Source organism: Mobula birostris, chromosome 10, assembly GCF_030028105.1.
Source record: "Mobula birostris isolate sMobBir1 chromosome 10, sMobBir1.hap1, whole genome shotgun sequence".
Classification (NCBI taxonomy): Eukaryota; Metazoa; Chordata; class Chondrichthyes; order Myliobatiformes; family Myliobatidae; genus Mobula; species Mobula birostris.
In genome coordinates this window covers 146,737,975-147,026,332 of record NC_092379.1, presented here as the reverse complement: position 1 = coordinate 147,026,332, position 288,358 = coordinate 146,737,975, and the positions used below count along the sequence as shown (strand labels likewise).

Genomic DNA, 288,358 nt, shown 5'->3' with positions numbered 1-288,358 from the left:
GCGGCTTATATTTTGGATAGTGTGGATAGGCAGGTACACAACTTTTGCCTGCTTCCCAACTCCATCAGGTGATGATTAGCTCAAAGGGTGGCAGAAAATCCACTGATGGAAGTGTCTGCACAGGTTGATCGGGGTGAAGAAGACATGTGGCATGCTAGGCTTTATTTGTCGAGGCATTGCATTCAAAAGTCAGGAAGTTATGTTGCAGCTTTATAAACCTCTCATTAGGCCGCATCTGCATACCATTCTCTCTTTCCACTACAGGAAGGAGTTTGAGGCTTTGGAGGAGGTGCAGAGGAGGGTTGCCAGGATGCTGCCTGGATTAGAGAGCGTGTATTATGAGGGAAGTTTGAGTGAGCTGGGGCCTTTTCTCTTTGGAGTGACGGAGGGTGAGGTGATGTGATGGAGGTGTACGTGATGATAAGAGGCATGTTTCAAGTGGACAGCCAGAGACTTTTCCCAGGGTGGAAACGGCTAATATGAGAAGGTATAATTTTAAGGTAATTAGAGGAAAGTTTTGGGAGGAAGTCAAAGGTAAGTTTTTTAACACCATGGTGGGTGCGTGGAACACAGTGGTGATAGAGGCAGATACATTAGGGGCATTTAAGAGACTCAGTAAGGCACATGGATCATGGAAAATAGAGTGTTATGTGGTAGGGAAGGGCTATATTAATCTTGGCATAGGTTAAATGGTCAGTACAACTACATGGCTGGAAGGCCGATGTTGTTCCGTACTCTTTAATTCTCCATGTTCTGAGCCTGAACTAGTCCACTGGTGCTGCTGCTGACATTAGCAGGCTTGCCCTCTGCTCTTCCCATGTGTGCCTGGTATGCTACTCACAGTAATCACTGGGGCATCTCAGTCTCACCACTCAGCAGCTTCCATGTACAGCCTGGCAGCTGAGCAGCTACTGATGGCTTTGATTATCCCTCTCAGTCACAGAAGACCTATAAAGTTTGTTGAATAAACCATTAAACACTGTAACTTGAAAGGGAGAGCAACAACAAATGGTATATTCTGCAGTGAATTACAGAAGTCACTTACACTGGCTCCTGATGGAAAGCCAAGCTGCACTGTTACACTGGCTCCTGACAGAAAGCCAAGCTGCACTGTTACACTGGCTCCTGACGGAAAGCCAAGCTGTACTGTTACACTGGCTCCTGACAGAAAGCCAAGCTGCACCGTTACACTGGCTCCTGATGGAAAGCCAAGCTGCACCGTTACACTGGCTCCTGACGGAAAGCCAAGCTGCACCGTTACACTGGCTCCTGACAGAAAGCCAAGCTGCACCGTTACACTGGCTCCTGACAGAAAGCCAAGCTGCACTGTTACACTGGCTCCTGACAGAAAGCCAAGCTGCACTGTTACACTGGCTTCTGAAGATTGCTGTAACAATGAGGAAAGGTATTGCCCATCCCAAGGAAGGGAGAAATAATAATATCCCAAAGTAGCTGATAGTCTTTACCACAACAGGTCAAGTTTTTTGTTAAAAGATTATCTTTTTAGATATTTCTGAGCTTTCTGCAGGATTTTAATTTGAAACAAGTCCCAGAGGGAGAGACTGCATCAACCTTGTTGCCTTTGCCTTTTGTTTAATGGTTTGGATTCAGAAACTTATTTGATTCGAATGTGAACAATGGTCCCCGCTTCCTGGTTTACATTATTGCTCACTTGTACTACATTCTGATTAGTCTGTACAACAGGCCTTCCTGTGTCAAACCACAAAGCAAATACAACTGTTTTTTACTTCTAGCGCACAAATGTATTTTGTATCTTCAAGGATCAGAGCCACATCCTTTAACCTTCGGGAAAGCTGTGCAGAGTAAAGTGGGGCAAGCTGAAATGAAGTCCACCCAGAGTGCATCAGAGCGGAGGGAAGGAAGGGTGAGGAGGGAGGAAACAGCCCTCAGTGTTTATAAACATGTTCCAGTTGTATCAGATGTTGGTGAGGCCGCATTTGCAATATTATACTCAATTTTGATCACCCTCAAATTCAAAGGCAAATTTATTATCAAAGTATGTATATATCACCATATACTACTTTGAGATTAATTTTCTTGTCGGTATTTAAGGGAAACTGAAGAAATGCTATAGAATTTATGGAAAACTGACAAATGACCAATGTACAAAAGAAGACAAATAGTGAAAATTAAACAAAAAGTACTGAGAAAATGATTTGTAGAGTCCTTGAAATCTATAGGTTGTGGAATCAGTTCAATCTTGAGGTGAGCGTAGTTATCCACGCTGGTTCAGGAGCCTGATGTTTGATGGGTAACAACTGTTCCTGAACCTGGTGGTGTGGGAACTAAGGCTCATATACCTCTTCCTGAGGGAAGAGGGAAGAGGCTATGGCCTGGATGATGCATGCTACTTTCTTATGTCAGTGCTCCTTGTTGGTGTGCTCAGTACTGGGGAGGGCTTTACCTGTGACGAACCATGCAATAGGAAAGAAGCCATAAGCTGGAAAGGGTTTATGAGGAATCGGGTCTCAGCCTGAAACATATTCCTTTCCATAAACACTGCTTGATGTTCTGAGTTAGAGTCACAGTACAGAAAACAGGCTCTTCAGTCCATCTAATCCATGCCGAACCATTTAAACTGTCTATTCCAGTGCCCCGCACCCAGACCACAGTCTTCCCCAGTACTTCCATCCAGGCACCTATCCACCATTGTACGTACATTGTTATGAGGACGTTGCCAGGACTCGAGGGACTGAGTTATGGAGAGATGTTACAGTCATAGAGTCATCCAGAAGCACAGCACAGAAACAGGCCCTTCAGCCCATCTAGTCCATGCCAAAACCATTTAAACTACCCACTCCCATCAAGCTGCATCAAGACCATAGCCTTCCATACCCCTATTATCCATGTACCTATCCAAACTTTTTTTAATCCTTGAAATCGAGCTTGCTTGAACCATTTGTGTGGCAGCTCATTCCACACTCTCACAACCCTCTGAATGAAGAAATTTCCCTTCATGTTCCCCTTAAACTTTTCACCTTTCACTCTTAACCCATGACCTCTGGTTGCAGTCCCACACAACCTCAGTGGAAAAAGCCTGCTTGCATTTACCCTGTCAATACCTCTCATAATTTTGTATACCTCTTTTCAAATCTCCTCTCAATCTTCTACGTTCCAAGGAATGAAGTTCTAACTTATTCAGTCTTTCCTTATAATTTAGGTCGTCCAGACCCGGCAACGTCCATGTAAAGTTTCTCTGTACTCTTTGAACTTTATTTGCATCTTTCCTGCCGATAGGTGACCAAAACTGCACATGATACTCCAGATTAGGCCTCACCAACTTCCTATAAATCTTCAACACAACATCCCATCTCCTTTGTACTCAATGCATTGATTTATGAAAGTCAATGTGACAAAAGCTTTCTTTATGAACCAATCTACCTGTGACACCACCTTCAATGAATCATGGACTTGTATTCCCAGATCCCTTTATTCTACCACACTCCTCAGTGCCCCACTGTTCACTGTATGAGACCTACCCTGGTTGGTCCTACCAAATTGCAAAACCTCACACTTGTCTGCATTAAATTCCATCTGCCATTTTTCAGCTTACTTTTTCAGCTGCTGCAGATCCTTCTGAAAGCCACGATAGCCCTCCTCACTGTGCACTAGATAGAGAGGTAGACACTTCATTGACCCCAAAGGAAATTACAGTGTCACAGTAGCATTACAAGTGCACAGATATAAATATTAGAAGTGAAGTAAAAAAGAATAAGTTACCTTAAAAATAAGATGTACAAGATTTACAAGTTCACATTGATAAGATGGTAGCACGTGCATTACCATAATATTATACAGTAATGGGTGCACATTCACATCATCCAGATAGGAAGTGTGGTAATGCACAGGGTGTCTGCGATAGCAGGGTGTGGTAAACAGAGGTTAATAACAGTCTAACAGGAAGGGGCCATCACTTCCTTGGCTATTGGTTGACTCATTATAGAGCCTAGTGGTCAAGGGAAAGAATGACCTCATACAGCGCTCTGTGAAACAGTGCAGTTTTCTTAGTCTATTGCTAAAAGTGCTCCTCGGTTCAGCCAATGTGGCATGCAGAGGGTGAGAAACATTGTACAGAATTGCCAAAATTTTCTGGAGGGTCCTTTGTTTTACCACAGCCTCCAGTGTGTCAGAAATGTCAATAGAAACTCCAAAGACCTCATCCCTGGGAGAGGCAGGATCTTCGAAGATGGGCTACACCTGGGGACAACTTGAAAAAACGGTCGAGGGCGGAGGATTCTCTGGCGGGCTGCTGTCAGTGGTCTATAACCAGTAAGGGTAATGGGCTTCAGTCAGTAAGAGCTGAGAATTTCTGGAACTGGGCTGAGGTGACATCCATCGTCACTGCTATTCAATCTGGAGGTGGTGTTGTCAGGAAGATTCTTCAGAAGTCAAGAATGAGGCAAAAATCTTGTGGTTGCAGCGGGTTTATTAGCAGTTCATCACTGTAGGGCTCAGACTGGGTCAGCCTGCACCAGTAAAGAAGTTACAAAGGAACTTGACCACGTGCTCTCCTTCTGAACGGGTTTGAATAAAAAAATCTGCGAGCAGCTACTGCGCACAAAATGGTGAAGGAACTCAAAAGGTCAGGCAGCATCTATGGAGAGGAATAAATAGTCTACATTTTAGGCAAAGACTCATCTTGACCCTAACATCGACTGTTTGTCATTTCTTCAGATGCTGCCTGACTTGCTGAGTTCCTCTAGCATTTGGTGTGTGTTGTTTTGAATTTCCAGCATCTGCAGAACCTCGTGTCTGTGTGAACAGTGACTGATTCACACTTCAGCTCTGCGACAAATAAATGACAGACGTATAGAAACAAATAGTTACAAAACGATTACAGACAAATGGGTGATTATGCAAACACATAAGCAAGCATAAAGAAAGCTAAAACTACAAGGAAAAACAACATGGACTCTAATCCAACACTGACCCGGTAGGTAACGACCTTTACAGAGGGTGGTAACTGGCTCCGTGAACCTCCCAAATCTGACGACTCTACCTCTAAGGACAGGACCGCCAGGCACAGGACACGACTGTCTTCAGATTGCCCCCACAGCCCCACATCTTGCTGACTTGGTCCTTCACCGGTGCCGGGTCTAAATTCTGGAACTCAGACCTTCGCCAAACCCCACGCTGCACCTCGTCACTGATCTCACCAGAAGCAGCAGCTCCCCAGAGGAGATCTGCAGTGGGAGACAAGCTCAGCATGGAGTCATAGAACACCACAGCACAGAAATAATCTCATCTAGTCCATGCCAACCTATTCATCTGCCCACACTGGCACTCATCAACCTGCACCCAGACCATATCCACGTACTGTACCTATCCGCATTTCTCTTCAATGGTGAAATCAAACCTGTATGTAACACTCGTGCTGGCAGCTCACACCGCTCTCTGAGTGAAGATGTTCCCCTCACATTCCCTTTAAACTTTTCACTTTTCATCCTTAACCCATGACCTCTTGTTGTAGTCCCACCCACCAAACCTCAGTGAAACAACCCTGCTTGCATTTACCCTATCTATACCACTCAATTCTGTATAGCTCTGTCAAGTCTTCCCTCAAGAATTTCAGTGAAACACAGATTCCTGATTGTGAAATCATATCCCATTCTTAGGATCTTCACTTTCTTTTCCCTCTCCAGTAACCCCCCCCCCGCGCGCACACACACACACACACCCCCTCCTGAAACACCCCCCCCCACACTAACAAGGGATTTTTGCACACATCCCCACAACCCCATCCGACGTCAGAGAGAGCGCTAGTGCAGAAGAGCACAGGGGGAGGTGTGTAGATGCAGTGCAGAACATAAGAGCAAGGATGAAGTGCTAAGGCTCTATAAGGCTTTGGTCAGACCGCACTTGGAGAATAGTCAGCAGTTTGGGGCCCCTTACCTGAGAAAAGATGTGCTGGCATTGCAAAGGGTCCAGAGGAGATCCACAAGAATTATTCCAGGAATGAAAGGGTTAACGTATGAAGAGCATTTGATGACTCTGGGCCTGTACTTGCTCGAATTTAGAAGAATGGGGGGGGGGGGTCTCATTGAAACTTTTCCAATGTGGAAAGGCCTTGATAAAGTGGATGTGGAGAGGACATTTCCTGTAGTGAGGGATTCTAGGACCAGAGGGCACAGCCTCAGAATAGAGGGACGCCTATTTAGAACAGAGATGAGGAAACAAATTCTTTAGCTAGAGGGTGGTGAACCTGTGGAATTCATTGCCACAGGCAGCTGTGCAGGCCTAGTCACTGCGTATATTTAAAGCAGAGGTTGATTGGTTCTTAATTTATCAGGGTGTCAAAGGTTACAAGAAGTAGTTAGGGAAATGGGGTTGAGAGGGCTGATAAGTTAGTCCTGATGGAATGGTGGAAAATGGCCTCATTCTACTCCAATGTCTCATGGTCTAAGGTAGCTGGGACTTGGTGTGTGCCGGCACAGCAGCTGAAACCATATCCAGTTCAGTGGGACGTGGAGTTCATTCTGGCTGCAGAGCAGACTGGCTATGGGGCCTGTACAGCTCAGTCAGGCTGAAGTATCAGCAAAGACTGACAAAAGTTAAACTCTGCAAGTTCTCTGAGAACTTAACATTTTCATTGGAAACTGTGTGTGGAAAAGGTATTTAATACTATCACCCACTTACAAATTCCACCGTACCTACGTTCCAACCAGCTGAGCTAGCTCTTTATTCCTCTCCTTCACATATTATCATGAACAATTCTACAATCATACTTTCCTGAACAGCGCTCCAGTGGAAAATGCAGATTTACAATGCACTCAGAGAACTTCTGCATCGAGCTCCCTCCCATCAGCCCAGAGAGCAACAACAAACATTTTTAGAGTAAATGTCACCAGTCAGACATGCGCCTGAAGCAAAAAGATAGACACGAATGATTACATGCCTTTTCCATAGTTACACCTCTGTGTGATGCTAAAGCACCACAGTGGGTGGGAGAGAGATCCAGGAGTACTTTTTGTACAACCTGGCAGAGCCGCGAGGTATTCTGGCCCCTCCCCCCTCCGGTGACTCAAGGTGCAGGCTGTTCTGAAAAGCTACACTGTAAGACCATAAGACATCAGAGCAAATTAGGCCATTCAGCCCATCAAGTCTCCTCTGCCATTCCATCACAACTGATTTATTGTCCCTCTCAACCCCACTCTCCTGCCTTCACCCCGTAAATTTTGATGCCCTGACTAATCAAGAACCTATCAATCTCTGCCTTAGATATTCCCAATGACTAGGCTTCCACAGCAACGAATTCCACAGATTCATCCCTCTCTGGCTAAAGAAATTCCTCCACAACTGTGATCAATGGATATCCCTCTATTCTGAGGTTGTGCCCTCTGGTCTGAGACTCGTCCACTCATCTGTCTCGGTCCTCCAGTATTTGACAGGTTTCAGTGAGATCCCCCCTCGTTATTCTGAACTCCAGAGAGTACAGGCCCAGAGCCACCAAACGCTCTTCGCATGTTAACCCTTTCATTTCTGGGATCATTCTCGTGGACCTCCTCTGTACCCTCTCCAATGCCAGCACATCTTTTCTTAGATAACGAGCCCAAAACTGCTGAAAATACTCGATGCATTTGTCCAATGCCTTATAAAACCTCAAGCCTTTAGCCAGAAGGTGATGAATCTGTGGAATTCATTGTCACAGACAGCTGTGCAGGCCCAGTCCACGCACTCACCACTCTCCGCGTGAAAAACTTATCCCTGACATCTCCTCGGTACCTGTTTGCAAGCACCTTAAAACTGTGCCCTCTCGTGTTAGCCATCTAATTCAGTTGTCACAGCTTTAATACTTCAGGTCAATAGAACTAAATAACAGACAAAATGGATGGAGTTCACAATGAACTCACCAGCTGAACCAGTGAGGCTTACAACATCGATCAAGTCCGGGGTGGATATGAACAGCTTACGGAAAGAGTCCGAAAACATGAGGAGAGGTTAGAAAGAAGCCAGATAAACACTGGTGGGTGGAGGGGTGATGGGGAGAAGTGGGAGCCAGCAACAAAGAGGTTAGCATTGAGTAGAGAGACGAATAGCCTGCCTCCCTACTGGACGTTCTGTGCATGAGTTCTGAGGGACCTCCAACATTTCAAATGAGGGATGGAAGTGGTTAACAGCCATGAGGAGGCTCAGAGCCTCAGAGTCTGAGTGAAGAAGTTTTACAGGGGATTTGAGAGGAAAGCTTTATTACAAACAGAGGGTTGGATATCTGGAACTTGCTGCCTGACTCAGATACTGTATACTCCCTATGTTTAAGAGGCATTCAAGACAACAGACTTAAATGTGTAGATGGGCAAAAGATCAGTATGAATGTGATGGGCTGTTTCTGTGCCGAATGGCTATGAAAGACTACAATCCATGGACGGCCAGGATAAGTAAACCCCAAGCAGGGTGGCTTTAAGCTCACATGGCAGGGGACGGAAAGCAGTATGTTAGAGCTGAGGATGAGCCAGAAGGTTTACAAGCAGATGATGCAATATGTAATATGAATGGAAAGTTTGGACAAGTCAATGATTGGGTACAACTGCAGACAGAACAAAGAGTTAAAGTTGTACCAGAGAAACAAGAAGAACCACAGTGTACCAAAAGGCTGAAAAAAGGCCATAGTTGGGAGCCTTACATCAAAGGATATACTTTGTATCGAAAGGACAGGCAGGAAGGTACAGGCGTTGGTGTGGCCCTGTTGGTAAGAGATGGAATTACATCTTTAGAAAGAGGTGACGTAGAATGTTGAATCTTTGTGGGTGAAGTTATGGGAATCAAATATAGGCCTCCAAATAGTAGCAAAGATGTGGGGTTGAGATTGCAAAGGGAGCTGGAAAAGGCATGTAACATCACAATTATAATGGGGGTCTTCAATATGTAAGGAGATCGGGAAAATTAGTTTGGTGTCAGATCGCAAGAGAAAGAATTTGGTGAATGCCTGCGAGATGGCTTTTTAGAGCAGCTTGAGCTTGAGCCTCCTCAGGGAAAGCCATCTTAGAATGAGTGTTGTGTAATTACACAGATTTTATTGGGAGGCTTAATGTAAAGGAGCCCTTAGGAGGCAGTGATCATCATACGATTGAATTCATACTGCAATTTGAGAGGGAGAAGTACAAGTCACATGTATCAGTATCACAATGGAATAAAGGGAATTACAGAGGCATGAGAGAGGAGCTTGCCCAGGTGGATTGGAGGGAATACTGGCGGGGATGATGGCAGAGCAGAGATGGCTGAGGTTTCTGGGAATAGTCCACAAGGCGCAAGATAGATATGTCCCACAGAAGAAGTTGTTCACAAATGATAGGGGTAGGCAGCCATGGTTGATGGGAAGTTAAGGACTGCATAAAAGCCAAGGAAAGGGCAAATAATGTAGCAAAACGGAGTGAGAAGTTGATCTTGGACCACTGGAAAATGATGCTGGTGAGGTAGTAATGGGGGACAAAGAAATGGTAGATGAACTTAATGAGTACTTCACTTCAGTCTTTACTGTGAAAGACACTAACTGTATGCCAGAGCTCCATGAGTGTCAGGGGGCAGGAGTGGGTGCCATTGGTGTATAAGATGATGAGAGGCATTGATCGTGTGGATAGTCAGAGGCTTTTTCCTAGGGCTGAAATGGCTAACATGAGAGGGCACAGTTTAAAGGTGTTTGGAAGATAGATAGATAGATAGATAGATAGATATACTTTATTAATCCCGAGGGAAATTTGGTTTCATTACAGCCACACCAACCAAGAATAGAGCGTAAATATAGCATACAAAAACCACCAACAATCAAACAGCAAAATGCAAACACATAAGTCCAGGACCAGCCTATTGGCTCAGGGTGTCTGTACAGGAAGTAGGTACAGAGGAGATGTCAGGGGTAAGTTTTTTATACAGAGAGTGGTGAATGCGTGGAACGGGCTGCCAGGGACAGTGGTGCAGGCGAATACGATAGTGTCTTTTAAGAGATTCCTGGATAGGTACATGGAGCTTGAAAAAATAGAGGGCTATGGGTAACCGTAGGTTTTCTATGTCTTCTATGTCTATTGCTATTACAAAGGAAAAAGTGCAAGGCAAACTCAAAGGTCTTAAGATAGATAAGTCACCTGGACCAGATGGCCTACATTCCAGAGTCCTGAAAGAGGTTGCTGAAGAGATAACTGATGCATTGGTCATGATCTTTCAAGAATCACTTGATTCTGGCACGGTTCCAGAGGACTGGAAAATTGCAAATGTCACTCCACTCTTCAAGAAGGGAGGAAGGCAAAGGAGAGGAAATTATAGGCCAGTTAGCCAAACCTCAGTGGTTGGGAAAGTGCTGGCATCTATTATTAAGGATGAAGTTGGGGTACCTGCAGACTGATGATAAAATAAGTCCAAGTCAGCATGGTTTCTGTAAAGGGAAATCTTGCCTGACAAATCTGTTGGAATTCTTCAAAGTAACAGGCAGATGGACAAAAGAGAGGGAGTGGATGTCATTTGGAAACATAGAAAACCTACAGCACAATACAGGCCCTTCGGCCCACAAAGTTGTGCCAAACATATCCCTACCTTAGAACTACCTGGGTTCTGGTGGCGTCGTCATCCAGAATGGCAGCTGAAATCAACAGCTCCTCTGGAAAAACGCATGTTTGGCCCCATTAATCCATCAAGTATAAGATCTTGCGAAAATAACTGAATTGATAAGGGGGCAAGAATGGGGAGAAAGAATGGAGATATAAAAGCATCACTTCTCAGCCCACAGCCAGAGAGAGGTGTAACGCGCGGCTCTCCTACACGTGCGCCTGGTGGCCAAGCTGACGCGGGGCGTCGTGCAGGCGCAGCGGCTAATATGACAAAAATTCTGGAAGAGATACGGGGATTTCAAAAAGATTTAAAACAGCAACTCAATGATATCAAGTCGGGAGGGAAGATCGCGACGGAAAAATATCAGGACTTATAATGTTCCCGAAGGAGTGGAGGGATTGTCGATGACGGAGTTTGTAGAAAAGTTGCTGCGGGAAGCGCTGGAGATCGAGAGGGCGCATCGTGCGCTCGTCCCGCGGCCTCCCGGAGACAGAGAAAGTAACCCGCGTTCAATAGTACTGAGATTCCTTCGACTCAAGAGCAAGGCGGAGATTCTATGAAGGGCCTGGGGTAAGAAGAGGATGTTTTGGAACGGGAAATTAATATATTTCGATCATGCTGGCCCCCCGGCGGTCCTACAGAAACGGAAGGAATATTCCGAAGCGAAACGAATATTAAAGCAAGAAAAGATTAAATTCCAAACCCCATACCTTGCTAAACTGAGAGTATTTTACGCAGTTGGGATACAGCTATATCAGACGGTGGAGGAGGCGACTACAGACATGAACAACAGAGGACTGCCCGTTAGCGTGGTCAGACCAAGGGAAAATGTGGCTGAGCGGTTGTCCCAAGCTGCTTGGGAAATAGTAAGAGAACCTAGAAAGCAGGGGACGGGAAGAGGACGAGACAAGGATATTAGGAAGAGACTGTGAGTTCTCCGAGGACAGCCCTCACCTCCTCCAGAAGAGTCATAGGGTTTGGCTAACTTTAAAAGTGCTGATAAACTAAACGGAAGCCCTATCTCGAGAAATACATATTATAATGTGGATTTTATATTACTTAGTTTTTTTTATTCATTCATTCACCCTTTTTCCCCACCTAAATGAGTATATATATATATATATATATATATATACACATGGGAGGAATACACAGGGAAATCGTTTCTGTGTAATGGACATAGTTTTTTTTTACTTACTGTTATAGGTACTGCAGCGGGGGGCCCAGGTAGAAGGGGCTATCCCCCACGGCTAGATGATTCCACTAACTCAACCCAGGGTCAACTAGAGACCTCAGCCTTGGAATCACACCTTTGTTACCTTTTTTTTTATTATTTGTGTTTCTTGGTTCTTATTTGTTCAAGGAGTAGATCGATTAAGTTATATTCTGCAAATTTCAGTGATATACTAACAGATAAATACACATGGCTAAGGACAAAGTAAAATTCATTTCTTTTAATGTCAATGGGCTGTTAAATCCAATCAAACGAAGTAAAATTCTATCAAAAATGAAAAAAGAACAAGCAGAAAAGAAAAAGAATATTTACAGGAAACTCATTTAAGTGATAATGAGCATGGAAAATTAAAGAGAACAGGCTTCACTAACGTAAACACGAGGAATTCTGCAGATGCTGGAAATTCAAGCAACACACATCAAAGTTGCTGGTGAACGCAGCAGGCCAGGCAGCATCTATAAGAAGAGGTGCAGTCAATGTTCTGGGCCGAGATCCTTCGTCAGGACTGGCTTGTAATGGGCTTCAGTAATTTGTTTTTCTCCTCATATAAATCAGGACATAGAAGAGGAGTTGCTATTCTCATCTCAAGCAAGCTAAATTTTGAAAAAGTATTCGAAATGGGAGATAAGGAGGGCAGATATATTCTGGTAGGGGGGAATATAGATGGAAATCCAGTTACTTTATTGAATATATGCAATGGCAAGCATTTAAAGATCACGTGGATGAACTACAACAATTGTTCATCCCAGTTTGGCAAAAGAATAATGCACCCGTGGCTGACAAGGGAAATTAGGGATAGTATCAATTCCAAAGAAGAAGCATACAAATTAGCCAGAAAAAGCGGCTCACCTGAGGACTGGGAGAAATTCAGAGTCCAGCAGAGGAGGACAAAGGGCTTAATTAGGAAGGGGAAAAAAGATCATGAGAGAAAACTGGCAGGGAACATAAAATCTGACTGTAAAAGCTTTTATAGATATGTGAAAAGAAAAAGATTGGTTAAGACAAATGTAGGTCCCCTACAGACAGAAACAGGTGAATTGATTATGGGGAACAAGGACATAGCAGACCAATTGAATAACTACTTTGGTTCTGTCTTCACTAAGGAGGATATAAATAATCTTCTGGAAATAGTAGGGGACAGAGGGTCCAGTGAGATGCAGGAACTGAGGGAAAGACATGTTAGTAGGGAAGTGATATTAGGTAAATTGAAGGAATTAAAGGCAGATAAATCCCCAGGGCCAGATGGTCTGCATCCCAGAGTGCTTAAGGAAGTAGCCCAAGAAATAGTGGATGCATTAGTGATAATTTTTCAAAACTCTTTAGATTCTGGACTAGTTCCTGAGGATTGGAGGGTGGCTAATGTAACCCCACTTTTTAAAAAAGGAGGGAGAGAGAAACCGGGGAATTATAGACCGGTTAGCCTAACGTCGGTGGTGGGGAAAATGCTAGAGTCAGTTATCAAAGATGTGATAACAGCACATTTGGAAAGCGGTGAAATCATCGGACAAAGTCAGCATGGATTTGTGAAAGGAAAATCATGTCTGACGAATCTCATAGAATTTTTTGAGGATGTAACTAGTAGAGTGGATAGGAGAGAACCAGTGGATGTGGTATATTTGGATTTCCAAAAGGCTGTTGACAAGGTCCCACGCAGGAGATTAGTGTGCAAACTTAAAGCACACGGTATTGGGGGTAAGGTATTGATGTGGATAGGTAATTGGTTAGCAGACAGGAAGCAAAGAGTGGAAATAAACAGGACCTTTTCAGAATGGCAGGCAGTGACTAGTGGGGTACCGCAAGGCTCAGTGCTGGGACCCCAGTTGTTTACAATATAAATGACTTAGATGAGGGAATTAAATGCAGCATCTCCAAGTTTGCGGATGACACGAAGCTGGGCGGCAGTGTTAGCTGTGAGGGGGATGCTAAGAGGATGCAGGGTGACTTGGATAGGTTAGGTGAGTGGGCAAATTCATGGCAGATGCAATTTAATGTGGATAAATGTGAGTTATCCACTATGGTGGCAAAAACAGGAAAACAGATTATTATCTGAATGGTGGCCGATTAGGAGAAGGGGAGGTGCAACGAGACCTGGGTGTCATTATACACCAGTCATTGAAAGTGGACATGCAGGTACAGCAGGTGGTGAAAAAGGCGAATGGTATGCTGGCATTTATAGCGAGAGGATTCGAGTACAGGAGCAGAGAGGTACTACTGCAGTTGTACAAGGCCTTGGTGAGACCACACCTGGAGTATTGTGTGCAGTTTTGGTCCCCTAATCTGAGGAAAACATTCTTGCCATAGAGGGAGTACAAAGCAGGTTCACCAGATTGATTCCTGGGATGGCAGGACTTTCATATGATGAACGACTGGATCGACTAGGCTTATACTCACTGGAATTTTTAAGATTGAGGGGGGGATCTTATTGAAACATATAAAATCCTAAAGGGATTGGACAGGCTAGATGCAGGAAGATTGTTCCCGATGTTGGGGAAGTCCAGAAGGAGGGGTCACAGGTTGAGGATAAAGGGGAAGCCTTTTAGGACTGAGATGAGGAAAAACTTCTTCACACAGAAAGTGGTGAATCTGTGGAATTCTCTGCCACAAGAAACAGTTGAGGCCAGTTCATTGGCTATATTTAAGAGGGAGTTAGGTATGGCCTTTGTGGCTGAAGGAATCAGGAGGTGTGGAGGGAAGGCTGGTGCAGGGTTCTGAGTTGGATGATCAGCCATGATCATACTGAATGGCGGTGCAGGTTCGAAGGGCCGAATGGCCTACTCCTGCACCTATTTTCTATGTTTCTATACACACACCCCCAGGAAGTGATATTAGTTTCTTCCAGAAAATTACTAATATTATGGTAACGAAAACAGAAGGTCTCTTGATATGTGGGGGAGACTTAAATTTACAATTACAACCAAAGTTAGACTCTCCAATAGAAAAACTTATGAAACAAAGTCCTTACATAAGAAAGTTAACACTTTTTGAGGATGTTGGTCTAATTGATATATGGAGGGATGTTTTCCCCAACAGAAGGGATTACACTCATTATTCTGCCCCCCATTCTGTATATACAAGAATAGACTAATTCATAACATTTGGAAAAGGTAAAGACAAAATAAACACCTGTGGAATTGGGACAATAGATGTCAGTGACCAGGCACCTGTATATTTATCTGTTGATTTTGACCTACAACCATAGAATACTATATGAAAACTAAATTCAAGTCTACTCAAAGATTCCTATTTTAAGGAACAAATTTTTTTTTAAATTGGTCTTTCCTTAGAATTCAATGATAATGGAGAGGTTCCACCTCCCATTCTATGGGATACTATGAAGGCTGTCTTAAGTGGGAGAATTATAGCGATATCTTCATATAAGAAAACAATAAGGAATAAAACATCAGAGGAATTACAAAATAAGCTGAAGGAACTAGAAAAAAACACAAATTGAGTTTGGCACAGGATACACTGGAGGAAATTTTAAAAATTAGGAATGAAATTAATCGTTTGCCTACACAAGAAATTAGAAAAAATTAATGTTTCTGAAACAGAGAGAATATGAAAGTGTATCTAAATCTATGAAAATACTGGCGTGGAAACTGATAAAAGATAGCAGAAAATACAATTCATAGAATTAGGGATCCAAGATCAAAAGTGATAAAAAATAAGCTAAGTGAAATTCAAGAAGCTTTTGAAATGTTTTACAAAACTCTATATTCCAAAGCTCCAGGGGGAAGCATAGCCCAGATTGACACCTTCCTGAATTCTTTAGAGTTACCCACTTTAAGCAAAGAACAAAACAGAACAATGACTGCTGACGTAACTGAAGCTGAACTAAAAACTGCAATTAGTAGACTTAAATTAAGCAAGTCACCAGGATCAGATGGATGTACGGCAGAGTGGCATAAAGAATTTAGAAGTGAGTTAATTCCTGTTTTACTCCCCACACTGAACTGGGCTCTAAGAAAGGCGCAAATGCCACCCAGCTGGAAGGAGGCGATAATCTCAGCTACACCGAAAGAAGGCAAGGATAAAATGGAATGTGGGTCATTTAGACCAATATCTGTTCTTAATGTGGACTATAGAATATTTACCTTCATCATGGCCAAACAATTAGAAGAGTTTCTACCCACACTGATACATAATGATCAGACAGGATTATACAACAACGCCAAACACAAGACAATATACGAAGGACACTTCACATTATAGATCATATAAAAAAAAATGAAATTGAAGCAATAGTGATAAGCGTGCACACTGAAAAGGCATTTGATTCAGTTAATTGGAATTTTCTTTACAGAGTTTTACATAGATTTGGTCTACATGACACAATTATTAAAACTACACAGGCACTATATGACAATCCTATTGCTAGGATTAAAATCTATTGATTTTGTGTCCTGATAATTGGCCATATTGTTCAAAGGATTGCATCAATTTAGGTAAAGGGTATGTTGGTTGCCCTAGATAGATCAAAATGTCATCCGCATAACAGGCCAATTTATGTTCTGTCCCTTTAATAGTAATTCCCCTGATATCTTCATTTTGTCTGATGCGTTGAGCTAATGGTTCCAGAAATAATGCGAAGAGTAGCGGTGACCATGCACAACCCTGTCTCGTGCCCCTTTCTAGGGTAAAACTATGAGATAAATATCCATAAAACCCAACTACTTTCATATAACTATAGCCTACCAAGAGAAATTGAAAGTAGATATCCTTGGGCATGGCAAACAGAGTCTGTGAAATATTTGGGCATCATTATGCCAAAAGATTTGGCAAAATTAATAGAATGCAATTATCAGTCTATATATAAAAAATTAAGGAAGATATAACAAGATGGAACCTAATTCCTTTTCTTGGTCTCAGTTCAAGGATTGAGTCTATTAAAAGGAATATACTGCCTAGACTACTATATCTTTTTCAGACCCTACCAATAGAGATTAACCAAAATCAATTCAATGAATGGAACAAGATGCTATCAAGATATATATGGCAAGGTAAAAGTCCTAGAATTCGTCTCAAAACTTTGCAATTAGCCGAGGAAAAGGGGGGTGGGGCCTACCTTCTCTTAGAGATTATTATTTTGCAGCACAGTTGAGAGCCATGGTATGCTGGTGCAACCCATCATATGACGCTCAATGGAAAAACATTGAGGAGAGGATACTTTCCATCCCCAAACAGGCAATTTTGGCTGATAACAACCTACAAAGTTACATAAATAATATTGATAACCCATGGGTGAAATGGGCTCTTAAAATATGGAAAACTATTATAAAAGAATATAAACTAGAGACAGACATTGCAATTCTTAAAATTTCAAGCATGTATAAAGGTTTGTCAAATCTTAAAACACATTCAACTTCATACATCAAAACAAAATGGGAGAAGGAAGGAGGGATAATAATATCTGAGGAAGACTGGACAATAATATGGAGGTATCAATGGAAGTGTACCAGTTCACAGAAATGGAGGGAGTTTGGGTGGAAAATCTTGATTATGGAGGGAGTTTGGGTGGAAAAACTTGATATGGAGGGAGTTTGGGTGGAAAAACTTGATAAGATATTTTATTACACCCTTTCAGAAATCCCATTATGATATTAACCTCCTTGTTTGCCGGAGAAATTGTGGAAATGAGAATGCAAACCATTATCATATTTTCTGGAAATGCCCCATTATTAAAGACTATTGGAGTTGAATACATAATGCGCTACAAGACATCTTTAAATGTGAAATACCCTTGGAGAGTAAGACCATATATTTTGAGTATATACCTCAAGAATGGTTGAAAAGAGACAAATATTTAATGAATATACTGCTGGTGGCTGGTAAAATGACCCTTACCAGGAATTGGTTATCACAGGAGAGCCTAACTTTAAATGTATGATTGGAAATTACAATGGACATTTACAAAATGGAGAAGATAACAGCATCTGTTAATCATAAGTTGGAACAAATTGATTCATACTGGGAAAAATGGTTTAACTACATAACACCTCATAGGCCTGATTTTATTCTCACAAGTCAATGCATATGTTGTAAAAAAACTCACTCCCTACTTTGTACATAGTTTTCTTCTTTTGATTATTCTTTCTTTCCTTTCCTTTCTGTGTGTATACCTCAGATAAATATTATGTGGAGGTTTGTGACAAATATGACTATATGATATATATGTACAGTGACTGAAATACATCTTATGGAAAGTTTTATTTGACGATGAACTTCAATAAAAAATAAACTACAGAAAAAGAACTACCTAGGCTTTACCCATAGCCCTCTGTTTTTCTAAGCTCCATGTAGCCATCCAGGAGTCTCTTAAAAGACCCTATCGTTTCCACCTCCACCACCGTCGCCGTCAGCCCATTCCACACACTCACCACCCTCTGCGTAAAAAACTTGCCCCTGACATCTCCTCTGTACCTAATTCCAAGTACCTTAAAACTATGCCCACTCATGCTAGCCATTTCAGCCCTGGGGAAAAGTCTCTGACTATCCACACGACCAATACCTCTCATTATCTCGTACACCTCTATCAGGTCACCTCTCGTCCTCCGTCGCTCCAAGGAGAAGAGGCCAAGTTAACTCAGCCTATTCTCATAAGGCATGCTCCCCAATCCAGGCAACATCCTTGTAAATCTCCTCTGCACCCTTTCTATGGTTTTCACATCCTTCCTGTAGTGAGGTGACCAGAACTGAGCACAGTACTCCAAGTGGGGTCTGACCAGGGTCCTATATAGCTGCAACATTTCCTCTCGGCTCTTGAACTCAATCCCACGGTTGATGAAAGCCAATGCACCGTATGCCTTCTTAACCACAGAATCAACCTGCGCAGCTGCTTTGAGCATCCTATGGACTTAGACCCCAAGATCCCTCTGATCCTCCACACTGCCAAGAGTCTTACTATTAATGCTATATTCTGCCATCATATTTGACCGACCAAAATTAACCACTTTACACTTATCTGGGTTGAACCCCATCTGCCACTTCTCAACCCAGCTTTGCATCCTATCAATGTCCCGTTGTAACCTCTGACAGCCCTCCACACTATCCACAACACCCCCAACCCTTGTGTCATCAGCAAATTTACTAACCCATCCCTTTACTTCCTCATCAATGTCATTTCTAAAAATCACAAAGAGTAGGGGTCCCAGAACAGATCCCTGAGGCACACCACTGGTCACCGGCCTCCATGCAGAATATGACCTGTCTACAACCACTCTTTGCCTTCTGTGGGCAAGCCAGTTCTGGATCCTCAAAGCAATGTCCCCTTGGATCCCATGCCTCCTTACTTTCTCAATAAGCCTTGCATGGGGTACCTTATCAAATGCCTTGCTGAAATCCATATACACTACATCTACTGCTCTTCCTTCATCAATGTGTTTAGTCACATCCTCAAAAAATTCAATCAGGCTCGTAAGGCATGATCTGTCCTTGACAAAGCCATGCTGACTATTCCTAATCATATTATGCCTCTCCAAATATTCATAAATCCTGCCTCTCAGGATCTTCTCCATCAACTTACCGACCACTGAAGTAAGACCCACTGGCCTATAATTTCCTGGGCTATCCGTACTCCCTTTCTTGAATAAGGGAACAACATCTGCAACCCTCCAATCCTCCGGAACCTCTCCCGTCCCCATTGATGATGCAAAGGTTATCGCCAGAGGCTCAGCAATCTCCTCCCTCGCCTCCCACAGTAGCCTGGGGTACATCCCATCCAGTCCCGGTGACTTATCCCACTTGATGCTTTCCAAAAGCTCCAGCACATCCCCTTTCTTAATATCTACATGCTCAAGCTTTTCAGTTCACTGAAAGTCATGCCTACAATTACCAAGATCCTTTACCGTAGTAAATACTGAAGCAAAGTATTTATTAAGTACCTCTGCTATTTCCTGCATTTTATCTTGCAAAATTTTCCACTGTCAGACTTGATTGGTCCTATTCTCTCACATCTTACTCTTGCTCTTCACATACTTGTAGAATGCCAACACGAGGAAATCTGCAGGTGCTGGAATTTCAAGCAACACACATAAAAGTTGCTGGTGAACACAACATGCCAGGCAGCATCTCTAGGAAGAGGTACAGTCGACGTTCCTGGAGATGCTGCCTGGCCTGCTGCATTCACCAGCAACTTTTATGTGTATTGCCTGTAGAATGCCTTGGGGTTTTTCTTAATCCTGTCCGCCAAGGCCTTCTCATGACCTCTTCTGGTTCTCCTAATTTCATTCTTAATCTTCTAGTTTCATATCATTACCTAGTTTTTTGAACCTTTCGTAAGCTCTTCTTCTTGACTAGGTTTACAACAGCCTTTGTACACCACGGTTCCTGTACCCTACCACCCTTTCCATGTCTCATTGGAACGTACCAACTCAGAACCCCACGCAAATATCCCGTGGACATTTGCCACATTTCTTCCATACGTTTCCCTGAGAACATCTGTTTTCAATTTATGCTTCCAAGTTCCTGCCCGACAACCTCGTATTTCCCCTTACTCCAATTAAACGTTTCCCTAACTCGTCTGTTCCTATCCCCCTCCAATACTATGGTACAATTTACTTAGATTTACAGAAGATGTTTGATAAGGTGCTTCACATGAGGCTGCTTAAGGAGATAAAATCTGCTGCTATTACAGGAAAGATACTGGCATGGATAGAGGAATGGCTGACAGGCAGGAGGCAGCAAGTGGGAATAAAGGGGGCCTTTTCTTGTTGGCTGCCAGTGACGAGAGGTGTTCCTCGGGGGTCAGTATTGGGACTGCTACTTTTCACATTATTTGTCAGTGATATCGATAGTGGAATTGATGGCTTTGTGACAAAGTTTGCAGATGATATGAAGATAGGTGGAGGGGTAGGTAGTGCTGAGGAAGCAATGCAATTGCAGCAGGACTTCAGATAAGTTGGAAAAATGGGCAAAAAAGTGGCAGGTGGAATACAGTGTTGGGAAATGTATGATAATGGATTTTGGTAAAAGGAACAATAGTACAGACTGTTATCTAAGTGGGGAGAAGGTTCAAACATCGGCGATGCAGAGGGATTTAGGAGTCCTCGTGCAAGACTCCCAGAGGGTTAATTCAGAGGCTGAATTTATGGTAAAGAAGGTAAGTGCAATGTTAGCAGTTATTTCAAGGGAAAGAGAACTTAAGAACAAGGAGATAATGCTGAGCCTTTACAAGAATTTTTTTTTTAACTAAAGGGTGGTGAATCTGTGGAATGCATTGCCTCAGACTGTGGTTGAGGCTAAGTCTGTGGATATATTAAAGTGGAAGTTGATAGATTCCTGACTGGTTGGGGCACTGAGGAATATGGTGTCTGGGGTTGAATAGGATCCAGAAGCAGCCATGATGAAATGGCTGAGCGGACTCGATGTGCTGAACAGCCTAATACTGCTCCATTGCCTTATGGTCGAATTGTCGGTGTGGCCGTTGTGTTGACAGAGCAAAACCAAACTAAAATGTTTCACAGTTTTCCCTCGTGCACGCGGTTAAAGACTTCCTGCAGTGATATTCCACCGATGGTCGCCTCCGGCCCAGTTTCTGTTCTCAGAGACAAGGATTCTGAGGCAGAAGTCACTCCAGAGTGGTCGGATCTAAAAGTGGCCGGATCCCATCTCCTACATCTCAATCTGATCGTTGCTTGCTGGAGGAATTGGTAGGTCAGGCAACATCTGTGGAGGCAGACAGATGGGCGATGTTTGGAGCTGAAACACTCAACTGTCATTATCAGTCTATTTCATTGGAGCTGGAGCACAGAAAGAGCTCACTGCCCTCTCCCCACCCTTTCCTCTCCCCCTCCTCCTCCCATTCCTGCTGTTTTCCTCCTGGCTGCTGAACACTCTGCTCTGGAATCGGTAACCTGTGACCATCAGTCGACAGTCATAGTTCTTCAACCTGAATCAAACCCGTTGCTTCTCCCTCTACAGATGCTGCCTGGCCTGTTGAGTGTTTACAGTGCTCTCTCCACATTTAGCCCACACTGACGAGCTGTGTCAATCTGCAACCCCTATGAGTGGGTCTGAGGGAGGCTCAACTTGTCCTGATGTATCGGTGGCCTCTTCCAAGAACCCCTCCGATTTGCACCTGATGAGCTCATTTCTCTGTTTGAGTCAGACAGCACAGGGTGGTCTGATCTTATTTCTCGAGTATGGCAACGGGATCTACAGTTATTCAGCAAAACCAGCTCCCCGATTGTTGTGCATGTTTCATAAACGCATTCTAGCTCAGAATTCATTTCATGCAACACCAGACTGCAGGATCAGACCACAAGTACAATGAGAACACAGAAACTGCATATCAAAACTTTCCTGGGTCAAACCCCTCTCTCACCTGCAACTGGGCCAAGGATGCAGGCCCACCAGACATCTCACTCCTCAGTCCCCCCAGATGCCTGTTCACCGATCTCCCATTCCCCTGCACACAGTCCCCAATCACCCGGTCTCCTGTCCCCCAATCTCCCATCCCCCAGTCTCCTCTCCCCGAGTCTCCCATCCCCCAGTCTCCTGTTCCCCAATCTCCTCTCCCCCAATCTCCCATCCCCCAGTCTCCTGTCCCCCGATCTCCCATCCCCCAGTCTCCTCTCCCCGAGTCTCCCATCCCCCAGTCTCCTGTTCCCCAATCTCCTCTCCCCCAATCTCCCATCCCCCAGTCTCCTGTCCCCCAATCTCCCATCCCCTGATCTCCCATCCTCCAGTCTCCTGTCACCCAATCTCCCATCCCCCAGTCTCCCGTCCCCCAATCTCCCATCCCCCAGACTCCGTCCCCGATCTCCCATCCCCCAGACTCCTGTTCCCCGATCTCCCATCCCCCAGCCTCCTGTTCCCCAATCTCCCATCCCCCAGTCTCCTGTTCCCCAATCTCCCATCCCCCAGTCTCCCATCCCCCAATCTCCCATCCCCCAGTCTCCCGTCCCCCGATCTCCCATCCACCAGACTCCTGTTCCCCGATCTCCCATCCCCCAGCCTTCTGTTCCCCAATCTCCCATCCCCCAGTCTCCTGCCCCCCCGATCCCCCATCCCCCAGACTCCTGTTCTCTGATCTCCCATCCCCCAGCCTTCTGTTCCCCAATCTCCCATCCCCCAGTCTCCTGTCCCCCGATCCCCCATCCCCCAGTCTCCTGTTCCCCGATCTCCCATCTCCCAGTCTCCTGTCCCCTAGTCTCCCATCCCCCAGTCTCCTGTTCCCTAATCTCCCATCCCCCAGTCTCCTGTCCCCCAGTCTCCCATCCTCCAATCTCCTGTCCCCCAGTCTCCCATCCCCCAGTCTCCCATCCCCCAGTCTCCTGTTCCCCAATCTCCCATCCCCCAGTCTCCTGTCCCCGATCTCCCATCCCCCAGTCTCCTGTCCCCAATCCCCCATCCCCCAGTCTCCTGTCCCCCAATTTCCCATCCCCCAGTCTCTCATCCCCCAGTCTCCTGTTCCCCAATCTCCCATCCCCCAGTCTCCTGTCCCCCGATCTCCCATCCCCCATCCCCCTGCACACTGTTTATCGGAGTTTGCTAAAGTTATACACGCAGTAGGTAAAGGGCAACTGGTGATATTCTGTTCTTAGACTTCCCGAATCAGAACAGGATACACAAGATTTTCTGAGTTTGGGTGGGTCTACAACCAGAAGTCATTTGTTAAGGGTGAAAGGTGAATAGTTTAAGGAGAAACCTCTTCACTTAGAGGGTCATGAGAGTGTAGAATGAGTTGCCAGTGCAAGTGGTACATGCAGGCTTGATTTCAATGTTTAAGAGATGTTTAGATAGGTACATGTTGGGATATGGAGGGCTACGGTCCGGGATTAGGTCGATGGGAGTAGCAGTTTAAATAGTTTGGCATGGACTAGATGGGCTGAAGGGCCTGTTTCTGTACTGTACTCTGAGTAGTGCAAAAAGAGAGGGAAAAGTGAGCCGGTGTAAATGGGTAATTGTCTGTTCAGAAATCTGACGGTGGAGGGAAAGAACTGTCCCTAAAATATTTGAGTGTGAGCTATCAGGCTTCTGTACCTCCTCCTTGATGGTAGCAATGTGAAGAGGGCATGTCCTGGGTAATGAGGGTCCGTAATAATGGATGCTGCCTTTCTGAGGCATCGCCATTTGAAGATGTTCTTGATGCTGGAGAGGCCAGTGCCCGTGATGGAACTGGCTGAGTTTCCAACTTCCTGCAGCTTCTTTCCGATCCTGTGCAGTGGCCCCTCCATTCCAGATGGTGATGCAACCAGTTAGAATGCTCTCTTCTGTCGAAATTTACGAGTGTCTTTGGTGATGTACCAAATCTCCTCAATCTCCTAATGACACAAAACAGTACAACACAACAACAGGCACTTCGGCCGACCGTATCTGTTCTAGACACAATACTGAAACAAAATAAATCTCTTCTGTCTGTGAATGATCCATATGACCCATACCTAACAGCCTCGAAAACATCTCCGACATGAACCTATCAACACTATCTCTCTAGTGCACTTTTGCACCATCCATCTGTCCATCCATCTAACCATCCATCCATCTATCCATCCATTCATTTACCCATCCATCCATATATCCAACCATCCATCTTTCCATCTATCCATCCTCCTACCTATCTGTGTAACCATCCATCCACCTATCCATCTGTCCATTCATCACATCCATCCATCCATCCACCTATCCATCCAACTGCCCATCCATTTGTGTATCTATCCCAATCCATTCATCTGTCCATCTCTCTATCCATCCATCCATCTACCCATCTATCCATCCATGCATCCACCTAATCATCCAACCCTCCATGTATTTATTTGTTTCTTTCTTTCTTTATTTTATTGTAACTTGGTATAATTTGTTCTGCCTGCACTGTACTGCTGCCACAAAACAATAAGTTTCACGACTTACTGTATACCAGAGACAATAAACCTGATTTGGCTCGTATCCATCTCCGCCACCACTGCTGGCAGCCACCAATCTGTGTTTCAAACAACCCGCCCAATGCATCCCCTTTAAATTTTAAAGATTCTCCAACTTATGGTAATTTCCAGCACACCCCCCTCCACTGCTCTCACACTTCCCTCTTTTTCAGTTCCCCACTTTGGACTCTTACCTTTTCTCACCTTCCTTCCCCCTTCCCTTTCTCCCATGGTCCATGCTCCTCAAAGTTCCAGAAGTTCAAAGTTCAAAATACATTTTTTATTCAAATATGTATAAATGATACAACCCATCTCCTGACAAGCAGCCACAAGAGAAGAAACTTTAAAGAACCCATTAACAAAAAGGCCAACAAACACCCAATATGGGGAGAGAAAAAAACACAAATCATGCAAACAATTAAAGCAAGCAACAGCTTTCAGAACTAAAGTGGGTCCATAGACACAGAGGCCAGAGCAGCTGGTGCAGACCCATAGCCTCAGTCTTTGTGACACAGAGAGCAGAGTAAACATCATGGAGCAGTCAGCAGAACGATTCGGCCCTCACCTCCTGACCTTTTCAATCCATCCATGCTGGCATTTAACGTGTCCAAACACTGGGTCATTCCTCACTCTAAAGCCTGGGCCCTGTTCATCGATATGCTCTGGGCCTGGGCTCTGCTCCCACGTGGCCTATACCTGACCTTTCCAAATCGGCCTGGCACTTAGATCGATCGGACGGAGCTGTTGATTTAGGTGGACAGGCTCCAAAACTCCTCCACTCCAACTTTTCTCTGCTTCACATGCCCTGACTTCCGTCTTGAATATGTTTCAACTTTGCACCACACCCACATGCCTCGACCCTGGAGTCAGTTTTGCCTTTATTGTGATCATTTACCACAATTTTCCACTATAAAGCTGTTATTAATAAAGTATTTCATTGTATTTCTTGCTTTATGAACCACCAGAAAGCTGTCATCCATCTCCAGTAACACCATCTTACACCAGAATGGGCCTTAACCAAAATCTCCAGATTCTTTCCTCTTCAGCCGCTTACCTTGTTCATCTATCACCTCCCAGCTTCTTATCCTATCCCCCCCTTTCCCATTCCCCACCCACCTGGCTTCACCTATCACTTTCTAGCTTGTCCTCCTCCCCCCCCGCCCCACCAAGCCCCAACCACCGCAGCTTCATTCCCCTTCTTTTCCAGTTCTAGTGAAGGGTCCTGGCCTGAAATCTATCCATTTCCTAAATGCTGCCTGACCTGCAGAGTATTTTGTGTGTGTGTGTTGCTTCTTTAAACTTTCCCCCTTTCACCTTAAGTGCATGTTTTAAGAAGATTCTGACCATCTACCCTATCTATGCAGCTTGTAGTTTTATAAACTTCCAGCAGGTCTCCCCTCAGCCTCCCCATTTACAGAGAAAACAATCCATTCGTCCAACCTCGTGTTATAGCACGTGCCCTCTGACCCAGGCAGCACCCTGGTGAACCTCTTCTGCACCCTCTCCAAAGTCTGCATGTCCTTCCTGTAACTGCAACAACACTAAAAGTGCAACCAAAGCAAAGCCTGATGCAGCTGCAGTGCGTACTGGAAGCTGTTCAGTCCGGCTGTAAATGGAAACCAGACCTAACGAGAACAGAAACCAGAGAACTGCAGATGCTCCACATTTGAAAAGCAAAGAGCAGAAAGTGGTGGAAACACTCAGCAGGGCAGATAGCACATGAGGAAGGGTCCTGGGCCTGGGAGGCTAATTCTGTCTCTCTTTTTCTGTCAATGCTACTTGACCTGCTGAGTGTTTCCTGCATTCTCTGGTTTAATGGAGAGAGTCTATGCTCCTTTCTCTCTGCTGCCATCAGCGAGGTGTCCAGGAACCTCAGGAACAACACCTGGTTCACGAATTGCCCTCAACCATCAAGTCCTTGAACCAATGGGAATAACTTCACTCACCCCATCAGTGAACCCACAACCTATGGATTCACTTTCAACGACTCTTCATTTCATGTTCTCGGTGTTTATTGCTTATTTATTTATTATTATTAGTTTTTTTTTCTTTTTATTCTTTCTGCATTTGCACGATTTGTAGCCCTTCACACACTAATTGTTTCTCTATCTTGTTGTTTCATTGATTCTATTGTGTTTCTTTGGGGTTGTTTACTGTGTATGCCTGCAAGGAAATTGATCTCAGGGCTGTATATGTGGTGAGTATGTACGTCGACAATGAATTGACTTTGAACTTCAGGGAGTAAGTTGGTCAGACTGAGGCTGTGGTGAGTGGGATGAGACTGTCTCAAGCACGAAATCTTGGAGGTTTCATACAGGGTGGGACAGAAGGGATACGTCCTCCGGGGGGAGAGCGGAGAACCAAGGCGCACTGCTCATATTAAAAGAGTCAACCACTATGGACAGACATTAGATAATGTATGGAGACCCTCTTTCTCAAAGCTGGCTGGAAGCAGTGTTTAATGTCAGAGTTCCAGGAATTCTACAGGAGGTGGCAAGAGGTGGCCACAGCTGGACAGGAATGTGGAGTTACAGTCAGATGAGGCATGACATGAGTCAGGAGAGCGTCCATGACGATTAGGCGATTCCTGCTCCTAGTTGGCATGTTTCACTAATTACAGATTTGAAACTCAACCACAAGAGAAAATGTGATGAAAAAGAGGGTGACAGATAACATTTCTAAGAAGTGTGGTGATGAAGGGGGATCTTTCTGTAAACTGGGTCAGTGTGGTATTATGGGGTTTTACTGTGAAGGGATGGACTTTATTCCATAGTAATGATGTGCGTAATGACTGTTGTGGGGGGGTGGTCTAGTCTCCCTCCTGCTGTCACAGTGTTTCCGTGTATCCGTGCTTTCCCTCCCAGGCATTGAGAATGGATAACGACATATGGGGAAACAAAAGGGCTACAGACTGGTTGTTTACAGGTGGTGACAGTTTCACGTGGTCCTTTCTGCCTAAACCAGACTGAGTACACATTATCTGGTGATAGAATCTGTGTTCACATCTCAGCAAAGCAGTGGGAACTGCAGATCCTTATCATTAAATTAATTCAGGCCTTTTATTCAGCTTTCATGGAGTCAGACCATTCCGCACAACTCATCTATGCGAACCAAATTGTTTATCCAAGCCAGTCCCATCCCCAGCACCTGGCCAAATCCTCTCCAAACCTTTCTGATCCGTGTACCGCTCAAAATGTTGTGATTATATCCACATCTACCACTTCCTCTGGCAGCTCAGCCCAGATACCTACTAGACTCTCTGTGTAAAGCCTTGCTCCCCAGGCCCCCTTTAAAGCATTCCGTCTTACCTTAAACCAATGCCGACTGCTTTTAGCCTCCCCAGCACAGCAACTGTTCATCTCAATTCACCCCTATGCTATCTCCGTCCATCTGAAATCTCCCCGACCTAGTGACTGTTGTGTTTTACTATGTATTGTTATGTTTATTATTTAGTGTTGCGTTTGTTATGTTATGATTGCACTGCCCGAGGAACGCTGTCTCATTCTGCCCTGCAGAGCTGATGTATGGTTAGAATGACAATAAAGTTTTTTGAATCTTGATTGTCCAACTGACCTCTCCCCTACAATATGATTGTCCAATTGTCCTCTCCCCTGCACAGTGACTGACCAATTGACCTCTCCCCTACCCAGTGATCATCCATCTGACCTTTCCCCTACACTAACCATCCACTTAACTCACCACTGCACAGTGACTGTAAACTGACCTCTCCTCTAACCAATGACCATTCAACTGACCTCTCCCCTACTGGTAACCATCTACTGACCTCTCCACTAACCAGTAACCGTCCACTTAACTCTCTTCTAACCAATGACCATCCAACCGACCTCTCCTCTACCCAGTGACAATCCAACAGACCTCTCCGTTAACCAGAGACTGCCCAACTGACCCATCCATGCAATAACCATCCAACTGATCTCTCCCCTACCCTGTGACAATCCAGTTGACCTCTCCCCTCCCAGTGACCTTCTACTGACCTCTCCCTTACCCAGTGACAATCCAACCAACCTCTCCGCTAACCAGAGACTGCCCAACTGACCCCTCCATGCAATAACCATCCAACTGACATCTGCCCTACCCTATAACAATCCAGCTGACCTCTCCCCTACACAGTGACCATCCAACTGAACTCTGCCCCTCATGATCTTTTCCCCGAGTGTTTTTTCGCTCCAGGGAAAAGCTGTTCCAGCTTGATCAGTCTCTCCTTATATCCCAGGTCTCCAGACCCGGTAAAATTCCAATGGGTATCTTCTGCATCTTCGTCCATCTACGGCTGCTCCACCCCCTGTTCCTGGCTTCTCCATCTGCCTTCGTGACCAGTCTTCATGACAGTTACACCCTATAGAAAAGCTGATACCATCCTGAACTGGTTTAACACACGGACAGATCACTACCCACCGGGATTATATATCTGTTCAGACATTGAATGTCTGTCACTGCTCATCTGCACCCTGTTATGGAATGGATAACAATTTGTGGTATCGCAACAACAAACTTGCACTCAACGTTAGCAAGACCAAGGAATGAATTGTGGGCTTCAGGAAGGGAAAGGAGACCTTTGAGGGAGGTTGAGTGAACGCACACCGGTCCTCATCGAGGGGTCAGCGGTGGAAGGGGTGAGCAAGTTCAGGTCATGGATGTCAACATCCATGAGGACCTGTCCTCGGCCCAACCCTATTAATGCAGCTGCAGTGGCAGTACTTCATCAGCAGCTCGAGGAGATTAGAGACTCGCAGATTTCTAAAGCTGTACTGTGGACAGCATTCTGATTGGCTGCATCAGCAAAGGGGACACTGTGCAGGACAGGAAGAAGCTGCAGAAGGTTGCAAACTCAGTCAGCTCCACCAATACCACCAGCCTCCTCAGCATCGAGGACACCTTCATGGAGCGATGCCTCGAAAGGGCGGCATCCATCATTGAGGAGACCCGTCACCCAGGGCTTGCTCTCTTCTCACTGCTACCTTCAGGGAGTATGTACAGGAGCCTAAAGACACGCACTCAACATTTCAGTAACAGCTTCTTCCCCTCCTCCATCGGACTTCTGAATGGTCTATGATCCGCTGAACACTACTTCAGTATTCTGCTCTCTTTTGCCTGATTATTGCTTTCCATATATTCCTTATTGTAATTTAGTATGACATTTTATGCATGGCACTGTATTGTTGCCACAAAATCCCAAATTTCATGACAAACTGTATCTCTGTGATAATAAATTGAGATTCAAACTTAGTCCACATCATCAGTTCTGTCTTGGCAACGTTACAATTCTCTGTATATAGGTTTAAGCTGTTAGTCTCAGGCTGGCCGCGTTAATCTTCCACAATATCATTATTGTGAAACAATTAATGACTCCTGGTTTGAGACACAACGGCTCGTTACTTGCCTGTATTCACACTGCATTGTTTAAAGAACATGTCCAAATTCCCTCAGTGGATGCATCCACATGACAGTGTTTTATGTGTGCTGTGCTAATTCAAATTCAATTTGTTCAACAAGATTAAAGTCACAGTTACACAGCCCTGCAGAAGCCCCCTCAGCCCATTAGGTCTGAACTGCCCAGCAGCCATTCATTTACATTCAGCCCATTGTTTGTTCTCCCCATGTTCCCGTCAACCACTCACCTACTTACCCAACTTTGAGTGCCACGATACCACAGCCGTTAGTCAGGCCGTTCCAGAGTTCAGAGTTCAACTCCAGTGCTGTCTGCAAGGGGTTTGAATGTCCTCCCCATGACTGCGTGGGTTTCCTCCGGGTGCTCTGGTTTCCTCCCACAATCCAAAAATGTACTGGTTAGTAGGTTGACTGAGCTTTGAAAATTGTCCTGCGATTATGCTCAGGTTAAATGGGTGGATTTCTGGATGGTACAGCTCATTGGACTGTAAATGAAAATGATTCTCCAGTCACCAATCAACCTACCAACCCACACATCTTTGGGATGTGAGAGTACCCAGGGAAAGCCATGTGGTCACCAACAGAACGTGCAAACCCCACACGGACTGTGCCAGAAGTTGGTCAGGGATTGAAGCTGCGAGACGGCAGCAGCACTGTACCACCCTGATGTTTGCAGTCGTTCCTCAGCCCCGCCCAGTAATCACAAAGACTCAAGACGATCCTCATAGCAACTGCCTTTCTAACACAACATGGTCTCCAGTGACAACGCTGTTCCTCCTGACAGCATTTCTTAACATTTCTTCCTCACTGACCACTCTTATATGACGTGAACTTTATGAAAAGATTCTGCAGAGCAACACACACAAAAGGGAATTATTAAGGCATGAGAGAGGAGATTACCCAGCTGGATTGGAGGAGGATACTGGCGGGGATGACGACAGGGCAGAGATGGCTGAAGTTTCGGGGAATAGTTCACACGGTAAAGGATAGATGCATCCCACAGAAGAAGTTGTTCTCAAATGGCAGGGGTGGGCAACCGTGGCTGACAAGGGAAGTTAAGGACTGCATAAAAGGCAAGGAAAGGGCATGTAAGGTAGCAAAAATGAGTGGGAAGTTGGATGATTGGGAAGCTTTTAAAACCCAACAAAAGGGAACTAAAAAAGCTGTAAGAAGGGAAAAGATGAAATATGAGGGCAGACGAGCCAATAATATAAAGCAGGATACCAAATGCTTTTTTAGCTATATAAAGGGTAGTAATCTCGGGATTACTGCCTGTGCCACACGACAGTGAGTATAGGAATAGAGTGAGGTGAAGGATTGGCTGAGAGATTGGAGTAGGGAGCAGGGATTCAGATTTCTGGATCATTGAGACCTCTTTTTGGGTGGGAATGACCTGTACGAAAAGGATGGGTTGCACTTGAATCTGATGGGGACCAATATCCTGGCATGGAGATTGGCTGAGGCGGCTGGGGAGAGTTTAAACTAGGATTGCTGGGGGGTGGGAACCAAACTGAAGAGACAGAGAAAGAGGAGGATGGCTCACAAATAGAGAAAGCTTGGAGACAGTGTGAGAGGGATGATAGGCAGGTGATACAGAAGGGATGTGCTCAGACCGATGGTTTGAGATATGTCTATTTTAATGCAAGGAGTATTATGAGCAAAAAGATGAGCTTAGAGCGTGGATCAGTACTTGGAGCTATGATGTTGTGCTCATTGCAGAGACTTGGATGGCTCAGGGGCAGGAATGGCTACTTCAAGTGCCAGGCTTTAGATGTTTCAGAAAAGACAGGGAAGGAGGCAAAAGAGGTGGGGGCGTGACAATGCTGATCAGAGATAGTGCCACGGCTGCAGAAAAGGAGGAAGTCATGGAAGGATTGTCTACAGAGTCTCTGTGGGTGGAAGTTAGGAACAGGAAAGGGTCAATAACTCTACAGGGTGTTTTTAATAGACCACCCAATAGCAACAGGGACATCGAGGAGCAGGTAGGGAGACAGATTCTGGAAAGGTGTAATAATAACAGGGTTGTCATGGTGGGAGATTTTAATTTCCCAAATATTCACTGGCATCTCCCTAGAGCAAGGGGTTTAGATGGGGTGGAGTTTGTTAGGTGTGTTCAGGAAGGTTTCCTGACACAATATGTAGATAAGCCTACAAGAGGAGAGGTTGTATTTGATCTGGTATTGGGAAATGAACCTGGTCAGGTGTCAGGTCTCTCGGCGGGAGAGCATTTTGGAGATAGTGATCACAATTCTATCTCCTTTACCATAGCATTGGAGAGGGATAGGAACAGACAAGTTAGAAAAGCATTTAATTGGAGTGAGGGGAAATATGAAGCTATCAGGCAGGAACTTGGAAGCATAAATTGGGAGCAGATGTTCTAGGGGAAATGCACGACAGAAATGTGGCAAATGTTCAGGGGATATTTGCGCGATGTTTGCATAGGTACGCAGAGAGTGGTGAGTGCGTGGAATGAGCTGCTGGCAACGGCGGTGGAGGTGGATACGATACAGTCTTTTAAGAGACTCCTGGATAGGTACATAAAACTTAGAAAAATAGATGGCTGTGGGTAACCCTAGGTAATTTCTAAAGTAAGGACATGTTTGGCACGGCATTGTGGACCAAAGGACCTGTATTGTGCTGTAGGTTTACTATGTTTCTATGTTTCTAAGAGTAAATGGGAGGAGAGAGTTGATATTGGGCCACTGGAAAATGACGTTGATGAGGTAGTAATGGGGGAGAAAGAAATGACAGTTGAACTTCATGGGAACTCTGCATTTGATTTCACTGTGGAAGAGGCTGGCAATATGCCAGTGGTCCGTGAGTGTCAGGGAGCAGGAGTGAGTGCCATTGCTATTAGAAATGAAAGAGTGCCAGGCAAACTGAAAGGTCTTTAGGTGGATAATTCACCTGGATCAAATGGACTACATCCCAGGGTGTTGAGAGAGGTTGATGACAGACCCCTGTGACCCCTTACTGCTCACTCATAGTGAGCCAATAAGGGAGCTAGGGCTTTATTCTTTGGAGAGAAGGAGGATGAGAGGAGACATGATAGAGGTGTACAAGATATTAAGAGGAATAGATAGAGCGGATAGCCAGCGCCTCTTCCCCAGGGCACCACTGCTCAATATAAGAGGACATGGCTTTAAGGTAAGGGGCAGGAAGTTCAAGGGGGATATTAGAGGAAGGTTTTTTATTCAGAGAGTGGTTGGTGCGTGGAATGCACTGCCTGAGTCAGTGGTGGAGGCAGATACACTAGTGAAGTTTAAGAGACTACTAGATAGGTATATGGAGGAATTTAAGGTGGGGGGGTTATACGGAAGGCAGGGTTTGAGGGTCGGCACAACATTGTGGGCCGAAGAGCCTGTAATATGCTGTACTATTCTATGTTCTATGTAATAACAGAGGTTGGACACCCTTTTACCTGCCTGGGGAAGGCACAAACTGAATATCTCTCTCTCCATTTCTGCATTGAGCTTCTTAACATCAGTCAGTCTACCTCACAGGTTCAAGTTTTGCATTTCCACAGAGTTCCAGTCCCGACCACCTTCTCCCCACTCTTTTCAGAATGCTGGATTCTGATATTTTTGATCCAAGGTTCTTTCTGATGTCAAGAAAGAGACATAGAACTTGTTGCTTCATAATCATTTCATTAAAAGCTAATGGAACAGAGGAAATTGAAACTGAGCTATAACAGAGATCTAGTCAGGGAAGGGGGAGAAGCAAGGATGGTCTAGAAACAGTCCATTCAAATTTGCTGATTAGAGTCAACTCATCAAATTATTCAATAGCAGAGAAGCTTCCAGAATCGTACAAAGACCAGAAGACCATAAGACATAGAAGAATTAGGCCGTTCAGCCCATCAGGTCCTCACCTTAATTTCATTGTGGCTGATCCCAGATCCCACTCAACCCCATACACCTGCCTTCTCACCATATACTTACTGCTGTGACCGCGGTCTTAGTCTCCACCACAGTCTGTGGCAGAGCATTCCACCAATTCACCACTCTTTGGCTAAAAAAAATTCCTCCTTACTTCTGTTCTAAAAGGTCTCCCCTTAGTTTTGAGGCTGTTCCCTCTAGTTCTGGATACCCCACCAAAGGAAACATCCTCTCCACATCCATCCTATCTAGTCCTTTCAACATTCAGTAGGTTTCGGTAGATAGAGAGTGGATATAGGACCACTAGAAAATGAAGCTAGAGAAATAACAATGGGGGACAAGGAGATGGCAGATGAACTAAATGAGTATCTAACATCAGTCTTCACTGCAGAAGACGCTAGCAGTGTGCCAGGTGTTGAAGGATGTGAGGGAGGAGAAGTGGGTGCAGTCACTATCACAACAGAGAAGGTGCTCAAAAAGCTGAAACACCTAAAGGTACAAAAGTCACCTGGACCAGATGGACTACACCCTAGGGTAATGAAAGAGGTAGTGACAGAGATTATGGAGGTGTAGCCCCCCCTTGGCCACCCTCAAGGTCGCTCGGCTTGCTGTCGTCTAGGGAAACAGCCTCGGCCCCGCCAAATGGGGTAATTAGTTTGTGTGGATGCTGTGTGATGTACCCCACCCCGCCCAAATAACAGACAATACACCAGATACGATTAAATGTTTTACAGTTTAGATATTACTGTAACTATATAATCAATAGAGAATAAAATATAAAAGGAAATTAAAAGGCGCCACACTTATCAAAGTTCAATCTCTTCGTGCACAAAACAGTTGGAGCTCAAGGACCTTCTTCTTTACCCTGCGACCCCCTCGGACCACTTCGACCGGCCGCCTGGGACCAACAACGGTGGTCGACCAGACGCTCCACACGAGTCCGTCTCCATCTCCTCGCCGAACGTCCCGCTTGGGGTCCGACCCCGTTAGCAGACATCACAGCACCTCGTCCATCCTCTGTCTCGCTCTCCCGCCTTCTGCCCCAAAATCCCGCTCTTTAAGAAAGGAGGAAGGTAGCAGAAAGGAAATTGTAGACCAGTTAGTCTGACCTCAGTAGTTGGGAAGATGTTAGATTCAAATTGTTAAGGATGAGGTTATGGAGTACTTGGTGACACAGGTCAAGAGAGGACAAAGCTAGCATGGTTTCCTTAAGGGAAAATCTTGCCTGACAAACGTGTTGGAATTCCTTGAGGAGATTACACGTAGGATAGATAAAGGGGATGCAGTGGATGTTGTATATTTGTACTTTCAGAAGGCCTTTGACCAGGTGCCATACACGAGGCTGCTTACCAAGTTAAGGGCCCATGGTATTAAAGGATAGCTACTAGCATAGTTAGAACATTTGCTGATTGGTAGGAGGCAGCCAGTGGGAATAAAAGGATCCTTTTCTGATTGGCTGCCAGTGACTAGTGGTTTTCCACAGGAGTTGGTGTTGGGACCACTTCTTTTTATGCTGTATATCAATAATTGAGATGATGGAATAGATAGCCTTGTAGCCAAGTTTGCAGATGATATGAAGATTGGTGGAGGGGCAGGTGGTGTTGAGGAGACAGGAAGGCTTCAGAAGGTCTTAAACAGATTAGGAGAATGGGCAAGAAAGTGACAAATGAAATACAATGTTGGAAAATGTATTGTCATGCACTTCGGTAGTAGAAATAAATGTGCAGACTAATTTCTAAATGGGGAGAAAATTCAAAAATCTGAGATGCAAAGGAACTTGGGAGTCCTTGTGCAGGACACCCTAAAAAGATAAATTGCAGGTTGAGTCGGTGGTGAGGAAGGCAAATGCCATGTTTGGATTCATTTCAAGAGGTCTAGAATACAAGAGCAAGGATGTGATGCTGAGGCTTTATAAGGCACTGGTGAGGCCTCACCTTGGGTATTGTGAACAGTTTTGGGCCCCTCATCTTAGAAAAGATGTGCTGGCATTGGAGAGGGTCCAGACGAGGTTCACAAGGATGATTCTGGGAATGAAGAGGTTAACATACGAGCAACATTTGATAGCTTCAGATCTGTACTCACTGGAATTCAGAAGGATGAGGGGGCATCTCATTGAAACCTTTCAAATGTTGAAAGGCCGAGACAGAGTAGATGTGGAAAGGATGTTTCCCATGGTGGGGGAGTCTAGGACAAGGGGGCGTCTATTTAAAACAGAGATACGGAGAAATTTCTTCAGCAAGAGGGTGGTGAATTTGTGGAATTTGTTACCACAGGCAGCTGTAGGTGCCAGGTTGTTGGGTGTATTTAAGGCAGAGCTTGATAGGTTCTTGATTGGACACGGCATCAAAGGTTAGGGAGGGAAGGCCAGGTAGTGGGACTGAAGACGAGATAAAAAGGTCAATCATGATGAAATAGTGGATCAGACTCGATGAGCCAAATGGCCTAATCCTACTCCTATGTCTTATGGTTTCAACGAGATCCCCACACATTCTTCTGAATTTCAGTGAGTACAGGCCCAAAGCTGCCAAAAGTTCCTCATATGTTAACCCCTTCATTCCCAGAATCATCCTCCTCTGGACTCTCCAATGATAACACATCCTTTCCGAGATAAAGGGCCCAAAACTATGATAATATTCCAAGTGCAGCCTGATTAGTATCTTATAATGCTTCAACATTATCTCCTTGCTTTTATATTCTATTCCCCTTGAAATAAATGCCAACATTGCATTTACCTTCTTTACCACAGACTCAACCTGCAAATTAACCTTCTGGGAGTCTTGCACGAGGACTCCTAAGTCCTTTTGCACCTCTGATGTTTGAACTTTCTCCCCATTTAGACAATAGTCCGCATCATTGTGTCTTTTACCAAAACACATTATCAGACGTCTCCCAATACTGTATTCCATCTGCCACTTTTTTGCCCATTTTTCCAATTTGTCTTGGTCTTGCTGCAATCGCATTGCTTCCTCAGCATTACCTACCCCTCCACCTATCTACATATCATCTGCAAACTTTGCCACAAAGCCATCAATTCCATTATCTAAGTCATGTGAAAAGTAGCGGTCCCAATACTGACCCCTGAGGAACACCACTAGTCATTGGTAGCCAACCATAAAGGCCTCCCTTATTCCCACTCGCTGTCTCCTGCCTGTCAGCCATTCCTCTATCCATGTGATTATACTTCCCATAACGTCATAGGATTTTATCTTGTTAAGCAGCTTTGTGTTTGGCACCTGAAAATCCAAATAACATCCACTGCCTCTCCTTTGTCCTGTTTGTTACTTCCTCAAAGAACTCTAAAAGATTTGTCAGACAAGATATTCCTTAACAGAAACCATGCTGACTTAGGCTGATTTTATTATTAGTCTCCAAGTACCCCGAAACCTCGTCCTTAGTAATGGACTCCAACACTTTCCCAGCCACTGATGTTAGGCTAACTTGTCTATAATTTCCTCAATTTTGTCTTCTTCCCTTCTTAAAGAGTGGAGTGACATTTGCAATTTTCCAGTCCTTCTGGGACCATGCCAGAATCAAGTGGTTCTTGGAAGATCACGACTAATGCGTCTGTTATCTCTTCAGCAACCTCTTTCAGGACTCTGGGATGTAGTCCATCTGGCCCAGGTGACTTATCCATTTTACGACCTTTCAGTTTGCCTGGCACTTTTTTCTTTTGGAATAGCAATGATATTCACTCCTGCTCCCTGACACTTGCTGACCTCTGGCACACTGCTAGTGTCTGTCACAGTGAAGACAGATGTAAAGTACCCATTACGTTCATCTGCCATTTCTTTGCCACATTACTACCTCACTGGCATCATTTTCCAGTGGTCCATTATCAACTCTCACCTCCCTTTTATTCTTTATATAACTGAAAAAAACTAGTATCTTACATAATATTATCAGCTAATTTGCCCTGATATTTAAGTTTTTTTTAGTTGTTTTTGTTGGATTTTAAAAGCTTCCCAATCATCCAACTTCCCATCTACAAAGATCTGTAACCATTAGGGGACACACTGAACAATTGCTGATACAGTGACCACTAGGGAACATACAAACAGTTACATGTATATAAGCAGCTGAATGAGACTATTAGACATTGGGGCAGACTCAGGCCATTCCATCATGGCCAGTTTGCTATCCCTCTCAATCCCATTCTCCTGCCTTCTTTCCATCACCTTGATCATTAGCCTGACTAATCAAGAACCTATCAATGTCCACTTTAAATATATCCAATGACTTGGCTCCACAGCCTTCTGTGGAAATGAATTCCACAGATTCACCACCATCTCGCTAAATGGACATTCTTTTATTTCTGAGACTGCACCCTCTGGTCCTAAACTCCCTCACTATACGAAACATCCTCCCCACATCCACTCTGTCCAGACCTTTCAATATTCGATAGGTTTCAATGAGAACATCTCTCATTCTTCTAAACTCCAGTGAACACAGGCCCAGAGCCATCAGACACTCCTCATACATTAACCCTTTCATTCCTGGACATTCTTGCAAACCTCCTCTGGATCCTCAACAATATCAGCACATCTTTTCTTTCATAAGGGGTCCAAAAGGATGAGCTACAGGAGCCTGAAGATACATTTTACGTACAGCTTCTTTTCCTTTGCCATCAGATTTGTGAATGGATATTGAACCAATGAACAGAACCTCACTATTTTGTGTTTCCTCTCTTCTTGCATTACTTACTGCAAATAATCTATTATACACACACACACACACACTTATTGTAATTGATAGTTTTTATTATTATGGATTGCATTGTACGGCTGCTGCAACACAAATTTCACGGCTTATGCCAGTGATGTTAATCCTGTTGCTGATTCTAAACTGCTCATAATAGCCCAAGCGCAGTCTGACCAACGTCTTATAAAGCCTTTTAATCCGACGTTTAAATCACCCACCCCACCAAATTCTAGCCCTCACCCACACAAAGGGAAAATTTAACCCATTGGATGTGAGGGGGGATCAGAATCCCAGCACCAGAAGTGGGGATTGAATTCACTTTGCTGGAGTTCAGTCTCTGAGCCATCCTTGGAACTCACACAAAAGTTGCTGGTGAACGCAGCAGGCCAGGCAACATCTATAGGAAGAGGTACAGTCGATGTTTTGGGCCAAGACCCTTCTGTTTGTCTCAGCCTGAAAAATGCAGCAAGATACGAGTGGTGACTAGTTCTGGTCGATTCCACAGAACTGCCACTGAGATCCTTGGGCTCATACATGTTGTAGAGTCTCAGAGCACCACAGGCACTTCGGCCCATCTAGTCCATGCTCATTAATTAGATCTTCTGCAGAGTCCTATCTCCTTGCGCCTCGTCCACATCCCTTCAAACTGTCCCATTCTTAAACTTTAATTGCACATTCACCCCGCATCCAGCACTTCCACCAGCAGCTCGTTTCACACTCCCACCACCCTCTGAGTGAAAAAGTTCCCCCTCAGGTTCCCTTAACCATTTCACTTAAACCTAACCCTATCAGCTCTAGTTCTGGTTTCACTTTTCAACCTGCATGAATTCACCCTACCCTCTATAACCTCTCATACCTGCTTGGAAATTCTCCTGATATCTCATTTCCTGTGTTTCTACAAGCGAATATAAAACTATCTCCACATCTCTGCACATTACTTAGAAATGATACTTCCCTGTTAAGGATCTAATGAAACCCCCAATTGCTGCAATTAGTATTTTGAAACTTATTTAAATCAGTATTACAATAAGTTAGTGCACTGACTGCCACAATGGCTTAAAGAGCTTATTTCTATATAGGTGTGTGTACAGACCTGCAGTGCAGAGATTTCCTCTGCTGTCTGTTAAGTTAAGCTGCTGGTGTGACTGGCTTTTGATTGCCATCCCATTCCAAATAAACAATATCAGTGCAGAGATATGATGGAGGGTTAAACCCACAATAACCATCTCCACCTCTGCTCTAAACACAAACCCTTCCTATCCATTCACCAACATAACCTTTACACAGAACCAACGAATGCCACTGGGATTTTTCAACATTTCAAATCATAGTCAGGGACCTTGAAGTTCGAAGTAAATTTATTATCAGAGTACATGCTGCATATTTGTAATTTGTACAAAGGAGTTGCGGCCAATCAGTGGACGGGAGCATGAGAAGACGACTTCTCACAGGTCTGCAATCGCAGATTGAAAAAGCAGCATTTCGCGGCAGTTTTCGGAGTTGGAACTGCAACTAATCAGGAAATGAGATTCATTAGCAAGAGCAAATAACAATAAGGCCGGGGCAAGCAGAGCAGTCATTTTGTGAGTGGGCCAGTGTTAGCGAGAGCAGGCTTTGACTTTGGCACATCAAGCTTGCTGAGGTAGGTATCTGCTAAGTTTCTTCTTTATACTTCATTCCTCATCTGTAAGGACACAGTGCGGTAAGAATGACTCCAGGGGCAGTTCTTTGTGTATGAACATAACAACCTCCCAGATAAAATACATCTGCATCAGAGGCACCAAGCTGCAGCTCCTCTGAGAATGTGTTAAAGGGCTGGAACTGGAACTTGATGACATTCGACTCATATGGGAGACTGAGGAAGTGACATATAGGAGCTACAGGGAGGTAGTCACCCACAGCTTCCACAAGGCAGGTAACTGGACAACTGTCAGGAGAAGGAAGGGGAGTGGGCACCCAGTGCAGAGAAGGAGAAGGTAGGAAATTGGAGCTGAGAGGGAAATGGAGTAGGCGTGATAAAATGGTACAGCAGACTCGATGGGCCAAATGGCCTAATTCTGCTCCTATATCTTATGGTTTAGGACTAGAATACACAGTCCAGAATAGAGAGATATCCTTTTAGAATGGAAATGGGGAAGAACTTCTTTAGCCAGAGAATTCACTGTCACAGATGGCTGTGGAGCCTAAGTCACTGGGTATATTTAAGGCAGAGGTTGATAGATCCTTGATCAGTCAGGGCATGAAGGGATACGGAGAGAAGGCAGGAGACTGGGGCTGGGAGGGAAATGGATCAGCTGTGATGAAATAGTACAGCAGACTCAATGGGCCAAATGGCCGAATTCTTCTCCTACATCTTATGGTCTTATGATCTATATATGTCACCATTTCCAACCCTGAGATTCATTCTCTTGCAGGCATACTCAGTACATCCATAATAGAATCAATGAAAGTCCACATGAACTTTGGTGTTAAACCGGTGGGGAAAAGATAACAAACTGTGCGAATACATAAGGAAAGAAATAATAATAATAATAAATAAGAATGCAAAACATCAAGAACATGAGATGAAGAGTCGTTGAAAGTGAGTCCATAGGTTGTGGGAACATTTCAATAATGGGGCAAGTGAAGTTGAGTGAAATTATCCCCTCTGATTCAAGAGCCAGATGGTTCAGGGGTAATAACTGCATCTAAACCTACTGGTGTGGGTCCTGAGGCTCCTGTACCTTCTTTCTGATAGCAGCAGTGAGAAGAGAGCATGTCCTCGGTGGTGGGGGTCCTTGATGATGGATGTTGCTTACCTGCAACAGTGCTCAACGTAGATTTGATCAATAGTGGGGAGGGTTTTACCCATAATGGACAGGGCCTCATCTACTTCTTTTTGTAGGATTTTCCATTCAAGGGCATCAGTGTTTCTGAGTCCTGCTGCAATTGCATTGCTTCCACAGCACTACCTACCACTCCATCTATCTTTGTATCATCCACAAACGTTACCACAAAGCCATCAATTCCATTATCCAAATCATTGACAAACAATGTGAAAGCAGCAGTCCCAATAGTGAAACCACTAGTCACCTGTAACGCCATAGGATTTTATCTTGTTAAGCAACCTCATGTGTGCACCTTATCAAATGCCTTCTGAAAATCGAAGTAAATGACATCCACTGCCTTTCCTTTGTCCACCCTGCTTGTTACTTCTTCAAAGGACTGTAGCAGATTTGTCAGGCAAGATTTCCCTTTACAGAAACCATGCTATCTTTGACTTATTTCATCAGCAGTCTCCAAGTATCCCAAAACCTCATCCTTAATAATAGATTTCAACACTTTCCCAACCACTGAGGTTAGGCTAACTGATCTATAATTTCTTTTTTTTGCCTTCCTTACTTCTTAAAGGGTGGAGTGACATTTGCAATTTTCCAGTCCATAGAAACTACAGAAACTAAAGCACAGAAACAGGCCTTTTGGCCCTTCTTGGCTGTGCCGAACCATTTTCTGCCTAGTCCCTCTGACTTGCACATGGACCATATCCCTCCATACACCTCCCATCCATGTATCTGTCCAATTTATTCTTAAATGTTAAAAAAGAACCCGCATTTACCACCTCATCTGGCAGCTCTTTCCATACTCCCACCACTCTCTGTGTGAAGAAGCCCCCCCTAATGTTCCCTTTAAACTTTTCCCCCCTCACCCTAAACCCATGTCCTCTGGTTTTTTTCTCCCCTTGCCTCAGTGGAAAAAGCCATCATAATTTTATATACCTCTATCATCATAATTTTATATACCTCTATCAAATCTCCCCTCATTCTTCTATGCTCCAGGGAATAAAGTCCCAACCTATTCAACCTTTCTCTGTAACTGAGTTTCTCAAGTCCCAGCAACATCCTTGTAAACCTTCTCTGCACTCTTTCAACCTTATTTATATCCTTCCTGTAATTTGGTGACCAAAACTGAACACAATACTCCAGATTCGGCCTCACCAATGCCTTATACAACCTCATCATAACATTCCAGCTCTTATACTCAATACTTTGGCCAATAAGGGCCAATGTACCAAAAGCTCTCTTTACGACCCTATCTACCTGTGACGCCACTTTTAGGGAATTTTGTATCTGTATTCCCAGATCCCTCTGTTCCACTGCACTCCTTAGTGCCTTACCATTAACCCTGTATGTTCTACATTGGTTTGTCCTTCCAACATGCAATACCTCACACTTGTCTGTATTAAACTCCATCTGCCATTTTTTAGCCCATTTTTCCAGCTGGTCCAAGTCCTTCTGCAGGCTCTGAAAACCTTCCTCACTGTCTACTACACCTCCAATCTTTGTATCATCAGCAAACTTGCTGATCCAATTTACCACATTATCATCCAGATCATTGATATAGATGACAAATAACAATGGACCCAGCACTGATCCCTGTGGCACACCACTAGTCACAGGCCTCCACAAGCAATTCTCTACCACCACTCTCTGGCTTCTTCCATCGAGCCAATTTCTAATCCAATTTACCACCTCTCCATGTATACCTAGCAACTGAATTTTCCTAACTAACCTCCCATGTGGGACCTTGTCAAAGGCCTTACTGAAGTCCATGTAGACAATATCCACTGCCTTCTCTTCATCCACTTTCCTGGTAACCTCCTCGAAAAACTCCAATAAGATTGGTCAAACATGACCTACCACACACAAAGCCATGTTGACTCTCCCTAATAAGTCCCTGTCTATCCAAATGCTTGTAGATTCTGTCTCTTAGTACTCCCTCCAATAACTTACCTACTACCGACGTTAAACTCACCGGCCTATAATTTCCCGAATGACTTTTCGATCCTTTTTTAAACAACGGAACAACATGAGCCACTCTCCAATCCTCTGGCACCTCACCTGTAGACAGTGACATTTAAAATATTTCAGCCAGGGCCCCTGCAATTTCAATACCAGTCTCCTCTGGGACCATGCCGGAATCAAGTGATTCTTGAAAGATCATGACTAATGCATCTGTTATCTCTTCAGCAACCTCCCTCAAGACTCTGGGATGTAGTCCATCTGGACCAGGTGACTTATCCACCTTGAGATCTTTCAGTTTGCCTGGCACTTGTTCCTTTTTAATAGCACTGACACTCACTCCTGCTCCCTGACACTGGCAGAACACTGGCACACTGCTAGTGTCTTCCACAGTGAAGACAGATGCAAAGTAACCATTAAGTTCAGCTGCCATTTCTTTGTCCCCCACTACTGCCTCTCCAGCATCATTTTCCAGTTGTCCAAAAAAATATCACTTCTACGGCAGCTTCTATAGTAGTGTCGTGGAGATTACTGTATATTGACTGGCTGAATCATAGACTGGTGTGGAAAAACCAATGCCATTGAAAGGAAAATCCTACACAAAAATAGTGAATGCAGCACAGTCCATCATGGGTAAAGCCCTCCCCAATATTCAGCACATCTACATGAACTGTTAACACAGGAAAGCAGCATCCATCATCAGGGATGCCAACCACCCAAGACATGCTCTCTTTCCACTGCTACCATCCGGAAGATGGTACGAGCCTCGCCACTTACACCATCAGCTTCAGGAAGTTATTACCCCACCTTCCAACCATGAGGGATCTTGAACCAAAAGGAATAGCTTCATCTTTGAACTGTTCCCACGATCTAAGGACTCACTTTCGAGGACTCTTCATCTCACCTTCTTGATATTTATTGCTTATTTATTATTATTTCTCTTTTTGTATTTGGGAAGTCTATTGACTTTTGTACATTGGTTGGTTGTACACCCAAGTTGTGTAGTCTTTCAATAATTGTAGTATGGTTGTTTTCTATTAAAAATTGACATATATGTACTTTGATAATAAATTAACTTTGAACTTTGGTTCTCATTTCTGATTCTGATGTGTAAAATTCTGAGGCAGGAAATATTGAAGTCCCAGAAGAGACAGGGTAATCATAGAAAACATAGTAAGTCTACAGCACAATACAAGCCCTTTGGCCCACAATGCTGTGTCGAACATGAACTTACTTTAGAAATTACCTAGGGTTACCCATAGCCCTTTATTTTTCTGAACTCCATGTACTTATCCAGGAGTCTCTTAAAAGACTCTATTGTATCTGTCTCCACCACCATTGCCGGCAGCCCATTCCACACACTCAACTCTCTTTGCGTAAAAAACTTACCCCCACATCTCCTCTGTACCTACTTCCAAGCATCTAAAAACTGTGTCCTCTCGTGCTAGTCATTTCAGCCCTGGGAAAAAGCCTCTGACTATCCACACAATCAATGCCTCCCATCATCTTGTACACATCTATCAGGTCACCTCTCATCCTCCGTCGCTCCACGGAGAAAAGGCAGAGTTCACTCAACCTGTCATTAAGGCATGCTCCCCAATCCAGGAAACATCTTTGTAAATCTCCTCTGCACCCTTTCTATGGTTTCCACAAGTTTCCTGAGTAAGGTGACCAGAACTGAGCACAGTACTCTAAGTGGGGTCTGACCAGGGTCCTATATAGCTGCAACATTACTTCTCGGCTCTTAAACTCAATCCCACGTTTGATGAAGGCAAATTCACCATATGCCTTCTTAATCACAGAGTCAACCCTCTGATCCTCCACACTGTCAAGAGCCTTACCATTAACACTATATTCTGCCATCATATTTGACCTACCAAAATGAACCAGCTCAAACTTATCTGGGTTGAACGCCATCTGCCACTTTTCAGCCCAGTTTTGCATCCTATCAATGACCCGCCGGAACCTCTGACAGTTCTCCACGCTATCCACAACACCCCCAACCTTTGTGTCATCAGCAAATTTACCAACCCATCCCTCCATATCCTCATCCAGGTCATCTATAAAAATCACGAAGAGTAGGGTCCCAGAACAGATCCCTGAGGCACACCACTGGTGACCAACCTCCATGCAGAATATGGCCCGTCTACAACCACTCTTTGCCTTCTGTGGGCAAGCCAGTTCTGGATCCACAAAGCAATGTCTCCTTGGATCCCACGCCTGCTTACTTTCTGAAGGAGTCTTGCACAGGGAACTTTATCAAATGCTTTATTGAAATCCATACACACTATATCCCCCACTCTACCTTCATCAATATGTTTTGTTACTTCTTCAAAGAATTCAATCAGGCTCGTAAGGCACGACCTGCCTTTGACAAAGCCATGCTATTCTTATTCATATTACGCCTCTCCAAATGTTCATAAATCCTGCCTCTCAGGATCTTCTCCATCAACTTACCAACCACTGAGGTAAGACTCACTGGTCCATAATTTCCTGGGCTATTCCTTTCTTGAATGAGGGAACAACATCCGCAACCCTCCAATCCTCTGGAACCTCCACCATCCCCATTGATGATGCAAAGAGCATCGCCAGAGGCTCAGCAATCTCCTCCCTCACCTCCCACAGTAGCCTGGGGTACATCTCATCCGGTCCCAGTGACTTATCTAACTTGATGTTTTCCGAAAGCTCCAGCACATCCTTTCTTAATATGTATATGCTCAAGCTTTTCAGTCCACTATATGTCATCCCTACGATCGCCAAGTTTCTTTTTTTGTACTGAATACTGAAGCATTCATTAAGTTTCAGTCTGCTATCTCCTCCGGTTCCATACACACTTTTCCACTGTCATACTTGATTGGTCCTATTCTCTCAAACCTTATCCTCTTGCTCTTCACATACTTGTAGAATGCCTTGGGGTTTTCCTCAATCCTACCCACCAAGGCCTTCTCATAGCCCCTTCTGGCTCTCCTAATTTCATTCTTAAGCTCCTTCCTGCTAGCCTTATAATCTTCTAGATCTCTATCATTACCTAGTTTTTTGGACCTTTCGTAAGCTTTTCTTTTCTTCTTGACTAGATTTACAACAGCCTTTGTACACCACAGTTCCTGTACCCTACCATCCTTTCCCTGTCTCATTGGAACATAGCTATGCAGAACATCATGCAAACATCTCCTGAATATTTGCCAAATTTCTGTCATATGTTTCCCTGAGAACATGTTCCCAATTTATACTTCCAAGTTCCTGCCTGATAGCTGTATATTTCCCCTTACTCCAATTAAACGCTTTCTTAACATCTGTTCCTATCCCTCTCCAATGATTTGGTAATCCTAGAACACAGAGATCTGACAAAAAGTAGGTGGTTAGGATGGAGATCAAGGAAAGAGATTTGGGAACCTTTTCCACACAAAGGGTGATGAACATGTGGAATGAGCTGCCAGTGGGAGGGGACAGTAGTGGGTACAATAAGAACATTTAAAAGGCAGATAGATCAATGCAAAAGATTCAGGTGATATGGTCCTAATGTGAGCAAATGGGACCAGTGTAGGTGGTCAGCATTGATGGGCTAGGTTGAAGGGCCTGGTTCTGTGCTGTATAACTCTGGGGGCTGTGGAAGTGGTGCTTGAAAGGACACTAGAGATAGAAAACGTCACCACATGGAGTATCTGGTAACTGCATCCCTCAATGGAGCTGCAATGCCTTTCTCTGAATGAAAAGTGTGTTTAAAGAACAAAGTCATCCAGCCTGTTTTGAAGGTCATGGTCCAGTCACACAGCACAGGAACAAGCCCTTCAGTTCACCTAGTCTGTACTGAACTGTCATTCTGCCCATCAATCTGCACCCTCCATGTACTTATCCAAACTTCACTTCAATGCTGCAACTGAATCCGTATACTGTACACCACTTCTGCTGGCAGCTCATCTCACTCTTACCACCCTGAGTTTAATTATTATTCAACCAAACATGAATATAGCCAAACAAAACAGCCTTCCTCCAAGGTGCAAAACAGATTACCAACAGCACACAGCACAAATAGCACATACAGATACGATTTCAGAAAAAGTCACAAAGAAAAAAATTAGCCCAAGTCGCTGAGTGGCACAATTGTAGAAATGATGGTAAGTTGTATTGGTCCAGCTTGTTTTTCCACCGAGAAAATGCTGGAGGGCAGCACTGACAGGAGGCTTCAGCTCCCAACCCGATACAGATCCCAGTGCATCCTGCAAAAGCTCTCACACAATGCCTCTGCGTTTTCTCTCCTGTTCAGTTGCGACAGGTGACCCTGTGGCCTCAGTCTAACAGCTTACCTATTGTTGGTCTCTCCAATGATCCAGCGAACTGGACGTTCATCTTTCTATGTCCAAAGGATTTTGCGATCACAATAAAAATGTCCAAGACAATCACCTGAGCTGTGCACCATCCAACAGTAAATGACAAGTCCAGATGAAAAAGCAGTAAGTCCAGCTCTATATCGAACAGCTCAGTGATGGGATAGTCCTGCAGTACCTGATGTGCATAAAATCCAGCAACTTGTGGTTGTAAAACAGATAAAGGATGAACAAATACACATTTAATTGGACCTGGTGTGACTTGAGCCTGCCACCATCTTTCCAGAAGTTAAGTTTTCCTTCAATATTTAACCTTTCACCCGTAACCCATGACCTCTGGTTCTAGTCTCACACATTAGTGGAAAAAGCCTGCTTGTACTTCACCTATCTATACCCCTCATAATTTTGTATACCTGTATCAAATCTCCCCCTCATTCACCTATGCTACAGGAAATTAAGTCCTAACCTATTCAACCTTTCCCATAACTCAGGCCCTCAAGTCAACACCATACAGGGAAATAGGGATCCTCACCCTGCTCTACAAGGTGGATAACCTACAGCTGGCACCTCCAGGCAGTGCAGCGACACCACCTAAACTGATCGTGCAAACCTATTGGAGAGGTGGGTGAACCAAGGACAAGATATGAGCATTGTATCCCATCAGCCCTAAAGAGGCAGGCCACATCACTCACATACGCAGCACTGCATTCCTGAAGCACACACAACTCCAGATCCATCATGGCAAGGCCTTTTCTCCTTGGAGCGATGGAGGATGAGAGGTGACCTGATAGAGGTGTATAAGATGATGAGAGGCATTGATCGTGTAGTCAGAGGCTTTTTCCCAGGGCTGAAATGGCTAACACAAGGGGGCAGAGTTTTAGAGTGCTTGGAAGTAGGTACAGAGGAGATGTCAGGGGTTAAGTTTTTTTTATACAGAGAGTGGTGAGTGCATGGAATGGGCTGCCAGCAATAGTGGTGGAGGCGGATACGATAGGGTCTTTTAAGAGACTCCTGGATAGGTACATGGAGCTTAGAAAAATAGAGGGCTATGGATAACCCTAGGTAATTTGTAAAGTAAGTACATGTCCAGCACAGCTTTGTGGGCTGAAGAGCCTGTATTGTTCTGCAGTTTTTCTATGTTTCTCAGGATTTCCAAGTAGGCCAAAGCAGCTCATTTTTAGAGGGAGACCTGTGTGAAGGAACTTCCCTGCTTGCCAAACTACTCTAACCTTTTTTCTACCAATGGGATGATCTCTCTGCAACCAGCTTGATTATGAGGGGGCCATAATGTTAAGGTGATTGGAGAAAAGTATAGGGGGATATCAGAGGTGGTTTTCTTTACACTGTGAGTGGTGGGTGTGTGGAACTCACCACCAGGCCAGGTAATAGAGGCAGATACATTTGGGACATTCAAGATAGACACCTCCATCAGTAATTGCAGAACTCTGAACAGAAAGGGTTTGTGGAGGAGTCTATTCAGCCCATCTGCTCCATGGCTCCCCCCCCCCCATCATCACTATAACACTATAACTTCTCTCTCTCACTCACACACTAAGGGAAATTTGCACTAGCCAATTAATCAACTAACCTGCACATCTTACGGACGTGAGGAAACTGGAGCAGCAGGGAAACCCATGCGGTCACAGGGAGATTGTGTAAACTTCCCCACAGACAGCAGCTGGGGTCTACATCCAACCAGGGTCACTGGAGTTGAGTAGCTGAAACTCTAGATACTATGATATTCAAAGGTAAGATCAGGGCCTCCTAGTGAACTCTGTCAACTCCATTAATCCACTCGGCCCAGACAATTCGTTAACCGACCCAACCCCGACAACTTGATAACCAACTCAGCTGGGAGGATTTGTTAATTGACCTTCCCAGACATTCAATAAGAGTCAAGAATCTGAACAATGCAATGGCTGCTTGAAGAAAATTAACCTGTGTTTATTTTGAAAGTGAACCTTTTGCCCAATAGAAGAATTCAGCGCTGGATGCCGGGATTAACCACCTTAAATGCCTGTTAAATTTGTTGAGGAAGCAGTCATGATGTAATTCATGGTGCAGCAGACTGGATGGACCAAATGGTGCCATTCCGCTCCTACATCTTATGGTCTCAGTCTGCAGAAGGACTCAGACAGATTGGGAGAATAGGCAAAGAAGTGGCAGATGCAACATAGTGTCAGTAACTGTTTGGTCATGCACTTTGCTAGAATGAATAAAGGCGTAGACTACTTTCTAAGTGGAGAGAAAATTCAAAAATCAGAAGAGTAAAGGGACTTGGGAGTCCTTGTGCAAGGTTGCCTAAAGGTTAACTTGCAGGTTGAGTCAGTGGTGAGGAAGGCAAAAGCAATCTTAGCATTCATTTCGCGAGATCTAGAATTCAAGAGTAAGGGTGTAATACTGAGGCTTTATAAGGCATTAGTCAAACCACACTTGGGGTTTTGTGAGTAGTTTCAGGATCCTTTTCTAAGCAAGGATGTGCTGGCATTGGAGAGGGTCCAGAGGAAGCTTATGAGAATGATCCCAGGATTGAAAGATATGAGCATTTGATAGCTCTGGACCTGCACTCGCTGGAGTTTAAGAATGAGGGGGATCTCATTGAAACCTATCGAATATTGGAAGGTCTAGACAGAGTGAATGTGGAGAGGATGTTTCCTATAGTAGGGTAGTTTAGGACCAGCAGGACAGCCTTCGAATACTAGGACATCCCTTTAGAACCGGGATGAGGGGGTACTTCCTTAGTAAGTGGGTGGTGAATCTGCAGATTTCACTGCCACAGAATGCTGTGGAGGCCATTAAGTATATTTAAAGTGGAGATTGACCAGTTCTTGATTAATCAGGGTATCAAAAGTTATGAGGAGAAGGATGTTGAGAGGGATAATAAATCAGCCACGATGGAATGACAGACCAAACTCAATGGGCGGAATAGCTTAATTCTGCTGCTATGACTAATGGCTTGGAGAGTCAGAAATTTGAAATCATTGCCCACATGAGCTAGAAAAGGTTTTATTGCTAGGAATCACCTTCCCCCCCATCACCTAATGTACAACACACTGAGATCCGAGAAAAGTGGAAATAATGCAGCAGTTTCATTAATAGATGTTTGATTAGCAGCACAATTTCAATATATCATGAATATAAACACACACAACCCATTCAGAAAATCAATTTAATTGTATCGAAGCTAACAGCAAAAAAAATTCAGTCAACAGTACAAGAATTTTATAGAATCGTGTGGTGCTGTGAGATCCTGCCAAAATATAAGAGCTATTTATTTACAGGTAGAGCTGAGGGGATGGATGGCTTCAGCAGTATAAAAAGAAGCTTTTTAGAAAAGGATTCCCGTGTGTGTGCATCTGTGTGATTGTGTGCATGGGTGTGCATGAATGTGAGTGCATGTTCATATGTGAGTGGGTGTGTACATGTGAGTGTGTGTGCACGAATGTGTGCACTGACAAAGGATCTCCACAAGCACAGGCACTCGCTATAGACACAGCAGCGGGTTCCCAGGTTAATATGAGCCCTGCTAGCTTAACGGTCCACAAGTGTGAATGAGTTCACAGCCAGACTCAAAGCACAGGCTGCTCACAGTTCCATGCTCAGTGCTGGTGTGAAATGATTGGTCTTTGTACCAAATGTAACGGATATGAGGTTGAAACTCCATTTCACAGTAAAGTGGAAGGGACGGCCTCTGCGAGCACACAGGAATTGTAACCAAAGTAGAGTGTGACTGAAGCCCATCTTCAGCCACTGATGTGAACACTGCCCAGAACTACAGGGTCATTATCCCCTGGTTATTCCCAAATCCTCCTGATACTTCCTGTGTTCAATCCCAGCCTTCACCTCAGCAACTGGAAACTATGATTGTGCCTGCACAGGTAACTCCTACAGTCTGTCCGTCAATGGGCAAGCACTCCACACCATGGTAGGGAGAGGGGACACGAGCTGCCTGGAACCTTTACACATTATTAAAGACAATCCTGTAATATACAGGAATGCGCGAAGCTACGACCACTTTAAAAAGAGCTTGACTATGTACACCACTGTACGTAGGCAAGAGCTACTCAGGCATTAGAGGCAAGTCATTATTGAGGCCCCTGCTGGATAACGCTTCTGCACTGCATCAACGTAAACTGATTGTGGGGAGAGGAGGGGACGTGACAACAGGATGTGACCTAACACAGGAAAACATAAATAAACCAGCCAGAGCCTGGAATCTGCGATATCCCTGGATTTGTGAGTGCACAGCTTAACACCCAGTAACTTGTGCAGGAGAAGGTATCGGCGGGTGCAGTCCCACTGCAACACCTTGAAGGAGTCCTTCAACTTCAGGAACTCTGAGAGTGAGTTACAGTCCTAACCTGATGGCACGGGAGGCTATTTCTCAGCAGCTTGGGACATTTTGCAGGCATTGTCAGGCGCAGGCTGGTAACCAATCCGAATACTGGAGATGGAGCTCCCCAGACCTGTGCAATTCCTTGTCAGATTTCAACTCTTCAGTCACCTGCCCATCCACAGAAATTCACAGTCAGTGAACCAAGGCTCCTCCATGACTTAGCAGCCAGCTCTGCACTGCATTGCTGTTTGCTTGAGCCTGTGTTGAGATGCAGGCAGGCAGGCAGTTTTAATGACTGCTCTCATCCCATGCTGACTCGTTCAATTGCTTCAGCACTTTGCGGATCATTTTTTCCAATTCTTTCCGGGATTTCTGTTCCTCCTCTAGACATTGCTTCATCCGTTTATTTTCCTGGGGAAAGGATAATACAAATGCAGTTATTACAATGTGTCCAGACCGGGAAAGCCAAGCGAACGACTGTAAACCATCTGCAGAATCCAGGGACCGACCTGCTTCAGCTCCTGAACTTCATCCTTCAACGCGTAAACCGTGTCCACGAGACTCCTGCAGCAACGAAGGCACTTATCAGAGATGTGGAGCAGTACAGCACGGCAACAGGCCTTTGGCCCATCATTTTTGTGCTGGCCTCCATGAATCCTTACCCCACTATCCTCAGGTGATTACTGCTCCTGCCTTATTCACTTGGGTAAGATATGAACACTGAATTTTCCACTCTTTCACACTGCCCCCAGTCCACCCGGGTTCTGTCACTTCATCCCCTCTCCCCATTGGTACCATCACTCACAGGGTTCCATCTGCCCACAACCCATTGAGCTATCTCAGGGGGATAAGGAAAGGGTGAGGGGTGAGGGAGGGTGAGGGGGGGAGGGGGGCAAGGGGGAAGTGGGGAGGGGGTGGGGAGGGGGATAGGGGAGAGGTGGGAGGGGGAGAGAGGAGAGAGTGTGGAGAGACGTTGGAGGGATGGTCGAGGAGAGAGGGGTGGAGGGGAGGTGGAAAGAGAGGGGGGAGAGAGAGGGGAAGGGAGAAGGGGAAAGTGGGGAGAGGGGTGGAGGGTGGAGGGGGAGAGGGCACATCCTCTTCCTCGATTTGCTCTTTACTCACAGCCTGACTGCTCTGACTCTCTGAGTACTTGCTAATATCTCCACACTTAGTTCTTGCTCCTTGAATAATCCTGAAGGTAACTACAGCACCAGTAACAACATCTGTCCATGATTAGCCCCCAGGCTGTTTATCAATAAATAATGCCTCCCCAGACACTGCATCCGGTCACTGCTGCCCTGACAACTCTGCTGTGACCCTTCCCCCTCCAAATCTCACCTACTTCTGTGACAATGGGAAAAGCAGCTCCCTGTTCTCAGGGTGATAGTACAGCTGATAAAGAAACCACTTACTTCTCTTCGATTACAGTTTGTCCATTACTCTTTGTCTCTTCCACGATGATCTTCTCCTCCTCTGGGAGCAGAACCTGTGGCGCTGAGTCTTTCCGACAGACTGTAAGAGCAGGGTCGAAGGTTAACATTGTCTCGGTCTCAATCAGAAAGAGACTGCATCATTTTCATCTGGCCAGGTCAGTCCTCTCCCCTGGGGTGACCCTCAGTGGGGGAGCTGCAATGGTGGGGGGTCTTTGACAAAGGATACCGCTATCCTGCAAAAGCAGGATCCATCATCAAGACCTCCACCACCCAGGCCAGGATCTCTTCTCGCTGCTGCCATCAGGCAGGAGGTACAGGAGCACAGGATTCACACCACCAAGTTCGGAAACCCCACAACCATCAGGCCCTTGTATCAGAGGGGATAACTTCACTTGCTCCAACACTGAACTGTCTCCACAACCTACGGACTCATTTTCAAGGACTCTTTGCATCGATGCTGCTATAAAGAAGGCAAGACAGTGGCTATATTTCATCAGGAGTTTGAGGAGATTTGGTTTGTCACCTAAAACACTCAAAAACTTCTACAAATGTCCCGTGGAGAGCATTCTGACAGGCTGCACCACTGTCTGATATGGAGTGGGGTGGCGGGGCACTACTGTACAGGATTGAAGTAAACTGCAAAGATTTGTAAACTCAGCCAGCTCCATTACGAGCAGCATCGAGGACATCTTCAAAGAGTGATCCCTCAAAAAGGTAACTCCCCCATCATTAAGGACCTCCAGCACCCAGGGCATGCCCTCTTCTCATTGCTACAGTCAGGTAGGAGGTACAGAAAGAAGCCTGAAGGCACACACTCAGTGATTCATGAACGGCTTCTTCCCCTCTGCCATCTGATTCCTAAATGGACATTGAACCCGTGAACACTATATCAGTACTTCTCTTTTAAGTTTCTGACTTTGCACTACTTAACTATTTAATACATATATATACTTACCATAATTCAGTTTTTTATATTTATCACATATTACATTGTACTGCTGTTGCAAAGTTAACAAATTCACAGCATATGCCCGTGATATTAAACCTGATTCTGATGCATCCATGTTCTCAAAATTTACGGCTTATCAATTTATGATTACTTGTTTTCTTTCTTCCTTTCTGTACTTGTACATTGGTCGTTTGTCCACCCTGTTGGGTGCAGTCTTTTATTGGTTCTGTTGTGTTCATTGTATTTACTGTGATTGCTGCAAGAAAGTGAATCTCAGGCTTTATATATGGGGCATATATGTACTTTGATAATAAATTCACTTGAAACATTGAACTGAAGACTGGCTGAGTGCCCGTGAGCAGGACTGGAAGGATCCTGCTAGGAATGCTGACATTGACTGACTGCCGACAATTCAATAGCAACTAATTCTACTGCACTTTCAGCTCGTGCATTCCAGATTACAACACCGTCACCCGTGTGCTACTCTTGTCATGTTGGGCAAGACTGCTGGGCTGCTCATCGCTCTCACTGTTTCCGTATCGAGTTTTAGAGATCCCTCTGCTGCTGCTCCTTGGTAACAAAACATGAAACCACAGTTGTGTTGGATTCATCTTTATACATCTCATCATGGCTGTCCAAACACTACATCATCAGAACCACGTATATTATCACACCCACATAGCATGCAATTTGTCATTTTGTGGCAGCAGTTAATGCAAGACATAAAAATCACTACAAATTACAATTTTGTATATAATAAATTGTTTTACATAAATTGAGTTAAGTAAATTATGTATACATTAGCCATCTGTGCACACTTTCCAGCTTGTTGATATATTTCCTGTCGGTACGGCACCAGAACTGCACAAGTTCACTGCTGGGACCCTTACTGTTCTCAACATACACAAGTGAGTTGAATATCAGTCATAGAAAGAAAACCACAACACAGAAACAGGCCCTTTGGTCCATCTATTAGCCTGCTTAGTTCCATCAACCTACACCTGGACCATAGCCTTCCAAACCTTTCCTATCCATGTACTGATCCAAATTTCTCTTCAATGTTGAAATTGAGGCCACATCCAACAATTCCGCTGGCAGCTTGTTCCATAGTTTTATCACCCTCTGAGTGAAGAAATTCCATGCTCGTGTTCCCCATAAACATTTCACCTTTTACCCTTAACCCATTACCTCTAGTTCAAGATTTATCCACCCTCAGTAGAAAAGCCTGCTTGCATTTACCCTATCTATACCCCACATAATTCTGTTTAGCTCTATCAAATCTCCCCTTAATCTTCCATGCTCTAGGGAATGAAGCCCTAATCTATTCAACCTTTCCCTGTACCTCAGGTCCTCAATCCTGGAAACATCCCTGTAAATTTTCTCTGCACTCTGTCAATCTTATTGATAGCTTTCCAGTGAGTAGGTGACCAAAACTGCACACAATACTTCAAATTGGGCCTCACCAGCATCTTATACAATTTCAATGTAACATCCCAATTCCTGTACTCAATACTTTGATTTATGATGGGCAATGTACCAAAAGGTTCTCTTTACAATTCTATCTGTGCCACCACTTTCAAGGAATTACGGATCTGCGTTCCCAGATCCCTCTGTTCTTCTGCATTCCTCAGTACTCCACCACTCACCGTCCTACGCTGGTTTGTCCTCCCAAAGTGCTACACCTCTGTATTAAAATTCTATTTGCCATTTTTCCATCGGATGCACATCCCGTTACAAGCTCTGATAGATTTCCATGCCATGGAAGCAGATGGCGCCAGCAAATAACTTGACCGAATGTGACATCCTTCAGACTACATGAAATGACTTCTTTCACTTCACTTACTTCACCTTTTTCTTTCAAATGTGGTTCTGCTACTGTTGGAGCATGTGATCGGCATTTTGGGGTGTGTTTCTGGGCTGACTGAATGATCTGGTGCTCTGCTGTCTCCGAGGGAGTTTGGCAAGGTTTTGAGCTAAGTGTGAAGCCTGGAGACGGGGCGGGAGTCCATTTCTCACCTATCCCACCAATCAAAGCATTGATGTAGATTGAAATTCACAAGGATGAGAGCAGAAGGTGGGGGAGGGGGGTCGGGAGCTTAGCACCCTCTACGGACATGTGAACATTTTCTTTCTCCCTCCTGTTCGCTGCTCTTGGAGGAAGGTCTTCCTTAATCTTGCATCAGTTATTCTGGGAAACACCATTCTCAAATGTCAAAATCCTTCATGGAAATTTTTGTGTCCAATGACAGCAGATTCCATCCTTGTAGTCTTGAACCAATAATTCTACTTTTGCCTTTGACCAAACCCAAGTCTCTGACTAGGAAGGTCCCAATGCATGAACGGTGTCTCTCTCTCTCGCACTGCTCCCAGGGGAAGGTGCCTACGTACAAACAATCTCGCTCTCTCTCTCTCGCTGCTCCAGGGGAAGGTGCCGATCTACTGTTGGTTTCTCTCCCTCTTGCTTGATGCTGCCCGAAGATGGTGGAAGTCTGTGGGTCTTGGGCAAGGTTTAATTGACACAGTTTGTGGACTGGATTCTGTAGTTTGCGTTATGATGTCTTTCTGGACATCACTTCTTTTCTTGTTGTTTTGTGTGACGTATATTGGGACGGACTAGCTCTGTGGGCTGCAGATCACGAGAAACGGCGCTGGATTGAACTGAACTGAATATACTTGGACTCTTTTGATGTCTCTTTGATTTGGTGTTTTGTATTCTGTGTTTCCCACTTTTTTTTGTCCTTTGTGCAATTTTTTTTTTGTGTGCTGGGTGTTCGACGTTTTCTCTCAATGGGTTCCACGGTTGTTCTTTCTTTCGTGGCTGTCTGCGGGAAGACGAACCTCAGGGTTGCAAACATACTTTGATAACACAGGACAGCAAATTTTTTCAAAAGTGTTGCTTCCTCAGAATTTTTCTGTCTTGGATAGACTGCTTGAAGCTGAATACAAATATAATTTCAGGCTACTTAGATCATGTAGGAATTTGTAGAAAGAAGAAATTAACTTTTATTGAATATAATGCATTTAATTGCATAATAGTGTTGATACTTTGCAATAGTTCAACTAAGGTAAAAATGTTTTGTTGATGATTTGTGTTTGTACTCAGTGTCTGAGGCTTCTCGCTTAAGCATCCAACAATAATCAGCCAGCATTTACCCTGATACTATTTCTCCATGAACTTTCACCATGCTCGCCACTAATAGTGGCAAGATTTACAGGGAAGAATTCTAAATGGGAATTCAGAAAATGAACCTTTAGTGACGTATTGCTCATCATGGCTTTGTATGCTTAAAGCATCTTGTTAACCAGCTGCATGTAGTCTGGTGCTTTGTAGTTGCCAAGAAAATTTTCATCAACATCCTTGAACGCCTTCCACACGATTTTCTCTGGTACAATTAGAAACTCTTTCAATTGCTGGTCACTGATGATGTTTGATTTGTGGACCAACAAAAATGCCTTTGTTAATCTTGGCATCAGTTATTCTGGGAAACAACCATTCTCAAATATCAAAATCCTCCTCAGAAATTTTGTGCCTAATGACAGCAGATTCTATCCTTGCAGTCTTGAACCCAGAAATTCTGCTTTTGCCTTGGACAAAACCCAAGTCTCTGACCAGGTAATTTAACTCAGGTTGAGTTATCAGATCAGGCTCACTTAATATAAAGGGTTCAAAATCTGTAGCAGTATCAGTGTCCTTTCCATTCCTGCTTCATGTATCATGTCATCTTCATCTGCCTCCACTAGACTCCACGTCTCTGGTGGCTTCGGTATCATCATGTGGCACAGGTCTCATGGCTGAAGCGAGATTGGGGTAGTCAATGGATTTCTTGTTTTTAGCAGAGGAACCACACACTGGTCAGACAGAAGTAGCGGTCTGTCACATGATCCTTCTGTTCTCGCCATATCGGGACAGTGAACAGCACTGACTTCCAAGTGCCTCTGAGACAAGCTCTAAGTTCAACAGCGTATGTTGCACAACAAACGTGAGAAGCTCAGGTTTCGACTTGGTCATCAATTTTACACCCAAAGTGTATACTCCTCAAAAATATAATAAAGTATCGCGACTGTTGCAACATTGGTGAGACATTTTGCTAACACAAATACTCCTGAAAATGCAATTTCAATTATTTGGAGCAACTGGTAAAAGGTAATTTCCCTTCCAGCTCTATCTACCTACCATGCACACACTGCACCTCCCTCACCTAGTTCCACGTTCCCTTGACCTCTCCATGAACAGCTCCATTTCTTGCTTAAGATTCGAGCACTTACAGCTTTTGCCTCACCACTTATCCACTCCAACCTCCACCTCCACCCTCCCCTCCCTGAACCAGGCTCTGTGATCTGCACCCGCCTACCTCAATTTTCTCATGCTACCCCTCCAGCGTCCTCCCCCTCCAGCTTGCTCTCCCCTCCAGCCTCCTCCCCCCTCCGGCCTCCTCCCCCACCCTCCGGCCTCCTCCCCTCCAGCGCCCTCCCCCCTCCAGCGTCCTCCCCCCTGCAGTTTGCTCTGTCCACCACCCTTCACCAGCCCCCCAACAACCGAGTGCAGTGAGCTTGAGCACAAATGAGAGTGGCTGAAATCAGTCCTTCAGGGGCTGGCAGGTACAGAATGAGCAACCTGGGTTAATTCTGATTGCCAGAAAGATTGTGCCTCTGGAGTAAAATGTTCAGCTGAGACCACTTAGATAGAAGAATCTGAGCAAAGGTTGCTTCTTCTATAACCCGACAGGATTTGTAACTGAATCCTGGTTATTGTGGCTCATATGCAATCACTATAAAAATTGAGAAGTAGTGCATTCTCTGCTCAAACCTAGTGAAAGATCACTGAGCAGCAGTGGTCAGTGTCCGTCTGCAGCCGTCCCCAGCAGTGATTGGATTCCAGTACAAAATGGAAGATGGGTCCTTTAACAGGTGCCCTTCACATAGGAGTGTAAATCCATCGCACTGGCAATCCTAAATGTTAATGTTCGGTGACTGCCCCATCTGGCTAGAAAGATTCTCTCTCTCGAACTGCATTCCAACCACAACACAACCCCCATGGGTACTCTGCCTGTGAAATGTGATCATCACATCACATTCCTCTGTACCACATCCTTATCAGGTAAATCAGCTCTGTGGTGACAGCCGGGTAGTTGTCAAAGATCTTGCTCAGAGGCAAGTTGTGTGTTGAAAGAGCAGCAAAATAAAATGGCGCTGCAGTATGGCGACTCATTGCAAGCTGCTCTCTGCACACCTACTCCTTTCAAATTCAAATTCATTGTCATCTGTCTGTACATATATACAACCAAAAACAAAACAACATTTCTCCAGACCATAGTGCATCAACTAAATATACATCTCACACAGCACAGATAAACAGTGAACAGCTCTCTGTCCTAGTGACAAGACCTCAGTGGGGCAGCATACTGATTAGTTTCACAGCCTGAGCGAAGAAGCTGTTGCCTACTCCTGATGCTCCTGTACCTCCTTCCAATTGATAGTGGGTGAAAGAGATTGTGGGATGGGTGGCAGGGACCGCCAACAATGCTTCAGGCCATTTCTCTATTATATTTCTTCTATTATCATCATTCTACTCTTTAATCTAAATTCTGTGGCTCAATGAATGACTAAGAATGTTTTTTCCTCATTCTGTTACTGGTTTCTCTTGTACACACTCAATGTCTTAATCTCTCATGTTTATGCTTTGCTGCTCCAATGCCAAGTCTCTTCAAAGGATGCTTACTCTGAAGAAGCTTAAATCTTCTCTTCGATGGGAGTTCAGTGAGACCATCTTTCACTGCTCCCTCTTGATCTCCGCTGCACTCTGCTCCCCGAGCCAGGCACCTTCCCCTCACGTGGTCTCACCTATTACCTGCTTCCCGAGCCAGGCACCTTCCCCTCACGTGGTCTCACCTATTACCTGCTCCCCGAGCCAGCCACCTTCCCCCTCAAGTGGTCTCACCTATTACCTGCCAGCTTGTACTCCTCCCACTCCCCCTGCATTCTTATTCTGGCCTTTTCCCACTTCCTTTCCAGTGCCAGCCTGAAACATGGACTGTTTATTCCTCTCCATAGATTCTGCCTGCCTCCTGAGTTCCTCCACCATTGTGTGTGTGAGTTGTTCTGGATTTTCAGCATCTGCAGAATCTCGCGTTCAGGAGAATGGGGTTGAGAGTCATCAGAAATCAGCAATAATGAAATGGTGAGCACACTTTATGGGATGAATGGCCTAATTCTGCACCTATGTCATGTGGTCTTACTCCACTCTAATGCAGTTTTCAGAGAAGAATCACCTGAACAGTGAATGAGTTCAAAGCTCCTCGTACACCATGCATAATTTTACTCTGACTTTATATTTGAAAGATGATTAGAAACTTCAGTCTGATTGAAAGTATAAATGGGAAATTGCCCTGCGGTGGCCATGCCACGAGACCTGCCCCTACCCTTCCTGGCGTTAACATGCTCCGAGAGCAGCCCTATCCAACAGAGATCTGCCCCTGCTCTGCCCTGTGCTGATCATGCATGGCCGTGCCACGGGAGCAACCCTGCCCAGGAGCAACCCACCCCTGCCCTGCCCAGCACTGTCCGTGCCAAAGAGAGTAGCCCTGCGGGCAGCGATCTGCCCCTACCCCGCCCCTGACGCGGCGCTGTCACCTGCCTGAGCTATGAGCCTGTTGAAGGTTCGCACTGGTGCAATAAGCCTCGATGACTTTAAGGATCTGTGCATCTTCCTCCAGGGCTGCTGTACCTGTAAGAAGCAAATAAGATAGTCAGGTTGTGTGTGGGTGTTTGCTGTGAACAACTTGGCTGCCGCATTTCCTGTGGGGTCCACACTTAATGGCACTTCACTGGCTATGAAGTGTTGTCGATGGAAGACGCTATAGACAGGAATCACTTTTCTAAAAGCTTTATTTTAAAAGCTTCAAACACAGCCACTTGCTGTGAAGTTGAGGCTCACTATTTTTACTCTTTTTGCACTATGTAATTTTTTAAAAATGTATGTTTATTGTAACATATTATTTTAGGTATTGCATGGTGCAACTTTTTTTTTTAAAAGAGATATAGAGTAGAACAGGTCCTTGTTATGTTCAGGAAATTGTGTTCAAAAGAAATACATAAAATAGCATTTAAAACTCATTCTTTGATCGAGATTGCTAGCAAATCAGCCAAGAGGTCACTGAACAGGGAGTGAATACTCCGAGCTCACAGGTACCATAGTATCCTCACCTTCTACTACTGAATGCAGCTTTCAACAGCAGGTATTATTCATGACAGAGTACTTGCTGACAGTTTGGAAAAATAATTGGAGTGTGATACCAATGTGAAAGCAAAGCTACTTTCAAACATACCAATGGAGTGAAAAGATTTCACAGTTCAGTACGTAATGTGGTCTGAGTTATATCATCACTACAATCCCAGCTTATTTCTGAACAACTCTGATCTCTCAGCTCAAGAAAATGCAAATGAGCAGCCCACACCTTTAAACAACACCAGGAATCTGTATTTGCAATCAAATAAAAGGAGAATTCCTGCCGACTGCAGAAAGATGCAAGTGTGGGTGTTAGTTAAGGAGGGAAATAGAAGAGACTGCAGACACTCAAACTCTGGAGGGACACATAAACTACCTCTGAATTACTTCCCTCAGATCCCTGCAGTACCTAACAGGAATGTTGGACATGAAATGCTAGATACAGAATCACAGCTCATTCTAACAATCTGTAATCACCAGTTAAAATCTCAACACATTTTGAAAATGAAATGCAGACCTCGGATCCAAAAGCAGTCACTGAAAGATTTACTTCTCACTGAAAGTCTGTGGAAGACTTACTTTTACGCAAAATATATTCATCGTCTGAAGTTTTGCGTTCTGTCTTCCGTTTGCTGAGGAACTTTTTCACTGCCTTGGGGCTCTTGCTGGAGTCCTGCAAGGACAGGAAGCACCCGACTGTCGGTTAACATTATTGGTTTGTAGTGAGACAGCAATTGTTCAGTTTGATAAGAAACCAGAAGCAGACGTGCCAGAGCTTTGCCAGATTGAACACACCTCCTGTGTCTAGTTAGTTGCAACGCTGGAAGACCAACCACGTTTCTGCATCTAGTGTTTCTTCAGTAGAACCGTGTTGGTCTTAACAATGGAAGGTGAATAAGTGCAGTTTACAAACACATTGTAGGAACTTTTTAAATGCATTGAATTAAGCAGGTGAAGGAGGTGGTAAGACAGCAGCTGCACTGTTGCATCGCAAGCATGCACATAACACACAAATAAGAGAAAAGTTACTTGTCTACAGCTTACCTTTAAAATATAAGACATCCTCTACAATGCAACAAATGGAGAAAGAAAGATAAGATGAAAGTGAAAGAAAAATTTGATGATTGATTATATGAAAAGTTCATTCACTACAATAAAAGATTATTAAAATATTATTGATATTAGTGTTAACTGTGCTCTCTGTGCACCATTCACATAACTTCAATTAGTTTTCAAGGTTATTTTACATGCAGGCAAATGCAGGAGTAGTCTCATGCATCATTGAGATAGTTTATGGTTATCCTAATTATCCATTGAAAATAGCACAAAGTTTTTAAACCCGAGGCTGAAGATTAACACGCAAGGGAAGCGAGTTTGTTCTCAGCCAGATATCAGGTTCTTGAGAAATTATTCCCACCATTTGATTTTGGTCGGAGATACAGTGCAGAACAGGCCCTCACGACCCACCAAGCTGTGCTGCCCAGCAAACCACCTATTTAACCCTAGCTTAACTACCAGACAATTTATAATGACCAGTCACCCTACTGACCAGAATGTCTTCAGACTGTAGGAGGAAACCGGAGCACTCGGATGAAGCCCATGCCTTCATGGACCTTACAGAGAATGCCAGAATTGAACTCTGCACTCCGGCAGCTGGAACTGTAATGGCATCGTGCTGCCCGATACTGATTCAATTAATTAAAGGTGACCCTTGTGGCACCAATACAAGGAGCAGCACATTACCTTCTACCTTCTTGGAAGTAAGTGACAGTTAAAATGGTGTGCTTGGGCACAGAGCACGTACCTCCTTGCAGCCTAAGGCAGCTGAAGGTCTGAGTGGAGGTGCAGGTCTCAGGCAGCTCAGGGTCCATGGCCTGGGCATTTTGGGCGGCTCCAGGGGGCCTCTGCTTTGTGTACCACTGCTGTAAGATTGTGGCGGTGAATAAGCCAGGGGTTGATGTGATGGAGTGGCTGGAGGCTGCTTACTCTCCCCGTGCTGCTGAGTTAGAATGAAACAGGAGTCGTCAAGTTCCACTTTATTGCCATACACATGTATACCAGCAAACGAAACAGCCTTCCTCCAGATCAAATCAAATCACAAACAGGTGAAAGTCTGCAGATGCTGGAAGCTCCAGCAACACGCACAAAATGCTGGAGAAACTCAACAGGCCAGGTAGCACCTATGGGAAAAAGTACAGTTGACGTTTCGGGCCAAAACCCTTCGGCAGGACTGGGGAAAAAAAGCTGAGGAGTAGATTTGAAAGGTGGAGGGAGGGGGACTGAGTTCCTCCAGGATTTTGTGAGTGTTCCTCCAGATCAAGGTGCACAACACAGTAGAAATCACTCAAATACATACAAAACGTAAATATTACCACAAGTGTAAAAGAGAGGTGAGATTGGAAAATGATGCTGGTGAGGTAGTAATGAGAGACAACAAAATGGCGGACGCACTGAATAAGTATTTCGCATCAGCCTTCACTGTGGAAGACACTAGCAGTATTGTGGAAGTTCCAGGTGTCAGGAGTCATGAAGTGTATGAAGTTATCATAACTGGAGAGAAGGTGCTTGGGAAACTGAAAGGTCTGGAGGTAGATAAGTCACTTGAACTGAATGGTATATGGCCCAGAGTTCTGAAAGAGGTGGCTGAAGAGATTGTGGAGGCATTAGTAATGATCTTACAAAAATCACTAGATTCTGAAATGGTTCCGGAAAACTGAAAAATTACAAATGTCATTCCACGCTTCAAGAAGGGAGAGAGGCAGAAGAAAGGAAACTATAGGCCAGTTAGTCTGACCTCAGTGGTTGAGAAGATGTTGGAGTCGATTATCAAGGTTGAGGTCTCAGGGTACTTGGAGGCACATGATAAGAAAGGCCCTTTTTCAAGGGAAAATCTTGTCTGACAAATCTGTTAAAATTCTTTGAAGAAATAATAAGCAGGATAGACAAACGAGAATCGCTCGACGTTGTGTACTTGGATTTTCAAAAGGCATTTGACAAGGTGGCACACATGAGGCTGCTTAACAAGCTACGAGCCCATGGTATTACAGGAAACATTTGAGCATGGATAAAGCAATGACTGATTGGCAGGAGGCAAAGAGTAGAAATAAAGGGAGCCTTTACTGACTGGTCGCTGGTGACTAGGGGTCTGTGTTGGGACCGATTCTTTTATGTTATATGTCAATGATTTGGATGATGGAATCGATGGCTTTGTTGAAAAGTCTACAAACAATATGAAGGTAGGTAGAGGGGCAGATAGTTTTGAGGAAGTATAGAGGCTACAGAAGGACTTAGATTAGGAGAATGGGCAAAGAAATGGAAGATGGAATACAGTGTAGGGAAGTGCATGGTTATGCACTTCAGTAGAAGAGAAGAAAGGGTTGACTATTTTCTAAATGGAGGGAAAATACAAAAAAACAAGGCACAAACTCCCCATACTCCCATCGGGCAGAAGATGCAAAACCTGAAAGCACGTCCCACCAGGCCCAACGACAGCTTCTCCCTGCTGTTATAAACGTATTGAATGGTTCTGTAGTACAAAAAGATGGACTCTTGACCTCAGAATCTACCTTGTTATGATCCTACACCTTATTGTCTACCTGCACTGCACTTTGTTGAACATAGATCAGTACAGCCCATGGTGTTAATCTTCTCCAAGGTCACTCTAACCCTTTCCTCTCACAGAGCCCTCCATTTTTCTATCATCCATGTGCCTCTCTAAGAATCTCTTAAATGTCCCTAAGGTATCTGCCTCCACCACCAACCACCACCCGTTCCATACACCCGCCGCTCTCTGTGTAACAAGACCACCTCTGACATCCCCCCTGTGCTTTCCTCCTTAAAATTCTGCCGTCTCACATTAGCCATCTCCAATCTGAAGAGAAGGCTCTGTATTCAAATCCTCTCAAAATGAATGCTATCATTGCCTTGCAAGTTAACCCTTAGAGAATTCTGCATGAGAACTCCCAGTTCTCTTTGCACCTCCAATTTCTGAATTTGCTTCCCATTTAGAAAATATTCTTTCTACCAAAGTGCATGACCGTACATTTTCCTCTACTGTATTTCACCTGTCACTTTTTTGCCCATTCCCCTAATCTGTTCAAGTCCTTCTGCAGAGTTCCAACCTCAATAATACCTTGCCTATACATATCTTTGGTAAAGGCCTTTAACAAGGCTCTAAAGGCCTTGTTAGAGTGGATGTGGAGCAGCTGTTTACTCTGGTGGGAGACTTTAAGACCAGAGGGGACAGTCTCAGAATAAAGGGAAGTCTTTTTAGGACAGAGATGAAGAGGAATTTCTTTCGGCAGAGAGTTGTGATTGTATGGAATTCTTTGCCACAGGCAGCTGTGGAACCAAGTCCTTGTGTATATTTAAGGCAGAGTTTGATAGATACTTGATTGTTCAGTCCATGAATGGATGCAGGGAGAAGGTAGAAGATTGGGGCTGAGGAGAAAATTGGATTAGCCATGATGAAATGGAGGAACAGACTCAATTCTACTTCTTTATCTTATGGTCTTATGGCAATGCTTGAAGAGTTTCATGGTAATGTAGCTTGTTGACGTCTCTAGGTCACATCACTCAGCTACTGAAGCAGCTTTCCCCTGGCACACATAAAACCGAGGCAGTTGCGCCAACACACACTGGGATCACAGTTTCAAGGAACCATACCTACAGCAAGATGTAATGCTAGTCTTGTCTACCTCCAATTATAATTTCGTCAATAGTCACAATACCGAACAGTGCACTCAGTATTAGAAGTAATGAGTGAATCCTCAGAGAGCTGCTTGCAACAAGCTGCATGCTCTTGCAAGATCTTCAAAAAAAGGGATTTTTGAGATATTTTTATCTTATCTAGACACAAACCACAAATTGAACATAGAAATTAGTCCTTCGCCATGATGCTGTGTCAACCTTTTAACCTACTCCTAGTTCAATCAAACCCTTCCCTCCTACATAGCCCCCCAGTTATTTCTTTATCAATCATGTGTCTATTTAAGTTTCTTAAATGTCCCTAATGTATCTGCCTCTACCCATACGCCCACCATTGACTGTGTAAAAAACAAATCACTGACATACTCCCCATACTTTCTTCCACTCAACTTAAAATTATGCCCACTCATATTCACCACCTTCACCCTGCGAAAAGTCTCTGGTTATCCACGCCACTACACATATTATCACCTTGTACCCCTCTGTCAAATTACAATTAATTATTAATGAATTCTGCAGTAAAAATGCTGTTCTGTTTCTGGATTAGGTAGCTACAGGGAGCTAAGTACCGATTGAGATGATACAGGCAGAGATTTGGTAGCCGAGGTCCCAGGGACGGTGCCTTTGGTGAGCATCAGAAGGCTGTCCACCCACTCCTGCTGCTCCTGGGCACTGCTGCAGGATACCTGGATCCGTTCTATCATACTACCTGTGGGGCAGAGGGCAAGCAGAGTTATAAACATCAGAGATTCTGCAGGTGCCAGAAATCCACAACAACACAAAATGAAGGGTCCCGGCCTGAAACATCAACTGTTTATTCCTATCCATAGATGTTGCTTGACCTGCTGAGTTTCTCCAGAATTTTGTGTCTTTACAAAGTGGCAGTACTAGAGTTATTTTATTTTACTAAAAGACAACTTTAATTTGGAGACTGCCATGAGGGAGGGTCACACTGTGGCAGGGGCGATACTGAGTGAGGGGAGGTACTGAGGGAAGGTCACACTCTGGGGCCAGCTGGTGGCACAGTGGCATCAGCGCCGGACTTCGGAGCGAAGGCTCCCAAGTTCAAATCCAAGTTGGGCCACCCCCCGAGCACGCTTTCCATCCGTGCCGGGTTGAGCGTTCAGCTAGTCACTTGGCCTTGTAAAAAAAACAAGGGTCAAGTCAGGAACGTTCAGATCGTCACCCAGCTAATCCAAAAGGAGCCCAATCCTGACACTATGCCCCAGACAAGAATGGCTGACTGTCTGGAGCGAAACGCTAAAAAACAAACACTGTGGGTGGGGGGGGGGGGTCAGTACTGAGGGAGGGTCACCCTGTGGGAGGGGCAGTCATGCAGGAAACCAGCACTGTTCCAGGAGAATAATCCACCTGGCTCATGGAATGGCTGGGGGTTAGGGGGCGGGTCCACATGAGCCACCTCAGCTCCACTTCCAGAAGGGTGGCCATCTTGTTGGCCCTTTTCTCCCAGCCTAAGGTATTGCACGTGTAGGCCCCTGAGCCCGGCTCAATGCAGTAGCACCTATTAAGAGGTGTCTGCATTGCTGGGTTCCATAGATCATAGCTAGAGCATTATCCTGGGAGGTGATTTCAATTGCACCCTACTTGGGCATCTACCTGAGCTCAACGGAGGAGGCCTGGCCGGCGAACTGAAGAGGTTGGGATCTCTGCCTGGCTGGGATGCTGGTCTGGCTTCCTTCGTGTGACCTTATACTGGGGAAGGCTGTGGGTTATAAGTCAGCTGATGGCCTCCATGATATGCTCTCGGCTGATTACTTTAGTCCTGCCCATTGTATTTGGCTGGAGAGCTTCTGCTGGGCAATAGGAGGCACTGGGTCTCTGCTGCGGTCCTGAGTCTTCAATGGCGGAGGACAGTCAGTCATTGGTGTGTGTGCACACCCAGCTGGCAGTTGTCTGCCTCAGGACCCTGCAGAGATACCTGTACAGTGACCACACTCTGAGATGGCATGGGCTGGCGATGTTCTCCGCCGGGGACACTAGCTGCAGGAGGGCACACAGCTTTCAGTGGACAGTATCAGCCGCACTGCTCTGAGGGAACTGCCTTAGTTTTACCAAGAGCCGTTGAGAGTATGGGGTCTGGGCTCATCCAGACAGGGTGCTCCTGCACCCACAGGGGACAGTGAGAGGGACTGGTCTCCATCCTATCATGGTAGGTGTTTGAGAAAGTGCAGGGGTTTCGGCTGCACCACCACCTGATGGGCTGGAAGTGCTTGTCGGACCCAGGCCTTGAGGTACCTCGCGGGTAAGGGTTCCACAGAATGTGACCATCCCACTGTGCTCTTCTGTGACATTCCAACGAGTTTTTTCTACGGGCTGCTCCTGCACACCTTTCATCTCCTTGCCTTCGTCTGCCGACCAGACTCACCATGGCAGTCTGTTTTACCATCTACCCCAGTGAAAGTTTCTTTATGCTGGGGTCCTTCCCCTGTACATTGGGGACCTGGGGTGGAAGGTGTTGCATAGGACAGTACCGTGCAACAGGTTTTTAAGCAGGTTCTCTGACACCCCGTCCACCTGTCCATTCTGTGGCCGGGAGGAGTCAGTGTACCATGCATATATGGAGTGCGAGAGGTTGCAGCTCCTGTTTCAGTATCCGAAAGGGCTGCTGCACAGGTTGCAGCTGCCCCACTCTCCTCATAAACGGGCACCTAGTTTGTAAAGGGGTGGGTCGTGAGGATGATCTTCTGGTGGGCTTGCTCCTGAGCCCGGCCAAGATGGCCATTTGTGGAAAGTTGAGGGCTCTGCCAGAGCTGACTGCCTGCCCCTCTTCCGAGGATACGTTCGTGCCCGGCTATAGGGTTCATGAGGTCACAATGGGTACAGAGGGAGACTTCTGGGAGTAGTGGCCTCCCCCAACAAATTGACTTTTTAATAGACAGTAATAATCATATTTTAACATGAATTTATTCATTGTCTTGTAAATATCAAATGTTTGACCTTCACTGTGTGAGGAGCCAACTCTGCCTCAGAGGCACAGCATGACACCGTTACGTACTCCCCGCTGACCCATCTCCTACTTGCCCCCACTCCCCCCACCCCCCAGCCAGTAGCAGTGGAAGTTGGAGATGGGTGTGACATGGTGAGTTCAGGGGATGGGTAAGAAGGCAAAGAAAATGAATAAACATCTCGTAGCCTGTCCCCAGAGAAGAATGGGGGCGTTACTGTTGAACCTAAGTTGGAGGACCCTGTGGCATCTGAGGTAGAGCAAGAACCCAGGGAAGTGGTGTAGGAGACTGAGGATGCCTCAGGAGGGGTCAGCATGCCTCAGCATATCTTCAGTCTAAAAGGGATCCTCTGGGCTAGTGAGCAGCTCCATAGCAGAGGGTCTGTGTGAGGAGGCAGACTTGTCTTCGCTTGAAGCTGCATACCCAGAGCGTGTATTCCCTGGGAAGAGGAAAAACCCTGAAGAAAAGGGGTCACGTCACCTGTGGGTAGAGGTTCACCAGGGCAATTAGTTTCCCAGATTGTTGCCTCAATTAAAGCCAAATGCCCTACTGTGGAGCGGCCAGCTCTGGTGCACGAGAGGAACCGGAACACCCTTGCATCGTCATTCCACGTAGATATTCAGAGAGAGAGTGTCCCAACGGGTGGGAAGGGAGAGGACTCTCTTAGTGCTGCTTGCAGGGAGTGTGATGAGGGTGTGGAGGTGAGCACGGCCCAGATGGTCCACGTGCTGCATCTAATCTTCAGGAGAGTTAGCAGGTTGATTGCTCCAAGCTCAGAAAGTACAGTTCTGAGAGGTGGCGGTGAGCAGGGGACCTGCCCTACTCCACGTCTGGGACAGATTCTGGATTCAGGGGTAGCAGGGCCTCCCCCTATCACTTTGTAGGGATGGGGTACTGATTATGGTGGGGCCTCCCACTGGGGCCACTGCGAGGAATGAGGTGGTCAAGTCGGGTGCAGGCGATGACTGCCTGGAGGGCAATGAACTTGGGATATGGTGAGGGGGAAGAGGAGAGCTCTTTCGAAGCTGAGACACCAGACTTCCTCAACCCCAGCACCAAGTCACAAGCCTGTCTCTGTGGAGGAATTTCAGCAGCTCACGAAGGACTAATTGTACCAGGTTAGAGTTAACTTGTACCATAGAAGCAAAATTCAAAAGGGCAAAGAATTCAAGACTGAAGGTACTGTACTTAAATACGTGTAGAATATGTTCAGAATAAGGTGGACAAACTCGTGGAGCAACTAGAGATTGGTCCGTATGACATTGTGGGCATCATTAGTCGTGGCTAAAGGAAGCCCATAGTTGGGAGCTTTACATCAAAGGATATACTTTGTATCGAAAGGACAGGCAGGAAGGCATAGGTGGTGATGTGGCTCTGTTCGTAAAAGATGGAATTACATCCTTAGGAAGTGGTGACATAGGGTCAGAGAATGTTGAATCTTCGTGGGTGGAGTTAAGAAATTGCGAGACTTTAAAAAAACATTATGGGAATCATATATAGGTCTCCAAATAGTATCTAAGATGTGGGGCTGAGATTGCAAATGGAGCTGGAAAAGACAGGTAATGACACATTTGTAATGGAGGGCTTCAATATGCAAGAGAATTGGAAAAGTCAGGTTGGTGTTGGATCGCAAGAGAGGGAATGCCTACGAGATGGCTTTTTAGAACAGCTTATGTTTGAACCTACTCGGGGAAAGGCCATCTACAATTGGGTGTCGTGTAATAACCCAGATCTTATTATAGAGCTTAGTATAAGGGGACCCTTAGGAGACAATGATCATAATATGATTGAATTCATACTGCAATTTGAGAGGGAGAAGCACAAGGCACATGTATCAGTATTGCAATGGAATAAAGGGAATTACAGAGGCATGAGAGAGGAACTTGCCCAAATGGATTGGAGGAGAATACTGGCAGGGGTGATGGCAGAGCAGAGATGGCTGAAGTTTTGGGGAATAGTTCACAAGGTACAGGATAGATACGTCCCTCAGAGGAAGAAGTTCTCAACCGGCAGGGGTAGGCAACTGTGGCTGACAAGGGAAATTAAGGACTGCATAAAAGCCAAGGAAAGGGCAAAAGTGAGTGGGAAGTTGGATGATTGGGAAGCTTTTAAAATCCAACAAAAGGCAACTAAAAAATCTATAAGGGAAAAGATGAATTATGAGGGCAGTTGAGCCAATAATACAAAAGCAGGGTACCAGAAGTTTCTTCAGTTATATGAAGAGTAAAAGGGAGGTGAGAGTTGACACTGGACCACTAGAAAATGATGCTGGTGAGGTAGTAATGGGGAACAAAGAAATGGCAGATGAACTTAATGGGTACTTTGCATCTGTCTTCACTGGCAATGTGCCAGAAGTCCATGAGTGTCAGGGAGCAGGAGTGAGTGCCATTACTATTACAAAGGAAAAAATGCTAGGTGAGCTCAAAGGTCTTAAGAATGATAAGTCACCTGGACCAGATGGACTACATCCCAGTGTCCTGAGAGAGATTGCTGAAGAGATAGCACAAGCACTGGTCATGATCTTTTAAGAGTCACTTAATTCTGGCATTGTCCCAGAAGACTGGAATATTGCAGATGTCATTCCACTCTTTAAGAAGGGAGGAAGGCAAAAGAAAGGAAATTAGAGTCCAGTTAGCCTAACTTCAGTGGTTGGGAAAGTGCTGGAGTCCATTATTAAGGATGAGATTTCAAGGTACTTGCAGACTAATGATAAAATAAGTCAAAAGTCAGCATGGCCTCTATAACGGGAATCTTGCCTGACAAATCTGTTAATAGTTCTTCGAGGAAGTAACAAACAGGGTGGACAAAGGAGAGGCAGTGGATGTCATTTACTTGGATCTTCAGAAGGTGTTTGATCAGGTGCCGCACATGAGGCTGCTGAACAAGATAAAAATCTTGTGGTATTACAGGAAAGATACTGGCATGGATAGTGGAATGGCTGACAAGCAGTCGGCAACAAGTGGAAATAAATTGGTCTTTTCTGGTTGGCTGCTGGTTACAATGGTGTTCCTCAGGGGTCAGTATTGGGACCACTACTTTTCTTTTAAATTCTTTTACGGGATGTGGGCATTGCCAGCTAAGCCTGCATTATTGATTTAGATGATGGAATTCATGGCTTTGTGACAAGTTTACGGATATACCCCAGGCTACTGTGGGAAATGAGGGAGGAGACTGCTGAGCCTCTTGCAATGCGTCATCAATAGGGACGGGAGAAGTACCAGAGATTTGGAGGGTTGCAAATGTTGTTCCCTTGTTCAAGAAAGGAAGTAGAGATAACCCAGGAAATCATAGACCAGTGAGTCTGACTTCAGTGATGGGCAAGTTGTTGGAGAACATCTTGAGAGGCAGGACTTATAAGCATTTGAAGAGACATAATCTGATAAGGGACAGTCAGCATGGCTTTATCAAAGGCAGGTCATGCCTTATGAGCCTGACTGAATTCTTTGCGGATGTAAAAAAACACATTGATGAAGGTAGAGCAGTGGATGTAGTGTATGTAGAGTTCAGTAAGGCGTTTGATTAGGTTCCCCATGCAAGGCTCATTTAGAATGTCATGAGGCATGGGATTCAATGAAACCATGCTTTGTGGATCCAGAATTGGCTTGCCCACAGAAGGCAAAGGGTGGTTGTAGATAGTTAGTATTCTACATGGGGGTCTGTGACCAGTGGTGTTCTGCAGGGATCTGTTCTGGGACCCCTCCTCTTTGAGATTTTTATAAATGACCTTCATAAAGAAGAAGGGTAGGTGAGCAAGTTTGCTGATGACACAAAAGTTGGGGGTTTTGTGGATAGTCTGGAGGGTTGTCAGAGGTTACAGTAGGATATCGATAGGATGCAGGGCTGGCTGAGAAGTGGCATATGGACTTCAACCCAGATAAGTGTGAAGTGATTCATTTTGGTAGGTCTGATTTGAAGACAGAATATAATATAAATGGTAGGAATCTTGGCAGTGTGGAGGACCTGAAAGATCTTGGGGTTCGTGTTGATAGGACACTCAAAGCTGCTGCGTAGGTTGACAGTGTGGTTAAGATGGTGTATGATGTGTTGGCATTCATCAACCGTGGGATTGAGTTCAAGAACTGAGAGGTAATGTTACCGCTATACATGGTCACCAACCCGGTTGCAGAGGATATGAGAATGCTAGCAGGTCTTCTAGGCCGTGTCCTCTGCAAGGGTCAACTGGGAGATGAGCACGGGCCTCCTGGTGGGTCAGTGGCAGGTGGACTCCCTACTAGAGGGGTTGAGGCCATTTGTGTGGAGCACCACGCACCTCTTCTACTTGGAAGTCTACCTGAGCGCAACAGAGGAAGCCTGGCCAGAGAACTGGCGGGAGTTGGAGACGAAGATCTCTGCCCGGCTGGGGCGCTGGTTGGGCCTCCTTCATGCGATCTCATACCATGGGAGGGTTTTAGTGATCAATCAGCTGGTCGCCTCCTGGTGTGGTACCAACTGTCTGCACTGGTCCCTCCTGTGGCATTCGTGTCCAGGACTGCGAAGAGGCTGGTGGACTTCTTCTGGGGAGACAAGAGGCATTGGGTCTCTGCAGAGGTCCTGAATCTTCCGATCACAGAGGGCAGCCAGTCCTTGGTGTGCGTGTGCTCCCAGCAGGCAGCTCTCCGCCTCAGGACCCTGCAGAGATATATGTACTGCGACCAGCCTCCGAGGTGGCACGTGCTGGTGATGCATTTTCTCTGCCGGGGACACTACACTACTTACGGGAGGGCACGCGAATCCCAGCGGACGGCGTCAGCTGTGCCCCTCTGAGGGATCTACCCTGCTTCTGTCGGGAACTGTGGAGGGTTTGAGGTCTGGCCTCATTCGGGCATGGTTCTCCCACGCCGTTGGGGACCGGCGTTCTGTCTGCTGGGGACTCTGGTCCTGATCCTATCACGGTGGGTGTCGGGACGGTGTGGGGAAGCAGAGGGGTTCCAGCTGCACCACCACCCGATGTGTTCGTCGGATCCAGGTGACAGGAGACCACCCGAGAGAGGGTCCCCATAATGACAGCCGTCTCGCAGGGATGGCCACCAGGCCGTTCCGTGGCGCCCCGAAGCATTTCTTGCACGTGCTGCTCTTGCACACCTTTCATTTCCTTGCCCTCGTCTGCCTACCGGACTCACCTTGGGGGTCTGTGTTACCATCCGGCAGCAGAGGAGGTCCACAGTGAAAATCTCTTTATGCAGGGGTGCTTCCCCTGTACACTGGGGGCCTGGGGTGGAAGGTGTTGCATCGGGCAGGCCTGTACAACAGATTCCTGAGCAAGTTCACTGACATCCCGTCCACCTGTCCATTCTGAGGGCTGGAGGAGTCAGTGTACCACATGTGCACAGAATGTGAGAGGTTGCAGCCGCTTTTTGAGTTCCTCAGAGCTGCTGCTGCGCTTTTGGCTGCAGTTCAGTCCCGCGCTCCTCATCTATGGGCACCCAGTTCGGAAGGGTGCGGGACGAGAGGAGGATCTCCTGGTGGGCTTGGTCCTGGGCCTGGCCAAGCCGGCCATCCAAGGGTCTAGGCAGCGGAAGGTGGAGGGCGCTGCCTGGGCTGATTGCCTGCCCCTTTTCTGAGGATACCTCCGTGCCCGGCTGTCCTCGGAGAGGGAGCACCCAGTCACGGCGGGCACATTGGGCGATTTCCGTGAGCGGTGGTTGCCCTGCAGCATAGACTGTTTTTTGGACAGTAGCGGCTGTATTGTAATTTAAATGTAACTACTGTCTTGTAAATATTGATTGTCTTGTGTCTGTGTTGTAAATAAACTTTTATAGTTTTGATACAAAAAAGGGCAGTCCTGATGGTGGGTCACACTGGGGGAGGGGTAGTAATGAGGGATGGTCAGAATGTGCGAGGGGTGGTACTGAGAGAGAGTCACACCGTGGGAGGGGTGGTACTGAGAGAGAGTCACGCCGTGAGAGGGGTGGTACTGAGGGAGGGTCACACTGTGGGAGGGGTGGTACTGAGAGAGGGTCACACTGTGGGAGGGGTGGTACTGAGGGATCGTCACACTGTGGCAGGGTCGGTACCGAGGGAGGGTCACACCGTGGGAGGGGTGGTACTGAGGGAGGGTCACACCGTGGGAGGGGTGGTACTGAGGGAGGGTCACTGTGGGAGGGGTGGTACTGAAGGAGGGTCACACTGTGGGAAGGTGGTACTGAGGGAGGGTCACACCGTGGGAGGGGTGGTACTGAGGGAGGGTCACACTATGGGAGGGGTGGTACTGAGGGAGGGTCACTATGGGGTACTGAGGAAGGGTCACTGTGGGAGGGGTGGTACCGAGGGAGGGTCACACCGTGGGAGGGGTGGTACTGAGGGAGGGTCACACTGTGGGAGGGGTGGTACTGAAGTAGGGTCACACTGTGGGAGGGGTGGTACTGAGGGAGGGTCACACTGTGGGAAGGTGGTACTGAGGGAGGGTCACACTGTGGGAAGGTGGTACTGAGGGAGGGTCACACCGTGGGAGGGGTGGTACTGAGAGAGAGTCACACCGTGGGAGGGGTGGTACTGAGGGAGGGTCACACTGTGGGAAGGTGGTACTGAGGGAGGGTCACACTGTGGGAGGGGTGGTACTGAGAGAGAGTCACACCGTGGGAGGGGTGGTACTGAGGGAGGGTCACACTGTGGGAGGGGTGGTACTGAGGGAGGGTCACTATGGGGTACTGAGGAAGGGTCACTGTGGGAGGGGTGGTACTGAGGGAGGGTCACTGTGGGAGGGTCACACTGTGGGAGGGACATTTTAAGGGAACACTGCAAACCAGAGGCAGAATTACCTGCATTGCTGTAATTGCAGCATATCTTGGAAGATATTAAACCAATAAAACCCAATAAAACTAAAATTTAATCCTGAATCAATTATTAAAATATAAAGTGATATAAATATCCATGTTCTTTTTCATGACTCTACCATTACGCACCAGAGATTTACAGTTTATAACTAGACAACTTTGACAGCCAACCTGTAATTTCAAAGGCGTGATGGAAGCTTTCATTCTCCTCAAGTTTTGTTACAGTCATTCCTGTCAATGGCAATTTCCCCTGCAGAAAAGAAAGTTACAGCCTTCACCAGAAAGCATGTTCTGATCCCCGACACAGAATGTGCTCATGGTAAAACCTTTGTTACTCTCACTGCACCTTGTCCCCTCCTGACCTTTACTCACCTGGTAGATGAAGCTACTCATGCGGGGGCTTGCAGACAGCATCAGTAGCACAGAGGGAAACAGCATGAAGTATCTCTCGTCCTTCTCCTATGGTTGAATTCACATCAATAACAATCAGCTTAGCATGTTAACAGATCCGTCTTAAAGGATCTCAGTTTTAACATTATGCAATAACTCCAGTTTTATTTACGCAAGCAAGTGAACTGGTAAAAGAAATCTGATTATTGCAGCTCTGGTAAACACTGTTGAGCTATTTAATGAGATATGTCAAGACTCAGATATCCCCTGCCTTTCAATCAAAGCTACCCACTGCACTGGTCAAAAGCTCACATCACTGTAAAATGCAAAACACTGATAAAGGAGTGGATTAAAACAGAACAAAAGAAAAACAGAAGTGGCAACTATATGACTCACTGACTACCTGCACTACCTGTTCTCCCAGAAATAACCACTGGGATAATGATAAGGAGACATGGGATCAAATCTTAATGTAGCACTGGGATCTGGGAATTCATATATAATTAAATAAATCAAGAATGAAATGTTACTTACAGAATGGGTTACTGTGAAACAAATGATCCCTCATGATTAACTGACAACCTTTTGGAGAATGCCTCTGTTACCATTCTCCATTCTGGTGTATGGGACTCAAAACTGCCCCCCAAAGCCAACATGCAAAATTCAGAGTTCAAAGCAAATTTATGATCAAGTATGTATATGTTACCTCAGGGAATCCTGCACAAGGGCTCCCAATTCTCTTCGCACCTCACATTTTAGAATTTTCTCTCTGTTTAGAAAATGGTCTACTTTTTCATTCCATCTGCTAAAGTACATGACCGTACCCTTCCCAACACTGTATTCCATGTGCCACTTCCTTGTTCACTCTCCTAATCTAATTTCTTCTGCAGCTTCTCTACTCCCTCAACACTGCCACCTATTTTTGTGTCATCCTCAAACTTGATTACAAAGCAATCAATTCTGTCATCCAAGTCATTGACATATAACGTAAAAAGAAGCGATCCCAACACAGACTCCTGTGGAAAACCACTAGTCACCAGCAGCCAACGGGATAAGGCTCCCACTGTTCTCACTCTTTGCCTCCTGCCAATTAGCCAATGCTCTATCCATGCTAGTATCTTTCCTGAGATACCACTGGCTCTTAACTTGTTAAGCAGTCTCATGTGTGGCACCTTGTCAAAGCTTTCTGAAAATCCAAGTGCACAACATCCGTTGATTCTCTCTCATCGATCTTGCCTGTTGTTTCTTCAAAAAAATTCCAACAGATTGGTCTGGCAAGCTTTTTCTTTAAGGAAAACATGCTGGCTTTGGGTTATTTCATCACTTACCTCCAAGAACCCTGAAACCACATTCTTAACAATCAACTTCAACATCTTCCCAACCACTAAGGTCTGACTAACTGGCCTATTTCTTAACTTAACCAATTTCCCCCCGGATCAATAAAGTATGACTATGACTATAGTTTCCTTTCTTCTGCCTCTCTCCCTTCTTGAACAGTGGGGCGACATTTACAATTTTCCAGTCCTCCAGAACCATGAAAAGTTCTATTGATTCTTGAAAAATCATTACTAATGCCTCCACCATCTCTTCAGCTTCCTCTTTCAGAACCCTGAGGAGTGTATCATCTGGTCTAGGTGTCTTACCTACCTTCAGACCTTTCAGCTTCCCAAGCACCTTCTCCCTAATAATGGCAACTTCACTCATTTCCTCCCCCTGACACTCTTGAACCTCCACCAAACTGCTAGTGTCTTCCAGAATGAAGATTGGTGCAAAATACTTACTCAGTTCTTCCACCATTTCCTTGTCCTCCATTACCACCCCTCCAGCATCATTTTCCAGCGGTCCGTTATCTACTCTTGACTCTCTTTTATACTTCATTTGTCCTTTGGTATCCTCTTTAATATTGTTGGCTAGCTTACCTTCTTATTCCTTCTTTATGACTTTTTTTAGTTGCCTTCTGTTGGTTTTTAGAAGCTTCTCAATACTCTAACTTCCCACCAATTTTGATCTATTACATGCCCTTCCTTTGGCTTTTATGCTCCTGATGGCAGCAACAAGAAGAGAGCATGAATGGTGGATTTTGATGCCTCTCATAGCAGCCTGCGCTAAACCGCATCAGGCCTTGGGGATTTATCCAATTTTAAGCCCGCTAAAAATCTAATACCTTGTCTTTTTCAAACCTAACTTACCCTAGAAGTTCATTGCCAGCTTGCTGAATTCTCCATTAGTATGGGATGTGGGGGAAGTTCTGGGCAGAGCGAAGGATATTTGAGAGAAACTCCCTCTTTCTTTGATGCTGACACCTGGTTGATGATCAAACTGTGCATCAATGTGAAGAATTCTCCTCGACCCCCGTAGAGTGTGTCAAACACTGAGGCATTTGCCTGTTATCTAAAACTCATGAAATTACTACTACTACTCTGTAGTACACTACTTTCTCATCACAGGTACTTCCAATCTCCAGAATGATCACAGATCAGTTTTACTGGAGTCAAGATTGGTTGAAGTAGAGATGTACATATTACTTAGTGATAAACTGTGGATGTTTAAGTTGTCAAAACCTGCTTGTGCAGTGTGGTGGGATGCAGGTTTGAACTGTGGATTCCACCCACACACAGTTTCCACCTCAGTGAGGCGGATGGGGAAGGCACCATGCAGGAAGGTAAAGGTTGGTCCCACCCCCTTTCTGGAGATGTGAAAATGTAACAGTTTATATCTAAAAATAAGCAATAGTTAGGTTAGCAAGTACATTTCAAATGGAAAATGTAGGCAGTCAATATCATTAATTGCACACTGAATTATTAATACCTTAAAGAGAAAGATTTTATCAAATCTCTAACCTTTACTTAAAGGGGAATTATTTCAAATAAGGTCATAAAATTTATTCGGAGCAAAGATGAACCAGTGGTAAATCTGAAATGAGCAGTACATGTGAATGAGAATTTTGCTTGTTGCCTTACATTGTCAGATAATTTGGAAATTAAAATCAATGATCAAAAAGCAAGACTTCCTCAATTATTTTGGCAATTTGACTAAACCATACAGTTAGATAGTCATGAATCAGCCTTACAAAGAGAACATCAAACAGTCAAAGAAAATGTCAAAAAATAACATTTACAGTGCAGTTTAAGTGAACCACTTGTGAAAGACAGACTTTCATAGGTGGCCCAAACAAGGCAAAATAAACAAAGCAAAATTCCAGAAACTCCCCTGGAAATTCTCTTAAACATGACAAACTACTGAGTGCCAGGAAATCCCTTGCCTTCCACAACTGTACTAAACTCACCATTACACTTCTCACCCAGTATAGATTTTTCCCAACATTCTTGGCATGAGTATTCAGTCTGCAATAACAGTTGCAGATTCCTTGCATGTACTGTTCTACACACTTACGATCTGGTTTATCCAAAGGGATAATTAATCATGCTTTGAGTATTATTCTTTTCTAGTTGAGTTAATCTAATAAATATAGAATGCACCACCCCTGGCACCCACCACTCTATATGCAAAAAAGCTTACTCTGACATCCCTCCCATACTTCTTCCAATCACCTTAAATTTATGCCCCCTTTAAGTATCAGCTATTTCTGCCCTGGCTGCCCACTCTATCTGTGCCTCTTATCATCTAGTACACCTACATCAAGTCACCTCTTATCTTCCTTCACTCCAAAGAGAAAAGCCTCGCTCAGCCCATCCTCAAAAGAGCTCTCTAATCCAAGCAGCATCCTGGTAAATCTCTACATCCTCTCTAAAGCTTCCGCATCCTTCCTATAATGAAGTGAACACAACTGAACACAATACTGCAAGTATGATCTACCTGGAGTTTTATAAGAGCTGCACATTACCTTGAGATCAATCTCCTAACTAATGAAGGCCAACACATCCTAACACCTTCTTAAGTAACCTAACAAGACTTCCCAAGGGTCCACAGTTCACTGTGAAAGACCCAACCCAGTTTGACTTCCCAAAATGTACTAATCTACATTAAACTCTTGGCCCACTTCACTGGCTGATCGAAATACCACTGCAGTTCTTGATAACATTCTTCACTGCCTCTGACACCACCAATCTGAGTGATATCTGCAAACTTACTATGTCTTCATTGCTCTTATCCAAAATGATGGGGAGCAGAAACCACTAGATCCCAAATAGACCACGAATCGGGGCCTCCAGTCTCAAAATCAATCCTCCACCACGACTCACTGCATCTCACCAAAAAAATGTCCACCACCACTCTCTACATCTCACAACGATCCTGAACCATCACTCTCTGCATCTCACCAATAACCCTCCACTATCACTCTCTGCATCTCGCCAACATCCCTCCACCACTCTCTGCATCTCACTAAAAACCCTCCACCACCACTCTCTGCATCTCACCAAAACCCTCCACTATCTCTCCCTGCATCTCACCAAAAACCCTCCATTATCACTCCCTGCATCTCACCTAAAACGCTCCACCATCACTCACTGCATCTCCACCAAAACCCCTCCTTCTCCCTCTGCATCTCACCAAAAACCCTCCATCTCCCCAAAAACCCTCCACCACTCTCTGCAACTCACCAAAAACCCTCCACCACCACTCTCTACATCTCACCAAAAACCCTCCACCACCTCTCTACATCTCAACAAAAACCCTCCACTATCACTCCCTACATCTCACCAACATCCCTCCACCACTCTCTGCTTCTTACCAAGAACCTTCCACCACCACTCTCTGTATCTCACCAAAACCCTCCAATATCACTCTCTGCATCTCGCCAATAACCCTCCATTATCACTCTCTGCATCTCGCCAACATCCCCCCATCATCACTCACTGCATCTCACCAAAAACCTTCCACCACTCTCTGCATCTCACCAAAAACCCTCTACCACCACTCTCTGCATCTCAGCAAAAACCCTCCACTATCACTCTCTGCATCTCACCTAAAACACTCCACCATCACTCACGGCATCTCCACCAAAAACCCTCCATCTCCCTCTACATCTCACCAAAAACCCTCTATTATTCTCTGCATCTCACCAAAAACCCTCCACCACCACTCTCCGCTTCTCACCAAAAATCCTCCAATATCACTCTCTACATCTCACCAAAAACCCTCCAATATCACTCTCTACATCTCACCAAAATCCTCCACTATCGCTCCCAGCATCTCACCAAAAACCTTCCACTATCACTCCCTGAATCGCACCTAAAACACTCCACCATCACTCACGGTATCTCCACCAAAAACCCTCCACCATCTCCCTCTACATTCACCAAAAACCCTCCACCATTCTCTGCATCTCACCAAAATCCCTCCACCACCACTCTCTGCTTCTCACCAAAAACCCTCCACCACCACTCACTGCACCTCACCAAAACCCTCCACCACCTCTCTGCATCTCCACCAAAAACCCTCCATTCTCCCTCTGCATCTCACCAAAAACCCTCCAATATCACTGACTGCATCTCACCAAAATCCCTCCACCATCACTCACTGCATCTCACCAAAAACCCTCCACCATCACTCACTGCATCTCCACCAAAAACCCTCCTTCTCCCTCTACATCTCATCAAAAACCCTCCACCACTCTCTGCATCTCACCAAAAACCCTCCACCACCACTCTCTACATCTCACCAAAAATCTTCCACTATCACTCTCTACATCTCACCAAAAACCCTCCACCACCACTCTCTACATCTCACCAAAAACCCTCCACTATCACTCTCTACATCTCAACAAAAACCTTCCACCACCACTCTGCATCTCACCAAAAACCCTCCACCACCACTCTGCATCTCACCAAAAATCCTCCACCACCACTCTGCAACTCACCAAACACCCTCCACCATTTCCCTCTACATCTGACCAAAAGCCCTCCACTATCACTTTCTGCATCTCACCAAAGGCTCTCCATCTCACCAAAATCCTTCCATTTCCCTCTGCATCTCACCAAAAACCCTCCACCATCTCCCTCTACATCTCACAAAAACCCTTCACTATCACTATCTGCATCTCACCAACATCCCTCCACTATCGCTCTCTGCCTCTCAGCAAATACCCGCTACCACCACTCTCTGCATCTCTCAATCAAATCTCCACCATCACTCTCTACATCTCACCAACAACCCTCCATCTTTCTCTACATCTCACCAACAAATCTCCACCACCACTCTCTACATCTCACCAAAAACCCTCCACCACCACGCTGCATCTCACCAAAAACCCTCCACCACCACTCTGCAACTCACCAAACACCCTCCATTTCCCTCTACATCTGACCAAAAACCCTCTACCATCACTCTCTACATCTCACCAACAACCCTCTATCTTTCTCTACATCTCACCAACAAATCTCCACCATCACTCTCTACATCTCACCAAAAACCCTCCACCACCACTCTGCATCTCACCAAAAACCCTCCACCACCACGCTGCATCTCACCAAAAACCCTCCACCACCACTCTGCAACTCACCAAACATTCTCCACCATTTTCCTCTACATCTGACCAAAAACCCTCTACCATCACTCTCTACATCTCACCAACAACCCTCCATCTTTCTCTACATCTCACCAACAAATCTCCACCACCCCTCTCTACATCTCACCAACTCCTCCGCCATCACTCTCTACATTTCACCACCAATCCTCCAGCATCATTCTCTACATCTCACCATCAACCTCCTACCATCTCTCTGCATCTCACCAATAACCTTCCACCAACACTCTCCACATCTCACCAATAGCCTCACCACCATCTCTCTGCATCTCACCATCAACCTTCTACCATCTTTCTGCATCTCACCAATAGCCTCACCACCATCACTCTCTGCATCTCACCATCAACCCTCCACCACCACTCTCTACATCTCTGCAATAAGCTCTCCACCATCACTCTCTACATCTCACCAATAGCCTTCCACCATCACTCTCTACATCTCAGCATCAACCTTCCACCATCACTCTCTGCATCTCACCAATAACCCCTCCACCATCTCTCCGCATCTTACCAACAACCTTCGCCATCACTCTCTACATCTCACCAAAAAATCTCATGACAATCATCATGCCTATCTACACTAATCCCACATGCTATATATCTTCTGTGCTCTGCTTATTGAAATATCTGCCAAGATGCTTCTTAAACATTGTTACTGTTCCTGCCTCCCCCGCCTCATCTGGCAGCTTGTTCCATTAAGTCCATAAGACAAAGGAGTAGAAACATAGAAAACATATACAGGCCCTTCAGCCCACAAAGCTGTGCCGAACATGTCCTTACCTTAGAAATTACCTAGGGTTACCCATAGCCCTCTATCTTTCTAAGCTCCATGTACCTATACAGGAGTCTCTTAAAAGACCCTGTTGTATCCGCCTCAACCACCGTTGCCATCAGCCCATTCCACACACTCACCATTCTCTGCATGAAAAATCTACCCCTGACATCTCCTCTGTACCTACATCCAAGCTCCTTAAAACTGTGCCCTCTCGTGTTAGCCATTTCAGTCCTGGGAAAAAGCCTCTGACTATCCACACGATCAATGCCTCTCAGCATCTTATATACCTCTACTGAATAAGGCCATTTGACCCATTGAGTCCGCTCCTGATGGTTGATTTATCATCCCTCTCTACCCCATTCTCCTGCTTTCTCCCTGTAATATTTGATGCTCTGACCCTATCAACTATCCACTTTAAATATAGTCACTAAATTGGCCTCCAGAGCTGCCTGTGGCAATGAATTCCACAGATTCACCACTCTTTGGCTAAAAAAAAAATCCTCATCTGTTCTAAATGGACATCTCTCCATTATGAGGCCATGCCTTCTGGTCCCAGAATCTTCTACTTTAGTAAACATCCTCTCCCGATCTACTCTATTTCGGCCTCTCAATATTCGATAGGTGTCAATAAGATCTCTCCTCATTCTTCTAAGCTCCTCCAAGTACTGGGCCAGAACCATCAAATGCTGCTCATATATTAACCCTTTCATTTTCGGGATCAGTCTCGTGAACCTCTGGATATCAATTCTGCATGAAATATTTACCCCAGATACCCCCTTAAATCTCATCTTAAACCTCTTTAGAACCCCTAGCTGCCATTGAAACAGATACTGGCCATCTATCCTTTTGATCCTTGCCATTGTTTGATACATTTTTTGCCTTTCAATCTCCTCTGTTTAAGGGTAAGCAGGTCTAGCTTGTGCAATCTCTTCCAATTACTCAAGTCCTCCAAACCACGAAACATCCCTGTGGATCTTTTCAGTATTCTCTATTGAGCTAATCACATCCTTGTCACAGTGTGGAGACCAGAACTGACACAAGTACATAACAGTAACGCAACAGCTAGATTCTCATTTATAATGTTGAGCTGATTGCTGGACCATCTCAAAGGATATCAAACATCAAGCACAAAGAAATGCTTCCTCCCTTATGGACACTGGTCAACAGGTTTTGTGTTTGGTCTTCATGAATGAAACCAACTCTATTCTGGATTTATATGACGATCTGATCTAACTTATACTTTATACTTTGTTGTTGCCTAACAATTGATACCAGAACGTACAATGATTGTTTACCTTTACCTTTGTTGATGCAAAAAATAACCTCATGCGCCTCAATAAAACTGCTGCTTTTCTGCAATGGGATCACACCTAACATCTCCTATCAGTTTCTGTGCCTCATCTTCTTGCCTTGCAAGCAGAGAAATTCCTATATCAACACCTTAAAGCCCAGTAAACTTCAATCTGAACACAACCGAGGACAGGGTGTCACCCCCAAAAGTGCACAACCTGGAAAGCAACATTGTAATGAAATTGAGAGCAGAGTAGACGGCCCTGTTTTGTAAGAAACAGTTTCTAAAGCAGTGATTGGAAGGCAATAAGAGAAGATCCATCACCCATTAAACAATTCTTCACTTGCACTTGGCCAACTCACTTCACTTGCGCCACACTGCACCAAGACCTGGGACATGTAGATGACGTTTCCAAGGGACTTGATGTCTTCGCCCTCCCAGCCCTGGATCTGCTCGGAAAGGATCTGCAACTCGAGCTGCTTCCTCTTCCGCAGTTCCTGGCTCTGGCTCTGGTAACAAACACAACCATGATGGTTAAAATCAGGACATATCCGAGTTTCTCAAACAACATTCTCAGCAGCACAAACCGTAAAGCAATCTTTCATATGTCCTGTCCCGATGAAGGGTCTTGGCTCGAATTCCTCTCCATAGATGCTGCCTGACCTGCTGAGTTTCTCCAGCAGTTTGTGTGTTTTGCTCCGGATTTCCAGTTTCTCATGTGTGCATTTACTGGTTTCTATATTATAAATTTTATTGAAATAGCACTGCGAAAGCAGTAAAATGCAAGATGCATCACAAAAGCAACAATGACAACCAGAGATTGTGATGGAGTTATGTGAAGAGATAGAATCTTGGATCACTACAGCACAGAAACAGGCCCTTCAGCCCACCTAATCCATGCCGAGCCATTAATTTGCCTAATCCTATCAACCTCCAAACCCCTCCTATTCATGTACTTCTCCAAATTTCTCTTAAATGTTCAAATTGAACCAGAATCCACCTCTTCCACTAGCACACTAGCAGCTTGCTCTACACACTCACCACTCTGAGTGAAGAACTCCCACTCACATTCCCCTTAAGCATTTCACTTTTCACCCTTAACCCGTGACCTCTAATTCTACCTCACCCAATCTTACTGGAAAAAGCCTGCTTGGATTTACCCTAACTATACCCCTCATTCTTTTACATACCTCTTTCAAATCGCCCCTCATTCTCTCATACTTTACGGATAAAAGTCCTAACCTATTTAACCTTCTGGTACTTCCAGTAAGATGGTGGCACTCTCGGACACTGTGGCTTCTCTGGGATAACCAAAGGTGTTATTGCTCTTTTTGGGTGTATTTTTTATGATCACAAGACCCCATCAGCGAGTTCTTCGTTGGCGGAGAAAGTGAAGGAGCTGGACTTCTCCTGATCATAAGACATGGGAGCAGAATTAGGCCATTTGGCCCATAGAGTCGACTCAGCCGTTCAATCATAGCTGATACTTTTTTCCCCTTCTCAGCCCCACTGCCCTGCCCTCTCCCCATTGTCTTTGATGCCATGTCCAATCAAGAACCTATCAATCTCTGCCTTAAATACACGCAACAACACAGCATCCACAGTTGCTGGTGGTAATAAATTCCACAAATTCATCACCCTCTGGCTAAAGAAATTTCTCTGCATCTCTGTTTTAAATGGACGCCCCTCTATCCTGAGGCTATGCCCTCTTGTCCTAGACTCCCTCACCATGGGAAACATCCTTTCCACATCTACTCTGTCTCGGCCTTTCAACATTCGAAACGTTTCAATGATATTCCCCCTTAATCATTCTAAGTTCCAGCGAGTACAGGCCCAGAGCTATCAAACGTTCCTCATATGATAACCCTTTCATTCCCGGAATCATCCTTGTGAACCTCTACTGAACCCTCTCCAATGTCAGCACATCATTTCCTAGATGAGGGGCCCGAAACTGTTCACAATACTCAAGGTGAGGCCTCACCAGTGCCTTATAAAGCCTCAGCATCACATCCCTCCTCTTGTATTGTAGACCACTTGAAATGAATCCAAACATGGCATTTGCCTTCCTCACCACCAACTCAACCTGCAAGTTAACTTTCAGGGTGTTCTGCACAAGGACTCCCAAGTCCCTTTGCATCTCAGATTTTTGGATTTTCTCCCCGTTTAGAAAACAGTCCACACATTTATTTTTACTACCAAAGCGCATGACCGTGCATTTTCCTACATTGTGTTTCATTTGCAACTCCTTTGCCCATTCTTCTAATCTAAGTCCTTCTGCAGTCTACCTGCTTCCTTAACACTACCTGTCCCTCCAACAATCTTCATATCATCTGCAAACTTAGCAACAAAGCCATCTATTCCATCATCTAAATCATCAATATACAGCATAAAAAATAAGCAGTCCCAGCACCAACCCTTGTGGAACACCACTAGTCACAGGCAGCCAAACAGAAAAGGATCCTTTTATACCCAGTCACTGCCTCCTCCAATCAGCCAATGCTCTAACCATGCCAGTAACTTTCCTGTAATACCATAGGCTCTTAACTTGGTAAGCAGCTTCGTGTGTGGCACCTTGTCAAAGGCCCTCTGAAAGTCCAAGTATACAACATCTACTGCACCCCCTTTATCTATCCTACTTGTAATCTCCTCAAAGAATTCCAACAGGTTCATCAGGCAAGATTTTCCCTTAAGGAAACTATGCTGACTTTGTCCTGTCTTGTTCTGCGTCCTCATCCTTAACAACTGACTCCAACATCTTCCCACCAATGAGGTCAGGATAACTGATCTAAAATTTCTTTTCTGCTGCCTTCTTCTTTTCTTAAAGAGTGGAGTGAATTTGTAATTTTCCAGCCCTCTGGCACCATGCCAATGATTTTTGAAAGATCTTCACAAATGCCTCCACAATCTCTACTGCTATCTCTTTCAGAACCCCAAGATTCAGTTCATCTGGTCCAGGCTACTAATGTGCCCTTAAGTCTTTCAGCTTTTTGAGCACCTTCTCCCTTGAAATAGTAACCACTCACTTCTCTTCCCTCACACCCTTCAAAATCTGGCACACTGCTAGTGAAGGCTGATGCAAAACACTCATTTTTTTCATCTGACTTGGTGCAGATCGTGTTGCTGCTTGCATCAGAAGAGTCAGTGTGCAAGGTGATATGCAGTCTAACAGGGAGTGCTCAACATTAGTTGCTTTGCTTGTGTTGGTAAGACCTTGTTGGACATTGTTAATGTGGAATATTGGAAGTCCGATTCACTGATTTAATAGTGGACAGTGGAGGAGCTGCTCTGCCTCGATCCTTGCGAGAACTGGGCCTCAAGCGCAGTGTTGACTGCTCAGGAAAGAGGTGTCAACATGAGTAGTGGAGTCCTTGAAAGTTCATGTCACAATACTACATCAAGTCCAATTTTTCTAGCAACCCAGGATTTATTCCCTGTGGTCCAGGTGATTTATATACTGGAAATGCAGCCAGCATTTGCAGACTCTCCCTACACAGCAAGGGTTCCCAACCTGTGGTCCACAGACCCCTTGCTTAATAGTATTGGTCCATGACATAACAAAGATTGGGAACCCCTGCTCTGGAGTAACACGTATACAGAGTTATTGCTACACCTGCCTTTGCTGAAAGGCCAGCAGCAGCTCTTCTTCAGTGAGCAGTGATGACAAGTACTCATTTAAGTACCTCTGCCTCCATAAGCAATTTCCGTTTAAGTCTGAGATCCGCACCACCTTGCCTCCTACAGCTCTTTTCTTGTTCACAAGCCTCGAGAATAGTTTTGAATTCCTTTTTATGTTTGCAACTGGCCTTTTCTTGTGCTTTCTGATTTCATTTCTCACTTCCCCTCTGCACTTACTGTAATCAGTCTGGTTTCTCACTTGTGTTTACAATCAGGCATTTGTATTTGCACTTTCTATCTTACTCCACTTTGCCAGAAGCAAGGGGAAACCTTTCATACAATGACAGAGCAGGTGTTCCTAAACACTAGGCCTCTGGCAGAGATGTACAACACCTGCCCCATCCTAAGTAAATCACAATCACACAAAACCACATAGATAATTCCCTGCTATGAAGTGCTCTGCATGAATGTACCACTGGAGGAACACTGCAGACAAGCAATGTAATAGAAAAGAACTGATGGCAAACCTTCACACATATTGCTAAGTTCCCAAAGTGCTGTTGATAGTTTTCACTCCACCAGTAAAGCAGCCAGCACAGTCAAAGTGCACACCCAACCCAGACGGTCTTTTCTCCCATCTCCCTGTCTCAAAAGCCCCCACAGTGTGACCCTCTCTCATTACCGTCCCTCCCTCCCACAATGTGACGTTCCCTCAGTACCGCCCCCCTCCTACAGTGTGACCCTACCTCAGTACTGCCACACCATGTGACCCGAACTCAGAAATGTCCCTCCTACAGTGTAACGCTATCTCAGTACCACCGCCTCCAACAGTGAAATACTCCCTCAGTACTGTCCCTCCAACAGTACCAACCTCCTAACAGACTGGCCCTCCCTCAGTACCACCTCTCCCACAGTGTAACCCTCCTGCAGTACTGTCCCTCCCACAGTGTGACCATCCCTCAGAACTCAGTCATCCCACAGTGTGACCCTCTCTCAGTACCACCACTCTCACAGTGTAACTCTCCCTCAGTACTGGCCCTCTCACAGTGACCCTCCCTCAGTACCACCCCTCCCACGGTGTAACCTCCCTCAGTACTGGCTCTCTGACAGTGTGACTCTGCCTCAGCACTGCCCTTCCCATGGTGTAACTCTCCCACAGTACCGCCCCACCCTCAGTACTGGCCCTCCCACAATACCTCCTCTTCCATTGTGACCCTCCCACAGTACTACCGGTCCCAGAGTGCAGTGTTCCCTCATATGGATGACACATGACTAGAGAGGCTCCAGCAGTGGTGGAGAGGGTAGATATAATCACCTTTCCTTAAACTGGCTACCAATGCTTCCAATTCTGAGTTTGTCCTATTCTGTGTAAAAATCAGTGCGATTAATAAGCAGGAATTCCATGGGAATTATTTAGTGATTATTCTTTGTGCATTGCCAGCTAACAGCTAAGATGAAATGCTGACTTACCACCAGACTTTTGAATGATGCCATTGCTTTTAAAATATCGGGATAATCAGGATGAGATTCCTATAAAACAGAAATAAATATATCAACATTGTAATTTAACTCAAAGAACCTTTAGTTTCTTCATTCTATTATACATCCTCGGGACCTGCCTTTAAGTCTGCAAGTCCTGCTGTGGGTTATCTTCGAAAATGCAATACCTTGCACTTGTCTGAGTTAAATTCTGTCTGTCATTTCTTGGCCCACTTCTGCTCAACTAGATCCTGTTGTAATCTTAAAGACAGCCTTCTGCACTGTAGACCACACCATCAACTTTGCTAAGTCACTAATTGTTCCATCTATTTTCTCAGCTTTTCTTAGAGAGCGGTGAATCTGTGAAATTCTCTACCCAGTGAAGCAGTGGAGGCTACCTCAGCAAATATACTTAAGGCAAGGTTGTATAGATTTTTGCATAGTAGAGGAATGAAGGGTTATGGGGAAAAGGCTGGTAGGTGGAGATGAGTCCATGGTCAGATCAGCCATCATCTTACTGAATGGCAGAGCAGCCTCGACTGGCCAGATGGCCGACTCCCCCTCCTATTTCTTATGTTCTTATTATCCCCTTTCTAGCAAAGCCATCTACATACTGTTAGAGAAAACTTACCTGCAACCATTTAACAGATTTCCTCCCATCTGAACCTTCTGCAGATCCTGTCAATATCAAGTACGTCTATCTGTTATCTCCCTTCATATCTGTTCATCTAATTTCCACTGACCATTGGGGGACCTCTGGAACAATTCTATCAAAGTGATTACCCTTTGTACTTCAAAGTTTGATGAAAGCGATACGGAAGTGTAGTGGTTAGTGCCAGTGGCCTGGGTTCAGTTCCTGCAGCTATCTATAAGGAGTTCAACATTCTCCCATGACCGCGTGGGTTTCCTACAGGTGCTCTTGTTTCCTTTCACAGTCCAAAGACATACGGGTTAGGGTAAGTTGTGGACATGCTATGTGGGTGCCGGAAGCATGCCTTCACTTGCAAGGTGCCCCCAACACATCCTCTGATTGTGTTGGCCATTGATGCAAACAACAGATTTCAGCGCATGTTTTGACATACATGTAACAAATAAAGGCAATCTTTTGATCTTTAAGTTCCACCCACGTAGCCTCAGTACTCTGCTTCAGTCACCACCGATGGAGCACATCCAGTTATCCCCAGCTTTACTCATGAAAATAAAGAAATGACTGACATTTTTTAGAAGTACTGTGTCACTGGCTTCAGAGAGGGAAATAACGGCTTCCTGATCGCTCGGTAAAGGTGATAGTCAAATCGGTGGCACGGGCTCAAGAATAATATGAGTAAAAATAACACATTCTTCTTTTCTTAGGGAAGTAGATAAAAACCCAGTAAATGTTTAATTTTATTCATTCAGGAATCTTAAATGGGAAAGCTACTCCAGTCAGCAGATGAACGTGCTTTTTAAAAAGTGACCTGAGACTAATTATAGAGGGACAGAGAAGCACAGTGTAGCAGCCGCCTCACAGCTTCAGAAACTCAGGTTTAACCTTAACTTCCTGAACTGTTTGTGTGGGACTTGCACGTTTGCCCTGGCATGGAGGCTTCCCAAGAGCTCTGGCTTCCTTGTACATTGCACAAATAGCGTAACTGGAGAATTTATTTCAACCATGGGGTGACAGGAGCATCAGGGTTGAGTTGATGGGCATGTGAGAGAGATTAGGTTACAGGGAAATGTGGGGAATGGGGCTGTCCACACAGCCAGCAATTCCCCAACACCCTCCTTCCATATCATGAGAAATATTAAAGGTGACTTTCAGCTCACCAGAGAGCAGAGAATTGTAGAAGACAGAACATAGCTCCCTCCAACCAGTTCAGTCTGTTTTCTCTTTCAAAGCCTGTCGGCCAGCAGTTTGCTTACTGATGAAGGGAGGGTCAGTAGATACCTAATAAAGTAGCTACTAAGTTCAGCACTGATATATAAATTTCCAACTTCTCTTTAACTTCCTCCAATAATAAACAATAACATTCTTCTACGTTGGCACACTAACCCTTGTTAATCAGGACTAGGCCTCCAGATTCCCTTGAACCTCACAGTATATAATCTGAGAATTCCTGTTGTTTGAGTATATAATCTGATATCATTTGGATAAAATGCAGCTTATTCTCCTTTTCCTTGTTTATTCTGACAACTTTTTTCCCATTTGCTAAACTGAGCAGCAGTGAAGATGTGAGTAAAGGTGGCAGAGCAGCGACCAGAACCAGCCTGACACTTGCCTCTGGTCCCGATGGATTGAAAAGGCAGGGTGTCAGGCCAGAGGCAAGGCTCAGGCTCATTCTGCTTCCTGCTCCGCTCTTTGCTACACCGAGGCTCAGGCTGTGGGTCTGCGGGCTCCGCAAAATTTACTCTGCTACGCCCTGAACTGAGGCTGAGGTGGTTTACCTGCTTTGGGTTTGAGGACTCACTTTTGTTCTAAATGCTATTTGCTCACTTTTATTGTTTGCATAATTTGTTTTTTTTCTCTCTCTCTGCATGTTGGATGTTTGTCAGTCATGTTTTATTGGCATTTTTGGGCTTCTTGTTTTGTGGCTGCCTGTAAGAAGACGGATCTCAAGGTTGTATAATGTATTTATACTTTGAAAATAAATATACTTTGAACTTTTATCTACATCCCTTTTTAGCCTCCTTATTGGGGGTCACAATTTGCTTTCCTATTTATCACTGTGTCCAGTAATTGTACTTTATACAGTCAATTCATGTACATAAGTTCTAAGAAACGAAGGCCCCAGCACTGATCTCTATGGTATACCATTTGTTATATACTACCAACCAGAAAGAGACACATTTCTGCCTACTATTTCCTGGTAGCCAGCTGACCTTCCATCGACACCAACGCTCACCTCCCACACAATGAGCTTTTGTTTTCTGCAATAACCTTTGATGTGGAGCCTTTTCTGATGTGGCTACTGAAAACCCGAGTACAACACGTCCCCATCATCCATTGCACGGCTCCAATAAATTGTTTAAACCTGGTTTGGTTTTAAAAAATCACATCGAATTTGCCTGACTACATACAGAGGCTGTAGAAATTTGAACGTCTTCGATCTCTTTCCATATTTACATTGAAAATAATGCCATTATGATCACCAGATACAAAGTGTTCCCCTACACAAACTTCTGTCATCTGCCCTGTCTCATTCCCTAATAGGAGATCTAGTATCTCACTGTCTCTAGTTGGGACTCCAATGTACTGATTGAGGTAACTTTCCTGAACGCATTTGACAAACTCTTTCCCATCCAGCCCTTTTACAGTATGGGAGCCCTTGTCAATATGTGGAAACTTAAAATCATCTACTATCACAACCTTGTGTTTCCTGCAACAGTCTGCAATCTCTTAGAATCAGAATTAGGTGCAATATCAATGGCATATGTCGTGAAATTCGTTGTTTTGTAGCAGAAGTACATTACATTACAGAAAAATAAAAACTATAATTTATAATTGTGGAGAATGCTGAAGGCATCGAGCTGCAGTACCATGTCTGAAATGGCTGGGGACATAGAAACATAGAAACCCTACAGCACAATACAGGTCCTTTGGCCCACAAAGCTGTGTCGAACATGTCCTTACTTTAGAAATTACTAGAGTTACCCATAGCCCTCTATTTTCCTAAGCACCATGTACCTATTCAGGAGTCTCTTAAAAGACCCTATCGTATCCGCCTCCACCACCATTGCCGGCAGCCCATTCCACATACCACTCTGCGTAAATAACTTACCCCTGACATCTCCTCTATACTAACTTACAAGCACCTTAAAACTGTGTCCTCTCGTGCTAGCCATTTCAGCCCTGGGAAAAAGCCTCTGACTATCCACACGATCAATGCCTCTCAGCAGCTTATACACCTCTATCAGGTCACCTCTCGTCCTCAATCGCTCTAAGGAGAAAAGGCCGACTTCACTCAACCTATTCTCATAGGGCATGCTCCCCAATCCAGGCAACATCCTTGTAAATCTCCTCTGCACCCTTTCTATGGTTTCCACATCCTTCCTGTAGTGAGGCGACCAGAACGGAGCACAGTACTCCAAGTGGGGTCTGTCCAGGGTCCTATATAGCTGCAACATTACTATTCTGTTTGTGTGAAGCAAAATAGACAGCAGATCCTGATATCCCCATGGTACAGCAATCTTGCTCTGTGGTCTTCTGTTTTATTTTCCAGAGACTATACATTCGCCAGTAGGATAGTCAGGAGTGGAAATCTAAAGCCTCAGTGTTTCAATCAAACTTCAAACCGGTGTGACGTCCCCGCTTCTGAATTCTTCAAGGGAAACTGCATTCATGACCTCAGTCTGCCATCTGAGGTCACCAAGACCTTACCAGGAGAACAGGATGAGAATATCTGATGATCCCTATTGCAACTACATGCAGACTTAATACTCAATAGCGACATCTTGCTTTACAAATCTGCTCCATAAAATCCCGTGACATTTTGAGTAGTCTAAACTATAATCCCAATACTTATTCCTCAGTTCTACCCATAAAGACTCACTAGACAAACTCTCCAGTCTGTCTTGACTGAGCGGTGCTATGACATTTTCCCGGACTAGTAATAAGGTAGCTGATCTTGTAGCGCAATTAGAGATTGGCGAGTATGATGTTGTGGGCATCACTGAGGTTGTGTGAAAGAAGATCATAGTTGAGAGCTTAACATCCAAGGATACACATTGTATTGAAAGCACAGGCAGGGAGGCTGAGGGGGTGGGGTGGCTCTGAATATCAAATCGTTAGAAAAAGGTGACATAGGATCAGAAGACTTAGAATCCTTATGGGTAGGGTTAAGAAGCTGCAAGGGTTAAAAGGCCCCGATGGGAGTTCTAGACTGCCTACGAGATGGCTTTTTAGAGCAGCTCATGGTTGAGCCCACAAGGTGATCAGATGTTCTGGATTGGGTATTATGCAATGAACCAGAATTGATCAGTGAGCTTAAGGTAAAAGAACCCTTCGAGGCAAGTGATCATAATACAACTGAATTCACCCTGAAATTTGAAGAGCAGCTGAACTCAGAAGTATCAGTATTACTGTGGAGTAAAGGGAATTACAGAAGCACGAGAGAGGAGTTGGTCAGAATTGACTGGAAAACCACACTGGCAGGGATGGTGGCAGAGCAGCAATGGCTGGAATTTCTGGAAGCAATTCAGAAGGCACAGGATATACACATCCCAAAGAGAAAGAATTATTCTAAAGGGAAGATGACACAACCAAAGCTAACAAGAGAAATCAAAGGCAACATAAAAGCCAAAGAGAGGGCATAGAATACAGCAAAAATTAGTGTGGTTAGAAGACTGGGAAGCTTTTAAAAACTAGCAGAAGAAAACTAAAATAGTCATTAAGGTAAAGATGGAATATGAAAGCAAGCTAGTCAATAATATGTGTGGAGGTGGAGCAAAGTTAAGATGGTGCTAAACGGCGACTCCTTTGCTTGCATCTTCGAAAACAGCTCTACTTCCATCTTTAATATCTTTATTTTTCTATTTCAGGGTTCTTTTGAAGACCCTGACCTGGAGTTACACACTGACTTTGATTCTTTGTGGGAATTGGACCCATTCTCAGGGTTTCAGGACTGGCTGCTGTTCGGCACGCCAAGGGTTTGGCTTGAGATTCCAGCTCAGTTTTGGAAGCCTAAAATCTCGGGGCTCTGGAGACGGGCAGATCGAGGGTCGGTGTCACAGGAGGAGACCCATGTGTCGTCGGGGGAGCCGGAAAATCTACTGCTGTGTGCCCAAAGACCCGAGATCTTTGCGATCTTTGGGAATGGAGCGCGGAAAAAGCGATGTAATAGACTTTTAACATCGTAAACCAGCAAGTTGTTTGTTATGTCTCCCTGCTTGCTGGGAAAAACGGAGACACCTCCCACTCCCTTATTAGGGAGAGAGAGAGCCTGTAGTATGTCAAATGCCGGGTAAAACATGAAGTCTTTGGGGTAACTGCAAGTCTATGTCTTTGCTGTTGCTTTGCTCACTCTTGAGTGCTCGGTGGTGGGTGCTGATGCTTTTATTTTCGCTGGTGGGGGAGGGGGAATATTGCTTGCTGCCGCTTACGCGCAGGAAAGAGGGGAGTTGGCGGGGGTGGGACTTTGGGGCTCTTACTTTTAACTGTCATTCATTCTTTAGGGCACTCCTCTGTTTTCGTGGATGTTTGCGAAGAAAGAGTATCTCAGGATGTATATTGTCTACATTTCTCTGACATTAAAGTGGACCTTTGAACCTTTGAACATTAAAGATGATACCAAAAGTTTCCTTCAGATGCATTAAGAATAAAAGAGAAGCCAGAGCGAATATTGGACCACTGGAAAACAATGCTGGAGAGACAGTAATAATGGTGGACGAACTGAACAAGTATTTTGCATCAGTCTTTACTATGGAAGACATTAGCAATATAGTGGAAGCTCCAAGTGTCAGAGATTATGAAGTGTGTGAGGTTACCATAGGGAGAAGGTTCTTGGAAAACTGAAAGGTCTGAAAGTAGATCGTTCGCTTGGATCAGATGGCATACACCCCAGGGTTCTGAAAGAGGTGGCTGAAGAAATCATTGAGGAATTAGTAATGATCTTTCAAGAATCACTAGATTTTGGAAAGGTTTCAGAAGACTGGAAAACTACAAATGTCACTTCACTCTTCAAGAAGGGAGAGAGGCAGAAAAAATGAAACTATGGGCCAGTTAGTCTGACTTCAATGGTTGGGAAGATGTTGGAGTCGATAATTAAGGATGAGGTCTCACAGTACGTGGAGGCACGTGATAAAATGGGGAAAATTTTGCCAGAGAAATCTGTTAGAATTCTTTGAAGAAATAACAAGCATGTTAGACAGAGGAAAATCTGTTGATGTCGCATACCTGGATTTTCAACAAGGCCTTTGACAAGGTGCCATACATAGGGCAGCTTAACAAGCTATGAACCATGGCATTACAGGAAAGATTCTAGCATGGATAAAGCAGGAGGCAAACAGTGGGAATAAAAGGAGCTTTTTCTGTCTGGCTGCCGGTGACTAGTGGTGTTCCATAGGGGTCTGTGTTGGGACCGATCCGTTTTACACTATTTGCAATGATTTGGATGATAGAATTGATGGCTTTGCAGAATATATGAAAATTGGTAGAGGGGCACGTAATTTTAAGGAAGTAGGGGGGCTACAGAAGGACTTAGACAAATTAGGAGAATTGGAAAGAAATTGCAGATGGAATACGATGTCAGGAAGCATATGGTCATGCACCTTGGTAGAAGAAATGAAAGTTTTGACTATTTTATTTATATTTTATCTAAATGGAGATAAAATATAAACATCTGAGGTGCAAAAGAACTAGGGAATCCTCATGCAGAATTCCTTAAAGGTTCATTTGCACGTTGAGTCTGTGGTAAGAAAGACAAATGCAACGTTAGACCATAAGATCTAGGAGTAGAAATAGGCCACGTGGCCCACTGCATCTGCTCTGTCGTTTCATCATGGCTGATCCAATTTCGCTCTCAGCCCCAACACCTGCCCTCTCCCTGTCTCCCTTCATGTCTCATGTCCCGACCATGAATGGTAATGAATGTTAGCATTAATTCCATGAGAACTAGAATATAAAAGCAAGGACATAATATTGAGACTTTATAAAGCACTGGTGAGACCTCACTTGGAGTACTGTGAGCAGTTTTGAGCCTCTTATCTTCGAAAGGATGTGTTGAAACTGGATAGCATTCAAATGAGATTCACAGAAGTAATTCAGTGGTTTTTCATATGAAGAGTATTTGATGGCTCTGGGCATGTATTCACTAGAATTTGGAAGAATAAGGGGTGACCTCATTGAAACTTATTGAATGGTGAATAGAGTGGAGGTAGAGAAGATGTTTCATAGGGTGGGATAGTCTAAGACCGGAGGACAAAGCCTCAGAACAGAGGGGTGTCCCTTTAGAATGGAGATGAGGAGGAATTCCTTTAGCCAGAGAGTGGTGAATATGTGCATTTATGTCTTTATGTATATTTAAGGCAGAGGTTGATAGATACTTAATTGGTCAGGTTATGAAGGGATACAAGGAGAACGCAGGAGATTGGGGCTGAGAGGAAAATTGGATCAGCCATGATGAAATGGCGGAGCAGACTCGAAGGACCAAACAGCCTAATTCTGCTCCTATATCTTATGAGTCTTGTGTGTATGTGTGTGTGTATATATATATATATATATATATATATATACATATATATATATATATATACACACACACACACACACACATATATATACACACACACATATATATATATATATATATATATATATATATATACACACACACACACATACACACACACACAGCACTGAACAGTAACCAGTATGTGGGATGCAAATTACAACAGGAAATAGAAAAGACATTCAAAATGATGGCCATGGTCGTGGAAATTTCAAAATGGAGATAGATTGGGAAAATCAGGTTGGTGCTGGATTCCAAGAGAAGGAATATGTAGAATGCTTTTGAAATGGCTTTTTAGAGCAGCTAGTGGTTGAGCCTACTAGGGAAAAGGCAATTCTGGTTGGGTATTATGTAATGAATTAGATTTGATTGGAAGCTTAAGGTAAAGGAACCCTTCGGAGCCATGGATCATAAAATGATGGAATTCACCCTGCAATTTGAGAGGGAGAAGCTAAAGTCAGATGTATTCTTATTACAGTGGGGTAAAGCAAATTACAGAGGCATGAGAGAGGAGCTGGCCAAGGCTAATTGGAAGGGGACAGCAGAAGGGCTAATGGCCAGAGTTTCTGCAAGCAATTCAGAAGACGCAGGATAGACACATCGGAAAGATGAATACCGTCCAATGCAGCAAAGGTGCATTATAGTTCTCCCAGTGATCTGAGAAAACTGGTGACACAAGAGATTGCAAGTACAGGTTTCCCCTGCCATCTGAAGGTAGAGCATTCCTATGAAACGGTTCGTAAGCCAGTATGTCGTAAAGCGAAGAAGCAATTACCATTAATTTATATGGGGAAAATTTGTGAGCGTTCGCAGACCCAAAAATAACCTACCAAATCATGCCAAATAACACATAAAACCTAAAATAACAGTGACATATAGTAAAAGCAGGAATGATATGATGAATACACAGCCTATATAAAGTAGAAATACTTTTCCACAATCATTGCCGCACTGTTCTCCGTAGTGAAAATCTCATGCAAGCGCTCTCGGCAGAAATACGGCGCAAGCACCGTCGGCAAAAACACTCTCTCCAGTAACCTTTAAGCTATGAAGCTGCCAAATCATACCAAATAACACATAAAAATACACAGCCTACATAAAGTAGAAATAATGTTTGTATAGTGTAGTATCACTTACGGGAATCAGGAAGACATCGAGCACACTGATGATGGTGTGTTAGGCTGAGTTGTCGAAGGTTGGGGTGGTGCAGTGGCCCCCACCCTCCAGGTAGCGACCCGATACCGATCCGCGAAGCATGCAGTGGTACAGTGATAGCTGGAATGCACTCAGCACATCTTTAAGAAAAAAGCGAAATAAATAAGCTAATTATTTACGTGCCGGGTGGCACCTAATTAATTAGCTTGTTTATTTCGGCTTTTTTCTTAAAGATGTGCTGTGTGCCTCCCGGCTACCACTGCATTCCCTGCGAATCACGGGGTGGTGGGACCCAGGGGTGTCATCTCGTCGTCTGTTTCCATTAGGGCAGGTGGCTCATCTTCTTCTATGTCTGCCTGCCTCGATGTCGAAGGTCGAGGTTCGTCGTCTGCTGTGGCTGATGTGGAAGGCTTGCTTGACTGCTTAGCCTCGCGCATTTTTCTATCATACAGTTCTTTGTAAGGACTCAAACCATCCTGCAAATATGCCCTAAACCAACGTACCCTTTCAAAATTAAAGTCGTACTTTATCATTGCAGCGAAAATCTCACGCAGTTGCTTCACATTCAGTTCCTGGACAACTTCACTTTCGGTCCGTTCGCTACTGCATTCAGTTTTGATTGTTATCCTTTCCTCTTCCAATTGCATCAGCTCTTCATCTATCAGTTCTTGGTCATAGGATGCCAAAACCTCTTCAACATCATCTTCGTCAACTTCCACAAGCCAAACTCACTTTGTCCTTGCTTCGTTCACCACGATCGAAATGCTTAAATATGTCTAGTTTTACACTAAGTGTGACACCCTTATAAGCTCCTTTAGGCTCTTCCGATACCTTAGAACTCATCTTGCAAATGGATGCTCACAGGCACGTGTTTAAGCAACGCCGGCCAGAATGCAGTTCTGAATCTGGGGGAGAGCGGCAGCTCGGGGCGCGCGCTGCCTTTTTTCTCGTGCGCTGCTTTTTATCATTACAGTGAAAACACCTTCTGTTAGTGAAAACAGGTAACTAATGTAGGTCTTTCGTAAAGCAAACGTTCGAAAAGTGGGAGACACCTGTACTTGAATTTGGAACGACCAACAATCTGCACTCAGGAACTCAGTGGGTCAGGGAGTATTTGTGGAGAGAGGAATTGTTGGTGCTTTGGGCAGAGAACCTGCATCATGCTTTTGATCCAAAAATATTGACAATTCTCGACCGCCTTCAAAAACAGTTGCTGCTCAACCCGCTGAGTTCCTCTAGCAGACTGTTAAATCGGCTGTGACTATATTCTCCAGTGTATAGAAAATTCATTGTAACCTGTGAAATTCTTTCAGGTTCTACGTGGTGGACATAGAGAGGATGAGTCTCCTAAAAGAGATATCAAGGTTTGGTGGCAGAGACTGAGAATACAGGGTTGCACATTTTGGAAAGTGACCATGAGAATGAAAGGGTTAATGTACCAGGAGTGTTTGATGGTTCTGGGCTTGTACTCATTGGAGCTTAGAAGAATGAGGGGGCATCTCACTGAAACTTACAAAATATTGTAAGTTCTAGATAGAATGAACATGCAGAGGATGTTTCCTATAGTGAGGGAGTCTAGGACCCAAAGGCACAGCCATAGAATAGAGGGACATCCATTTAGAACAGAGTTGAGGAGGAACTTCTTTAGCCAGAGGATGGTGTATCTGTGGAATTCATTGCCACAGATAGCTCTGGATGCCAAGTCATTGGGTATATTTAAAGTGGAGGTTGAGAGGTCCTTGATTCTTGATTAGTAAGGGCATGTATTACAGAGAGAAGGCAGGAGAATGGGGTTGGGGGGAGGGCAGATAATAAATCAGCATGATGGAATGTGGAGCAACTCGATGGCCAAATGGTCTAATTCTGCTCCTATATCCTATGGTGTTATCGACTGCGGTGATGAGAAATGTCTTCATTTACAGGATGGCGAATCTTTGGTATTTCCTTGACCTCAAAGAACAGATGAGGTTCTGAGATCGAAAGGCATTAGTGGAAATCACTGGATCTGAGGATTATAAACACAAGAGATTCTGCAGATGCTGGAAATGTAGAGCAATACACACAAAAAGCTGGAGGAACTCAGCAGGTCAGGCAGCATCAATGGAAAGAAATAAACAGTCAATGCTGAGACCCTTCATCAGTACCGAAGATGTCCGAATAAGAAGTGGGGCGAGGGGACACAGAACAAGCCAGTGGGTGGAGGAGGGTGGAATGAAGTAAGAAGCTGGAAGGCAAAAGGTGGAAAAGGTAAAGGTAAAGGGCTGGAGTAGAAGGATAATGATACATAGGTAGAAGATGGCTGTAATCTTGCTGAGTTGATGAGAGAACAGGCCAGCGGCCTACTCCTACCATTTGTTATGTTCTTATGACTCCCTCTCACCACAAATGCCGTCAGACCCAAATTTAGGACCTGAAGCAGGACTGAAATTAAACGATTATGCATCATCATTCAAAGAGAGAGATACTGGAATAGATGCATGGCTTCACTGATGTGTAACGGTGATGGGGAAAAGATGGAAGTAGAGATAAGGTAATGTCACCACTTGCCTGACCAAACATTCAGACTCAGGGCCCAAGTGTTGGAATGAAAGGGTGCACTGCACTACTTTCTAAAACGCAGGTAGCCACAGAAGTTCAAGATAAGGCTGTGCATGGTGCAGAGTCTGTGCACCTAGCAAAGAATTCAGCACTCTTTAACTCAAGTGCTGGTGAGAAACAAGACCTTTCACTGACTACAATCAAAGACAACATTGCCAACAGAACTGGCCCTGCAGACTCCAGCATAAACAAACTGTAGAGATTGCACTGGGGTATCAGGGTGAGACAGCACATCATAAGCATAAGAGATTCTGCAGATGCTGGAAATCAGGAGTAACACACACAAAATGGTGGAGGAGCTCAGCAAATCAGGCAGCATCAATGGAAATAGGCATGTATGAGGGACGAGTTTCCTAGCAGCTAACAGTGAAGTACAACGAAAGATGGGGAAGGCAGGGAACGAACATCACGAACAGGATATGCTGGCACAGGAAACTGCAAGCACATGATTCTACACACACCAATCAGAAGGAAGCCCACAATATCCTGACAGAAAAATGGAAATCTAGGTCATCTTGAATAAAGCCGTCAAATAAGTGGGGGGTAAGGGCAGAACTGTAGGCAGCAGGTTATCTGAAGCTAAGGATAAGGGGAATGGATGAGGCTGGACAGTGATCAGAGCAGATTTTGACTAAACGTCTATCTTCTGAGGAAGACGCCAGCAGCTTCTCAAAGAGGCCAGAATGCCACATCACCTCGAAGGAAATGCTGAGAGTCACCATATCAGTCATCAAGAAGCACCATTTCGATCTCACGTTACAGAAATAGAGATGTGCGATGCAACTGATAAGCTCTGAAACCAAAGTGATTGCAGGATGAACTGTGGTACAATGGGTAGCAGGGATGGTGGTTGAGTCTTTGTGCATGTGTGTGTTCACAAACAGCTCACCCATCACAGGTAGGGAAGGAACCCTACAAGCCTCATCTGCTCGAAACCATTTGACTCTTGCAGCAAGGCACACGGCTGAGAAAGCCCAGGCTCTTTCTTGCAGAGATGAAGGATAGCCACACAAATTGTTCGATAGTTTGGTTAGTGACTCCACGTTTCCATGTGAGAGAAGTATGTCAAAGCTGTGTAAAAGGCAGCAGCTCACACAGACCTCCCCAGGACAACAGGGATGGCAACAGACACCAGCCTCGGGTGAGCATGTTGTTCCACTTGAGGAACTACAAATGTTGGGCATCTGAAAAAAAATGCAGGAATTAACATGGTAAACTGGCTTCGACAAAGGATGAGATGGGTTAACAGATTGAGATTAACAGATTCTACAAAGGGATGAGATCGATTAACAGATTGAGGACTTTTCATCCCAAATCAAGAATTCAGGAAATTTGTATTTACTTTCTCCTCTTCAAATCCTGACAAATTTGACCATGTATTTAGACCATAACATACAGGAGCAGACTTAAGACTGTTCAGCCCATTGAGTCTGTTCTGACATTCCAATAATTTACTACCCCCCTCAACCTAATTCTCTTGCCTTCTGTCCATAACAGTTGACACTTAATTTCACTTTGTCCATCATTAAATCAGACTATAGCAGGCCAGACATGAAGCAGAAGTCTTCAAATGACAGAGCCTTAAGAAGACAGCATCCATCACTAAAGAACCTCACCATCCTTAGGTACAGGAGCTTGAAGAGACATACTGAACTGTGTGATTAATATTTAAATAATAGTGTAAATATATTGTTTGAGCCTGCATTCCTGCTGTTTACACGTGTTGTGTACTATATGTAAAAGTACATAAATGGCATACATCATTATGTCACCACATCATATGTCTGAGGCTCACTTCAAGTAAAAAAAAAACAAAGTACATGACTTATCTTGTGGCTCTCTTGTTTTTCTTTCAATTAATTTTGTTTTGGAGTTACAAAACCTAACAGTAGTGATGAGTAAGTTTTAAACAAACCTGAGACAACTACCTACCTGTTGAAGAGCAACTTCCTAGCTCTTTGCTTCATCCCTCCCCCTCCAAGTTCCACCTATCGGCTGGTGTTTCTCTCTCCCCTCCCCCACCTTTCAAATCTACTCCTCAGCTGCTTCTGTCCAGTCCTGCCGAAGGGCTTCGGCCCGAAACATCCACTGTACATTTTTTCCATAGGTGCTGCCTGGCCCCCTGAGTTCCTCCAGAATTGTGTCTGTGTTGCTCGATTTCCAGCATCTGCAGATTTTCTCTTGTTCGTTGAAGAGCAGTGAGTAAAAAAAGCAGTGAATTTAAAAAACGCTGTAAGGCGTTTGAGTTAAAAAAAACAGTGCAGCACGTCTCTTCAGAAGAGAGAGAGAGAGAGAGAGAGAGAGAGAAAACACGTTTGCGATTTTAATAAAGGGCAGAAAGTGGACAAATTCATGGTTTCATAAACGGTGAGTACAAGGTGACAAGAATAACACACTTTTTAAAAAAATAGAAATGGTTGCTTACATTTGAAAGATGCATGCATTCAAATGCACAAGAAATAACTGGAATAACTGAATAACTGAGCAAATTGAACAGCATTTTTAAGCAAGTGAAGCAGCTAATGAGAAGCGAGTGCTAATTTTGCTGAGTGCATTGGACTTAAGGGCACACAGTTTGCTTAGAAATTTGACTGCTCCAGCCAAACTGGTTGAAATGAGCTTTGCTGATATCATGGAAGTAATGCTGGAACATTTAGAACCAAAGCCACTGACGACCGCAGAATACTTTAGGTTTCATTATCGGAATCAAAAGGAAAGGAAGTCCATTTTAGCGTTAGTGGCTGAATTTAAGAAGTTGGGCTAAATGATGTACTAAGAGATTGTTTAGATTTTGGACTTTTACAATATTCAAAAACAGCTCCTGAAACACAAGTTACATTTAAAAGAGTAGTTGAAATTGCTGTATTTATGGAAAGAGCAGACAGAGACACAATTGAGTTGCAGTCATTAATGAAAGTGAGCATGAACAGAATTGTAACATCTAAACAGAAACCAACCTGGGTGAACAAATTGTGTTACTATTGTGGCAAGGCCTCAAATACACCAGACTGATGCAGGATTAAAGATAAAAGTTGCTGAAAATGCAACAAGTAGGACACGTACAAAGGCAGCCAAAAATAAATGGACTGCACAGGGAAAAGAAAAAGATAAAAAGTCAAGTTGTAGTTTCAAAAAGAACACTACTCTACATGCTACTGATGAAAAATGGTAATAATGAGTGGCAGGGCTGTGTAGCTTTGAGATTTAGAATGTGAAAATTAACAATAGACAAGCAATATGGCATACACAAAAAGTGAATGGCAAATTAACTAAAATGGAATTTGACCGTGGCTTGGCTGTTTCATTCATTCCACAAAGTGAGTTTGAACAGCATTTCAAAGATACTGACTAAAGGCTGCAGATGTCCAATTAAGAACTTGTACTGAAGAAAAGTTAACTCCTATGGAAATGACATTCACAACAGTGAAGTACAAAAACCATAAGCCGAATTGGGTAAAAAAGGGGAGCGAGCATTGTGGGCCTGTAATTGGCTGAAAACTACAACTGTTTGTGTTTTCCAATGCCACCCCTGAACATAGCTGTGGCATCATCCAGTACCTTTCTTAATTCACTTTCAGGGGATGTGGTACAATAATGGTGGATGGATTGCCAACCAAGAAAGGTACTGGATGATGCCACAGCAGTGTTCAAGGGTGGCACTGGAAAACACAGACATATCAAGAGTAAAATAGTGCCAAATGAACACGCCTCACTCAAGTTTTACAAAGCCTATTATATCGTCGGCGATAAAATAGTCAGTGAGCAAGATCTCATGGAGGCTGAAGGAATTCTTTCCAAGGTTGACTAGAACCAATGGGCAATGCCAGTGGTCCCAGTAGATAAGAATAATGTGTCTGTCAGGATCTGTGGTGATTTTAAGGTCAGCATCAACCCAGTACGGTAAGGAGATCAATTACCATGCCCAGGATAGAGGATATCTTTGCAAGCCTTTCTGGAGGAAAACACTTCAGCAAAGCAGACCTAGCTAAGTGCAGCTGTAGATGCGACTCCAATAATAAGCCTGTTCCAGCGATAAAGACCTATGTGTTGCTGTAACAGGCTTATTATTGGAGTGGCATCTACACCTGCACTCTGGACCAGGTGCTGCAATGCTGTCCGGCACGCATTGTAATCAGTAAGCATGACAAGGAACATCTCCAAAACCTCAAAACAGTGTTAAAAAGATTAGATTATGGGGTCAGAGCACAACGGAACAGATGTGAATTCCTGTGGTTCACATCAATTACTGTGGCTACATCACTGATGCACAAGAATTACAATAAGTGTGCTGAGAAAAAAATCAAGCAGTGGTGGGCGCCCCAAGGCCAAAGGATGTGTCATAGTTGCAGTCCATTTTAGGATTTGTCAATTACTATAGCAAGTTCCTGCCAAACCTGGCTACTAAGCTCCACCCTGCGAACTCATGACCACAGATCGGGAAGAAATGGCAAATGATAAAGCAACGTGAGGCAGCTTTCAAAAAGGTAAAGGAAATTGTGATGTCAGACACTGTACTCACACGTTATGATCCACATCATCCAGTGAAGCATGCCTGCAATGCCTCGCCTTATGGTATAGGTGCAGTCATGTCACATGTTTTGAGTGATCGAAGTGAATGTCCCATAATCTTTGCATCACATTCCCATATGACGCAGAGAAAAATTATGAACAGAATGATGGAGAGGCTTTGAATGTGGTTTAGTGTAAAACATTTTAATTGACTCTCGTATGGGATAGAATTATCCTCATTACTGATCTTCAACCAATAGTGTGCAATTTCAATTCAGAGCAGGGTGTTCCACTAAAAGCAGCAACAGGAATGTAGAGATGGGAGCACACTGTTTCTTGGAGCACACAATTATAAGATCAAATTCAAAAGGACAACTAATCATGAAAATGCCAATGGATTGTCCCATTTCCCCTTGGAAAAGGATATAAATGCAAAATTTTCAAAAACTATTCATTCCTTGATGTATTCTCCCAAACACAAATTAATAGTCTCCAAAAGAGATGATCCAAAGGGAAATCAGAAACGACCCCACACTGCTTCCGGTCTACGCAGCCACCCAAAATAGCCTGAATGTGCAGCAGAAATTCCAGTTCTCCCAATTTCACCAGCGCCGGATGAACTTGCCCTTGACAGGTGTTGCCTTATATGGGTATTGAATGTTGTGGTATCATCTAAGCTGAGCTGAAGTCTTGGAAGAGCTACATACTGGTCATCTAGGTGTGGTCAAAATTGAAGTGTTGGCTCGAACCTTGTCTGATAGCCTGGGATAGATCAGAAGATTGGGCTGCTCGCCATGCACTGCTCGGGATGCCAACACATCCGTAAGATGCCAAGAGCAGTGCCTCTCCATCATTGGGAACGGCTTGCATTGCCCTGGCATTAGACTCACGTGGATTTTGCTGGATCATTAATGCGCACAATTTATTTCGGTAGCAGCAGATGCAACTACAATGTGGCCAAAAGTTTTCCTAATAGACTCCAATATAGCCTCACATACTGCTCATGTGTTGAGAAGACTCTTCTCAGGGACTGGTGTGGCAGAACACTTAGTCAGTGAGAATGGACCACAGTTTGTTGTGGAACAGTTTCAGTCATTTCTGAAAATAAATGGAATAAGACATTTTACGTCTGCACCATACGACCCAGCTACAAATGGCATAGCAGAAATGTTTGTACAGAGTCTAAAGAATGCATTGCAAACAATGTCAGCAGAATACGCTACACTAACACGGAATCAGAAGCTCACTAATTTCCTCCTTGCATATTGTAATGCAGCAAACTCCATAACCAGCAACTCACCAGCTATGCTGTTCCTGGGTCATCCCTTGTGTTCACACTTAGATCTCCTCACAATCTCAGGAGGAGTATGCAGGACAAACAGCTGAGATAAATTGAAGGCTCCTCAAACAAGGAGGTTTGATGTTTCACTCCTGGAGAAGCAGTCCTGGTGAGCAACTACAGAGATGATCGAGAGTAGGTACTCAGAAAGATTAAGGACAGAACTAGACCACTCTCCCTCACAGTAGAGACTGCAACGGGTATCACCTGAAGACCACACATCAATCAGTCAAAGAGAGCAGAGTTAATTGTTGGAGAGGAAAGGCATCCGGAACCGTCAGAACTGCTTGCTGCAGTCCCAGAGTCAACTCCTACAACCACTACGGAGAAGGCCCCAGTATCTGAGAGTGTTTCACAGCCACAAGTCTCACCTGCCAAGCAGAGTGATTCCCCCTTGACAGGAAAGATGTTGTCCCACAAGAATAAGAAAGCACCAACAGTGGTTAAATATTTATGAAGAAATGGACAATTTAAAATTATCTATGTTGTGGATGTCCATAAAGTAGTTGTATGATATAGTATATTGTGTGTGTGTACTATATTTAATATTTCAGTAATATTGTTTGATTAAGCATTCTTTGCTGTTTACATAATGCATTGCCGGTTATATGTAAAAGTATTTAAATGGCACACATCATTACACCACCGTGTCATATGTGTGCACCACGCTTAAAGTAAAAACAAAGTTAGACTCGCATTCCTAGCTCCTGTTTCCCTTTCAATTAGTTTTTATGTTTTGAAGTTACAAAACATAACATCAAAGTTTCAGGAACAGCTTCTTTCCCTCCGCTATCGGATTTCTGAATGGACAATGAACCCATGAACAGTACTTTTTCTTCTTTTTTAACGCTTTTTTTTAAATATATACTTCTAAAGATCTATAGTTTTTATTAATTTTTATAATTAGCAAAAACACCAAATTTAACAACATATGCCAGTAACATTAAACCTGATCCTGGAGTAATTTTTAGGTATTGCACTGTACTGCTGCCACAAAACTCACAAATTTCCTGGCACTGTGAGTGATAATAAACAGGGTGTGGGTCTGGTTCTGACCTCCATGTGCCGCTCCAGTTCCTGCAACAGAGCCGGGTACTTGTCCAGTCGCATGAAGGGTTTGCTCAGACTCGTTGTTAGCATCAGGATGCCTGGACTGCTGGCTCCTTGGCTCTCCATCAACTTGTCCAACTCCTCACTGTCAGAACAAACAGAAAACATTTCAAATACTTTGTCTTGGAGTAACTCCTCCATGGACAGTCCCAAGCCCGGCTGTGAAAGAGGAGGGTGGACATAGGGCTAGCAACTCTATCCGGTAAAAACCCAGAGCTAGAGAAATGCCAACAGAAACTCCACAGACCTCATCCCTGTCTGGGAGAGGAAGGATCTTTGCCTCAAAGACGTGTGAATTTGTGTGGTGAAAGTAGAAGCCACAGGGCCGATCAACTTTCGGCCCAGGACAGAGGACTCTAGCAAACAGCCTATGCCCTATTGGGGGTGATTAGCTTCAGAAGAAGAAAAAGTCTTGGAATAGCCTAGGAAATCTACAGGACAGAATCAAAGAGTTATACAACCTGAAACAGGCCCTTCAGCCCAACTCGTTCATGCCAACCAAGATGCCCATCTAAGCTAATCCTTCCTGCCCACATTTGGCCCATATCCTTCTAAACTTTTTCTTATCACAAACATACTTATCCAAATCAGTTATAAATATCATTATTGTACCTGTCTCAACAACTTACTCTCCAGCTCACTCTACAAATGTAACACCTCCACATGAGGTTGTTGCCCCACAGGTCTCCTATTAAATCTTCCCCCTCTCGGTTTAAGCTTATGCCCTCTAATTGTTGATTCCCCCTTCCCTGGGGAAAAAAGACTATGTCTTCACCCTATCAATGCTCCTCACGGTTTTGTACATCTCTATAAAGTCACTTCTCAGGCTCCTTCATTCCAAGGAGTAAAACCCCAGCCTGCCCAATTTCTTCCTATATCTCAGGTCTGATTTCCCCTACACAGAGGAGTAAAATAGACTCACAGTAACAAGAACTTTGCACTCCATGCCAGTAAAACCAAGGAACTGTTTGTGGACTTCAGGATGGGAAAATCGGGAGCATGCACATCAGTTCTCTTCCAAGGGGTCACCAGTGGAAAGTGTGAGCAGCTTTGAGTTTCTGGGTGTCAACATCTCTGAAGATCTCTCATGGGCCCAACATTGATCCAATTATGAAGAAAGCATACCAGCAGGTCTATTTTATTAGGTGTTTGAGAAAACTTGGTATATATTCAAAGACCCACAAATTTCTACAGATTTACCACGGAGAGCATTCTAACTGGTTGCATCACCATCTGGTATGGAGGGACCATGGCACAAGATCGGAAAAAGGCTGCAGAGGGTTGTCAAGTCAGCCATCATGGGCAGTAGCCTCCTCATCATTGAGGATATCTTGAAAAGGCAACAAAGTGGCATCCATCATAAAGGACCCCCATCTTCCAGGACATGCTGTCTTCTCATTGCTACCAGTGGGGAGGAGATACAGGAGCCTAAAGATGCACATACAATATTTTAAGAAAGACTTCATTCCTCTGCCGTCAGATTGCTGAATAGTCCAGTAAGTTGTGAATACTACCTCACTACTTTGCTGTCCTTTTGCACTATTTATTATTATTGTAACTATACCAAGCCTGGCTGTGAAAGGAGCAGGGTTAGACATGAAGCTAGTAGCTATATCCTGTAAAAACTCAGAGCAAGAAAAACACTTACAGAAGTTCCAAAGGCATGAACCCTGGGAGATGAAGGATCTTTGAAGATGGGCTACATCTGGGGACAACTGGAAAGAACGGCCCAGGACAGAGGTCTCTGGTGGGCAGCTGTTGGCGGACGTTGCCCCAGTAGTGGAGACAGGGCTAAGTAATTCTTACTGTAGTTTATAGTCATTTTTATGTCTTGCAATGTCCTGCTGCTGCATAACAACAAAAGTCATGTTATGCAGTATGTCAGTGATAATAAACCTGATTCTGAATCGACTATTTCTGCTCCTTAATCCACTCCACTGATCACTGACCCCAAAATAAACAAGTTTTAGAACTATATTTAATAAAATAAAGCTCTCCTGATTGTATCAGAGTGGAAGTCAGTAGATATATGACACAGCGGCCTCTAGTGGACTACTCACCAACGAACAGAAAATGTGTGCTGGATCTGAAGATTATTTGTTATTTTTACTATTTTTTTGCTCCAGCTTGTTTGTTTTATACACACTCATTCAATTTAAGTTTTACCATCATGTCATCTATTTGCATCAGACTATAATTAGATGTGGAAAGTTCTTCAAAGGATTGGAAAGAATATATCTGACTCAAAAACAAGATGCTGACTTAGCCAAAAAGAATTCCAATTTTTACCAATTATAATTATAAACATCTATTCCAAGAAGTTACCACCTTTAATAAGTGCAATGTAATAGGAATAAAAAGATTGCAAACATTATTTCAAAACATTAGTTTGGCTTTAATTAGTTCAAAGTAAATGTATTATCAAAGTACACATATGTCACCATATACAACCCTGAGATTCATTTTAGACCATAAGACATAGGAACAGAATTAGGCCATTCGGCCCATCTTTTCTGCCATTTCATCATCCATTTCCCTCTCAGACCCAATCTCCTGCTTTCTCCCTATAACCCTTCATGCCCTGACCAATCAAGAATCTACCAAACTCTGCCTTAAATATACCCAATGAATTGGCCTCCACAGCCACCTGTGGCAAAGAACTCTGCAGATTCAATTCAATTTGATTGAGGTTTAATTGTCATTCAACCATACATGAATACCAATGAATACAGGCAAATGAGACAGCATTACTCCAAGGGCAAGCTGCAAAGAACAGCACCAGCAGTCACACAGCACAATGAGACAGCAAGCACATCAGGATATCCGTAAAATACAGCCACGCAAAAAAGCCACGAAGGCTGCAGAAATCTGTAGACTGTACAGCTTGTCTTCTGCCAGGTGAATACTGGGGGCGGCAGCACCGACTTCAACTTGGAATTCGCACCGTACAGCACGGGTGGAACGTATTGGCTCCAATGCCTTTCTCCTTATTGGCTGTAAACAGGCTTAACACCTGGTCCTCGCTAAGACCGAGGCCATGCAGCTCCCTGCCGTCTGCCTCTGCTCACCACCAACAAATCAGTGAATTGATTTGCAGCATTCCACATTAACAATGTCCAAAAGGACCCTACCATAACAAGGAAAGCAACCAAGGCAGTCACTCACTGTTAGACTTTGCCTCCTTCCATGCATGATGCACAGCTCTTTCATTTTCTCTGCAACAAACAACTTGCTGATGGGGCAGACCTGCAGTACTTAAGTTCTTAATGTCTACAGGTTCTTGCAATGATTAAAAAAAACATTTAAAAAAGACAATAGCACCTTTTGTTGACCCCATAGAACCTGCTGCAATTGAACACGCCACCATTTTACCAGAACTGATCTCATCCCCACCATATGGCTACAGAAATTCCTCAACTCTGTTCTAAATGGACGTACTTCTATTTTGACGCTGTGCCCTCTGGTCCTAGACTCCCCTACCGAAGGAAACATCCTCTTCACGTCCACTCTAGGCCTTTCAATATTTGATAGGTTTCAATGATATCCCCCTTCATTTTTCTATGTTCCAACAAGGAAAGGCCCACAGCCTTCACTTGCTTTTCATATGGTAACCCTTTCATTCCTGGAATCATTCTCCTGAAACTCCTCTGAACCCACTCCAATGTCAGTACAAGGGGTCAAAAACTGCTCACAGCGTTCCAAGCAAGGCCTCACAAGTGCCTTATACAGCTTCAGCATTACATCCCTGCTTTTATACTCTAATCTTCTTGAAATGAATGTTAACATTGCATTCGCTTTTCTCGCCACCAATTCAACCTTCAAATTAACCTTTAGAAAATCCTGCACAAGGACTTTTCCCTTTGCACCTCATATTTTTGAATTTAGAAATTAATCTATACTTTTATTCATTCTACCAAATCGCACGACCGTACACTTCCCAACACTATTCCATCTGTCCATTCTCCCAATCTCTCTAGAGTATGTCCTTCTGCAGCCTCTCTGCTTCCTCAACACTGCCCGCCCCTACACCTATCTTCGTACTGTCCGCAAACATGGCCACAAAGCTATCAATTTCATCATCCAAATCATTGACATACAACATCAGAAGAAGTAGTCCCAACACAGACCCCTGTGGAACACCACTAGTCACTGGCAGCCAACTGGAAAAGGCTCCCTTTATTCCCACTCTTTGCTTTCTGCCAATCAGCCAATGCTAGTTCCTTTCCTGTAACACCATGCATTCTTACGTTTAGCAGCCTCATGTGCATCACCTTGTCAAAGCCCTTCTGAAAATCCAAGTGCACAATATCCACCGATTCTCCTTTGTCTATCCTGCCTGTTATTTCTTCAAAGAATTCCAACAGATTTGTCAGGCAAGATTTTCCCTTAAGAAATCTATACTGACTTTGGACTATTTTGTCACGTGCCTCCAAGTACCCTGAGACCACATCCTTAACAATTGCCTTCAACATCTTTCCAACCACTAAAGTCAGGCTAACTGCTCTATAATTTACTTTCTTCTGCCACCCTATCTTGCAGGCACACACAGTAGAACAAAGAAATACAATAGAATCAATGACAAAGGCAGTCAATTACTTGATCCATTTGAACGTTTGAGGGCACCCAAGTCCTTTGAACATCATTGGTTCCCATATCTCACTGGTTAAAGCATACTTTGCATTCTTTGCTTGGTGCCCTAAAGTTGACAGCCTCTTGTTTATTCAGATTATGCTCCATCTGCAACTCACAACGTGTCTACACCCATTGAAGTGCTTTTTACAGTATAATTGCTATTTATAATACCAACACTATATATTTTCAGTATGCTGGGGAAATCGACACTTGATCCTCAGAGAAACCGCTGACAGATTGTGGCAATCTCATGTGGTCCCGCAACACCATCTCTTTCATCAAGACAGCACGGCAGTGCCTCCACTTCCTGAGCAGATTAAGTCAAGTGAGGTCATTTTTAACCATCGAGTATCCTGACCAGCTGTATCACCATCTAGTATGGGAATTGCAAGGCATCTGACCACAAGTCCCTACAAAGGTTTGCAAGGACTACTGAGAGGATCATTAGGCTCTCTCTTCCATCTCAATTGAGATACTTATCAGGGGTGCTGTATATGAAAGCCTATTGCCATTGTTAATGATCCCTCCCATCTGTCCAACAATATCTTTGACCCCCTACTATTAGGCAAGAGGTACAGCAACATTAGGACAAGAACTGATAGGATGGGTAACAGCTCCCCCCCACCCAGCCATAAGACTAATTAACTCCTAGCCACCACCCAGGTTTCATCACGTATGAAACGCCAGTAGGGTTACATTGTTTTCTTTTCAACTTGTGTCATATATGCACCTTATTATTTGTTCATTTTTTTGTAATATTACTTTATGTTTCAGTGCGTAAGATATACGTACTGTGTTGTGCACATTAGTCCGGAGCAAGGTTGTCTCGTTTGGCAGTATACATGTGTATGGTTGAATGACAATAAAGCATTGGTTATGATCTTTAAAGAATCGCTTGATTCTAGCATGGTTCCAGAGGACTGAAAAATTGCAAATGTCACTCCACTCTTTGAGAAGGGAGGAAGGCAAAAGAAAGGAAATTATAGGCCAGTTCGCCAGTTGGGCACGTGGCCAAGTGGTTAAGGTGTTTGTCTAGTGATCTCAAGGTTGCTAGTTCGAGCCTCAGCTGAGGCAGTGTGTTTGTGTCCTTGAGCAAGGCACTTAATCACACATTGCTCTAGTGTCTGTGCGAGGAATGGTGCCCCACACAGACTTCCAATCTGCGCCTTGTAAGGCATGAAAATGCCCGATGCAGGCCTCTCATGGTCTGAGTCGACATTCCCTCCCCTCCCCCTCCCCTAGCCTAACCTCAGTGGTTGGGAAAGTGTTAAGAGTCCATTACTAAGGATGAGGTTTCAGGCTACATGGAGACTAGTGATAAAATAAGTCAAAGTCAGTATAGTTTCTGTACGGGAAATCTTCCCTGACAAATCCGTTAGAGCTCTTCGAGGAAGTAACAAGCAGGGTGGACAAAGGAGAGGCAGTGGATGTCATTTACTTGGATTTTGATAACATGCCTCACATGAGGCTGTTTAACAAGATAAAACCCTATGGCATTACAGGAAAGATATTGATATGGGTAGAGGAATGGCTGACGGGCAGGGGGCAGTAAGTGGGAATAAAGGGGGCCTTTTCTGGTTGGCTGCCAGTGACCAGTGGTGTTCCTCAGGGGTCAGTATTAAAACCACTACTTTTCACATTGTTTGTCAGTGACTTAGATAATGGAATTGATGGCTTTGTGGCAAGGTTTGCGGATGATACAAAGTTAGGTGGAGGGTTAGGTAGTGCTAAGGAAGCAATGTGATTGCAGTAGGATTTAGACAAATTGGAAAAATGGGCAAAAGAGTGACAGATAAAATACACGTGTGGGAAATGTCTGATAAAGCATTTTGGTAAAAGGAGAAATGGGAGAAATTATATAAATGGGGACAAAGTTCAAACATCAGAGGTGCAAAAGGACTTAGGAGATCTTGTGCAAGACTCCCAGAAGGTTAATTTACAGATTGGGTCTGTGGTAAACAAGGCAAATACAATGTTGGCATTCATTTCAAGGGGAATACAATATAAAAACAAAGAGATAAGACATTAGTCTTTATAGGACACAAGTCCGGCCGCACTTGGAGTATGGACAACAGTTTTGAGCCCCGTATCTCAGAAAGGATGTATTGCCGTTGGACAGTGTCCAGAGAAGGTTCACGAGGATGATTCTGGGAATGAAGGGGTTAACATATGAGTGAAGGGGTTTGGCAGCTTTGGGCGTGTACTCATTTGAACTTGGAAGAATGCACGGGGATCTCATTGAAACCTACCAAATATTGAAAGGACAAGATAAGGTGGATGTGGAGAAGATGTTTCCTGTGGTGGGGGTGTCCAGAACTAGAACAGAGGTCAGGAGGAATTTTTTTTAGACAAAGAGTGGTGTATCTGTGGAATGCTCTGCCACAGGCTGCAGTGGAGGCCAAGTCTGTGGGTATATTTAAAACGAAAATTGATAGTTTCCCGACTGGTCAGGGCATCGAAGGTTATGGCAAGAAGGCAGGTGTATGGGAGTTGAGTACGATCCAGGATCAGCCACAATAGAATGGCAGAGCCGACTTGATGGGCTGAATGGCCTAATTCTGCTCCTATGTTTTATGGTCTAACTGAGCTTGAACTTGAAGAGCTGGAGCCCAACCCTGATTCCTGTGATACCCAGGATTCACAACCTAGCTAAGAATGACCCACTTACTCCCGCTTCCTGCTTTCCAATTACCTACCCACGTTACCCCAATTCTGCTGACCTAACTCCTGTGTGGGACTTTACCAGACTTTCTGAAAATACAAAGGCATCACATGAACTGGTTCTATATCCATTTTACTCATTACAAGAGGCTCTTGGAGACCTTTACAGTTCCTGTGCATAAACACGTGGAGTGTGGTAAATAAGAGAGGAGAGTTACATGCAAACAGATGAAATATTGGTGCGTGACCTCTTGCAGTGCACTGACTGAGTAATACTAACAAGATGCGCCTAGACTCCTTATATTACCTTCTAATTACCTCAAGGAAGACTGCTCTAGCTAAGGGTTGTGGGCTTAAGCCTATTCCAGGAAGCCATGCATTACTCTGGGGCCACTCTGTGGGGTCATTGCACTGCTAGGGGTGTAGTGTGCCAAATGAGTAAAGAAAAGGCCTATAACGGGTCATAAGACCATAAGACATAGGAGTAGAATTAGGCTATCCGGCCCATTAAGTCAGGTCTGCCATTCCATTATGGCTGATTTCTTATCTCCCTCAACCCCGTTTTCCTGGCTTCTCCCCATGACCTTCGACGCCCTGACTAATTAAGATCTTATCAACCTCTGATTTAATTCTACTCAATGAATTGGCCTCCACAGCTGTCTGTAGCAATGAATTCCAAAGATTCACCATCCTATGGCGAAAGAAATTCCTTCTTATCTCGTTCTAAATGGATGTCCTTCAATTCTGAGGCTGTTCTCTCTGGTCCTGGAATCCCCCACTACAGGACACATCCTCCCCACATCCATTCCACCTGGGCCTTTCAATATTCAAAAGATTTCAATGAGATCCTCTCCTTATTCTTCTAAACTCCAGCGAGTACAGGGCCAGAGCCATCAAACACTAATCACACATTAACCTTATCATCCCAATAATAATCAATATCAATAATGGTAGCATAATACTCCCGAATTATCATCCAAACTCATCGGGTTCATTAATGACAGCAGAGAAAATCTGTTTTCCCCTTCCCCACATTCAACCCAGGTGTACTTCCAGATTCCCTGTATGATAACTCAGCTTGCTTCACTCGGTAGCAATCGGGGCTACACAGTAAATAGTGCCATTGACAGCAATGGCACTCTTGTGAACCAGTCAGAAAGTTTACTGTACCTTGTGGCATTGTGCTGTGTGAAACTGAGCTGCTGCATCCATCTCACAAAACAGTTGGCTGCATTTCAGAGTGAACAGACTGGCCAGACTAGTGTACTCTGATGATGCTTCACTCCCACATCAGTGAAATATCATTCTAAACCCAACACCTTCCTTAGACCTGTTTTCTGTTCAGATTCTCACTTAGTGTATATTTCCCATTACTAAGCACATGCACTATTGTAGAACATTGTCTGACTGGTTCTGCCTAGTCCATCGACCTGCACCTGGATCAGAGCCGCCCATCGTCCATCCCTCCATGGAAATATCCAAACTTCCAATAAATGCTAAAATTGATCCTGCATCCACCACGTCTGCTGACAGCTCATTCCACGCTCACACCACCCTCTGAGTGAAGAAGATCCCCAAGTTCACCTTAAACATTTCACCTTTCATCCTTAACCCACGACCTTTAATTGTAGACTCACCCAACCTCGGTGGAAGAAAGCTTGCTTGCATTTACTCCATCTATAGCATTAATAATTTTGTACACTTCTATCAAATCTCCCCTCATTCTCTTACGGTCTAAGGAATAATGTTCTAACCTTATCAACCTTTCTCTATAACTCGGGTCATCAAGTCCCAGCAATATACTTGTAAATTTTCTCTTTCCTGTAGATATTGATATCTTTCAGATATCTTTAAGATCTTTCATAGAACATAGACCAGTACAGCACAGGAACAGGCCCATGGGCCCACAATGTTGTGCCGAACCAACAAAAAGCAAATCAAAAACCCTCAAAAACCAATCCCTCCTACCTACAAAATGTCCATGACTCTCTATCTTCCTTACATTCATGTAATTATCTAAACATGAATGCATTTAATTAAGCCTCTAATGCATTTGCCTCTACCACTATACCAGGCAGTGCATTCCAGGCATCCATGACTCCTTAAGTAAAAAACTTACCCCTCATATCCTCCTTGAAATTACCTCCTCTCACCGTCAATGCGTCTACTCTGGTATTAGACATTTCTACCCTGGGAAAAAGATACTCCCCGTCTACTCTATCGATGCCTCTCATAATCTTATTAACCTCTATCAGATCTCTTCTCAGCCTCTGCTGCTCCAAAGAAAACAACACAAGTTTGTCCAGCCTTTCATGATAGCACATGCCCTCAAAACCAGGAAGCTGTCCAGCACCCTCTCCAAAGCCTCAACGTCCTTCCTATAGTGTATGCAATACTCCAGATGTCGCCTAATTAATAACGTGACTAATAAAAGCAAGCATTCCATAAGCCTTCTGAACCACCTTACCGACTTGCCACTTTCATGGAGCTATAAATATGGACCCAAAGATCTCTCTGCTTAGCAAAACTGTTAGGGGTCTTGCCTTATTGATATCTTTCCTTTACTGGATACCAACCTTTACTACTGGTTTTAAACATTATAACTATTTTTGAACATGTTTATTTAATTATTTAAATGCTCTCAGTTTGTAAACTCAAATCACTTAATATGAAGTCAAATATTAATGAACTTCCTAGCTTACAAAATAGTCACAAAGCAGAAAGTGAGAACTTTGGGGCATTATAGGTGAGGATTGACATGAAAGCGGAGGCATGTCACCCAGGAGGGTGCATCTTACCTGTGCTCTGTGAGTACACTCACAGCTGACGGGTGGTTGGCACAGTATGTGAGATACAGCGACTTCATTTGAGGCATGTGATTCAGGAAGCAGCCACCAACTTTCTGCTGAGATTCGGGCAACCTGAGATTCAAACCATCAACACATTAAACTTATGGATGAACCCCCAGCCAACAGCAAACACAAACTCCTGACACAACCTCTGCTTCCACTGATAACCTTCAGCAAATTGGAGCTCCTGCTTCCCCAGGGAGGGGTGCAGGAGTGGGGAATGCAGAGTAGTTGGGTGAAGGATACATATATTGCTGTAGGATCTTACTGCACAGTGAATTACAGCTCAAGGTAAGGTACTTAGGCATGAACCATGGTGTACTTACTCTTGAGGAAAACACACACGGAATGCTGGAGCGGAGCAGATCAGCAGGTCACACAGCATCTATGAGGGGAATAAACAATAGATATTTTGGGCCAAGACTCTTCATCAGGTCTACTTCTATTCAGTACTTCCAGTCCTGACGAATGGTCTTGGTCCAAAATGCTGACTGTTTATTTCCCTCCACAGGTGTTGCCAAACCTGCTGCATTGCTCTGGATTTCCGGCACCTGCAGAATCTCTTGTGTTTATGACCTTTGAGGGAGATGACAGCTCCTCGGAGTGGCCGCAGATTTAATGGATCAGGCAATATAGAGATGAAGGCTGCAAACCAGAGATGTTCCCTCTATGGGTGCTGACTGACCCACTGTTCATTCAGCAGTTTGCACATTGCCCCGGATTCCAGATCAGGCAGCTTTCTACTCAGTCCAGGTGAAGGGTCTCAACTCAAAACGTTGACTGTTTATTTCCCTCCATGGATGCTGCCTGACCCAGTATCCAACCAGCAGTTTGCACATTGTCCTATGTTCCAACATCTGCAGTTTCTTGTGCCTCACCTTTGCCTTAGTGCTGATTACTGCCTTTTCCCCTAGCTTTGCATACATCATCAAACAGCTTTCTGGCGGCTGGAGTGGATGACCAGGAAAACACCTAGCAGAAATACATTAATTGTATCTACATATTCACTGCAGAAACTGAAGGATGATTTAAATGAGCACCAGGGGGCAGTCTAGACACACAGTGTTGGAGACACCCTACCCAGCTAGTCACAAAATTCAGTCATACGGCATGTAAACAGGCTCTTTGGCCCAACTGCTTCATACTGAACAGGATTCCCATTGTAAGCTGCCCCATAAGAAAGCAGCTCATCACCACCTTCTCAAGGGCAACTAGGGATGGGCAATAAATGCTGGCTTAGCTGGCACACCCACATCCGGTAAATGAATACATTTTTAAAAAGTTGCCCATATCCTAACTTCCCTACCCATGAACCTCTCCAAGTGCTTTTTAAATGTTGTTAGTGCCTCAATCACTTAGTTTGGCAGATCATCGTGTATACCAGCCACCCTCAGGTCCCATCATGTCTCTTACTACTTATTTAACTTAATTATATATATTATCATTATTAGTTTTTTGTTATTATATATTGCAATGTACTACTGCCGCAAAACAACAAATTTCACAATATATGCTAGTGATATTAAACCTGATTCTTAAACCTGTGCCTTCCAGCTCTTGATTCGCTACTGTTAGGAACCTGACTCTATCTATGCCCTTTGTAATTTCAAATACAACACCTCCTAAGTCGTTCCATAGCTCTGCGTGCAAACCATTCCCTGGGTAGAGATTCCACTGGCACCATGGTGAGATGAAAACATTCCATCTCCTAGAGCCAGGGGACAGAGCACGGTCCCAGCAGCAGGAATGTACTGATGTTCATTAAATAATCAACCAAGTCACTGGGCAGGTGAGCAATCCCACATTCTCAGGTGCAGCACATGCCTGGACTGAAACATGCAACAATGCTTCCCACTCAGGTCATAATGAACAGGAAATTGAACTGAGAAGCAGAATGGTTGTAACAGATTAAATGACAATCTGCTTCTGCCAATAGGATGGTCACCAAATTACACAGATTTAGGGAGGTTGTCAAAAGAAGTAACCGCAAGACAACCTTGGAGCTTTAACCAGCGACTGACAGCGAGATCAGAAGCCTCAGAGGGGGAACTTTCCTCAGGCTCGTTAACAGAGTAGAAAAAGGCAGGAACTTGCGGCAGTTGTTTTTGGAGTTGACACCAGCCACCGGTTGATGTTTGGGATTGATTAGAAAGGACAAATTAAAGGAAGGTAGGGGCAAGTGCAGCAGCTAGCATTGGAGTGGACAGAGTTAAAGTAGCGAGGCTTTAGCTCTTCGAGGATTAGGTGAAGAGAAGCTTTAGTCAGAGAAAGCAAAAAATAAAAGATGCAGGTAGAATTTTTTCCCCCTCCCTTCTTTACATCTGTTCAGGTAGGAGAGTAGAGACGCCCAGCACGATGGTGGAGTGCTCTTCTTGCGGGATATGGGAAGGCAGGGAGACCTCTGGTGTCCTTGATGACTGCAACTGCGACAAGTACATCCAGCGAGAGCTTCTAACAACACATACAAAATGCTGGAGGAACTCAGCAGGCCAGGAAGCATCTATGAAAAAAGTGCAGTTGATGCTTCAGACTGTAACATCAACTGTGGCTGTATCCCTTGACAATAAATACTCCTGCTTGAGTACTGCTGGGGAGGAACGGCCTACCTGGGGGAAGCAACAGTGGCTGCACCTGTGGCACGGAGTCTGAACCTGTGGCTCAGAAGGGTGGGGAAAGGAAGAAGATGGCGGCAGTAATAGGGGGACTCTCGTTAGGGAGGCAGACAGGTGATTCTGTGGACACAGGAAAGAAGCATAGATGGTAGTTTGCCTCCCAGGTTGTACTTGATCTGGTATTGGGAAATGAACCTGGTCAGGTGTCAGGTCTCTCAGTGGGAGAACATTTTGGAGATAGTGATCACAATTCTATCTCCTTTACCATAGCACTGGAGAGGGATAGGAACAGACAAGTTAGGAAAGCGTTTAATTAGAGTAAGGGGAAATATGCTATCAGGCAGGAACTTGGAAGCATAAATTGGGAACAGATGTTCTCACAAATGTACGGAAGAAATGTGGCAAATGTTCAGGGGAGATTTGCGTGGAGTTCTTCATAGGTACGTTCCAATGAGACAGGGAAAGGATGGTAGGGTACAGGAACCATGGTGTACAAAGACTGTTGTAAATCTAGTCAAGAAGAAAAGAAGAGCTTACGAAAGGTTCAAAAAGCTAGTAATGATAGAGATCTAGAAGATTATAAGACTAGCAGGAAGGAGCTTAAGAAAGAAATTAGGTGAGCCAGAAGGGGCCATGAGACGGCCTTGGCGGACAGGATTAAGCGAAACCCCAAGGCATTCTACAAGTATGTGAAGAGCAAGAGGATAAGACGTGAGAAAATAGGATCAATCAAGTATGACAGTGGAAAAGTGTGTATGGAACTTTGTGTCTACTTTGCTTCAGTATTCACTACGGAAAAGGATCTTGGCAATTGTAGGGATGATTTACAGTGGACTGAAAAGCTTGAGCATGTAGATATTAAGAAAGAGGATGTGCAGGAGTTTTTAGAAAGCATCAAGTTGGATAAGTCACCGGGACCGGACGAGATGTACCCCAGGCTACTGTGGGAGGCGAGGGAGGAGATGGTTAGGCCTCTGGCGATGATATTTGCATCATCAATGGGGACGGGAGAGGTTCTGAAGGATTGGAGGGTTGCAGATGTTGTTCCTTTATTCAAGAAGGGGAGTAGACATAGACCAGGAAATTACAGACCAGTGAGTCTTACTTCAGTGGTTGGTAAGTTGATGGAGAAGATCCTGAGAGGCAGGATTTATGAACATTTGGAGAGGCATAATATGATTAGGAATAGTCAGCATGGCTTTGTCAAAGGCAGATCGTGCCTTACGAGCCTGATTGAATTTTTTGAGGATGTGATTAATACATTGATGATGGTAGAGCAGTAGATGTAGTGTGTATGGATTTCAGCAAGGCATTTGATAACGTACCCCATGCAAGGCTTATTGAGAAAGTAGGGAGTCATGGGATCCAAGGGGACATTGCTTTGTGGATCCAGAACTGGCTTGCCCACAGAAGGAAAAGAGTGGTTGTAGACGGGTCATATTCTATATGGAGGTCGGTCACCAGTGGTGTGCCTCAGGGATCTGTTCTGGGACACCTACTCTTCATGATTTTTATAAATGTCCTGGATGAAGAAGTGGAGGGATGTGTTAGTAAATTTGCTGATGACACAAAGGTTGGAGGTGTTGTGGATAGTCTGGAGGGCTGTCAGAGGTTACAGCGAGACATTGATAGGATACAAAACTGGGCTGAGAAGTGGTAAATTGAGTTCAACCCAGATAAGTGTGTAAGGTGGATCATTTTGGTAGGTCAAATAAGATGACAGAAAATAGTATTAATGGTAAGACTCGTGGCAGTGTGGAGGATCAGAGGGATTTTGAGGCCTGAGTCCATAGGACACTCAGAGCTGCTACACAGGTCGACTCTGTGCTTAAGAAAGCATATGGTGCATTGGCCTTCGTCAATCGTGGGAATGAATTTAGGAGCCAAGAGGTAATGTTGCAGTTATATAGGACACTAGTTAGACCCCACTTGAAGTACTGTGCTCAGTTCTGGTCGCCTCACTACAGGAAGGATGTAGCAACCATAGAAAGGGTGCAGAGGAGATTTATAAGGGTGTTGCCTGGATTGGGGAGCATACCTTATGAGAATAGGTTGAGTGAACTCGGCCTTTTTTCCTTGGAAGGACGAGGATGAGAGGTGACCTGATCGAGGTGGATAAGATGATGAGAGGCATTGATCGTGTGGATAGTCAGAGGCTTTTTCCCAGGGCTGAAATGGCTCGCATGAGAGGGCACAGTTTTAAGGTGCTTGGAAGTAAGTACAGAGGAGATGTCAGGGACAAGTTTTTTTACGCAGAGTGGTGAGTGCTTGGAATGGGCTGCCAGCAGCGGTGGTGGAGGTGGATACGATAGGGTCTTTTAAGAGACTCCTGGACAGGTACATGGAGCTCAGAAAAATAGAGGGCTATGGGTAACCCTAGGTAATTTCTCAAGTAAGTACATGTTCGGCACAGCTTTGTGGGCCAAGGGGCCTGTATTGTGCTGTAGGTTTTCTATGTTTCTATGATTCCTGCTGAAGGATTTCGGCCCAAAACGTCGACTGCATTTTTTTCCATCGGATGCTGCCTGGCCTGCTGAGTTCCTCCAGCATTTTGTGTGTTGCTCAAATTTCTAGCATCTGCAGATTTTCTGTTGTTTGCAGCTTCTAACCATCTGCGTTAAGGAATCAGAGCTGGAACTGGATAAACTGCAGATCATTTGGGAGGTTGAAGGGGTGATAGATAGGACATATAGAGAGGCAGTTACACCCAAGGTGCAGGACACAAGAAATTGGGCGACAGTCAGGAAGGGAAAGGGGGTTAAGGAGTCAGTGCAGAGGACCTAATGACCATCTCCCTCAACAATAACAACAGGTATTTCACTGTGGATACTGTTGGGGGGGAGGGGGGCATGACCTAGGAGAGGAAAGTAACAGGGGCCGGGTCTCTGACACTGTTGGGCCCTGTGAGCTAGAAGGGAAAGGGGAGAAGAGGCACGCTGTGGTGATTAGGGATTCATTATTCAGGGGAACAAACAAGTAGTTCTGCGGGCGAGAACGAGATGCCTTCCAGGTGCCAGGGTCCAGGACATCTAGGATAGATTCCTCAGCATTCTCAAGTGGGAGGGTGAACAGCTGGAGGTCGTGGTCCTTATAGGTAGCAATAACATGGGTAGAAGGAGTGATGAGGTTCTGCATAGGGAGTTCAGGGAGTTCAGGGAGTTAGGTGCTAAAGTTAGGTGTTAAACCTCGATAAAGTTGCTTGCTTTACACATAATGGCCAGTAGCTCAGGAGGAAGAAAAACAACTGATTTCAGAAGCTCTCGGTCAAGACTCTTCATCAGGACTAGGAAGGAAGAGGAAAGACATATTTTGCATTCCCCCTTCCTTTCCGTACCTGACGAAGAACCTCTGTCCAAAACGTTGACTGTTTATTAATTTCCATAGATGCTGCTAGCAACTGCAGCTTTTTGTATGTGACACTTTGGATTTTGCCATCTGCAGAATCTGGTGTTTGTAATTTCAGAAGCTTGTACAGATGTGCACAGCAAATGTGTTACTAATTGCTCATGCTGAAACAAACAATACAAAGCTGAACACATGACTGTCAAGTTCTGCAACAGGAAGCTGTCAGTCATTCACTGTGTGTCCCCTCTCTGCTCGTGGAAACCTCTCCCTCAGGCACCGTTCCACAGACAGTGCTGAACTCCAGTAAGCCGCACATTCTATCAGCTTACAACCCTTACGTGTAAATTGTAAGTGAATTAAATCCTGCCTTATTCAGCAGCACAAAGGCCATACTGAAAGCCAAAGAATTCTGATGGATTTCCCAACAGATGGCTCCAAATCCTACGTACTAAAGTATAAAAACTGCAAGGCATCAGACCACAAGCCCCTACGGAGGATAGCAAAAGCCAAGAGAATCACCAGGGTCTCCTATCCCCCTGTTGGAAGGGCCTGAAGCATTGTTGTGGACCCTACCACCCATCCCACAGTCTCTCTGACCCACTACCATCAGGAAGGAGGTACAGCAGCATCAGGACTAGGACTGTCACCCTTCCCACAATCTCTTTGATCCACTCCATCAGGAAGCAGGTACAGGAGCATCCGAACTAGGCCTGTCAGACTGGGTAACAGCTTCTTCCCTCAGGCTGTGAGACTAATGAATACCCCCGTCACCATGACAATCTCATCACGAGGACAGAGAGCTATTTACTGGTGCTATGCTTCACTACTTACATTTTAAATTATATTTTACTTAAGATAATATTTTGGTTTCTGTGCTGCCTGTGTACATGTTTTGTGGGTGCACTGTGGAGTATTGTTATGCTTGGTTGTATGTATGTACAGTCGGATGACAATAAATTTGAACTTGAATCATCCATCTCAAAAGGAAACTCCGTGCCTTCCTTGCTTTATCCTCACTATCATTACAGACCACAAAAGTCAACACTTAAAGAAAGTCAGTGGGCTGCAATCAACATGAGAGGTCATTCATTATTGATGCAACATGAGGTTTAAAAAGACCTTGGGTGCTTTCAGGACTTTTTGTCAGGCTGCAATCATAACAATCTTTTCAACATCCAGCAGGGGCCAATAAAAAGAAGCAAGGTGTAAGTGCAGTGGCCTGTGTTGTAGTGGTACAGTGTTAGAGTGGTCAGGCTTTGGCTCAACAGGCTTAGGCAAGAATCGGCTTGAGCAAGTACAGATGCAGGTTCTAAGTAAGCTTCTAACAAGTCTTTTTTTCCTGTCAGTACATAGCTAGTAAATTGGGAATGGGTCCAGAATTACTTGTTTGAGATGTGGAAACTCGGGGAGATCTCCTGTCTCCCTGATAACTACATCTGCACCGAACTGCAGCTCCTTAGGGCCCATGTGTCCACATTAAGGAACTGGAGCTGCAGCTCGATGATCTTTGGCTCAGATGGGAAAATGAAGAGGTGATACAGAGGAGCTACGGAGGTAGTCACCCCGAAGTTGTGGGAAGCAGGTGACTGTCAGTAGAGGGAAAGGTAATAGGCAGCCAGTGCAGAGTACCCCTGAGGCCATTCCCCTCAATAATAAGTATACCACTTTGGATACTGTTGGGGGGAAACAGGGGAAGCTGTAGCCACCTGATCTCTGGCATAGTCTATCTCTGTAATTCAGACGGGAAGGGGGGTGATGACAACTGTAGCAGTGATAGGGGATTCCATCATTAAAGCAGAAGAATACAGATTCTGTGGACATGAAGGAGACATCCAGATGGTATGTTGCCTCCAGGTACCAAGGTCAGGGATGCCTCAAATTGAGGGAGGCTGAACGGCTAAAGGGGGAGGCGGAACGGCTAGAAGTCTTGGTACGTATTGGTACCCATGACATATGTAGGAAGAGGTAAGAGCTCCTGAGGGAAGAATACAGGAAGTAAGGTAAAAAGATGAAAAGCAGGACCTGGGACCTCCAGGATAGCAACCTCTGAACTACTGCCTGTGCCACACGGCAGTGAGGGTAAGAATAGATGATCTGGCAGACGAATTGGTGCTGGGGACAGGGTTTCAGATTTCTGGATCATTAGGATCTCTTCTGGGTAAGGTATGACCTGTGGAAAAAAGGACAGGTTACACCTGAACCCGAGGGAGACAGAAGGTTTCCTCGAGCTGTTGAGAAGGGTTTTATCTAATTTGTTGGTGGTGGGGGGGGCAGGAACGCATGGGACAGTTGGTATACAACCACATGCAGTGTGTAGGGAGACTGTGAGGAAAGACAGGCAGATAATGGAGCAAAATTGCAATAAGTGGGATGAGTTAAAGTATAACAGGGGCTAAAATCGAAAAGGGTGATGAATACAAGACTGAAGGTGTTATATTTGAATAAGGTAGGTGATCTTGTAGCGTGGTTAGAGATTAACACAGGTATGATATGTCAGAAAGAAGATTATAGCTGGGAGCTTAACGTCCAAGGATACACATTCTATCGAAAGACTAGGCAGGTAGGCAGAGGGGGTAGCATAGCTCTGTTGGTAATAAACTAAATCAAATTCTTAGAAACAGGTGACATAGGATCAGAAGATGTAGAATGCTTGTGAGTAGAGTTGAGAAACTGCAAGGATTAAAAAACCCTAATGGGAGTTATATACAGACCTCCGAACAGTTGCCAAAATGTGGCCTACAAATTACGAGAGATTTTAAAAAATGCATGTCAAAAGGACAGTGTTACGATAGGCATGGGGGATTTCATTGTGCAGGTAGATTGGGAAAATCAGGTTAGTGCTGGATCCCAAGAGTGGAAATTTGTAGAATCCCTATGCGATGGCTTTTTTAGCAGGTTGAAGTTGAACTCACTAAGGGAAAGGAAATTCTGGATTGTGCATTGTATAATGAACCAAATTTGCTTAAGTTGAAGGAATCCTTAGGAGCCAGTGATCATAATATGAGAGAATTCACCCTGTAATTCGAGAAGGAGAAGTTAAAGTCAGTTGTATCAGTATTAGAGCAGGGTAAGGGGAATTACAGAGTTGTTGGCCAACACTGATTGGAAGGGAACACTAGCAAGGATGATGGCAGAGCACCAATGGCTGGAGTTTCTGGGAGCAATTCGAAAGGCACAGGATGGATACATCCCAAAGAAGAAGTATTTTAAAGGCAGGATGACACAGCCATGCTTGATAAGCGAAGTCAAAGCCAACATAAAAGCCAAAGGGAGAGCGTATAATATTGCAAAAAATTAGTGAGAAGTTAGTGAACAGGAAGGCTATTTAAAAGCAACAGAAGACAACTAAAGTCAAAAGAAGGAAAAGATGGAATACGAAGGTAACATAGAACATAGAATAGTACAGCACAGTACAGGCCCTTCGGCCCACAATGTTGTGCCGACCCTCAAACCCTGTCTCCCATATAAGCCCCCACCTTAGATTCCTCCATATACCTGTCTAGTAGCCTCTTAAACTTCACTAGTGTATCTGCCTCCACCACTGACTCAGGCAGTGCATTTCACACACCAACCACTCTCTGAGTAAAAAACCTTCCTCTAATATCCCCCTTGAACTTCCCACCCCTTACCTTAAAGCCATGTCCTCTTGTATTGAGCAGTGGTGCCCTGGGGAAGAGGCGCTGGCTATCCACTCTATCTATTCCTCTTATTATCTTGTACACCTCTATCATGTCTCCTCTCATCCTCCTTCTCTCCAAAGAGTAAAGCCCTAGCTCCCTTAACCTCTGATCATAATGCATACTTTCTAAACCAGGCAGTATCCTGGTAAATCTCCTCTGTACCCTTTCCAATGCTTCCACATCCTTCCTATAGTGAGGTGACCAGAACTGAACACAGTACTCCAAGTGTGGCCTAACCAGAGTTTTATAGAGCTGCATCATTACATCGCGATTCTTAAACTCTATACCTCAACTTATGAAAGCCCATAAGCTTTCTTAACTACCCTACCCACCTGTGAGGCAACTTTCAGGGATCTGTGGACATATACCCCGAGATACCTCTGCTCCTCCACACTACCAAGTATCCTGCCATTTACTTTGTACTCTGCCTTGGAGTTTGTCCTTCCAAAGTGTACCACCTCACACTTCTCCGGGTTGAACTCCATCTGCCACCTCTCAGCCCACTTCTGCATCCTATCAATGTCTCTCTGCAATCTTTGACAATCCTCTACACTATCTACAACACCACCAACCTTTGTGTCATCTGCAAATTGCCAACCCACCCTTCTACCCCCACATCCAGGTTGTTAACAAAAATCACGAAAAGTAGAGGTCCCAGAACAGATCCTTGTGGGACACCACTAGTCACAATCCTCCAATCTGAATGTACTCCCTCCACCACCACCCTCTGCCTTCTGCAGGCAAGCCAATTCTGAATCCATCTGGCCAAACTTCCCTGGATCCCATGCCTTCCAAATTTCTGAATAAGCCTACTGTGTGGAACCTTGTCAAATGCCTTACTAAAATCCATATAGATCACATCCACTGCACTACCCTCATCTATATGCCTGGTCACCTCCTCAAAGAACTCTATCAGGCTTGTTAGACACGATCTGCCCTTCACAAAGCCATGCTGACTGTCCCTGATTAGACCATGATTCTCTAAATGCCTACAGATCCTATCTCCAAGAACCTTTTCCAACAGCTTTCCCACCACAGATGTAAGGCTCACTGGTCTATAATTACCCGGACTACCCCTACTACCTTTTTTGAACAAGGGAACAACATTCGCCTCCCTCCAATCCTCCAGTACCATTCCCATGGACAACGAGGACATAAAGATCCTAGCTAGAGGCTCAGCAATCTCTTCTCTCGCCTCGTGGAGCAGCCTGGGGAATATTCCGTCAGGCCCTGGGGACTTATCTGTCCTAATGTATTTTAACAACTCCAACACCTCCTCTCCCTTAATATCAACATGCTCCAGAACATCAACCTCACTCATATTGTCCTCACCATCATCAAGTTCCCTCTCATTGGTGAATATCAAACAGAAGTATTCATTGAGGACCTCGCTCACTTCCACAGCCTCCAGGCATATCTTCCCACCTTTATCTCTAATCGGTCCTACCTTCACTCCTGTCATCTTTTTTTTCTTCACATAATTGAAGAATACCCTGGGGTTTTCCTTTACCCTTTTCACCAAGGCCTTCTCATGCCCCCTTCTTGCTCTTCTCAGCCCCTTCTTAAGCTCCTTTCTTGCTTCCCTATATTCCTCAATAGACCCATCTGATCCCTGCTTCCTAAACCTCATGTATGCTGCCTTCTTCCACCTGACTAGATTTTCCACCTCACTTGTCACCCATGGTTCCTTCACCCTACCATTCTTTATCCTCCTCACCGGGACAAATTTATCCCTTACATCCCGCAAGAGATCTCTAAACAACGACTACATGTCCATAGTACATTTCCCTGCAAAAACATCATCCCAATCCGCAAGTTCTAGCCTTATAGCCTCATAATTTGCCTTTCCCCAATTAAAAATTTTCCTGTCCTCTTTGATTCTATCCTTTTCCATGATAATTATAAAGGCAGGGAGCAGTGGTCATTGTCCCCCAGATGCTCACCCACTGAGAGATATGTGACCTGACCCGGTCCATTACCTAGTACTAGATCTAATATGGCATTCCCCCTGATCGGCCTGTATACATACTGTGAGTAAGTTAGCTAAAAATATTAAATTGGATATCAAAAGTTTTGATGTATAAAGTGTAAAAGAGAGGTAAGAGTAGATACCAGAACACTGAAAAACAATGCTGGAGAGGTGGTAATGGGGAAGCAACAAAGAAATGGGAAGATCTGGATTGTTCCTTCAGGGAGCCGGCATTGGCATAATTGGCCAGAGTATCTCCTGAGCTGTGACTCTGGACCCCTGGTTAACAGACAACAAAAAACAGTACAGTACAGGAACAGGTCCTTTGGCCCAGAATGTTGTGCCAAAACCAAATAATTGGTAATCTTATAGCCAAATAAACTAATCTCATCTGCCTACACAATGCTCATATCTTACCATTTTCCTTACATTAGTGTGCTTATCTAAACATCTCTGAAAAGTCCCAAATGTATCTGCCTCTACCACCTCCCCATGCAGTACATTCCAGATGCCCACCACTCTGAGTAAAAAAAAAACTTGCCCCTCACATCCCCTTTGAAATTACCTCTTCCTACCTTAAATGCATGCCCTCTGGTATGAGATATTTCAACCCTGGTAAAAGATATTATCTGTCTACTCTATCCATGCCTCTCATAATCTGATAAACCTGGTTGTGAAAGAGCTCCAGCACCTTGCTCATATTCGGGCATGTTACTGCCCTGATCAACTTTCTCCATGTCACAAGGGTCTGTCATAGACTCCATAACAAACCAATGTGAACACTGGCTGCTGCTGGAATGGGTCAGTGTTTCGAGTTGGTAACTGATGAACTTCAGCTGATTTGCACCATTTCCTGCACTCCTATATTCAGAATTTGTAAGAGCTGGTTATGTGTTTATAAAACATTCAGTTGAGTTCCTAGCCATCTGACTATGTGAGTTGTTTTTTCTTTAGAGATACAGTGTAGATCAGGCCCCTTCCGGCTCTTCGAGCAGTGTTGCTCGGTAACCGACTGATTTAACCCAAGCCTAATGACGGGAAATTTAAAATGACTAATTAACCTATTAAATGGTACGGCGTTGATCAATGGCAGTAAACCAGAGTACCCACATGCACGTGGAAAGGACATACAAGTTTGCTGACAGAGGACGCCAGGACTGAACTCCAAACTCTGATGCCCCGAGCTGTAACAGCATCATGCTGATCACTACATTAGCAGTTAGAACTAAACACGTTTATTAAATAGAGCCATAGAAAAGTTCAGCAGAGAAACAGGCCTTTTGGTCCATCTAGTCCGTGCCACCTATCTACTCCAATTGATCTGCACTGGGACCATGGCCCTCCATACCCCTGCCATCCATGTACCTATCCAAACTTCTCTTCAACGTTAAAACCCAGCCTGCATGCAGCACTTGCGTCAGCAGCTTATTCCACTTTCACGACCCTCTGAGTGAAGTTTCCCCTCATGGTCCCCTTAAACTTTTCACCTTTCACCCTTAACTCATGACCACTAGTTGTAGTCCGGCCCAACCTCAGTGGAAAGTCTGTTCGCACTTACCTTATCTGTACCCCTCATAATTTTGTATATCTCTATCAAATCTCCTCTCAATCTTCTACGTTCCAAGTCCCAACTTATTCAATCTTTCCTTACATTTAATGATGTATTTGGTCTTTGGAGCTGCTAGATGAGGGATGGATATCAACTTATTACTGTCATGTGTACTGGAATAAGTTTATCTCGCATACTGTTCATGTGGATCAGTTTATTACATGGCCCAGGGTGAGCAGGGCGGATGAACCAGCTGAGGAGCACATTCTGGTAGTAGGGTGAGGCCGCCAGGAACTTCCAGTAGAACCACTACTGGTGGTAAACTGAGGACAACACAAACACACAGACTCGTATTCCCAACAGGTTCAAGGACAAGTCACACACTTCAGTGAAAAAGTAAACTTCCCACTTACTTTGCACATTCTTCCAGAGTCTGGCAAAGGCTTTGCTGAAATGAGCAGATTTCTTCCAGATTCCCTTTCAATGCCATAATGTCTGCTGCAGATAACCTGTAAAGCAGGGGAAGAAAGAAAGGGCATCCATCTGTAGCAATGAATTCCACAGATTCACCACCCTCTGGCTAAAGAAATTCCTCCTCATCTCTGTTTTAAAGGACTGTCCTTTTATTTGAGGCTTTGCCCTTTGGTCCCAGACTCCCTCACTGTAGGAAATACACTCTCTACATCCAATCTATCTCGGCCTTTCAATATTCAATAGTTTTCAATGAGATTCCACACCATTCTTCTTAACTCAAGCAAGTTGAGGCGCAGAGCCATCAAACGCTTCTCATACATTAATCCTTTCATTTCCGTGGTCATTCTCGTGAATATGCTCTGGACTGTCTCCAATGCAATCCTTTTTTAGTTATGCAGTCCAGAACTACACATAATACTCATAATGTGGTCTAAGCAACTTTGTAAAGTCTCATTATTACATCCTTGGTTTTATATTCCATTCCTCTCAAAACGAATGCTAACATTACACTTGCTTTCTTTACTACCAACTCAGCCTGCAAGTTAACAAGGTGACTACAGTCAGTCTTATGTTTCGTCACATCTGAAGACATTAAGGCAGATCCCTGTCAGCTGAGGTTGACTTTAAAAACACACTGGGGAAAGACAGCCAATGGGTGTTGGTAACTAATGCCCCGGTAGCAATAATGGGCAATTAAAGTCCTGAAGTCAGAATTGAATACTGAGAGAATGGATGGTGCAGTTTAGGGAGCAGTAACATATGGGGTGACCAGGACTCTGCACGAACTCAGATACTAACTTGTCATTAGCCTGCAGTGATCGCAAGTACGTGCTGAGCAGAACCTGCAGCTCCTTCGCATAATCACGTTCATTGTCCAAAATATTCTGGATAACCTTTGGGGAAAGAAAAGAATATTTACCACGTCAATAGTAAGAACATAAACCCATAAGGCATGGGAGCAGAAATAGGCAATTCAACCCACCCGTGTCTGCTCTGCCGTTTCATTATGGCTGATCCCGGATCCCATTCAAACCCATTCACCTGCTCTCTCACCAAATCTCTTGATGCCCCACCAATCAGGACTCTTTCAACTTCCGTTTTAAATATACCCACGGACTCGACCCCCACCGCAGTCTGTGGCAGAGCATTCCACAGATTCACCACTCATTAACTAAAAAAAATTCCTCTTACTTCTGTCCTAAATGGTTGCACCTCAATTTTGAGGCTGTGCCCTCTAGTTCTAGATACCCCTACCAGAGGAGACATCCTCTCCACATCTACCCTGTCTAATCCCCTCAGCAATCAGCAGGTTTCACTGAGATCCCCATGCATTCTTCTAAATTCCAGTGAGTACAGGCCCAAGGCTGCCAAATGCACCTCATATGTTAACCCCTTCATTCCTGGAGTTATCCTCATGAACCACCTCTGTACTCTCTCCAATAACAAAATATCCAATAATATAAGCACGCCGTAAAGATCTGAGCAGATTTCATTATGCTTGAAGTTACTCATCTGTACCTACTTTGTAAATTGAAGGAATCTGTTACATCTTAATTAATCAGCATATCCAAACAAAGTGAAGCTTTATTAACATAAAAAAGTGTGGCATTTTAGCACGATTGCCACAATGCTCTACAGCGCCAGCTGTAAGGTCGAGGTTCGATTCTTGTCACTATCTGTAAGGAGTTTGAACATTTTCCTTTTGACAACATGGGTTTCCACTGGGTGCTCTGGTTTCTTCCCGCATTCTAGAAATGTAGAACTCTAGGCATGCTATGTTGGCGCCAGAAGCATGGAGACACTTGTGGCTTCACACAGTACAATCCTCACTCAGCTGATTTGACGCAAAAGACGCATTTCACTGGATGTTTCAATGCACATGTGACATATAAAGCTATTCCTTATCTTTAAAATTTTCCCAGCATAGAATCTCTCATACAAACCCTAAGAAAGAGCTTCTCAATTAATTCCACCATCCTGTTCTTTCCCTATCACTTAGCAAATACAATGGATTCTGGTTAATTGGGATCAGTACTTTTTGGCCAAATATGCGGCTGCTGCAATTTAGCCAAAGTTTCACGAAAATAATTAAAAATGTATAAAAATGACAAACTACCGTTTAACTGAGCAACAAATTAGCAGAGATCAAGTGCAGATATTAGATTGCCTTCATACAATGCTTTCGATGATTGCACCCTCCAGATCTTCATTGTAACATACAAGATGATTGTTGTTACCTTCAAATTCTTCATAATTCCTAACTTGATGAAGTGTGAAACCAGTTCATTTTCACTCCAAACAACAGGAATTCTGCAGATGCTGGAAATTCAAGCAACACACATAAAAGTTGCTGGTGAACGCAGCAGGCCAGGCAGCATCTCTAGGAAGAGGTGCAGTCGACGTTTCAGGCTGAGACTCTTCATCAGGACTAACTGAAGGAAGAGTGAGTAAGGGATTCGAAAGTTGGAGGGGGAGGGGGAGATCCAAAATGATAGGAGAAGACAGGAGGGGGAGGGATGGAGCCAAGAGCTGGACAGGTGATAGGCAAAAGGGGATACGAGAGGATCATGGGACAGGAGGTCCGGGAAGAAAGACAAGGAGTGGAGGGGCGGGGGGGGGGGACCCAGAGGATGGGCAAGGGGTATATTCAGAGGGACAGAGGGAGAAAAAGGAGAGTGAGAGAAAGAATGTGTGTATAAAAATAAGTAACAGATGGGGTACAAGGGGGAGGTGGGGTATTAGCAGAAGTTAGAGACGTCGATGTTCATGCCATCAGGTTGGAGGCTACCCAGACGGAATATAAGGTGTTGTTCCTCCAACCTGAGTGTGGCTTCATCTTTACAGTAGAGGAGGCCATGGATAGACATGTCAGAATGGGAATGGGATGTGGAATTAAAATGTGTGGCCACTGGGAGATCCTGCTTTCTCTGGCGGACAGAGCGTAGATGTTCAGCAAAGCGGTCTCCCAGTCTGCGTCGGGTCTCGCCAATATATAAAAGGCCACATCGGGAGCACCGGACGCAGTATATCACCCCAGCCGACTCACAGGTGAAGTGTTGCCTCACCTGGAAGGACTGTTTGGAGCCCTGAATGGTGTATCACCCCAGCTGACTCACAGGTGAAGTGTTGCCTGGCCCCCACCGCTTTATTTTCACCATGGATGTCCAGTCCCTATATACTTCCATCCCCCATCAGGAAGGTCTCAAAGCTCTACGCTTCTTTTTGGATTCCAGACCTAATCAGTTCCCCTCTACCACCACTCTGCTCTGTCTAGCGGAATTAGTCCTTACTCTTAATAATTTCTCCTTTGGCTCCTCCCACCTCCTCCAAACTAAAGGTGTAGCTATGGGCACCCGTATGGGTCCTAGCTATGCCTGCCTTTTTGTTGGCTTTGTGGAACAATCTATGTTCCGTGCCTATTCTGGTATCTGTCCCCTGCTTTTCCTTCGCTACATCGACGACTGCATTGGCGCTGCTTCCTGCACGCATGCTGAGCTCGTTGACTTTATTAACTTTGCCTCCAACTTTCACCTTGCCCTCAAGTTTACCTGGTCCATTTCCGACACCTCCCTCCCCTTTCTGGATCTTTCTCTCTCTGTCTCTGGAGACAGCTTATCCACTGATGTCTTCTATAAGCCTACTGACTCTCACAGCTATCTGGACTATTCCTCTTCTCACCCTGTCTCTTGCAAAAACGCCATCCCCTTCTCGCAATTCCTCCGTCTCCGCCGCATCTGCTCTCAGGATGAGGCTTTTCATTCTAGGACGAGGGAGATGTCTTCCTTTTTTAAAGAAAGGGGCTTCCCTTCCTCCACTATCAACTCTGCTCTTAAACGCATCTCCCCCATTTCATGTACATCTGCTCTCACTCCATCCTCCCGCCACCTCACTAGGAATAGGGTTCCCCTGGTCCTCACCTACCACCCCACCAGCCTCCGGGTCCAAAATATTATTCTCCGTAACTTCCGCCACCTCCAGCGGGATCCCACCACTAAGCACATTTTTCCCTCCCCCCCCCCCCTGCATTCCGCAGGGATCGCTCCCTACGCGACTCCCTTGTCCATTCGTCCCCCCCTCCCTCCCCACTGATCTCCCTCCTGGCACTTATCCGTGTAAGTGGAACAAGTGCTACACATGCCCTTACACTTCCTCCCTTACCACCATTCAGGGCCCCAAACAGTCCTTCCAGGTGAGGCAACATTTCACCTGTGAGTCGGCTGGGGTGATATTCTGCGTCCGGTGCTCCCGATGTGGCCTTTTATATATTGGCGAGACCCGACGCAGACTGGGAGATCGTTTTGCTGAACACCTACGCTCTGTCCGCCAGAGAAAGCAGGATCTCCCAGTGGCCACACATTTTAATTCCACATCCCATTCTCATTCTGACATGTCTATCCACGGCCTCCTCTACTGTAAAGATGAAGCCACACTCAGGTTGGAGGAACAACACCTTATATTCCGACTGGGTAGCCTCCAACCTGATGGCATGAACATCGACTTCTCTAACTTCCGCTAGTGCCCCACCTCCCCCCTCGTACCCCATCTGTTACTTATTTTTATGCACACATTCTTTCTCTCACTCCCCTTTTTCTCCCTCTGTCCCTCTGAATATACCCCTTGTCCATCCTCTGGGTCCCCCCACCCTTGTCTTTCTTCCCGGACCTCCTGTCCCATGATCCTCTCGTATCCCCTTTTGCCAATCACCTGTCCAGCTCTTGGCTCTATCCCCCCCCCCCCCTCCTGTCTTCTCCTATCATTTTGGATCTCCCCCTCCCCCTCCCACTTTCAAATCCCTTACTCACTCTTCCTTACGTTAGTCCTGACGAAGGGTCTCGGCCTGAAACGTCGACTGTACCTCTTCCTAGAGATGCTGCCTGGCCTGCTGCGTTCACCAGCAACTTTGATGTGTGTTGCTTCATTTTCACTCCCAGTCTTTTCTGATAACTCCAAGCCTGAATGCTTGAAACCGTAGTGAGCAATACAGTTCCGAATTGTCTTACTACTTATTTCTCACCAACTATCAGGGACAAAACACAAACACGTGCAACTGACACTATTTAAAAATTGTTTGCTCTAAGCGTGGTGTAGGGTCTAACAGCTACATGTGCATGCGACTGAAGCTACTTAGAAACAGTTCACCAAGTCTCATATCTCAATTAAGTGGCATAGTGTCCCAAATAAACAAAGAGAATCTCGGCTATATTTCTGATTAGTTGAAGAGTTGTCCCAAATAAGTGGCTGTCCAGATTAGTCAATGGACCAATTAACCAGAACCAACTGTACTTCGTACAAATCACACTATTCTCTCTCCTCAAAAATTAGCATTATTTTAAATCTCTTGATAACATATAATACAAACCATTCTGTACTGCACGTGAAGCAATTATGAGACGTGCCTCAATCTACCTGTAAATAACTGTGCAGGTTCACAGGACTTGTGACAGAAATTACAGCCAAAAGGAGAAGACATCCTAGTTGTGCAACTGTGAGGGCAGGTATGCTGGACTCCAGCGTAGCCTGTAATCACAGAATATACTTCCTACTCTTCAACAAAAACAATCATTTCAATGCAATGAACAAGTCCAAGACTGGTTATCCTTTGGCAAGCGACTATCCTCACATACTGCAGCACTCCTCCACCCTCTATGTGTGGAATAGTCTCCACTTGTCCGAATGAGCGCAGCCTCCAACATTTACAAAAGTAGACACCATCTGCTAGAGGGTCGCCATTTCACAATGTTGATTGACCACAAATCCCTTGTGCACGTGATGGCCAAAATATCAGACCCTTGGTCTGCATGGCAGCAACACCACCTGGCCTACATAGGAGTTCACAACCAATATACAACGTATCCAGGGGAAAAATAACGCCATAGCTGATTGCCTCTCAGAGCCAGCCGTTGAGTCCAGACACACAGGGGCTGACTATGCCAGTCTGGCAGCCAACCAAGCTACTGACCCAGAGGTCCAGGCTTACTGAAAAGCAGTTGTGGGCCTGCCATGATCACCTGGTCAGCCTCTCAACAGAATTCCACTCTCCTCAGTAAATCCAATTCCTTTTCACCTGTTCCGAGCTCCGATCATGGCATACAGCATTGCTGGATTCCTGTTGACCTACATTCAGCCTCTTTGGTTTTAGTCCACCATAGTGCTCACCAACATCCCCTTAGGCACCCTTAGAATGGCCCATTCTGTGTCTTGGAACGAGGAGAAAAGACTTTTATCATAGATGTGAGGGGTAAACTTGAACATATTTTCGTAGATCGTCTTGAACTGGCCCACCAATACTTGGAGGATGCCATTATCATGCCCCTGACGTCACGACATGACCATGAGCATGTTAACACACTTCTGGACAAGCAAAAGGTAGCTGCTGTTCCTCTATCCATGGCACACAGGACCTGAGCCGCACAGTTCAACCAAGCTCTGGACAGGCTCACAATGCCGGTTGTAGTGAATTCTGGGGGCGGGGGGCAATGTAGGGTAACGTAATTAGTGGAAATGTACATAATTCATAACTGACAATGAGTTGGGGTTTCACTTTAAGAGGCTGGTCTGACGTGATGATGTAATTACGTAAAGGATTTTTAGCACGCTTTCGTGTTCAGATTTTGGAGTTCAATAAAATGTGTTACAGTTTTTCTTAAACATAAGATGCCTCACTTTATTTTATTTGTAAAAACCACAACATCATGCTTCCCACTTCCATTAAATGTCAGATTACTTTTGGTACTGGCGTGGCTCAATGGGCTCTCATTACCGAGTCAAAAGATTCAAGATTGTTTCATGTCATTTCTGCTACACAAGTGCAAAGGAGATCAACAGAATTGTCACTCTGAATCAAATGCAGCACAAAAATTGTTCCAGACCATAAAATATAGGTGCAGGACTGGACTATTCAATCCATTAAGACTGCTCTGCCATTCCATCATGGCCGATTTATTGTTCTTCTCAACCCCATTCCCTTGCTTTCTCCCCATAATCTCTAACACCCTGACTAATCAAGAATCTATCAATCTCTGAACATAAGAAATAGGGGCAGGAGTAGACCATCTGGCCCAGCGAGCCTGTGCCGCCATTCAATAAGGTCACGGTTGCTCTGACCTTGGACTCATCTCCACCTACCAGCCTTTTCCCCAAGAAACCTTGATTCCCCTACTATGCAAAAATCTATCCAATCTTATCTTAAATATATTTACTGAGGTACCCTCCACTGCTTCATTGGGCAGAGAATTCCACAGATTCACCACTCTCTGGGAAAAGCAGTTCCTCCTCATCTCCGTCATAAATCTAGTCCCCGAAATCTTGAGGATATATCCCATAGCTCTAGACTCACCTACCAGTCGAAACAACTTTCCTGCCTCTATCTTATCTATCCTTTTCATAATGTTATATATTTCTATAAGATCTCCTCTCATTCTTCTGAATTCCAGCAACTACAGACCCAGGCAACTCAATCTCTCCTCATAGTCTAACCCCCTCATCTCAGGAATCAACCTGGTGAACCTCCTCGGCCCTGCCTCCAAAGCCAGTACATCTTTTCTCAAGTAAGGAGACCAGAACTGCATGCCAAGTGCAGCCTCCCCAGTACCCTGTACAGTTGGAGCATAACCTCCTGATCTTAGATTCAATCCCTCTAGCAATGAAGACCAACATTCCATTTACCTTCTTGATAGGCTGCTGCACCTGCAAACCAGCCTTTTGTGATTCATGCACTCCCAAGTCCCTTTGCAGAGCAGCATGCTGCAATTTTTTAACCATTTAAATAATAATCTGCTCTTTCATTTTTTCCCTTCCAAAATGGATGACCTCGCATTTGCCAACACTGTATTCGATCTGCCAGACCCTTGCCCACTCACTTAACCTACCTATATCTCTCTGCAGATTCTCCGTATCTTCTGCACAAATTCCTTTTCCACTCAATTTAGTATCATCAGCAAAATTAGATACACTACACTTGATCCCCTTTTCCAGATCACTAGCGTATATCGTGAACAGTTGCAGGCCCAGCACTGATCCCTGCGGCCCACTGCTCACCTCTGATTGGCAACCAGAGTAACACCCATGTATCCCAACTCTCTGCCTTCTATTAGTTAACCAATCCTCTATCCATGCTAATACATCACCCCCAAATCTACACATCCTTATCTTATGGAAAGTCTTTTATGCGGCACCTTATCGAACACCTTCTGGAAGGAAGTAAATAATGTCCATCTGTTCCCCTCTATCCACTCGTTATATCCTCAAAGAACTCCAGTAGGTTTATCAAACAGAACCTGCCTTTGCTGAATCCAAGTTCTGTCTGCCTGATGGATCCATTTCTTTCCAGATGCTTATAGCTATGTAAGTAAGACCTTTGTCAGACCTCACTTGGAGTACTGTGTTCAGTTCTGGTCACCTCACTGCAGGAAGGATGTGGATACTATAGAGAGAGATTTACAAGGATGCTGCCTGGATTGGAGGGCATACCTTGTGAGAATAGGTTGAGTGATCTTGGCCTTTTCTCCTTGGAGTAACGATGGATGAGAGGCGAACTGATAGAGGTGTGTAAGATGATGAGGGACATTGATCGAGTGGATAGTCAGAGGCTTTTACCCAGGGCTGACATGGCTAACATGAGGGGGCATAATTTTAAGGTGCTTGGAAATAGGTACCGAGGAGATGTCAGGGGTAAGTTTTTCCACACAGAGCGTGGTGGGTGCGTGGAATGCACTGCCAACGGTGGTGGTGGAAGCAGATACAATAGAGTCTTTTAAGAGCCTTTTAGATAGGTACATAGAGCATAGTAAAATAGAGGGCTATGCACCAGGGAAATTCTAGGCAATTTCTAGAGTAGGTTACATGGCTGGCACAACATTGTGAGCCAAAGGGCCTGTAATGTGCTGTACATTTATATGTTCTGTACCTCCATTTCTTCTTTAATAATAGCTTCAAGCACTTTCCCAACTACAGATGTTAAAACTAACTGGCCTATAGTTACCTGCCCTTTGCCTACATCTTTTTCTGAACAGTGGTGTGACATTCGCCACCTTCCAATCCGCCAGGACCTGCCTAGGGTCCAGAGAATTTTGGTGAATTATCACCAAAACATCTACTATAACTTCTGCCATTTCTTTCAATATGTTGAGATGCATTCCATCAGGAGCGGGAGACTTATCTATCTTCAGGCCCACAAGTTTGCTCTGCACTACCTCTTCAGTGATAGCTATTGCATTGAGGTCCTCACGTCCCATCGCATCAATATCATCTCTCTTTGTAGCTATCGGCTTTAAATATACCCAAAGACTTGGCCCCCACGTCCGTCTGTGCCAATGAATTCTACAGATTCAAAGTCAAAGTATAATTTATTATTAGAGTACATACATGTCACCACATACATATTTTGCAAATCTATAGACCATTGACTGTAAACATCAGGAATTGTTAACTGTAAACAAACTGTGCAAGTGCAGATATAAGTAAACAGCAATAAATAATGAGCATGAAATAACAATATACCAAAGTCTAAAATAAGTGTAGCTGTCCCCTTTTGTTCAAGAGCCTGATGATTCAGGAGTAGTAACTGTTCTTGAACCTGGTGGTGCGAGTCCTGGGGAGCTGAAGGCAGCAGCAAGAAGAGCATGGGCCGGGTGGTGAGGATGTGTGATGACTGATGCCGCTTTCTTATGGCAACATTTCATGTAGATGTGCTCAATAGCTGGGAGGGTTTTACCCGTGATGTACTGGGCTGAATCCACCACCTTTTGTAGAATTTTCTACTCAAAGGCATTGGTGTTTCCATACCAGGATGTAATGCAGCCAGTCAGCACATTTTCCAATACACATCTAATGAAGTTTGCCAAGGTTTTTGATGACATGCCAAACCTCCGCAGACTCTTGAGAAAGTAGAGACACTGTTGTGTTTTCTTGACAATAATATTTATATGATGGGTCCAGGACAGGTCCTCTGAGATAGTGCCACCAAATAAATTAGTTACTGGCCCTCTCCACCTCTGTTCCTCTGATGATTACTGACTCATGGACTTTGGGTTTCCCTTACCTGAAGTCTACAATCAGTTCCCAGCTCTTATTGACACTGACTGAGAGGTTGTTGTTATGACACCACTCAGCCAAATTTTCAATCTCCCTCCTGTATGCTGATTCATCACCACCTTTGATACAGCCCACAACAGTGGGGTCATCAGCAAACTTGTATGTGGTGTTGGAGCTGTACTTAGCCATACAGTCATAGGTGTAAAGCAAGTAGAGCACGAAGCCAAGTACACATTCCTGTGGTGCTCCTGGAGATTGTGGAGGAGATGTTTTTGTCAACCCAAACTGACTGGGGTCTACCAGTGAGAAAATCCAGAATCCAATTGCACAAGTGGGTATTGAGGCCCAGGTCTTGGAGTTTCCTGATTAGTTTTAGGAGATAATGATGTTAAATGCCAAGCTGTAATCGATAAAGAGCATCCTGATGTACGCATCTTTGCTGTCCAGATGTCCCAGGGTTGTGAGAAGAGCCAACAAGATCTGTTGCTTTGGCTGGCAAATTGGAGCGGATCCAAGACACCATTCTTCAACACCAGCTTCTCAAAACACTTAATCACTGTGGATATTAGTGCTACTGGGTAATAGTTACTTGGACAGGTTACCATGTTCTTCTTGGGCACCGGTATGATTGAAGCCTGCTTGAAGCAGGTGGGTACCACACAGTTCCAAAGCAAGAGGTAGAATATATCTGTGAATACACCAGCCAGTTGACCAGCACAGGTCTTCAGTACTCAGTCAGGTACTCCATCCAGACCAGATGCTTTCCTTGGATTCACTCTCTTAAAGGCAGACTCACATCATCTTCAGATACTGAGAACAAAGGATCATCAGGAGACATGGGGATGTGTGATGGTTCCTCCCAGTTCTGGTGGTCAAAGGGAGCATAGAAAGTATTGAGCTCATCTGGAAGTGAAGCTCTGCTGTCCCCAATGTCGCAAGATTTAGCTTTGTAGGTGGTTATGGCATTCAAACCCTGCCACCACTGTTGAGCATCACTCGTTGATTCCAGTCCAGTCAGAATCTCCACTTTGCTTTCTGGAGATTGTACCTACACCTTTTGTAACAGTCTTGATTTCCAGACTTGAATGCCTCTGATCTAACTCTCAGCTGATTCCAGATTCCATAGTTCATCCAGGACTTCTGAATGGGGAAAGCCCTGAACGATTTCATGGAGACACACTCAGCCGTTTTAATAAAATCTATGACAACCCTGGTGTAGTCATAAAGTCAGTAATGACCCTGGTGTAGTCGCCACCCTCTGGTTAAAGAAATTCCTCCTCATCACTGTTCTAAATGGACATTTGTCTATTCTAAGGCTGAGCCCTCTGGTCCAAGGCCTACCCATAATAGAAGACATCCTCTCCATATCCATTCTATCACGGCCTTTCATAAATACATAAGAGAGCTTATGTACATAGATTGATTGTATATCCATAAAGTGACACTAGGTACAGAAGTATATCTGTACATATGTGACTCTGACAGGAAATGATAAAGTAGTGGGATAAAGAAGATGCTGGTTCAAAGCTCCATTTCTCAGCTGTCAGGCACTGAGGGACAGCTGTATGATAGGTGTCATCTTTCAGATAAGTATTAAACTGACATTCCATCTGGTCTCCCAGGTGGCAGAAAAGGTTCCTAGGTACTAATGATTGTTAAATAAATGAGATATACCATTATCTATCTCTGAGATCACTGCCCAGAAACAAATGATAATCCAAGAGATTCCACAGATGCTGATAATCTTGAGCCACACACACAAAATGCTGGAGGAACTCAGTAAGCCAGGCGGCATCGATGGAAATGAATAAACAGTCGATGTTTTGGGTAAAGACCCTGCATCAGGTTTGGAAAGGAAAGAGCAGAAGCCAGAAAAGAGGTTGGGGGAGGGGAAGGAGTACAAACTGGCAGGTGATAGGTGAGACCAGGTGAGGGGGACAGTAGGTGAGTGGGGGACAGGGTTTAAGTGAGAAGCTGGGTGGTAAAAGTAAAAGCACTGAAGAAGAAATCTGATGGGAGATTAGTGGACCATGAAAGAAAGAGGAGGGGGGGAACCAGAGGGCAGTGATGGGCATGTGAAAAGAGGTGAGAGTTAGCTTCTTCCTCCTTCCCTTCCAGTTGAGATGAAGGGTCTCAGCCTGAAATGTTTACTGCTTATTCCCATCTATAGATGCTGCCTGACTTGCTGAGTTCCTCCAACATTTTGTGTGTGTGTGTGCTGCAAAAATAAATGATAATTTACATCAGCATGGGATCTTGCTTTGTGCTGCCTGCTAACCCTTCAGCAGTGGCCATAATTTACCAGCTGCACAGCCAAGAATGTGAAAAGCACGGCAGAAATACAAGTTCTGTTGAGGATTTGGCTCCCTTGTCCCTTTTGCCCAGTGAGAGAGATTTGAATACTGACCAACGTCCAACAATTACAATTCTGTGGAAAGCAGGGCTGATGGGAGCTCTATATAAAACTTATGCAGTCAGATGTTAAAGAAAGCTCCTGCTGAGGAAGCTGTGTCAAGACCCTGCAGCTATAAAGCCAAAGGGAGTGGAAGGAGGGGGCTTTGATGCAGAGTCGAGAGTGTGGGATGAGAATCACATTGTGGGACCCCAATGGCTTTGATGCAGATTTGGATGAGAATCACTATGTGAGAGCTCAAGGGCTTTTGTTGACTGATGAAGAGCCCGTTATAATTATAAAAATAGTAAATGGTATCAGTTAAAATAGTTCAGTTCAAGAGTCCCAATTTCAAACAAGACATTTTAAAAACAAATTACAAGCAACATTATGTCACATGCAGTCTTTCATGAGACAAAGAAGGCACTTACCAAACCGTAATAATTCTTGGTAACAGAGGGTGTCTCAAATCCTTTGAGGGACTTGGGCGAAAGTGGCTTATCTGGAAATGAATAATAATTTTGCTGAGTTATTTGATGATCAGATCACATTGAAGCACCATGAACAACTCTGGACAACACATCAGGTAGATGGGAACTTAGGGATTAAGGAAGCAACATTGCTGATGCTCCCGATCACACTATATATTCTCCAGAAGCATGTAGCAAATCAGTTCTGTTTTGGAAACTCACAGATCTGAAAGGAAATGACAGGCCTGCTTCAGAAACCAACTGAGCAGCAGCACACTGCTAATGAGAAGAGCAGGGTCTCTCATTAGCAAGATGGAAACCCCACATCGATTTGCGTTAGGTCATCAATGATTCATCATATTTGTTAACAATCCAGAAAGTTTGATACATCATATAAACACAAAGGTACAAAACAGTGGAAAGACCAGGAAACTTCACACATGTATGCATGATAATTCTGAAAACATTGCAGTAAATGGAAGCTAATGCAAGAAAACGTAAGGTCGATTAACTGTAGGTCTGAAATGCGATGAACAAAGACCCCCTTCTGAATGATGATAGATAGCAAAAGTGGTAGACTGTGGCCAGTCTCAGAGTTCAATTAAAATTTCAATTTCAGGTACAGAAAATGAACAGCTTCCAGAGCACTGGTCACTATTTCTCCAGAGCTGGAATACAACTGGAGGGACAACCAATTCCTGATTAGACTGCGTCTTATGCATCACAATCAATTCTTAGCCACACTATGCAGAATGTTCAAAGTTCAAAGTAAATTTATTTTTAAGGTACATATATATCATGTACAACCCGAAGATTCAATTCTTGCAGGCATTCACAGTAAACAGAAAAAAGCACAATAGAATCAAAGAAAAACTACACGACAGATAAACAACTAGTGCGTAAATGACAACAAACTGTGCAAATACAGAAAAAGAAATATTAATAATAAATAAATAAGCAATGAACATCGAGAACATGAGTTGTAGAGTCCTTAAAAGTGAGTCCATAGTTGTGAAATCAGTTCAGTATTGAGGTGGGTGAAGTTATCCACTCTGGTTCAAGACCCTGATGGTTGAGGGGTAATAACGGTTTCTGAACCTGGTGGTGAGGGTCCTGAGGCTCCTGTACCTTCTTCCTGATGGTAGCAATGAGAAGAGAGCATGTCTTGGCTGGTGGCCGTATGACCGACGTTTTATCAAGTGTCAATTAAACTTCCCTGCTCTAACTAAAGGTCAGTATCCCATATGTCTCCTTAACCATCTGTGCTACCACCTTCAAGGTCTTTGGACTTACATACCAAGGTACCTGTGTTCCCGGCTGAGACCTTACCACTCGTGGCTTATGTCCTAGCCTCATTCGCACTCCCAAAATGCATCATCTCACTTTATTAGGATTAAACTCCATCCATCATTTTTCAGTGCATTCCACCAACACATCAGTAGCTTAAGACAACCCTCCATCATCATCATCAGGTGCCGTGCCCAGTTTGAGCTTTGACTGCCATGGCCCACACACTCCTGTTTTGGGTCAAGTGGATCAATTCATTGGTATTCATTTCCAGTTCTCTGGCTGCTGTTTCCATCATCATTTGTCCTTGTCTTCCTCTTAATGTGCCAGAATACAAGGAATAAAAAGTAATGAATGTTTTTGGAGCAACTATTTGATCATTGGTTCCATTTACAAATTTATTCTGTAAGCTGAGAAAAACTAGAAGAAAATGAGAATTAAAGATACTGATACAGTGTAGCTGGTTATTTTATGATTAATAGTTATTAATCAGTTTTTCCTTGATCTTGATTGATCATGACATTTTAAGCTTGAATTATAATACAGAAGGTTCAGGTATTAGACCAGATTGTACTGTGTCACCCTCCATATTCACACCATTAACCAACATTAGCCATGGTTGATTAGGAGAAGGTTGTGCAAGCTCCAATGGCGGACAGGTAACACTTAAAGAAATAATGCACTGTTGCAAAATGATAACCTTTATAAAAGTACAAAGTGAAAAGTGATTCAATCCTGTGGCTAACAAGAGAAATTAAAAATCTATTAATTCAAGAGATTTATAAAGTGCAAGGCTTCAGAGAATGAGGAACTCAAAGAAGTAACCATTCATCTAAACCATGAACTAGATAAATTACTCAGCTGCAAAACTGATAAACTCAAAGGACTTGATGATCTGCATGAGATTACAGAAGAGGATATGCTTGCTGTCTTCAGGCAAATTAAGGTGGATGAGTCCCCAGACCCTGACAAGGTGTTCCTTCAAACCTTGTTGGAGGGCAGTGCATAAATTGCAAGGACCCTAGCAGAGGTTTTTTATAAAGTCCTTAGCCACGGGTGAGATGCTGAAGGACTGGAAGATAGCTAATATTGTTCTGTTGACCAAAAAAGATTCTAAGAATAAACTGGGAAATAATAGGTCACTGAGCCTGACATCAGTAGTGGGTAAATTATTGGAAGGTATTCTAAGGGACAGGATATATAAGTATTCAGATAGTCGGGGCTTAATTCTTGTACTAGTTGGCATGTTATGTTGAAGTTATGTAAGATATTGGCGAGGCCCAATTTGGAGTACTGGGTGCAGTTCCAGTCACCTACCTACAGCAAAGATATCAATATGATTGAAAGAGAGCAGATAACGTTTACAAGGATGTTGCTGGGACTTGAGGACCTGAGTTAGAGGGAAAGGTTGAATAGTCCTGCCGAAGGGTCTCGGCCTGAAATATTAGCTGTACTTTTTTTTCCATAGATGCTGCCTGGCCTGCTGAGTTCCTCCAGCGTTTTGTGTGTGTTGCTCGGATTTCCAGCATCTGCAGATGTTCTCTTGTTTAGGACTTTGTTCCCTGGAGCAGAGGAGCAGGGGAGATTTGATAGGGGTGTACAAAAGTATGAAGGGTATAGATAGGGTAAATGCAAGTAAAATGGCTTTTTGCACTGAGTTTCACTGAGACTAGAACTAAGGGTCTTAGGTTAAAGGTAAAAAGTAAAATATTTAAGGGGAACTGCTTCACTCAGGGTGGTGAGAGTATGAAATGAGCTGCTAGTGTAAGTGGTGGATGCGGGTTCGATTTCAAAAATTAAGAGAAGTTTAGATAAATACATGGATGGGAGGGGTATGAAGAAGGATATGAAGGGCTATGGGTCAGATGGAGGCTGATGGGTCTGAGCAGAGTAACAGCTTGGCACAGGGTAGATGGACTGAAAGGCTTATGTCTGTGCTGTAGTACTCTTTGACTCTATTAGCATCCCAGAAGTCTGAAAGTGGTGGCTTGAAAGGTGGTGCATGCTCTGGCTACAATCTTCCAAAGTTCTGGAGATTCAGGATTTGTTGCTGTGGACTAGGGAATATAAAATATGACTGTGCTGTATAAGAGAGGAAATAGGGAATTACCTGATCACTAGCCCAACAAGTACTGGGGTTATCATTAGGAATGTGACAGGCAACTTTCTTACACACGGTGGTCAATATAAGAAACTTGCTGCCAGAAGTAGTTGTTCCGACAGGAACATTAACATCATTGAAGACATTTGAAACAGGTAAGTAGAGGGGTAGCTCAAGCAGAGCGGCCTGTGGAAAGCGGCCAGTGAATGAGTGGGCCAGTGAAGGAGTGGAGCTTTGAGGCTTTGACTTGAGAGAATCTGGCAGTTTTGGCAGTTGGTTTGTGCAATCAAGTCAATCAAAATTTGAATAGATCAGCAGAAAGGCGTGGATTAGACAATCAAGTTTTGAATAGCTCGCACTCAGCAGAGAGCAGCTGATTGGGCAATCAAGGTCAGGTGACCAAGCATTTTGAACAGCTCAAACAGATAAATAGAGGGATAGCTCAAGCGGAGCGGCCAGTGAAGGAGTGGAGCTTTGACTCGAGAGGCTTCGACGAGAAGAGGCGGAGGACAAGCTTGCTCGCAGTTAGTCTTTACAATGCATCCTGAGATGGTGATGTGCCTCTCATGTGAGATGTGGCAGTCTTGGGGGAACGCCCCTCTGCTGCAGAGTCACATCTGCCAGAGGGGCATGCAGCTGGGTGATCTGTAAGACCGTGTAAGGAATCTGGAGCAGCAGCTATATGACCTTCGACTCATAAGGGAGAATGAGGCAGTCATAGATGAGGGCTACAGGGAGGTAGTCACACCTAGGCTGTCGGAAGCAGGTCATTGGGTGACAGTCAGAGGGGGGGAAAGCGAAGGTGAGCAGACAGGTAGTGCAAAGCACCCCTGTAGCCATTCCGCTGAATAATAAGTTTATCGTCCTGGATACTGTTGGCAGGGACAACCGACCAGGTGTGAAGCATTATGACAGACCCCACGCACCCCTCATACAAACTCTTCTCCCTCCTGCCATCTGGCAAAATGCACTGAAGTGTTCCGACTCTCATGACCAGACCATGTAACAGTTTCTCCCCCCAAGCCATCAGGCTCCTCAATACCCAGAGCCTGGACTGACACCAACCTACTGCCCTCTACTGTGCATATTGTCTTGTTATTATTTATTGTAATGCCTGCACTATTTTGTGCACTTTACGCAGTGCTGGGTAAGTCTGATGTCTAGTGTAGTTTTTGTATTGTTCATTCAGCACCATGGTCCTGAAAAACGTTGTCTCGTTTTTACTGTGTACTGTACCAGCAGTTACGGTCGAAATGACAATAAAAAGTGACGACTTGACTTGACTTGATCTTGTACATCTCCATCAAGTCTCCTCTCATCCGTTCCTTAGGTCCAAAGAAAAAGCTCTAGCTTGCTCAACCTTTCTCATAAAGCACATTCTTGAATCCTGATAAATTTCCTCTGTATACTGTTTAAAGTTACCACATTCTTCCTATAACGAGGTGACCAGAACTGAACACAATATTCCAAGTGTGGTTTAAGTAGTTTTATACAGCTTCATTTGCCATCGTGCTGTCTCCTCATTTGCCTGGTCTAAATCTCTTTGCTTTCCCATTCACCTAAGCATCATCTAAATCACCAGCAGAGATTGCTAGCAGTTGTAACTCCACACTGATTCCTGAGATAACACATTGCTTATAGCTTGCTAATCTGATTCTAGGTTCTGTTGGTTCACCAGTCCCCTATCTTTACTGACACAGCATATCTAACACTGTGAGATATTACCTTGTGCAGCAACTTTTCATGTGGTTATTTATCCAAAGTCCTACATCTACTGATGCAGTATCATTCTCCCTGCGTGTTACATTCTCACAGAATTTGAATAAAATTACAAAACAGAACTTCCTTTTAATAAAGCTGTACAGGGCCCTGGTGAGACCACACCTAGAGTATTGTGTGCAGTTTTGGTCTCCAAATTTGAGGAAGGACATTCTTGTTATTGAGGGAGTGCAGCATAGGTTCACAAGGTTAATTCCTGAGATGGTGGGACTGTCATATGTCGAAAGATTGGAGCGACTGGGCTTGTATACTCTGGAATTTAGAAGGATGAGAGGGGATCTTATTGAAACATATAAGATTATTAAGGGATTGGACACGCTGGAGGCAGGAAGCATGTTCCCGCTGATGGGTGAGTCCAGAACCAGAGGCCACAGTTTAAGAATAAGGGGTAGGCCATTTAGAACGGAGTTGAGAAAAAACTTTTTCACCCAGAGAGTGGTGGATATATGGAATGCTCTGCCCCAGAAGGCTGTGTAGGCCAAGTCTCTGGATGTTTTCAAGAAAGAGATGGATAGAGCTCTTAAAGATAGCGGAATCAAAGGTTATGGGGATAAGGCAGGAACTGGATACTGATTGTGGATGATCAGCCATGATCACAATGAATGGTGGTTCTAGCTCAAAGGGCCGAATGGCCTACTCCTGCACCTATTGTCTGTAAAACCTCATTGACTCCAAAAAATCCTATTCTGACTTCCTAAGTGCCTTGTTCCTATGTTGTTAATTATGTATAGCAGATTTTCCCAACAACAGATCAGGTTAACAGCCAACAACTTCCTCCTTATCTCACCGTTTACTGTAACATTTGTGGCTTTTCAATCTGCCAATCTCTTCCCCAAATTGCAGGAATTTTCAGAGTTCACAAGCAATAATCTCTGTAGCCATTTCTCTATAGACCCTAGATTGCAGGTCAGCACATCCAATGCACTGCCTCTTTCAGCCCCACTAACTTAGCTGCAACTCAAATGGCAATGATCACTTTTGATTCTTCCTTGCCTTCTCTGCTTTATTTCTTGACATCTTCTGCAATTTCCTTATCCCATTAATTCCCTTAAACCAAAGGACCAACATTTACTTTTGCTACTCCTTCCCTTTTCTGTCACTTCCTCCCTCTCACTACTTTTTTTTAAGGTTTCCTTTAATGGTTTCCAATATTCTTGTCAGAGACTCAAGAGACCACAAAACCTGGAGCAACACACAAGATACTGGAGGAACTTGGGGTCAGGCAGCAACTGTGGATGAAAGAAAATATTAACATGGACAAAATTTGTGTTAGGACAACTCTCTCTTTTCAAAGACCATCCTTACTGTATTCGCTTTGCCACAGTTGGGTCATCCTAACTCATTTAATAACGATTTTTTTTTAGAATACCTGCACCATTTTTCTATTATATCTTGCTTCTCACTCAGCTTCCCACAGCCCTTCTGTTTGCCCCCTGACTGAACCTGTTTCTACTCCTCCATAAATTTTATGTTCTCTTCATAACTTACTCTCCCACTCACCTAGTATCAGTAATAAACTTAATGTAACATCCTAAGTTACCTGAAAGTCACTAATGTACACTGGCAACAGCTGAGACACAGTACTTTGCTATGAACGTATGAAAACAAAGCATCACCTAAACACAGCAAGGTTGGTATACTTCAATAAGGCCCTTTAACTCAGCACTGAGTTATCCCTGTTGACTGGTTGTATCACGGCCTGGTATGGAAACACCAAAACTATTGAACAGGAAAGCCTACAAAAAGAAGTGGATATGGCCCAGTTCATCATGAATAAAAAACCTTCCCCATCACTGAGCATGTCTACATGGAGCTTTGTCGCAGGAAAGCAGCATCCACCAGCAGGGACCCCCACCACCTAGGTTATGCTCTCTTCTTGCTGCTACCATCAGGAAGGAGGTACAGGAGCCTCAGGACCCACATCACCAGGTTCAGGAACGGTTATTACCCCTCAACCATCAGGCTCTTGAACCAGAGGGAATAACCTCACTCACCCCCAACACTAAACTGTTCCCACAACCTATGGACTCACTGTCAAGGACTCTTCCTCTCATGTTCTTGACGTAATGCTAATTTATTTATTTATTATGTTGTTTGTTTGTTTTTGTATTTGCAATGTTTGTCGTCCTTTGCACGTTGGTTATTTGCCCATCTTGAAGAGTGCAGTCTATCATTGATTCTATTGTGTTTCTTTGTATTTACTGTGAAGGCCCACAAGAAAATGAATCTCAGGGTTGTATATGGTGTCATGTTGTACTTCGATAATAAATTTACTACGCACTTCAAAATACATTGCCACCCACCCCTCACTCACTGCTCTTCTCTGTATGTGACATGTTGAATGTCAGTCTTCCGCAGTCAAACATTGTTGGCAGCAAAGTCTGAGAGAATCAAGTGTTCTAATTCCCAAGTACCAAACCAATGTAAAAAGCATAATTAAACTTTAGGGTGTTGATGAGTATGCTTCAAATGCAGCAGGCTACTGCCTAGTCATTTTAGCTTTACAGCTCTGAAACTGTGCTGTGCTGTGCTAAGTCACCAGGACAGGAAGGGCAAGCAGGGTATGGCAGGCTTATTCATTTACATTGGAAAGTGTAGTGCTGAGCAGGACATGGCTTCCCACTGATGCAGTGATATCAAGGGCAGGATGCAGAAGATGAAATCAGAGCCCAAAGCAGGAAACAAGGAGTGACGTGAGATAGAAAAACACAGAAATTAGGATCAGTAGAAGGGTAAGGACTTAAATGAATAATTTTCAACTGCACAATGTTTACCGTGGGGAATGGCACGGATGCTAAGGAATTCAGGGAAGAAAATGGTCATAAAGGAGGAGGTGATGGCAGATTTAAAGCATATAAAGGTGGACCTTGACCAAGGGTGTCCTAAAACGCTGTGGGAAGTGAGGGACGAAACCAATAGTCATAATTTAGTCATACTTTATTGATCCCGGGGGAAATTGGTTTATTATTGTCATGTACCAAGGTACAGTGAAAGAAAGGATCCTTCATCTCCATTCGACACCCCAAACAGTCCTTTCAAGTGAGGCAACACTTCACCTGCGAGTCCGTCAGGTCATCTACTGTAGCCAGTGCTCCAGGTATGGCCTCCTCTACATCGGTGAAGCCTAACATAGACTGGGGTCCACTTTGTTGAGCACCTTTCCTCCATCCACCATTAACAGGTGAGATTTCCCAGTGACCACTCATTTCAATTCTACTTCCTATTCCCCCCGTTTCTCCATTGTCTCCTCTACTGCAACAGTAAGGCCACTCTCAGGTTGGAGGCTTGACACCTCATATTCCATCTGGGTAGTCTCCAACCTGATGTTATGTACACTGTTTTCTCTAACTCTCAATAATTCTTCCCCCCCCCCCTCAACACACCACTTTGTTTCCATTCCCCATTGTGGCTCTTCTCCAACTCCTTCCTTTCTCCTCACCTGTCCATTCTATCACCTCCCCCTGGTTCCCCTCCTCCTTGTCTCCCATGGTCTACTCACTTCCATCAGATTCCTTCTTCTTCAGCCCTTTACCTTTTCTACCTATCACCTCCCAGATCTACCTGAGAAAAACACTCTCATTACCTACCCTTTCTAAGCCTCTCATAATTTTATAAATCTCCATAAGGTCCCCTCAGCTTCCAATGTTCCACAGATTGCCCAAATTCTTACAGCTATTACTATCTAATGCAGACAACATCCTGGTGAACCTCACTGTACCTTCTCCAAAGGCTCCATGTCCTTCCTGAAATGAGGCAACCATAATTGCACACAATAGTCCAAGTGCAGCCTGAGCAAAGTTTTATACAGCAGCAGAATTATTTCCTGATTCCTATTCAATGCCTGGCTGATGAAATGCAGCATGCTGTTTGCATTCTTGCCACTTTCAGGGTGCTATGGACTTGGACTCCAAGATTCCTCTGTACATCAATGATCCAAAGGTACTACCGCTTACTGTAAACTTTCCCTTTATATCTGACCTTGCAAAGTGCAATACCTCTCATTTGCCAGAATTAAATCTTCACATATTCTATATCCTGCTTCTGCCTTAACCTCGGTTCTACTTTGCTGCTTATCTGTGGTGAGCTTTCATGCTCAGGGTTATCTCTCTAACTCTACCTCAAAGTGATTTGACCAGTGGCCAATCAGGACGTCGGAAGTTTGGAGAGGGGGAAGCTTCAATCAGGCCCACTGCTCGAGGATAAAAGGCAGCAGCAGTTCATGGCAGCATAATGGAGCTTTCACCAGCGGACAATTGGTGTTTGGGATTAATAAGTAAGAGCAAATTAAAGGGAGGCGGGCCAAGTGCAGCGGCCATCGTCTGAGTGTACATAGTGCGGTGATCTTAAAGCTTTAAACTCTTCGGGATTTCAGGAAAGAGAGGCTTCACAGAGAAAGAAAAGCTCAAGGTTTTTCCTTCTCTTCTTTCTATCTGCTCAGTTAGGTAGAGATGCCAGGCAGGATAATGCAATGCTCCTCTTGCGGGATGTGGGAAGGCAGGGAGACCTCCAGTGTCCCTGACCACTATAACTGCATCCACCTGCAGCTCCTAACAAACCGTGTTAAGGAGTTGGGAGCTGGAACTGAGTGAACTGCTAATCATTCAGGAGACTAATTGAGTGATAGTCAGGACATATAGAGAGGTAGTTACACCCAACAGGAAACTGGGTAACAGCCAGGAAGGGGAAGCGGGTTAGGGAGCCAGGGCTGAGTACTCCTGTGGCCATCCCCCTCAACAACAGATAAATCACTTTGGATACTGTCAGGGAGGATGACCGAACAGAGGAAAGTCACAGTGGTCGAGTCTCTGGCACTGAGTCTAGATCTGTGACTCAGAAGGGAAGGGGGAAGAGGAGGCATGCTGTGGTGATAGGGGATTCATTAGTTAGGGGAACAGACAAGGGATTCTGTGGGAAAGAACAAGATTCCAGGATGAAATGTTGCCTTCCAGGTGCCAGGTTCCAGGATATCTCGGATCAAGTCCTTAGCATTCTTAAGTGGGAGGGTGAACAGCCAGAAGTCATGGTTCATGTCGGAACCAATGACATGGGTAAGATGAGTAATGAGGTTCTGCACAGAGTGTTCAGGGAGTTAGGTGCTAAGTTAAAAGGCAGGAGCTCCAGGGTTGTGATCTCAGGATTGCTACCCGCGCCACATACTAGTGAGGCCAGAACTAGGAAGATAATACAGTTTAATAGGAGGCTAAGGAGTTGGTGTAGGAGGGAGGGCATAAGATTTTTGGATCATTGGTCCCTCTTCCAGGGAAAGAAGGTGGTTTGTTAAAGCTGCATGGTGGGGTTTAAACTGGAGTTGCAGGGGAGGACAACCGGAATACCAGAACATTTAGTGGAGAGGTTGTGGAGCCAGATGTTGGTAAAGCCTCAGACAAAGTTAGGAATCAAAAGGTCGAGCATGGGGTGACAAAATCAAAAAGGACAGGTGTTGCATCTGAATGTGCACACTATACGGAACAAGGTCGATGAACTTGCACCATTGGCAGATATGATGTTGTAGGCATCAAGGAATTATAGCTAAAAAGTTATAGCTGGGAGCTTAGTGTCCAAGGATAGACATTGAAAGGATAGGCAGGAATGCAGAGGGCGCAGCATTGCTCTGTTGGTAAAAAAATAAAATCAAATTATTAGAAAGCGGTGACATAGGGTTGGAAGGTGTTGAATCACTTTGGATAGAGCTAAGGAACTGCAAGGGTAAAAAGACCCTGTTGGGAGCTATATACAGATCCCCAAACAGTAGACAGGATGTTGCCTACAAGTTACAACGAGAAACAGAAAATGCATGCCAAAAGGGCAATGTTACAATAGTCATGAGGGATTGCCAGGTTGGTGCTAGATTACAAAAGCCGGAATTTCTAGAGTGCCTTTGGGATGACTTTTTAGAGCAGCCTGTGATTGAGCCCGCCAGAAGATCAACTAATCTGGATTGGGTGTTGTCCAAAAAACCAGAATTGATTAGAGAGCTTAAGGTAAAAGAACACTTAGGGCAAAGTGATCATAATATGATTGAATTCACCCTGAAATTTGAGAAGCAGAAGTTAAAGTCAGAAGTATCAGTATTACTGTGGAATAAAGGCAATTACAGAGACATGAGAGAGGAGTTGGCCAGAATTCACTGAAAAACCACACTGGCAGGGATGAGGGCAGAGCAGCAATGGCTGGAATTTCTGGAAGCAATTCAGAAGGCACAGGATATACACGTTCCACAGAGAAAGAAGTATGATGGAAAGATGACAAAACCGAGGCTAAAAAAGAAGTCAAAGCCAACATACAGGCCAAAGAAAGGGCATATAATAGACCAATGATCAGTGGGAAGTTAGAGGATTGGGAAGTTTTTGAAAAGCAACAGAAGGCAACTGACAAAGCTATTAAGAAGGTAAACAGGAGGAATTCTGCAGATGCTGGAAATTCAAGCAACACACATCAAATTTGCTGGTGAATGCAGCAGGCCAGGCAGCATCTCTAGGAGGAGATACAGTTGACGTTTCAGGCCAAGACCCTTCGTCAGGACTAACTGAAGGAAGAGCTAGTAAGAGATTTGGAAATGTGAGGGGGAGGGGGAGATCCAAAATGATAGGAGAAGACAGGAGGGGGAGGGATGGAGCCAAGAGCTGGACAGGTGATTGGCAAAAGGGATATGAGAGGATCATGGGACAGGAGGCCCAGGGAGAAGGAAAAGGGGGAGGGGGAAAAAAAACTAGAGGATGGGCAAGGGGTATAGTCGGAGGGACAGAGGGAGAAAAAGGAGAGAGAGAAAGAATGTGTGTATATAAATAAATAACGGATGGGGTATGAGGGGGAGGTGGGGCATTAGCGGAAGTTAGAGAAGTCGATGTTCACGCCATCAGGTTGGAGGCAACCCAGACGGAATATAAGGTGTTGTTCCTCCAACCTGAGTGTGGCTTCATCTTTACAGTAGAGGAGGCCGTGGACAGACATATCAGAATGGGAATGGGATGTGGAATTAAAATACATGGCCACTGGGAGATCCTGCTTTCTCTGGCAGACAGAGCATAGGTGTTCAGCAAAACAATCTCCCAGTCTGCGTCGGGTCTCGCCAATATATAGAAGGCCACATCGGAAGCACTGGACGCAGTATATCACCCCAGCCGACTCACAGGTGAAGTGTCGACCCCATCCGTTATTTATTTACATATACACATTCTTTCTCTCTCTCCCCTTTTTCTCCCTCTGTCCCTCTGACTATATCCCTTGCCCATCCTCTGGGTTTTTTTCCCCCTCCCCCTTTCTCCCTGGGCCTCCTGTCCCATGATCCTCTCATATCCCTTTTGCCAATCACCTATCCAGCTCTTGGCTCCATCCCTCCCCCTCCTGTCTTCTCCTATCATTTTGGATCTCCCCCTCCCACTTTCAAATCTCTTACTAGCTCTTCCTTCAGTTAGTCCTGACGAAGGATCTTGGCCTGAAACGTCGACTGTACCTCTTCCTAGAGATGCTGCCTGGCCTGCTGCGTTCACCAACAAATTTGATGTATTAAGAAGGTAAGATGGAATATGAAAGTAAGCTACCCAATAATACTAAAGATACCAAGAGTTTCTTCAGATACATAAAGTGTAAAAGAGAGGAAAGAGTGAATATTAGACCATTGGAAAACGATGCCTGAGAGGTAATAATGGGGGACAATGAACTGAATAAGTATTTTGCATCAGTCTTCGCTGTGGAAGACACGAGCAGTATGGTGGAAGATTCAGGCGTCAGGTGTCATTGGTCTACATCTCAGATTTCTGAAAGAGGTAGCTGAAGAGGTTATGGAGCCATTGATCACCAGATTCTGGAATGGTTACAGAGGACTGACAAATTGCAACTGTCACTCCACTCTTCAAGAAGGCAGAGAAGCAGAAGAAAGGAAATTATACACCAGTTAATCTGACCTCAGTGGTCGGGAAAATGTTGGAGTCGATTATTAAGGATGAGTTCTCAGGGTACTTGGAGGTACATGATAAAATAGGCCCTAGTCAGTATTGTTTCCTCAAAGGAAAATCTTGCCTGACAAATCTGTTAGAATTCTTTGAAGATGTAACAAGCAGTGATCTCATTGATAATCTACCGTATGTTGAAAGGACGAGATAGTGTAGATGTGGAGAGGATGTGTCCTGTGGTGGAGGTATCCAGAACTAGAGGTCACACCTTTTAGAACAGAGGTAAAGAGGAATTACTTCTTTAGCCAGAGAGTAGTGAATCTGTGGAATGCTCTTCAAGAGACTGTGGTGGAGGCCAAGTCTGTGGGTATATTTAAGGTGGAAGTTGATTGCTTCCTGATCAGTCAGGGCATCAATGATATGGCGAGAAGGCAGATGTATGAGGTTGAGTGGGATAGAATGACAAAGAAAACTCGATAGGCTGAATGGTCTCATTCTGCTCCTATATCTTATGGTCTTATATTTAAAGTTGTTTCATCTACCCTGTCTACACCCCTCATAACCTTCCACACTTCTATCAAGTCATCCCTCAGCCTCCTTTCACTCCACAACATACAAGCCCAGTCAATTCACACAGCTGAAGTTCTCTATTCTGAGCAAAACAGTTGTGAATCTCCTCAGCATTTCCTCCAGTGCAATCACATTTTCCATATGGTGACCAGAACTGTATGTAATAGTTCAAGTGCAGCCTAACCAGTGTTTTGTAAAGTTGCACATTCCATCCCAATTTTTATATTCTATGTCCAACCTATGAAGGCAAGCATTGTATTACTCTGGCACCATCAATGAATGAGTGGTGTTGCAACAATGTCAGTAAGACCAAGGAATTAATTATGGACTTCAGGAAGGGCAAACAACAAATTTCATGACATATGCCAGCGATATTACAAACAAGAGAAAATTTGCACATACTAGAAATGCAAGCAACACACACAAAATGCTGGAGGAACTCAGCAGGCCAGGAAGCATCTATGGAAAAAAGTATAGTCGACATTTCAGGCCGAACCCCTTCAGCAGGACTGGAGAAAAAAAGATGAGGAGCAGATTTAAAAGGTGGGGAGGGGAGAGAGAAACACCAGGTGATAGGTGAAATCGGGGAGGGGGGGGGGAATGAAGTAAAGAGCTGGGAAGTTGATTGGTGAAAGAGATTCAGGGCTGCAGAAGGGGGAGTCTGATAGGAGAGAACAGAAGGCCATGGAAGAAAAAAAGGGGAGGAGGAGCACCAGAGGAGCAATGGGTAGTCAGAGAGATAAGGTGAGAGAGGGAAAAGGGGATCGGGAATGGTGGAGAGGGGGTGGGGGGGATGGTCGATCATCAGAAGTTCGAGAAATCAATGTTCATGCCATCAGGTTGGAGGCTAACAAAACGGAATATAAGGTGTTGTTCCTCCAAACTGAGTGTAGCCTCATTGCGACAGTAGAGCAGGCCAAATCGAAATAGGAATGGGAAGTGGAATTAAAATGAGAACACTGGGAGATCCTGCTTCTTCTGGCAGATAGAGCGTAGGTGCTCGGCGGATAGAATGTAGGAGCTCAGCAAAGCAGTCTCCCAATCTACGTCGAGTGTCCCTCATATACGAGAGGCCACACCAGGAGCACCTGACACAGGAGGCGACCCCAACAGACTCACAAGTGAAGTGTCGCCTCACCTGGAAGGACTGTTTGGGGACCTGAAGTGAGGCAAGAGGTGCAGCACATGTTCCATTTGCAAGGATAAGTGCCAGCAGGGAGATATTGTGGGGAGGGACAAATGGTCAAGGGAGTCACATCGGGAGCGATCCCTGCAGAAAGCAGAAAGTGGGGGGGGGGGGGGGCGGGAGGTAGGGAAAGATGTGCTTGGTGGAGGAATACTGTTGGAGATAGTAGAAGTTCCGGAGAATTATGTGCTGGACGCAGAGGCTGGGAGGGTGGTAGGTGAGGATAAGAGGAACCCTGTCCCTGGTAGGGTGAAGGAAGGATGGGGCAAGAGCAGACGTGCATGAAATGGAAGAGAAGCAGTTGAGGGCAGCATTGATGGTGGAGGAAGGGAAGCCCCTTTCTTTGAAAACTGAGGACACCTCCTTTGAGAATGCAAAGCTTCATCCTGAGAGCAGAAGCAGCGGAGATGGAGGAATTGAGAGAAAGGGGTGGTGTTTTTACAAGTGACGAGGTGGGAAGAGGTATAGTCCAGGTAGCTCTGAGAGTCAGTGGTTTATAATAGACATCAGTGGATAAGCTGCCTTCAGAGACGGGGACAGTGAGCTAGAGAAAGGGGAGGGAGGTGTCAGAAATAGACCAGGTAAATGTGAGAGCAGGGTGGAAGTTGGAGGCAAAGTTGATGAAGTCAACGAGCTCCGCAATGGTGCAGGAAGCAGCGCCAATGCAGTCATCGATGTAGCGAAGGAAAAGTGGGGTATGGACACCAGTGTAGGCTTGAGATATAAGACTGTTCCACGTAGCCAACAAAAAGGCAGGCATAGATGGGACACACGCGAGTGCCCATGGCTACACCTTTTGTTTGAAGGAAGTGGGAGGAGCCAAAGGAGAAATTCTTAAGAGTGGGGACAAGTTCTGCTAGGCAGAGGAGAGTGGTAGTGGAGGGGAACTGGTTGGGTCTGGTGTCCAGAAAGAAACAGACAGCTTTGAGGCTTTCCTGGTGAGGGATGTAGGTGTATATATAGAACATATAGAATAGTACAGCACAGTACAGGCCCTTCGGCCAACAATATTGTGCCGACCCTCAAACCCTGCCTCCCATATAAGCCCCCACCTTAAATTCCTCCATATACCTGTCTAGTAGTCTCTTAAACTTCACTAGTGCATCTGCCTCCACCACTGACTCAGGCAGTGCATTCCACACACCAACCACTCTCTGAGTAAAAAACCTTCCTCTAATATCCCCCTTGAACTTCCCACCCCTTACCTTAAAGCCATGTCCTCTTGTATTGAGCAGTGGTGCCCTGGGGAAGAGGCGCTGGCTATCCGCTCTATCTATTCCTCTCATTATCTTGTACACCTCTATCATGTCTCCTCTCATCCTCCTTCTCTCCAAAGAGTAAAGCCCTAGCTCCCTGAATCTCTGATCAAAATGCATACTCTCTAAACCAGGCAGCATCCCAGTAAATCTCCTCCATACCCTTTCCAATGCTTCCACATCCTTCCTATAGTGAGGTGACCAGAACTGGACACAGTACTCCAAGTGTGGCCTAACCAGAGTTTTATTGAGCTGCATCATTACATCGTGACTCTTAAACTCTATCCCTCGACTTATGAAAGCTAACACCCCATAAGCTTTCTTAATTACCCTATCCACCTGTGAGGCAAATTTCAGGGATCTGTGGACACGTACCCCCAGATCCCTCTGCTCCTCCACACTACCAAGTATCCTGCCATTTACTTTGTACTCTTCCTTGGAGTTTGTCCTTCCAAAGTGTACCACCTCACACTTCTCCGGGTTGAACTCCATCTGCCACTTCTCAGCCCACTTCTGCATCCTATCAATGTCTCTCTGCAATCTTTGACAATCCTCTACACTATCTACAACACCACCAACCTTTGTGTCGTCTGCAAACTTGCCAACCCACCCTTCTACCCTCACATCCAGGTCATTAATAAAAATCACAAAAAGTAGAGGTCCCAGAACAGATCCTTGTGGGACACCACTAGTCACAATCCTCCAATCTGAATGTACTCCCTCCACCACCACCCTCTGCCTTCTGCAAGCAAGCCAATTCTGAATCCACCTGGCCAAACTTCCCTAGATCCCATGCCTTCTGACTTTCTGAATAAGCCTACCATGTGGAACCTTGTCAAATGCCTTACTAAAATCCATATAGATCACATCCACTGCACTACCCTCATCTATATGCCTGGTCACCTCCTCAAAGAACTCTATCAGGCTTGTTAGACACGATCTGCCCTTCACAAAGCCATGTTGACTGTCCCTGATCAGACCATGATTCTCTAAATACCCACAGATCCTATCTGTAAGAATCTTTTCCAACAGCTTTCCCAACACAGACGTAAGGCTCACTGGTCTATAATTACCCAAACTATCCCTACTACCTTTTTTGAACAAGGGGAAAACATTCGCCTCTCTCCAATCCTCCGGTACCGTTCCCGTGGACAACGAGGACATAAGGATCCTAGCCAGAGGCTCAGCAATCTCTTCCCTCGCCTCATGGAGCAGCCTGGAGAATATTCCGTCAGGCCCCGGGGACTTATCTGTCCTAATGTATTTTAACAACTCCAACACCTCCTCTCCCTTAATATCAACATGCTCCAGAACATCAACCTCACTCATATTGTCCTCACTGTTATCAAGTTCCCTCTCATTGGTGAATACCGAAGAGAAGTATTCATTGAGGATCTCACTCACTTTCACAGCCTCCAGGCACATCTTCCCACCTTTATCTCTAATCGGTCCTACCTTCACTCCTGTCATCCTTTTTTTCTTCACATAACTGAAGAATGCCTTAGGGTTTTCCTTTATCCTACTCGCCAAGGCCTTCTCATGCCCCCTTCTTGCTCTTCTCAGCCTAACATCATGCAAGAGATCTTCCCACCTTTATCTCTAATCGGTCCTACCTTCACTCCTGTCATCCTTTTTTTCTTCACATAACTGAAGAATGCCTTAGGGTTTTCCTTTATCCTACTCGCCAAGGCCTTCTCATGCCCCCTTCTTGCTCTTCTCACCCTAACATCATGCAAGAGATCTCTAAACATCGACCACATGTCCATAGTACATTTCCCTGCAAAAACATCATCCCAATTCACAGCCGCAAGTTCTAGCCTTATAGCCTCATAATTTGCCCTTCCCCAATTAAAAATTTTCCTGTCCTCTCTGATTCTATCCTTTTCCATGATAATGCTAAAGGCCAGAGAGCAGTGGTCACTGTCTCCCAGATGCTCACCCACCGAGAGAGCTGTGACCTGACCCGGTTTGTTACCTAGTACTAGGTCTAGTATGGCATTCCCCCTAGTCGGCCTGTCAACATACTGTGACAGGAATCATAATGAAAATAAGATGATGGGACCAGGGGACTTAAAATCATTGAAAAGGTCCAGAAGTGTCATGGATGTAGGTAGGAAGGGACTGAACTAGGGAGGATAAGAAAGAGTTCAGGTATGCAGATATCAGCTCAGTGGGGCAGGAACAAGCTGAAACAATGGGCTACCTGGACAAGCAGGTTTGTGGATCTTGGGTAGGAGGTAGAAATGGGAGGTGCAGGATCTATGAGGTTGGGGGATCCCAAGGGCTAATAAGGTGAGTGATGGTGTGGGAGACAATGGCCAGGTGCTCCTTACTGGGATCTTGTTCAAGGGGTAAGAAAGAGGAGGTGTCTGAGAGCTGACGCTGGGCCTTAGCAAGGTAGCGGTTGGAACGCCAGACTACTTCATCTGTGGGTTGAATGGTGAAGTTAGGATTAGTACAGAGGGAGTGAAGAGCACAGCATTTGAAGGGGTAAGGCTGGAATTAGAGAGAGAAGTGTTGAAGTCGAGACAGTTGATGTCCCATTGGCAGTTGTCAATGAAAAGGTCCAGAGTTGGCAGAAGACCAGAGTGGGGTGTCCAGGAAGAGGAAGGGGGGTTAAAGACAGGAGAAGGATGGTTGAAGACAGGAGAAGGGCTCACTGATGCAGGGTGGAGAGTCCAGGCCAAAGAAGTAGCCTTAGAGACGGAGGCTGCGGAAGAAAATCTCAGCATCGTGGCAGGCACAGAACTCACTAAGGGGTGGACAAAGGTAAGGCCCCTACTGAAGTCACAACGTTCTGCCTCAGAGAGAGGAAGGTCAGAGGGAATGGCGAAGACCTGGCACAGAAGAGAGTTGGGATCGGAGGGGGAAGAGGGTTGGTAGCATCTGAGGAAAAGAGAGGTTTGTGGTGTTCAGGGATGGTGGGGTGAGAGGAAGATGGAGTCTCTGAGGACCCAAGAGCTGGCAGCAAGACCAGAGAGAGATGGGATTGCGGAGTGGTGGTGGGGAAAGGGAAACGGGGGTTCCAGCGGCAGCATGTGAAGACCCAGTCTGGAAGTCAAGGTCGGAGATGGGAGTTCAAGTCCGAGCTTTGAATCTGCTCTGGATCATTAAGGCTGTTGAGGTTGGATATTAAACTTGATTCTGATTGCTGTCTACCTGTGTTGCCACTTTCAGGGAACAATGGCCTTACGTCCTTAGGGATCTCTGTATACCAACATTTCTTCACACCTTACCATTTACTTTACGTCTCAGTCCTACTCGACTTCCAAGTCAAGTCAAGTCACTTTTTATTGTCATTTCGACCATAACTGCTTGGGGGAAGAAACTGTTACATAGCCTGGTCGTGAGAGCCTGAATACTTCGGTGCCTTTTGCCAGATTGCAGGGGGGAGAAGAGTTTGTCTGAGGGGTGCGTGGGGTCCTTCATAATGCTGTTTGCTTTACGGATGCAACGTGTGGTGTATATGTCTCTAATGGCGGGAAGAGAGACCCCAATGATCTCAGCTGAGATCACTATCCGCTGCAGGGTCTTGCGAACCGAGATGGTGCAATTTCCGAACCAGGCAGTGATGCAGCTGCTCAGGATGCTCTCAATACAACCTCTGTAGAATGTGGTGAGGATGGGGGGTGGAAGATGAACTTTTCTCAGCCTTCGCAGAAAGTAGAGACGCTGCTGGGCTTTCTTTGTTATGGAGCTGGTGTTGAGGGACCAGGTGAGATTCTCCGCCAGGTGAACACCAAGAAATTTGGTGCTCTTAATGATCTCTACGGAGGAGTCGTCAATATTCAGCAGAGAGTCGTTGTTCGGTGCCAACAACCATCTCTTCTGTTTTGTTCACATTCAGAGACAGGTTGTTGGCTCTGCACCAGTCCGTTAGCCACTGCACCTCCTCTCTGTATGCTGACTCATCGTTCTTGCTGATGAGATCCACCACGGTCTTGTCATCGGCGAACTTGATTTGATGTGGTTTGAGCTGTGTGTTGCAGCACTGTCGTGGGTCAGCAGAGTGAACAGCAGTGGACTGAGAACACAGCCCTGGGGGTCCCCCATGCTCAGTGTGATGGTGTTGGAGATGCTGCTTCCAATCCGGACCGACTGAGGTCTCCCAGCCAGAAAGTCTAGGATCCAGTTGCAGAGGGAGGTGTTCAGGCCCAGTAGGCTCAGCTTTCCAATCAGTTTCTGAGGAATGATTGTGTCGAATGCTGAACTGAAGTCTACGAACAGCATTCGAACATACGTGTCTTTTTTGTCCAGGTGGGTTAGGGCCAGGTGGAAGGTGATGGCAATGGCGTCGTCTGCTGAATGGTTGGGGCGGTACGCGAACAGCAGGGGGTCCAGTGAGGGGGGCAGCAGGGTCTTGATGTGCCTCATGACGAGCTTCTGGAAACACTTTATGATGATGGATGTGACTGCGACGGGACGGTAGTCATTGAGGCAGGACACTGAAGACTTCTTCGGCACGGGGACAATGGTGGCGGCCTTGAGGCACATAGGAACAACGGCACTGCTCAGGGAGATGTTGAAGATGCCAGTGAGAATCTCAGCTAGCTAGTCTGCACATCCTCTAAGCACTCTGCCAGGAATATTGTCTGGTCCAGCAGCCTTCTGTGGGTTGACCTTGCACAGGGTTCTCCTCACATCGGCCACGGTAAGACACAGCAGCTGGTCGTTTGGAGGAGGCGTGGTCTTCCTCGCCGCCACGTCATTTTCCACCTCAAAACGAGCATAGAAGTTATTCAACACATCTGGGAGGGAGGCATCAGCAGCACAGGCAGGTGCCAAAAGGAATCACCTCACATTTGTCAGGATTAGGCTCTTTGCAACCATCCATTTGCTCTGTGTCCTGCTGTAACCTCAGACAATCTTCCTCACTTTTTACAGCACCACTAACTTTCATATGATTCACAAATCATTCACACTCAAGTCATTAATGCCCAACTTTTACACACAGGCTTTCAATTCACCACCCTCTGCCTCCTACCACAAAGCCAATTTTGGATCCAATCACCCACCTCACCTTGAATCCAGAATACCTCCACCTTCATGCTGAATACCAACCTCCCATGCTGAATCTTACTGAAGACCAAACAGACATCCACTACCCTGCCTTCAACAATCTCATTTGTTACCACCTCAGGAAATTCAGTCATAGAATGTAGAACAATACAGGCCCCTGAGCCTGGAATGCTGCACCGACCTTATAACATACTCTCAGATCAACCCATCCCTCCCTCACTTCTCTCCCTCATAACCTTCTATTTTTCTGTCATCCACATGCCTAACTAGCTTAGTGAGACAGGATTTTTCCTGCACAAAGCCATCCTTAATTAGTCCTTGGTTTTCCAAACAACATAAAGCCTGTCCCTTCGAATCTTCTCCAGTAATTTCCCCACCTCTGACAGAAGGCTCACCGGCTCGCAATTACCTGCCTTATCCTTGCTGCTAGGTAAGGCACCCTGTCCACATTTCCCGATGCGTGGAGAAAATCCGCCTGCATTATCAAACACCCCTCCAACCCTGGACATTCTCTCTTCTCTCCTCTCCCATCGGGCAAAATATACAAAAGCTTAAAAACATGTACCATTGATGAAGTTTTAAGGGCATTGGGGGACGTCCGAAATGATTCTCGGACTCTTGTAAATAATGGGTTAAAATTAAGTGCCAGCTTGTGTGTGCTCTGTTCTGGATGGTGTGCAAAGCTTGTCCTTCGCTGGGGAATCTGCCTGCAGCTTGTTTAGATTAACGACTCACAGATGTCCCCTGGGAATGTATGTAGAGTTGGGTTCTCATACTGAACTAAGTTCTCTCCTTTTTCTAATAAAAGAGAATAACTGATAAGGATTGGACACAACATTCAATTGTAGTTAAAACTTTGATTTATTGGACTCTCTTATCTAAGTAATTAAGTTTTGCTGCAACAGACCTGGTGAGAATACCAGTTTATCTAAGCGCTCTTTATTTTGCTAGTTCTATAAATTGTAACGTTTCTGCATGTTAGACAGAAGTTCGTCATGGAGAGAGATGGAGAGAGAGATAGGGAGAGAGATAGATAGAGATAGATAGAGATAGATAGAGATAGAGATAGAGATAGAGATAGAGATAGAGATAGAGATAGAGATAGAGATAGAGATAGAGATAGAGATAGAGATAGAGATAGAGATAGAGATAGAGATAGAGATAGAGATAGAGATAGAGATAGAGATAGAGATAGAGAGATAGAGAGATAGAGAGATAGAGAGATAGAGAGAGATAGAGAGATAGAGAGAGATAGATAGATAGATAGGTATTCTGTCTCTCTGATGCTTGGTTCCGACCTTCTCGCCAGCCGAGTTCGAACAAATAAACTGGTGAAAGGATAAAGTAAAGAACTGTCTGTGATGTAGTTATTGGTCCGGCAGATTTAAGTTTACACCATCAGGCTCAAGAGCTATTACAAGACTCTTGAACAGGCCTCCTGATCTCTCAGTCTGTCTTGTCATGACCCTGCACTGCTCTCATTTCTAACTGCAACAGTATATTCTGCATTCTTGTATTTGTTTTGTATTACTTTGATATTATCATAGAAAAATGAGTATAATCTAAATTTATCTTTTTCTTGTGTAGGTTGATTATCTGATGCTCAGTGACTGTTGCATCTCAAGTTTTCATTACACATGTGCATGCATGGGCTTGTATGTCTGGCAATGAACTCAACTTTAACTTTGTATGGAAAGATGTTAACAGTGTTGCTGAGCAGAGGGACCATAGCTCCCCGAAAGTGGCTACGCATGTTGATAGGGTGGTTAAGGCAACATATGGCATGCTTGCCTTTATCAGTCGAGCCAGTCAGGAAGTTATGTTGCAGCTTTATAAAATTCTAGTTAGGCTGCATTCAGTTCTGGTCGCCCCATAATAGCAAGCATGTAAAGACTTCGGAGATGGTGCAGAAGAGGTTTACCTGGATTAAAGGGCACATGCTATAACAAGAGGTTGGACAAACTTGGGTTGTTGTCTTCAAACGATGGAAGTTGAGGGGAGATCTGATAGAGGTTGATAAAATTATGAGGGGTGGTATAGATAGAGAAGACAGACAGTATCTATTTCCAAGGGTTGAAATGTCTAATGGCAGAGAACATGCATATAAGGTGAGAGAGGGTAATTTCAAAGGAGAGATGAGGGGCAAGTGTTTTTTTTTACACAGAGAGTGGTGGGTGTCTGGAATGCACTGCCTGGGATGGTGGTAGAGGCAGATACACTAGGGACATTTAAGAAACGTTCCTAGATAAGCACATGTGGTTATATGTGTATGCAGAAAGGATTAGCTTAATTGGCCATCTGATTACTAACTTTTTTGATTTGGCACAACACTTGTGGGCCAAAAGGTCTGCATCTGTGCTGTACTGTTCTATATTCTGTATCACACAAACACAAATTTATCGCTGTATCGTGGAACATGTGACAATAATAAATTAATTACCAAAAAAGAAGAAAGTGAAAATATTCACTGCTCTCACTGAAAATCAACAGGATGAGCCAGCCGTGATTTAGAAACATAAAACCCATTAAACTGCCCAGGCAAGGCCCAATGCTCAACTTACCACTGGGTTTTATCTCCCGTACGTAGTTGCTGGGGAACCACCCTGACCTTCCCTTGAATGAGCCTTCCCACCATCCTCCATCTTCCACCCGAGTGACATACAGAATGTCTCCCTTCGAGAATGAGAGCTCGTCCTCGTTATTCTGCTTGAAGTTGAACTTCGCTTTCACCACCAGCTGATGGCTCCCATTTTCAGTCATGTCCTGCAACAAACACACAGTACTTTACCCAGCAGCCAACATTTCACTGAAGTGCTCCCAGAGTCGAAATAAGAGCACAGACGACCATTCGGCTTCTTTGTCCCTGCTATGCTACTCCTTAAAACCATGGCTGATTTAACCACCTTAACCACTGTAGCATGGAGGTTAGCACACTAACTCGGGGCATCATAGTTTGTAATTCAATTCCGGCATCCCCTGTAAGAAAGTTAGTATGTTCTTCCCATGAACTGCATGGGTTTTCTGCAGGTGCTCCAGTTTCCTCCCACATTCCAAAGACAAACTGGTTAGTAGGTTAATTGGTCATTATAAATTGTCCTGTGATTAGGCAAGGGTTGCTAGGAGGTGTGGCTTGGAGGGCTGGAAGGGCATGTTCCATACAGGATCTCAAAGGAAAGTAAAGAAATGAACCACTAAATTTCGTTACTCCTTCAGTTCAATTGGTCAATATAGGTTTAAAAGGGAAATGTTCAAATATACTTACCCCTGCAATGAATGACAATCTGTTAAAATCAACCTTATGATCTCACTACACAGGGACCATTCAGCCCACTACACTGGAGCTGACTTCATGGAAGTAGGAGCACGTTTGCCACTTACTGAGATAATATTCAGCGGGGCTAACACCCAGGTGTTATTCAAGGGTGGCTGTAATTTCTAATTATTTATGAGAATTGGTGAGGATAAGTAAGCAGAGTATTGTTGGCAAGGTCGGAAAATATTTCACTTTATTTAGAGCACAAAACAGGCCCTTCCGGCCCAACGAGCTGCATAGCCCAGCAACCCACCCATTTAACCACAGCCTCATCACAAGATCATTTGCAATGACCAATTAACTTACTAACCAATACCTCTTTGGGAGAAAACCAGAGCACCCAGAGGAAACCCATATGGTTCACAGGAAGAACATACAACCTTTCTCACAGAGAACGTGGAATTGACTTCCACTGTAATAGCGAAGTGCTAACCTTTGCATTATTGTGATGCCCCAAAATCATTAAAACAATACCCACAGCAACATAACAAGGATATTTATTATTGAAGGACATCTAAAAAAAATATTGGTTCCATGTGTCAGGGGATAAAAAGGGACTTAGGACAATCAACCCAGATACTAAAACTATTAGAGGCTTCAATAGTTGTGCACATAGCAAGCTAGAAACAGAACTCTCTCCCAGAGGTAAGAGGCAGAGGGACTGAAGAGTGTGAAATGTTTAGCAGACGGACAAGAGGAAGGTGATATGGAGTGAAACAATGGAATTGGGTTAAGGTCCATCTATCTGAATGACAATCATAAAATGACAAAAACAAATGCACTATTGTTTCCCAAAAGCAATGAGATGTATTCACTGTAACTCAGCTTCCCTTCAAACCAGCTTTGGAAGGATATACGTTACCAGGTTCTTGGACTGCCTCCGCAGAGTCCTGGCTGCCTTTGTAGCTGGTGCCTGTGTGCTGCTCGAGGAGTTAGCGGAGTTACTGTGATTGAATGAGAAAGAGGAGCATGTTCTTCCACTCCCTCGTTCTAAATGAAAACAAACACACACATTGGAAAGAGGTGAATGGGCTGCTGATTGCTCCTCACAAGCACAAGACAGTTATATGTCAGCGCATTTTATAAAACCTCAGCTTAGCTCTGAAAAGCTGCGGAAAGCTGGAAACTCAGTCAGCTCCATCATGAGCACTAGCTTTTTCAGCATCAAGAACATCTGGGCTCTACCAGCTCCATCATTGACAGCACCTCAAGAAAATGGCATCCACCATTAAAGACCCTCTTCTTAATGAATCACCCAGGACATGCCCTCTTCCTATTGTTACCATCCAGGAACAGATACCGGAGTCTGAAGACACACACTCAATGTTTCAGAAACAGCTTCTTTCCCTCAATCATCAGATTTCTGAATGAACATCGACTCCATGAAGACTATTTTTCTTTTGCTCTCTTTTTGTACTACTTCTAATTGTAATTTATGGTTTTTATTGTTATGTATTGTACTGCTGCCACAAAACAACATATTTCACAACTTATGCCAGTGTTATTAAACCTGATTCTCTATAATGTCAGCAACACACACAAAATGCTGGAGAAATTTCCTCCAGCATTTTGTGTGTGTTGCCTGGATTTCCAGGATCTGCAGATTTTCTCTTGTTGATGATTTGAACCCTATAATGTTAACTCATCTCTGCACCTTTCCCAGTGGGTGCTCACAAGGTGACTCAGTTGTGACAACTGGTGGAAAACTAAACTAGCTGGTCACACGATTATCTAAAAACAAAAAAAAATGCAGATGCTGGTAATGTGAAATAAAAACAACAGGAAATGCCGTAAATTCTCAGCAGCTCACATAGCATCTGATCAAAGGTCAAAAACCTGCTTATTTCGAAACATGACCTACACAATCACTAAACTTACAAACAAGGTGCCTACAAAACGCCCAACTGACTGGGTGGATAATATTATTCTGGCTAACTTCTTCCACTTTCCGAAAAGCAAACTCTTAGGTGTGGTCATGATGTTATCCAAAATGTTCTTTGGAAGTCAAGAATGAAACGAAGATTCAGATCACACATTCCAACACCCTCTGGACTCACTTTCATCTCATGTTATATATATATTTCTTTCTTTTTATATTTGCAGTTTGTTGTCTTGTGCATGGTTTTTCATTGATTCCATTGTGTTTCTTTGTATTTGCTGTGAATGCCCACAAGAAAATGAATCTCAGGGTTGTATATGGTGACATATGTACTTTGATAATAAATTTACTATGAACTTTTAATCTATGAAAATATAGTGATTACAGGAATTTTATTAGCAGTTCATCACTGTAGGGGTCAGACTGGGTCAGCCTGCACCAGTAAAGAAGTTACAAAGGAACTTGACCACGTGCTCTCCTTCTACACTGCAAACCAGTTTGAACGGGTTTGAATAAAAAAAATCTGCGAGCAGCTACTGCACACAAAATGGTGAAGGAACTCAAAAGGTCAGGCAGCATCTATGGAGAGGAATAAATAGTCTACATTTTGGGCAAAGACTCATCTTGACCCTAACATCGACTGTTTGTCATTTCTTCAGATGCTGCCTGACTTGCTGAGTTCCTCTAGCATTTGGTGTGTGTTGTTTTGGATTTCCAGCATCTGCAGAATCTCTTGTGTTTGTGTGAACAGTGACTGATTCACACTTCAGCTCTGCAGACAAATAAATGACAGATGTATAGAAACAAATAGTTACGAAACGATTACAGGCAAATGGTTGATTATGCAAACACATAAGCAAGCATAAAGAAAGCTAAAACTACAAGGAAAAACACAGTAAAAACAACATGGACTCTAATCCAATAAAACCAGCCTTTGTAAATAGAGCACATTGTACAATGATGGTGCAGCCTTTCCTTAGAGAGTATGGTTTGATCAATGACAGTGTATTCACCTAAATGAACAACTAATGCAGGCCACACTGCCCACTGGACAGACTAATGGTTCCGTGATAAAAACTATATTTGCTGGAAATTCTATAGAGGCACAGGAAGCCAGCAAGTATCTATGAAGAGACAGCTTCATGTTTCTGGTCAGTGACTACTTGGGTGAGGGTTGGGGCAAATCAAGGCCTCACAGATTTGCTTCAACAAAGGAAGGTTATCAGTGTTCAGTTCTCTGACCATCAGCAGCACCATTTTCACAAATACACTGCTGACAGCACATTCCCCCAGGATCTCTGGTACTGTATTTTCTTTAGAAACATAAGATGGTAAACACACTATTTCCACAGGTTTGACAGAATTTACCACTGCGCACCCAGCTCTTTTCTCAAAAAAGAAAATGATGGCAAAGTTGACTCATGAACTTCCTGGTTATGAACTCAAGAGGAACAAAAGGACAGGAACAGCCGCTCAAGTCTCTGCTTAAGTTGCCATTACACAAGATGTTATTTCTGCTTTGCCACAAAAACAAAGTCAGCCTGCAACTACTGTAACTTAATGTTGTGAATTGCCCAAAAGTGCAAGGGAGACTGAACACTTGAGGAACTTATTCCAAAAGCTGGACCAGCCATGATGGGCCAAAAAGCCTTCTACTGGACTGTATTAGTATTCTAACTCAAACTTATCCCCAAATCAATAGCATTTCTTAGTCAACACATTTTAAATGAATCCCCATAATTTCCACAGATTGATAATTAACCTTACAACAGTTTTTAAACAAAATATTGAAGGAAATTCTACTTATCCCACTGTAAGAATGTGAATAATTTCACTTTGTAGCCCTCGGCAGTCTGTTGTCTCAAGATCCTCATTGATATACTTCTCAAATGTAATGACATTTCTGCTTTGCAGGCAGTGAGTTCCAGATCCTTGCTGATGTTTTCCACAACTCCACACCCATATTTTCACCAATTACCTTAAACATAGAGAGCTGTGGTTATACAGTACAGAAACAGGCCCTTCTCATCCACGTTGACCAAGATGCTACTCTCAATTGGCTCTCTAAAATGTTCCTATCCATGTACCAAATTCTCTTCTAAATGTTGCAATTCTAACCATCTCCTCTGGCAGCTTATCCCTTATACCAACCAACTGCGTGGAAGAACATGCCTCTCAAGTCATTTTTTAAATCTCTCCCATCTCAGCTTAAACCTGTGCCATCTTATTGCAGACTTCCTAGTCTGGGTGAAAAGATTATGACCATCCACCTTATCTGTGCTTCTCATATATGTTCTAAAAAGTGACCCATCGGCCTCCTTCGCTCCAAACAAAACAGTCAAAACCTATGCAGACCCTCCTCACAAGCTTTCCATTCCTGGCAACATCCTTTTGAATCTATTCTGCATCCTCTCTAGGCTAATCACATCCTTCCGATAGGATGCAGTTCAGTTCCTGTTTGCAAAGGGGAATTGTTTCTACACGTTCACCCTCTTTACAACTCGATTAACGAGCCCCTCTAGCTCACCTTTGTCCAAAGAAAACCCCCTGGGCATCATTTTCTCCAAAACTAGAACTCACCAGTTCTGGCAACCAAGCAAGGCTGCATTCAGAAACACGCACACTCTGTGGATACAAGGGAGAAATGCCTCAACTTCATACCCATCAATAGCTTGCCTACTCAGCATTTCAATTCCATCTGTATGCCTTACACGTGATATTTGTATTCAAGATTCACGATTGTTTCATGCCAATTCCAATACACAAGTGTAAAGGAGAAAAAAATAATTGTTACTCCAGATCCAATGCAGCACAAAAAAAAAGTAAGATAAAGAACACAATGCTATTCTTTTAAAACAACACAATAAATATAAATAAGATAGTTTATATGTCCATAAAGCGACGCTAGGCACAGGCGTGTCTGTACCTTGGATGACTCTGACAGGGAATGATAAAGTACTGGTGGATGGCGGTTGTCGAGAGGCGGGTTAGTGAGCGCAGGTGTGGAACGGCCTTGCTGCTCATTATTGTCCAGCAGCACTTACGTCCACAGTGATGAAGTGTTTTGAGAGGTTGGTGATGAAACATATCAACTCCTGCCTGAGAAGCAACTTGGATTGCTTAAATTGCTTACTGTCTCAGCAGGTCCACAGCAGATGCCATTTCACTGACTCTTCACTCAACCCTGGAACATCTGGACAGCAAAGATGAATACTTCAGGATGCTCTTTATCAACTACATCTCAGCATTCATTCATCTCCTCAAAACTAATCAATAAGCTTCAAGATCTTGGCCTCAATGCCTCCTTGTGCAGTTGGATCCTTGATTTCCTAACTTGCAGACCCCAGACAGTTTGGATTGGCAATAACAACTCTCCCACAATCTCCATCGGCACAAGTGCACCACAAGGCTATCTGCTTAGCCCCCTGCTCTCCTCGCTTCACACTTAAGAGTAGGCACAACTCCAATGCCATATTAAGGTTTGCTAATGCCACCACTGTCGTAGACCAAATCAAAGGTGGTGACAAATCAGCATATAAGAGGGAGATTGAAAATCTGGCTGAGTGGTACCTCAATTTCTTGCTCATTATTAGTTAGACCAAGGAGCTGATTACTGACTTCAGGAGGAAGAAAAGGTCCATGAGCCAGTCCTCATTGTGGGATCAGAGATAGAAAGGGTCAGCAACTTTAAATTCCTCTGTGTTACCATTTAGAGTTAGGGTTTCAGAGGACCTGTACTGGGCCCAGCACGTAATGTAATTACAAAGAACGCATGGCAGCGTCTCTACTTCTGTAGGAGTTTGCAAAGATGTGGCATGACATCTAAAACTTTAACAAATATCTTAGATGTGTGGTGGCGCCTGGTATGGAAACACCAATGCCACTGAATGGAAAAAGTCTATAAAAAGTAGTGGATACGGCCCAGTCCATCATGAGTAAAGCCTTCCCCACTATTGAACACATCTACACTGAATATTGTCACAGGAAAGCAGCATTCAGCATCAGGGACCCCCACCATCCAGTTCATACTCTCTTCTTGCTGCTGCCATCAGGAAGGTGGTACAGGACCCTAAGGCCTCACACCATCGGGTTCAGGAAGTTATTACCCCCCAATTATCAGGCTCTTGAACCAAAGGGGATAATTTCAGTCAACTTCACTTGCCCCATCACTGAAATGTTCCCACAACCTATGGACTCACTTTAAAGGCCTCTTCATCACATGTTCTTGATATTTATTGCTTATATACTTATTACTATTTCTTTCTTTTTGTATTTACTTGTGGTTGTCTCTTGACACTGGTTGAATGCCCAAGTTAGTGCGGTACTTCACTGATTCTATTATGATTATTATTCTATTATAGATTTATTGAGTATGCCCACAAGAAGAATGAATCTCAGGGTGTTATATGGTGACATATATTTACTTTGATAATAAATTTACTTGGAACTTTGAACTTTCTGCAGCTTTTTCGATCCTGTGCAGTGGCCCCTCCATACCAGACAGTGATGGAACCCTTAAGAATGTTCTCCATGATGCATCTATAGAAATTTGTGAGTGCCTTTGGTGACATACCAATTCTCCTCATACGCCTAATGAAATATAGTTGACGTCGTGCCTTCTTTGTAACTGTATCAATGTGTTGGGCCCAGGATAGATCCTCAGAGATGTTAACACTTAGCCATCAACACATTTTTTTACTCCAACGGCGTTCTGAGAGGCGAGACTGCGCAGGCGTGTGACGTCGGGCTGTGCAGTGCGGCAGATTTAAAAGGAACAGAGCCTTATAGAGCGGGCAGCGTAGTTTGCGGGCTGCGGAGTGAGCCGGAAGCAGAGTGAAGACTTAAGGGCTTCGGCTCAACGGGCTTAGGCGGAAACAGGCGAGGAAGGTTTGGCATTCGTTTTCTGTTGTTATTTGAGGAGAGGGGCAGTATGAGTGTGAGGGCAGTTTGCTGTTCTCGGTGTCGGATGTGGGAGGCCCTGGAGTCTCCAAGCCTCCCGGACGTCTACATCTGCGCCAAGTGCATCGAGATGCAGCTCTTAAGGGACCGCGTTACAGAACTGGAGCTGCAGCTCGATGACCTTCGTCTGGTCAGGGAGAGTGAGGAGGTGATAGAGAGGAGTTGCAGGCAGGTGGTCACGCCGGGGCCACGGGAGGCAGACAAGTGGGTCACGGTTAGGAGGGGGAAGGGGAAAAGTCAGGTAATAGGGAGTACCCCGGTGGCTGTGCCCCTTAACAACAGGTACTCCTGTTTGAGTACTGTTGGGGGGGACAGCTTACCTGGGGGAAGCGACAGTGGCCGTGCCTCCGGCACAGATTCTGGCCCTGTAGCTCAGAAGGGTAGGGCAAGGAAGAGGAGGGCAGTTGTGATAGGGGACTCAATAGTAAGGGGGTCAGATAGGCGATTCTGTGGACGCAGTCCAGAGACCCGGATGGTAGTTTGCCTCCCTGGTGCCAGGGTCCGGGATATTTCTGATCGTGTCCAAGATATCCTGAAGTGGGAGGGTGAGGAGCCAGAGGTCGTGGTACATATAGGTACCAATGACATAGGTAGGAAAAGGGATGAGGTCCTGAAAGGAGAATATAGGGAGCTAGGAAGGGAGTTGAGAAAAAGGACCACAAAAGTAGTAATCTCGGGATTACTGCCTGTGCCACGCGACAGTGAAAGTAGGAATGCGATCAGGTTGAGGATAAATGCGTGGCTGAGGGATTGGAGCAGGGGGCAGGGATTCAAGTTTTTGGATCATTGGGACCTCTTTTGGCGCAGGCGTGACCTGTACAAAAAGGACGGGTTACACTTGAATCCTAGGGGGACCAATATCCTGGCAGGGAGATTAGCGGGGGCTACTGAGGTGACTTTAAACTAGAATGGTTGGGGGGCGGGAATCAAATTAAAGAGGCTAGGCGTGAGGAGGTTAGTTCACAACAGGGGGATGGGAACCAGTGCGGAGAGACAGAGGGGTGTAAAGTGAGGGTAGAAGCAACAAGTACGAAGGAGAAAAATAAAAGTGGCAGGCCGACAAATCCAGGGCAAGCATTAAAAAGGGCCACTTTTCATCATAATTGTATAAGGGCTAAGAGAGTTGTAAAAGAGCGCCTGAAGGCTTTGTGTGTCAATGCAAGGAGCATTCGTAATAAGGTGGATGAATTGAAAGTGCAGATTGTTATTAACGATTATGATATAGTTGGGATCACAGAGACATGGCTCCAGGGTGACCAGGGATGGGAGCTCAACGTTCAGGGATATTCAATATTCAGGAGGGATAGACATGAAGGAAGGGGAGGAGGGGTGGCGTTGCAGGTTAAAGAAGATATTAACGCAATAGAAGGACATAAGCCGGGAAGATGTGGAATCGATATGGGTAGAGCTGCGTAACACTAAGGGGCAGAAGACGCTGGTGGGAGTTGTGTACAGGCCACCTAACAGTAGTAGTGAGGTCGGAGATGGTATTAAACAGGAAATTAGAAATGTGTGCAATAAAGGAACAGCAGTTATAATGGGTGACTTCAATCTACATGTAGATTGGGTGAACCAAATTGGTAAAGGTGCTGAGGAAGAGGATTTCTTGGAATGTATGCGGGATGGTTTTTTGAACCAACATGTCGAGGAACCAACTAGAGAGCAGGCTATTCTGGACTGGGTTTTGAGCAATGAGGAAGGGTTAATTAGCAATCTTGTCGTGAGAGGCCCCTTGGGTAAGAGTGACCATAATATGGTGGAATTCTTCACTAAGATGGAGAGTGACATAGTTAATTCAGAAACAAAGGTTCTGAACTTAAAGAGGGGTAACTTTGAAGGTATGAGACATGAATTAGCTAAGATAGACTGGCAAATGACACTTAAAGGATTGACGGTGGATATGCAATGGCAAGCATTTAAAGGTTGCATGGATGAACTACAACAATTGTTCATCCCAGTTTGGCAAAAGAATAAATCAAGGAAGGTAGTGCACCCGTGGCTGACAAGAGAAATTAGGGATAGTATCAATTCCAAAGAAGAAGCATACAAATTAGCCAGAGAAAGTGGCTCACCTGAGGACTGGGAGAAATTCAGAGTTCAGCAGAGGAGGACAAAGGGCTTAATTAGGAAGGGGAAAAAAGATTATGAGAGAAAACTGGCAGGGAACATAAAAACGGACTGTAAAAGCTTTTATAGATATGTAAAAAGGAAAAGACTGGTAAAGACAAATGTAGGTCCCCTGCAGACAGAAACGGGTGAATTGATTATGGAGAGCAAGGACATGGCAGACCAATTGAATAATTACTTTGGTTCTGTCTTCACTAAGGAGGACATAAATAATCTTCCAGAAATAGTAGGGGACAGAGGGTCCAGTGAGATGGAGGAACTGAGCGAAATACATGTTAGTAGGGAAGTGGTGTTAGGTAAATTGAAGGGATTGAAGGCAGATAAATCCCCAGGGCCAGATGGTCTGCATCCTAGAGTGCTTAAGGAAGTAGCCCAAGAAATAGTGGATGCATTAGTGATAATTTTTCAAAACTCGTTAGATTCTGGACTAGTTCCTGAGGATCGGAGGGTGGCTAATGTAACTCCACTTTTTAAAAAAGGAGGGAGAGAGAAACCGGGAATTATAGACCGGTTAGCCTAACGTCGGTGGTGGGGAAACTGCTGGAGTCAGTTATCAAGGATGTGATAACAGCACATTTGGAAAGAGGTGAAATGATCGGACAAAGTCAGCATGGATTTGTGAAAGGAAAATCATGTCTGATGAATCTCATAGAATTTTTTGAGGATGTAACTAGTAGAGTGGATAGGGGAGAACCAGTGGATGTGGTATATTTGGATTTTCAAAAGGCTTTTGACAAGGTCCCACACAGGAGATTAGTGTGCAAACTTAAAGCACACGGTATTGGCGGTAAGGTATTGGTGTGGGTGGAGAATTGGTTAGCAGACAGGAAGCAAAGAGTGGGAATAAACGGGACCTTTTCAGAATGGCAGGCGGTGACTAGTGGGGTACCGCAAGGCTCAGTGCTGGGACCCCAGTTGTTTACAATATATATTAATGACTTGGATGAGGGAATTAAATGCAGCATCTCCAAGTTTGCGGATGACACGAAGCTGGGTGGCAGTGTTAGCTGTGAGGAGGATGCTAAGAGGATGCAGGGTGACTTGGATAGGTTGGGTGAGTGGGCAAGTTCATGGCAGATGCAATTTAATGTGGATAAATGTGAAGTTATCCACTTTGGTGGCAAAAATAGGAAAACAGATTATTATCTGAATGGTGGACGATTAGGAAAAGGGGAGGTGCAACGAGACCTGGGTGTCATTATACACCAGTCATTGAAAGTGGGCATGCAGGTACAGCAGGCGGTAAAAAAGGCGAATGGTATGCTGGCATTTATAGCGAGAGGATTCGAGTACAGGAGCAGGGAGGTACTACTGCAGTTGTACAAGGCCTTGGTGAGACCACACCTGGAGTATTGTGTGCAGTTTTGGTCCCCTAATCTGAGGAAAGACATCCTTGCCATAGAGGGAGTACAAAGAAGGTTCACCAGATTCATTCCTGGGATGGCAGGACTTTCATATGAAGAGAGACTGGATGAACTGGGCTTGTACTCGTTGGAATTTAGAAGATTGAGGGGGGATCTGATTGAAACGTATAAGATCCTAAAGGGATTGGACAGGCTAGATGCAGGAAGATTATTCCCGATGTTGGGGAAGTCCAGAACGAGGGGCCACAGTTTGAGGATAGAGGGGAAGCCTTTTAGGACCGAGATGAGGAAAAACTTCTTCACACAGAGAGTGGTGAATCTGTGGAATTCTCTGCCACAGGAAACAGTCGAGGCCAGTTCATTGGCTATACTTAAGAGGGAGTTAGATATGGCCCTTGTGGCTATGGGGGTCATGGGGTATGGAGGGAAGGCTGGGGCGGGGTTCTGAGTTGGATGATCAGCCATGATCATAATGAATGGCGGTGCAGGCCCGAAGGGCCGAATGGCCTACTCCTGCCCCTATTTTCTATGTTTCTATGTAACACAGAGTATTGTCACAGGGAAGCAGCACTCATCAACAGGGACTCCCAGCATCCACGTCATGCTCTCCCTTTCAACTTCCGATCCTTCAATGAGGATTGATTTGTGTTCCTTCAGCTTACATTTCCTGAAGTCCACAACCAATTCCTTGGTCTTACTGACATTTAGAACAAGGTTTGCTGCAGCACCATTCAACCAGCTGACCTATCTCGCTTCCTCGCCACCATGGAAATTCTGCCAACAATAGTTGTGATGTTGGCAAATTTATAGTTGGTGTTTGAGCTGTGCCTAGCCACACAATCATGGGTGTAAAGAGAGTAGAACAGTGCTCTAAGCACGCATCCTTGAGGAGCTCCAGTGTCAATTGTCAGTAAGGAGAAGTGTTACTTCAGATCCAGTTGCAAAGGGAGGTACAGATGCCCAAGTTTTGGAGGTTACTGATTGGAACTGAGGCTATGATTGTGTTAAACGCTGAGCAGTAGTCAATAAACACCAGCCTGACGTAAGTACTTTCCAGGTGATACAAGGCTGAGTGGAAAACCAGTGAGACTGCCTCTACCGTAGACCTCCATGGCAATATGAACGTTCTCCATAACATGTCTATTTCTTTTCCTTATCTCTTGAACAACCATGATAAACATAAAGGAGATGTAATCCAACAAGCTTGGGCATCTCAGACAGCTTGTTCTCATCCATGAGTCAATTCACTGAGCATAGCAGTTAGCATAATGCTATTACAGTGCCAGTGACATAGGATCAATTCCACCACTGTTTTTAAGAAGACTGCACGTTCTCTCTGTGACTGCATGGATTACATCCAGGAGCTCTGGTTTCCTCCCACATTCCAAAGATGTACAGGTTAGGGTTAGTAAGTTGTGGGCTTGCCATGTGACTGCCCTCAGCACCTCCTCAGATTGTATTGATCATTGACACAAACAACACAATTCAATGTAAGTTCTGATCTTTCAATGTCTCATCATCATCATCATCATCAGGTGCCATGGCCAGTTTGAGCTTTGACTGCCACGGCCCACACACTCCTGTTTCGGGTCAAGTGGATCAATTCATTGGAATTCATTTCCAGTTCTCTGGCTGCTGTCTCCATCATCATTTGTCTTTGCCTTCCTCTTGCTTTCTTCCCTTCAATCTTTCCCATAAGCACCGTACATTCTAACTCTTCTTTCCTAATCACATGTCCAATGAAATTATGTTGCCTTTTCATGATCTCATACATTATTTCTCTTTTTGTGTTTAGATTATGAGGACACGCAGTCCTCTTTTGTTGTCATTTAGTAATGCATGCATTAAGAAATGATACGTTTTTCCAGAATGATAGCACAAAAACACATGACAAACCGACTTAAAAACTAACAAAAACCACATAATTATAACATATAGTTACAACAGTGCAAAGCAATACCGTAATTTAATAAGAACAGACCAAGGGACGGTAAAGTCTCAAAGTCTCTCGAAAATCCCATCATCTCACGCAGACGGTAAACCTCCAGCACCGCCAACTTGCCTAAGCAGCACCCTGGAAGCATCCAACCACAGTCCGACTCCGAGTCCGTCTGAAAACTCCGAGCCTCCGACCACCTCTCCGACACCGAGCACCATCTCTGCCGAGCATTCCGACTCCAGCCCCAGCAACAAGCAATAGGCAAAGCCAAGGATTTGGAGCCTTCGTCTCCGGAGATTCTCGATCACACAGTAGCAGCGGCAGCAAAGCAGGCATTTCAGAAGTTACTCCAGGTGTTCCTCCGTACTCTCACTGCTGTCTCCATCAAATCCAGATTGTGCACGGCCCCCCTAGTTACACATACGATATTCATTCAGAATGGCCGCGTGCACCGTGTCACGCCATCTTCTCCTCCCTCCAGTTTGCTCTGTTCATGACATCCTCGATAGATATTTGTTTCATCCATGATATTCTTTGCATCCTCCTCAAAAACCACATCTCTGCTGCTTCAATTTGTTTCCTCATGTTACTAGATAATGTCCAGCATTCTGAGCCATATAACATAACTGGATAAAAAACATTTCAGTACTCTGAGGCGGGTTGTCATTTCCCTCTGTCACCTTATCTCCTTACCTGCCCATCGCCTCTCTCTGGTGCCCCTTTCTCTTTTCTTTCTTCCATGGCCTCTGTCCTTTCCTATCAGATTCCCCCTTCTCCAGCTCGGTATCTCTTTCACCTATCAACTTCCCAACTCGTTACTTCACCCCTCCCCCAGGTTTCACCCGTCACCTTGTGTTTCTCCCTCCCCTGCCCCCACCTTCTATCTCCGACTCCTCATCTCTTTTTCTCCAGACTTGCTGAAGGGTCTTGGCCCGAAACACTGACTGCATTCTTTTTCATAGATGCTGCCTGGCCTGCTGAGTTCCTCCAGCATTTTGTCTGTTAAATCTTAACTGCATTTTAATTCACCCAACATTGCCAACAGCCTCTAAATCCCATGGGACAATAGATTTTAAGAAAACTTCTACACCTTCCTTGTCTGTCACCCCCTCCTGGGTTTAGGTCTAATCATGCTGATTACCAACCACACAAGCTTCTGTGCTGTACTGAAAGGGAAGAAGTCGGCTCTGGGCCTCTCACCCAGAGCCACACAAACTCAAAGAGGAAGCTGCTCCTGCTGCATTTGACTATCAGCTGCACAATCTGATCAAGCCTGTTCATGCAGCTACAACCACTTCACTCAACCACAAACAGCCAAGCCTTCAACTGCCAAACGTGTCGTCTTCAGACACTCTGCCCCTTAATCTCTCTGCCTTTCAAACTGCACCTTACGATATACCTCCATAGTCAAGCCTCCCTCTTTAGAATAGTGTTAACTTCTATTCAATTTCAAATTCTGGGCAAGGGACGGGGTTAAATGAACAGGAACAGTTGCCTCATTTTGCAAGGGAACAGATTCTCATCAGTGCTAAAACATTTTTAAGTAGACGTCAGTCAGTGAGAATTGGTGACAACATCACCACGATTACAAACCACACCAGAATCATTAACTGCTGTGCTCTGTACAGAATACTGCATTATTGCTCAGTATTTAGTGCTGTTATTTTCAGACTTTCCTGATTGGTCACGGTATGAAGGGATACAGGAAGAAGGCAGGAGATGGGGTCTGAGAGGAAAATTCGATCACCCATGATGAAATGCTGGAGCAGACTCGTTGGGCCAAATGGCCTAATTCTCCTCCTATATCTTACAGTCTTATTTCTAGCAGATTTTTAAAAAAAATTTTCATCACATTTCCAAGTCTGAATAGTGTGCTTGTGGGACAAAATACATCAGCCGAAATCAAATGACAGAGCAGACTCAATGGGCCAAATGGCCTTTCTGCTTCTACATCTTATGGTCTATGTTGTCCTCGCTTAGCCCCTTGCCCTTCTCTCTTTGTACACATAACAGTGTGACTAAGCACACCTCCAATGCAATATATAAATTCGCAGACAACACCATGGTTATCGGATGAATCACAGGTGACGATGAGTCAGCCTACCAGAGAGCGAAAGGACACCTCATTGAGTGTGGCCAAATCAATAACCTCTCACTCCCTCAGCAAAACTAAAGAGCCAATCGTTAACTTCAGTAAAGGGAAGGAGAGTGAGCATACGTCAGCAGTGGAGAGGGTCAGCATTTTTAAATTCCTGTGTGCTGACATATCCAATGAAATATGGACCAAGCACACAGATGCAATCACAAGAAAGGTGCAACAGCACCTTCATGTTATTAGGGATAAGGGAGTTTGGCATATCACCAAACAAATTTCTACAACTGTACCGTTGAAAGTATCCTGACTGATTGCATACTGCCATGGTGTGGCAATTCGAATGTACAGGAATGTAAGAAGCTACAGAGAGTACATTATGGGCACATCCCTACTATCACTGGTAGTATCTACAGGAGAGGCTGCTTCCAGAAGGCAACATCTATCATCAAAGACCTTCACCATACCACCTTCTTCCAGCTCCAATCAGCCAGGAGGTACGGAAGCCTGAAGCCCAAACTCCATGAGGTGCTTGAACCAACCAGCAAGACCATAATCACCATTACAATTTAGTAGTTATGGCCACTGCAATAAAACTGACTTTTCTTTGTTCAAATTGTGTTCTTTCTTGTAAAAATTGATTCTCTTTCTTGTGAATGCTGCCCAGCTGGTGCCACATGCCTGTGATACTGCCTATTTGATGCCATGTGCCTGTGACGCTGCCATCAATCTCCCAAGGTAGTGACATGGGTAGTCCCTGTTGGTGACCTCACCAACACCAATACCCCAAGGTAGTGAGGCAGATGGAAATGGGACTCTGGATCACAAACACTACTGTTTAAATAAAACCATGCCAGATTAATGAGGGAGTCAACAAAGGTGATTGCTTGCACCTTGATAGACACTTAGGGGCACTGTGGTGCAAGTCCGCAGCTCCCTGAAAGTGGCAACACAGGTAGGAGAAGCTGGTCAAGGTAGGTGCACTGTTTAAAACTTAAGAAGCTATGTTGCAACTTTGGTTAGGTTGTGGCGACCCACTTTCTGGCACCCACGAACCGGCTCACGAAACAGCGCGCGCAGGCAGAGGGCCGACCCCAGAAAGGGCGCCAGGCCATCTTCACCAGCAGGGGGGAAATCCCGCGCGCGGAAAGGGTCTGGGAATATGCATTCCCCACAGCAGTCCCGCCCCAGGGAGGGCGGGAACGGGAAGGCTTTAAAGCAGACCGTGAAGTTTGAATAAATCTCTTTCATCGCAACTCTAACTCACCGACTCCGTGTGGTTATTCTCACGCTGTGTGTAGTGCACCGCTACATTTGGTGACCCCGACGGCCCAAACGATATTTGGACCAGAGATGACCGATGCCGCATCTGTTCACGCAGTTTCATTACAACTGCCAAGCTATTGGCCGCTGAGACCCCGTCTGTGGTTGGAACAGGCAGAAGCACAATTCCACATTCGGCAGATAACCTCGGAGTCCGCTCGTTACTACTACGTGCTGAGCTCCCTCAACCAAGAGACTGCTGCACAAGTTGAGGAGTTTATACAATCGCCCCCAGAGAACGGCAAATACACAGCATTTAAAGCCCTGCTCATAAGGACTTTCGGACTCTCACGGTGCGAACGAGCACGCCGCTTAATGCACCTGGATGGTTTGGGAGACAGGCCACCGTCGGCATTAATGAACGAAATGCTGGCCCTGGCTGAAGGACACAAACCCTGCCTCATGTTTGAGCAGGCGTTCCTAGAGCAACTGCCTAAGGACATATGCCTGCTGCTGTCCGACACAGATTTCAGCGACCCCCGGGAGGTGGCGGCCCGGGCAGATGTGCTGTGGAATGCCAGGAAAGAGAGAGGGGCGTCCGTCGCACAGATTACCAAGCCGCGTGCCCAACGGCAGACCAGACCAGGCCCGGCAGCAGAGCCTACAAAACCCGGCGACGGGAGTGAGGAGCCCAACGAACAATGGTGTTTCTACCATCAGCGGTGGGGCACAAAGGCCCGCCGCTGCAGACCACCCTGCAAATTCCCGGGAAACGCCAGGGCCAGCCGCTGCTGATGGCCACGGCGGCTGGCCATCAGGACAGCATCCTGTACGTCTGGGACAAGCAGTCGGGACGCCGCTTTTTGGTCGACACCAGAGCGGAAATCAGCGTTTTACCTCCAACGAGTTACGACACCCGCAACAGAGAACCGGGACCCACCCTGAGGGCCGCAAATGGCAGCACAATACGAACCTACGGCACCCGCACGGTGCGGCTACAGTTCAGCTCCAGCCGGTTCACGTGGGACTTCACACTGGCCGCCGTGGCCCAACCACTCCTGGGGGCGGATTTTCTACGAGCCCACAGCCTGCTGGTCGACCTGCAAGGGAAGCGATTAGTCCACGCCAAGACTTTTCAAACATTCTCCCTGGGTGAAGCACAGTTGCCAGCCCCACACCTGGACTCCATCACGCTGTCCGACGACGAATTCACCAGGGTCCTGGCGGATTTCCCATCAGTACTGACACCACAGTTCACGGCAGCCATGCCCAGACACGGAGTACAGCACCACATCCCGACCCAGGGACCACCCCTCCACGCCCGTGCTCGAAGGCTTCCCCCGGACAAGCTCCGACTGGCGAAGGAGGAGTTCAAGAAGATGGCGGAATTGGGGATCACACTACGTTCCGACAGCCCCTGGGCCTCCCCACTGCACATGGTGCCCAAGGCAACGGGGGGCTGGAGACCATGCGGTGACTACCGCAGACTGAACGAGGCTACAACGCCAGACCGCTACCCTGTGCCGCACATTCAAGACTTCGCAGCAAACCTACACAGCGCAAGGATCTTTTCCAAGGTAGACCTCGTCCGGGGATACCATCAAATCCCTGTACATCCGGACGACATCCCCAAAACAGCACTCATCACCCCGTTTGGACTTTTCGAATTCCTCCGAATGCTGTTCGGCCTGAAGAACGCCGCACTGACTTTCCAGCGGTTAATGGATGCGGTGGGACGCGACCTGGACTTTGCATTTATCTATTTGGACGACATCATCATAGCCAGCAGTAGTCGGCAGGAGCATCTGTCCCACCTCCGCCAACGCTACTCCCGCCTGAGTGAATTCGGCCTTACAATCAACCCGGCCAAATGCCAGTTCGGACTCGACACCATCGACTTCCTGGGCCACAGGATTACTAAAGACAGGGCAACCCCTCTGCCACCAAGGTAGATGCGGTCCGCCACTTTCCCCGACCCAACACAATCAAAGGCCTGCAGGAATTCGTGGGTATGGTGAATTTCTACCACCGTTTCCTCCCCTCAGCAGCCGAACCATGCGACCCCTATTCACTCTGATGTCGGGTAAGGGCAAGGACATTACCTGGGACGAAGAGGCCGCAGCCGCTTTCGTTAAAACCAAAGAAGCCTTGGCAAACGCCGCGATGCTAGTGCACCCCAGAACGGACGTTCCTACTGACCTCACGGTGGTCGCATCCAACACAGCAGTCGGTGGAGTGCTGGAACAACTCATCGAGGGTCGCTGGCAACCCCTGGCATTCTTCAGCAAACACCTACGACCACCTGAACTCAAATACAGTGCTTTCGACCGGGAGCTATTGGCACTATACCTGGCAATCCGGCATTTCAGGTACTTCTTAGAAGGTAGGCCCCTAACCGCGTTCACAGACTACAAACTGCTTACCTTTGCGTTCATGAAGGTATCCGACCCCTGGTCGTCCCGCCAGCGGCGACATCTGTCCTACGTCTCCGAGTACACGACGGACATCCAGCATGTCTCTGGAAAGGACAACATCGTGGCGGACGCACTATCCAGACCTACCATACAGGCCCTGTCCCAGGGGGTGGACTATGTAGCGCTGGCAGAGGCACAGCAGGCAGACGCTGAGATCCCCAGTTACAGGACTGCAGTTTCCGGTTTGCAGCTCCAAGACCTCCCCGTAGGCCCAGGTGAGAGGACCCTACTATGTGACGTAGCTACCGGCCAATCCCGCCCCGTCATCCCAGCAGCCTGGCGCCGGCGGGTTTCCAAATCCATTCACAACTTAGCGCACCCCTCCGTCAGGACCACCGTCCGGCTGGTCTCCAACAGGTTCATGTGGCATGGGCTGCATAAACAGGTCAGTGAATGGGCCAAAACGTGCACGCAGTGCCAAATGGCCAAGGTGCAGCGGCACACCAAGGCTCTGCCGCAGCAGTTCAAACCCACCCGCCGGAGGTTCGACCACATCCATGTGGATATCGTGGGGCCCCTGCCAGTGTCACAAGGAGCACGGTACCTCCTATGATAGACTGGTTCACGAGATGGCCAGAGGCAGTCCCACTCACCGACACCACCTCCGAATCCTGCGCCCGAGCACTGATCGCAACCTGGGTAGCCTGCTTCGGGGTACCGGCCCACATTACCTCCGACAGGGGTGCCCAGTTCACCTCCAGCCTGTGGTCGGCTATGGCCAGCCTTTTAGGATCACAGCTACACCACACAACTGCTTTCCACCCACAGTCGAACGGACTAGTGGAGCATTTCCACCATCACCTGAAGTCGGCTCTCATGGCCCGCCTGGAGGGGCCTAACTGAGTGGACGAGCTTCCCTGGGTCCTGCTCGGAATCCGCACAGCGCCCAAAGAGGATCTGCACACCTCGTCGGCCGAGTTGGTGTACGGCGCACCCCTGGTAGTCCCAGGAGAGTTCCTACCAGCCCCAAGGGGGCAAGAGGAAGAACCCACAGCAGTCCTGGACAGATTACAGGAGAGGCTCGGTAACCTGGCCCCCATACCCACTTCACAGCACGGACAGAGCCCGACCTGCGTACCCAAAGACCTGCAGAACTTTAAGTTGGGGGGATTGGACATTGGGGGGAGAGAGGAGGTTTTCACGGTGGACTGACTCAAACCGGCCCATGTGGACTTGGCGCAGTCGGTCCAGGCTCAGGCACTGCGGCACAGAGGCAGACCTCCCAAACAGAGGCCGATCCAGACTGTGGACATTGGGGGAGGTATCGCCGGTTCTGGGAGGGGGTTATGTGGCGACCCACTTTCTAGCACACACGAACCGGCCCACGAAACAGCGCACGCAGGCAGAGGGCCGGCCCCAGAAAGGGCGCCAGGCCATCTTCACCAGCGGGGGAAAATCCCGCGCGCAGAAAGGGTCTGGGAATATGCATTCCCCACAGCAGTCCCGCCCCAGGGAGGGCGGGAACGGGAAGGTTTTAAAGCAGGCCGCGAAGTTTGAATAAATCTCTTTCATCACAACTCTAACTCACCGACTCCGGGTGGTTATTCTAGCGCTGTGTGTAGCACACCGCTACAAGGTCCCATTTGGTACTGTGTGCAGTTCTAGTTGACAAAAACGTGGTAGAAAGTCAGAGCCTTTCTCCCCCAGAGTGGAAATAGCAAATATTAGAGGGCATAAATTAATGGCAGGAGAGGGCAAATTTAAAGGAGATTTACTGGAAGTATTTTCTTACACTGCAAGGGGTGAGTGCCTGCAATGCTCTGCAACACACACAAAATGCTGGAGCAACTCAGCAGGTCAGGCAGCACCTATGGAAATTAATAAACGCTCGACATATTGGGCCAAGACCCTTCTTCAGGATTGTTCTGCCAGGGGTAGTGGGATATAGATCTTGTGTAGGCAGACAGGTTAAACTACCATCATTGGCCCAAAGACCTGTTCCTGTGCTGTATCGTTCTATGTTCGAACTGCTTATATGCTTTCCATCAGGAGTCTGCTGATACACTGCTTCCCTTCTCACTTATTGGTTAAGAAGAAGAGGAGAATGGAGTTAGGACCAGGAAACGCACAGCACAAATTTCCCCCAAGGCTTGATTCCTTTCTAAAACGGGCTGGTGTGGAGGCTCAGATGGATCAGTTGGAGTGAAGGGATGTTCCTGCAGGTTGGTGTGGAGGATCGATTGGAGTGAGGAGATGTTCCTGCAGGCTGATGTGGAGGATCAGCTGGAGTGAGATGTTCCTGCAGGCTGGTGTGGAGGATCAGTTGGAGTGAGGAGAAGTTCCTGGAGAGTCAGTGACTGTAATGAGTTCAGGAAAACAGAAAAATTTATGATTGAGGCAGGTAAAGAAATTTGGCCTGTCCCCTAAAACCCTCACTAATTTTTATAGATGCACCGTAGAAAGCATTCTTCTAGGGTGCATCACAACCTGTTGTGGAAGTTGTCCTGTCCAAGACCGGAAGAAGCTGCAGAAGATCGTGAACACAGCCCAGCACATCACACAAACCAACCTTCCGTCCTTGGACTCACTTTACACCGCACGCTGTCGAAGCAGTGCTACCAGGATAATTAAGGTCACGACCCAACCAGCCAACACACTTTTCGTCTCTCTTCCCTCCAGGAGAAGGCTCAGGAGTTTGAAGACTGGTATGACCAGATTTGGGAATAGCTTCTTTCCAACTATGTTAAGACTGCTGAACGGATTCTGACCCGGATCTGGGGCGTACCCTCCAAATATCCGGACCTGCCTCTCGTTTTTTTTTTGCACTCCCATACTTTCCATTTTTTATTTTTCTACTTATGATTTATAATTTAAGTTTTTAATATTTACTATCGATTTGTACTTCAGGGAGCACGAAGCACAGAATCAAATATTGCTGTGATGATTGTACGCTCTAGTATCAATTATTTGGAGACAATAAAGTAAAGTAAAGCAAGGTTACTAATGGCAAAGAAGCTACAGGACAGTTGTAAGGATCTGTTGTCCCCACCCCTTCTATTACTCAGCTTGGAACTCTGACCAACATCAGTTGTAAATACATAAGCATTTTGCCTCCTGACGAGATGTCAACACCTGAAGTTCTCACAAAGTCCGTAATTGCACAGAACGTTCACAACCACAGGATATCCCACCACACTTTACAGACATTCTGGACAAAGTGACTTCCATTGCTGCCATTCAACCCCAAGAAATAAATTGCATGTCAAAGATCTTAAAGTTTATCAGTTATGGAAAGTCAACGTAAAATGCAATATTTCTACTGCTTTCTTCACCTTATCTTTATCATTGTCATAGAACACTACTGCACAGAAACAGGCCCCTTGGCCCATCTAGTCCATGATGGACTGTTATTCAGTCCAGTCTCAGCAACCTGCACCCGGACCACACTGTCCATACCCCTCCTCATCCATGTACTTACCCAAACTTCTTTTAAATATTGAAATTGAACCCACATCCACCAGTCTCGCAATATGACACTTCCTAAAATAGACATCAAAATGATGCTTGTGCATTATTTCCTAGATTAATTATTTACAAAGTTAAAAGAGTGATTGTTGATCATAGGCAGACTAGGCTGTACAGAGGTGCCGAGGGCACCATACAATTGCAAGATTTTCATGTTTTTCATTAGAAGGGTTTCCCCCTTGAGGGGCTCTGGATTTTCACATCTTTTGATTAAGAGAGCTTTGATTTCTGATGTCTGATCAAAGTCCTCGAGCAGCACAAGGCTCTGCTTGCTTCAGTCGATGAGTACTCATCACAGTTGGGCATCGCCCATGCATCTTGTGCTAATTATAGATGTCGACACCTTCTGTAGGTTCTGGAGGTTTCTGTCAAAACTTCTATCACAGGGATCACAGGAAGTCAGCATCTTTCTGTCTTTTGCAAATATTTATACATAGAGCACCTTACAATCTGAGAGACCATTCAGCCCACATGCCCTGCTTCCTATCTGAATGAACAATCCAATTAATTCCTGCCCTCTCCCATTACTCAGGACTTTCCTGCCAAGACATTTTCATCAGAATTATTAATTATTTCTAGTTTCTCTTCAGGTAGTGCATCCAATGTCAAAACAACTTATTGTCCAGAAGCAATTCTTCATCTCCCTTGTATTAATTATTTAAGGTCTCGTTACCAAGCTCCACTGCAAATAATTTCTGAATTACTTCACCAAAACTGTTCCGAACTTTTTCCAGAAATACATTCTGATAAGGAAATACACATCACTTTCCCATGCCAATATTTTTACTTTCCTCATGTAAACAGAATACTACCCATGGATGATAATTCACATTTCACACAGGCAGGTAACGTTCCAATGCCTGGCTTTATGAGGCATTTTCAGCCAGATGTTACAAACTCAGACATCCTCCCATTCTCCTTCATTGCTTATAGGAGCAGACATTTATCAGGCTTAGGTGACCTTTTGCCTTAGCATGGAGGGAATCAGGTGAGAGCCATCTCACCAGACTCCATGTGAGTGCACAGTAGTTTTCATTGGAATGCTTTTCCAACAGAAGTTCACAATGGATCAGAGGTTTGAGAGATGCACTGAGACATTGCCCTTGACAGACAGAATGGAAACAGCAGTTTTAATGACAAAGTTGGTAATCTGCCTTTGAAGGTTATTCAGTAGCTCAGCTCCTTATTGTCATAGAAACATAGAAAACCTACCGCACATACAGGCCCTTTGGCCCACAATGCTGTGCCAAACATGTACTTACTTTAGAAATTACCCTCTAAAGTGGTGGAGCCCTCTATTTTTCTAAGCTCCATGTACCTATCCAGGAGCCTCTTAAAAGACCCTGTTGTATCTGCCTCCACCACTGCCGTCGGCAGCCCATTCCACGCACTCACCACTCTCTACGTAAAAAAAACTTATCCCTGACATCTCCTCTGTACCTACTTCCAAGCACCTTAAAACCGTGCCCTGTTGTGTCAGCTATTTCAGCCCTGGGAAAAAGTCTCTGACTATTCACATGATCAATGCCTCTCATCATCTTACACGTTTCTATATTTCTATGATCTTAATTTGAAGTTAAAGCAACAGATGAACAATTGTTTACATCACCCTGTTCTGGATCTTGCATTCCAGCCGTGGCTCAGACTGATAACAGTGGGGAAATGCAAGGTTCTTCACATTGAAGAGAAGAATAAAAACAAAAACAGAGCAACAGACACAAAATGCTGGAGGAACTCAGCAGGTCAGGCTGCATCTCCAGAAATGAATAAACAGTCAATGTTTCAGGCCGAGATCCTTCATCAGGACTGGAAAGGAAGGGGAAACATAGCAGAATAAAAAAGTGGGGGGAGGGGAAGGAGGACAAGGTAGCAGGTGAGAGGTGAGGCCAGGTAGGTGGGGTAAGGGGATGAAGTAAGAAGCCGGGAGGTGACAGGTGCAAAATGCAAAGGGCTGGAGAAGGAGGAATCTGATAGCAGAGGACAGTGGACCCATGGGAGAAAGGGAAGGGCACCAGGGGAGCTTACAGGCAGGTGAGAAGAGGTAAGAGGTCAGAGTGGGAAATACAAGAGGGAAGGTGAAAAATTATCAGAAGGAGAAATCAATGTTCATAACATACGGTAAAAAATCAGAATATTTTTTAAATGTGAAACACACAAAGACTGCATGAACAGGCACTGGCCTGGAAGCACTTGGACTAGAAGGACGAGAAAGTCATAGTGCAATCCTTCAGGGCCTGGATGAAATTGAAAGTGACTGCACTGTGAAGTTCAAAGAGTCCGCTGGAGGAGAAAAGTCAAACAGCAACTGCTTACATTTCGTGTCCGCACACTGCACCGGGAATTTTCATCCACACAGATGCTGAGTGCTCCCAGTAGACTGTGTGCTGCTTGAGATTCCAGCATCGGCAATCAATGCTCTCTGTCTCCATGATGACAGCATCCACTGGCCTGCCTGGCCGCTTCTGAGGAGACAGTTATCACACTGAGTAAGATGGGAACGTGACACCGATGGGTCACCCAGCGTCCGGAATGTGACACCGATGGGTCAACCCAGTGTCCAGAGTGTGACACTGATGGGTCACCCAGTTTTCAGAGTGTGACACCGATGGGTCAACCCAGTGTCCGGAATGTGACGTCGATGGGTCACCCAGAGTCCGGAGTGTGACACCGATGGGTCAACCCAGTGTCCGGAATGTGATGCCGATGGGTCACCCAGTGTCCGGAATGTGACGCCACTGGGTCAACCCAGTGTCCGGAGTGTGACGCCGATGGGTCACCCAGTGTCCGGAGTGTGACGCCGATGGGTCACCCAGTGTCCGGAATGTGCCAGTTAAGGGTCTCCAGTCATTTTGCATTGCAGGCCACTGATACTGCTTACTCGTGTGTATGTCCAACATTTACATAGAACATAGAACACCGAAATCTATAGCACATTACAGGCCCTTCGGCCCAAAATGTTGTGCCGACCATATAACCTACTGTAGAAACTGCCTAGAATTCCCTTAGCACATAGCCCTCTATTTTTCTAAGCTCCGTGTACCTATCCAAGAGGCTCTTAAAAGACCCTATTGTATCCACTTCCACCACCGCCGCTGGCAGTGCATTCCATGCACCCATCACCCTCTGTGTGAAAAACTTACCCCTGGCATCCCCTCAGTACCTATTTCTAAGCACCTTAAAACTATGCCCCCTCGTAGGAAAAACCCCTCGGAGGTGGTGATCTACACGATCAATGCCCCTCATCATTTTATACACCTCTCTCAAGTCACCTCTCATCCTCCGTCACTCCAAAGAGAAAAGGCCATGTTCATTCAACCTATTCCCATAAGGAAAGCCCTCCAAATCCAGGCAACATCCTTGTAAATCTCCTCTGCACTCTTTCTATAGTATCCACTTTATCTACTTTCATTCTGTCATGCTTATCTAGAGGGATGTTTTCAGAAAATTTGATAGCAAATGACGCCACGTGTCTCACTGTACCTGTATCATTTGGAAACTGCTAGCCAGCCTAATCTCACTTTTCAGCATTTTGGTGCCCTGCAGGTCATGGTGCATGTAATGAGCTTTATAACCATGAAGAACTTGCAATGCTCCAAGCCTTCCCCGGTCATGCTTCCCCCGCTACATCGACATCTGCAATGGTGCTGCTTCATGCACCCATGCTGAGCTCGTCAATTTCATCAACATTGCATCCAACTTTCACCAGGCTCTTATATTCACCTGGTCCATTTCCGACACCTCCCTCCCCTTTCATGATCTCTCTGTCTCCATTTTTGGCGACAAACTGTCAACCAACATCTTTTATACACCTACCGATTGCCACGGCTATCTTAACAATACCTCTTCCCACCCTGTCTCCTATAAAAATGCTTTTCCTTTTTCTCAGTTCCTTCGTCTCAACTGAATCTGTTCCCAGGACAAGATTTTCCTTTCCACGATATCAGAGGTGTCTCCCTTCTTCAATGAATGGGGTTCCGCTTCCTGCACCATTGATGATGTCCTCACTCACATCTCCTCCACTTCCTGGACATCCACGTTCTTCCCACCACCTTAACTATGCTAGTTTCTCATCCATACTCATCACCCATATGAGCCTCTGCATCATTCTCCGTAACTTCTGCCATCTCCAAAGGCATCCTACTATCAAACACATCTTTATCTATCCCCCACTCTCCACAGGAATTGTTCCCCCTGTGACTTAATTGTCCATTTGACTTCCCCACTCAAATCACTCCCAACACTTATCCCAAGCAGCCAAAGTACTACATCTGCCAACTTACCTCCTCCCTCACTTCCTTTCAGGACCCCAAACAGTCCTTCCAGGTGAGGCAACACTTTACCTACAAATCCGCTGGGTCATCCACTGTATCCGGTGCTCCCTATGTGGCCTCCTCGCCATTGGTGAGACCTGTCATAAATTGGGAAACCGCTTCAGCGAGCATCTCCGTTTCATCCGCCAGAAGCTGTACTTCCCAGTGGCCTAACATTTTAATTCTGATTCCCACTCCTGTTCTGACATGACGGTCCATGGCCTCTTTTGTGCCACAATAAGGCCAGCTTCAGAGTGGAGCAGCAACACCTCAGATTCCATTTGGGTAGCCTCCAACCTGATGGCATTAATATAGATTTCTCCTTCTGGTAAAAAAAAATCCTTCCCTCTTCTTCTATTCCCTACTTTGGCTTCTTACATATTCTCACTTACCTATCACCTCCCCCTGGTAGCCCTCCTCCTTCTCTCACTCTCCTCAGATTCCTTCCTCTCCAACCCTTTACCTTTCCTATCCACATGACACCTTCTAACTATCCTCCTTCCTCTCCCCCCTCCTTTCTAACTCGTGTCTTTCCCCATTTCCTTGCTAGTCCTGAAGAAGGGTCTCCGCTCGAAACGTCAACTGTTTATTTAGTTCCACATATGCTGCCTGACCTGCTAAGCTCCTGCAGACTTGTGTGTATTGCTTTGGATTTCAAGCATCTGCAGAATTTCCTGTGTTTATAACTGTACAACCATAGACATAGGAGCAGAATTAGGACATTTAGCCCATCGAATCTGCTCCACCATTCCATCATGGCTGATCACAGAGCCCACTCTCGCCATTACCCTTGATGCCCTGACCAATCAGGAAACTATCAATTTTCGCTTTAAATACACTCATGGTCTTGGCCTCCACAGCTGTCTGTGGCAGACTCTTCCTCAGATTCACTAATCTCTGGCTAAAAAAATCCCTCTTTACCTTTGTTCTAAAGGGTCGCCCCTCAATTGTGAGGAAATATCCTTTCCACGCATCCACCTTATCTCATCCTTTCAACATGTGGTAGGTTTCAATGCGATCTCTCCGTGTTCCTCCACCCACTCCCCCCCCCCCCGGCATTCTTCCAAATTCCAGTGAGTACAGGCCCACAGCTGCCAAACACTCCTTTATTCCTGAAATTATCCTCATTAACCTCCTCTGAACTCTCTCCAATGACAATACATCCTTTCTGGGACATAGGGCCCAAAACTATTGACAATACTCCAATTGCGGCCTGACTGTTGTCTTATAAAGCCTCACATTATCTCCTTATTTTTATATTCTATTCCCTTTGAAATAAATGTTCATATTGCTCTTGCCTTCTTTACCACAGACTCTACCTGCAAATTAATCTTCTGGAAGTTTTGTACAAGGACTCCCAAGTCCCTCTGTATCTCTGATATTTGAATTTTCTCCCTATTTAGGTCATAGTTTGCACTTTTGTATCATACATTTCCCAACACTATATTCAATCTGCCACTACTTTTTGCCCATTCTTCAAATTTGTCTAAGTCCTTCTGCAATCTCATTGCTTTTTCTGCACTGCGTACTGCTCCACCTATCTTCGTATCATCCACAAGCTTTGCCACAAAGCCATCTAAATCATCGACAAACAATGTGAAAAGCAGCAGTTCCAGTACAGGTGGCCCCCATTTCCCGAACGTTCGCTTTACGACACCTCGCTGTTACGAAAGACCTACATTAGTTACCTGTTTTCGCTAACAGAAGGTGTTTTCACTGTTACGAAAAAAGGCAGCGTGCGCCCGAACAGCCAAGCTCCTCCCCAAAACTGCATTCTAGCCAGCATTGCTTAAACACATGCTTTATCTCAATTTATTTTGTGCATCCGTTAGCAAGATGAGTTCTAAGGTATCGGAAAAGCCTAAAAGAGCTCGTAAGGGTGTCACACCTGGTGTAAAACTAGACATAATTAAGCATTTCGATTGTGGTGAACGAAGTAAGGACATTGTCCGCGCGTTGAACTTGCCTGCGTCCACCATTCGCAGAAAGAAAGAATTTTGAAAGCTGCTGATGTTACTATTGGTTCTGCTTGTAGCAAAGTGGTCTCTCTTAGTCGGCATCCAATAATGGATAAAATGGAAAGTCTATTGCTTGAGTGGATTGATGGGTGTACAAAGAGTGGTGTTCCATTAAGCTTTGTTATACTTAAGGAGAAATCAGTGAGTCTTTTTAATAAGCTGGAACAGAAAGCACTGGACGATGGTGATGAAAGTGTTGCGTAAGTGGAATTTAAAGGTAGCCATGGGTGGTTTGATCGGTTTCTGAGGCGAGGGCAGCTTCATAGCTTAATGTTTACCAGAGAGTGCTTTGGCTGATACTGAAGCTGCCGAAAAGTTCCCAGCAGAACTGAAGAAAATAATTACAGAAGGTGGTTATTTGCATAAGCAAGTGCTTAACTGTGATGAAACTGCAATTTATTGGAGTCTTCCTGATTCCGGTAAGTGAAACTACACTGTACATACATTACTTCTACTTTATATTGGCCGTGTATTTTTACGTGTTATTTGGTATGATTTGGCAGCTTCATAGCTTAAAGGTTACGGGAGAGAGAGTTTCTGCCAAGAGCGCTTCCGCTGAGAGTGCCGCCGTGAGATTTTCTCTGCGCAAGACAGTGCTGCATAAAAGTATTACTACTTTATATAGGCTGTGTATTTATCATGTCATTCCTGCTTTTACTATATGTTACTGTTACTTTAGGTTTTATGTGCTATTTGGCATGATTTTGTAGGTTATTTTTTGGGTCTGGGAACGTTCAAAAATTTTTCCCATATTAATAAATGGTAACTGCTTATTCACTTTACGACATGCCGGTTTACGAACCATTTCATAGGAACGCTCTACCTTCGGATAGTGGGGGAAACCTGTACTGACCCCTGAGGAACACCACTAGTCACCGGAAGCCAACCAGAAAAGACCTCCTTTATTCCCACTTTCTGTCTTCTGTCTGTCAGCTATTCTTCTGTCCATGCCAGTATCTTTTCTGCAATGTCATGGGATTTTGTCTTGTTAAGCAGCCTCATGTATGGCAACTTATCAAATGCCTTCTGAAAATACAAGTAAGTGACATCCACTGCCTCTCCTTTGTCCACCCTGCTTGTTACTTCCTCAAAGAACTCTAAAAGATTTGTCTGGGAAGATTTCCCTTTACAGAAACCATGCTGACTTTGACATATTTTATCATTAGTCTCCAAGTACCTCAAATCTCATTGTTAATAATGGACTCCAACACTTTCCCAACCATTGAGGTTAGGCTAACTGGCCTATAATTTCTTTTCTTTTGTCTTCCTCCCTTCTTAAAGAGTGGAGTGGCATTTGCAATTTTCCAGTCCTCTGGAACCATGCCAGAATCAAGTGATTCTTGAAATATCATAATCACTATGATGAGGCTTTCTGCTTCCAGCCTGGTCATTTCTGGTTAGGGAAAAAATCTTTTCACAATGTTTCTGTCAACTGTTTTAAAACCATGCCCCTTGGGTCTGACCCCTCTAATAAATAAAATTGGTCCTGCCTCTTCATTAAATTTAGGCCTCACATTGTGTTTTTTTTTAAAAAGGTTGGCTTTATTTGTCACATATACATTGAAACGTATTGTACTGGATAGCCTGCAATTGTCACCATGCTTCCCATGCCAACACAGCATACTCAGAGCTCACTAAAGCTAACTGTGCATCTTTGCAATTTGAGGGGAAACCGGATCTCCCAGAGGAATCCCATGTAGTCATGGGAAGAATATCCAAACTCCTTGCAGGCAGCAATAGGAATTGCACTGTTATAGCATTAAGCTAACCACCGTGCTATCACGCTGCCCTCAATTAACAACCCCAACCTATCAGTTCTCTCCTCATTGCTAGAATTTTCCAACGCCGAATACATTCGCCTCAACCGGTCCCTGTAGAAGTGCATTCAATGTTTTCCCACCTTTAGGTAAATAAATTACTTTTGGTTCTACCTGTGACTGTGACATTTATGGCTGCAAGTCTGGACCATCCGCCGAAATGGAAGCATCTCAATGCTTCCTAACAAGGAGAGTTTTCTCTTACCAGTTATCAGATTCCAACAAGCAGTCAGGTTTTGTCCCCTGACCTTTACTAAACTACCTATGCAAGCATCACATGAACAAGGAGCTTTCCTCTCAACATTACCATGAGAATAGACTGCATTCCAGTTAACTGGACTATCGGTTAACTCAGACAGCTGCTTTAAAGACAAAACCTAATCAAGAAAATAGCCGGGATTCCCTTGTTTATTTTGGACACTATGCCATTTAATCAGGACAGGAAACTGTTGCCAAGTAGCTTCTAACTGGTGTCAACCGCGTGCACTTGTGTGGCTGTTAAGACAGTAAACCATGCTGACAGAGAACAATTTCAAATACCATCAGTTATGTATGTTTATGTTCAAAAAGCAATGATTTTTGTCACTGTTAATTGGTAAGAAATAAGTAGTAAGAGAACTCGATACTGTTTTGCTCAGTTCAGTTTCAAGCATTCAGGCTTGAAGATGCCAGAAACAGTCCGAAGTGAAAATGGAACAATTTCATTACTTCAACAAGTTTGAAGATATCACCAGTCATCTTGAATATTACAATGAAAATAAAGATTTGGAGGATGTGATTGTCAAAAACATTATATGACGGCAGTCCATTATCTGCACTAGGTGTCTGCGCTGATTTTGACTCAGACATCGTTTTGAATCTCCCCCTCCCCCTCCCACTTTCAAATCTCTTACTAACTCTTCCTTCAGTTAGTCCTGACAAAGGGTCTTGGCCTGAAACGTCGACTGTACCTCTTCCTAGAGATGCTGCCTGGCCTGCTGCGTTCACCAGCAACTTTGATGTGTGTTGCTTGAATTTCCAGCATCCGCAGAATTCCTGTTGTCTGCGCTGATTTTGTTCATTTACAGTCAAAAGAACACAGCTGCGTACACGGGATGAATTCCTCCATAAATAACCGTTAGGAACTAATACACAGTTTTATAGGACTGCAGTAGTAATGGTATTGTTCTCATTTGTTCTGTATTTTATTTAAATACATAATTTGTTACTCAGTTAAGCAGTAGTTTGGCTTTTTCAAACCATTTCCATTAAATTTCGGCTAATTGGGGCAACTGCTTAACTGGGCCAAAATGTGCTGATCCTTTACTTACCGCCTGTTAGCATTTAGGACAGCAATGGAGGTCCTCCACTTCTTTCTATCCTTGGCCACCAATTTTGGTTTTGGTTTTGGTCTTGGTGGTGTTCAGGGCTTTCTTCATCACGCCAGTAGTTTCCTCTCGGTTTTTACTACTGTCAACTATGCAACTCCCAGGTGGAGACAGATATAGAAGGATTCTTTATCGCTGTCTCTTAACAGTTTTGTTTGACCAGTCAGAGTTGTTAGCCCTGAGCTACTGGTCCCAATATATCTCAATTAACCAGAATCCACTATATTTAACATAACTTACATAATTAGACAGTAGCTCTCTTGACCACAGGACATGGCAGCTTTTAAGTGGAGACACCACTGTGGAGCAGGAAGCCAATAGTCGCATTGCACAAATCCAGATTCCTTTCACAGCAATGATGTAATGGCCAAATAAACAGCTTGAATGATAATGGCTGAGGGTTAAACATGGGGCTAAGACTATAGGGAGAGTTCATGAGCTTTTTTATAAACAGTGCAGCAAATTCACTGAGTATATTTACACAATCACTCTGCAATAACAATTGCCTTATTAAATTAATGAATACAAATTAAAGAACTGGCTGTTACTCACCAAAATTTGTCTTAACAAATGACAATTCAGCAGCAGAAAATTGTAATATGGATGAGCCTATGTTACTTGCGAGGTAGAGACATCGAGTATTGAAATTCCATGGATCCACACGACAACATTAGCATTTCAAGTGAGCTTTGAAAACAGGCTGTTTAACAGCAAACAGCAACCCTGTTGACCTTGGGTTATTCAGTGACGACAGTGGTAATTAAAACAGATGAACTCAGATTAGCTGCTGATGGAAGTGCTGCCTCCAGCACGCAGAAATTGAGTTCCCCAGTGCTGTAATCTCTGTTCTAAATATTAGATATTACCACAATTATACTGAAATATTCGGTCAGGTAGGGCTTATCAGGCATGGTTGGCAGCTCAACTAGGAGAAGTAAAACTCTGTTCTCAAACCTCTGCTGCCTTACGGCTATACCCACTCATGGGAAAGACTACAGGAGTAAACCCAGAGGAAAAGTCGGGAGCTGGAGTCCCTAAGGCAGTCCTATGATGTTTAATGCTGACTGGCAATTCTTGCGATGTTGCTGGTGCCAAACTGTATCATCACTGCTGTTCCTTTGGATTCATCAGAGCCTGGTGCATGGGCATCAGCTTGCTCTCGATATCGTACTGCCCTGGCTTGCGTATCATATAGATGGCGATGATACAACATCCATGGTCAACTCCAACCAACAGAGGGCCTTGACTGAAAATAGGTGTTTGTACTCTCCCAAAACAATCAGCTGCACAATACCTAATGCTCACTCATTTATTCCTCTGTCAGTTACGGATCTTAGTGATGAGGCTGGCATTCATACTTCTCAAGCTGTCCTCAAATGGTGTCAGTGTTGAAGGAAAGCTTTCTAAACTCCTGACAGCTATTTGAACGGAATTGAATTGACTTTATTTCTTACATCCTTCACATACATGAGTAAAAATCGTTACGTTGCATCTCCATCTAAATGTTGGTCTGTTGGTCCTGGCATTTATACTGCAGTACCATTTCCCGGATGGTAGCAGCTGGAACAGTTTGTGGTTGGGGTGACTTGGGTCCCCAATGATCCTTTGGGCCCCTTTTTCACACTTGTCTTTGTAAATGTCCTGAATCATGTGAAGTTCACAACTACAGATGCGCTGGGCTATCCGCACCACTCTCTGCAGAATCTTGCGATTAAGGGAGGTACAGTTCTTATACCACGCAGTGATGAAGTTTAACACACAATATCTCACCTGCTCAAATAAAAACTGACAGCATATCGTTTGAGATGGCTGACAAACATCTGTTAAAACAGACAGGTTTAAAGAACATGAAGTTCAAAGTCAAAGAGGATTGTTGGCGACGTAAGCATAGTGACACTTGTGTGCTGCCCCAGCACATCCTCGAACTGTATTGGTCGTTGATGCATTTCACTGTATGCCTTACTTACTTACGTGTAATAAATAAAGCTAATCTTTCAAAAATTAGTAAGTGGATGGAGTGTCTCTGAGGAAAAACGTTAACTCTAATTATCTTCCCACAGGGTAGCCTGACCTACTGAACGTTTCCAGAATTTTGGATTTCACTTCAGTTCGGAAGTGAATTCTAGAACTTTGGGACCCAAGTGACTTAAAGCAATCACCAGATCTGGAATGAATGGAAACAAATAGCAGACAGCACAAATGTTCCCCTGATTGAACAGTAACCTTCAGTGTCAAGTAACTCAGCTGGTGACTGACAGATAAAATATTACTTCAGTCCAATGAGAATGAAGACTAAGGGAAAGACAGATTTCCAGCAAACTGGCTTTGGGCAAAAAAGTTAGCATTTGTTAAAAAGGTCTCTAAAAGTCTTGCTAAATGAGGACAAGTAACGAAAACTGAAAGAGTACAACAGTGGTGAACTCCCTGAGCATGTTTCACATTCCCATTATTCTAGACTGGGTATTGAGCAATGAGAAAGGGTTAATTAGCAATCTTGTTGTGAGAGGCCCCTTGGGTAAGAGTGACCATAATATGGTGGAATTCTTCACTAAGATGGAGAGTGACATAGTTAATTCAGAAACAAAGGTTCTGAACTTAAAGAAGGGTAACTTTGAAGGTATGAGACGTGAATTAGCTAAGATAGACTGGCAAATGACACTTAAAGGGTTGACAGTGGATATGCAATGGCAAGCATTTAAAGATCGCATGGATGAACTACAACAATTGTTCATCCCAGTTTGGCAAAAGAATAAATCTAGGAAGGTAGTGCACCCGTGGCTGACAAGGGAAATTAGGGATAGTATCAATTCCAAAGAAGAAGCATACAAATTAGCCAGAAAAAGTGGCTCACCTGAGGACTGGGAGAAATTCAGAGTCCAGCAGAGGAGGACAAAGGGCTTAATTAGGAAAGGGAAAAAAGATTATGAAAGAAGATTGGCAGGGAACATAAAAACTAATTGTAAAAGCTTTTATAGATATGTGAAAAGAAAAAGATTGGTTAAGACAAATGTAGGTCCCCTACAGACAGAAACAGGTGAATTGATTATGGGGAGCAAGGACATGGCAGACCAATTGAATAACTACTTTGGTTCTGTCTTCACTAAGGAGGACATAAATAATCTTCCGGAAATAGTAGAGGACAGAGGGTCCAGTGAGATGGAGGAACTGAGGGAAATACATGTTAGTAGGGAAGTGGTGTTAGGTAAATTGAAGGGATTAAATGCAGTTAAATCCCCAGGGCCAGATGGTCTGCATCCCAGAGTGCTTAAGGAAGTAGCCCAAGAAATAGTGGATGCGTTAGTGATAATTTTCCAAAACTCTTTAGATTCTGCACTAGTTCCTGAGGATTGGAGGGTGGCTAATATAACCCCACTTTTTAAAAAAGGAGGGAGAAAGAAACCAGGGAATTATAGACCAGTTAGCCTAACATCAGTGGTGGGGAAAATGCTAGAGTCAGTTATCAAAGATGTGATAACAGCACATTTGGAAAGTGGTGAAATCATCGGACAAAGTCAGCATGGATTTGTGAAAGGAAAATCATGTCTGACGAATCTCACAGAATTTTTTGAGGATGTAACTAGTAGAGTGGATAGGGGAGAACCAGTGGATGTGGTACATTTGGATTTTCAAAAGGCTTTTGACAAGGTCCCACACAAGAGATTAGTGTGCAAACTTAAAGCACACGGTATTGGGGGTAAGGTGGAACAGAGAATTGGTTGGCAGACAGGAAGCAAAGAGTGGGAATAAACGGGACCTTTTCAGAATGGCAGGCAGTGACTAGTGGGGTACCGCAAGGCTCAGTGCTGGGACCTCAGTTGTTTACAATATACATTAATAACTTAGATGAGGGAATTAAATGCAGCATCTCCAAGTTTGTGGATGACACAAAGCTGGGCAGCAGTGTTAGCTGTGAGGAGGATGCTGGGTGTCTTGGATAGGTTAGGTGAGTGGGCAAATTCATGGCAAATGCAATTTAATGTGGATAAATGTGAGGTTATCCACTTTGGTGGCAAAAACAGGAAAACAGATTATTATCTGAATGGTGGCCGATTAGGAAAAGGGGAGGTGCAACGAGACCTGGGTTTCATTGTACACCAGTCATTGAAAGTGGGCATGCAGGTACAGCAGGCGGTGAAAAAGGCGAATGGTATGCTGGCATTCATAGCAAGAGGATTCGAGTACAGGAGCAGGGAGGTACTACTGCAGTTGTACAAGGCCTTGGTGAGACCACACCTGGAGTATTGTGTGCAGTTTTGGTCCCCTAATCTGAGGAAAGACATTCTTGCCATAGAGGGAGTACAAAGAAGGTTCACCAGATTGATTCCTGGGATGGCAGGACTTTCATATGATGAAAGACTGGATCGACTAGGCTTATACTCATTGGAATTTAGAAGATTGAGGGGGGATCTTATTGAAACATATAAAATCCTAAAGGGATTGGACAGGCTAGATGAAGGAAGATTGTTTCCGATGTTGGGGAAGTCCAGAACGAGGGGTCACAGTTTGAAGATCAAGGGGAAGCCTTTTAGGACCGAGATTAGGAAAAACTTCTTCACACAGAGAGTGGTAAGTCTGTGGAATTCTCTGCCACAGGAAACAATTGAGGCCAGTTCATTGGCTATACTTAAGAGGGAGTTAGATATGGCCCTTGTGGCTATAGGGATCACGGGGTATGGAGGGAAGGGTTCTGAGTTGGATAATAGAAACATAGAAACATAGAAAATAGGTGCAGGAGTAGGCCATTCAGCCCTTCGAGCCTGCACCACCATTCAGTATGATGTTTCTATTATTACATACGTCTCCTCCATCCGCCTAGCTTCACACAATCTCCTCCTTCCACATGTCCTTGCTCAGTGGTGGAAATTTCAATCGGCTGTCCTCTGTCCTTACAGCCGTTTGTGGGAGAAGGCTCAAGATGTCCTGGTGAAGGGTCTCGGCCCCAAACTTCGACCGTTTACTTTTCTCAATAGATGCTGCCTGACCCGCTGAGTTCCTCCAGCATATTGTGTGTGCTGTTCTGGATTTCCAACATCTGTAGAATCCTTTGTGCTCAACAGTTCTAAGCCAGCAACACACACAAAATGCTGGAGGAACTCAGCAGGCCAGGCAGCATCTATGGGAAAAAAGTACAGTTGACGTTTCAGGCCGAAACCCTTCTAAGAAACTTTCTAAGAGAGTTTGTTTTAAAACCTGTTGTGGTTTTCATAAGCAATGCCAGTACTTATTGATCATCCTTGGCTTCCCATGAACTGAGGTGGGTAAAATTTGAACACTTTTGTATTCCTGGAGTTACATATAAAAGCATAAGAGAAAGCAGGAGAAGGCAATTCAGCCCCTAGTGCTGCACTGTTGCTGACCTAGTTCTTAGGTGATCCATTATCTCAATACCACTTTCCTGTAGACATAAACATAGACATACTTTATTGATCCCGAGGGAAATTGAGTTTTGTTACAGCTGCACCAATCAAGAATAGAGCATAAATATAGAAATACAAAAACCACAAACAATCAAACAACAATATGCAAACGATGCCAGATGGAAATAAGTCCAGGACCAGCCTATTGGCTCAGGGTGTCTGACCCTCCACGGGAGGAGCTGCAAAGTTCAATGGTCACAGGCAGGAACAACCTCCCAGTGTTGTATCTCTGTGGAATATGGCCGGAGTCCAACAGCAAAAAGTTCAAAAGCTGGGCTACAAACACGTTCCTCGATCGCAATATGACCAGGATTGCACCATCCGTTGTTAACCACAACAGCAAGCCCCCAACTCCTTTACGCTTACCGCTCTCAGTGCACTTCCGGTCAGCCCGAACGGTCTGGAAGCCCTCCATGGAAAAGTTTTGGTCGGGCTGCCACGTTTCAGTAAAACACATAACACTGCTCTCCCGAAATGTTCTCTGACTCCTGGCTCTTACTCTTTAAAACCCGTTTATATAAGTCTTCAATATACCCATTAACTGAGTCTCTGCAGCTCTCTCAAGCTGAGAATTCCAAACATTCACCATCCCTAATGAAGGAAAATGTTCTCATCTCAGTGCTGAGTAGCCAACCTCATACACTGTGATTGCAGCCAGTTGCTGGGTACTGCACAAAGGGCAAGGAGCAGCATCCACTCCATCAAGGTAACCAGGCAAGCAGCGGCATCTACTGAGACGATTTAATAGTCAAGTTTATGGCCAAGACCCTTCATCAGCCCTGGAGGGTCTTAGCCAGAAATATCAACTGTTTAATTCCTAACACAAATGCTGCCTGACTTGCTGAGTTTTTCCAGCATTTATTGCGTGTTGCTCAAGATTTCCAGCATCTGCAGAATCTCGTGTGTTTAAGAGCTGGTGAGGACAGCAGATTTCCTTCACTGGAGAGGATGTTTTGTATAGTGGGGAAGTCTAGAACCACAGAGCACAGCCTCAGAAAAGAAGGATGTCCCTTCAGAACAGAGATGAGGAGGAATTTCTTTAGCCGGGGGTGGTGAATCTGTGGAATTCATTGCCATAGATGGTTGTGAAGGCCAAGTCATTGGGTATATTTAAAGCAGAGGTTGATGGGTTCTTGATTAGTCAAAGGTTATGTGGACACGGCAGGAGAATGGAATTGAGAGGTATAATAAATTAGCCATGATGGAATGATGGAACAGACTCAATGGGCTGAATGGCCTAATTCTGCTCCTATGTCTTAAAGCCTCACTTGTGAACTAGATAGGTTTTTTCAACAAATGAATTGAATTGAACTGACTTTATTTCTTACATCCTTCACATACATGAGTAAAAATCTTTACGTTATGTCTCCATCTAAATGTGCAATGTGCAAAGTAATTGAAAATAATTTATAATAAATAGAACAGTCAATGCAATATAGAGTACACTCAACTCAGCGTGAGTTCATCAGTCTGATGGCCTGGTGGAAGAAGCTGTCCCGGAGACTGTTGATTCTGGCTTTTATGCTGCAGTACCATTTCCCGGATGGTAGCAGCTGGAATAGATTGTGGTTGGGATGGCTTGGGTCCCCAATGACCCTATGGGCCATTTTTACATACCTATCTTTGTAAATATTCTGAATCATGGGAAATTCACAACTACAGATGCTCTGGGCTGTCCATACCACTGTCTGCAGAGTCCTGCGATTAAGGGGCGTACAGTCCCCATACCAGGCAGTGATGCAGCCAGTCAGGATGCTCTCAATTGTGCCCCTGTAGAAAGTTCTTAGGATCTGGGGGCCCATACCAAACTTCCTCAACCGCCTGAGGTGAAAGAGGCGCTGTTGTGCCTTTTTCACCACACATACCACGTGAGGTCCTCGATGATGTGGATGCCATGGAAATTGAAGCTGTTTACCCTCTCGACCCCAGATCCATTGATGTCAATAGGGGTTAGCCTGTCTCCATTCCTTCTGTAATCCACAACCAGCTCCTTTGTTTTCGTGACATTGAGGGAAAGGTTGTTTTCTTGACAACACTGTGTCAGAAAGATGGCTTCTTCCCTGTAGGCCACCTCGTTATTGTTTGAGATAAGGCCAATCAATGTAGTGTCATCAGCAAACTTAATTAGCAGATTAGAGCTGTGGATGGCGATAGAGTCATGGGTATACAGGGAGTAAAGGAGGGGACTCAGTCCGCAGCCCTGAGGGGCTCCTGTATTGAGAGTCAGAGGGTTGGAAGTGAGGGAACCCACTCTTACAACCTACAGGCGATCTCACAGGAAGTCCAGGATCCAGCTGCACAAGGCAGGGTCAAGGCTGAGTTCTCTGAGCTTCTTGTTGAGTCTGGATGGAACTACGGTGTTGACTGCTGAACTGTAGTCCAAGAAAAGCATTCTCACATAAGCATCCTTCTTCTCCAGATGTGTAAGGACAGTATGTAGGGCAGTCATCTGTCAATCAGTTGTGTCAGTAGGCAAATTGTAGGGGGTCCAGTCTGGGTGTAGCATGCTGCAGATGTAACCTTGACCAGCCTCTCAAAGCAGTTATTTATTATTGAGGTGAGTGCGACAGCATGCCAGTCATTCAGGCATGTTACCTTGATCGTTTTTGGTACAGGGACAATGGTGGATAATTTGAAGCAGGAGGGCACTCTACACTGGGAGAGGGAGAGATTAAAAATATCTGTAAACACACCTACCAGTTGAACTACGCACATCCTAAGTACTCAACCCATTTGCTTTCATGTTCACTGTTACTCTGACTAACATTTTATTTCCATTATAGACCCATAAGACAAAGGAGCAGAAATCAGCCATTCGGCCCATCGAGTCTGCTCCACCATTTTATCATGAGCTCCCATTTAGTCCCACTCCCCTGCCTTCTCACCATAACCTTTGATGCCCTGGCTACTCAGATACCTATCAATCTCTGCCTTAAATACACCCAATGACTTGGCCTCCACTGCCACCCGTGACAACAAATTCCATAGATTCACCACCCTCTGACTAAAAAAATTTCTTCGCATTTCTGTTCTGAATGGGTGCCCTTCAATCCTTAACTCATGCCCTCTCATACTAGACTCCCCCATCATGGGAAACAACTTTGCCACATCCACTCTGTCCATGCCTTTCAACATTCGAAATGTTTCTATGAGGTCTCCCCTCATTCTTCTAAACTCCAAGGAGTACAGTCCAAGAGCGGACAACCGTTCCTCATATGTTAACCCTCTCATTCCCGGAATCATTCTAGTGAATCTTCTCTGTACCCTCTCCAACGTCAGCACATCCTTTCTTAAATAAGGAGCCCAAAACTGTCCACAGTACTCCGAGTGAGGTCTCACCAGAGCCGTATAGAGCCTCAACATCATATCCCTGCTCCTATACTCTATTCCTCTATTTGAGCTACAAGCTTGTGGAACAAGACATCCTCCTCTGTCTGGACACGTTACAACCTTTGGGACTTCATACTAAACTCCACCACATTGCTCAGCTTAATTTCTTGGCCTTTAACTGCTGTCCATTTTTGATGATGGCTTAACTGATTATGTATTTAGGGATTAAGTGCAGAGTAGGCCCTCCCCTAGAGCAGAGGGTTTAGATGGGGTGGAGTTTGTTAGGTGTGTTCAGGAAGATTGAACTGGCCAATGAAGTGGGATTAGAGGATATTAATGATGGCAATGTTGAAGAGTTAATGCATTCTCATGGTGGGAGCCTTAATAACGAAGAGATTCGAGAATTGGCAGAGCAACGCATCCTGGGTGAATCTAAAGACATGAATGGATAAGAGGAAAGACAGCAAGAAACCTCACCACGATATTTCTCAGTGCTAGCATCACCACGATCACACAAATCATGGACCAGTTATTGATAATGACTCTGACTGAGAGCAAAGCAATAAGGCAAAGAGGTGTCCTTGACATGATTTCTTGCTACCAAGGACTGCTTCATGAGAGGAAATTTAAGAAAGGCTGTAACCACCATACACTTCCCTCTGCTGCTGCTGCTCCACTGACTACAGGGTAGACCTACTTGCATGTTTGTTCGTTGGCTTTGGGGCATGTTTCATTGTGTTTGGTTATCCACCAATATATTTCGTCTAGTTTCCATCTTTTCCAAGCAAATGGTTCCTTGAATGAGTCACCTTTGTTGGTGGCAACTTTGTTCATCACTGCAGAAGCTTTTATCTTGTCTTCATTTTTTATAATTGTTCTGATCATCGCTGATAAGCTGGCTGGTGGCATAGTGGCATCAGCGCCGGACTTCGGAGTGAAGGCTCTCGAGTTCGAATCCAGCCGGTTCCCTTGCACGCTTTCCATCCACGCTGGGTTGAGCGTCGAGCTAGCAACTCTGCCTCGTAAAAATAAGGAAGCCTGCTAAAAAAAAAAAACGCTGTCATGACGGCGTCCCGATGACTCCACTCGGAGTTAAGGGCTTTCTTCCTGATCATCGCTGTAGACAATTTCAAAGAGGAGCCAACATCAACCTGACGCTCACCAGCTTCCAAGCGGTATATCACTTGCAGTTTCGCATCCATGCTCATGCTTTTCTTCGGCATGTTAGATGTACAACCCTCACTGGAAGTTGTAGGCCGTTTTCCAGTCATTGTGGGTTTTAAAAAAATTGAATAAATTGGCAGGGGAGCAAGAATGTTTACACATGTGGGGAAGGCAGAGCATGAACTAATAGGTGATTGGTTGTGAGTGGCCCAGAGTGTATGTAAAGTGCTCTGATTAGCTGACTAAATGTTTACTGTAATGGCAGACACACTTGAGAAGATTTAAGTGTGGTTTAGAATGAATATTTGTCATTTAAAAATTTTTCAATAAAGAATTGAATAACCACGTTGTAATGAGTCAACACTAAGCAGGGTAGTGTTATGCGGGGTCTGAGTGTACTGTGCACAGTATTGGTCACCTTATTTAACAAAGGACACTTGTGTATTCAAAACAGTTCAGGAAACCTTTATTATAACTAAAACATGGAAAAAGCACATTGTCTTATCAGGACAACTTGCACAGGTGAGATACTTCTGCTAGAGTTTAAAAGAATGGTGGGGGAAGTCCTTGAGTGTAACATAGGTGGTTTTAGAAACAAAGAAAACCTACAGCACAATACAGGCCCTTCCACCCACAAAGCTATACAGAACATGTCCTTACCTTAGAACAACCTAGGCTTACCCATAGCCCTCTATTTTTATAAGCTCCACGTATCCATCCAGGAGTCTCTTAAAACAGCGGTCCCCAACCACCGGGCCGCGGACCGGTACAGGGCCGCAAAGCATGTGCTACCGGGCCACAAGGAAACGATATAATTTGGCGATATGAGTCAGCTGCACCTTTCCTCATTCCCTGTCACACCCACTGTTGAGCTTGAACGCACGCGAGGTCACTACCTGCACGTCATCCATGTCAGCGTGGGAAGGAGATCAACTCCTCGAGCTTGCAAATGACGGCGGGCTGAAAAGTATGTTTGACATAACATCTCTGCCGGCATTCTGGATCAAAGTCAAGGCTAAATATCCTGAGATAGCCATGAAAGTACTGAAAATGTTGCTTCCATTTCCAAGATATCTCTGCAATGAATGCAACAAAAACTAAACTACAGAATAGACTGGACATAAGAAACCCCCTTCGAGTATTGCTGTCTCCCATCACCCTTCGATACGACCCTGTTGTTGCAGGGAAACAAGCCGAGGGCTCCCACTGATTCAGCGATATTGGTGTGTTGCAATGATTTTATATGTTCATACGGGGAAAATGTGTGCTGTGTGTTTAATATCCAAACGTTACTTAAAATATTATGATGCTATTGACTTATATAACCGTATAACGATTACAGCACGGAAACAGGTGATCTCGGCCCTTCTAGTCCGTGCCGAACACTACTCTCACCTAGTCCCACCAACCTGCACTCAGCCCATAACCCTCCATTCCTTTCCTGTCCGTATACCTATCCAATTTAACTTCAAATGATAATATCGAACCTGCATCTAACACTTCTACTGGAAGTTCGTTCAACACTTACTTCAAGCTCCCCTGATAAATGATTTATCACTATATTCATGCGAGGAAAATATGCGGTGTGTTTAATATTAAGTTCGTTAGATAAACCCTTTAGAAACGAAATAGAGTGTGTTAGCCACTTATCACCTATATTCCCATTGTGATTAACAACCCCTGAACGGAATCGCCAAAAACGATTTGCAGAGAAAAAAAATCGGCAGGTACACGCATGCGCAGGTCACACATGCACACTGGTGCTCACACAAGGCTTCATGGTCATTGCAGTTTTCTCTGGGTAAGCACAACGTATTTGACTGCTACTCTTGTCCGTTGGCAACCTCACCCCCCCCGCCCCCGCCAAGTCGGCCAGTCCGCAAGAATATTGTCAATATTAAACCGGCCCGCAGTGCTAAAAAGGTTGGGGACCCCTGTCTTAAAAGATCCTATCGTTTCTGCCTCCACCAACACCACCTGCAGCCCATTCCACGCACCCACCGCTCCCTGACATCTCCTCTGTACCAACTTCCATGCACCTTAAATCTGTGCCCTCTCATGTTCGCCATTTCAGCCCTGGGAAAAAGCCTCTGACTATCCACACGATCAATGCCTCTCATTATCTTGTACACCTCTATCAGGTCACCTCTCATCCTCTGTCGCTCCAAGGAGAAAAGGTCAAATTCACTCAACCTATTCTCATAAGGCATGCTCCCCAATCCAGGCAACATCCTTGTAAATATCCTCTGCGCCCTTTCTATGGTTTCCACATCCTTCCTATAGTGAGGTGATCAGAATTGAGCACAGTACTCCAAGTGGAGTCTGACCAGGGTCCTATATAGGTGCAACATTACCTCTCGGCTCTTAAACTCAATCCCACAATTGATGAAGGCTAATGCACCGTATGCCTTCTTAAACAGAGAGTCAATCTGCATAGTGGCTTTGAGTGTCCTATGGACTCGGACCCCAAGATCCCTCTGATCCTCCGCACTGCCAAGAGTCTTGCCATTAATGCTATATTCTGTCATCATACTTGACCTACCAAAATGAATCACCTCACACTTTTCTGGTTAAACTCTATCTGCCATTTCTCAATCCAGTTTTGCATCCTATCAATGTCCTGCTGTAACCTCTGACAGCCCTCCACACTATCCACAACACCCCCAACATTGTGTCATCAGCAAATTTACTAACTCATCCCTCCACTTCCTTATCCAGTTCATTTATAAAAATCACAAAAAATATGTGTCCCAGAACAGCTCCCTGAGGCACACCACTGGTGACTAACCTCCATGCAGAATATGACCCGTCTACAACCACTCTTTGCCTTCTGTGGGCAAGTCAGTTCTGGATCCACAAAGCAATATCCCCTTGGATCCCATGCCTCCTTACTTTCTCAATAAACCTTGCATGGGATACCTTATCAAATGCCTTGCTAAAATCCATATAAACTACATCTACATTTTGTGGTGGAAGGTAGTTGTCCGTCATGGGATATTAAAAAATTAGATTCGAAAATAAGGATTTTCCCATTTAAGACAGAGATGAGGGATTTTCTTCTCTCTCTGAGGGCCAGGCCTTTAAAATGCTCATCCTCAAATCACAATGGAAGCAGTGTCTATATTTAAAAGGAAGGAGTTAGATTACAAATCAAGGTGAAAGGTTACCACAGGCAGATGGGGACAAAATCAGACAAGCTGATAGTGGAACAGGGTGAGGGGCTAAGTAGCCAATGGTAGCTCCTAATGAACTTGTCCACCCTATCTAAGCTGCAAGAAGTTTCACCTAACCTTTAGAAAAAGTGAAAATATAAACTAGTTTTTCAATCTGTCCTCAGATTTTGTCCTTTAACTCCAGGCATTGATCTAGTAATTCTGGTCTTTGCACATACATTTTCAGATTTATTTTCTAACCATTAAATTGCAAAGTCATCTATGACACCACAGAACAACTCAAAAATATATAATCAACTTTCCCCGGTAAATGGAAACACTCCCTTTATTCACTTTCTAACAAATCTATGATAAAAATCAGAGAGCTGAAACAGCTGATAATTCCATGAGAAATACAGTAATGTAATTAATCAGATAAAACTGAACTGATAACAATTCCTTCATTAAACAGCACGAGATTATTTCTCCACCACTGAACATTAGATTAGCTTAAATGAAACAACTTGTATGCAATAAACATACAAATTGCAAAATTTAACAGCAGGTCATACTAGGACACAAAGAATTCGTCAAATTCGCACACAAAATGCTGGAGGAACTCAGCAGGTCAAGCAGTAACTGGTATGGAAACACCAGTGGCCTTGAAGTGAAAATCCTACAGAAAATAGTGGATACGGCCCAGTTCATCACAAGTAAAGCCCTCACCATAATTGAGAACATCTACACAGAGCACTGTTGCAGGAAAGCAGCATCGATCATCAGGGTCCCCCACCAGCCAGGACATGCTGTCTTCTCACGGTTGCCATCAGGGAGGAGGTACAGGAGCCTCAGGACTCATATCACCAGGTTCAGGAACAAGTATTACTCCTCAACCATCAGGCTCTTGAACCAAAGGGAATAACTTCACTCAGTAACATGAGAGCTTCTGCAAATGCTGGACATCCAAGGCAACATACACAGAGTACTGGAGGAACTCAGCATCTATTGAAATGAATAAATAGTTGTCATTTCAGGCCAAGATCCTTCCAGGCCTGGAAAGAAAGGGGGAAGATGGCAGAATAAAAATATGGGGGAAGGGAAGGAGAACAAACTAGAAGGTGATAGGTGCAGCCAAGTGGGTGGAAAAGGTAAAGGGCTGGAGAAGAATAAACCTGATAGGAAAGCAGACTGGACCACAGGACAAAGGAGAGAACGGGGCACCAGGGGAAGGGTATAGACAGGTGAGGAGAAGAGCAAGAGGCCAGAGTTGGGAATAAAGGGAGTGGGAAGGGAAAAAAATTACCAGAAGGAGAAATCGATATTCAAGCCTTCAGGTTGAAGACTACCTAGATGAAATATGAGGTGCTGCTCTTCCACTCTGACAGTGGCCTCATCGTGGCTGAACAGGAGGCCATGGATTGACAAGTCAGAAAGGAAACAGGGATTGGAATTATAATGGTTGGCCGCTGGGAAATCCCACTTTACAAACCAAATATTCTGTTATGCGAGTTGGTATCACCAATTAAAGGAGGCACAAAAATATAAAATGTTCGCATAAATCTTCAAATCCTACACCAATTCTATTGTCTTTTGACCTTATCCCTCATGGAAAAAGATGAAATGCCGAAGATAATCTGAACAGAGTACTTTTGCCATTATTGTCTGCAGGTGTCAACCTTGCAGGGGTAATTCCAGGGCCATTCAGTTAGGGGGATGATTTGAGAACACTAGATCTGGTTAGGACAACAGGCTCCTGCTCTCAAGGATATCAGTTGGGTTTTTCTATCAAAGAGCTTCATGGCCATTCTCCAAGTTGCTGGACTTTAGTTGGATGAGCCTGCTTTGCTCAACATGGTCAACACCACTTGTATTCAGGAGGGAGGAGGAAAAGACTGAGAAGAGGTGTGAAACAATGCTCGCACATAGCAGCCAAAAGAATCATTTGGGTAATCCAGCTATTCTTCATTTCAGTCACAATTTTGCTTCCTAATATTAGCATTTTTGTTCACTTTTTTTTAATAACTTCACTTTGCCATTAGAGTTCACTTCCTGTTGCATACCCATATTCAAATCGGATATACATTTCACACTCATTAAGAGACCACACCTTCAAAAGCCGGCGAACAGCAGACAATATACCGCACCATACAGACAAGATACAATGAGTATTTGCACGAGAGGAACAATGCACAGTGCATAATGAGCAAGGCACGCAGTGAGCATGCAAGATACACATTGAGCATAAAAATGCAAATCAGAGACACCACTACCCATTATCTGTAATCACTAAGCAGATGAGAAGATAAAGAGCCATATCTTACCTTCAGTTGCCTTGTTAAGTGCTGAGAGGGTGGTCAAAACTTTGTTGAAGTTCTGTCCTTTGTACAGGTCATAGACATCGAAAGTTTGCTAGACACAGAAGTTAAATAAATTCATTACAAACTAGTAATGAAACGACAGGCTCAAAATCAATATGTTTGAAGGAACTTAAGAATAGGAGCAGGAGTCGGCCATCTGGCCCATCAAGCCTGCTCCACCATTCAATAAGATCATGGCTCATCTTGCCATGGACTCATCTCCACCAACTTGCCTTTTCCCCATAATCCATAATTCACCTACTATGCAAAAATCTATCCAACTTTGTCTTAAATACATTTACTGAGGCAGCCTCCACTGCTTCATTGGGCAGAGAATTCCACAGATTCACTACTCCACATCCTCAGAGAACCCCAGTAAGTTTGTAAAATAGCACCTGCCTTTGCTGAATCCATGCTGCGTCTGCCTGATGGATCCATTTCTTTCCAAATCCATATTTTTTCTTTAATGATAGCTTCAAGCATTTTCCCAACTGCAGATGTTAAACTAACTGGCCTATAGTTATCTGCCTTTTGCTTACATCCTTTTTGGAACAGTGGCGTGACATTCACCATCCTCCAATCTGCCGGGACCCACCCAGAGTCCAGAGACTTTTGGTAAATTATCACCAAAGCCTATACTATAACTTCTGCCATTTTTTCAGTACTCTTGGATGCATTCCATCAGGACCAGGGGATGTATCTATTTTCAGGCCTACAAGTTTGCACAGCACTACCTCTTCAGTAATAGCTATTGAATCAAGGTCCTCACCTCCCACTGCATCTATAGCATCTCCTTTGGCATGTTAGGTGTATCTTCCACCATGAAGACCAACACAAAATAGTCATTCAAAGCCTCTGTAACACCCATCAAAGTTGCTGGTGAACGCAGCAGACCAGGCAGCATCTCTAGGAAGAGGTACAGTCGACGTTTCGGTCCAAAACCCTTCGTCAGGACTAACTGAAGGAAGAGCTAGTAAGAGATTTGAAAGTGGGAGGGAGAGGGGGAGATCCAAAATGATAGAAGACAGGAGGGGGAGGGATGGAGCCAAGAGCTGGACAAGTGACTGGCAAAAGGGATATGAGAGGATTATGGGACAGGAGGCCCAGGGAGAAGGAAAAGGGGGAGGGGGGGAAAACCCAGAGGATGGGCGAGGGATATAGTGAGAGGGACAGAGGGAGAAAAAGGAGAGAGAGAAAGAGAATGTGTGTATATAAATAAATAACGGATGGGGTACGAGGGGGAGGTGGGGCATTAGCGGAAGTTAGAGAAGTCAATGTTCATGGCATCAGTTTGGAAGCTACCCATTCATGTCTCGTACCCCATCCGCTATTTATTTATATACACACATTCTTTCTCTCTCTCTCTTTTTTTCTCCCTGTCCCTCTGACTATACCCCTTGCCCATCCTCTGGGTTTTCCCTCCCTCCCCCTTTTCCTTCTCCCTGGGCCTCCTGTCCCATGATCCTCTCATATCCCTTTTGCCAATCACCTGTCCAGCTCTTGGCTCTATCCCTCCCCCTCCCCCTCCTGTCTTCTCCTATCATTTTGGATCTCTCCCTCCCCTCCCACTTTCAAATCTCTTACTAGCTCTTCCTTCAGTTAGTCCTGACGAAGGGTCTCGACTCGAAACGTCGACTGTACCTCTTCCTAGAGATGCTGCCTGGCCTGCTGTGTTCACCAGCAACTTTGATGGGTGTTGCTTGAATTTCCAGCATCTGCAGAATTCCTTGTGTTTACATATTCAAAGCCTCTGCCATTTCCTCATTACCCAATATCAATTCCCCCTTCTCATCCTCCAAGGGACCTACATTCACTTTAGCCACCCTTTTCTGCTTAATATAATTATAAAAACTTTTACTATCCATTTTTATATTTTGTGCTAGCTTATTTTCATAATCTAGCTTCCCTTTCTTTATTGCTCACTTCGTGGTTCTTTGTCGCTTTTTAAAGTTTTCCCCAATCTTCCAGTTTCCCACTACTCTTGGTGACTTTATACACACAAGCTTATAGTTTGATGCCTTCCTTTATTTCCTTTGTTATCCAGAGCTGGCTCTCCCCACCCTTACTGTCCAGACTTTTAACTGGAATATACTTTTGTTGAGCACTGATCCTCAACCGTCCCACCATATGGCCTGTGTTCCCAATCTACACTTGCCAAATCTTCCCTCATCCCATTGTAGTCTCCATTGTTTAGGCATAATACGTTGGTTTTAGATTGAACTACTACACCCTCCATTTGTATGAGAAACTCAATCACACTGTGATCACTCTTTCCAAGAGGATCCCTAACTACAAGATCACTAATTTTACCTGTCTCATTGCATAGGATCAGATCTAAGATAGCACGTTCCCTTGTAGGTTCAGTAACATGCTGTTCAAGAAAGCCATCACAGATGCATTCTATGAAGTCCTCTTCAAGACTACCTCGACCAACTTGATTCACCCAGTCTATGTGCAAGTTAAAGTCCCCCATGACAACTGCTGTTCCGTTCTTACGTGCCTCCGATATTTCTCTGTTTATTGCCTGTGCCACTGTAACGTTATTATTCGGTGGCTGATAGACAACTCCCACGAATGATTTTTTTTTCTCTTCACTATTCTGAACCTCTCCCCAGATGGATTCAACATCCTGCTCCTTAGATCTTAAATCGTCTCTCACTATCACTCATGGTTTCCATGCCATTGGAATCAGTTGGTTCATCTCTGAAGTATCCTGTGCTTCTTGGAGTGTAACATCAAGTACACGTTAAACAAATACACGCACAGGCGTCTTCACTCTGTGGGCCACTTCAGAATGAAGACCATCATCCTCGAACTCGAGGGATAGCCACGACCACAACAACTATCAGTCTGATCTTATCCTTAATTGATAGTGCTACCCACCTCCCTTACCTTCCTGCCTATCCTTCTGTATTACCTGATATTTAATATCAGATATTTAATTGGATATTTAATTTACAACCCTCTCCACCCTGCAACCACATTTCTGTAATGGTCACTAAATCATACCCCTTTGTACTGATTTGTGCCACAAGTTCCCTGACCTTGTTTCGAATACTACGGCCATTCAAATAAAGTCCCCTTACACTTATTGTGCTTTTAAAATCTTGTAATTTTTTGCTTTTTTGCACTTCTCTTCGCTCCATTCTTACTTTTCTCTTTTTTATCTTTTGCTTTTACTTTATCATTATCCATATTTCTCCAACCTGTTGAACCCACCCCTCTATTATTTAGTTTAAAGCCCTATCCACTGCCCTGGTTATACGATTTGCTGGGATCCAAGTCTCATTACAGTTCAGGTGGAGCCTGTCCATTGGAACAGCTCCCTCCTTTCCCCAATACAACAGACAACAGACAATAGGTGCAAGAGTAGGCCATTCGGCCCTTCGAGCCAGCACCGCCATTCACTGTGATCATGGCTGATCATCCACAATCAGTATCCAGTTCCTGCCTTATCCCCATAACCTTTGATTCTGCTATCTTTAAGAGCTCTATCCATCTCTTTCTTGAAAGCATCCAGAGACTTGGCCTCCACTGCCTTCTGGGGCAGAGCATTCCATACATCCACCACTCTCTGGGTGAAAAAGTTTTTCCTCAGCTCCGTTCTAAATGGCCTACCCCTTATTCTTAAACTGTGGCCTCTGGTTCTGGACTCACCCATCAGCGGGAACATGTTTCCTGCCTCCAGCGTGTCCAATCCCTTAATAATCTTGTATGTTTGAATAAGATCCCCTCTCAGCCTTCTAAATTCCAGACTATACAAGTCCAGTCGCTCCAATCTTTCGACATATGACAGTCCCGCCATCCCAGGAATTAACCTCGTGAACCTACGCTGCACTCCCTCAATAGCAAGAATGTCCTTCCTCAAATTTGGAGACCAAAACTGCACAGTACTCCAGGTGTGGTCTCACCAGGGCCCTGTACAGCTGCAGAAGGACCTCTTTGCTCTTATACTCAATTCCCCTTGTTATGAAGGCCAGCATGCCATTAGCTTTCTTCACTGCCTGCTGTACTTGCATGCTTGCTTTCAGTGACTGATGTACAAGAACACCCAGATCTCATCGTGGCAATACAAGACAAGACAAAGGAGCAGAAGTAGGCCATTCGGCCCATCGAGTCTGCTCTGCAGCTCCCCCATGAGCTAAACTATTCACCCATCTAGTTCCAATTTCTGGCTTTTTCCCCATATCCCTTGATACCCTGACTAATTAGATACCTGTCAATCTCCTCCTTAAACACCGTCAATGATCGGGCCTCCACAGCTGTACGTGGCAACGAATTCCACAAATCCATGACCCTCTGGCTAAAAAAATTTCTCCTCATCTGTTTTAACTGGGTACCCTCTAGTTCTAAGACTATGGCCTCTTGTCCTGGACTCACCCACCAAGCGAAACAACCTTTCCACATCTACTCTGTCCAACCCTTTCAACATTCGAAATGTTTCTATCAGATCCCCTCTCATTCTTCTATACTCTAATGAATACAGTCCAAGAGCCGACAAACGCTCCTCATATGTTAGCCCCTGCATTCCAGATGCCAATACTAATGGCAATTTCCTGTGAATTCAAACCCACTTCTCCCACACCAATCCTTGAGCCACGCATTTAACTCTCTAATCTTCTTGACCCTATGCCAGTTTGCACACGGCTCAGGTAGTAATGCAGAGATTACCACCTTTTTGGTTCTGCTTTTTAATTTAGTCCCTAGCTGCTCAAATTCCCTCAACAGTACCTATTTCTTTGTTCTACCCATGTCATTGGTACCTACATGGACCACGACAACTGGATCTTTCCCTTCCCATTGCAAATTCCTCTGCAGGTCAGATAAGATGTCCCAATCCCCTGCACCACATGCAACACAGCCTTTGATTGGTCTATCTTCGCAACAGAGAACCCTGTCTATTCCCCTTACTATACTAACCCTAATTCCCATCATATTTCTCTTCTCTACCCCCTCTTGAATGGCTCCCTGAACTATGGTGCCACAGTTAAGTTACTCATCCTGTCTACAGTCCCCACCCTTATTCACACAAGAATCTCAGAGCTGTTGTTCAAGCTCAAGGGCTGAGGCTCTTCCTGCACTGTCTCTTGGATCCCACTACCTGCCTCTCTCGCAATCACACCCTCTTGTCCCTGACCACAGACTGAAATTGAGGCAGCTAATATAATGGGTGTGAGTACCTCCTGAAACAGAGAATCCAGGTAACTCTCCCCCTCCCTGATGTTCAGCACTGTTTGAAGCTCAGATTCCAGGTCATCAACTTTGCACCCGAGTTCCTCGACCAGCCAACACTGGCTGCAGATGTGGTCACCAAGATCTACAATGAGGTCCACCAGCTCCCACATCATCTGCTGCAGCACGTCACCCGATCCTGCATCAATCTTACTTTACTAAGTTAGCTGTAATTTAGTGATTTTTTATTCAACCACTACAAAAGCCTTACCTGCTACTCACCTGTGCCTCCCTGCCAAAGCCTCTTGAGCCAAAGCCTCAAGTTTCCACTCCTACACTGGTCCACTCACACAACGGTCTGTCTGCTTTGACCCTGCTTTACTTTTATTTGCTCCTGCTAATCAATTGTGAATGGATTGGTCTGCCGCTAATGCGCTAAGCCCTGTGAAACACTCCTTTTTGAAACTCTTCTCTCCAACCTGTGCGAAGTTCTCCCTCTCTTTGCGAATCGATTAGTCTGGTGCTAACGCGCCAAGCCCCACGAAACGCTTCTTTTTTAAAGTCTTCTCCCGACCCGTGCAAAGCTCTTTTTCTCTGCAAAACGACTGGTCTGCCGCTCATACGCTGAGCCCCGCGAAACGCTTTTAAAAACTCTTGTCCCTGACTTGTGTGAAGCTCTCTCTCTCTCTCTCTCTGCAAATCGACTAATGAGGTATATTTAGCACAGTGTACACTCAGTGGCCACTTTACCTGTACCTAATAAAGTGGCCACTCTATGCTCGTGATCTCTGCTGCCATAGTCCACTCACTTCAAGGTTCGATATTCAGAGATGCATTTCTGCAGACCACTGCTATAAAGCGTGGCTATCTGAGCTACTGTCAGCTTGAACCAGTCTGGTTATTCTCCTCCGACTTCTCTCATTAGCAAGGCGTTTTTACTCACAGAACAGCTGCTCATTGGGTGTATTTTGTTTTTTGCACCATTCTCCGTAAAGTCCAGAGACTGTTGTATATGAAAATCCCAGGAGATCAGCAGTTCTGAGATACTCCAACTAGCCCAGCTGGCACCAACAATCAGTCACTTGTCTCACATTTCTTCCCCATTCTGATGTTTGGGCTGAACAACAGCTGAACCTCGTGACCACATCTGCATGCTTTTATACACTGAGCTGCTGTCATATGGTTGGCCGATTAGATATGTGCATTAATGAGCAGGTATACAACCGTAGCTAATAAAATGACCACTGATTCTACATTTGAATTTTCAATATAAACCAGGTCATTGCATTTTACATGAAGAAAGTATGAACTCCATTTCTCTTCACATACATTCCCTGGACAAATCTTCCAGGAGGGTCACACAAGGCTGCCAGCAAATGCCTTGCTGGGTTCAATACAGGTCTGACTCATGTGAATCCCTAAAGATTAACTTGCAGGTTGAATTGGTGGAAAGGAGGACAAATGCAATGTTAGCATTCATCTCAAGAGGACTCAACATGAGCAAGGATGTAATGCTGAGACTTGATCAGGCACTGGCCAGGCTGTGCTTGGAATATTATGAGCAGTTATAGGCCACTTTCCCAAGATGTGCTGGCTTTGGAGATGCTCCAGAGAAGGTTCATGAGAATGATACTGAGAATGAAAGGGTTAATGTATGAGGAGCACTTTATGTCTCTGGGTCTGTACTCACTGGATTTTTAGAAGAATGAGGGCAATCTTATTGAAACCTATTGAATATTGAAAGGCCTAGATACAGTAGATGTGGAGAAGATATTTCCTATAGTGGGTAAATTTAGGAGCAGAGGGCAGAGTCTCAGAATCTAGTCTCAGGAGCAGAGAGGCGAGGGAAGAGATTGCTGAGCCTCTGGCGATGATCTTTGCATCATCAATGGGGACGGGAGAGGTTCCAGACAATTGGAGGGCTGCAGATGTTGTTCCATTATTCAAGAAAGGGAGTAGAGATAGCCCAGGAAATTATAGACCAGTGAGTCTTACTTCAGTGGTTGGTAAATTGATGGGGAAGATCATGAAAGGCAGGATTTATGAACATTTGGAGAGGTATAATATGATTAGGATGATGGTAGAGCAGTAGACTCACTGTATATGGATTTTAACAAGGCATTTGACAAGGTACCCTATGCAAGGCTTATTGAAAAAGTAAGGAGGCATGGGATCCAAGGGGACATTGCTTTGTGGATCCAGAACTGGCTTCCCCGCAGGAGGCAAAGAATGGATGTAGATGGGTCATATTCTGCATGGAGGTTAGTCACCAGTGGTGTGCCTCAGGGATCTGTTCTGAGACACCTACTCTTCGGGATTTTTTATAAGTGACCTGGGTGAGGAAGTGGAGGGATAGGTTAGTAAATTTGCTGATGACAGAAAGGTTGGAGGTAGTATGGATAGTGTGGAGGGCTGTCAGAGGTTACAGCGGGACATTGATAAGATGCAAAACTGGGCTGACAAGTGGCATATTGGATTCAACCCAGATAAGTGTGAAGTGGTTCATTTTGATAGGTCAAATATGATGACAGAATATAGTATTAAATGGTAAGACTCTTGGCAGTCTGGAGGATCAGAGGGATCTTGGGGCCTGAGTCCATAGGACACTCAAAGCTGCTACGCAGGTTGACTCTATGGTTAAGAAAACATACGGTGCATTGGCCTTCATCAATCGTGGGATTGAGTTTAGGAGCCGAGAGGTAATGTTGCAGCTATATAGGACCCTGGTCAGACCTCCAGCACTGTGCTCAGTTCTGGTCGCCTCACTACAGGAAGGATGTGGAAACCATAGAAAGGCTGCAGAGGAGATTTACAAGGATGTTGCCTGGATTGGGGAGCATGCCTTATGAGAATAGGTTGTGCAAACCCAGCCTTTTTTCCTTGGAGTGACGGAGGATGAGAGGTGACCTGACAGAGGTGTACAAGATAATTAGAGGCATTGATCATGTGGATAGTCAGAAGTTTTTTCCCAGCACTGAAATGGCTAGCACGAGAGGGTAGTTTTAAGGTGCCTGGAAGTAGATACAGAGGAGATATATGGGGTAAGTTGTTGTTTTTTTTTTTAAACGCAGAGAGTGGTGAGTGCGTGGAATGGGCTGCTGGCGACAGTTGTGGAGGCGGATACCATAGGGTCTTTTAAGAGACTTTTGGACAGGTATATGGAGCTCAGAAAAATAGAGGGCTATGGGTAACCTTTGGTAATTTCTCAGGTACAGCTTTGTAGGCCGAAGGGCCTGTATTGTGCTGTAGGTTTTGTATGTTCTAGAACAGAGGGACTTCCATTGAGAACAGAGATAAGAAATTTCTTTAGGCAGAGAGTGGTGAATCTGTGGAATTCATTACCACAAATGGCTGGAGAGGCCAAGTCATTGAATATATTTAAAGTGGAGCTTGATAGGTTCTTGAAGGAGAAGGCAGGAGAATGCAGTTGAGAGGGATAATAAATCAGCCACGATTGAATAGTGGAGCAACTCGATGGGCTGAATGCCTTAGTTCTGCTCCTACCTCTTATGGTTTTCCTATGTTTCTGCTGCACTACAGCAGTGTTGTGCAGGTGTAACCTTGACAAAATACGAAGAAATCCCCTCTGAAACCTATGCAAACATCAGACATTTCACCGTGTTATTTCTGGCTTTCCAAAAGGAGGAAGTTAACAGCTGTCAAGAGCAGAAAGGCCCCAGCACTAACTGTGAGCCAGTGGTACCTAGTGCTATCTAGGGTTTGTGCACTGCCGGAGGTGAAACTGTGAAACCTACAGAGTGAACAGGCTGATCATTCCTCTGCTGATTTTTGTGAAGCTATAGGGCAAAGTTACAGTACTGCGTGAGATCAAAGGAAGCTTGATGGAAACACGAAGGAAGTACTTGCATTGTTTATAACAAGGGAAATTGATCAATTGCAATGCACAGGGTGTAACAGAAGCAGTGTAAAACTGACCCCTGCGTACTGTGTGCTGGGGAATGGAAAAGTCTACAGCACTGTTCAATGAGCAGTGAGTTCCCCATACATCCCTATACCCCAGCCATTCTTCATCCCTCAGCAACATTATTGGTTTTCTCTTTGTGATTTGCAGAGTTCACTTTGCATAAAATGACTACTGTTACACAGAACATAGAACAATACAAGCCCCCCCCAACCATCTTACTGTGTTTTACAAAAGCATTACCAACAGCATCCTGACAACAAACTGCATCCCCAATAGCTGTAGGAGCAGTCGAGCATCAGAATGGAAGTCCCTACAAAGGACTGTGAGAATAGCTGAGAGCATCACAGGGGTCTTCCTCCCATCCATCAAGGATATCGATCAGCAGCAGGGCTCTTAGTATTATTAACGATCCCACCCATCCATCCAGTATCCTCCTTGACTTTCTACCATCAGGCAGGAGACTATGATGCATAAAAACGAGAACAGTCAGGATGAGAAAAGCTTTCTTCCCCCAAGCCATTAGGCTTCTGAACTGGCTGCCACATCATATACGAAGTGACCCTGGTTAATCTGTTCCATACCTTACAATACTTAATATTAATGCTCTTTAGTTTGTTACTTATGTGTGATTCATCTGTAGATGTTTATCCTTAACGTTCATAAGTTATTGTGTGTTATATGTATTGCACTACAGTGCTTTACGTCCTGGTTCGGAGAAACGCTTTGTCATTTCTATATATATTATATGGTTATATGGTTATATACATGTATATAGATAAATGACAATAAACTTAACTTGACTTCAGCCCACAATGTTAGAAACATAGAAACACAGAAAATCTACAGCACAATACAGGCCCTTCGGCCCACAAAGTTGTGTCAAACATGTCCCTCCCTTAGAAATTACTAGGGATACCCATAGCCCTCTATTTTACTAAGCTCCATGTACCTATCCAAATGTCTCTTAAAAGACCCTATCGTATCCGCCTCCACCACCGTTGCCGGCAGCCCAATCCACACATTCACCACTCTCTGCATAAAAAACTTACCCCTGACATCTCCTCTGTACCTACTCCCCAGCACCTTAAACCTGTGTCCTCTTGTGGCAGCCATTTCAGCCCTGGGAAAAAGCCTCTGACTATCCACACGATCAATGCCTCTCATCATCTTATACACCTCTATCAGGTCACCTCTCATCCTCCATCGCTTCAAGGAGAAAAGGCTAAGTTCACTCAACCTGTTTTCATAAGGCATGCTCCTTAATCCAGGCAACATCCTTGTAAATCTCCCCTGCACCCTTTCTATGGTTTCCACATTCTTCCTGTTGTGAGGCAACCAGAACTGAGCACAGTACTCCAATTGGGGTCTGACCAGGGTCCTATATAGCTGTAACATTACCTCTCGGGTCCTAAATTCAATTCCATGATTGAAGAAGGCCAATACACCATATGCCTTCTTAACCACAGAGTCAACCTGCGCAGCTGCTTTGAGCGTCCTATGGACTCGGACCCCAAGATCCCTCTGATCCTCCACACTGCCAAGAGTCTTACCATTAATATTATATTAATACTATGTTGTGCTGACCTTTTAGCTTACTCTAAGATCTCTTCCCTCTTCCCTCCCACATAACCCTAATTTTTCTTTCAATTCATGTGCCCATGTGAGAGTTTCTTAAATGTCCCTAATGTATCTGTCACTACCACTAACCCTGGATGGGTGTTCCATGCACCCACCATCTCTGTGTAAAAAAACACTACCTCCAATTTCCTCTTTATATTTTCTACCAATCAGCTTAAAATTGTAGTAGCCATTTCCGCCCTGGTAAAAAGTTTTCTGCATTGTGTTCAGTAACAACATCAGCTGCACTTCAGAAGTGTTTCAGTACAGGTTCATGGGTACTCAGGGGGCAATATGAAGGATTTGTTGTAGCCTAAGTCCCCCAAATGACTGCCATGTAAATCCAGGAAATCATACTCTGAAGATATCTAAAAATGGTTAATCTCATGCAACTAAGTACTGTTAATGAATTTCATTTTCTGGCAATACTCAGTAAAGAGGAAGGAAGCACTGGTTGCATGGTTAAAAAATAACCCACATTTACTTCAAACTAAATGTCTTTCATTCCTTTTGTCTGGTGCCTGTAAATTAAACAGATTGTTGGAGGAATCTATTCTTAAATGGTAGGTTTAGTTGGAATGACTATTTAATACTAAATGCCGCTTTTAAAGTATTTGTGTTTCAATGAAACTTTCCTTGACCACATGGAGTCATTGAGGGATACAACAGGGAAACAGGCCCTTCAGCCTATTGAGTCTGTGCACACCAGCAATACATGAATTTCTCTTTGTATTTTTGCCCATGTTCTCACCAACTCGCTCCAGATTCAACCCTTCATGTACAACTAGGGCCAATTTCACCTCCCAACCCACATCTCTTTGGGACAGAGAAAGAAACTGGAAACCCATACAATTACAAGGAGAATGTGGAAAGTCCAGACACCATCCAATGTCAGGGCTAAATGCAGGTATTTGGTGCTGCAAAGCCGAGGCTTAATTAGCCTTGCCACTGTTCAATTCACACTCTCTGCTAAATTTTAACATGGATTACACAATCCTGCCTAAGGTCATGATTACTTGAATCAGATCTGCTCTTGGCCTTCTGATTCCATAAGACCATAAGACATCAGAGCAGAATTAGGGCATTCAGCCCATCAAGTCTGCTCCTCCATTCCATCAGGACTGATTTATTATCACCATCAACCCCATTCTCCTGCCTTGACAAATCAAGAATTTATCAACCTCTAATTTAAATATACCCAAGGACTTGGCCTCCACAGCCGTCTGTGGCAATAAATTCCACAGATTCACCCCTACCTAGCTGAAGAAATTCCTCTTCCTCTGTTCTAAATGGATGCCCTTTTATTCTGAGGCTGTGCCCTCTGGTCCTAAACTCCCCCACTATTGGAAACATCCTCTCCACGTCCACTCTATCTAGACCAGGGGTTCCCAACCTGAGGTCCATGAACCCCTTGCTCAATGGCATTGTTCTGTGGCATAAAAAGGGTTTGCAATCCCTAACCTAGACGGTCCCGGGTCGTGTTGGCAGAACTCTTGGCTCACGCCAATGGGCCCCCCCAAGGATTAGTTTTGGGGACACAACTGCTCACTGACCTAATGACCTGGATGATGGGATTGTAAACCTTTTGTTTAGTGTGCTTGTAACACAAAGGCAGACAACATCAGCAGTGTAGATGGAAACATTAAATCATAAAGCAACATTAGATCAAGCAAATGGAAAAACTGAGCGAAACGGATTTCAATTTAAGCAAATATGAGGTCACCCACACTGGACAAAATAAAACAAAATGCGCTGTTGTGGCAACCCACTTTCTGGCACACACGAACCGGCTCACAACAGCGCGCGCAGGCAGAGGGCCGGCACCAAAAAGGGCGCCAGGCCATCTTCACCAGCAGGGGGAAAATCCCGCGCGCAGAAAGGGTCTGGGAATATGCATTCCGCACAGCAATCCCGCCCCAGGGAGGGCGGGAACAGGAAGGCTTTAAAGCAGGCCGCGAAGTTTGAATAAATCTCTTTCATCGCAACTCTAACTCACCGACTCCGTGTGGTTATTCTAGCGCTGTGTGTAGCACACAGCTGCAATTGGTGACCCCGACGGCCCAAACGATATTTGGACCAGAGATGACCGACGCTGCATCTGTTCATGCAGTTTCGTTAAAACTGCCAAGCTTCTGGACGCTGCGACCCCAATTTTGGTTCGAACAAGCAGAAGCACAATTCCACATTCGGCAGATAACCTCGGAGTCCACTCGCTACTACTACGTGCTGAGCTCCCTCGACCAGGAGACAGCTGCACAAGTTGAAGAGTTTATACAGTTGCCCCCGGAGGACGACAAATACACAGCATTCAAAGCCCTGCTCATAAGGACTTTCGGACTCTTACGGCGCGAACGAGCACGCCGCTTAATGCACCTGGATGGTTTGGGAGACAGGCCACCGTCAGCATTAATGAACGAGATGCTGGCCCTGGCTGAAGGACACAAACCCTGCCTCATGTTTGAGCAGGCGTTCCTAGAGCAACTGCCCAAGGACATATGCCTGCTGCTGTCCGACGCAGATTTCAGCGACCCCCGGGAGGTGGCGGCCCGGGCAGATGTGCTGTGGAATGCCAGGAAAGAGAGAGGGGCGCCCGTCGCACAGATTACCAAGCCGCGTGCCCAACGGCAGACCAGACCAGGCCCGGCAGCAGAGCCTACAAAACCCGGCGACGGGAGTGAGGAGCCCAACGAACAATGGTGTTTCTACCATCAGCGGTGGGGCACAAAGGCCCGCCGCTGCAGACCACCCTGCAAATTCCCGGGAAACGCCAGGGCCAGCCGCTGCTGATGGCTACGGCGGCTGGCCATCAGGACAGCATCCTGTACGTCTGGGACAAGCAGTCGGGACGCCGCTTTTTGGTCGACACCAGAGCGGAAATCAGCGTTTTACCTCCAACGAGTTACGACAACCGCAACAGAGAACCGGGACCCACCCTGAGGGCCGCAAATGGCAGCACAATACGAACCTACGGCACCCGCACGGTGCGGCTGCAGTTCAGCTCCAGCCGGTTCACGTGGGACTTCACACTGGCCGCCGTGGCCCAACCACTCCTGGGGGCGGATTTTCTACGAGCCCACAGCCTGCTGGTCGACCTGCAAGGGAAGCGATTAGTCCACGCCAAGACTTTTCAAACATTCTCCCTGGGTGAAGCACAGTTGCCAGCCCCACACCTGGACTCCATCACGCTGTCCGACGACGAATTCACCAGGGTCCTGGCGGATTTCCCATCAGTACTGACACCGCAGTTCACGGCAGCCATGCCCAGACACGGAGTACAGCACCACATCCCGACCCAGGGACCACCCCTCCACGCCCGTGCTCGAAGGCTTCCCCCGGACAAGCTCCGACTGGCGAAGGAGGAGTTCAAGAAGATGGAGGAATTGGGGATCACACAACGATCCGACAGCCCATGGGCCTCCCCCCTTCACATGGTGCCCAAGGCAACGGGGGGCTGGAGACCATGCGGTGACTACCGCAGACTGAACGAGGCTACAACACCAGACCACTACCCTGTGCCGCACATTCAAGACTTCGCAGCAAACCTACACGGCACAAGGATCTTTTCTAAGGTAGACCTCGTCCGGGGATACCATCAAATCCCTGTACATCCGGACGACATCCCCGAAACAGCACTTATCACCCCGTTTGGACTTTTGGAATTCCTCCGAATGCCGTTTGGTCTAAAGAATGCCGCACAGACTTTCCAGCGGCTAATGGACGCGGTGGGACGCGACCTGGACTTTACATTCATCTATTTGGACGACATCCTCATAGCCAGCAGTAGTCAGCAGGAGCATCTGTCCCACCTCCGCCAGCTCTACTCCCGCCTGAGCGAATTTGGCCTTACAATCAACCCAGCCAAATGCCAGTTCGGACTCGACACCATCGACTTCCTGGGCCACAGGATTACTAAAGACGGGGCAACCCTGCTGCCCGCCAAGGTAGACGCGGTCCGCAACTTCCCCCGACCCAACACAATCAAAGGCCTGCAGGAATTCGTGGGTATGGTGAATTTCTACCACCGTTTCATCCTCTCAGCAGCCCAAACCATGCGACCCCTGTTCACTCTAATGTCGGGTAAGGGCAAGGACATTACCTGGGACGAAGACTCCGCAACCGCTTTCGTTAAAACCAAAGAAGCCTTGGCAAACGCTGCGATGCTAGTGCACCCCAGAACGGACGTTCCCACTGACCTCACGGTGGACGCATCCAACACAGCAGTCGGTGGAGTGCTGGAACAACTCATCGAGGGTCGCTGGCAACCCCTGGCGTTCTTCAGCAAACACCTACGACCACCTGAACTCAAATACAGTGCTTTCGACCGGGAGCTATTGGCACTATACCTGGCAATCCGGCATTTCAGGTACTTCTTAGAAGGTAGGCCCCTAACCGCGTTCACAGACTACAAACCGCTTACCTTTGCGTTCATGAAGGTATCCGACCCCTGGTCGTCCCGCCAGCAGCGACATCTGTCCTACGTCTCCGAGTACACGATGGACATCTGGCATGTCTCTGGAAAGGACAACATCGTGGCGGACGCACTTTCCAGACCTACCATACAGGCCCTGTCCCAGGGGGTGGACTATGCAGCGCTGGCAAAGGCACAGCAGGCAGACGCTGAGATCCCCAGTTACAGGACTGCAGTCTCCGGTTTGCAGCTCCAAGACCTCCCCGTAGGCCCAGGTGAGAGGACCCTACTATGTGACGTAGCTACCGGCCAACCCCGCCCCGTCGTCCCAGCAGCCTGGCGCCGGCGGGTTTTCGAGTCCATTCACAACTTAGCGCACCCTCCATCAGGACCACCGTCCGGCTGGTCGCCAACAGGTTCGTGTGGCATGGGCTTCATAAACAGGTCAGTGAATGGGCCAAAACGTGCACGCAGTGCCAAACGGCCAAGGTGCAGCGGCATACCAAGGCTCCGCCGCAGCGGTTCGAACCCACCTGCCAGAGGTTCGACCACATCCATGTGGATATCGTGGGGCCCCTGCCAGTGTCACGAGGAGCGCGGTACCTCCTAACTATGATAGACCGGTTCACCAGATGGCCAGAGGCAGTCCCGCTCACCGACACCACCTCCGAATCCTGCGCCCGAGCACTGATCGCAACCTGGGTAGCCCGCTTTGGGGTACCGGCCCACATTACCTCTGACAGGGGCGCCCAGTTCACCTCCAGCCTGTGGTCGGCTATGGCCAACCTTTTAGGATCTCAGCTACACCACACAACTGCCTACCACCCACAGTCGAACGGACTAGTGGAGCGCTTCCACCGTCACCTGAAATCGGCTCTCATGGCCCGCCTGGAGGGGCCTAACTGGGTGGACGAGCTTCCCTGGGTCCTGCTCGGAATCCGCACGGCGCCCAAAGAGGATCTGCACACCTCGTCGGCCGAGTTGGTGTACGGCGCACCCCTGGTAGTCCCAGGAGAGTTCATACCAGCCCCAAGGGGGCAAGAGGAAGAACCCACAGCAGTCCTGGACGGACTACGGGAGAGGCTTGGTAACCTGGCCCCCAATCCCACTTCACAGCACGGACAGAGCCTGACCTGCGTACTCAAAGACCTGCAGAACTGTCAGTTTCTTTTTGTACGACGGGGCGGACACCGGGCACCGCTACAGCGGCCCTACGAGGGGCTGTTTAAGGTGATCAGGAACAACGGGTCCACGTTCGTGCTGGACATTGGGGGGAGAGAGGAGGTTTTCACGGTGGACTGACTCAAACCGGCCCATGTGGATTTGGCGCAGTCGGTCCAGGCTCAGGCATCGCGGCGCAGAGGCAGACCTCCCAAACAGAGGCCAATCCAGACTGTGGACATTGGGGGAGGTATCGCCAGTTCTGGGGGGGGGGGGGGTGCGGGTTATGTGGCGACCCACTTTCTGGCACACACGAACCGGCCCACGAAACAGCGCACGCAGGCAGAGGGCCAGCCCCAAAAAGGGCCCCAGGCCATCTTCACCAGCAGGGGGAAAATCCCGCACGCAGAAAGGGTCTGGGAATATGCATTCCCCACAGCAATCCCACCCCAGGGAGGGCGGGAACGGGAAGGCTTTAAAGCAGGCCGCGAAGTTTGAATAAATCTCTTTCATCGCAACTCTAACTCACCGACTCCGGGTGGTTATTCTAGCGCTGTGTGTAGCACACCGCTACACTGTTTTGTTTTTCCAATTCATTTGCAGGTTGGGGAATGGCTGACAGATATAATCAATCCTCCATTGCTACTGTTGGTATTGAAGGGAATGAGTATTTCAGGTCATGTACGGAGAGACCATCAGCAGATTGCATTGTCTTGGATAACAGATAATAGACAATAGGTGCAGGAGTAGGCCATTTGGCCCTTCGAGCCAGCACCGCCATTCACAGTGATCATGGCTGATCATCCACAATCAGTACCCCGTACTTGCCTTCTCCCCATATCCCTTGACTCCACCATCTCCACTATATGGAGTTCAGAGATCAAATCTGGCATATTCCGTAAGCAAGTTTGTAAGTCCTTCCCATGTGAGCATGGGTTTCCTGCAGGTGCTCCGGTTTCTTCCCACAGTTCAAAACTGTACCAGCTGGTAGGTTAATTGGTCATTGTAAATTGTCCCATGATTAGGCTAGGATTAAATAGGTACGCTGTAGCTCATTGGACTGGAAGGACTGTTCCACGCTGTGTCTCAATGGACAATAGACAATAGGCACAGGAGTAGGCCATTCGGCCCATCGAGCCAGCACTGCCATTCACTGTGATCATGGCTGATCATCCACAATCAGTATCCAGTTCCTGTCTTATCCCCATAACCTTTGATTCCGCTATCTGTAAGAGCGCTATCCATCTCTTTCTTGAAGGCATCCAGAGACTTGGCCTCCACAGCCTTCTAGGGCAGAGCATTCCATATATCCACCACTCTCTGGGTGAAAAAGTTTTTCCTCAACTCCGTTCTAAATGGCCTACCCCTTATTCTTAAACTGTGGCCTCTGGTTCTGGACTCACCCATCAGCGGGAACATGCTTCCTGCCTCCAGCATGTCCAATCCCTTAATAATCTTATATGTTTCAATAAGATCCCCTCTCAGCCTTCTAAATTCCAGTGTATACAAGCCCAGTCGCTCCAATCTTTCGACATATGACAGTCCCGCCATCCCAGGAATTAACCTTGTGAACCTACGCTGCACTCCCTCAATAGCAAGAATGTCCTTCCTCAAATTTGGAGATCAAAACTGCACACAGTACTGCAGGTGTGGTCTCACCAGGGCCCTGTACAGCTGCATAAGGACCTCTTTGCTCTTATACTCAATTCCCCTTGTTATGAAGGCCAGCATGCCATTAGCTTTCTTCACTGCCTGCTGTACTTGCATGCTTGCTTTCAGTGACTGATGTACAAGAACACCTAGATCTCATTGTACTTCCCCTTTTGCTAACTTGAATCCATTTAGATAATAATCTGCCTTCCTGTTCATACCACCAAAGTGGATAACCTCACATTTATCCACATTAAACTGCATCTGCCCACTCACCCAGCCTGTCCAAGTCACCCTGCATACTCATAACATCCTCCTCACATTTCACACTGCCACCCAGCTTTGTGTCATCGGCAAATTTGCTAATGTTACTTTTAATTCCCTCATCTAAATCATTAATATAAATTGTAAACAGCTGCAGTCCCAGCACTGAACCCTGCGGTACCCCACTGGTCACCGCCTGCCATTCCAAAAGGGACCCGTTAATCGCTACTCTTGGTTTCCTGTCAGCCAGCCAATTTTCAATCCATGTCAGTACTCTGCTCCCAATACCATGTGCCCTAATTTTGCCCACTAATCTCCTATGTGGGACTTCATCAAAGGCTTTCTGAAAGTCCAGATACACTACATCCATGAGCTCTCCCTTGTCCATTTTCATAGTTACGTCCTCAAAATATTTCAGGAGATCAGTCAAGCATGATTTACCCTTCATAAATCCATGCTGACTCAGACCGATCCTGTTACTGCTATCCAGATGTGTCATAATTTCATCTTTTATAATTGACTCCAGCATCTTTCCCAGCAGCGACGTCAGGCTATCCGGTCTATAATTCCCTGTTTTCTCTCTTCCTCCCTTCTTGAAGAGAGGGACAACATTAGCCACCCTCCAATCCACAGGAACTGATCCTGAATCTATAGAACATTGGAAAATGATTACCAATGCGTCCACGATTTCTAAAGCCACCTCCTTAAGTACCCTGGGATGCAGACCATCAGGTCCCAGGGACTTATCAGCCTTCAGACCCAACAGCCTATCCAACACCATTTCCTGCCTAATATAAATTTCCTTCAGTTCATCCATTACGCTAGGTCCTTTGGCTACTATTACATCTGGGAGATTGTTTGTGTCTTCCCTAGTGAAGACAGATCCAAAGTACCTGTTCAACTTGTCTGCCATTTCCTTGTTCCCCATAATAAATTCACCCGCTTGTGTCTTCAAGGACCCAATTTTGGTCTTAACTATTTTTTACCTTTTCACATACCTAAAGAAGGTTTTACTATCCTCCTTTATATTCTTGGCTAGTTTACCTTCGTACCTCATTTTTTCTCCACGTATTGCCCTTTTAGTTACCTTCTGTTGCTCTTTAAAAGATTCTCAATCCTCCAGCTTCCCACTCATCTTTGCTATGTTATACTTCTTCTCTTTTATTTTTATGCTGTCCATTACTTCCCTTGTCAGCCACGGCCTCCCCTTACTCCCCATAGGATCTTTCTTCCTCTTTGGAGAGAACTGATCCTGCACCTTCCGCATTATTCCCAGAAACACTTGCCATTGCTGTTCCACTGTCATCCCTGCTAGGGTATTGTTCCATTGAACTTTAGCCAGCTCCTCCCTCATAGCACCATAGTTCCCTTTGTTGAACTGTAATACTGACACTTCCGAGTTTCCCTTCTCCCTCTCAAATTGTAGATTAAAACTCATCATATTATGGTCACTATCTCCTAATGGCTCTTTTACCTCAAGGTCCCTGATCGAATCCGGTTCATTGCACAACACTAAATCTAGAATTGCGTTCTCTCTGGTAGGCTCCAGTACAAGCTGTTCTAAGTCTCGAAATAAAATAAGTGGATAGTATTCTATCACACTCTGAACACGCGTCTTATAGGTGATAGAAAGGATATGCAGGATAAGGAGATGAATAACGCACTAGAGAATCACTGGTCTCAGATCTGCTCCTCTCACCATAGGTTCAGATACATAAGGTGCAAAGGAGAGGTGAGAGTGGATATCAAACTGTTGGAAAACGTTGCTAGGGAGGTAGTAATGGGAACAATGAAATGGCAGACAAACTGAATAAATACTTTGCCTCAGTCTTGCCTGTGGAAGGTACTAGCAGTAAGGTGGAAGTTCCAGGTGTTAGGGGGCATGAAGTGTGTGAACTTACCATAACAAGAGAGAATGTTCTTGAGAAACTGAAAGCTCTGAAGGTCACCTGGACCAGATAGTGACCACCCCAGGGTTCTGAAAGAAGTGGCTGAAGGGATCATGGAGGCATTAGTAATCTTTCAAGAACCAGTAGATTCTGGAATGGTTCTGGAAGACTGGAAAATAGCAAATCTCACTCCACACTTTGAGAGAGAGAAACAGGGGAAATGAGGCTGTAGACCAGTTAGTTTGAGCTCAGTGGTTGAGAAGATGTTGGAGTCAATTATTGAGAATGACTCAGGATACTTGGAGGCATATGAAATAGGCTGTAGTCAGTTTCCTCAGGAGAAAATCTTGCCTGACAAATCTGTTGGAATTCTTTGAAGAAATAACATGCAGGATAGACAAAAGAGAATTGCTTGAAGTTGTTACTTGGAATTTCAGAAGGCCTTTGACAAGGTGCTGCACATGAGGTTGCTTAAAAAGCTACGAGCCCCTGCTATTAGAGGAAAGATTTCAAGCATGGCTGAAGCAGTGGCTGATTGGCAGGAGGCAAAGAGTGGGAATAAAGACAGCCTCTTCTGGTTGGCTGCAGTGAATAGTGGTGTTCCACCAGGGCCTGTGTTGGGACTGATTCTTTTTACTTTACATGTCAATGATTTGGATGATAGAATTGATGGCTTTGTTGCAAAATTTGCAGGCGATATGAAGATAGATGGAGGGGCAGGTAGTTTTAAGGAAGTAGAGAGGCTACAGAAGGACTTAGATAGATTAGAAGAATGGGCAAAGAAATGGCAAATGGAATACAGTGTGGAGAAGTGTATGGTCATGTAGCTGGGTAGAAGGAATGAAAGGGTTGACTAATTTCTAAATGGGATAAAATACAAAAAACTGAGGTGCAAAGGACTTAGGAGCCCTTGTGCAGGATTTCCTAAAGGTTAAATTGCAGGTTGAGTCTGTGGTGAGGAAAGCAAATGCAATGTTAGCATGCATTTCAAGAGGACTAGAATATAAAAACAAGGATGCAATGTTGGTACTTTATAAAGCACTGGAGAGCCCTCACTTGGAGTATTGTGATCCAATCACAAACAAGAGAAAATCTGCAGATGCTGGAAATCCAAGCAACAGACCTGCTGAAGGGTCTCGGCCTGAAATGTCGATTGTACTCTTTTTCATTGATGCTGCCTAGCCTGCTGAGTTCCTCTAGCATTTTGTATGTGTTGCTTGGAGTATTATGAGCAGTTTTGGGCTCATATTGGGCTCAGAAAGGATGTGCTGAAACTGGAGAGGGTTCAAAGGAGGTTCACGAACATTATTCCAGGATTGAATGGCTTGTGTTTGATAGCTCGGGGCCTGTATTCACTAGAATTCAGAAGAATGAGCGGTGACCTTATTGAAACCTATTGAATGGTGAAAGGCTTTTGATAGAGTGGATGTGGAAAGGATGTTTCCTATAGTGGGAGAGTCTAAGACCGGAGGACACAGCCTCAGAATAGAGGGGTGTCCTTTTAGAATGGAGGCGAAGAGGAATTTCTTGAGCCAGAAAGTGTGGAATTCTTTGCCACAGGCAGCTGTGGAGTCCAAGCCTTTATGCATATTTAAGGCAGAGGTTGATAGACTCTTGATTGGTCCGCCCATGCAGGGATATGGGCAGAAGGCAGGAATATTGGGGCTAGAGGAAAGTTGGATCAGCTATAATGAAATGGCAGAGCAAACTTGATGTGCCAAATGGCCAAATTCTGCTTCAAATTCTTATGGTCTTAAAGGCAAAATGGTCCAGTTAGGTTTCTGGGCAATGATGAATACAAAGGTGTTAGTGGTGGGACAAATGATGGCGTGAGTGTTGTGGGGAGGAGATGCTCTTGATGGAAATAGCCAATAGCCAGCACAAACATTACTGGTTACTTCTTAGTCCATGTATGAATGCTGTATGCAGGCATGGGCTGCTTCACTGTCTGGGCAAACATCCTCCCCTAATGGAAGGAAGGGGACTGCTGATGCACGGGTGTGACAACACACATGTGGGCAACAAAGCCCAAATTAACGCAGCACATACTTACAATATTGCCAACAAGTTTTTGTTTAAATTATAAATTACTTCATTATTTATCTTTAAATTCCTCATCTTGAAGATGTCCTCAATGATGAGGAGGTTAGTGCCCATGATGAAGTTGGTTGAGTTTACAGCCCTCTAGAGACTCTTGCGATCCCACAAGGGTGTCTCCATACCAGTCAGAATGCTCTCCACGGTACATCTGTAGAAACTTATTACATAGGACAAACCAGAAGGCTGAGTTAATGGTCGGTGGATGAACAGAGGGACCTTGGGGTTCAAATCCATACATCCCTCAGGTCGCTGCACAGCTTGATAGGATAGTTAAGAAGGCTTATGGGATGCTAGGCTTCATTAATAGGGGGATTGAGTTCAAGAGTAGAGAGGTCATGTTGCAACTCTACAAATCTCTGGTGAGACCACACAGAGTATTGTGTTCAGTTCTGGTCACCTCATTATAGGAAGCATGTGGAAGCTATAGAGAGGGTGCAGAGGAGATTTACCAGGATGTTGCCTGGATTGGAAAACAAGTCTTATGAGGAAAAGTTAGCAGAGCTGGGACTTTTCCCTTTAGAGCGTAGAAGGAAGAGAGGGGACTTGATAGAGTTCTACAAGATTATGAGAGGCATGGATAGGGTGGATAGCCAGTACCTGTTTCCCAGAGCACGGACAGCAAACACCAGAGGGCAAATGTACAAACTTAAGGAAGGGAAGTTTAAGGTAGACATCAGGGGTAAGATTTTTTCACACAGAGGGTTGTGGGTGCCTGGAATGACTTGCCAGAGATGGTGGTGGAGCCTAAAACATTAGGGGTTTTTAAGAGCCTCTTGGAAAGGCACATGGATGAAACAAAAATAGAGGGTTACAGGGTAGTGTGGGTTTAGTACTTTTTTTTCCCCTTTTTTTAAGGAATATATGGGTTGGTACAACATCGAGGGCCGAAGGGCCTGTACTGTGCTGTAGTATTCTAGTGTCTAGTACCAAATCTCCTCAATCTCTGAATGGAATATAGCCACTGGTATGCCTTATTGATGCAATCACAAAGATGTAGTGTCCAGGGTAGATTCTCTGATATATCAATGCCCTGGAAGTTGAAACTGCTCACCCTTTCCTCTGCTGACTTCTTAATGAGGACTAATGTGTGCTCCCTGCACTTCCCTTCCTTATGTCCATAATCAGTTCCTTGATCTTGCTGAGATGGAGTACAAGGTTATTGTTTGACACCATCAAACAATATTCTGCCTACAGTGACGTCATCAGTCTTTGAGCTGCATGGTGTTGACTGTCAGCAACATGTTATTACCCATCTGTACAAACTGTCTTCTCCCGATGAGGAAGTCGAGGAGCAAGTTGCAGGGAGAGGTACAGAGGCCCGGCTTTTGAAACTTATTGATTAGAACTGAGAGTATGATGATGTTGAACACTGAGCTGTAATTGATAAACAGCAGCCTTACGTAGGTATTGCTGACGACCAGGTGATCCAAAGCCCAGTGGAGACCTAATGTGATTGCAGTGGGTCCAGGTCCATTCTAGTCATGACCAATGTCACAAAGCACCTCATCATGGTAGATGTGAGTGTTACTGATGATAAGTCATTGAGGCAATTCACCATGCCATTCTTGGGTGGAGCCCAGTATGATTGATGCCCTTTTGAAGTAGCTGGGAGCCAGTGGCTGCAGCAGTGAGAGAATGAAGATGTCCTTGGCAAGTAAGATTGAGGAGAATCTGGAGGCATTGTGTCAGGTTATCTCGGTGAAGAGTTGATTTCCTTTGGGACCAAAGGATCCTCTGTGTGTGGAGCTAGGTGATGTGGACAAGATCCTGAATGAATGTTTCTCAACCACTTTTACTGTCGAGGATGCACGGGATAATGAGTTCAGGGAGGGGTATGTGGACTATCCAGAGTAGTTCATAATTAAGCTACTAGAGAACACACAAGAGTTAATAAGATCCATCTTAGGTTGCCCTGGGGTAATGAGTGTTGAATCCAACTGTTTAATTCTGAGATTAGATTGCTTAATTGTTATTTTCTTTGCAGTTAACAATTAATTATCTGCTTGTATTTTAAATATCTCTTATATGCATATAACAGTTAAATATGCCTTTAGTGGCTATACAAAGTATAATTCTAGAAAGCTCTGTAAGTTTCTTTGTTCTGCATTACTTGAATACATATTTTCTCATTGGTTAACTTGGAGCTGCAGTATTGAATAAGTACTTTCTAATTGGTTAATTCTTATCAACAGTTTCGAAAGGAATTTTTCTTATCTCTAAGATATAAAAGTAGCTGTAATATGCTAGGTGCCATCTTTAATATCAGCTTTCTCTTCTCTGGTAAACCCCTATCACTAACTGTTCAACTTTCCTCTGTTCTATCAACTCCGAATAAAATGATCATGAAGGAACAACTTTTGTGCCTCTTTCTGATTTCTATAAGAACCCTGGATCAAAAAATCAGAATCCAACACCACCAGGGAGGGGACAGTCTGATTAGGAATAATCAGCATGGTTTTGTACATGGGAGGTCATCTCTGATAAAATCTATCGTATGCAATTTAATTTTTTTACACTGTAGTACCGTCAACACTTCAATATTTACTTCACAGACTCTTAAGTGGTTTGGAGAATAATATGGAGTCAATACCTGGGCTGCCGCTCAACCCATCATATACTCCTTCCTCTTCATCATCTCAGCCCCTCCATTTGGGGAAGAACTTACTCCTGGATTCATCGGTGACTGTTCTACACTGATGGACCTGGGTTCTGTACCATATTGTGAGGGTCGTCACCACATCTATCTTAGCAAGCCTTTTCACAGTTGTATACACCCATGAACTATACTCAACTTTCTTGGAAACAAGGTCCAGAGGTTTAGCATCAGTGATCAACTGAGGGAGTTTGTTACAGTCACTGATCTGATGATAATGGGAGTGGTATGCATTCTATCAGGTTCCACACTGTGATTAATTCCAAGTGTGTTGTGTCATTATTTCATGTCCACAGCACTGTACATCAACCACAGGAGAAACGTAAAGGCTTTGAACTTTTCCTGTTGCATGCTCACCAGTTCTGTTCTCTTTTCAATGGTATAATGACAGGGCCGCGCTTTCAATACATTTCCTCGGGTTCTCTGTTCCAAACCTTGAATTAGTCTCTTCATCCACAGCAAGCTGTCTCTCCCCAGATGCTGTACAACTTAGCCAAACCATACAACCAGTGAGCAGCCTCTCCCCACAACCTGAAAGCAATCCAAGGGGGTAATCCTATCCTGCAGAGAGGCAGAGTCTAGTGAGAGAAAGCAGACAGAAATCTAAATGGAAGTAATCTCAGTGTCACTTTTGTCAGTGTTTCATGTTGGCTGGGGTCTGCAAACATCCCACACTGCCCTATTCTGCAGCAGAGGGTGTCCGGTTCAGCAGCAGCACATGATCTGGCGAATCCACCATTTTCCTCAATGAAGCCTTCCCCAGTAGGGTCAGGTGCCCCAGGTCTGCTGAAGGAGCATCACTGCAGGTGCCGTGGCAGCGTAGCAGTTAGCACGACGCTATCACAGCCCAGGGTGTCGCAGTTCAAAGTTCAATTCCGGTATCAGCTGGAAGCAAAGTTTGTATATTCTTCTTTTGTGCATGTGGGTTTCCTGCAGGTGCTCCAGTATCCTCCGACAGTCCAAAGATGTACCGATTACTAAGTTAGTAAGTCATAGAAAATTGTCCTCTAATTTGGCTAGAGGTTTGCTGGTCAGTGCGGCATGTTGGGCCACAAGGGCCTATTCTGCACTATATTCCCAAATAAATTAAAAACATAATTCCAAGTTTGAAGCAGACAGAAAGATCAGCTTTATTTGTCACATGTATAACAAAGCATAGAGTGAAATAGATTGTTTCCATCAAATCAGAGAGGATTGTGCTGGGCAGCCTCCAAGTGTTGCCACAGCAACAAAGCATGCCCAAAACTCAGTTACTTCAAGATGTACGTCTCTGGAATGTGGGAAGAAACTGCAGCACACAGAGGAAATCCACGTGGTCACAGGGAGAACGTACAAACTCCTTACAAACAGAATCACAGGGAGAACGTACAAACTCCTCACAGACAGAATCACAGGGAAAACGTACAAACTCCTCACAGACAGAATCACAGGAAGAACGTACAAACTCCTTACAGAGAGAATCACAGGGAGAACGTACAAACTCCTTACAGACAGAATCACAGGGAGAACGTACAAACCCCCTACAGACAGAATCACAGGGAGAACGTACAAACTCCTTACAGACAGTCACAGGGAGAACGTACAAACTCCTTACAGACAGAATCACAGGGAGAACGTACAAACTCCTCACAGACAGAATCACAGGGAGAACGTACAAACTCCTTACAGAGAGAATCACAGGGAGAACGTACAAACTCCTTACAGACAGAATCACAGGGAGAACGTACAAACCCCCTACAGACAGAATCACAGGGAGAACGTAGAAACCCCTTACAGACACCGGTCACAGGGAGAACGTACAAACTCCTTACAGACAGTCACAGGGAGAACGTACAAACTCCTTACAGACAGAATCACAGGGAGAACGTACAAACTCCTTACAGACAGTCACAGGGAGAACGTACAAACTCTTCACAGACAGAATCACAGGGAGAACATACAAACTCCTCACAGACAGAATCACAGGGAGGACGTACAAACTCCTTACAGACAGAATCACAGGGAGAACATACCAACTCCTTACAGAGAGAATCACAGGGAGAACGTACAAACTCTTCACAGACAGTCACAGGGAGAAGGTACAAACTCCTCACAGACAGAATCACAGGGAGAACGTACAAACCCCTTACAGACAGAGTGACAGGGAGAACGTACAAACTCCTTACAGACAGAATCACAGGGAGAATGTAAAAACCCCTTACAGACAGAATCACAGGGAGAACGTAAAAACCCCTTACAGACAGTGGTGGGAATCAAAGCCAATCTTGCAGCTGGCGCTATAAAGCATTCCACTAACGCTACACTACTGTGTCGTCCTAAAAAAATCAACACAAGATTGGATGAGTGGAGAATCTCGGTGCTCTGTAATAAAAAGTTTAAAGTTAACTTATTATCAAAGTACTTATATGTCACCATATACAATCTTGAGATTCAATTTCTTGTGGGCATTCACAGTAAATAGAAAGAAACTTAATAAAATTAATGAAAGGCTGCACACAACAGAATCGGACAAACAACCAATGTGCAAAAAACAAGCTGTGCAAATATAAAAAGAAAAAAATAAATAAGTGCTATACATCAAGAACATGAAATGAAAAGTACATGAAAGTGAGTCCATAAGTTGTACAAACAGTTCAATGTTGGGATGAGTGAAGTTATCCACTCTGGTTCAGGAGCCTGATGGATGGGGGCAATAACCACATAACCTGAGGCTGATAACTAGTGTTTTACATATAACTGAGTGAACCATTGCTTACTCTCAATCAAATCCCTCATGCCAGAAGACTACTACAGAATATCTGTACATTCTGTTCCTCACACCGTTTCACAAGGTTAATGGTGGAGCCTGACAAGGGCCTTGGTACAGCACAAACAGTACCGAAGCTGTTAGTTGCTCACGACTGGAGCTTGCTCAGAAAGAGGATCCAGGGTACGAGGAAGGTAGATTCACACTCGTGTTGTGCAGGGGGTGGTGGGTGGTCAGAAGAACATGAATCTCAGCTTAATGGAACCTTCACTCCAACGATCGGTAATGGAAGAGGAGCAGCAGACTAACGAGAAAGTGGTGTGATGCTATTACAGGACCGGCAAACTGGGTTCAATTCTTTCGCTGTCTGTGTGAGGTTTGCACATTCTCATGATCTCGTGGTTTTCCTCTGGGTGCTCTGGTTTCCAAGGACGTACGAGCTAGAAGGACAACTGGTCACAGGGGTGAAATTGGGCAGCAGGGGTCATTGGGCTGCAAGGGCCGGTTACCCTGCTGTATCTCTAAACAATTTAACAAGTGCTGCACAAGGGAATCAATGCAGACTCCACACTCAAATACACAGGCAAATGCACAACACCTCCAACTTCCGGAAGCCTAAAGTACCAAAAAATGCTGGAAGAATGAGCAGGAATCTAGCTGGCAAGTTGCTGGAAACACTTTCATGAATAATAGACTGTGAGGATCCAATGGCTTAATTAAACTGCAAGTGGAATCTAAATGTGAGACTTAGTGCCATCACCTGAAGTGGGGGACTGCACCACCTCTGTTCGTTTATGCCATTCTTTGTTAAATACAGTTTCAGTTTTATCAGACAACTCTGGATGTCAGAGTATGCCAGAATGAACATCAAATGACCCTGCGGTCCACACCCTCGACACGTATAACACACGTAATCCTGCGGTCCACACCCTCGACACGTATAACACACGCAACCCTGCAGTCCACATCCTCAACACGTATTCATAGTCATACTTTATTAATCCCGGGGGAAATTGGTTTTCGTTACAGTTGCTCCATAAATAATAAATAGTAATAGAACCATAAATAGTTAAATAGTATTATGTAAATTATGCCAGTAAATTATGAAATAAATCCAGGACCAGCCTATTGGCTCAGGATGTCTGCCCCTCCAAGGGAGGAGTTGTAAAGTTTGATGGCCACAGGCAGGAATGACTTCCTATGACGCTCTGTGCTGCATCTTGGTGGAATGAGCTTCTGGCTGAATGTACTCCTGTGCCCACCCAGTACATTATGTAGTGGATGGGAGACATTGACCAAGATGGCATGCAACTTGGACAGCATCCTCTTTTCCGACACCACCGTCAGAGAGTCCAGTTCCATCCCCACAACATCACTGACACGTATAACACACGCAAGCCTGCGGTCCACACCCTCGACACGTATAACACACGCAACCCTGCGGTCCACACCCTCGACACGTATAACACACGCAACCCTGCGGTCCACACCCTCGACACGTATAACACATGCAGCCCTGCGGTCCACACCCTCGACACGTATAACACACGCAGCCCTGCGGTCCACATCCTCGACACGTATAACACACGCAACCCTGCGGTCCACATCGACACGTATAACACACGCAAACCTGCGGTCCACACCCTGGACACGTATAACACACGCAACCCTGCAGTCTACACCCTCAACACGTATAACACACGCAACCCTGCGGTCCACATCCTTGACACGTATAACAAAATCTGTAGTTTATTCCAGTTCCATCATTGGAAACTTGACAGGCTTCATCGCACCTCCACAGAGCCCAGTACCTGCTTGGACTGGCAGTTTAATGGTGACATTAACGAGAACATTTATCACCAGCAGAACTACTTCCTTACAAAGTCAGTAGCGTAACAGTTAGTGTGATACTATTGTAGCTCGGGGTGCTGGGAGTTTGAAGCTCAATCCTGACGCCGTCTGTGCATAGGTTTCCTGATTAATGTTTAATTGATGATTGTAAATTGCCCTGTGATTAGGCTGGGGTTAAATATGTGGGTTGCTGAGGGGCCCGGCTCGGTGGGCTTCCTGATTGACGATTGTAAATGGTCCTGTGATTAGGCTGGGGTTAAATACGTGGGTTGCTGAGGGGCCTGGCTCGGTGGGCTTCCTGATTGACGATTGTAAATGGTCCTGTGATTAGGCTGGGGTTAAATACGTGGGTTGCTGAGGGGCCTGGCTCTGTGGGCTGGAAGGGCCTGCTCTGTGCTGTATCTCCAAATTAAAATTAAAATAAATAAAATACAATGAATGCTTTACTCCCTGGGCAGATATCACCAGAAGGGGAGACACAGAACGTGTGCTGTGGGAGGTATCCCTTCTAGCCGCCTTACACGATATTGCGTCCTGTATTCACACAGCACCTTTCAACAGTGAAACCTCTAACACAGAGCCACGACAGGTGCACCCGAGGTAACAGAGTGATGTTTTAAACCGCATCTGAAGCAGAGACACTGGGAGGCAATCCAGAGCTCAGGACCCAGGTAATGGTAGGAAGGACTATCAAATGCAGAGTAGCAGAAATCAGGAATGATCAGTAGGCAGAGTCTGGGGAGAGCCAAAATCTACAACGGCCTTACAGATGGGATAAAACTAGAGGGATTTGAATAAATGGGGGGGAACGTCAAAACCAAGAGATGGTTTAATGTGTTACCAAAGCAGATCAGTATTCCACTACGGCTGTCCCAAGCCCAGCTGCGAAAGAGGGTTGGGCAAGGGGCTAGCAAATCCACTCTATAAACGCCAACAGAAGCTCCAAGGACCTAATCCATGGGAGAGGAAGGACCTTCCCTGAGAAGACGTATAGATTGGCTAAACCTGGACTTGAAAGATTGGCCAAGGGCAGAGGACTCTGGTGAGCTGCAGACAGTGGCCTATGCCCCCATAGGGGTAGTGGGCTTAAGAATAAGAAAGTAGATCAGTGGGAACAAGGGGATTGATTCAGTGGGATGTGGTTCACTTTAGAGCACAAAGCAGACTTATGGATTATCTCAAGGGCTGAATGAAGTAGGTTAGACAGTATGAATGCCTAGGGTTATTAAAGGCAACATAAGCAAGCTGATTGTCATGTTCCGGAGTTATAAGACCATAAGACATAGGAGCAGAATTAGGCTATCTGGCCCATCGAGTCTGCTCTGCCAATCATAGCTGATCCTTTTTTTCTCCTCCTCAACCCCAGTTCCTGGCCTTCTCCCCATAACCTTTGATGCAATGTCCAATCAAGAACCTATAAATCTCTGCCTTAAATACACCCAATGACCTGGCCTCCACAGCTGCATGTGGCAACAAATTCCACAAATTCACCACCCTTTGGTTAAAGAAATTTCTCTGCACCTCTGTTTTGAAAGGGTGTCCCTCTATCCTGAGGCTGTGCCCTCTTGTCCGAGACTCACCCACCATGGGAAACATTCTTTCCACATCTACTCTGTCTCGGCCTTTCAACATTCGAAAGGTTTCAATGAGATCCCTCCTCATCTTTCTGAATTCCAGCGAGTATAGACCCAGAGCCATCAAACGTTCCTCATATTGTCGTAAACTTCTTTCGATCTACTTGATGCAAAGACACCACATACTATGGTGAATGTAACTTTAACTCTTTATTAGCAAGTTACCAGAGAGAACCCTCCTTAAGCAATCTCTTGGGCTGCTCTGGGGGTCTCTGGCTTCTGAAGCAAATACAGTGTTTTTTATACATACGCAGTCACGTACATAGATACAGGTGGGTTCACCCCCTTAGTTTCTGTACAGATGAGTATTGTTTAACTTATCAGCCATAAATTGTTTGTGTAACAGCTTAACTACCCTTATGTCTGGGAACAGCCAGACATAAGCCTACCCTTTGGAGCTTCCCACCCTTGAAACAGGCATTCCTTACAATGCTCATCTTGCAAGCACTATGTTTCTTACAGCAGTTAATCAAACAGTGGTACAAGTTGTTCTTAAGCAAGGACTGAAGTTACACAGGTCGCATACCAAGAATAATATCACCTGCTCAGCTTATCTTGTGAGAAACACTTATGCTTCTATGCTTTTCGTCAAAGTCTTAGCCGCTATGACCCTTACAAAATAGCCAGGGTCACAAGAGGCCTGCGAGATGCTAACTTCTTAACATTATATTACAATATGATAACCCTTTCATTCCTGGAGTCATCCTTGTGAACCTCCTCTGGGCTCTCTCCAATGCCAGCACATCTTTTCTAAGAAGAGATGCCCCAAACTGTTTACAATACCCAAGGTGAGGCCTCACCAGTGCCTTATAAAACCTCAGCATTACATCCTTGTTCTGGACCCCTTGAAATGAATCCAAACATGGCATTTGCCTTCCTCACCACCGACTCAACCTGCAAGTTAACCTTCAGGGTGTTCTGCACAAGGACTCCCAAGTCCCTCTGCATCTCAGATTCCTGGATTTTCTCCCCGTTTAGAAAATAGTTCGCACATTTATTTCTACTACCAAAGTGCATCACCATGCATTTTCCAACATTATATTTCATTTGCCACTTTCTTGCCCATTCTCCTAATCTGTTGAGGTCCTTTTGCATCCTACTCATTTCCTCAACACTACCTGCCCCTCCACTAATCTTCATATCAGCTGCAAACTTGGCAACAAAGCCATCTATTCCATTACCTAAATCATTTATGTACAGCATAAAAAGAAGTGGTCCCAACAACAACCCTTGCAGAACACCACTAGTCACTGGCAGCCAACCAGAAAAGGATCCTTTTATCACACTCACTGCCTCCTACCAATCAGCCAGTGCTGTAACCATCTTAGTAACTTTCCTGTAATACTTCCCAGATGACTTATGTACCTTTAGGTCTTTCAGCTTTTCGAACACCTTCTCTCTTGTAACAGTAACTGCACCCACTTCTCTTCCCTCACACCCTTCAACATCAGGCACACTGCTAGTGTTCTCCACAGTGAAGACTGATGCAAAATACTCATTTAGTTCATCAGCCATCTCCTTGTCCACCGTTATTATTTCTCCTGCCTCATTTTCTAGCGGTCCTATATCCACCCTCATCTCTTTTATTTTTAACATACTTTAAAAAACTTTTACTATCCAGTTTGATATTATTTGCTCACTTGCTTTCATATTTCATCTTTTCCCTTCTAATGATTTTTTTAGTCGCTCTCTGTAGGTTTTTAAAAGCTTCCCAATCCTCCATCTTCCCACTATTTTTTGCTTTGTTGTATTCCCTTTGTTTTGTTTTTACATTAGCTTTGACTTCCCTTGTCAGCCATGGTGGTACTATTTTACCATTTGAGTATTTCTTCATTTTTGGAATACACATGTCCTGCACCTTCCTCATTTTCCCCAGAAACACATGCCATTGTTGTTCTGCTGACATCTCTGCCAGCAGCTCCTTCCTATTTACTTTGGCCAACTCCTCTCTCATACCACTGTAATTTCCCTTATCCCACTGAAATACTGCTACATCAGACTTTACTTTCTCCCTATTGAATTTCAAGTTGAACTCAATCATATTGTGATCACTAGTTCCTAGCGTTCTTTTACCTTAAGCTCCCTAATCACCTCAGGATCATTACGTAACACCCAATCCAGAATAGCTGATCCCCTTGTAGGCTCAACAACAAACTGCTCTAAAAAGCTGTCTCTCAGGCATTCAACAAAATCACTCTCTTGAGATCCATTACCAACCTGATTTTCCCAATCAACCTGCATGTTAGAATCTCCCATCACTACCATAACATTGCCCTTTTGACTCGCCTTTTCTATTTCCTGTTGTAACCTATGGTCCACCTCCCAGCCACTGTTGGGAGGCCTGTATACAACGGCCATCAATGTCCTTTTACCCTTGCAGTTTCTCAACCCAACCCCCAAGGATTCAACATCTTCTGATCCTAAGTCATATCTTTCTACTGATTTGATGTCATTCTTTACCAGTAGAGCCACACCACCCCTTCCTGACAATCTGACTACATGCTATCTTCACTTTTTTACTATCCTCCCTGTCCTGAGTCCCTTCAGTCCAGTTCTCACCCCCCTGCCAAGTTAGTTTAAACCCTCCCCAACAGCTCGAACAAACCAGCCCGTGAGAATATTGGTCCCCCCGGGATTCAGGTGTAACCCATCATTTTTGAACAAGTCATACTTCCCCCAGAAGAGATCCCAATTATGCGAGAACCTGAAGCCCTGCCCCCTGCAACAGCTTCTCAGCCAAATCATGCATTTCTACCCTCACTGGCGCATGGCACAGGCAGCAATCCAGAAACTACTACCCAGGAGGTCCTGCTTCTCAGCCTTCTGCCTAGCTCTCAAAATTCTCTTTTTCAGGACCTCATTGTTTTTCCTTCAATATGTACCAAGACATCTGGCTGCTCTCCCTTCCTCTCCAAAATGTTGTGGACGCAATCTGACACATCCCTGACCCTGGCGCCTAGGAAGCAACATACCATCTGGGTGTGCCGTTCACATCCACAGAATCTCCTGTCTGTTCCCCTCGCTACTGAGTCCCCAATCACTACCGCTCCTTTCTTCTCTTTCCCTTTTGCACCTCTGACCCATGGTCAGTGCCTGTAACCCAGTCACCGTGGCATTCTCCCGGGAGGTCATCCCCCTGAACAGTATTTAGAGCCACACCACCCCCTCTGCCTACCTTCCTATCCCTCTGATATAACATGTAACCTTGGACATTCAGCTCCCAACCAGAACCATCCTTCAGGCACGATTCAGTGATAGCCACAACATCATACCTGCCAATCTGTAATATTGCAACAAGAGCATCCATCTTATTTCTTATACTATACACATTTAGATACAACACCTTGAGTACCGTATTTGCTATCCTTTCTGATTCTGCATCCTTAATGTTTTGATACTCAGCCCGTTGGCTGCAACTAAGTCCCTTCCTGGCAGCCTGTCTTTGAAGTACTTCAGATAGTACTTCGTATAATGAAGTACTTTGTCATCTGTTATATGCTCTGACTGGCCCTAACTGTGACCACTGCCGTAGAAGAGCTTCCATTTTGCTGCTGAGTACCTTGAGTGGCGGCAACAGCACATACAGGAAGCAGAAGTGAACCCTACCACAGAAACAAGCGTCTGAACCTCTTCTCCAAAAGATTCAGAAAGGGGAATCTCAATTCTGCAAAGCCACTGGCTTTAATTTCATATATATATATTCATAAGTCCCATCATTCCAAAAATTCAGACCATAAGGGCCATTTGATTACCTTGGTTCTCTAATTGCTTGATTCTGTCACAATAAACAAGTACTGATTTGGTGTAGATTTATTTTTGTCACATGAACAAAAATACAGTGAAAAGCTTTCATACCACCAGCACACTCCTCACACACCTGGATGTGAGTGACTGAATACACCACAGTTGTCACAGACTTTATTACAACAGTTGTAGATGAATGTGCCCCCACAAAATCATTCAGAGTCTTTCCCAACTAGAAACCCTGGATGAAACATGAGATTTTAAATCTGCTGAGGGCCAGATCACGAGTCATTCAAGTCTGGTGACCAAGAAAGTCACAAGAAGCCGAGGTCTGTCTGTCTATGTACCGTATCCGATGTCGACTTTGGTGACCATGGTTTTCCATACAGATCTATCCTTCGTTTTTTGGATGACTTCCATTTCCTCGATGTGCAGCCACCTGGCGATGTTTTTGATGTACGTAAGCCGAGGTCTTCCTCTAGGTTTGCTCCCCTCAATCTTTCCAGAGAGTATGAGTTTTTCTAGTTCATCTTTCTGCATGATGAGTCCTAGGAATCTGAGTTGTCCTTCTCTTAATGTTGGTATGAGTGATCGAACTGCTTGGGCTCTTCTGAGAACTTCTTCATTTGATGTGTGTGTGGTCCATGATATTTTTAACATTCTCCTGTAGAACCATAATTCAGCTGCTTCTAGTCTCTTTTCTATTGCTGGGGAAATGGTCCAGCATTTCCTTCCATAAGTCAGGATAGAATAAATGTCGCACTGCAGTATCCTGTTTTTAGTGCACGTGCTCATCCTTCTGTTAATATCATCTTCATTTTTTGGAAAGCTTCTTTCACATTGCTATTCTGTATTTGATATGTGTCGCAACTGCCATTACTGGTTATTAGGCTGCCAAGATATCTGAATTTGTTGACTTGTTTGATGTTTGTATTTCCGATCTTGAGCACACCTTATGAGATGTTTGTCTTTCTGGAGATGACCATGCTTTCTGTCTTCTTGGTGTTGATTGAGAGGCCTCTGCGATTACTTTCTGCTGCCACTATAGTGAGTAGTTCTTGAAGTTTTGTTTCTGAGTCAGCTATTAGTACGATGTCATCAGCATATCTGATGTTAGTTATATTATGGCCTCCAATTGTGAATCCTTTGATGCCTTCTCAAGATATTTTCACTATACAGGTTGAATAAGTCTGGCGAAAAGACACAACCTTTGCCTGACTCCTCTCATGATATTCACATACTCACTCACTTCTCCTTCTATTCTGATGGATGCTGTCTGGTCCCAGTATAAGTTTCTTAAGAAACGTATATCTTTCCCATCTATGTCAAGATCTTGAAACATTTCCAGAAGATCTTGCTGTCTGACAGTGTCAAAAGTTTTTGTATAGATGATGAAACATAGGTAGATGTCTTTTTGTACCTGGATGGCTCATTCACAGATCATCCATGGTATGAAAATCGCATTTCTGGTTCAATTGTTTTCCACAAAGCCACCTTGTTCTTTACTGATTTCTGGTTTTATACAGCGTCTTGCTCCCATCATGATTACTCAGAAAAATTTTTGCCATGTGGCTCATCAGGCTTATTGTACGATGTAACTCACATTCTGTTGCTCCCCCTTTCTTTGGAAGTGTGATGAACACTGATTTACTTAAATCATCAGGTATCTCCCCATGATCATAGAAGCCCAGGTACAATCTCTGGAAAGCCATCTCATGGGCGAAGTGGCAATTCTGGACTAAACTTGAATCAGTGAAGGATGCTCGATAGCTGAGTCAGGGCTTGAATGTTATAAGCGACATAGGCAACAACAGGGCTTCCCTTCCAGGTTGAGCTCAATGCCTTCTATGCTCGTTTTGATCATCAAAACTTGGAGGAAACACCACAAACTCCCACAGGCCTCAATGACCCTGTGACTTCAGTCTCTAAGGCTGACATACGGGCATACTTCAGAAGGGTGAATCCATGGAAAGCATCCAGCCCACATGGCAAATACTAAAGGCCTGTGCTGATAATTGGCTGGAGAGTTCACTGAGATCTTTAACCTCTCGCTTCGGCAGTCTGAGGTACCCAGCTGCTTCAAGCTGGCTTCAATTATATCAATGCCCAAGAAAACATGGTAACCTGTCTCAATGACTATAGTCCAGTAGCACCTACAATCACTGGGATGAAGTGCTTTGAGGGGCTGGTGATGAAACCTATCATCTTCTGTCTGAGGAGAGACTTGGATCCTCTCCAATTTGCCTTATTGGCACAAAAGGTCAACAGCAAATGCCATCTCATTCGAGTCTTCAATTAACCCTGGAACATCTAGACAGCAAAGATCAGGATGCCCTTTATTGACTATAGCTCGGCATTCAATACTGTCATCCCCTCAAAGCTAATCAATAAGTTTCAAAACCCTGGCCTCAATACCTCTTTGTGCAATTGGATCCTCAATTTTCTCAATTATAGACCCAGTCAGTGCGGATTCACAGCAACCTCTCTTTCGCAATCTCCAACAGCACAGTTGCACCACAACTGTGTGCATAGTCCCCTGCTCTACTTGCTTATACTTATGACAGTGTGGCTAAGCACAACTCCAATGCCATATTTAAATTTGCTGTTGACACCACTGTTGTCGGCCGAATCAAAGGTGGTGATGAATTCAGCACATAAGAGGGAGATTGTAAATCTGATGGAATGGTACCATCACAACAACCTCTTACTCAATGTCAGCAAGACCGAGGAACTGATTAATGACATCAGGAGGAAGAAGAGGTCCATGAGCCAGTCCTGATCAGGGGATCAGGGGACCAGAGGTGGAGAGGGTCAGCAACTTTGAATTCCTTGGTATTATCATTTCAGAGGATCTGTCCTGGGTCCAGTGCGCAAGTGGAGTTATGAAGAAAGCACAACAGTGCCTCTGCTTCCTTAAAAGTTTGCGAAGATTCTGCATCACAGCCTGGTATGGAAACACCAATATATTTGAACAGGAAATCCTACAAGAAGTAGTGGATACGGCTCAGTCCATCACAGGTAAAGCCCTCCCCACCATTAAGCACATCTACATGGAGCACCATCCCAGAAAAGCAGCATTCATCATCACTACCCAGGTCATGCTCTCTTCTCACTGCTGCCATCGGGGAGCTGATACAGGACCCTCAAGACTCACACCACTGGGTTCAAGGACAGTTATTACCCCTCAACCATCAGGTTCTCGAACTAAAGGGGATAACTTCACTTGCCCCATCATTGTAATGTTCCCACAACCTATGGACTTACTTTCAAGGACTCTTCATATCATGCTCTTGGTACTTAGTGTTTAGTTATTTATTATCACTATTTCTTTCTTTTTGTATTTGCACAGTTTATACCTTTTGCACACTGGTTGTATGCCCAGTTTGTGCGATTTTTCATTGATTCTATTATGGTTACCGGATATACTGACCATGCCTGCAAGAAAATGAATCTCAGGGTTGTACATGGTGACATACATGTACTTTGATAATAAATTTACCTTGAACTTGTCTTGCATAATGTTCATACAGATTAAATCATTACACAATGCATTGAGATAGAAAAGATAACAGAATGCAGAATAAAGTGGAAAAGCTACCGAAAAAGTGCAGTGCAGGCAAATAATAAAGCACAAGATTATAATGAGGTAAATTGTGAGGGAACAAGCAAGGTTGATAAGTAACTACAGCAAATAACTTGGCAATACAGCTAATTAACTGAAGTGTTAAAGTAGATGAGCCCCTGGACAGCATCATTTAACCAACACCTAAAACAACGGATCTGGGAGATTTTCACAGTGCTAACCTAAGCCATAACCTCATGGAAAGGTGGAGGAGATTCAAGAGCACAACCTACATCTGTTCCGATATGTTTGTGAATCCTCTGCTCCTCGTGGGAGTGTTGTATTCTGAATCCTCTGCTCCTTGTGGGAGTGTTATATTGTGAATCCTCTGCTCCTCGTGGGAGTGTTGTATTGTGAATCCTCTGCTCCTCGTGGGAGTGTTATATTGTGAATCCTCTGCTCCTTCTGGGAGTGTTGTATTGTGAATCCTCTGCTCCTCGTGGGAGTGTTATATTGTGAATCCTCTGCTCCTTGTGGGAGTGTTGTATTGTGAATCCTCTGCTCCTTGTGAGAGTGTTATATTCTGAATCCTCTGCTCCTTGTGAGAGTGTTATATTCTGAATCCTCTGCTCCTTGTGGGAGTGTTATATTCACAAACTGGCACCACAGCTGCCAACATTACATCAACCACTGTACTCCAAGACCTCTGAACATTCTGTCAGTACAAAACAGTAAAAGGAAGTTTTACAATGATCAATTTGAGCATTTCAACAGGAGTAGGATGTGCTTGAGCATCCTGTCATTCCATGAGACCAGCGTACCTCAACACATGGTAACCAAATTCACTTGCACTTTTCCTAAAGAAAAAACCCGAAATCTGATAATCGTCCATGACAGGATCTCAATATTAAGGGAAAATGGAAACTTTTAAGGCTAAGTTCAACGGATTGTTAAGAACAGAGGCGAAATATTAAAGATTGTTTAATGTCATTTCCAGTATACAAGTATAAAAGAGATTGAAGTAATTGTTACTCTGGATCCAATGCAGCACAAAAAACACAATAAGATAAAGAACACAACAATAAAAAAAAACAGTAAGTATAAATACGTAGGATAGTTTATATACAAAGATTGATTGTATGTCCATAAAGTTATACTTGGCACAGGAGTGTCTGTACAAAGGATGACTCTGACAGGAAATGATAAAGTAGGGCTGGTGGGTTTGAGGAGTAGGTTAGAGGGTGGAGGCGTTGATTGGTCTTACTGCTTGGGGAAAAGAGCACAACACTAATAAATGTCATGGAGATGCAGACTGGTCATGCATTGAACAGGCTGGGAAGGCCAAATGGCATTGTTCTGTTCCTACATTTCTGTGACAGGCTCAGGCACAAGTTGAGGGAACTTGAAGTGCAGGAAGATCAGGAGGAAGCAGAGAGGTGGGAAGAGAGATTGCGGAGGCATTAGTAATGATCTTTCAAGAATCATTAGATTCTGGAATGGTTCTGGAAGACTGGAAAATTTCAAACATCACTCCACTCTTCAAGAAGGGAGAGAGGAAGAAGAAAGGAAATTATAGACCAGTTAATCTGACCTCAGTGGTTGGGAATATGATGGAATCAATTATTCAGTATGAGGTCTCAGGGTACTTGGAGGCACAAAAAATAGGCCATAGTCAGCATGGTTTCCTCAAGGGAAAATCTTGCCTGACAAATCCACTGGAATTCTTTGAAGAAAAACAAGCAGAATAGACAAAGGAGAATCGGTTGATGTTGTGTACTTGGATTTTCAGAGGCCTTTGACAAGGTGCCACACATGAGGCTGCTTAACAAGCTACAAGCCCATGGTATTACAGGAAAGATCCTAGTATGGATAAAGCAGTGGCTGATTGGCAGGAGGCAAAGAGTGGGATGAAGGGACCCGTTTCTGGCTGACTGCTGGTGACTACTGGTGTTCCACAGGGGTCTGTGTTGGGGCCAAAGCTTTTTACATTATATGTCAACGATTTGAATGATGGAATTGATGGCTTTGTTGCAAAGTTTACAGACGAAATGAAGATAGGTGGAAGGGCAGGTAGTTTTGAGGAAGTAGAGAGGTTACAGAAGGACTTAAGACAGATTAAGTGAATGAGCTAAGAAATGGCAGATGGAATACAGTGTCGGGAAGCGTATGGTCATGTACTTTGGTAAAAGGAATGAAAGGGTTGACTATTTTCTAAATGGAGAGAAAATACAAAAATAAACTGAAGTGCAAAGGACCTTGGGAGTCCTTGTGTAGGATTCCCTAAAGGTTAATTTGCAGGTTGAGTCTGTGATAAGGAAGGCAAATGCAATGTTAGCATTCATTTCAAGAGGACTAGAATATAAAAGCAAAGGTGTACTGTCGAGACTTTATAAAACACTGGTAAGGCCTCACTTGGGGTATTGTGAGCAAGTTTGGGCCCCTTATCTTAGAAAGGATGTGCTGAACCTGGAGAGAGTTCAAAGGAGGTTCACAAAAATTATTCCAGGATTGAATGGCTTGTCATATAAGGATCGTTTGATGGCTCTGGGCTTGTATTCAGTAGAATTCATTGAAACAAAAGAGTGGTGAGTGCATGGAATGGGCTGCCAGCGGCGGTGGGAGGCGAAAACAATAGGGTCTTTTAAGAGACTCCTGGATGGATATATGGAGCTTAGAGAAATAGAGGGCTATGGTTAAGCCTAGGTAGTTCTAAGGTAAGGACATGTTCGGCACAGCTTTGTGGGCCAAAAGGCCTGTATTGTGCTATAGGTTTTCTATGTTTCTGTGAAACTTATCGAATGGTGAAAGGCCTTGATAGAGTGGACCTGGAGAGGATATTTCAAATGGTGGAAGAGTCCAGAGGACACAGCCTTAGAATAAAGGGGTATCTTTTTAGAATGGAGATGAAATTTCTTTAGCCAGAGAGTGGTGAATCGATGGAATTCTTTGCCACAGGCAGCTGTAGAGGTCAAGTCTTCATGTATATTTAAGGAAGAGGTTGATAGATCCTTGATTGGTCAGGACATGAAGGGATACGGGGAGAAGATGCAATGGTCCAATTGCCTAATTCAGTTCCTATATCTTATGGTCTTATGGATTCTGCATACACTTCCCACAACCACCAGATACTTTTCTTCTGCTAAAACTATTTCTTCTGAACTGGGATCGACTGCAGCCTGCAAGTTCCCTTTTAAAACTGTACTTTTGGGATGATCTTGCATTTCTGTGGCCTCCTGGGGGATTTGGCAAGGAGTGCATCTACGGTGTCACTAGGGTGGCTACACTGATTCCTAATGGTAGAACACGAATCCGTGGTCAGTCCATTACTCCGAGCTAATTAAAGCGTTGAGCAAAATTAAAATCGATGAGGATGAGAGCAGAAAACGAACGGGTGTTCAGTGACATCTGCTTTTGTTCAACTGGTCTCCAACTTGCTGCTGCCAGTGGAAAGTACCCCACTGCAAGGTTCGATTGCCTCGATAGCTTGTGGCTGTGGACTCATTTTTGGCTGTGGTTTGATGTTTAATGTCATTAGCACTGAAATGCACGATTTGATCAATGTAATTTGCTGTGGAACTGGATCTGTGGGTTGGTTTGAGGCACAGCTCTAAAATGACTGACTCAGTTGTCGTGGCTGTGGCCATCAACTCCTGGACCGGCTTCACTTGGCTTAGTGGCTCGTGGCCGTAGACTCACTTTTGGGGACTCTGCAGCTTGATGTTCAACATTCAATGTGTTATTTGTTTGTTTTTTATTGTTAACGCGATTTTTTTTCCCAAAAGGTATAGGAGCAGTATTAGGCCATTCAGCCCATCAAGTCTGCTCCGCCATTCCATCAAGGCTGATCCCAGATCCCACTCAACCTCATACACTTGCCTTCTCAAATACCATCTATAAATATGCTGATGATACAACTATTGTGTGGGTACGTGGCCAAGTGGTTAAGGCATTGGACTAGCGACCTGAAGGTCGTGAGTTCGAGCCCCTGCCGAGGGAACATGTTGTGTCCTTGAGCAAGGCACTTAATCACACATTGTTCTGCGATGACACTGGTGCCAAGCTGTATGGGTCCTAATGCCCTTCCCTTGGACAACATTGGTGTCGTGGAGAGGGGAGACTTGCAGCATGGGCAACTGCTGGTCTTCCATACAATCTTGCCCAGGCCTGCGCCCTGGAGAGTGAAGACTTTCCAGGCGCAGATCCATGGTCTCGCGAGACTAACGGATGCCTTTACTTTACAACTATTGATGGTAGAATCTCAGATGGAGATGAAAGGGTGTACAGGACAAAAATATGCCAACTAGTGGAGTGGTGTCGCAGCAACAACCTTACACTCTACGTCAATAAGATAGAAGAGCTGATTGTGGATTTCAGGAGGGGTAAGACGAAGGAAAACAATCCTTGTAGAGAGATCAGAAGTGGAGACGGAGCAGTTTCAAGTTCCTGGGTGTCAAGATCTCTGAGGATCTAACCTGTTCCCAACATATCGATATAGTTATAAAGAAGGCAAGACAGCAATTATACTTCATTAGGAGTTTGAAGAGATTTGGTATGTCAACAAATACACTCAAAATCTTCTGTAGATGTACCGTGGACAGCATTCTGACAGGCTGCATCACTGTCAGGTATGGGGGTGGGGGCTACAGCACAGGACTGAAAGAATCTGCAGGGGGTTGTAAATTTAGTCGGCTCCATCTTGGGTACTAATCTACAAGGGACCCAGGACATCTTCAAAGAGCGGCATCTCAAAAAGGCAACGTCCATTATTAAGGACCTCCAGCACCCAGGGCATGCCTTTTCTCGCTGTTATCAACAGGTAGGAAGTACAGAACCCTGAAGGCACACACTCAGCAATTCATGAACAGCTTCATAAGACCATAAGATATAGGAGCAGAAGTAGGCCATTCAGCCCACTAAGTCTGCACTGCCATCCAATTATGGGCTGATCCAATTCTTCTAGTCATCCCCACTAGACCCCATACCCTTTGATGCCCTGGCTAATCAAGAACCTATCTATCTCTGCCTTAAATACACCCAATGACTTGGCCTCCACAGCCACTCGTGGCAACAAATTCCACAGATTTGGAGACTCAATAGTCAGGGGAGCAGACAGGAGATTTTGTGGATGTGAGAAGGACACCCGCATAGTTTGTTGCCTCCTGGGTGCCAGGGTCCAGGATGTCTCTGACCAGGTGCACGACATCCTGGTATGAGAGGGAAAGTAACCAGAAGTCGTGATACATGTTGGTACCAACGACATAGGCAGGAAGAAGGATGAGTCCTGAAGTGCGAGTTTCGGGAACTAGGCAGAAGGCTGAAGAACAGAATCTCAAGGGTAGTGTTCTCAGGATTGCTGCCAGTGCTACATGATAGTGATGGTAAGAATTGGAGGAGATGGCAGTTGAATGCGTGGCTGAGCAGTTGGTGCAGGGGGCAGGGTTTTAGATTTTTGGATCATTGGGATCTCTTTTGGGAAAGGTGGGACCTGTACGATTGAACCTTCCTAACTAACCTTCCGTGTGGAACCTTGTCAAAGGCCTTACTGAAGTCCAAATAGACAACATCCACCACTTTACCCTCATCAACTTTCCTAGTAACCTCTTCAAAAAATTCAATAAGATTTGTTAAACATGACTTTCCACGCACAAATCCATGTTGACTGTTCCTAATCAGACCCTGTCTATCCAGATAATATATACCATCTCTCGGAATACTTTCCATCAATTTACCCACCACTGACGTCAAATTCACAGGCTGATAATTGCTAGGTTTACTCTTAGAACCCTTTTTAAACAATGGAACAACATGAGCAATACGCCAATCCTCCGGCACCATCCCCGCTTCTAATAATATTTGAAATATTTCTGTCAGAGCCCCTGCTATTTCCACACTAACTTCCCTCAAGGTCCCCCAGAGTATCCTGTCAGGACCCAGAGACTTACCCACTTTTATATTCCTTAAAAGCGCCAGTACTACTTCTTTTTTAATCATCATGGTTTCCATAACTACCCTACTTGTTTCCCTTACCTTACACAATTCAATATCCTTCTCCTTAGTGAAGACCAAAGGAAAGAATTTGTTCAAAATCTCCCCCATCTCTTTTGGCTCCACACATAGCCGTCTACTCTGATTCTCCAAGGGACCAATTTTATCCCTCGCTGTCCTTTTGCTATTAATATAACTGTAGAAACCCTTTGGATTTATTTTCACCTTACTTGCCAAAGCAACCTCATAACTTCTTTTAGCTTTCCTAATTTCTTTCTTAAGATTCTTTTCACATTCTTTATATTCCTCAAGCACCTCACTTACTCCAAGCTGCCTATATTTATTGTAGATAGCTCTCTTTTTCCAAATCAAGTTTCCAATATCCCTTGAAAACCATGGCTCTCTCAAACTTTTAACGTTTCCTTTCAATCTAACAGGAACATAAAGATCCTGTACCCTCAAAACTTCACCTTTAAATGACCTCCATTTCTCTATTACATCCTTCCCATAAAACAAACTGTCCCAGTCCACTCCTTCTAAATCCTTTCGCATTTCCTCAAAGTTAGCCTTTCTCCAATCAAAAATCTCAACCCTGGGTCCAGTCCTATCCTTCTCCATAATTATATTCAAACTAATGGCATTATGATCACTGGACCCGAAGTGCTCCCCAACACATACCTCTGTCACCTGACCTATCTCATTCCCTAACAGGAGATCCAACACTGCCCCTTCTCTAGTTGGTACCTCTATGTATTGCTGCAAAAAACTATCTTGCGCACATTTTACAAACTCCAAAACCATCCAGCCCTTTTACAAAAAGGGTTTCCCAGTCTATGTGTGAAAATTAAAATCTCCCACAATCACAACCTGGCATTCGCCTTCTTCACAACCGATTCAACCTGGAGGTTAACCTTTACAGTATCTTGCACAAGGACTCCCAAGTCCCCTTGAATTCTCTCCCCATCTAAATAATAGTCTGCCCGTTCATTTCTTCCACCAAAGTGCATGGCCATACACTTTTCAACATTGTATTTCATTTGCCACTTCTTTGCCCATTCCCCTAAACTACCTAAGTCTCTCTGCAGGCTCTCTGTTTCCTCAACACTACCCACTCCTCCACCTATCTTTGTATCTTAGGCAAATTTAGCCACAAATCCATTAATCCCATAGTCCAAATCACTGACATACATCGTAAAAAGCAGCGGTCCCAACACTGACCCCTGGGGAACTCCACTGGTAACCAGCAGTCAGCCAGGATCCCTTTATTCCCATTCTCTGTTTTCTGCCGACCAGCCAATGTTCCACCTACGCTAGTAACTTCCCTGTAATTCCATGGGCTCTTACCTTGCTAAGCAGCCTCATGTGCGGCACCTTGTCAAAGGCATTCTGAAAATCCAAGTACACCACCTCCCTTGTCTACCCTGCTTGAAGTTTCCTCAAAGAATTGCAGTAGGTTTGTCAGGCAGGATTTTCCTTGCAGGAAACCATGCTGGCTTTGCCCTAACTTGTCATGTGCCTCCAGGTATTCTGTAATCTTGTCCCTTAACAATCCATTCTATTAACTTCCTAACCACGGATGTCAGGCTAACAGGTCTATAATTTCTGTTCTGCTGCCTCCCACCCTTCTTAAATAATGGAGCAACAATTGTAATTTTCCAGTCATCCGGTACAATGCCAGAATCTATCGATTCTTGAAAGACCATTGTTAATGCCTCCGCAATCTCTCCAGCTACTTCCTTCAGAACCTGAGGGTGCATTCCATCAGGTCCAGGAGATTCACCCTCAGACCATTAAGCTTCCTGAGCACCTTCTCAGTCGTAATTTTCACTGCACAAACTTCACTTCCCTGATACTCTTGAATGTCCGGTATACTGCAGACTTCTTCCACTGTGAAGACTGATGCAAAATACGCATTCAGTTCCTCTGCCATCTCTGCATCTCTCATTACAATATCTCCAGCATCATTTTGTTTTGGTTCTATATCTACCCTCGACTCTCTGCCATCCAATTCCTAAATGGACATTGAAGCCTTGGACACTACCTCACTTTTTTGAATATATATTATTTCTGCTTTTTGCACAATTTTTAATCTCTTCAATTTACATATACTGTAATTGATTGATTGATTGATTATTTTGCTTTTTTCCATTCTATATTATGTATTGCATTGAACTGCTGCTGCTAAGTTAACAAATTTCAGGACACATGCCGGTAATAATAAACCTGATTCTGATTCAGCTTATAATGCTTCAGCATTATCTCCTTGCTTTTATATTCTATTCTCCTTGAAATAAATGCCAACATTGCATTTGCCTTTTTTACCACAGACTCAATCTGGAAATTATCCTTCTGGGAGTCTTGTACCAGGACTGCAAAGTCCCTTTCCACCTCTGGTACTTGAACCTCTCCCCCCCCCCCGCCCCCAATTTAGATAATAGTCCACACTATTCTCCTTTTACCAAAATGCATTATCAGACAGTTCCCAACACTGACACCTTTTTGTCCACTCTTCCAATTTGTCTAGGTCCTGCTGCAATCGCATTGCTTCCTCACCACTCCCTACCCCTCCACCTGTCTTCATACCATCTGCAAACTTCGCCACAAAGTCATCAATTCCATTATCCAAATCATTGATACACAATGTGAAAAGTCATGGTCCCAATACTGACCCCAGGAACACTACTCATCACTGGCAGCCAACCCCACTCGCTGCCTCCTGCTATTCCTCTATCCATGTCAGTATATTTCCATAACACCACAGATTTTTATCTTGTTAAGCAGCCTCATGTATGGCACCTTATCAAATACCTTCTGAAAACCCAAGTAAATTACATGCACTCTCTCCTTTGTCCACCCTGCTTGTTATTTCCTCGATGAACTCTAACAGATTTGTCAGAAACCATGCTGACTCCAAGAACCCAGAAATCTCATCTTTAATAATAGACTCCAATACTTTCCCAACCACTGAGATTGGGCTAACTGGCCAATAATTTCCTTTCTTTTGCCTTCCTCCCTTCATCAAGAGTGGAGTGACATTTGCAATCTTCCAGTCCTCTGGGGACATGCCAGAATCAAGTGATTCTTGAAAGATCATGACTAATGCATCTGTGATCTCTTCAGCAACCTCTCTCAGACTCTGGGATGTAGTCTATCTGGTCCAGTTGACTTATCCACCTTAAAACCTTTGTTTGCCTGGCACATTTTTTCTTTAACCATAGAACCATAGAAACTACAGCACAGAAACAGGCCCCTTGGCCCTTCTTGGCTGTGCTGAACCATTTTCTGCCTAGTCCCACTGACCTGCACACGGACCATATCCCTCCATACACCTCCCATCCATGTATCTGTCCAATTTATTCTTAAGTGTTAAAAAAGAACCCGCATTTACCACCTCGTCTGGTAGCTCATTCCATACTCCCACCACTCTCTGTGTGAAGAAGCCCCCACTAATGTTCCCCTTAAACTTTTCCCCCCTCACCCTCAACCCATGTCCTCTGGTTTTTTTTCTCCCCTTGCCTCAGTGGAGAAAGCCTGCTTGCATTCACTCTATCTATACCCATCATAATTTTACATACCTCTATCAAATCTCCCCTCATTCTTCTACGCTCCAGGGAATAAAGTCCCAACCTATTCAACCTTTCTCTGTAACTGAGTTTCTCAAGTCCCGGCAACATCCTTGTAAACCTTCTCTGCACTCTTTCAACCTTATTTATATCCTTCCTGTAATTTGGTGACCAAAACTGAACACAATACTCCAGATTCGGCCTCACCAATGCCTTATACAACCTCATCATAACATTCCAGCTCTTATACTCAATATTTCGATTAATAAAGGCCAATGTACCAAAAGCTCTCTTTACGACCCTATCTACTTGTGACGACACTTTCAGGGAATTTTGTATCTGTATTCCCAGATCCCTCTGTTCCACTGCACTCCTCAGTGCCTTACCATTAACCCTGTATGTTCTACGTTGGTTTGTCCTTCCAACGTGCAATACCTCACACTTGTCAGTATTAAACTCCATCTGCCATTTTTCAGCCCATTTTTCCAGCTGGTCCAAGTCCCTCTTTGTAATAGCAATGGCACTCACTCCTGCTCCTTGGCATTCACAGACCTCCAGCACACTGCTAGTATCTTCCACAGTGAAGACTAATGCAAAGTACCCATTTAATTTATCTGCCATTTCTTTGTCCCCATTATTACCTCACTGGCATCATTTTCCAGTGGTCCAATATCAACACCTATCTCCCTTTTACTGTTTATGTAACTGAAAAATCTTTTGCTATTATTGGCTAGTTCGCCCTCATAGTTCATCTTTTCCCTTCTTATAGTTTTTCAGCTGTCTTTTGTTGGATTTTTATTGGACAGGTGGGATTTGTCACCCATGGACAGCAGTCCACTTAGGAGAAGGAAAACTGATTTTAAACCTCTGCTGCCTTGTGGCCATGGGAAAGACTTCGGAAGTAAACCCCGAAGAAGAAATCCAGAGCTGGGGTCCCTGAAGCAGTTTGATGTTGTTTACATCAACTGGCAACCTCTGCGACAACACTGGTGCCAAGATGTATTGGTGCTTGCCCTTCCCTTGGACTACATCAGTGACATGGAGAGGGGTAACTCGCTGCATGGGCAACAGCCGGTTCTTCAAATCTTCCCACCTGGGCTTGTGCCCCAGAGAGGACACAGTCCACCAGAGGAGCAAACCCATGATCCCTGGGATCGACGGCTACCTACTACTGCTAATGGATTTTAAAAGCTTCCCAATCATCCAACCTCGCACTCACTTTTGCTACCTTATATTCCCTTTCATTGACTTTTATGCAGTCCTTAACTTCCCTTGACAGCCACAGTTGCTACCACTGCCGTTTGAGAACAACTTCTTCTGTGAGACATATCTGTCCTGCCCCTTGAGAACTATTCCCAGAAACTTCAGCCACCATCCTACTGGCTCGGCCGTCATCCCCGCCAGTATCCCCCTCCAATCCACCTGGGCAAGCTCCTCTCTCATGCCTCTGTAATTCCCTTTATTCCATTGTGATATTGATACCTGTGACTTATGTTTCTCCCTCTCAAATTACAGTATGAATTCAATCACATTATGATCACCGCCTCCTTAAGGGTTCCTATACATTAATCTCCCTAATAAGATCTGGGTTATTACACAACACCCAATCTAAGATACCCTCTCCCTGTGGAGGCTCAAGCACAAGCTGCTCTAAAAAGCCAACTCATAGGCATTCAACAAATTCCTTCTCTTGCAATCCCACACCAAACTGACTTTCCCAAACCCCTTACGTATGCAAGTCCCTCATTACAGTTATGACATTATCCTCATTACATGCCTTTTCCAGCTCCCTCTGCAATTTCAACCCCACATCTTGGCTACTATTTGAACATAGAACAGTGCAGCACAGTACAGACCCTTCGGCCCACAATGTTGTGCCATCCCTATATATTATTCCCATAATGGTTTTTTTCACTGTTGCAGTTTCTTAACTCCACCCACAAAGATTCAACATTCTCTGACCTTATGTCACCCCTTTCTAAAGATGTAATTCCATCTCTTACCAACAGAGCCACACCACCGCCTATGCCTTCCTGCCTGTCCTTTCAATACAATGTACATCCTTTGATGTTAAGCTCCCAACTGTGCTCTTCTTTCAGCCATGACTTAGCGATGGCCACAATGTCATACCGATCAACTCTGGATTGCACCACGAGTTTGTCCACCTTATAACGAATGCTACGTGCATTTACATACAGAACCTTCAGTCCTGCGTTCTTTGCCCTTTTGAATTTTGCCTCTGTGATACAATTTAACTCTTTGCTCTATCTGCATTTGTACCCAATCATTGGCCTGTTCTTCCTCACATTCATGTAACATACATCATCTACTTGGCTCATCCTCAGCTCCATCATACTGGCTCCCATCCCTCTGCCACATTAGTGTGAACAACTCCCCAACAACAAGTCCAGTAAACCTGCCCGCACAAATATTGGTCCCCCTCAGATTCAAGTGCAACCAGTCCCCTTTTGTATAGGTCACACCTACCCCAGAAGAGGTCCCAATGATCCAGAAATCTGAATCCCTGTCCCATGCTCCAATTCTTCAGTCATGCATTTATCCGCCACCTCATTCTATTCCTATCCTCACTGTCGTGTGGCAGAGCAGCATTCCCGAGATTACTACCCTTGAGGTCAGGCTTCTCAGCTTCCTTCCTAACTCACTATATTCTTTTTTCAGGACCTTTACTCTTTTTCTACCTATGTCGTTGGTACCAATACGTACCACAACTTCTGGCTGATCACCCTCCCTTTTCAGGATATTATGGACGCGTTCAGAAACATCGCACTCCCTGGCACATTTGATAGTCTTGTTGTGAGGGGTTTTACTTTGAATGGGTTCTATGTTGTTTCTTTACTTTGTGGCTGCCTACAAGAAGATGAATCTCAAGTATCCATGCATACATCAATAATAAATTTGATAGTCTTGTTGTGAGGGGTTTTACTTTGAATGGGTTCTATGTTGTTTCTTTACTTTGTGGCTGCCTACAAGAAGATGAATCTCAAGTATCCATGCATACATCAATAATAAATTTGTTGCCACAGACGGCTGTGGAGGCCAAGTCACTGGGTGTATTTATAGACAATAGACAATAGGTCATTCGGCTCTTCGAGCCAGCACTGCCATTCACTGTGATCATGGCTGATCATCCACAATCAGTATCCAGTTCCTGCCTTATCCCCATAACCTTTGATTCCACTGTCATTAAGAGCTCTATCTAACTCTTTATTGCAAGCATCCAGAGAATTGGCCTCCACTGCCTTCTGGGGCAGAGCATTCCACATATCCACCACTCTCTGGGTGAAAAAGTTTTTCCTCAACTCCGTTCTAAATGGCTTACCCCTTATTCTTAAACTGTGGCCTTCGGTTCTGGGCTCACCCATCAGCGGGAACATGCTTCCTGCCTCCATCGTGTCCAATCCCTTAATAATCTTATATGTTTCAATAAGATCCCCTCTCAGCCTTCTAAATTCCAGTGTATACAAGCCCAGTCACTCCAATCGTTCAACATATAACAGTCCTGCCATCTCGGGAATTAACCTTGTGAACCTACGCTGCACTCCCTCAATAGCAAGAATGTCCTTCCTCAAATTTGGAGACCAAAACTGCACACAATACTCCAGGTGTGGTCTCACCAGAGCCCTGTACAGCTGCAGAAGGACCTCTTAGCTCCTATACTCAATTCCCCTTGTTATGAAGGCCAGCATGCCATTAGCTTTCTTCACTGCCTGCTGTACCTGCATGGTTGCTTTCAGTGACTGATGTACAAGAACACCTAGATCTCATTGTACTTCCCCTTTTCCTAACTTGACTCCATTTAGATAATAATCTGCCTTCCTGTTCTTACCACCAAAGTGGATAACTTCACATTTATCCACATTAAACTGTATCTGCCATGCATCTTGCCCACTCACCCAGCCTGTCCAAGTCACCCTGCATTCTCATAACATCCTCCTCACATTTCACACTGCCACCCAGCTTCGTGTCATCTACAAATTTGCTAATGTTACTTTTAATCCCTTCGTCTAAATCATTAATATATATTGCAAACAGCTGCGGTCCCAGCACTGAACCCTGCAGTACCCCACTGGTCACCGCCTGCCATCCCGAAAGGGACCCATTAATCGCTACTCTTTGTTTTCTGTCAGCCAGCCAATTTTCAATACGTGTCAGTACTCTGCCCACAATACCATGTGCCCTAATTTTGCCCACTAATCTCCTGTGTGGGACATTATCAAAGGCTTTCTGGAAGTCCAGGTACACTACATCCACTGGCTCTCCCTTGTCCATTTTCATAGTTACATTCTCAGACAGAGACTGATGGGTTCTTGTCGGGGTGAGGGAGTGAAGGATAAGGGAGATAGAAAGAAGGGAGGGGGCAAAATCAGCTGTACAGAGCAGGCTAATTGGCCTAATTCTGCCCCGTATCCTCTGGTCTTGCCTTTCAGTCTTCCCTCAGCTAAAACCTGGCCCATCGGCACCCTCTCCCTACTGTCCCTCCCAGAACAACAACATTCGCCACCAACAGGGGCAATACATGCAGTGACCTAACGAGCCAGTAACCGGGATAATCAGCAAAATCAGACAATAACCAAACAATTACTGTAACCAGAAGTCAATGTATTCACTGAACAGCTAGTGAAACCAGTGAGTAATCAGACGGCCATCGGCATAACCACAGTAATAAGTAACCGAGCAGGGTAACCGGGCCTCGACTCCCTCTTCCACCCACCGGCGCCCCGGCCTGTACTCCACACCCACACACCTCCTCCGGGCGTCAGCCTTCACTCCCAGCTCCCGGGCTCCGCCCGGGCCCGGCTTTATTTCTCCCTGTCTCGCTCCCCTCCGCCCGGGCCTCGGCCTCGATTCCCAGCACCTCGGCTCCGACCGGGCCGGGCCTCGGCTTGAGATCCCCCCCCCCCGCCATTCCCATTAGGGCCTGGTCTAAAATCTCCGCGTTCCCGCTCTTCCCCCCACCGAACCTCGGTCTGGAGTCGGCGCTCTCACCTCGATCTGCAGCGCGCTGAGGCCGCGCAGGAACTCGCGGATATTGTTGCAGCTGTCGTTGTCGGTGCGGGGCTCAGCACAAACCTGTGGAGAAGCAAGAGGCTGCGGTCAGACAAGCGGGGGACAGGCCGCGATCCCCGTGCTCACCTCCGGCCGCCACTCCCGGCCCCGCTCCAGGAAGCCGCGCCGCTCACGGAAATGACACCACATCCCGGGATCTACTCACCCGGCACCGGATCCATTCCCCGGCCTGGGGTCCTCTAGCAGGCACCAGGACTCAGCCTGTACCGCTCCCCGGCGTGTGATCCGCTCACCGGGACCGGGACCGGGATCAGCTCCCCGTTCGCCAGGGCTCTGGCTCATCAGGCACCCCCACCACCCAGGATATGCTCCCTCCTCGCTGCTGCCATCAGGAAGAGGGCACAGCAGCCTCAGGACTCTCCCCTCAGCCATCAGCACCCTGAACCACCGGGAATACCTTCACCTGCCCCGTCATTGAACTGTTCCCACAACCTATGGACTCATTTTCAGGGACACTTCCTCTCATTCTTAATATCTATTATTATTGCTATTATTTTGTCTCTTTTATATTTGCGGCTTAGTTTCTTTTGCACATTGGTTGTGCATTTTGTTCTGTGTGGTCTTTCATTGATTCTGTTGTGTTTCACTGTATTTACTATGGATGGCCACAAGAAAATAAATCTCAGGGTTGCTAATGGTGACATACAGTATAGGTACTTTGATAATAAATTTACTTTGAACTCCCCTGATATCCCATGTAAATTTACTCCCATGGATGGGATCCACTCAACTGGGCTCACTCTGATAACCCCAGTGTCGATCTACACCTATGGGCAGGAAATACGCTCAATTGCTCAGCTCACGATCAACTCCCCCTGTAACTGCCATGTAGATCTACTCTCATCAACAAAGGATCCACTCACCCTGGCAAGGCTTCATCTATATCCTGCCTAGGATCCACTCTCCTGACCCAGAATCAGACATCAACACACACAAAATACTGGAGGAACTCAGCAGGCCTGGCAGCATCTATAGAGGGGAATGAACAGTCAATGTTTAGGACCAGGACACTTTGTCAGGTCTATTAATTTCCCTCCATAGATGCTACCTGACCTGCTGAGATCTTCCAGCATTTTGTGCGTGCTGATCCAGATTTCCAGCATCCGCGCTCTTTCATATTTCCAGAATGATACAGTATAGAAACAGACCTTTCAGCCCCATTGCTCCATTCTGACCAAGATTTCCATCTCATTTCATCCTTCTAAAGTTTAGAATCTAAACCTTTCCTATCCATGTACCTGTCCAAGTGCCTTTTAAATGTTGTCATGTACCAGCCTCAACCACTTCCTCTGGTAACTCTATTTACCCAACAGTCTCTGTGTGAAGAAGTCACCCCTCAGGTTTCATTTAAAGCTCTCCCTCTCACTGTAAACCCATGCCCTCTGGTTTTCAAATGTAGTTCCTGGCCGAATGACTAATCTATTGCCCCTCATGATTTTGTACATCTCTATGATCACCCCATTCTCCTGCACTTCAACAAATTGGGAGTCCTAGCCTGTCCAACCTCTTCCTATGACTCCAGTCCTTGAGTCCTGGCATGCACTCTTCTCAATACTATTATTGGGGAGAAAGTAGAAGAGTGTGAAGATGCACACTTAACTTCTTAGGAACAGCATCAGATATCTGGAACAGTCCATTAACTCATGAACACTACCTCACTATTTTTTCTCTTTTTGCATTACTTATTTTTATATACTTCCTATTATAACTTAATTTTTATGTATGTCCTGTACTGCTGACAAAAGACAAATTTCACAGCGTATGTCAGTGATAATAAACCTGACTCTAATCATTGTCAACCTTTCTTGTAATCTTTCTGCCGAAGGGTTTTGGTCCAAAGCGTTGACTGTACTTTTTTCCATAGATGCTGCCTGGTCTGCTGAGTTCCTCCAGCATTTTGTTTGTGTTGCTCGGATTTCCAGCATCTGCAGATTTTCTCTGGTTTGCAATCTTTCTAATTTAATTCCGATAATAGGGTAACCAAATCTGTACACAATAGTCTGTGTGTAATCTCGCTAACATTTTATACAACTGCAACAGAACTGCCAACTCCTATACTCAGTGCTTTTCTTCACCACCCTGTCTACCTGCCAAGCCACTTACAGCACTACAGTCCATCTAGAAAACAGAGGCTCCTCGTGTAGCGAGTGAGTGGAAAGATGGGTTGCTGGTCATGTGGATCTGAGAGGGAGCCCAGCCTCTTTGAGCACACATTGTACATGTGAATGACCCAGACATGGGACCAGAGCCCAGGGCGCAAGCAGAATGTGCCAATATCCCACGACCGTGAACTCTGAAAGCAGTCTGGACTGAAATGCTGCACTACTGATCCTGAACTACCACAAGTGGAAAATGATCCCTGTTTTCAGTATCATGCTTACTTCATTAAAAGTCTCCAGACAAAATCTGTGCTATGAAAAATCCCATTAGAAAACTAATGTCCTAAATTTTAAGCATGCATTATAGTTGTGTGCAGAGTAAGCTCCCACAAACAACAACATACTGACCAAAAAAGTTGCTTTAAACACTGGATAAGGAACGATGATTGCCTAGGGGCATGGTCGTAACTGAATCCGTTATGAGGGGATATTTTGTGTTCAAAACCACACTGCTTTTGTCTCTTCAAGAATGCATCAATCAGACTGTGCCACGCCTCCCTCAGGACTGTGTTTTCCCTTTTTTTTACAAAACCATAGAAGTTTATTTACACAGAAAATACACAAAGTACAAATATTCAGTATTTACAAGGAGGTGAATAAATTCAAAATTAAAATATGATTTCTACTGTCTATAAATTCAATTCTTTGGGAGCCCTCACTGTAACTATGGTGACCACATACTCCCTCCCGAAGGACAGCTGGGCACTAACGTATCCTCAGAAGAGGGACAGGCATTCAACCCTGGCAGAGTCCTTGACTCTGCCACCTGGAACCGTGAATAGCCATCTTGGCCAGACCCAAGAGCAAGCCTACCAGTAGATCCTCTTCTCGAACTGCCCCCTTCCATACTGGGTATCCATATTTAAGGAGCACGGGGTTGAAGTGTGACCAGAACCTGAACAGCAGCCCCTTCAGACACTCAAACAGGGACTGCAACCTCTCACATTTCATACAAGCGTGGTACACTGACTCCTCCCAGCCACAGAATGGACAGGTTTTTAAGCAAGTTCACTGTTGTACGTTTCTGCCCTATGTAACATCTTCCACCCCAGGTCCCCAATGTACAGGGGAAGGACCCCTGCATAAAGAAACTTCCACTGGGGACCTGCCCTGCTGGCAGATGGTAAAATAGATCACCAAGACTGGTCCGGTCAGGAAAGAAGCAAAAGGTGTGCAGGAGCAGCCTGTATAAGAAACGATTCAGAGCATCACAGAAGGACACAGTGGGCATCCCCACGAGATGGCTCACGTGATGCAGAACCTTTTCCCACTTGGTATCCTGAGGCCGGGGTCCAACAAGCACTTCCAGCCCATCAGGTGGTGGTGCAGCCGAAACCCCTGCACTTTCTCGAACACCTACCATGATAGGATGGAGACCAGTCCCTCTCACAGCTACAGCACTGTCCCCTGTGGGTGCAGGAGCACCCTGTCTGGATGAGCCCAGACCCCATACTCTCAACGGCTCTTGGTAAAACTAAGGCAGTTCCCTCAGAGCAGTGCGGCTGATACTGTCCACTGAAAGCTGTGTGCCCTCCTGCAGCTAGTGTCCCCGGCGGAGAGCATCGCCAGCCCATGCCATCTCAGAGCGTGGTCACTGTACAGGTATCTCTGCAGGGTCCTGAGGCAGACGCTGCCAGCTGGGTGTGCACACACACCAATGACTGACTGCCCTCCATGATTGAAGACTCAGGACCAGTGCCTCCTATTGCCGCAGAAGAAATCACCAGCCTCCTCTGGGTCCTGGAGACAAAAGTAGTGGGCCGGACTAAAGTAACCAGCCGGTGGCATATCATGGAGGCAACCAGCTGACTGTTAACCAACGCCCTTCCCCGCTACGAGATCACACAAAGGAGGCATGACCACTGTCCCAGGTGGGCAGAGATTTTTGTCTCCAAATCCCACCAGTTCGCCGAGCAGGCCTCCTCTGTCGAGCTGAGGTAGATCCCCAGTACAAGAGGTGCATGCTACTCCACCCAAAGGGTCTCAACCCCACCAGTAGGGATCCACCTGCTACTGACTTACCAAGAGGCCCACACACTTCTCCCAGTTGACCCTCGCAGGGGACGCAGCCGAGAAGACCTGCCGGCAGTCTCACACCCTCTGCAAGTCAACCGGGTCAGTGACCATAAGGAGGATGTCAACGGCATAAGTTGAAAGGACAACCTCCATGTCTGACTCACGCAGAACCAAGCCCGTTATCCTCTTACAGAGGAGACACAGGAATGGCTCCAATGGCTCCACACAAACAGAGTACAACTGTCCCAACGTGGGGCACCCTTGATGCACACCCCTCCCAAAGCACAAGAGCACTGTCGTGGACCCATTAGCCTTAATAAAGCACTCCGCAGCAGCATACAGCAGTCGGATGCAGTCCACAAAACATGGCCCAAGCCCGAACACCTGCACAGTCCCTAAAAGGAACTCACGGTCCATCCTGTCAAACGCCCTTTCCTGATCTAGGGAGAGAAAGGTGACTGACAGACCAGCCTCTCGGCACAGGTGAATCAGATCCCAACCAAGGTGGATATTGTCCTGGATTGACCACGCTCAGACTGTGTGGGACTGGTCAGGATGGACCACTTGAGCCAGCACGGACCCCAGACAATTGGCCATTGACCAGGCAAAGACCTTGAACTCCACACTAAGGAGGGAGACTGGGTGCCAGTTCCACAGGCAATGGAGATCCCTCTTCTCTGGCAGCAGGGCCACAACTGTTCTTCCCCAACAGAGGGGCATCTCAACCGTTGCCAGGATTTCCCCCAGTTCCCTGGTATAATCAAGCCCCAGGATGTCCCAGAAGGCCCGGAGAAATTCAATGGTCAACCCGTCTAGTCCTGGGACTTGCCTCTGTGCAGCTGGTTGAGGGCACTGGTCAGCTCCTCCAAAGATAATGAAGCATCTAACCGCTCAGCACCCCCAGGGCTAACCCTTGGCAAGTCCTCCCAGAGTCCTGCATGCATCCTCACTGCACAGGTCCAGCAAGAAGACAGCCTCACAAGAGGAATGGAATTCTCACTGGATCCATGATGGAGGAGCAACTCCACAAGTTGCCTGCAAACACCCCCCTCCTTCTCAAGAGAGTAGAAGAACGGCGAGGCACGGTCCAGATCCTGCAGCATCTGGACCTGCGACCTCACAAAAGTGCCTCGGGACCTCTCCAGCTGCAGGAGCCTCAGCACCTCCTTCTTCCGCAGGTACTCATCCCAGAGGGGCTGGTCACCATTGGTCAGCCCAAGCCAGGACTCCAAGTCAATCAGCTCCTTCACAAGCCGATCGGTCCCAGACATCCGCACATTAAACTCTGCCCACACCAAGTGGTGGTCCGAGCACGCAACTGGCCACATGGTGGCAGCCGACACTCAGGAGACGTGCGCCCTGGAGATGTAGAGTTGATCGATCTGCAAGCGTCCACCTGCTGTACCTCCTTAAGAAAGCACAGAGGTCAGGTTGAATGCTCCACCGGACATCGACCAAGTCTGAGGATACAGCCAACTCCCTTATCTTCCTAACTACTCCAGAGACCAGTTCGATGCCTCTCCTCGAGGGTGCAATGAAATCACCTGCCACGATGACACGCCATGACTTATGGACCCCAACAACACGGACACTTCTTGGAACAGGCCCGCTTGCATCAGGCCGGGCTCAGAGGCGTACACAGATTTCACCATCTCTCTGTCCTCTGGGACAGGAGAAATGCAGTGAGCTTCTTGTAGGAAACCCACACCGTTCCAGGAGATGATTCCACCTGACTCCAAAATGCATCAGCACACCATCCTAGCGCCCATCAAGATGAAGCAGTTCCTGAACCTGCAATATCTCAAGCTGGAAAAAAGTGTCAACGAGGCGGCCACCCTGCTGGAAGTGGAGCTAAGGTGGCTCATGTGAACCCACCCCCCCCCACCCCCAACTATTCCAGGAGCCAGGTGGATTCATCTCCTGGAACAGTGCGAGTTTCCTGCAAGAAGCTCACCACATTTCTCCCATCCCAGAGAACAGAGAGATGATGGAATCTGCGGAGAGCCCCCCTACCACCAATGACGTTAAGGGTTGCAACACAACTTAATGTCTCATCTTATTGAAACACCTCACCAGAGCCCTAGGAAGAAGGAACAGTTCTCCTTCGAGCTCTCTCCCACCTTCGTCCTTCAACTCTTCTCCAGGGACTCCAGGAGTCTCTCAAATTGGCGCCTCTCTTTGCAGGTCACTTCAGCTCCTTTCCTGTTCTTTTGGAGGATAGTGCAGATAGACTGAATGACCGCTTGCAGGCCCAACCATTGATTGGGCCAGCTGGGCCTTAAATGGTTTCCACCAGTAGTCCTTCGCAAACTGCCTGATCTCCTCAAGAGACTGGCTGTGACTCGGTGCTGGGGTTGAGGAAGTCTGCCATCTCCGCTTCAAAAGAGACCTCCTCTTCCCCCACACTGTGTCCAACGCCTTTGTCATCTTCCAAGAAATCATCGTTTACACCCCATCCTCCCTCTGATTAGCTACATGGAATGGCGATTTTGGGTCATTCTGATTTCCCTTGTGCACCAGATGCTCCTCAGCAGGGCACTTGGCTTCAATTGAGGCAACAACCTGGAAAACTAAACCCACTGGTGACCCTCAACTCACAGGCGATCCCTAGTCTTCAGGACTTTGCCCCTCCCCAGGGAATACGTGCTCTGACTACACAACCTGAATTGAAAGCAAGTCTGCCTCCTCACATGACCCCTCTATTACACCACCACTCACCAGGCCAGAGAATGTACATTCAGGAGATGCCACCCCAGCAGAGGACTCCTATACAGCAGGGCTATCCTCCAGCTCTGAGGCCAAATACCCCATGCATACAGGCTTTTCCTCCTCTTGTGGTCCGTGATCTCCAAGCTCAGGGAACACATCCCTCCTGTTTCAGGCCACAACTATGTTGAGGCACGCCAACCTCCCTTTCAGAGGTGTCCGCGGTCTCCAGCACCACTTCACCAGGCTCTTGCTGAATCTCGGGTGCCACAGGGATTTCCGGGTTTGGTTCAACAGTACACCCCCACTCGTTCTCCAGGGGAGAAGCCTTAAGATGTTTATTCCTTTTCTTTGCCTTCCCACCCACCACCTGAACCCATCACTCACCATCATCTGAGCCACACCCATCCCTGACTTCCACTACACTGGCTCAGGGGGAGGAACAGCAGGAGGGGAGTCAGTGGGGGAAGCCTGTGAGTCCGAGGCAGAGTTAGTAGGCTGACAGTTCAGGGAGTTCTTCAGCATATGTCCAAACTTTTTACAGCCTTGGCACCTCAGCCTCCCTGTAGTCCATGTGATGGTATAATAATGCCCCTCAAAATGCAACTGAATACGTCCCTGGGCATCCCCACCCTGCTCCAGCTGCATAGATGGCAACTAAATGAGAAAAGGTGCTCAAGACCCCGTGGAGCTGCCCCATACCGCACTGCGTTATTTTTGATTGTGTGGAGCACAGATAGGGGAAGAGGGCCTTCTCAGTGTTAAGGGGGTAGACCTCTGCACAGGGTCTAACACGAGCTCCACCTGCATGAAAACCCACCCCACCCTTAACCCCTGACTCATGGCCAAAAACACACCCCTTGCCGTGCAAGCCCATCTCGGTATGGCCCTCCCACAGTGTGACCCTCCCCCATTACCACCTTTCCCATAATATGACCACCTCCACCAGGAGCAGCTTCCTCGCATCCACCACTCTCTGCGTAAATAATAACTTACCATGTGAATCTCTTTTAAACTTTTCACCTCAAAGCTATACCCTCTAGTGATTAGGACAGGGGCTGCCATCCTTTTTTATGCCATGGACCCCTACCATTAACTGAGGGGTCCATGGACTCCCTAGGTTTGGGAACCCCTGGGTCTAGTTGATGACATTTACCCTCCAGGAAATAAGACCATAAATCATAACTATGACTCTCATAATTTTATAACCTTTTATCAACTCGCCCCTCAGCTTCCAACACTGAATGCAAGCCTGTTGAATTTTCCTTATAGCTCGTACTCATTAATCTTGGCACCCTCTCCAAAGCCTCTACACACTTCCTGTAATGCAATGACCAGAACTACGGTGCGTACTTGAAACATGTCCTAAGAATGTAAACTCCACTATGGACAATCCCGTGCTCAGCTGCAAAAAGGAGGGCATGGGTCTGCAAGCCCATCCCATAAAAAGCCAGAGCTACAGAGATGCCAACAGAAGCTCCAAAGACCTCACCCCTGAGAGATGATTTTCATCTGGAAGATGTCTTAATTTGGAAGGACTAATCAACCTCTTATCAAACCAGGACAGAAAGAGAACTCTGGCAGGCTACAGGCAGCAGCCTATCTCCTAGTAGGGATGATGGGTTTAAGAAGAACAACAGAAGAACTGGGAGCAGGAGTTGGCCATCTGGTCCATGAATGAAAATGGAAAAAGCACATGCTCATCTGGCCATGGACTCAGCTTCACCTCCTTCCTTTTCCCCCACCCCACCAGTTTTAAACAGCTGCAACATGACCTCCCAACTTTCATACTTAACACCCCGACCAGCATATACATACCATATGCCTTTTTTACCTACTTGTTTTGCCATATTCAGGGAGCTATTAATGTGTACCCTAAGATTTCTCTCTACATCAATGATCTGGAGCCCTGCCATTTACGGTATACCATACATTTGTTCTCCTGAAATGCAACACTTCACATCACCTCTACTAAGGAATAGGCCGCCAACAGCAGGTCACTAGACTTCTCCGTCCTGAGCCAATCTTTGAAGTTGTCCTCAGGAGTAGCCCATCTTCTTGGGGTCAACTTCAAGGCCACATCGCAAAGTGTTCTTTAGCCTCTCTTCTGCTTTCCCTGGGGACTCCACATTAGCTCTCGCTAGTGATGTTCATATTTGGCTCACGCAGCATGCTCTCTTCTCACTGCTAACCATGTACAAGTAAGTACATGATCCCCAGGACCCACACCACCAGGTTCAGGGACAGTTATTACCCCTCAACCATCAGGCTCTTGAACCAGAGGAGATAACTTCACTCAACCCAACACTAAACTGTTCCCACTACCTATAGACTCACTTTCCCAAGACAACCCAACCCAACCCTTCATCTCACATTCTCGATACTTACTGATTATTTATGAACTATTATTATTTTTTATTTTTCTATTTTCAGTTTGTTGTCTGTTGTACATCGGTTGTTTGTCCATCTTGGGTACGATCTTTCATTGATTCTATTGTGTTTCTTTGTATTTACTGTGAATGTCCACAAGAAAATAAATCTCAGGGTTGTTTATAGTGACTTTTTTATACTCTGATAATAAATTTCCTTTGAAACTTCAGATTCCAAAAACAGACAAGGTGGAGCAATCATATTTTAATTTGAATTTGTTTAGTCTTTGTAAATACTTGATGTTTTTATGTTGTATATTTTTGTATAATTAAACGTTAATCGTTTTGTAAATAAAAAAATGGGACCATTGGATGCAAGGAAGAGAAGTTAAATTTGCCAAGGAGTAAGCTGGCGTAGAACAAAGGGCAACAGAGTGTGATAGGGAATGGAGAAAGGAACCAGGGTAATATGATTCCAACAGCGTTGATCAGCCAAGAAGTTGCAGGTATTGGTACAGATCATCAGGAAAAGAAAACTGCAGTGGTGGAAGGAAGGAGGATTTATGCCAATCCTGCTTTTCAACAAGGTCATGAGATCATGGTCAATCTTTGACAATCTATATCCCTGTTGTGATTAATAAGTATATCCAAGCTTGGATCATTCAAATATCTATCAGGAAGGCAATCAAAATTATTTGCATACCATAACCGTATGTTAGAACATGATTTGTTTTGAGGATAAAATTAGATGTCAGATGCACTTGCCTTGAGGGGATGAAGTGGTGGCTCCTTATCCCAGGCACTCAACAATAAAAATCTAGACCAGTATGCCAGAGCTGTTTACAGGAGGGCAGTACTGTTAACTACCACTACGTCGACTCAGGCCTAGGGGGCTGGCGTTGGGCATTTTGCCTTACAAGGCACAGAACGGAAGACCGTGTGGCACGCCACTCCTCACAGAGACAGTAGGTGGCTGTTGACTCACAAAGAGTTCATCCGCCCTTTGACAGGTTTTGTTTTCAGTCCTGCTGGGTGCCTACACACCCTCCTCCCTGGTTAAGCGAAGTGCACCGGGGGGTGTGCTGGTTGAGTCGCCGACAACCGGACCCGAGACAGGTAGTACTGAGCTACGTGGTACCAGTAGCAAGTCAAGGCCCTGACCGGACACTGTAAAAGTGCCGTCTTTGGGCAGTTTCAACGACACGTGTACAAAGGAGCAGAGTGTTTCCCTGGTGCCCTGGACCAATGTTTCTCTCTCATTCAACTTTAGTGAAGCTGATAATCTGGCCATAACTACATTGCTGTTTGTGGGAGCTTGCTGTGCATAAATCAGCTGCAACTGGAGAGACCGGGCAAGTCAGAAACGTAAGCATCTCTGAATTTGATCAACACTTGATTCCGACACTGCGAACAAGATGGTGAATACTGCGGTTGGGTGCTGGAGGCTGGTGCTGAGTGTAGGTCCAGCTGAATGGGGATCAAAGTCCACATCGCAACAGCCAGCCAATCCTGCTGGAACTGGATGTGTCCCACCAACATTTATCACACTTCAAACTGGTGGGCATGGGCATAAGGAAGGCAAGTGCAACGTTAGCATTCATCTTCAGAGGACTAGAATATAAGCCGCACGGATGATGCTGTGGCTTTACAAGATATTTGTCAGATTACACTTGGAGTATTGTGAGCAGTTTTCAGCCCCTTATGTAAGAAAAAAAGTGCTGGCATTGGAGAGGGTCCAAAAGAGGCTCACTAGAATGATTCCAGCAATGAAAGGGTAAATGTATGAGGAGTGTGAGAGTATTTGATCCTCACTGGAGTTTAGAAGAATGAGGGGGATTTCATTGAAACCTATCGAATGTTGGAAGGCCGATACAGAGAGGAAATGGAGGAGATGTTTCTTATAGTGCAGGAGTCTAGGACCGGAGGGCACAGCCTCAGAATAGCGGGACATCCATTTAGAATAGGGATAAGGAGGAATTTCTTTAGCCAGAGGGTGATGAATCTGTGGAATGGGTCATTGAGTATATTTAAAGTGAAGGTTGATGGTTTCTTGATTAGTCAGGCAGGGCTCAAAGCTTACAAAGAGAAGGCAGGAGAATGAAGTTGAGAGGGATAATAAATCTGCCATGCTGGAATGGTGGAGCAGACCCAATGGGCCGAATGGCCTAATTCTGTTCTTGTGTCTTACAGTCTTATTTCAAATTAGGTACATTATGACCTGTGCAATAAGTAGAGATTGTTCTACTCAGTCAGTGAGTTATTTTGTAAACAGGAACTGACATCTGTTTCCTCCTTGGTATCTGGAACGGCTCTAGGTCTCTGCCCAAAGGGTTCACCCCCAAATGCCAGCCCAATCCTCACTTTGATCATCCCAGTCTCTGTGGGTGACTACATGACATCCAGTCCACGTATCCTAGGGAGAGAGGGTTCTACTTCATACCAGCTCATTCAACACCTGGACCAACCATTCACCCCTTCCATCCTACTAGGCCACTCACTCCTACCCCTCCAGAACAGACAACTAGAGTACTCACATCATAGAACAATAGTCTCTCTTTCATTATTTCGTACATTATTGCACATTGGTAATTATTGTGTAAATTATTAACCTGTACTTTATTATTAGTTTAAGTCTGCACACTGCTAAGTGTGTTTTTAAATGTTGCTGTTGTAACGAAAGAATTTCCCACTCAGAATCAATAAAGTATTTATTATTACTAAATCCCCAACCCAACTCCCCACCGACATTCATCAACCTTTTGCTCAATCAAAAACACCACCACCCATCACTAAGCCCATCCCACTCACATCAACACCTCCATGACACACCCACACCTGTGACCACCAGCCTCCTATCCCCACCCTCTTTCACCCCACGCTTAATCCCTCCCCACCCCCACTCCGTCGTCCCTCCCTCCCCTCGCCCCTACCCACTGTCGCCAACCCCATCCTCCCCTCTCCTCACTCCCATCACCCCATCCTCTCTCCTCCTATCCTCCCTCCCTCCCCTCGCCCCTACCCACTGTCGCCAACCCCATCCTCCCCTCTCCTCACTCCCATCACCCCATCCTCTCTCCTCCTCTATCCTCCCTCCCTCCCCTCGCCCCTACCCACTGTCGCCAACCCCATCCTCCCCCTCTCCTCACTCCCATCACCCCATCCTCTCTCCTCCTCTATCCTCCCTCCCTTCACCCCTACCCACTGTCGCCAACCCCATCCTCCCCCCTCTCCTCACTCCCATCACCCCATCCTCTCTCCTCCTATCCTCCCTCCCTCCCCTCGCCCCTACCCACTGTCGCCAACCCCATCCTCCCCTCTCCTCACTCCCATCACCCCATCCTCTCTCCTCCTATCCTCCCTCCCTCCCCTCGCCCCTACCCACTGTCGCCAACCCCATCCTCCCCTCTCCTCACTCCCATCACCCCATCCTCTCTCCTCCTATCCTCCCTCCCTCCCCTCGCCCCTACCCACTGTCGCCAACCCCATCCTCCCCTCTCCTCACTCCCATCACCCCATCCTCTCTCCTCCTCTATCCTCCCTCCCTCCCCTCGCCCCTACCCACTGTCGCCAACCCCATCCTCCCCCTCTCCTCACTCCCATCACCCCATCCTCTCTCCTCCTCTATCCTCCCTCCCTTCGCCCCTACCCACTGTCGCCAACCCCATCCTCCCCCCTCTCCTCACTCCCATCACCCCATCCTCTCTCCTCCTATCCTCCCTCCCTCCCCTCGCCCCTACCCACTGTCGCCAACCCCATCCTCGCCCTCTCCTCACTCCCTTCACCCCATCCTCTCTCCTCCTCTATCCTCCCTCCCTCCCCTCGCCCCTACCCACTGTCGCCAACCCCATCCTCCCCCCTCTCCTCACTCCCATCACCCCATCCTCTCTCCTCCCCTATCCTCCCTCCCTCCCCTCGCCCCTACCCACTGTCGCCAACCCCATCCTCCCCCTCTCACCCTGCTGTCGTCGATCCCATCCTCTCTTTCCACCTCCATCCTCCCCCTCTCCTCACCACCATCACCCTCTCCTCTCTCTCCTCCATCCTCCCCCTCTCCTCACCCGTAACCAGTGCCGTCGACCCCATCCTCTCTGTCTCTCCTCACCCCCACCCTATGTCCTCGCCTCCCATTCACCCCGTGGCCACCCTCAGCCTCGGCCGCCCCCTCACCTTGTCCACGGAGCCGGGCACCAGGCGCTCGAGCAGACGGCACAGCAGCAGCCCGTCCTTCAGCGCGTTCCTCAGGAACTCCTCCGGGTCGGACGGCGTCTTCTTCGGGGAGTCCAGCACCCCGAGTGAGATCAGCCAAGTGACATTCTGCTCGGCGGGAGTCATGGGCTCGGCCTCGGGATCGGGTTCGGCCGGGGGCTCGGGCTGGGGATGGGGCTCGGCCTTGGCGACGGCTTGTGCAAGGGAGCGCCTCCGGGCAGCAGGTTCATCCGCATCCGCGGCGCAAATCGGCCGATCCGCCCTCGCTTCCGCCGCTCAGTGTCGGGGAGGAGGCGGAACTCTCCTCCCTCACCGCCGCCGATCTTCCTCACTCGCCCGCGTTCACCCTCCTCCTCCTCCCTCCCTCACCGCATTCACCCCTCTCCTCCCTCACTGACCGCATTCTCCCTCCTCCTCCCTCCCTCACCCCCTCACCTCCCCCGATCCTCCTCACTCGCCCGCGTTCACCCTCCTCCTCCCTCCCTCACAGCATTCACCCCTCTCCTCCCTCCCTCACCGCATTCACCCCTCTCCTCCCTCACTGACCGCATTCACCCCTCTCCTCCCTCACTGACCGCATTCTCCCTCCTCCTCCCTCACTGACCGCATTCTCCCTCCTCCTCCCTCCCTCACCCCCTCACCTCCCTCCCTCACCGCCGCCGATCTTCCTCACTCGCCCGCGTTCACCCTCCTCCTCCTCCCTCCCTCACCGCATTCACCCCTCTCCTCCCTCACTGACCGCATTCACCCCTCTCCTCCCTCACTGACCGCATTCTCCCTCCTCCTCCCTCCCTCACCCCCTCACCTCCCTCCCTCACCGCATTCACCCCTCTCCTCCCTCACTGACCGCATTCACCCCTCTCCTCCCTCACTGACCGCATTCTCCCTCCTCCTCCCTCACTGACCGCATTCTCCCTCCTCCACCCTCACTGACCGCATTCTCCCTCCTCCTCCCTCCCTCACCCCCTCACCTCCCCCGATCCTCCTCACTCGCCCGCGTTCACCCTCCTCCTCCCTCCCTCACCGCATTCACCCCTCTCCTCCCTCACTGACCGCATTCTCCCTCCGCCTCCCTCCCTCACCCCCTCACCTCCCTCCCTCACCGCATTCACCCCTCTCCTCCCTCACTGACTGCATTCTCCCTCCTCCTCCCTCACTGACCGCATTCTCCCTCCTCCTCCCTCCCTCACCCCCTCACCTCTCTCCCTCACCGCCGCCGATCCTCCTCACTCGCCCGCGTTCACCCTCCTCCTCCCTCCCTCACCGCATTCACCCCTCTCCTCCCTCACTGACCGCATTCTCCCTCCTCCTCCCTCCCTCACCCCCTCACCTCCCTCCCTCACCGCCGCCGATCCTCCTCACTCTCCCGCGTTCACCCTCTTCCTCCCTCCCTCACCGCATTCACCCCTCTCCTCCCTCACTGACCGCATTCTCCCTCCTCCTCCCTCCCTCACCCGCTCACCTCCCTCCCTCACCGCATTCACCCCTCTCCTCCCTCACTGACCGCATTCACCCCTCTCCTCCCTCACTGACCGCATTCTCCCTCCTCCTCCCTCCCTCACCCGCTCACCTCCCTCCCTCACCGCATTCACCCCCTCAGCTCCCTCCCTCACCGCCGCCGATCCTCCTCACTCGCCAGCGTTCACCCTCCTCCTCCCTCCCTCACCGCATTCACCCCTCTCCTCCCTCACTGACTGCATTCTCCCTCCTCCTCCCTCACCCCCTCACCTCCCTCCCTCACCGCCACCGATCCTCCTCACTCACCCGCGTTCACCCTCCTCCTCCCTCCCTCACCGCATTCACCCCTCTCCTCCCTCACTGACCGCATTCTCCCTCCTCCTCCCTCCCTCACCCCCTCACCTCCCTCCCTCACCGCCGCCGATCCTCCTCACTCTCCCGCGTTCACCCTCCTCCTCCCTCCCTCACCGCATTCACCCCTCTCCTCCCTCACTGACCACATTCTCCCTCCTCCTCCCTCCCTCACCCGCTCACCTCCCTCCCTCACCGCATTCACCCCTCTCCTCCCTCACTGACCGCATTCACCCCTCTCCTCCCTCACTGACAGCATTCTCCCTCCTCCTCCCTCCCTCACCCGCTCACCTCCCTCCCTCACCGCCGCCGATTCTCCTCACTCGACCGCGTTCACCCTCCTCCTCCCTCCCTCACCACATTCACCCCTCTCCTCCCTCACTGACCGCATTCTCCCTCTTCCTCCCTCCCTCACCCCCTCACCTCCCTCCCTCACCGCCGCCGATCCTCCTCACTCGCCCGCGTTCACCCTCCTCCTCCCTCCCTCACCGCATTCACCCCTCTCCTCCCTCACTGACCGCATTCACCCCTCTCCTCCCTCACTGACCGCATTCTCCCTCCTCCTCCCTCCCTCACCCCCTCACCTCCATCCCTCACCACCGCCGATCCTCCTCACTCGCCCGCGTTCACCCTCCTCCTCCCTCCCTCACCGCATTCACCCCTCTCCTCCCTGACTGACCGCATTCTCCCTCCTCCTCCCTCCCTCACCCCCTCACCTCCCTCCTTCACCGCCGCCGATCCTCCTCACTCTCCCGCGTTCACCCTCCTCCTCCCTCCCTCACCGCATTCACCCCTCTCCTCCTCACTGACCGCATTCTCCGTCCTCCTCCCTCACCCCCTCACCTCCCTCCCTGCCGCCGATCCTCCTCACTCACCCGCGTTCACCCTCCTCCTCCCTCCCTCACCACATTCACCCCTCTCCTCCCTCACTGACCGCATTCTCCCTCTTCCTCCCTCCCTCACCCCCTCACCTCCCTCCCTCACCGCCGCCGATCCTCCTCACTCGCCCGCGTTCACCCTCCTCCTCCCTCCCTCACCGCATTCATCCCTCTCCTCCCTCGCTGACCGCATTCACCCCTCTCCTCCCTCACTGACCGCATTCTTCCTCCTCCTCCCTCCCTCACCCCCTCACCTCCATCCCTCACCACCGCCGATCCTCCTCACTCGCCCGCGTTCACCCTCCTCCTCCCTCCCTCACCGCATTCACCCCTCTCCTCCCTCACTGACCGCATTCTCCCTCCTCCTCCCTCCCTCACTCCCTCACCTCCCTCCCTCACCGCCGCCGATCCTCCTCACTCGCCCGCGCTCACCCTCCTTCTCCCTCCCACACCGCATTCACCCCTCTCCTCCCTCACTGACCGCATTCTCCCTCCTCCTCCCTTCCTCACACCCTCACCTCCCTTCCTCACCGCCGCCGATCCTCCTCACTCGCCCGCGTTCACCCTCCTCCTCACTCCCTCACCGCATTCACCCCTCTCCTCCCTGACTGACCGCATTCTCCCTCCTCCTCCCTCCCTCACCCCTCACCTCCCTCCCTCACCGCCGCCGATCCTCCTCACTCTCTCGCGTTCACCCTCCTCCTCCCTCCCTCACCGCATTCACCTGTCTCCTCCCTCACTGACCGCATTCTCCCTCCTCCTCCCTTCCTCACCCCCTCACCTCCCTCCCTCACCGCCGCCGATCCTCCTCACTCTCCCGCGTTCACCCTCCTCCTCCCTCCCTCACCGCATTCACCCCTCTCCTCTCTCACTGACCGCATTCTCCCTCCTCCTCACTCACCCCCTCCCCTCCCTCCCTCACCGCCACCGATCCTCCTCACTCACCCGCATTCACCCCTCTCCTCCCTCACTGACCGCATTCACCCCTCTCCTCCCTCACTGACCGCATTCACCCCTCTCCTCCCTCACTGACCGCATTCTCCCTCCTCCTCCCTCCCTCACCCCCTCACCTCCCTCCCTCACCGCCACCGATCCTCCTCATTCGCCTGCGTTCACCCCCCTCCTCCCTCCCTCACCGCATTCACCCCTCTCCTCCCTCACTGACCGCATTCACCCCTCTCCTCCCTCACTGACCGCATTCTCCCTCCTCCTCCCTCCCTCACCCCCTCACCTCCCTCCCTCACCGCCGCCGATCCTCCTCACTCGCCCGCGTTCACCCTCCTCCTCCCTCCCTCACCGCATTCACCCCTCTCCTCCCTCACTGACCGCACTCTCCCTCCTCCTCCCTCCCTCACCCCTCACCTCCCTCCCTCACCGCCGCCGATCCTCCTCACTCTCCCGCGTTCACCCTCCTCCTCCCTCCCTCACCGCATTCACCCCTCTCCTCTCTCACTGACCGCATTCTCCCTCCTCCTCACTCACCCCCTCCCCTCCCTCCCTCACCGCCACCGATCCTCCTCACTCACCCGCATTCACCCCTCTCCTCCCTCACTGACCGCATTCACCCCTCTCCTCCCTCACTGACCGCATTCACCCCTCTCCTCCCTCACTGACCGCATTCTCCCTCCTCCTCCCTCCCTCACCCCCTCACCTCCCTCCCTCACCGCCACCGATCCTCCTCATTCGCCTGCGTTCACCCCCCTCCTCCCTCCCTCACCGCATTCACCCCTCTCCTCCCTCACTGACCGCATTCACCCCTCTCCTCCCTCACTGACCGCATTCTCCCTCCTCCTCCCTCCCTCACCCCCTCACCTCCCTCCCTCACCGCCGCCGATCCTCCTCACTCGCCCGCGTTCACCCTCCTCCTCCCTCCCTCACCGCATTCACCCCTCTCCTCCCTCACTGACCGCACTCTCCCTCCTCCTCCCTCCCTCACCCCTCACCTCCCTCCCTCACCGCCGCCGATCCTCCTCACTCTCCCGCGTTCACCCTCCTCCTCCCTCCCTCACCACATTCACCCCTCTCCTCCCTCACTGACCGCATTCACCCCTCTCCTCCCTCACTGACCGCATTCTCCCTCCTCCTCCCTCCCTCACCCCCTCACCTCCCTCCCTCACCCCCTCACCTCCCTCCCTCACCGCCGCCGATCTTCCTCCCTCACCGCATTCACCCCTCTCCTCCCTCACTGACCGCATTCACCCCTCTCCTCCCTCACTGACCGCATTCTCCCTCCTCCTCCCTCCCTCACCCCCTCACCTCCCTCCCTCACCGCATTCACCCCTCTCCTCCCTCACTGACCGCATTCACCCTCCTCCCTCACTGACCGCATTCTCCCTCCTCCTCCCTCCCTCACCCCCTCACCTCCCTCCCTCACCGCCGCCGATCCTCTTCACTCGCCCGCGTTCACCCTCCTCCTCCCTCCCTCACCGCATTCACCCATCTCCTCCCTCACTGACCGCATTCACCCCTCTCCTCCCTCACTGACCGCATTCTCCCTCCTCCTCCCTCACTGACCGCATTCTCCCTCCTCCTCCCTCACTGACCGCATTCTCCCTCCTCCT

At 45.5% G+C, this 288,358-nt stretch overlaps 1 protein-coding gene across 4 annotated transcripts; it reads right to left on the bottom strand.

Annotated features, from left to right (window-relative positions):
* Positions 1-50,894: 50,894 nt before the first annotated feature.
* arhgef6 (Rac/Cdc42 guanine nucleotide exchange factor (GEF) 6) lies at positions 50,895-283,430 on the bottom strand. Of its 4 annotated transcripts, none has more exons than XM_072271069.1 (22): positions 283,072-283,430; positions 269,574-269,657; positions 216,607-216,694; positions 171,011-171,138; positions 169,397-169,598; positions 145,707-145,777; positions 133,650-133,744; positions 132,791-132,886; positions 119,172-119,294; positions 109,027-109,165; positions 90,157-90,216; positions 85,434-85,580; positions 76,501-76,587; positions 76,300-76,378; positions 66,959-67,098; positions 63,487-63,681; positions 62,727-62,747; positions 62,262-62,355; positions 61,092-61,181; positions 53,488-53,587; positions 52,585-52,639; positions 50,895-52,486 (listed from the first exon to the last, which is right to left on the bottom strand). In XM_072271069.1, exons 1-22 carry the CDS (start codon positions 283,234-283,236, stop codon positions 52,364-52,366), a joined length of 2,382 nt encoding a protein of 793 aa, XP_072127170.1. In that variant the 5' UTR covers positions 283,237-283,430; the 3' UTR covers positions 50,895-52,363. The 4 variants fall into 4 exon arrangements, with proteins under 4 accessions (XP_072127170.1, XP_072127171.1, XP_072127172.1 ...); XM_072271070.1 differs by having other exon boundaries at positions 63,487-63,678; XM_072271071.1 differs by lacking the exon at positions 62,727-62,747.
* Between the last annotated feature and the right edge of the window lie 4,928 nt (positions 283,431-288,358).

What these genes read in the sequence shown, in the direction of transcription:
- arhgef6 (XM_072271069.1), bottom strand. Translation starts at nt 283,236, where the DNA reads ATGACTCCCGCCGAGCAGAATGTCACTTGGCTGATCTCACTCGGGGTG. An exon ending in TGCCCGGCTCCGTGGACAAG is followed by an intron (nt 269,658 to 283,071) that starts GTGAGGGGGCGG and finishes GCTTCTCCACAG; the next exon opens with GTTTGTGCTGAGCCCCGCAC. An exon ending in TGCAGTGTGGCGCAAGTGAA is followed by an intron (nt 76,588 to 85,433) that starts GTGAGTTGGCCA and finishes ATTCAACCATAG; the next exon opens with GAGAAGGACGAGAGATACTT.